General features: G+C 31.3%; 26 protein-coding genes, 2 long non-coding RNA genes and 1 pseudogene across 47 annotated transcripts in view; 12 read left to right on the top strand and 17 right to left on the bottom strand.

Moving 5' to 3' along the window:
• Nucleotides 1-4,137, top strand: part of LOC127255096 (isochorismate synthase, chloroplastic-like) — a 7,385-nt gene extending 3,248 nt beyond the window's left edge. Inside the window, exons 3-10 of the mRNA XM_051280472.1 lie at nucleotides 884-1,119; nucleotides 1,243-1,360; nucleotides 1,455-1,868; nucleotides 1,946-2,064; nucleotides 2,165-2,333; nucleotides 3,374-3,458; nucleotides 3,564-3,754; nucleotides 3,842-4,137. Coding sequence (XP_051136429.1) covers nucleotides 884-1,119; nucleotides 1,243-1,360; nucleotides 1,455-1,868; nucleotides 1,946-2,064; nucleotides 2,165-2,333; nucleotides 3,374-3,458; nucleotides 3,564-3,754; nucleotides 3,842-3,907 — 1,398 coding nt within the window. The 3' untranslated portion in view covers nucleotides 3,908-4,137. The remainder of the gene's footprint in view (nucleotides 1-883; nucleotides 1,120-1,242; nucleotides 1,361-1,454; nucleotides 1,869-1,945; nucleotides 2,065-2,164; nucleotides 2,334-3,373; nucleotides 3,459-3,563; nucleotides 3,755-3,841) is intronic.
• A 1,457-nt stretch (nucleotides 4,138-5,594) lies between these two features.
• LOC127255358 (hypersensitive-induced reaction 1 protein) lies at nucleotides 5,595-9,005 on the bottom strand. The gene is made up of 6 exons (XM_051280859.1): nucleotides 8,857-9,005; nucleotides 7,784-7,975; nucleotides 7,565-7,685; nucleotides 7,054-7,145; nucleotides 6,870-6,966; nucleotides 5,595-6,244 (listed from the first exon to the last, which is right to left on the bottom strand). Exons 2-6 carry the CDS (start codon nucleotides 7,970-7,972, stop codon nucleotides 5,889-5,891), a joined length of 855 nt encoding a protein of 284 aa, XP_051136816.1. The 5' UTR covers nucleotides 7,973-7,975; nucleotides 8,857-9,005; the 3' UTR covers nucleotides 5,595-5,888.
• A 23,902-nt stretch (nucleotides 9,006-32,907) lies between these two features.
• On the top strand, nucleotides 32,908-40,298 carry LOC127255108 (protein NRT1/ PTR FAMILY 2.11-like). Its single transcript, XM_051280489.1, has 4 exons — nucleotides 32,908-33,177; nucleotides 33,263-33,480; nucleotides 33,601-34,157; nucleotides 39,248-40,298. Exons 1-4 carry the CDS (start codon nucleotides 33,054-33,056, stop codon nucleotides 40,086-40,088), a joined length of 1,740 nt encoding a protein of 579 aa, XP_051136446.1. The 5' UTR covers nucleotides 32,908-33,053; the 3' UTR covers nucleotides 40,089-40,298.
• A 1,330-nt stretch (nucleotides 40,299-41,628) lies between these two features.
• On the bottom strand, nucleotides 41,629-47,779 carry LOC127255249 (HIPL1 protein-like). Its single transcript, XM_051280717.1, has 7 exons — nucleotides 47,304-47,779; nucleotides 47,055-47,215; nucleotides 45,355-46,152; nucleotides 45,056-45,272; nucleotides 43,797-43,975; nucleotides 43,416-43,657; nucleotides 41,629-42,204 (listed from the first exon to the last, which is right to left on the bottom strand). Exons 1-7 carry the CDS (start codon nucleotides 47,401-47,403, stop codon nucleotides 41,799-41,801), a joined length of 2,103 nt encoding a protein of 700 aa, XP_051136674.1. The 5' UTR covers nucleotides 47,404-47,779; the 3' UTR covers nucleotides 41,629-41,798.
• Nucleotides 47,780-61,246: 13,467 nt separating this feature from the next.
• Nucleotides 61,247-69,494, top strand: LOC127255212 (zinc finger protein BRUTUS-like At1g74770). Its single transcript, XM_051280652.1, has 12 exons — nucleotides 61,247-61,719; nucleotides 62,322-62,540; nucleotides 62,861-63,055; nucleotides 63,363-63,685; nucleotides 64,056-64,281; nucleotides 64,904-66,552; nucleotides 66,791-67,009; nucleotides 67,089-67,226; nucleotides 67,520-67,754; nucleotides 67,827-67,886; nucleotides 68,912-68,983; nucleotides 69,069-69,494. Exons 1-12 carry the CDS (start codon nucleotides 61,462-61,464, stop codon nucleotides 69,168-69,170), a joined length of 3,696 nt encoding a protein of 1,231 aa, XP_051136609.1. The 5' UTR covers nucleotides 61,247-61,461; the 3' UTR covers nucleotides 69,171-69,494.
• Nucleotides 61,658-72,304, bottom strand: LOC127255213 (LOB domain-containing protein 22-like). Of its 7 annotated transcripts, none has more exons than XM_051280657.1 (5): nucleotides 71,085-72,303; nucleotides 70,832-70,996; nucleotides 70,680-70,750; nucleotides 70,213-70,293; nucleotides 61,658-62,070 (listed from the first exon to the last, which is right to left on the bottom strand). In XM_051280657.1, the coding sequence occupies exons 1-2, from the start codon at nucleotides 71,972-71,974 to the stop codon at nucleotides 70,906-70,908; spliced, it is 981 nt and encodes a 326-aa protein (XP_051136614.1). In that variant the 5' UTR covers nucleotides 71,975-72,303; the 3' UTR covers nucleotides 61,658-62,070; nucleotides 70,213-70,293; nucleotides 70,680-70,750; nucleotides 70,832-70,905. The 7 variants fall into 7 exon arrangements, with proteins under 7 accessions (XP_051136614.1, XP_051136613.1, XP_051136617.1 ...); XM_051280656.1 differs by lacking the exon at nucleotides 61,658-62,070 and adding an exon at nucleotides 68,239-68,733; XM_051280654.1 differs by lacking the exon at nucleotides 61,658-62,070 and adding an exon at nucleotides 69,593-70,120.
• A 13,722-nt stretch (nucleotides 72,305-86,026) lies between these two features.
• LOC127255119 (uncharacterized) lies at nucleotides 86,027-96,350 on the bottom strand. Its single transcript, XM_051280503.1, has 16 exons — nucleotides 96,129-96,350; nucleotides 93,337-96,052; nucleotides 93,127-93,255; nucleotides 92,842-93,030; nucleotides 92,698-92,741; nucleotides 91,580-91,892; nucleotides 91,315-91,399; nucleotides 91,028-91,213; nucleotides 90,118-90,213; nucleotides 89,182-89,267; nucleotides 88,889-89,104; nucleotides 88,477-88,752; nucleotides 88,197-88,344; nucleotides 87,957-88,090; nucleotides 86,830-86,916; nucleotides 86,027-86,728 (listed from the first exon to the last, which is right to left on the bottom strand). Exons 2-16 carry the CDS (start codon nucleotides 95,989-95,991, stop codon nucleotides 86,642-86,644), a joined length of 4,731 nt encoding a protein of 1,576 aa, XP_051136460.1. The 5' UTR covers nucleotides 95,992-96,052; nucleotides 96,129-96,350; the 3' UTR covers nucleotides 86,027-86,641.
• Nucleotides 96,351-99,011: 2,661 nt separating this feature from the next.
• Nucleotides 99,012-103,192, bottom strand: LOC127255277 (pentatricopeptide repeat-containing protein At1g74750-like). Of its 2 annotated transcripts, none has more exons than XM_051280750.1 (2): nucleotides 103,107-103,192; nucleotides 99,012-101,709 (listed from the first exon to the last, which is right to left on the bottom strand). In XM_051280750.1, exon 2 carries the CDS (start codon nucleotides 101,704-101,706, stop codon nucleotides 99,133-99,135), a length of 2,574 nt encoding a protein of 857 aa, XP_051136707.1. In that variant the 5' UTR covers nucleotides 101,707-101,709; nucleotides 103,107-103,192; the 3' UTR covers nucleotides 99,012-99,132. The 2 variants fall into 2 exon arrangements, with proteins under 2 accessions (XP_051136707.1, XP_051136706.1); XM_051280749.1 differs by having other exon boundaries at nucleotides 103,030-103,182.
• A 6,341-nt stretch (nucleotides 103,193-109,533) lies between these two features.
• On the top strand, nucleotides 109,534-110,760 carry LOC127255307 (uncharacterized). Its single transcript, XR_007839602.1, has 3 exons — nucleotides 109,534-109,635; nucleotides 110,061-110,211; nucleotides 110,288-110,760. It is a non-coding gene; the product is annotated as an uncharacterized LOC127255307 (long non-coding RNA).
• A 5,689-nt stretch (nucleotides 110,761-116,449) lies between these two features.
• Nucleotides 116,450-118,047, bottom strand: LOC127255154 (cytochrome P450 703A2). Its single transcript, XM_051280547.1, has one exon. The coding sequence runs from the start codon at nucleotides 118,045-118,047 to the stop codon at nucleotides 116,452-116,454; it is 1,596 nt and encodes a 531-aa protein (XP_051136504.1). The 3' UTR covers nucleotides 116,450-116,451.
• A 2,012-nt stretch (nucleotides 118,048-120,059) lies between these two features.
• On the bottom strand, nucleotides 120,060-132,021 carry LOC127255121 (endoribonuclease Dicer homolog 1). Of its 2 annotated transcripts, XM_051280506.1 has the most exons (21): nucleotides 130,081-132,021; nucleotides 129,854-129,967; nucleotides 128,800-129,010; nucleotides 128,135-128,529; nucleotides 127,522-127,747; nucleotides 127,066-127,238; nucleotides 126,859-126,981; nucleotides 126,607-126,767; nucleotides 126,286-126,519; nucleotides 126,033-126,183; nucleotides 125,740-125,922; nucleotides 124,884-125,042; nucleotides 124,717-124,812; nucleotides 124,013-124,641; nucleotides 123,469-123,572; nucleotides 123,178-123,377; nucleotides 122,180-123,097; nucleotides 121,941-122,105; nucleotides 121,250-121,620; nucleotides 120,963-121,130; nucleotides 120,060-120,411 (listed from the first exon to the last, which is right to left on the bottom strand). In XM_051280506.1, the coding sequence occupies exons 1-21, from the start codon at nucleotides 131,080-131,082 to the stop codon at nucleotides 120,075-120,077; spliced, it is 6,120 nt and encodes a 2,039-aa protein (XP_051136463.1). In that variant the 5' UTR covers nucleotides 131,083-132,021; the 3' UTR covers nucleotides 120,060-120,074. The 2 variants fall into 2 exon arrangements, with proteins under 2 accessions (XP_051136463.1, XP_051136464.1); XM_051280507.1 differs by lacking the exon at nucleotides 120,060-120,411 and having other exon boundaries at nucleotides 120,693-121,130; nucleotides 130,081-132,020.
• Nucleotides 132,022-134,848: 2,827 nt separating this feature from the next.
• Nucleotides 134,849-139,345, bottom strand: LOC127255153 (endoribonuclease Dicer homolog 1-like; annotated as a pseudogene).
• An 8,606-nt stretch (nucleotides 139,346-147,951) lies between these two features.
• On the top strand, nucleotides 147,952-152,917 carry LOC127255291 (uncharacterized). 2 transcript variants are annotated; one of them, XM_051280773.1, is made up of 5 exons: nucleotides 147,952-148,476; nucleotides 149,563-149,676; nucleotides 149,816-150,094; nucleotides 151,781-152,012; nucleotides 152,561-152,917. In XM_051280773.1, the coding sequence occupies exons 1-4, from the start codon at nucleotides 148,030-148,032 to the stop codon at nucleotides 151,973-151,975; spliced, it is 1,035 nt and encodes a 344-aa protein (XP_051136730.1). In that variant the 5' UTR covers nucleotides 147,952-148,029; the 3' UTR covers nucleotides 151,976-152,012; nucleotides 152,561-152,917. The 2 variants fall into 2 exon arrangements, with proteins under 2 accessions (XP_051136730.1, XP_051136729.1); XM_051280772.1 differs by lacking the exon at nucleotides 152,561-152,917 and having other exon boundaries at nucleotides 151,781-152,173.
• Nucleotides 152,918-155,504: 2,587 nt separating this feature from the next.
• On the top strand, nucleotides 155,505-161,100 carry LOC127255199 (mitogen-activated protein kinase kinase 3). Of its 4 annotated transcripts, none has more exons than XM_051280620.1 (10): nucleotides 155,505-155,635; nucleotides 155,708-155,831; nucleotides 155,958-156,209; nucleotides 156,987-157,205; nucleotides 157,316-157,453; nucleotides 157,560-157,727; nucleotides 158,175-158,288; nucleotides 158,415-158,522; nucleotides 158,656-158,747; nucleotides 159,802-160,786. In XM_051280620.1, the coding sequence occupies exons 2-10, from the start codon at nucleotides 155,730-155,732 to the stop codon at nucleotides 160,160-160,162; spliced, it is 1,554 nt and encodes a 517-aa protein (XP_051136577.1). In that variant the 5' UTR covers nucleotides 155,505-155,635; nucleotides 155,708-155,729; the 3' UTR covers nucleotides 160,163-160,786. The 4 variants fall into 4 exon arrangements, with proteins under 4 accessions (XP_051136577.1, XP_051136578.1, XP_051136580.1 ...); XM_051280621.1 differs by having other exon boundaries at nucleotides 155,512-155,635; nucleotides 155,720-155,831; XM_051280623.1 differs by lacking the exon at nucleotides 155,505-155,635 and adding an exon at nucleotides 160,891-161,100 and having other exon boundaries at nucleotides 155,661-155,831; nucleotides 159,802-160,176.
• On the bottom strand, nucleotides 160,926-162,969 carry LOC127255200 (CASP-like protein 4A3). Its single transcript, XM_051280625.1, has 3 exons — nucleotides 162,170-162,969; nucleotides 161,957-162,086; nucleotides 160,926-161,111 (listed from the first exon to the last, which is right to left on the bottom strand). Exons 1-3 carry the CDS (start codon nucleotides 162,823-162,825, stop codon nucleotides 160,926-160,928), a joined length of 972 nt encoding a protein of 323 aa, XP_051136582.1. The 5' UTR covers nucleotides 162,826-162,969.
• Nucleotides 162,970-167,734: 4,765 nt separating this feature from the next.
• LOC127255247 (protein EXECUTER 2, chloroplastic) lies at nucleotides 167,735-174,551 on the bottom strand. The gene is made up of 11 exons (XM_051280714.1): nucleotides 174,083-174,551; nucleotides 173,261-173,377; nucleotides 173,121-173,186; nucleotides 172,518-172,624; nucleotides 172,332-172,413; nucleotides 169,424-170,110; nucleotides 169,135-169,261; nucleotides 168,648-168,814; nucleotides 168,489-168,563; nucleotides 168,108-168,200; nucleotides 167,735-167,998 (listed from the first exon to the last, which is right to left on the bottom strand). Exons 1-11 carry the CDS (start codon nucleotides 174,425-174,427, stop codon nucleotides 167,897-167,899), a joined length of 1,968 nt encoding a protein of 655 aa, XP_051136671.1. The 5' UTR covers nucleotides 174,428-174,551; the 3' UTR covers nucleotides 167,735-167,896.
• Nucleotides 174,552-177,681: 3,130 nt separating this feature from the next.
• Nucleotides 177,682-183,691, bottom strand: LOC127255182 (calmodulin-binding protein 60 A-like). Of its 3 annotated transcripts, none has more exons than XM_051280575.1 (8): nucleotides 182,606-183,691; nucleotides 181,790-181,868; nucleotides 181,380-181,432; nucleotides 180,803-181,293; nucleotides 180,484-180,644; nucleotides 179,526-179,723; nucleotides 178,701-179,270; nucleotides 177,682-178,295 (listed from the first exon to the last, which is right to left on the bottom strand). In XM_051280575.1, the coding sequence occupies exons 1-7, from the start codon at nucleotides 182,683-182,685 to the stop codon at nucleotides 178,731-178,733; spliced, it is 1,602 nt and encodes a 533-aa protein (XP_051136532.1). In that variant the 5' UTR covers nucleotides 182,686-183,691; the 3' UTR covers nucleotides 177,682-178,295; nucleotides 178,701-178,730. The 3 variants fall into 3 exon arrangements, with proteins under 3 accessions (XP_051136532.1, XP_051136531.1, XP_051136533.1); XM_051280574.1 differs by having other exon boundaries at nucleotides 177,682-178,269; XM_051280576.1 differs by lacking the exon at nucleotides 177,682-178,295 and having other exon boundaries at nucleotides 178,409-179,255; nucleotides 182,606-183,677.
• A 1,955-nt stretch (nucleotides 183,692-185,646) lies between these two features.
• On the bottom strand, nucleotides 185,647-188,049 carry LOC127255183 (uncharacterized). 2 transcript variants are annotated; one of them, XM_051280577.1, is made up of 7 exons: nucleotides 187,754-188,049; nucleotides 187,478-187,670; nucleotides 187,287-187,396; nucleotides 187,112-187,190; nucleotides 186,425-186,492; nucleotides 186,204-186,270; nucleotides 185,647-185,794 (listed from the first exon to the last, which is right to left on the bottom strand). In XM_051280577.1, the coding sequence occupies exons 1-7, from the start codon at nucleotides 187,997-187,999 to the stop codon at nucleotides 185,682-185,684; spliced, it is 876 nt and encodes a 291-aa protein (XP_051136534.1). In that variant the 5' UTR covers nucleotides 188,000-188,049; the 3' UTR covers nucleotides 185,647-185,681. The 2 variants fall into 2 exon arrangements, 1 of the variants encoding a protein (XP_051136534.1); XR_007839582.1 differs by having other exon boundaries at nucleotides 185,713-185,794; nucleotides 186,204-186,287.
• Nucleotides 188,050-196,071: 8,022 nt separating this feature from the next.
• LOC127255356 (U-box domain-containing protein 38-like) lies at nucleotides 196,072-197,795 on the top strand. Its single transcript, XM_051280857.1, has one exon. The coding sequence runs from the start codon at nucleotides 196,189-196,191 to the stop codon at nucleotides 197,665-197,667; it is 1,479 nt and encodes a 492-aa protein (XP_051136814.1). The 5' UTR covers nucleotides 196,072-196,188; the 3' UTR covers nucleotides 197,668-197,795.
• Nucleotides 197,796-202,840: 5,045 nt separating this feature from the next.
• Nucleotides 202,841-203,903, top strand: LOC127255361 (uncharacterized). The gene is made up of 3 exons (XR_007839610.1): nucleotides 202,841-202,903; nucleotides 203,699-203,753; nucleotides 203,830-203,903. It is a non-coding gene; the product is annotated as an uncharacterized LOC127255361 (long non-coding RNA).
• Nucleotides 203,904-208,792: 4,889 nt separating this feature from the next.
• LOC127255353 (alpha-mannosidase I MNS5) lies at nucleotides 208,793-215,242 on the top strand. Of its 2 annotated transcripts, XM_051280855.1 has the most exons (15): nucleotides 208,801-209,041; nucleotides 210,490-210,532; nucleotides 210,619-210,684; nucleotides 210,762-210,823; nucleotides 210,982-211,081; nucleotides 211,283-211,465; nucleotides 212,340-212,388; nucleotides 212,481-212,660; nucleotides 212,833-212,953; nucleotides 213,203-213,284; nucleotides 213,369-213,454; nucleotides 213,584-213,684; nucleotides 213,851-213,992; nucleotides 214,139-214,289; nucleotides 214,779-215,242. In XM_051280855.1, exons 1-15 carry the CDS (start codon nucleotides 208,905-208,907, stop codon nucleotides 215,001-215,003), a joined length of 1,728 nt encoding a protein of 575 aa, XP_051136812.1. In that variant the 5' UTR covers nucleotides 208,801-208,904; the 3' UTR covers nucleotides 215,004-215,242. The 2 variants fall into 2 exon arrangements, with proteins under 2 accessions (XP_051136813.1, XP_051136812.1); XM_051280856.1 differs by lacking the exon at nucleotides 214,779-215,242 and having other exon boundaries at nucleotides 208,793-209,041; nucleotides 213,851-214,014; nucleotides 214,139-214,276.
• A 4,683-nt stretch (nucleotides 215,243-219,925) lies between these two features.
• LOC127255306 (uncharacterized) lies at nucleotides 219,926-220,528 on the bottom strand. Its single transcript, XM_051280795.1, has one exon. It carries the CDS (start codon nucleotides 220,325-220,327, stop codon nucleotides 220,094-220,096), a length of 234 nt encoding a protein of 77 aa, XP_051136752.1. The 5' UTR covers nucleotides 220,328-220,528; the 3' UTR covers nucleotides 219,926-220,093.
• A 7,587-nt stretch (nucleotides 220,529-228,115) lies between these two features.
• Nucleotides 228,116-235,030, bottom strand: LOC127255240 (aminoaldehyde dehydrogenase 2, peroxisomal-like). The gene is made up of 15 exons (XM_051280701.1): nucleotides 234,842-235,030; nucleotides 234,613-234,755; nucleotides 234,439-234,519; nucleotides 234,218-234,366; nucleotides 234,032-234,124; nucleotides 233,109-233,232; nucleotides 232,952-233,017; nucleotides 232,776-232,842; nucleotides 231,876-231,952; nucleotides 231,672-231,785; nucleotides 231,501-231,578; nucleotides 231,272-231,423; nucleotides 230,856-230,916; nucleotides 228,522-228,628; nucleotides 228,116-228,385 (listed from the first exon to the last, which is right to left on the bottom strand). Exons 1-15 carry the CDS (start codon nucleotides 234,951-234,953, stop codon nucleotides 228,298-228,300), a joined length of 1,512 nt encoding a protein of 503 aa, XP_051136658.1. The 5' UTR covers nucleotides 234,954-235,030; the 3' UTR covers nucleotides 228,116-228,297.
• A 7,119-nt stretch (nucleotides 235,031-242,149) lies between these two features.
• Nucleotides 242,150-244,971, top strand: LOC127255270 (nitrile-specifier protein 5). 2 transcript variants are annotated; one of them, XR_007839597.1, is made up of 3 exons: nucleotides 242,150-242,374; nucleotides 243,081-244,070; nucleotides 244,590-244,971. XR_007839597.1 is itself a non-coding variant. In XM_051280742.1 (2 exons), the coding sequence occupies exons 1-2, from the start codon at nucleotides 242,345-242,347 to the stop codon at nucleotides 244,014-244,016; spliced, it is 966 nt and encodes a 321-aa protein (XP_051136699.1). In that variant the 5' UTR covers nucleotides 242,150-242,344; the 3' UTR covers nucleotides 244,017-244,269. The 2 variants fall into 2 exon arrangements, 1 of the variants encoding a protein (XP_051136699.1); XM_051280742.1 differs by lacking the exon at nucleotides 244,590-244,971 and having other exon boundaries at nucleotides 243,081-244,269.
• Nucleotides 244,972-247,006: 2,035 nt separating this feature from the next.
• On the bottom strand, nucleotides 247,007-249,290 carry LOC127255269 (putative late blight resistance protein homolog R1A-10). Its single transcript, XM_051280741.1, has 2 exons — nucleotides 249,170-249,290; nucleotides 247,007-249,078 (listed from the first exon to the last, which is right to left on the bottom strand). The coding sequence occupies exon 2, from the start codon at nucleotides 249,047-249,049 to the stop codon at nucleotides 247,166-247,168; it is 1,884 nt and encodes a 627-aa protein (XP_051136698.1). The 5' UTR covers nucleotides 249,050-249,078; nucleotides 249,170-249,290; the 3' UTR covers nucleotides 247,007-247,165.
• Nucleotides 249,291-250,403: 1,113 nt separating this feature from the next.
• LOC127255088 (late blight resistance protein R1-A-like) lies at nucleotides 250,404-253,984 on the top strand. Of its 2 annotated transcripts, XM_051280464.1 has the most exons (3): nucleotides 250,533-250,673; nucleotides 250,766-253,143; nucleotides 253,759-253,984. In XM_051280464.1, the coding sequence occupies exons 2-3, from the start codon at nucleotides 250,787-250,789 to the stop codon at nucleotides 253,820-253,822; spliced, it is 2,421 nt and encodes an 806-aa protein (XP_051136421.1). In that variant the 5' UTR covers nucleotides 250,533-250,673; nucleotides 250,766-250,786; the 3' UTR covers nucleotides 253,823-253,984. The 2 variants fall into 2 exon arrangements, with proteins under 2 accessions (XP_051136419.1, XP_051136421.1); XM_051280462.1 differs by having other exon boundaries at nucleotides 250,404-253,143.
• Nucleotides 253,985-255,221: 1,237 nt separating this feature from the next.
• LOC127255152 (probable myosin-binding protein 5) lies at nucleotides 255,222-257,500 on the bottom strand. Its single transcript, XM_051280546.1, has 3 exons — nucleotides 256,771-257,500; nucleotides 255,440-256,231; nucleotides 255,222-255,352 (listed from the first exon to the last, which is right to left on the bottom strand). The coding sequence occupies exons 1-3, from the start codon at nucleotides 257,498-257,500 to the stop codon at nucleotides 255,222-255,224; spliced, it is 1,653 nt and encodes a 550-aa protein (XP_051136503.1).
• An 11,845-nt stretch (nucleotides 257,501-269,345) lies between these two features.
• LOC127255300 (serine/threonine-protein kinase STY13-like) lies at nucleotides 269,346-274,253 on the top strand. 2 transcript variants are annotated; one of them, XM_051280785.1, is made up of 7 exons: nucleotides 269,346-269,964; nucleotides 271,820-271,941; nucleotides 272,211-272,407; nucleotides 272,536-272,710; nucleotides 273,499-273,633; nucleotides 273,715-273,970; nucleotides 274,122-274,253. In XM_051280785.1, the coding sequence occupies exons 1-6, from the start codon at nucleotides 269,607-269,609 to the stop codon at nucleotides 273,919-273,921; spliced, it is 1,194 nt and encodes a 397-aa protein (XP_051136742.1). In that variant the 5' UTR covers nucleotides 269,346-269,606; the 3' UTR covers nucleotides 273,922-273,970; nucleotides 274,122-274,253. The 2 variants fall into 2 exon arrangements, with proteins under 2 accessions (XP_051136742.1, XP_051136741.1); XM_051280784.1 differs by having other exon boundaries at nucleotides 273,715-274,253.
• Nucleotides 274,254-277,541: 3,288 nt separating this feature from the next.
• On the bottom strand, nucleotides 277,542-279,789 carry LOC127255151 (bidirectional sugar transporter SWEET5-like). The gene is made up of 6 exons (XM_051280545.1): nucleotides 279,747-279,789; nucleotides 279,589-279,625; nucleotides 278,899-279,115; nucleotides 278,628-278,789; nucleotides 278,416-278,535; nucleotides 277,542-277,691 (listed from the first exon to the last, which is right to left on the bottom strand). The coding sequence occupies exons 1-6, from the start codon at nucleotides 279,787-279,789 to the stop codon at nucleotides 277,542-277,544; spliced, it is 729 nt and encodes a 242-aa protein (XP_051136502.1).
• Nucleotides 279,790-288,358: the final 8,569 nt, after the last annotated feature.

Genomic DNA, 288,358 nt, shown 5'->3' with positions numbered 1-288,358 from the left:
TAATATTTTTTATTGAAAAATATAAATAATTTTATCTACTGAAAATAATATAAAATATAAAATAATAAATTTTTCGTATATATATTTATTATGTTAATTATCGATTAGTTCATTATATTTAGAATTTTCAATAAATTTAATTTATTTCTAATATAAAATTTATATATTATAATTTTAATATAAAAATAAATTATTAATATTAATATTTTTTATTTTATATTGATTTTAATAAATTTATATATTTTACAATTAAAATAATTTATATATATAAATTAATTATTTTAAATTTATAAAAAAGTAAAAGTATAATATAATAAAATATTCTAATATAATTAATAAATAATTAATAATTGTATGTGTAATAATATTTTTTAATTTAAATAAAAATTAAATAATATTATCTAATGGTCTCATTTAATTTTTGAATGTTCATCTTTGAATATTAATTATTATATCAAAATATAATACAAATTAAAAAAATATTGCAAAATTATTTTCATTAGTGTATGATAATACTAGTAAAAGAACATTTATACAAAAAAATAAATATTACCCTAGAGGCGAGTGAGTATTTTGTTATTAATGTTGCACATAGATTTTTTAATATTAGTATTATATTGAATTATAGTAAAAAAAAAAAAACAAAAATATCTCTATTAATATGATATAATATAAAAGTAATTGTATTTGTGTAATATATTGTAAATTGAAAGGGTATTATTATATTACTAAATTAAAAAATAATAACTTTATTTTTTTAAAAAAAAATAAAAAATAATAACTTTTCGACGAGAGCTAGAGAGTATTACTTTTTTTTTTCTTAAAAAAAATAAATATTTTGAATCACACGTACAATTATTTACTGAGATTAGTCTTTATACAGGTTCCAATACGGCAGCATATAGAGTCACTCGATTGGCTTCGTTCCCAAAACGACACCGTTCTGCCACGCTGTTACTTCTCCGGCCGCGAACCAAGCAACATTCCACTCAAGCACTGCTCCGGTGAGAATGAAATTACAGAGCGCAGAAAGCTCGTCAGTGTTGCAGGGCTGGGATCAGCCGTCTCCTTCCGCCATCTCCGCCCCTTCTCTCTCCAGGATTGGCATTCCATCAAAAGGTTTCCATTATTAGGGTTTCGTGTATTTTCGGATAGGGTTGAAGCAATTAGGGTTTAAATTTGATGATGATGAGAAGGTTCACTGCAATCGAATCCCAGTTACATTATATTTGATTTCCGTAGGTTTCTATCGAAGAATTCTCCATTGATTCGTGCTTATGGCGCAATCAGATTCGATGGTACCTCTACCATCTCTCCCGAATGGAAGGGATTTGGTTCTTTCTACTTCATGATCCCTCAGGTACCAAATTTTAAATTAATTTGTTTTCTATAATTATTCCTGCCTTCAAATTGGGGAAAATGCAAAATTAATTCACAATATGATTTGATTTAAGGTTGAATTTGATGAATTTGAGGGGAGCTCTATGATGGCAGCGACCATCGCGTGGGACAATCACTTGTTACACACATATGAGCAGGCAATTGGTGTTCTTGAGGACACACTTTTGCAGATTTCATCAGTTGTAAGGAAGAAATTGAATGGCAAAACTAGTACTGATGCAGTTTTGGTTAACCAAATTCATGTCCCAAACAGAGTCTCTTGGGATTCAGCCATTAGAAATGCTTTGGAGCTGATAACTAGGAAAGATACGCCTTTATTAAAGGTCGTTCTTGCGCGGAGCAGCAGAGTTTTGACGACAGCAGAGATCGATCCTTTGGAGTGGTTAAGGAGCCTCAAGGCTGAAGGGGATAAAGCTTATCAGTTTTGTTTTCAACCTCCCGATTCGGCTGCATTCATTGGCAACACTGTAAGAACTCACTATATGCATAAATAAGTAATATCGACACGGTTCAATATAATGAAAGACTGATTTATTTTGAATAGCCGGAGAGATTATTCCATAGGGATGAATTGAGTGTGTCTAGTGAGGCTTTGGCTGCTACACGAAGAAGGGGTGCGACTGAGGCTTTAGATTTAAAGATTGGATATGATTTGCTTACAAGGTATTTGATTTTCTAACATCGTCTATAATCTGATCATCAGACAATTAATCTTCTTGTATCGATGCTCAAAGTTGTAGTGATTTCTTGAATTGATTTGCAGTAAGAAAGACCACTTGGAGTTCACGGTGGTAAGAGAAAATATAAGGAGAAAGTTCGAGGAGATATGCTCCCGAACAATAGTGGAACCAAGCAAATCTCTCCGGAAACTTCCACGTGTTCAGCATCTTTATGCTAAGCTCACCGGCACACTCAAGCAAGAAGACGACGAGGTATGTATACATACACATATATAATTATCTGTATTCTCCATATCAACATAGATAACAGTGTCCATTGTTTGAATTAAGATAGTCAAACAAGAGAAAATATTTCAATCAAGCTTGAATGTAATTTTATTAATGAAAACGAAATATGAAATCAAAGAGAAACAATGAACTATATTTATAGACTTAGAAACTCTAAAATTCCAAAATAATAAATAAATAAAGCCCAAAATAAGAAAAATTGCAAAAAAATATGTTCACTTATGGTTTTTTTTAATTTTTTAATTTTTATGTTCAACTGCTTTATTCTTGTTAGGTGTGGAGATGCTTGTTGATAATATAATAAACTATAGCTTGAGTTGAATTTTTTACTTTGGAAAAGTATATAGGTGATATAAAAAGAACGTGCGACTTATTTTGAGTTGAATTTTTTTTTTTTTGATTTTTTGGAAAGTTTCAGTATTAATATTAGTGTGTATGTATTGTATTATTTTGTAATATTAATCAGGAATCATGTAAAAATTTAGTGTTCGCTGTTGTGTTTGGTTGAGAGTTTGGAATTTGGGTTTAGGTTTTTTAATAGTAAAAAAATTGAATTTAAATAATTATATGATACTCCTTCCGTCCCAAACAAGGTGCAACATTTGCTTTTGGCACGGATTTTTAGGTGAGTAGTATTAAGTAGGATAATTTAGAAATTAGGTGATGTGATGGAGAGAGAAATATATATTTTATTTTTTTATTTGGATGATGTGAGGGGATAAAGTGTGAAGTAGAGATTAAGTATAGTTAATTATTTCCTATTTTGGAAATGTTGCAGGGTGTTTGGACATACCAAAAAAAAAATGTTGCAAAGTGTTTGGGACAGAGGGAATATAATATAAATATATTGATGCGATATTTTAAATATAAACTGATTTTTTTGGGGGAGGGGGGAATTAATGAATAATAACATCCGGGTAACATCCTCCAACCAAACACACAAAAGCCCCAAACCATAGAAAATGTCATTTTAAGATATTAAACTTACTTCGATCATTTTGCAGTTTAGAGTACTGTCTTCTCTTCACCCAACTCCAGCTGTCTGTGGCCTTCCTGCAGAAGACGCTCGACAACTGATCGCAGATACAGGTAATTATATTACAATAACAACAAACTTACGACTTCCTACATACAATAAATCAAACAATATTACGATTTTCAAATTAATTAATCAAAAATTGTAATGGAATGCAGAGATGTTTGATCGAGGAATGTATGCTGGGCCAGTTGGATACTTTGGTGGTTCTGAGAGTGAATTTGCTGTGGGAATAAGATCAGCTTTGGTCGGAAAAGACATTGGAGCATTGCTCTACGCCGGAACCGGAATTGTTGAAGGAAGCGATTCTTCCATGGAGTGGCGGGAGCTTGAGCTCAAGACTTCACAGGTTTGTGCTTCAACTAGTTATATTACTAATCGATTATTTCAAAGTTAAGTTAATGATAATTTCTTCTATTTCTTTTTTTTGTTGCAGTACACGAAATTGATGAAACATCTGACCCCGGCGCCTGTTTCAGCCGTAAATAAAAAAGGTTTGTAGCTTGCGGGTGCAACAAGAACATTGCTCGTCTGCTCCTACACGGACTCGCAAGGTTTATACTTTGTCGATATCGTTTTGATTTGAGTTTTAGTTAAAGGGATTGAGCTTGTTTGAACTCCCAATGTCTCTGGGAATGGGATTGTGAGGATGAAGAAGTTTATGGGAATTTCTGCTTAGGAAATCGATTTGGAGTATGTTTTTTTGGAGTTTGAATTTTGAGTTTTAAAAAGTAAAAATTTTAAATTAAAATAGTTATATAAATAAGTATTAATGTGATATTTTGAATGTAAAATTAAATCTTAATATAATAGTAGCTCTATCTGATGAACCTTTTGGTTAGGGATATATTTCACGTAGTAATTTATTAATAAGTTATATGATATGAGTTTTTAGTATTTTAAATATTTTAAAATTTATATCTCAATAAAATATATGTAATATATATAATTTTGTAGATAATGAAAATTATATAAATCAAATACAAATTATATTTATTTATTTATAATTAACTTAAAATTAATTTTATAAATTAAAAAGTTTTAAATATAGATAAAATTATACAGAGGTTTATAAAAATTAATTCATCCAAACACAAAATCAAATTGTTTTTGTTTCTACTTTTGATTTGTGTTTATTTTTTAAGTCAATCAAAAGGATTCTATTTTTTCTTTTTTTTTTTTTAAAAAAAATATATATATATATATATATAGATGATATTCCAAGTCTAAACATATTTTATTATTCTTTCTAGCATGAATTTTTAAAAATACTTTTATTTTCTCTTACAAAATATTATAATATCAAAATACAATTTAAATAAAAATTTAAATCTAATATTTCATTTTAAATTAATATAAAAAAACATAACCAAACAAACCCCTGGAGGAGGCGGAATTGATTAGTACATAAATTCCGTCCCTAATTTCAATCTTATTATCCGCCTCTTCATTCCATCGAGAATTCTACCACAAATAGCAACAAATTAAGATTCCATTGCAAATTTCGGTGACAAAATTTATTTTTTTAGTGTCTTGACTAGAGGTGTCAATTCCTGTTTTTGGGTAGCATTCGTGTCAATAACAAAATTGTCAATCCAAACCCGACTCGAACCCGAAGTCTGACTGAAACCCTAAATTCGAACACGAATTCTTTCTGGTCGGGTTCAGATTGACTTGAATTAGTTTCAGGTCACCCGAAATCCGAACAAATTCGATATGAACCCGACACGAAACATACCCGAAAATTTAAAAAAAAATTAAATTGACCTAAAAAATATCATTTTTATTTTTATTTTTATATTATTTTATATTTAAAATAATATAAATATTATAAATTAAAATAATAATAATAAAAATTTCAGGTCAACCCGAAACCCAAAACCTGACTTAATTTTTATATTTCAGGTTATCAGGTCAACCCGAAATACGACCCGAAGACGATACGAATTTTTTTCGTTTCGGGTTCGGATTGACTCGATTTGTTTCAAACCCGAAATACCCAAACCCGAACCTGAAAAATTTTCAAGTCGAACGAGTTCGATTTTTCGGGTCCGGTTTACTTTTGACACTCATAATCTTAACGATATATCTGCAGAAATGTGTCTACCCAAGGAAATACAAGAACCATGTAAAGGTTGAAGAAAATAAAGGCATCAAAAAATAAATAGCAGGCAACGAGACAGAGACAATAATAATCGATAAAAACAAACGTAATAACTTCGACTTGTATACAACAAACATTCCAAATATTCAAAAAAATCTCGAAAAAAAAAACATTTTCACAACAATTGAGAAACAATGTACAGTTTTTCGACAAACATAGCAATATATTTCACAAGATTTCTTCAACAGCACAACAAAATAATCTATATATTTTACACACATGTATATATATCACTCGGCAGAATCGAAGAACACAAAGAAATATCAAAAGTATAGACACACCTTATTCCAACCGGAGGAGAGTGAAACAACAGGAGCAATCAATGCTGGGAAGCCTGGAGAAGTCCGTCGCGGATCTGACTGGCGACATCGCGGACAGCGCCGGGGCCATGAGGGATGAAGACAGAAGAAGACTTGGAAGAGGCCCCGATCTCTTTCATTGTGTCGAAGTATTGAGTGACGAGAACCATATCCATGACATCTTTTGCAGTGGTCCCCGGAACATTAACCGAAAACCCGAGCACGCTGTCTCTCAATCCATCCACAATTGCTTGACGCTGACGAGCAATGCCCAAGCCCGAGAGGTGTTTAGCCTCTGCTTCTCCCTCGGCTCTCTTGATTTGTAAAATCTTTTCAGCCTCGGCTTTTTCATTAGCCGCCACTCTCAGCCTTGCAGCTGAAAATTTTCAAGAATTTGCATAAGCAGACGACTAAAAACTTGCATTGTATTCATAATGAAAATAGAGAGTTAGAAATAAGTAAGCAAAGATGTTTATAACTCATCTGTTGTTTCGAAACTCAGCGTAAATTCTCTTTTTAAAAAAAATTGCATGATTCTCTCTTATACTTTAAAAAACGTTGCATGGAACCCCACCATGCAAAAAATGTAGATGTAAAATCTTCTCGTTGCACAAAAAATGTAAAAAGGGGATTCATGCAATATTTTTTAAAGTATAAGGGAATGTCATGCAATTTTGAAAGTGCTGGAGAATTTACGTTAAATTTCAAAACTACGTGAGAGTTATGAGCAATTTTGCCAAATAAGTATGAAATTTGACTCGATAGACTCCAATAATAACAATCTAATCTAATTGATATATCCAAATAATAACAGACATAATCTAGATAATAGAAATTTAATCTAAACTATAAACTAAATCACTAAGATATCTTGACAAGGTGTGACATTTGAAAACATAAATAAGCACACAAAAGAGCTTGAGGGGAATTTGCATAAATTCCTAAATTTTTAGGTTTAGTTTTAAAACCCGGATCGAGATTTGAAGTTAATTTCAGCATACCAGCATTAATTTCATTCATCGCCCTCTTGACATGTTCGTCTGGTTCTATGTCAACAATCAGTGTCTGAACAATTTCGTATCCATAAGCCGACATGGCCTACAAATGCATATTGGGAAAGGGTCGCCAGATGTTTAATTAGTAAGTTCAAACATTTCATTCTATAACTTTTAAGAATCAGTTTACCTTCTCAAGTTCGTCCTCGACAGCCTTAGCAATTTCATTCTTCTGCTCAAAAGCATCATCAAGGTTGAGTTTCGGAACGCTGGCTCTTATCACTGCATAAAAAGGTCAAATCAGACATAAATATTCGCACGACAAACAATTTTAAAGGCATAAATAAAAGAAAGGTAAAATTGTTAATAATTTCACTGTGATTTTGAAATTCAACGTAAAAAAATCTTTCTATACTTTAAAATTGCATGGCGTCCCTTATATTTTAAAAAATGTTGCATCATTAAAGTATAAGGGCGCTATGCAATTTTTAAAATATTTTTAAAGTATGAGAGGGCGCTATGCAATTATTAAAATAAAGTGGGGATTTTTGCTAAGTTTTGAAATCACAGAGGCTTTCATGCAACATTTTTTAAAATATAAGAGGACGGTATACAATTTTTAAAGTAAATGGGAGATTTACACTGAGTTTCGTAACCACAAGAAATATATGGACAATTTTGCCTAAAAGAAATGTACATACCATCGAAGACATAGGCCTGAATTTGGGTTCTAGTGTTGCTAAGTTTGTAAAAAGCGTCGCTCGCTTTATCAGCAAGGGCACGGTACTGCACCGAAGCAACAACATTGACGAACACATTGTCCTGAAGGCCAAATTTTTAACGACAACAATTAGCATCATTAATGAGCATATGCAAACATTTCAAAAAGAACAGCGATCCAATTTTTGGAAGAAACAAACCTTTGTCTTGGTCTCGCAACGAACATCTAACTGCTGCAGGCGGAGCGAGAGATGGCCGGCCAGCTGGCTTCCGAGACACCAAGGTAAACAATGGCAGCCGGGCTCTAAGACATCCGTGAATTTTCCGAATCGCTCCTTAATGGCAACAGTGGATTGGTCCACTTGAACACAGCCCAATAAATTTCCCATATCCTACGAAAATTTCGTAGATAAATATCTATTATATGGTAATTTGGAATCTCTTATTCTCGGCCTTGAAATTTTCCTCTATTTTAGCTTTATCGAAGTTATGATCCATCTTGATCAAACATACAATTGCTCAAAAATCATCCTCTTTTACAAACACAATCACCTATGATCTACTGCTCCTCTAATCCCCAGCTATCGAAATTCAGATTTATTCCTCTGATTCTGATTCGTCGGCTCTAGTATACTCATGTTTTCAAGTTTGTTTCGGCACTATTCATCAAAATCACATCTCCTAAAAATATCTCATCTGACACTTGTTTTTTTGTTAAAAACATTACAGCAAAAATATAATATCTTTTATCACAAAACATTGCATCAAAATACATTTAAAAAAAAAAAAAAAAACCTTAAATAAAAAATTTAAACTCAAACTAAAACCAAAACAAAAAAACTGTATTAGCCTTATTTGAGAGGTTTATAGAATTTTTGACTTATTTTGATGATATGTACGATTTGCAGTTGAAATACTAAATTCCAGAGCATTAGTAATGTTCATTATCCAAACAAACAACAAGCACCTTGAACTAATTAGCATCACTGTTATCATAGTATGATTAAAATCGAAAATTCTCATTACTCTAGCCAGGAAAACTTGTAAATTCAGTGCAAAATTTAATCTACTCGAATAAGAAACCAAAAACACATCCACAATAAAAACCCCAAACAAAAGTCAAAATCGACCAAAAAATCCAGAACGCAACCACGCAAACAGCTAATCGAATTCATACGACGACGCTCTCGCGCAAACAAATCAAATCCTACAAATTTTCACAACCAGCAGAGCGTAATAACAACTTTGTGAATCAAAACGGGGAGAAACTCACAGCGAAACTGAAATCGAATGGGCGGATTGGACTTGCAGAATTGGAATCCACTGAGGTCGTCGCAACCAGCTGTCAGGGAATGGGAATGGAAGACACAATTCGGGATATTTATATAGCGATTGGGAAAGGGATGGCGTGCCGGCGCGTATCTTTCGATTTTATTAAGAAACATCTCCTGAAATTTACCGATTATTATTATTTATTTGCAATTTGTCCCCCCGGCTCGGGGACCACGACGAAATTGCTGCTAATGCTTGTATGTGATCGGCCAACTGGGATAAAATACTAAAATTCCAATTCAGGTCCTAAGATTCGTTAAATTGCATAGTATGAACTTACAGTTTATTAAAATATACTTTCTTTTCTTTTATTATTATTATTAAAATATACTTGCTCAACAAAAATGAGTGTTTTTTTTTTTTATTATTATTATACTAATATTTTTAAAATTTTATAAAAAATTTAGATGGATATATAAATATGGGACGAAGGATTATTATATTTATATATAATAAATAATTTTTTTATTTATAATTTTATTATTTTTATTTTAATAAATAATAGTAATTAATTCTTTTAATTTTTTTACCTATCAATTTTTAAATAAAATTTTTATAATATTTTATTTTACTTTTGTACGCATCAATTTCAATATATATATATATATATATATTTAATTTTCATGTCCAATCAAAATTTTATTTTTCTATTTTGGTCCGTTACAATTGTCTTTGTTTATTTATTTAGTAATTGTGGTCTCATTTTACAATAAAGTTATTCGTACTTTTCTACCATTACCCCTAATTATGACTGTAACTTGGTTTTTTAAATCCTGCAAAAAGTAAAGGTAATTTAAGTCTTTTATATTATACTTTATACTCACTCTAAATTAAATACTCCATCATCATCCGTCCCACAACAAAATATCTATTTTTTCATTTAAGGTCGTCTCATAACAAAGTATCAATTTTTCCATTTTAATCTGTACCATAACAAAGTATTCATTTTTATTTTTTTTTTTAGTAAATGTACTATCTACCTAACATTACAAATACGCTTACAACTTACAATATATTACACAAATGTCATTACTTTTATATCGCACATACTAATAAAGTTATTTTAGTCATTTCTACTTTATTCCTATTAAATCCAAATATAATACTAATATTTCTAAAACTACATGAAAGAAATACTTGTTTTTTATAGGGAATAAATAACATTAAAGGTGTGTTTGTTTAATATTTTAATTTGAAATATTTTCTTTTTGTAGGAGATATAAGATATTCTTTCCATTCTACGTAATTTGTCTATTTTTTTTTTTCGTCCGTCCTATATGATTTTTTTAAAATATAATTATACACTTTAATCTTATTTTAAAAATTCATAATTTATAATTTTTTTAATTTTAATTAAACTTTTTAGGCATTTTAATCTTAATTTATAATTATTTTTAGTATATCATAATTATTTTTATTAATATATTTTTAAATTATTTTACTAATTATACAATAGCTAAAATTTCGTGTCAGCTAAAATGGAAAAATTAGTTGAGATGAAGGAAGTAATATTTATTTTGATTTACTATAAAATCACATGTATGGTCGTATGATAGTTTTAGTTGTCTTATTTTAATTTTTATTTTTTGTGATATTCATATATGAATTTCAACTGGTAAAAATTTAGGATTATTTATTAGCACTAAAAAGATGTCCTAGAACAGTTGATTCATTTGTTACCGATACTATTATTTAGGTAATATAAATTAGTAAATTATGATTTATTTGTGTCTTTTTTTATATAAGTAGTACTCTTATTGATATTTTAAAAATATAAATTAATATATGTGATTAAAAGAAAGTTAGAATATGTGTTTAAATATTTTTAGCATTATATTTCAATAAAATATGTATAATATGAATATTATTTCGTAAATAATAAAATTAGATATAATACAAAATATATTTTATTTATTTATTATTAACTTAAACTAGTTTTATAATAGATAAGAAATTTTAAATATAAATAAAAATATTTATTTATTGAAAAGAAATCGAAATAAAAAGATTTTTAATAAGTCTGCGTATAAGATATTAAAAATTTAATTAAATTGATTTATATTTATTAAATATATTTAAAATAAATAAATTTACTATAAAAATAAAAACATGTTATGCAAATCTAATTATGCAAATTTTATACAAATAAAAAAAAGTAAAATATCTTTAACACTGATTTTGAATAAAATAGTAAATAATTTATTAATTTATCAATCATTCATTTAATAGTTTTTTTAAAAAACTGTTACTTAACTTTTACAAAACAAAACAAAATATATATTTATATATATATAAAATAAATGATTGATCAATTATTTATTTATTTATTTATACTAGCGATTAAAGATATTTTTACATATTTTATTTGTATAAAATTTGTATAACTAAGTACATATTTATAATCAAAAATGAGTTTTAAACAAAAAAAAAAATATTTTGTACATATTTTAATTTAACAAATAAAAATTGTTCACTTTTATTGAAACACAATATTGTAATACTCCCTCCGTCCCAAACATCATGTAATATTTTTTTTATTTGTCCCAAACTCACTGCAACATTTCCAGAGTTAGAAATAATTAATAATATTTTATACATCAATTAATATATACTTTCACTTTATCACATCACATTACTCAAACAAAAAAAAACAAATAATCATAAACAAATAATCATTTATCTCTCCAATCACATCACTTAATATCCAAATTATCTCAAATTACCATTTTTAATACTCCCCATCTAAATTCTCGTTTCAAACACAAATGTTGCACGATGATTGGGACGGAGGGAGTATATAGTTTTACCATTATTATTATTATTATTATTATTATTATATATATATATATATTTTTTTTTTTTTTTATATAGTCAAATTTAGTGATAGTTTTCTAGTAAGGGTGTGTTTGTTTGGGGGTTTGGATTTTGAGTTCGGATTTGAATAGTAAAAATTTTGAATTTGAATAGTTGTATGATATGATATAAATAGGGGTTGATGTGATGTTTTGAATGTAAAATTAATTTTTAGTATAATATAAAAAATGAAAAATAGGTGTTTGATTTGATGTTTTTGGGGAAAAAAAATTGGATGAATAGTAAGAATTTTGCAAAATCTTGCAAACGAACACACCCTTATAGCTGTTTTATTTATAGTTATAGAATAATCTATTACTTTCATTTCATTTTATAAAATGAACTATGATATTATTTTATTAATTTATGTAATTAAAAAGGTGGCAGCTACGGCTGAACAGCACATCGTGGTCGGTGCTATTTAACAACATATAATATTATTACAAATAATACATTATATATGTTAATATGATACAAATACAACACATGAATAAAAAATACATATTTTCGGGTAGCGGGTTCCCACGTCATAAAAAAAATGTTATAGTCTCAATAACAAATAATATTACTACAGATATCATATTGTATATGTTAATATAATACAAATACAATACATATTATAGTCTCATACAACACACAACAACAGTTGATTTTAGCACATGACATACTTTTATGCAACAAACTTGTTATTATTAAAAAGCAGCATATACCTTCATTATACACAACATGGTTGTATATATAATGCAATAAAAATATATATGCAATATGAGTATCATTTTGTAAAAAATGAAATTTTCTATAATAGAAGTAAATAAAAAAAATATATTTTTATTTATTTATAATTAATATAAGCTAATTTTATAAAATATATTGAATCTTAAATGCATATAAAATATTTTTTTAGGAGAGATATAAATAAATAAGTTTTGAGTAGGTCCTACATAATGTATGATATTATATGTTACATAGTTGTTGTCGTCAAAAAATCGCCACCGACGGCTTAATCGGAAAAGCCTGTCGGAATTGATTTGTTCGAAGGGTTCCCGGCCTCCTCAAGAAATGATCCGGGCTATCTCGCGATATCCGAGTAATTAACGAAAAAAGAAGGTAAATTGAACAAGAACGAAACTGAAAATTAAATTGAAATTAATCGAAGAAAGCTGTAAAAATTCTGAAAAATACTACGGAAATTAAATTGCAAAGAAAAAATTAATGTTGAAGAAGATGAGATGCCCTATCACGACGTCTTCTTTTTTCTTTTATTCTCTAAACCTTGTTCGGATAAGGTTTACTCCGTTATTTTTCTCCAACCTCCCCCAAATCCTTTTCACTTTCAAATTATGTTTTATCCAGTTACCCATTTAACCAAGTATCTCACTGATTTGGGCCTTCTTGTGGGCCGTATTTCTCTCTAGGTCGGGCTCCTAATATGAATTGGGCCTTATGGTTGAATTTTGGAGTGTACAATAGTTAATTAAATTGATTTATATTTATTAATTATGTTTTAATTTAGTAAATTTTATCCAAAATAAAAATGTATAAATTATTATGTGACATTAAAAAAAATGTCAAATTGTTATGGAATTTAGAAAGTACTATAATTTCAATTATGATGAATATTCACAAATAAATTATACCAATTCAGACACGATAAGTGTATTCTTTTTGGGAAGAAAAACACATGTTTCTTAAAAAAGTAATATTTCCTCAGTCCCGTTGGAAGGTTGACGTTTGCTTTTTGCATGTAGATTTTTTAATATTAGTATTATATTATATTGTAGTAAAAAAGACAAAAATACCCCTATTAGTATGGTGTAATATAAAAATAATGATATTTGTGTAATATATTGTAAGTTGAAATGGTATTTATTATGTGAATTGGATAGTACAATTACTAAATTTAGGAAATGGTAAACTTATTTTGGGACGAACGAAAATGAAAAATTATGACCTTTCAATAGGACGAAGGGAATATATTATATACATTCATTATTTTTATACTGTATTAAATCTATAAGACCAATCAAGTAGCTAGGCATGAAATGTTTGTTTTTCTTATTTAATCGGACATTTTATCTGAACATATAATTTTTTATATTAATTTGACACTCATACAAATTGCATGTATATATTTTTTTTTGTTAATATTTATTTATAATAATTGTCTATAAAAATCTCGGGTTTATTTTGTTTAAACTCAAAACTATTTTTTTATTATTCAATTTATTCATTTCTTAATAAATTTTTTTTATTTTATATTATAATGCATGGTTGCATCAAAGTATTATTTTAAAATCCATTTAAAGTTAAATTCAAATACAAATAACAAATTAAATAATTTTTTATTCTCTCTTATTTTGAAATCCTTTAATAATATCCATATACTACTTGCTAATAAATAATACTTTTATTTATATTTTATTTCCTTTGATTTTATTGTTATGGATAGCGTCCATATATATTTGATAAGGATGTTATTGACGTGTTAAAAGTCAACACAAGATTTTTTTATTTTGGTTTTATATTTCAAAACCAATCTCATAATATGATTCTTAATAAATGTATATATATATATATATATTATTATAAAATATTATTTCAATAAAATGATATAGTAACTTTAAATTAATTTATTTAATTATAATTTAAGATTGATTTAAAATAAAATATTAGTTTAAATTTTTATTTAAAAAATATTTTAATATAATATTTTATATGAGAAAATAATATATTTTTATTAAGAAAAATATACATCAATTTCAATTTGAAATCACAATTAAACACAAAAGCAAACTTTTGCTTCAAATAATGGAGTATATAATATTCCTTCCGCCCCTATCGAATGTATCATTTTATTCTTTTTTTTTTTAATGAATTAAAATTGATAATATTTTATTAGTTAGTAAAAACACGTACCATATTTTTTATACTTTTGCTCTTACCCGTGCAATAAATAATTTTATAAAAATTTGAGACATTTTGATATTTATATATGATTATTTTTAAGCAAAATTGCATAAAACCCATAAGTGGTTCACGAAATTACACCAAATTTTTCATACTTACAAAATGTGTCAAATTTCTTCATAATATTATAAACCATGCGTCTAACTCCATCGGCCATTTTTATTTATTGGTGTTTGACTTATACGCGTCCAAACTAAGAATGAGTTTCAGATATTTCATTTTTAAACTTTTGAAATTACAAATATATTCACACTTCTTATATTTAGTTTGGAACAGTAAATATACTAAAAAAATGGTTGTTTTGCCCTGATTCTAAGATTTTTTTTACTGAGGCTAAGTACAAGAAAAATAAATATATTTGTAAGTTTAGGAATTTTGAAATAGAGATTCTAGAATTCATCAGCAGTTAGGGCATTTGTAAGTCAAATACCGTTAGATAAGGAGATTAAACGCATAATTTATAAATCATAAGGAGTTTGATACAATTTTTTAAATACGGGAGACTTGACACAATTTCGTGAAACACAAGTGGATTTTGTGTAATTTTACCTTATTTTTATTATAATAGAATAATATATTTTTTAATAAAACTAACGAAAATAATAAAAAAATACATTAAATTAAAACGGAGAAAATATAAATTATTGTTCGAGGAAATTGCATGAAATGTATATTCAGGGATGTGCTTTTTTTTTTCTTTTTTATATATATCTATATTTTTATAAAAAGATAAAAGTATATATTAAAAATGTGTTTCTTCTATCTAGTTTTGAAGACTATACGAACACTGAACACTGTAGGTTTGGGTTTGAGCGCGAGTTTTACGTTACGAGGGACAATTCTTGTAGCGGCAAACATTGCCGGCAAAAATTGATATTTTCTCTTTTTTAAAAAAAACAAAAAAGAACATAATTAAAAATACAATTTATTAACAATTTTGCACGGTCTAGAAAAATAATTTTTAATGATAATATTTATAATATATATGATATTTTGTAGAGAAATAATTTTTTTATAATATAAATAAAAAAATATAAAAATTATATATGTAAATATAATATAAATTTATAATCAAATAATACCATTATTAATTTTAAAAATTTAAATTTAATACAAATTTATATTATTATATTTATTATTCATCAAATTAATATTTTTCAAAACCCTTAAACCAAATTTACAAACCTAAAAGGAACATAAAAATTTAAACTTATCTTAAAATTAAACTCAATCCAAACCAAAATCAAATTTCTCCAAACTTATTGTACAAAAACATATCCTAAATATATCTTTATGAAAAATATGGCATATTTTTCAAAATTATTATTATTAAAATACTATTGAACGTGGAACCATTTGTTGGAAGATTCGTTACATTAGGGTGTGTTTGTTTGGAGATTGGATTTTAAATATATTATTCATCATTTTTTTTTTCTCCCAAAAAAATCAAATCAAACACCTATTTTTTATTTTTATATTATACGAAAAATTAATTTTACATTCAAAACGTCAACACCTATTTATATCACATCTTACAACTATTTCAAATTTAAATTTTTTAATATTTAAATTTCAAGTCAAAATTCAAGCCCAAAACAAACACACTACATATTGTTGTCCAATGAAATTACGTGGAAATTGAAGTGAAAGCTGACAAAGATATTTTGACTTGTATGCTTAGGCGTAAAGTCACACGGACATTTAATGCCGCTTTTGTTAAATTATTATAGTCTATAGACTATATGCACTTATCCTTCCCTAGTTTATAATAAGAGAATATTCCTCCATCCTATAAAAATATAACATTGTTACCGTAGATACAAAAATTTAGATAAAATATAATTATTAATAAATAATTAAAAAGTGTATTAGTAAAAATAATTATTATATACTAAAAATAATTATAAATTAAAATTAAAATAACTAAATAGTTTAATTAAGATTAAAAAATTTTAAAATATAAATAAAGTATATAATCGATTTTTCAAAGAAAAAGTTATGTGGGACGGACGAAAATAAAAAATAGAGACAAATTATGTGAGCGGACGAAGTATTATGTTTACCCTTCCATAACACTTTCGCCTACAAGATTTGTTTGGTTGATTTGGAGTTTGATTTCAATTTTTTTTCTTATAAAATTTTATCCGTTCTTTTATAAAAAAAAAGTTATTAGAATTGGTTCTGTTGGAAATTTTGACCGTTTCAGATCTATTCAACAATTTTTTTGATAAACATAATTAGTTTGTTCACTCATTAATTCGGTCCATTGAATTCGGCCAAAATTTTTTAATCCAAACAAAATCATATTTTCGATGAGAATAGAAACCCTTTTTCGATAGCCGATTCCGGTAGATGTTAGAAGTTTAGAGTGACGAGCGACATCAATCTTGTAGTGTGGTTATCTCGAGTTATTTCGAACCATGAGTTTGAACCTTAATTCGAAATCCCTTTTCGCTGGTAATAAGATCCAAACGGTTGGGAGAACTTTGGCGCTTGAAAATATTTTTTTCAGTTAAAACCCTTTTCGTTTTGGGCTATAAAAATATATAGTTGGCCTAGCCCAAATCGTGACCCGTTAATACAATGTTGGGCCGGTTCGGCCCATATTTGTAGTGCATTAAACCCATGCTCAAGAAATGCATTAGTGTAATGAATTTATTGCGCATTTATTATTGTGTGTTTGTTTGAGGGATTTTGTGGGATTTTTATTATTCCCATAAAATTTTTCCTCCAAAAATATTAAATTCAAAATTTATTTTTCATTTTTTATACTATACTAAAAATTAATTTTACATTCAAAACATCGCATAAATTCTTATTTATATCACATTATACAACTATTCAAATTCAAAATTTTTACTATTCAAATCTCAACTCAAAATCCAAACCCTCAAACAAACACACACTAATGTATTTATTGTTATCTATCGTGTATTTATATATTTAATACTCCCTCCGTCCACAAACTAACGTCCTACTTTTCTATTTGGAATGTCCAATAATTATTGTCATCTTTCTATTTTTATACACAAAATTTACTCTTTTACCTTTACTTTATTTACTCATTCCTTTTCTATACACAATATTAAGGGTAAATTTGTCATTTTATAACAAAAATTCTAATTATCTAAAAATATATGTAAATATCAAATAGGACATTAAAAAATAGTAGAAGAGAGTATTTATTTTAACATTTTAATATATATATATATTTTCTTATGGGTTAAACAGTTCAGGCCGATTCAGACAGATTTCGGATTGAGATGGACCAGGTCAGAATCTAATCCGATTCTAAAAAATTAGGCTTGCAAAGGGTTCACTTAATGACCAAGGTTCAGATCCTTTATACCCCCTCCCTCCGTAGAAGTATAGTTTTAATGGAGTTGGACACGGAATTTAAAAAATATTAGTATTATATTAATAATTGATAAAAAAATATAAATAAATAATTTTTTTACCCTTGTGAGTGTATTAGTGTAAAAAGTAGTGGTAATTGTGTAATAAAAATAAAAATATAGGGGTAGTTTTATGGTGATATGATTATTTATGAAAATAAGATTATTGTTTTAGGACAGATAAAAATAGTAAACAAGACTATTGTATTGAGACGGAGGGATTATTTAATTAGTCCCACTTTTGAATTTAGTAGGTGTGTTTGTTTGGGGGTTTGGATTTTGAGATGAGATTTAAATAGTAAAAATTTTGAATTTGAATAGTTGTATGATGCGATATAAATAGGTGTTGATGTGATATTTTGAATATAAATTGATTTTTAGTATAATATAAAAAATGAAAAATAGATATTTGATTTGATGTTTTTGGGAGAAAAAAATTGAATGAATAATGTAAATCCAATCCAATTCGACAAACAAACACACCCTAAATGGCACACAAAGTCAATTATACATGCTCTATACCTAATCATTACCAAACAACTAATTAAGAGAATCAAATTTAAGCACATTTAAATATGACAAACTTAGAAACGAATGGGCACTTTAGTAAATATATATTTTTTTAGTCAAATTGTGATGGAATTTTCAATGATTGAACTAAGCATTAATTTTCAAACTACATTGTAAAAAATTTGAAGTGAATATTTTATTGCTGTAATTTCAACACAATAAATAAATTATACACAATATATCATTCATACACGACAAATTTAATACAATATATAGTATACATTTTGATAATATAATAAATAGTTTCATATAATACAATATATTTTTATTTCAGCACACAAATTATATTATATAACACAATAATGCTTCTATGGCATATTGCCTTAGCCTTTATACTTAGACTACTAGCTTATCTTGTCTGTTTGTTTTACTGAAACTGTATAGCTTGTCTATAGAACTACGTATAGTTTGATTCCATTCGACTACGTAGACAGCCTACTATGAGTGCAATCATTGCTATATAGTTAAAATTCAAAAAAAAAAAATACAAAAATAATAATACTTCTATGTAATACAATAAATGTTATCTATCTTGTGACGAAATACTAATTTTCAAATTAGTGTGCTAATTTGATTGGATAAAATCAGTATGATCAGCACCTTAAATGTTCTCTAACATTTATATTTAGTTTGGTCACGAGACAAAATTTTACAAAAATGGATAGCAAATTAACTATGAGAACATACTAGAACATTATAGTTCAATCTAAGCAAATAATACAGGTCATAAAAAGGTAATAATAATAATAATAAATAATGTTTGTCACAATGCCTCGTTCATAATAAACAAACTAATATTTTTTAATGGATAGAGCAAAAAAGTAATAGAGCTGTAATTTTTAATTTATGTTTGAGCCACACAAAGTAAACATTTTTTTATAATTATTTCTATTGTTTAAATTATTACAATTTAATATTTTTAAATTGTATGCTTTTAGTAGTTTTTTCAAATTTTAACATTAAGTTAAATGTAACACACAAATACCTAAACAACTAATTCACAACATTTCAATGCACAATACTTGAATTAGATATAAAATGGTTCAAACATCAAGCTTAGTACTTAATCATGAAATGCATCACAAAACTTATCATATTTAAATATTTAACATTCTTCGTATATTTCACATCAAGTTAAAACTTGAGATATTGTTAATAGGAACCGGCAGGGTTAATCGTACCATTTTATAATTATTTTTAATAATTTCTTTTCTGAAAAAATAAATTGGAATTGGAGTTGGATTGGTTTTTGAATAACTGCACCTGTTGATATTTTTGGCTCAACCAATTACTCAAGTCCAACCCGCAGCCCAAAACTCTTTAACCCGACGTGGTTCTATGGATCCGACCCGAAACACGTCTTATATCTCTCAATTCATTTTCATTCGGTTCAGTGGAGAACGCGGTTCATTTTCTTTCTGGTTTTTCATTTCCTTCGTCCTCGTGATTTCTGGTGAGTTTTGAGGGTTTCGATCTCTTCGCCTCGTTCTCGTTTTATTCCTTCCGGTAAGTTGTTCATTTTGGTGTTCTTCTTCTTGGGGAAATCAATCAAGTGTTAGGGTTCTAGATCGAGTCCGTTGGTTTGGGGTTTTGTTTGGAGGCGGTTGAGTTAGTCCCTAAGTGTGAGTTATCAGGTTGTAGACTGAGCCGTCAAAATAGTTTCTCCAATCGTCTTTGTTGAGTCGCTTGGGAGTCACCGAGGGAGAAGTCGTCGGAGTTTCTGCTGCATTGTCGCCTTGCCGCATCCTGGGTTTGTCCGCCGGAGGAAGAACCCCTGGTTTCCGGTTGTCGTCTGGTAAAAGAAATAGGGAGTTCTTATTTTTTGCTTTGTATTCATCATAACCTATGTTCTTATTTGTTTGTTTCTGTTCCAAATTTAGTTTAATTGTTCGTTTGTAGATATTATATTTTTGGAACACATTATTATTAAGATTTTTGTTATTTGACAGATTATATAAAAACACAACAACCCCGAATGAGGACAATATTAAGAGTATGGATCAATCCCAGACTTAGATTTATTATATTGGGCCTAATCTTGGGCAAGATTGAAGTGAGTTAGTTTAATTTGGGCCCAAGTGAAATCAATGATGTCCATTTAGTCAATTTCTCATAATATTTTTCATTTCATGATCCACTTCAAATCTATTGGGAGTATATGGCCTTTTAGTCATTAACTTGTATTTTTTATTTTTTATCATATTTGAACAACTATGATAAGATTGCAAGAGCCAACCGGTCTAAAAAATAACAATTCAAGTGTAAAATTAGAAGCTCCAACAAAAAAACTCGAAAAACATCCAAGTCCTATTATTGTAAAATTCTCATTTTCTCATTTATATTAGGATTCCACTTCTCAAAATTGAAATATAAAACAACTTGTTCGTAATCAAAAGAATATTAATTTTCAAGAATATGCTAGGCAACAATAGTACAAATTATGTAATTAAAATTCCCAATGTACTTGAAAAGTTACTCAATTTCACTTCTTAAACAAGTTTAAATAATGAAAATTGAACTTATGAATTTGGAAATAATAAGTCCGATCTAAAAATCTGCAGATCTAAAATTTTTTCAAGTAGCTTTAAGTAAATCATCTATGAAGTACTCGATTGGCCTATAAATGACAAAGTCATAGTCTTTATGAGACATCTTTATCTCCACATGCTTGCTGGTCTTTCGTTCAATAGGATACTTATATGATGAATCTTTCGATGAACATTTAAATGTAACATTTCACAAGATGACTGATTCAAACTTAGAGTTAAAGGGCCAAAGTCAATACCACTTAGACTCGTTCAAATAACCCCAAGAAGTTGCTTTGAGTACTCTAGGCGATAGTTTATCCTCACTACTATAGGTAAATGTTGAGCACCTAAAATTGACTAAGTGAGAATAATTGATGGGCTTCCCTAATCACTTCTCGTCATGCACTTCATCATTCGAGATTGTATGGGGCGGCAACTTATTAGTTAGATAATAGAATGGTGAAATTGGTTCAACTCATAAACCTATATCCTTATAAACCAACAATGGAAAACATATACCGTAAATGCTTCAAAAGAGTTTTGTTTATTCATTCAGCAAATGCATTCTTGCGGTGTTCTTGGAACTAGCTTGTGCTTGGCGATCCCTTAATTTGTGCATACTAATTGAACTTACTGCTAATGTGTCAATTCTTTGAATATCTAAAATTTTAATTTTTTGTGATTTGAAAAAGTACGTAATTTTATGTTACAATTATCTGTTTTAAGAGGGTGAATTGTCAACTTAAATATAAGTGAATATAATCTAACACAATGTAGATTAACTCTAACTATAATATGAGAAATAAACACTCAGTCTTATACTTTAAAGGCATGCATTTGAATGTAGGTCTAAGAGTGGGGTTTGAGATTAAAAATAATATGAAAAATTGTAAAAGAAAATACCTTATATGTAGGTCTAATTATCATATTCGGATATTTCTTTTCATTTTTTTTATTTTAGGACAATATGTGTACTCCGGGCATGATTTTTGTCTTCTGACGCTGGAAAAACGTATGTAACCTTCACATGCGTTTTTGTGGTGTTGCCGACGCATACGTGGATATTGCCGGTGTGTGTTGTCGCATGTATGGACGTCGGGCTGATGACGTGAAATTTCAAATTTTTTTTGAAAAAAATAAATAAATAATTATTTTTTTAAAATTCAATTTGGTCCGATTGGACCAAATTTGAATTTTTTTTTAATAAAAAGTAATTTTTTAAATTTTTTTAAAACAAACTGAAATTCTACATCACTCCTCCAACGTTCATGCAGGCGACAACACAAAACCGGCGACGTACATGTCTGTGCCAGCAACGCTATGAAGGCGCACGTAACGGTTACCTGCGCTCTTTTGGTTTTGGAGGACAAAAATTATGTTCGGAGCACACATATTGTCTTAAAGTACAAAATTGGAAAAAAAAATTCAGAAATAATAATTAACTTATATACAAGACAGTTTTTGCAATTTTTTTAAAAGAAAAAAATTTTGAATTAAAATATGCATTTAATGAAATATATAGCGGTATTTGATATGATGTTCAAATAAAAAAAGTACTCCATCTGTCTAATATCTATGCATCAATTTGTTTTTTGCACGGAGTTTTAGGTATATTAATATTATATTGGGATGTAGTAGAAATAATGGTAAAAAAACTAAATTAATTTTATTAGTATTGTATGATACAAATGTAATAACATTTATGTAATATATTATAAATTAGAAGGGTATTTGTAACGTTAGGTAGATATTATAATTATTAAAAAATAAATAAATATTTTATTATGAGACGGACTAATATGAAAAAATAAATAGATAGTTAAGGAACCTTAGAAGTATATATTTGTTTTATGTTACATAAAAAAATATATATATTTAATTAAATATTTGTTAGGGAAGAAAGTATGAATAATTAAAATATTGATAGAATCCTACACCCAAATGCATCAATAACGCTTCTTTGTACTCGTTTTTGAATTTTAAATTTGAATTTTACTTTAAATAATAATTTAATAAATTTTATAAAATTAAAAAATATATCTTTTATTTAAAAATATGAAAATTAAACCGTGAGAACACAATAAAATCAAAACTCAATAGCTTCAATCTCTTGTTAACGAAAATTTCCATTCCACATTATAAATTACTATTTTCTTACCTCCACTTGGTCAGCGAAATATTAAAAAATGAACATTAATTAGGAAAAAACATACCCCCTCTGTCCCCCATAATTGAAATCTTTTGATTAGGAAAACAATATTTAAGGTGAAGATGTTTAATTAGTTAATAATAATTAATTATGATATAATTATATTATTTTTTATATAATTAATAATATTTATAGTTTTAAAGTAAATTTAATATATATGATTAAAAAAATAAAATATATGCTTAAATATTTAAAAGTTATATAGCAATTAAAACATATATGTAATATGGATATCATGTTATAGATAATAAAATTTTTTATAATACAAGTAAATAAAAAAATATTTTTATTTATTAATAATTAACATAAATCAAATTTATAAAAGATGTGTAATTTTAAATATAGATAAAAATATTTAATTTTTTTAAGGAGATAGGTAGAAATAAAATATTTTTGAGGTCCTATGTTATTTATGATGTATATTATGTTGTTAATTAAGTTGATTTATATTTGTTAAATATTATTTTATTTAATAATTTTTACCAAAAATAAAAAAATATCAATTATTACTGGATAAAAAAAAATAAAAATAGAGCCAATTGTGATGGAAGAGAGTATATAAATTAATATTTGTGTATATATAATAATTGATCGTTAAACATTGCGTGTGTGACTCGGGTGCAGTAAGAAGAGTCAACAATGGCAGGTCAACTTCTTGCACGTCCACCCACTACTAACTAATTTTAATTTATTTTATCCTTTAAATAATTATTAATGTGGGATTAGGTATATGTTTGCAATAATTACGTTCCATTTATTTTCAAAGAGGATGATTATTTTACTCACTTTTCAAAATTAGTGTGACTACATGCTTAATATCACCACACTATATATGTATATATATAAAGAAATAAAAATGAAAATATATTATTCTTTATATGTTATTATATATTATTGTATCAATTGTCTATATAAGTTAGGTTGTATATATTTTATAAAATTATTAGATTTTTCAAAAAAAATAAAATTTAATATTAAAGTTATGTAATTAAGGTTTTTATTTTTTTTTTCTTCAACATTGTCATATTCGTTTCACCGTCTTTCGCTTGCTGCCGGTCAACATTGCTACCGCCACAACATCCACCTTGTATTTAAAGCAGATGGCACTTGAGATTTGACGGCCATCGGTTGTGTGTGTGATGTTACACATTGTACGACCACTTTGTCGGCGTCGGAGTCTAGCCGTGCGTGACAGCGCATCCGACCACCTTCGGTGACCATTTTTTGGCGATGTTTCCTGTTTTGATTTTAGATAGTCTCATGTTGTCAAATTTATTTTTATCATTATTTTTATTTGTTGTTTAATCTATATGGTGATATCGGATAATTTTTTTTATATTTATCATTGGTGGATTTGTTATGAAGCGTATTTATGTATCCCTTCCAATTGCTATTGTTCTGAAATGGGACAATAATGATCTATGGGCTAATTTAATGAAAAAAAAAATTAATAACTTAGACGTATTATTATCGGGGATTTCATCGCACTTATACGGCCCGTCGGTACTCCTAATACACCATTGACTCGAAAGGACATTACTACGTATCAGGAGAAATTGAAGGATTGGAACATTAAGAATCACTAAATACTTACTCGGTTTTGCAATACTTCCACTTAAGCCATTTATATTCAACTTTGACGAATAGACACTGCTCGACAAGCCTGAGATTACCTAAAGTTGCGATATCAAGCTACCAGACTCGCACACTACTATCGGCTCCTGAGTTTATTAAACGAGTTGACATATGAGTTGAGACCATTTGTCATCGATTTCTTATCTGCAATCCAACCTCTACATGATTGCATCGATCAGAAAGCCATCAAACCTAATCATTTACGCCTTATTCAGCTTCTAATAAAGCTTTAGATAAAATATGAACTTGTTCGCACCTCTCCACTTCACCGTCATCCTTTTCTTTCTTTGGATGCAGCCATGAAGGAAATAATGTTTAAGGAAATCTGGCTCAAGCTAACTAAATCACCACTATAGGATTCCACATTGACAGCCTCCTCTCACCCCTTTGCTTATACTCGTTGAGGTTCTAATCCTCGCCAAAATCAGTTTGACAAATGTTGCAGATGCGGGAATACTGATCACCCTTTACCAAATGTCCTAGGGTCAAATGCCACTATTTCCATGCTCGAGGACATGTTATCCAGAATTGTCTCCACCACACCCGTTCATCTCCTTGGAATTGTACTTTTTCTATCATAGTTGCCACAAAAAATGTTCTACAGTTTGCAGCGGCTCCACCTCCCACTCTTCATTGCATAAAAAATCTCCCTAATCAGGTTATTTCTACCAATTTTGACCCACATACATCTGCAGGTAACACCCGTTGGCATTTTAATTATGCTTGTTGTAATCATATGAATTATAATTCTAACCTTATGTGTTCATCTACCGCCACTACATCATCACCTCTCATACACACTGTCAATGGCTTACACATGTACATCATCACACCAGTCATATTTCAATCTCATTTGTATTCCTTATTGACATTTATTATATCCCTCAATTAACCTTGAACCTAATTTCATTTGGTAAATTAGTTGAGTAGAGATTTACTATGATCTTTTCATCTTTTGGTATGCAGGTTCAAGATTCATAGACAGATCAACTTTTTGGAACTCAGCGCAAGGAAGGTCGATTATTTGAGCTCAGTCACTTTCAAACTTCACCTCATTTGTCCTTATTTACTATGATTTTCTCATCCTCTTTTGGTTATTAGTAGCATATTCAATTAGGACATGAATCTACAAATAAACTTAGGTCCCTTGTCAATAAAGGTGCTTTAGGTCTTATGCATCTTGAATATTTTGATTGTATGCATTGTAAACTTGAAAAATAGAGTGCTCTTCCCTTTTCTCAACATCTTTCTATTGTTGATAAACTTTTTTCTTCGGTGCATTTGTAATTTTTGTTGACAACTTTTTTTGCTTTACTTGGATTTAATTTATAAAATATTGATATGAACTTGCGCCAACCTATATATGACACTCGGGCCCGCAAGCCATGCAAAGCCAGACGTATCAAGATCGTAGATTGGCCCCACATGTCAATAAAAGTCATTCCAGCGCGTTTCTGACCTCACTCACGCATACCCTGGGAGACTTCCTCGGGGGTCACCCATCCTCAAATTACTTTAGGACAAACACTTTTAATTATAGAGTTTTTTCAGTGGAGTTTCCGAAAAGGAATGTGCACATTGTTGACATGAGTAGTCTATTCAATCTATTTATTTACTATTCAACCTTAGATGCCCTAACACCGGCTTATCCATGGGAGTTGGCCTAGCGCCGGACCAACTCCAGGGTATTACACTATATCAAATTTGCCAAAATAATTCATAATAAGTTTTTTCGTGCTATCCAAATGTAATAAATCGTATAGTAGCTTGTGAAAATATAATAAATAATATAGCAATAAATCGTATAGTAAATTTTAATTTGTTTAGGAAGAGGTACTTCAGTTTTCTCTGAACACCTATATACATAAAGGTATTTGTAGAAAGGTTTACATAATTTCCACAACTTGTAAAAAGTTATATTCATAGCTTTGAGGTAAGGGTTATTCAAAATATATTTTCAACCATTCACCATCTCTTTAAGTATTTATTTCTTATATTCAACACTACCATTGGATTGAGAATAGTAAGGAATCGTCCTTTGATAAATTGTGTATTTCAAAACACAAAGTTTTTCAAACATAATTATATTTTATATTCCTTTTATCACTTTGAATTGACTTGATTCAACACTTGAATTGATTTTCAAACTTATTTTTTAAATTTTTGAAAATTTCAATGGCCTCATATTTTCTTCTCAACAAGTACAAGTATTAATATCACGCCGAATCATCGATATAAAAGTAATAAATCATCTTTTGTCTTCTCTATTTTCTAGAGATTTCAAAAATCAAATTAATTAGTGTGAATTAGTTCTAAAGGTTTTTCTTTTTCAACTCTTGAAAATAGTTATTTTGTCAATTTAGCTTCGACACAAGCTTTACAGATGATAATTTTTAATGTTATTTCCTTTAATGAGTTCAACTTTATTAATAATTTTTTTTATAGTATTTAGACTTACATGTTTTAATTTCAAAATGACATTCCTCATTCTAGTCACTTCAAACAAAGTTTGGTTTTCTATATGTAATTTTTTACTTTCAATATTTTTGTTAGAAGCAAATATGTTGGATATGATAGGGGGCTTCGATGTTGATGAGTCATTCTCTAGAAGTGTTCACATCTAGGACCTCAATCACTACTCACTTAGGTTGTTATTTCAGTCATCATTGTTGTTATATTGAAGGAAATACTGTTTGGATTTCTCTTTGTTACTTATTGCTTATGTGCACAAGTTTGTTGCAGTTGTAGCAGTTTTCTTTGAACTTAATCATTCTTTTACTTCATCCATTTTGTTTGAGTCATTTTCTTTTGTTCAAGAAATGACCGCATTTACTTTTACATCTATCGAACTAGGTTATGGATTTACCTTATGTTTTTCCTCCTTGATTTGAAGCTTGAAAATCAAGTTTCCAAGGGCCATTTTTTCTTTTCCTTAAACTTCAAATAACTCTTAAAGTCATTTCGAGAATTAGTCAACTTTTCAATAACTAATTTCACATTAAAGAAATCAAATATTTTCATTCCAAATTTACATATTGTACTCTAACAACTAAAAATCTTTTGCATGATCACAACTGACCACTTGTCAATCATTTGTTACAACATATATCTCGACAGTTCTTACTTTTGCGCACCATCTTCAGTATTATATTTTTCATTCCAATTGGTGCCAAAAATCATGTGAGAATTTTTAGTATAGTATACAGCTTAGTTAGGACATTTAATATAAAATTTAATTATAAAAGTTCTCGTAGCACCATTAGTTATAAACAACATTCTTGGCAGGTAGTGGATCTTGAGCGAAAAATGTCACTATACCAAGAGCAATCAAGTAGACAACTTCTTTTAGTACTTGGTGCAGATATCAATGCGGAAGGTTGAGCCGATTTTTTGGGCATGCATTAGAAGAGATGTATTGCGCAATCAAAAGTAGTTGGTTTTTATCCAAAAACAATGACAATAAAGATGATTGAATTGCATACATATGTAGTGATGGAGAATGCCGGTGTGAAGGCGGCAATCGGGATCAGTAAAATGGTAGAGATAATGGTAGTATGTGATAGTATAGTGAGGTTGCCCATTGTAAGATTTTACTCCGTAGAGAATAGATAGATATTAATTATTTAAAATTTTTCTTTCATAAAATGAAAAAAAAAAAATTGTCTTATAATTGTTGGTAAGTATTACATATGTGCTTAATAAGATGAATGATTAAAAACAAAAATAACAATATCAAACAATAATGCATAGAGTCAATAAGTTCACTTATTGGAAAATTAAATTTTACTAAGTAATGTTTCGGTTTCGACGATTTGTCCTTATTGTAAAATGATTTTTCCTTTAAAGAAGTAACACCTCAATCAAAAAATGATGAGAAATATAAAGGAAGGATTGAGTTATTGTGAATTTGTAGAATGCAAAGTATGTGAAAATGATTGAAGAAAAGTCAAGCTTTTATAAATGAAGTTGTGAGATATTTTCCGCTTGAAGATAAAAAAATTTTTTTAAAAAAAAAACAAATAATAAATAGTGAAAGTTTTGAGGAAAAAAAAAAATCAACCAGACGCGATGTAGAAGTTTTATTAAATTTAATAATTCAATTATAAATATAATAATTAAATTTATAATTTTTTTCTAAATAGGGAATATGGTCAATTTATTACATTTTACTGTCAAATTTATTGTAATAGTTGTAGTAAGTACACGTCTTTTATAATTTCTATTAACTTTTAAAATAGAGTTTGTGTAATATTCTTAAAAATATAGGTAAATATTGGGTAATTTACTAAATATAAGAAAAGATTTATGAAATTTAATCAAATTAAAGAAAACGGAGTGTTATAGACAATTTATCCAAATATTTCTAGATACTTATTATGTTTCGATTTTTAATATTTTTAAATTAAAATAACAGTTAAATATAATACTTTAAAAAGATGTAGAATATAATGTTTTTTTTTTTTTTTTTACACTGATTGAATAATTATTTTATTTAAAAAAAATATACTTTGAAAACGGAGTTGTACTTTAGGGAGTGTATTCAATCTAGATTCTATAGGATTTTGTTGAACTTTTTAAATTCGAAGGTATTCAATCTAAACTTTTTAAAGTTTTTTAAAATCTTGATGTATTCAATAGAGACTTTTAAAAGTCTTTACTTTCAAAGTTTATGGATTTTAATGAATTTTTAAATATATATTTTATATTATAAATATAATTTTAAAAAATACTATTATCATAATAAATATGTATTATTGTCGTTTTTTGTTTTCAATTATCGAATATAATATATTGTCCTTTCGATGTAATTCTCTTTTTTCAATTATCGAATACATCATATTATCATTTTGATGATGGTGAAATAAATATTTAAATATATTTTTTGTTGTTAAAACCGTTAATTTAAATTTATTTATATATTTATTTTAACATTTTTTTCAAAAATCGTAAATTATATTTTTTATTTGATTTATATATGTATTTTTTTATATAAAAAAATTATATAAATAATAATAATAACTAATAAAGAAATGTAAAATTAATTTGATATATCAAATGATAGTATAATACTAAAATTATAAAATTAAAATTAATAATTTACAATATAGTAGTGTTACATATGTTACAATATTTCTACATTATTAATAATTATATATTATTTATTAATATTAAATTTTATTTTATTAATACTTATATATTTTATATTTATAAAATTTGTGTTGGATATAAATTTATATAATTAATATATATTCATAAAAAAAAATTATTTTATAATCCTACAAAATCCATAAATAATTCAATAAAATCGGTAGAAATCCGTCTAATCAATTATTAAAATACATCAAAACTCTGTGGATTTTCTAAATTCACATAAATCCATAGATTATTTAAAATCCAAAAAAATTCATTAAAATCTCAATTGAATAGACCCCATTTGTTTACATATATATCTTTGAAAATATTTTGCATTGCTTTAGTAGTTTTTTAAAAATAAAATATCATATCAAATATTTGTTTTGTTTGTAGATTTTAGATTTAAATTTTGAATTGAAATAATTATTTGATGCGATATAAATACGTACTTTTATGACTTTTGAATTTATAATTATATTTTTATATATTATAATAAATAAAAAATAGATATTGAATTTGATTTTTTTTTTAAAGATTTTTTTTTTCCTTTTTTTTTTTCTTTTGAATCATAAAATCTTTTAAAAACCTACAACAACATCCTAATGTTAAAGTAAGATAAATAATATATAGTAATATATTTTAAGAAATTTATGGGAAAGTTCATAAAAAAAATAATAATAATAGTAATAATACTCAGTAAAAATTATAATGACAAAATTATATATTATTATTTATTAAGATAAAAATGATAAAGAAGATTATACATAAAAAAAAAAAAAAAAAAAAATTATGATAAATAGACTATATGCATTTTTGACAAATGGAGGAATTATTTACATCACATTAAATTTCAAACAATTTACTGTATTTGGGCAAACTATATAATATCATTGTATTTAAGTATAAATGCACGAAATACTCTTTTTTTTTATTGCATGAAATAGTTTATATTAAATTAAAGTATGTATAAAATATTTGTTTTGTTCAAAGTTAATGTTTGGTGATAAATACGTATTTAATTATGCAAATATTATACAAATAAAAAATAAAATATATTAAGTAGTCTTATTTAAATAAAATAAATAAATAATTTATTGATCAATAATTTATTTAATAGTATTTTTAGGCAAATATTTGCCTAATTTTTCCAACAAGAAAGGAAAAAAAAAACTATAAACCAAAAAATTAATAGTTAGATACGTATTTATAACTAAACATCACTTTTGACAATGAGAATTTTATGCTATAAATAAAACATTATAGGGGTATTTATACGTGAGATTTTGGTTTGTGGTTTTAGTTTTAAAAAGTACTCCCTCCGTCCCATGTAATATGGGTGTATTACTATGGACACGGGAATTTAGGTAAAGTATAATTAATAAGTAATTAAGAAGTGTATTAGTAAAAATAATTATTATTTAGTAAAAATAATTATAGATTAAGATTAAAATAAGTAAATAGTTTAATTAAAATTAAGAAAATTTAAAATTTAAAATCCGATTAAAGTGCATAATTATATTTCCAAAAATAGAAAGAACAAGTTACGTGGAACGGATGAAAATAAAAAATATGGACAAATTATGTGGGACGGATGGAGTATAATTTTGAATTGAAATATAATATAAATATGAGATAGGATCACCGGTCCCTTCCCTTCCACTCCCCGCGCACAAAATGATATATACACACTATATGTATGTATATATTGATATAATATTTTGAATAAAATTAGGTTTTAATGTAATATAGGAAATATTTTATTTGATATTTTTTAAATAAAAAATTAAAATAGTAAAATCAAACAAAAATTTCACAAATTTTGAATTTGAATAGTTGTATGACAGCTATATAAATAGATATTGATGTAATTTTTTGAATATGAAATTAATTTTTAGTGTAATATAAAAATACTCAATCCGTCTGGCTCTAAAGGTCTCATTTACATTTTGTGTCGTTGTACTTAACATTAAATATATTTTTAAATTTGTATAATTTTTTGCATAAATGTCATTATAATAGTATTATAAGACACTAATAAAAGTATTTTTGTCATTTTTCCTTAATTTATATTACATTTTTATATAATAATTAATATTCAAATATCAACACGCAAAAAGTAATTTAGACCCTTAGAGACAGACGGAAGTAGTAAAAAATAAGTGTTTGATTTGATGATTTTGGAAAAAAAAATTAATAAATGGTAAAAATTAAGTAATATTTAATAAAAAAACACACCATTTATGTATTTTATAGATTCATACTAAAATACAAAATAATACTCCCTCAATCTCATAAATATAGTCTTAATTGGGTTGGATACGAGATTGAAGGAATATTGATATAATATTGGTAGTCGGTAAAAAATATGGATAAAAGACTTTTTTGCCCTTGTGAGTGTATTAGTGTAAAAAGTAGTGGCAATTGTGTAATAAAAATAGAAAAATATGGATAGTTTTACAGTGATATAGTTATTTATGAAAACAAGACTACTACTGTTTTGGGACGAATAAAAATAGTAAACAAAACTATTGTATTGAAACTTCATTATATTATGTATAGCAGGTGAACCTGAAAGCATCGAAATTTGAATCCATAACCTCACTGTCACAAATTCACTCTCACGGCGTCGCCATCCTTACTAGACATTTATTTTTTTAACATAGATGTGGGGTTGGCTCCTACTTGGATGCATGAGTGTGAGTTAAAAATAAACAAATAAATAAATAAAATACTAAAATTTTCTTCGTCCAATGGATCCTCCCTCTTCTTCCACAACCCCAACTACCCACCTTCGATTCCACACAATAAGTAAGTAAGCCTCCTTCAGACCACACAGTCAGTCACAGCAATGGCAGAATCTCTCACTTCCAAAACCATGGCGGAAAAGGAGAACCAAAATGACACTGCTGCAGCAGCAGAAGAAGAACAAATCATCAACTACAGAGGAATCAGAGTCATGCCTTTCATCATCGGTAATTAATTAATCAATCAATCGTCTATCCATCACTTTTATCAGATCAAATGTTTCCAATTCCAAATCTCTAAATCCATCCTCAGGAAACGAGACCTTCGAGAAGCTCGGCGCCATCGGCACTCTGTCCAACCTCCAAGTCTACCTCACCACCGTCTTCAACATGAAGCGAATCTCCGCCACCACTCTCCTCAACGTTTTCAACGGCACCACCAACATCGCCACCCTCGTCGGCGCCTATCTCTCCGACACATACTTCGGCCGCTACAAAACCCTAGGCGTCGCCTCCATCGCCTCATTGCTCGTACGTAACTTTACCCCAAAACCGCTCTTCTCAATTTTTCAAAAATTTGCAGTTGCAAAAACGTGTTTTCCAATTTTCAGCGCTTTTCACCAAAAGCGTTTTTTCACAAAATTCCCCTAGGGTTTACTGGCGGTGAATCTCACGGCGGTTTTCGAAAACCTCCACCCCCCGAGCTGCCGCGGCGGCGACGGCCGATGCGTCGGCGCCGACGCCGGACAGATGGCTTTTCTCCTGTTCGGATTCCTGCTGCTGATCGTCGGCGCCGGCGGAATCCGGCCGTGCAATTTAGCGTTCGGCGCGGACCAGTTCAATCCGAAGACGGAATCAGGGAAGAGAGGAATCGATAGCTTCTTCAATTGGTATTATTTCACGGTGACTTTTGCGCAGATCGTGTCGTTGACGGTGGTGGTTTACGTGCAGTCGAATGTTAGCTGGTCGATCGGACTGGCATTGCCGACGATTTTCATGTTGCTGTCGTGCTTCCTCTACTTCGTGGCGAGCGGGATGTACGTGAAGGTGATGCCGGAGGGGAGCCCCATGACCAGCCTGGTTCAGGTGGCGGTGGTCGCCGTTAAAAAGCGCCGCCTGAAGCTGCCGGAGCAGCCGTCGATCAGCCTCTTCAGTTACATTCCGCCGAAGTCAATTAACTCTAAGCTGCCCTACACTCATCAGTTCAGGTATTTATTATTTTATCTCAATCCCCAAAATTATGCTAATTTTCTTTTTAAATTGCTCGTCACTTGTTTGAAAATTCAGATTAAAATCTCTTTGCATTATAAAATTGCATACTCTTTTATTCTTTCAAATGTATGCCATGAAACCCCACCATTATTAAAAATTTTTTTAGTGATAAATTTTTTTTTCTATCTATATATATTTTGCATCGAGAGGGGGTTTAGGGTTTCATGTTATTTCAAGTACTGTAGCTCATGCAATTTTTAAAATAAATGGGAGATTTACACTGAATTTCGAAATCATAGATGAATTTCAGACAATATTTTTTAAAATATAAAGGAACATCATGAAATTTTTAAAATAAATTAAAGATTTACGCTGAATTTCGAAATTAAAGAGAGTTATGAGCAATTTTATCAATTAAATTTATATACAATTTATTTATATTAAAGTAGAACAGTAAAATTACTCGTCCACTATTTTGCCACCATACAGTCAAATCGCAGTTTGACTCTCATCTATATGAATTTCTCATTATTATCATAGTCGTATTTTCTAAGTATTAGTTTTTATATTAAAATATTATTTTTATGTTTACTTTTAATATATTTATTTTGTCATTTTATTATCCATATTTTTAATCATTTTATTTTTTAAAGTAATTGTAATTTTTATTTAAATAAATAATATATTTATATTTTACACAAATATATTTTTTAAAAAATACCATTAAAAAACAAATAGATTTTAGTGTAAAAAAATCTTTGTATTCTTCTATTTCCATTGGAAGTGTTAGTGGATGGGAAGAATATTGCTACTATTTTTTAAGAACTGCTATTTGATTTTAACAGACGAGTAAATATTCTTATAATTAAATCCTTATTCCATTTCAATACAATAATCTTATTTATCATTTTTATCCGTCTTAAAACAATAGTCTGATTTTTCATCAATAATCTTATTACTATAAAATTACTTTTTACTTTTTCATTTTTATTATACAATTGCCACTACTTTTTACACTAATACACTCGTAAGGGCAAAAGAGTTTTTTACCCGTACTTTTTACCCACTACCAATATAATATCAATATTTCTTAAATCTCATGCCAAACACAACCCAAACCATAATTTTGGGGCAAATGAAGTATTATTTACGAACTCATAAAATTAATTATCTCTTGTCAGTCAAAATTATGTTAGTATTTTTTTATTAGTTAAACTTATGTACGTTATGTTTATAATTAAATATTTTATTTCTAAAATTTTATATTTTTACTTTAACAAATAATATCAATTCCTCAACTGATTTTTCCTACTTTTCATACTATTTTTTTTATTAATTTATTAATAAATTTTTTCTAATATTCTTATTTTAATACTCCCTTGGTCCACAAACTAACGTCCTACTTTCATATTTGGAATGTCCAACAATTATTGTCCTCTTTTAATTTTTATACACAAAATTTACTCTTTTATCTTTACTTTATTTACTCTTTTATTTTCTATACACAAGATTAAGGACAAATTTGTCATTTTATAACAAAAATCCTAATTGATTTTTAATAGTATTATAATATTATTACTTTTTAATCTATGTTTTCAGTAAAAAATTTATAATTTTTCCGGACTGAAGAAATACAATCTTTTGCAAGTTATAATCCATGCACATATTACAAAATGTAATACTACAAGGTCAAACTATATATATATATATATATAATTTAAATAGCTGTAATAGTTAATTTAATAATTTGATATTTGGACTGCCAACGAAAGCTTAGTCTTGTCTGCATTGTCTTTATAATTATTAGTTTTGTCTGCATTGTCTTTATAATTATTAAATTAAACTATTTGCACTTCGAGATATCTATCCTTAAGAAAATATTTAATACTATTTATGCCATAATTTTCCACCACATGGTCAGTGGAGTATTATTATACTAATAATAATAATAAATCAATAATATATAATACTTGGTCCGTCTCATCGAAACGTTACACATTTCTTATTTTCGTTTGTCCCAAAATAAGATTACTATTTCTTAATTTAGTAATTGTATTACCTAATTCACATAATAAATACCTTTTCAACTTACTATATATTACACAAATGTCATTACTTTTATATTATATTATATTAATAGGGGTATTTTTGTCTTTTTAACTACAATCCAATATAATACTAATATTCAAAAATCTACGTACAAAAAGCAAACGTCACCTTTATTGCGGGGCCGAGGAAGTACTATATTAAGTGAGTGAAAATTTCTTTTTTATCTTGTTGCTGAGGAGAAAATATTTACTTGGATTGTAGTTTGAAATGAATGTGAAATGCAACATTTATTTAAATTTTTATTTAAATAATATTTTGATATGATGTTTTGTAAAAAATAATAATATATTTTTATTAAAATTGTGCATTACCAATAGTATTGATTTTAATTTAAAATATTAAAAGAATATTATGATTGATTATTACTTTTGTCATATGTATTTGAGTAGATATATATTGGTCACATATCTTGAAAAAAAATTGTCATTTCAAAGGGAAAATTGTCGTATGCCATTATTTCTCTTGTTTGTTTGAGTAAAAGAAATAAAAGTTGAGAAATAAATTATTATTATTTATCTGATATTATTTCTCTTCCATACACAGAGAAATAGAGAGAAATGAACGTCAATATTATTTTTTATTTTGTTATATCTTTTTTATATTATTTAATTTTTAAAATTTATATTATCTCAATTTTACAAATTCACATTAAATTTATAATTCGAAATTTTAATTTTTACGATTCTTGAAAAAAAAAAAAAAAGTACTAACATATAATCTTACAAAATATCCTATATAATTTATAATTTTTTAAAAAAAATTACTAAAAATATTTTTTTCATGAATTCACACTCATTAAAAGTCTCTTTTGTTGAAATAATCATTTATTCTTATTTGATCCATTCAACTGTATTTTTATTTTTTTTTACATTTTTTATAGGAATTTTCTGTTAATTCACATTCTCTATTCAATTTATTTTCTCTGCAATTTTATTAACTTTACCAAAGGTCCCAAATATTATAAGAATGATAATTGAATGTTGGGTTTGTATTAGCTTGACCTTTTTATTCTAATTTTGATTATATTTTCGAGAAAATCAATATTTTTATTAAAAATTATATATATCTATATTAAATAATATATATATATATATATATATGTCAAAATCGACCCAGAAATTGCAATTTTTCCTCTTAATTGAGTTAATATGGATGCACGTCCACCAACCAACCATAACTAATTTATTTATTTATTTATTTTTTAGAGAATTATTGACGCGGGATTAGGTATAGGTGCTCAATAATTATGTTCTTTTTTATTTTCAAACAGGATGATTATTATACTAACTTTTCTAACAAGCATATTATACATTGTTTACATATTATTGTTTTAAATTTAATATTATTATTTATTACAAAAAAAATGTTCTTTAAAATATATTAAATTCAATATCTATTCTATATTTTCAATATTATATTTAAAACTTATTTTTACACAAATATTATATCTTTTGGACTTGCTTACTTAGTTTTTTTTTTTTTAATGATTTTTCATTAATATTATTACAAAAATATAATATACACATATTAACACAATATATATAATATATAATTTATCCATCTCATAAAATATTATTTTTTATATTATTAATATAATTTTTCATGCACAACATTAATAACATGCATTTAAATAAAAATTAATGTTTTTAGATTTGTTTTGTTTTTCTATTTCAAATATTATATATATATATATACTATTTTACTTGTATCGTTTTAAATAAAAGTATATTCTATTTGTCTGTTAAAATATATTTAGTTTTTCTTGTCTTTTAAAACTATTTTTTTAAAGTAAAAAAAACCATACCACCTTTTATATTTTTATTTACCGAAAGAAATAACTAAGAGTATATATTTTTATTAAAACTAGGGTAAGCGAAATATTTAAAATTCGAAAATTCGATTCAAATCAAACCACAATTTAAAATTTAGTTTGGATTTTCGAATTGGTTCGGATTGAATTTTTGACAAATTTTGGATTTTCAGATTGGGTCGGTATACTTAAAATCCGAATCGATCCGAAATCCGAAATATAACATTTTAATATATTTTTTATTATATATATTTAATATTTTATTAAAAAATATTAAATTTTAATATAAAAGATTCAAAATTATTAATTATATTTTAATATGTTTACTTTTATATTATATATATTTGATATTATAAAATAACAATAAAATATAAAAGAAATTTACAAATTAAAAAAATAATTAAAAATATTTCGAATTTCAAATTTTTTGGTTTAGTTCGAATTTCAATTTTCGATTATTTCAGTTCAATTTAGATTAATTTTTTCAAAAATTAAAATTTTCGGATTAGTTCGAATTTTGTGAAATCCGAATGCTCGCGCCTAATTAAATCTCATACTAAAGAATAATACTGTGAGCGCATTTTTCTAGACAGGTAGGGAGTACGGATTGCTTTCATAAAACAATATAGTAATATTATTTAAATTAAAATTTAAATTAATATTTTATTTTATATTATATTATTTTAGGTTACATTCCACGTTCAAATTAATTTCATATCACATTATTCTACTTTCTTATTGTTTTTGTCTAACCTTAATATATATAATTTTTCCCATTAAAAAATATTAATTTTTTATTAGTAAAAATAATTTATGTGTAAGTATCAAAATATTTTTAATATTTACAAAAATACTTATTTATTTTATATTTAAAAAATTGATTTTGTTCACACACAATTTCTTAGATAAGTTGATTTTTTTATTTATGTATAGTGTAAAAAATTGTGTCAAAAATATAAATTACATAATTTTAAGTTGAATTTGACTTTTTAACTTTTGAATGAATATTTAAATTTTATTATTATTTTTTTTTTACTTTTTGTAAAAAGTATTTTATAGTATTATTTATTATTAGGTAATTAGAAAGAAATAATGTTGGGAGATTATAACTAATATTTAAATATAAAATTTAGGTAAATAAATAAAAATGCTGTAATTGGTCCGCAGTTTCCTGGACAAAGCGGCGATCATCACCGGCGAAGACTCCATCAACTCCGACGGGTCCTCCGGCGAGCCATGGCGGCTCTGCAGCGTCCAGCAAGTAGAAGAAGCCAAGTGCGTTCTCCGCGTGATCCCGATCTCCCTCACCGCCGTCGTCTACCACATCGGCGTCCAGCAGCAGTACCTCGTCTTCCAGGCCCTCCAGTCCGACCGCCGCCTCGCCGCCACCTCCTTCCACATCCCCGCCGCCTCCTTCGTCGTCTTCGCCATGCTCACCGTCTCCATCTTCGTCCCAATCTACGACCGCCTCCTCCTCCCCTTCTCCCGCCGCCGCCTCGGCGGCGCCGGAATCACCGTCCTCCAACGAATGGGAATCGGCCTCTTCATCCCCATCGTCGAGTCCCTCGTCGCCGCCGCCGTCGAGCAGCGCCGCCGCGCGTCCGGCGGCGCCATGTCGGCGATGTGGCTGGTCCCGCAGCTGGCCCTCGGCGGCCTGGCGGAGGCGTTTTACGCCATAGGGCAGCTCGAGTTTTATTACAAGCAGTTCCCGGAGAACATGCGGAGCGTCGCCGGAGCGTTTTATTTCTGCGGCAGCGCCGTGTCGAATTATGTGTACAGTCTTTTGATATCCGTGGTGCACCGGTGGACGGAGGGGCCGGGCGGCGGCGGCGGCGGCGGGTGGCTGCCGGAGGATCTGAATAAAGGGAGGCTGGATTATTTCTATTACCTTGTGGCGGCGATGTGCGCCGCCAATTTTGGGTACTTTTTGGTGTGTTCGAATTGGTATAGATACAAAGGAAGTGATGACGTGGCGAAGGAGGATAAATTGGACCCTCATTCTGCTTAATTGATTAATTAATTAATAATTAATTAATTAATTGCTTCGCACACATCACTCTTACCACTATTTGAATTCGAGTTCAAGAAGGAGTGTTTCGTTTTCTTTTTTTTTTTTTTTTTTTATTTATTTTCTGTCTGGATTGAGTGTAGAAGATTAAATTTTTGATTTAAATAATATTTGATGTAATATATTGTGAGAAAAAATATTCATTTCAATGCATTTGATTACTAACATGGGCAAGTACATATATTTTTGTAATAATTTTTTTTTTTTTTTTTTGGTTATTGTAATCACACTTACGCTTCATTACGCAGCAGATTTATTATATTCTATCTGACCTATCAAAATTATACTCGTTTTGTTTAAGGAAATAACCATAATTTTAACAAGCAAAAGAATTAATATATTTATAGTTATCTAACTAGTATTATAAAATTAGCATTGCGCCGATGACATTATATAATTATACAAACATGCTTAAAGAATGTATTTACCAAAGCCCACCCTGTTTAAAATTGATTTGAAATAAAATATTAATTTTATATTTTGTTTAACTGTGATTTTAATGTAATATTTTATATAAAAAATATTATATTCTTATTGAAAATTGTACAATTGTAATTTCAAATTGAAAGTACAACCAAACAAATCCGGAAATTTACAAATAAAGATCAATTGATACCTTAAAATAAAGATACCTTGAACAAATAAAATCATTTGAACATTTTTAATCAACACATAATAATCAATACGGGTGCATTTGTTTTGTACAACAATTTGAATGAGTATTTTTCTATGTGATGTGGAGAAAATTGTGTAAAAAAATATAAAATTAATGAATATATGTGATATATTAATATTTTTGAAAAAATTTAAAAGAGCACACTCGTTCGTAACTACATATCTTTTGTGTTCAAGTTAATAGTAGTATGTATTATGTAAATTATTCGGTTCATATCTTGTATTGTGATTATTTTATATAAACTTTATAAAGTTAATTAATACTTCATGTTATGCCCATTTATGCAGAGACGTTATACTAAACGATATTCTATTCCTCGTCAAAAATTATGTCCTATAAACAACTTTATCCACCCAATTTTATTATTCTACTTTAACAAATAATACCCGTCATCCGAATTTATACATACTTTCCTTTTTGTTGTTATAAAGACAAATATTTATGTTCCTTCCTTCGGTAAACAAAAAAAATATACTCCCTCCGTCCCAAAACTATAGTCTGGATTGTGTTTGGGTAAAAAATACCGAAAAAAAACTCTTGTCCTTACGAGTGTATCAGTGTATATATGAGTGTATCAGTGTACAAAATAGTGACAATTATGTAATAATAATGAAAAAGTAAAGGTAGTTTTATAGTGATATGGTTATTTATGAATATGAGACTATTGTTTTAATACGAACCAAAATGGTAAATATGACTATTATACAGGGACGGAGGAAGTATATGTTTTACTATAAAAAGAAAAAAGTTCTATTTTTATTTATTTTTTTTAAAAATCCAGTTCCGATCAAATTGACACAAATATCGCTAAAATTTTGAGCATTAATGACATGAAAAATGGTACATTGTCATTTATACATGTGCCAATGGCAAAAAGAACTCATCTTTGATCTTGAATGGAAACTAAAACACACACAATATTTCCCCCAATAAACAAGAAACAAGACATATTTCAACATCATCTACCATTCAACTCATTGCAATAAACTACACAAAACTGAAATCATCATAAGTAAAGCGGTAACCGGACCTGATCGCGACATCAACACGCTCGCCTTCGAAGGAGGGGCCGAATCCGGGGGGGGCCGTCTACCCAAGGATGATGCATCTTCCTTTGTACATGTGTAGTTGCAACGACTCGGACTTACAATTCTGTACACTCCATTATAGGTTAGGATGTAAACATTCTTCTCGTTGTCTTCTCCGAATGAAAATATGAAACTCAAGTCGGCCATTTGGCTGCCGCGGGCAACCCCACAGCTTAAGGGCGAGTCTGATGCACAACTGAATGGAATCTTGCTCGCGTTGAATTTCCCACTGCCCCTGGGATTTTCGACGCCTGCCCATATAGCGCCTGCATAAAGATCCGCGAACAAATAGCTGCGAATATCGAATACTCCATTTTTTAGTGACAAATGTGTGAACCTTAGTGAATGCAAACTACTATAAGCTGTATCAGTAAAACCTCTTGATTGAGCCAAAGTATTGTGCATTCGACCGAGAAAAATAAGTAGGCGAGCTCATGTTCAAATGTTAAAGTTGCACAATTTTCAGGTTTTTATTGCGTTCACCCAACAAAGATTTTCAGCACGCTCCAATATTAAAAATATATGTACTCTATATATTCAAAGTCAACAATTTAATACAAAATATTATTAAATATTCACCAAACTTATGCACAATCTATTTCTTACCAATTTTATCGCTCATAAATTTATTACCACTACTATAACACATAATAATCAAGCAAAGTTATATAATTTTTCTAAATAGGAGTATTTTTTATACTATATTCGTTCGGCTCTAAAGACCACATTTACTTTTTGCGTATTCATCTTTGAATATTAATTATTATATCAAAACGTAGTACAAATCAAGAAAAATGACAAAAATACTTCTATTAGTGTCTTATAATACTAATAGAAGAACATTTATACAAAAAAAAAAATTATACAAATATATTGATATTTTTAATGTTAAGTACAATGACGCAAAAAAGTAAATGTAACCCTTAAAAGCGGACGGAAGGAGTATACTTCTTCGTATCTCTAACATAAAAAATACTTGCATCGAAAAACAAAAAGTGAACATTGGTACTCATATTTTAACATAAATGCACAAAACATCATATATATATATATATATTTTATTTAGTGAACAATATGTATGGAATTCCTATTTTATCAGGATTTTGTGTACAAATATAAGGAGTTTATACACTATATTTGCAAACACAGTGGTAAAATATCTAATAAAATTTATAGCTTAACTAAATATATAGACAAGCAATTACCTTTCAGCGAAAAAATAAAATAGAAGAGAAGAAATCAAAATGAACACAGAATACACATGTTTTGTGTCGGAAATATTACCCGAGGCAACGGTATTTTCTGGTAAATTCTTGACTAGTGTATATTTTCTATGGTGGATTAAGGAAGGACCAATACAAACTAGACAAAGTTTGAAAATGGTGGGATCGAAAGGACCTATGAATTTTAAACTTCTTGCTGAAAAAATTAGACTTTGATCGTGTATGAACATATTATCAGCTACTAAATAGCAATAAAAATTATGGACAGTGAATTTGTTACCTTCCATGCATACAAGGATCCGTCATAGATCGATAAAAGTAGCCACCAGTGATCGATGCTGAAGCTTCATTAGACTTCACGTCAGAGTGATTATATCCCATGACAGGAAAAATTGGCCTTATCAAGTTGAGTGTAGTATTTCCACCCGGGGACTCAGGAGGAGTATAGGGTTCATAACCCTCATAAACACGCCATCCGTAATTTCCACCCTTGCTGATCAAATCCACCTCTTCATATTGATTCTGTTCAATAATCACGGCAACTAATATCTAATATTAGAGTCGAGAAAATTAAATGGATATTGAAGCCTACTTAAGCAGGCTTAGGTTCAGAATAAGCTCAGTCATAGCATACGAAAGTCGTCTATATAATATACTGTACCTGTCCTACATCTGCACACATGAAATACGACGGCCTTGCAGAATCAAAACTGCAGCGCCAAGGATTTCGTAGTCCAAGAGCCCATATCTCTTTAAGCAAAGCTTTATCTAGTGTATATGGGTTGTCTTTGGGTATAGAATAGTTTCCCCACAGACCAAGCTGATTGATTTCAGCTGCACCTGAATGAGTGTCCCAAATGTGCTAGAATCAGGGGAATGAACAAGAATCTATCAAATCGGAACACGAGGAATAATCAAATTCTAATGCACTTGTGGCAAGGAATTCTTTAGAGTATAAAGACTAATGAAAGTTTATTTGCTATTTTTATTTTCGAAATTTCATTGTGCTAATAAAATCAACATCAAGAAATAGATAAGCAATACTAAGCCACAAACAACCATAAAACAAGGAAAATAAAACAGGATACCTTCAGAAAAGATAATGAATATTCTAGTGTGGTTCCACAAGAAAAAATATATATATATAAAAAGGGAATGCAAATTTTTTAGATGGGTAAACTATGCTAAGTTATAAACAAGTAAAATACATTGATCCGTTACCATCCAACCAAAGTTTCTGATGATAATTCAACCAATTACACCAAACTAGAGCTTAATAGACTCATGATATTTTTTCACAATGTTTGAGATAGCATGTATTATACACACATCTAATGGCAAGAATAAGAAACCCGACACTATATACACTATTAATTATTACAAATTTCTTACCTATAAAATATACATAGTATAGAACTACTTTCCTATATTAGTTATTAAAAATCTCATTATACATAGTTATCTCATTTATAGTCCATCTCGTATCTGAACTACATAAAAACTTATAAGGTAATAACAAATTAAACCGACCCCATTTCCTGACTTACCGAACCCATGAATGGAATTCCTCAACCTCTTTTAGATTGTAGATTTTTTGAGTTTATGAAAGTCAGTGGCGTAAGAGGGGCAATCCTGTTTGTTTTATTTTTCATCACTTCACAAGGTTGAGAGATTGTATGCGATTTACAGTTTTAATGAAATCAATACTTAATATATATACATCACAATGCTATATAACATGTACACATGCACACCTGCTTTTAATGTATTTTTGAAACACAAGAATAAGACATTAGCAATAAAGTAACTAACCACAAATGTATCACGGGTAGGATTGTCGATTAAATAAATAATGCTTATTATGTGGAATGGAGCACTTCGTGGATACTCAGATTTGCAAAAATCATTAAGTAAACTCACTTGGTACGCTATCAATGTCAAACCTCATGATCTTTCCGAGTAAGGATTTCTTGTTTTGTGCAAAATTGTAAGGATCACCTTGACCCCCACCATCTCCCATCATAAAGTATAAATAGCCATCTCGTGGTCCAAAAAGAATCTGACCCCCATGGTGTGCTGTAAATGGAAGCCCCATGGTGAATATCCTTCTTACCTCTGAAGGGTTACCACTTGTTGCCTGGTAAAAACAAAGATCAAGTATTATTTCTAAATGGCTAAAGATGTTGAGAATTTCGAAAGTTATGAAATATAACATATACCAAGGCCGGCTGGGATCCTGTACCATTAGTAGAAAACTCTGCTATAACACTGTTATATTGACAAGGCTGCGCACCATTGTCTGGAGGTAGTTTTGCAGGGTCACAGTTCACGTCAGGGTTACAAGCACATCTGCCGGCACAGGGGGGCCACTTAGCCTTATCACAGTTGAAGGAAGCAAAAAATCGACCATTTTCAGTGAATTTTGGATGAAATGCAATTCCCAACAGCCCAAATTCGGTATCAAAATGAACTTCATTGGTTAGGTCTAGAAAAGGTTTAGCCTCATCAATTTCCAAAAGCCCCCCTGACCCCTCCTTAGGAATCGTTGCCAAGAAAATACTGCCTTGCTGGCTCGAGAAGAAGGCACGGTTTGAACCATCAGGATGAGCAACCATGTTCAGGAAGGATCCGTTACTTATTTTCTCAAGGCACATACCACTCGGAGGGGTTGAAGTTCTAGTATCATTCAGGGTCACAGGTGCACCATTGAAGCATACTGATCCATCATCAGATCCACCACCAAAAGCATCACAGAAATTTGTTTGTGATTCCCAGAGATCGGACAGCTTCGTCGAATTTGAGTCTATCGGTGCTCCAGCTCCACCTCTTAGTGATGCAGCGAAAGGCGAATTCAAAATAGACACATCTTTGCAGGAAGTCCATACTTTGAGGCAGAAGTTATCTGCAGCTTGGTTAGATTGTGTTGAATTTGGCGCAATTGTAGAGTTACACAAGACAGGAACTTGCCGACGACCAGAATCAACTCTAAAAAGCTCAGCCGAAAATGGATCACACCTCTGGAAATCAGATCAAAAAATAAAATAAAATAAAAATACTCAACTTAAGTTTTATCCTCTTCGTTGCGAGAATGCTAGGCACCATGTCATACTTTTAATTTACTTGAAAAGATCTAGATAAATTCATTAGTAGAGATTCCAGAACTAGAATATACATTTCCATTCAGTTCCATATTGAAGGATCTTATCTACAAGCTCTTGATAATCTTATTGTAACTATTATCCAAAAAATCACAACAAAGTTCGTCGCATTGCTCAAATCAAACATAATTAATAGCTTAAAATATGGCAGAAAATTCTTAAAGCAACAATAATAACATTGTTTGGTAACATCAAGGGTACAATGCTCCCAACAAAAGCAGCAACAAACAAAATGCAGAAGAACTAACACCAACACGAATAAGACCTACATTCAATAATCTCCGGCATGATACCAACTGCAGAATTCAAGAGACATCCAAAGAACAAAAAGACTAATTGCTCGATCCAAAAGTCTGCAAAGGCAATTACTTATTCATCGGAAATGAAAAAGGACTTAATTTTTCCCATTAAAAACAACAAAAAGGCATAGCTATCACAGTAAACTAAGGGTGTGTTTGTTTGGGGAATTGGATTTAATTTTCGCTATTCATCTCATTTTTTCCTCCAAAAAAATCAAATCAAACATCTATTTTTCATTTTCTATATTATACTAAAAATCAATTTTACATTCAAAACATCACATCAACACCTATTTATATCGCATCATACAACTATTCAAATTCAAAATTTTTACTATTCAAATCCCAATTCAAAATCCAAACCCCCAAACAAACACACCCGGAGTAGAATCAAACTCTAAAACTAACATTATTTCAGAAACTTACAAGAGTAACAAAACACTGAAAAAGATTTGTTCTTACGGCGCAAAGGATTGATTTCAGAAGAGACCCACAGTCGGAGTTCGAAATATTCATTGCTTCAAACTGCTTTTTCAAACGTGAATCTGCAGCGTAGTTGCAGCACCTGATGCCGCCATTGTAGGGACAGAACTGCAGACGAGACCTCGGAGTAAAAGGTGCTCCTACAACAAGACAACACAAAAAACACAGCTCAACCCATAGTTCTTCTTCTCACAGGACTTTAATCAAACACCTTATATACATACTTACTTGAATCAGAGCACAGCGGCAGAGCACAAAAGCGATCAACAAATTGCAGCAGCAGCATCAACAACAAAATGAAACCAACGCAATCACCACCTCCCGCCATCCCGAATTCATCGAAATCGAAGAGAAAGGTTAAACAGTACAAAACCCCCCACTTTTCAACTACATTGACAAAAACCTAAGATTGACGAGAAAACACAAAAAAGTCCCCCGTTTTGATCAAATCAAAACTGATTATTCGTAAACGTAAGTATTTCTTCTGAGGATCTCCGTTGTGAACGCATAAATCACGCCAGCAACTTGGTACAGGTACAGGCAGTCCCCATTGTTGACTTGGCATCATCAATTCACAAAATTAAATATTGGGTAGTTGTGAGGAGCGAGAACAAAACCAGCCTGGAAGCTCCGGAGAAGCGTGTAAATATGATGCAGTGGGGTCGAATGTTGACTGCAATTTAGGCGCTTGTTTATATGAAACATCAGTATCAATGGCGGCACGCTTTGACTGTGCACGACCAGAACATCTCTGAGTTTTGTACATCTGACAAAATCAATTTCAGGTATGGGGTGTGTTTCCACGTGTTTTGCGATAACATCTTTTTTCTTTTTCTTTTGGCTGCTCCTTCCTGTAATTTGGGTGTGTTAGGATATAAGTAAAATATAATTAAAAAATATTTTAGTAAAAATAATTATAAATTAAAATTAAAATAAATAAATAATTTAATTAAAATTATAAAATTATAAAATTTAAAACATAACAAATTATGTACAATGGAGAAAGTATTATTATTGCTAGTGAAGTGCCCGAGATACAAGATTATTAAATTCTTAAATTAATTATTATTATTAAATATATTATTTTTTAATATAAAAATTATTTGAATAAATTAAAATATTTTATACAATTAACTTTTATTTAATAATAATAATAATAAAATTCTTATATATATAAAATAGTATTTCCACATATACAAAATTCTGTTTCCTTTTATATATATATAATCTTAAATAGACAAATATATTAGGAAGATAATAAAAAACAATAGTAACTTATAAATTAATTACTGTTAAAAATAATATTCAAAACTTAGATAAAATGTGTATATATTATTCTTTGCAATTAAATTATAATAATAAAAAAAGATATTATTTATATTTATAAGTCAATAGCATATAATTATAATTTATTTACATTTGATGCATATAAATTTTAATTTTTTAAAAAATTTATATTTAAATAAAAAAAATTAATTTGATAATAATGTTTTTATTTTTATTTTTCTAAATTCCTAATTAAATGATATAAATAAATAACAAAGTGTTTAAATTACATTTATTTGTTTTATTTTCAACAATTTATTTTTATTGTTCATTAAAAATAATATATACTCCACTTATTGATTTGAAAGCTAACTTGTTCCAACATTCAAATACAAAATATCAGAAAAAAAAAAGAAAAGAAAAATACTAAGTGTAACTTTATTATATATCATAAATATAAAAAATTTATTTTTATTTACATCGATACATCAAATTAAAGTATGATAACAATTTCGATAAAAAAAAATATATGATAGACAAAATAATATATACATACAAAAGTATAAAAAGTTAATATTTCTTTCATCTCGTATATAATACTCCCATCATTTCATGTTTATCTATTCGTTTACTTTTTGCATAAAGTTTTAGAAATATTAATAGTAGAATATAAAGATAATGTCATTTGTGTAATATATTATAAATATGAAGAGTATTTGTAATGTTAGATGAATATGGATAGTACAGTTACTAAAAAAAATGAAAGAAATACTTTTGTTACGAGATGGACCAAAATAGAAAAATAGCTAATTTGTTAAAGGACGGGGGAGTATCACACTTTTTGATTTATTTTCGGCTCATATCTAATAAATTCCCATATCTACACTTATTGTAACATTATATTCGGCACAGATACAATATTAAAATATAATAGTATAATTTTTTCTAAAAAAATATCAAAATATATACATTTTTTTTATTTAAAATATCACTTTAATTTTATATATCAAATTATATAATTACTTTAATTTAAAGTTTGATGCACAAAAGAATATCAAATAAATAATAATATTCTCTACGTCCATTTTGAAAGTTTATATTTACCTTCTACGTCATTATACTTAACGTTAAAAATATCATTATATTTGTATTATAAGACACTTATAGAAGTATTTTTGTTATTTTTACTATATTTGTACTATGTTTTGATATAATAATTAATATTCAAATATCAACAAGTAAAAAGCAAATGTGAACCTTTAAAGTTGACGGAGGGAGTATAACATAATATTCCATTTTTCCGCCAAAATTATATCACCGTTTCTGTTTTGATTGTCCGGTAAATTTATATACAATTCATTTATAGTAAATAATATTATCCTTCTATAATTTTATTATCTTTATTTTAAAAAATACTCCCTTCGTTTCACATAGCGTCTCCGGGTTACGGTAAACACAAGAAAATAAAATTAAAATATATAATCAATTTTTTTCAAAAAAGAAAAGACACGTGAGATACGAGACGAACAGAAACGGCAATGTGAACACGATAGATGTGATGAAAAGAATAATAACTAAATTGTTATTTTTTAAATTTATTCAATTAGTTTTTTATCAATCATTTTAATAAATTTATCATAATATTATTACTTTATCTTTTATATACTAATTTTAATATTAAGATATCATTATTTCTCAATTTCAATGCCCAAATAAAATAATTAAAATATAAAATAAGCTTCGTACCAAAAAAATATTTTTCCTCTATCTCAATTCAAAGTATTCTTTCTATAATTTTCGTCTATTTCATCTCAAAATATCTTCTTTTTTTTAAGAAAAAATAATCGTACACTAATAAATATCTTTAACTTTTACTTAAATTACAAATATATCATTACATATACAATTACTTTATACAAAAAATGACAAACATATCAAAATCTCTTATACATTTCTACTAACTAATAAAATACTATTATTTATTAATTTATTACAAATTCCCAAACAACTCATTTTAAAAAGGACGGAGAGAGTAAAAAAGAATAATAGATGAAAAATGGGCCGTACACAAAAATAAAAATAGTACTCTATCTGCCACGTAACAAATAATACCATTTTCATTTTAGTATATCTTATAATAAATGATATTTTTTTATATTTGGTCAAATCTACTAATTTAAAATATATTTAACAAATATAAATCATAGGTTGAAGTTTTATTATTGACCAAATGTAAATTATCGAATATTCGATAATTATTTTTGATTATTTTGAAATATAATTTATATAAATCTTATAAAAAATTGTATTTCCCACGAGTAACATGTCTATTCGAAAGACAAATGTATTTCGAATGATGATATTATTATTATTATTATTATTATTATTATTATTATTATTTTCTATTGTATGAAAAATATATTTTATTAATTGAATGTTTATAATATGTTTTGTATCTTATATTTTTGTGTATTTGTTAATATTTGATTGTTCGCGTTACTTTTATGCTCTCTCCGTCCACTGTCAATCTATTCATTTTTGTTATTTTAGTATGTCCATCGCAAATGTCTATTTTTTTTTTAATAAATGTATCTTCCACTAAAATATAAAATTACTTCACCCTTTATATAATGTTACACAAATGTCATCAAATAATATCACTTAATACCATAAATATTAAGGGAGGGGTATAATAGTCTTTTATGTATATTAATTGTATCACATATCAATATAATACTAATATACTAAAATCTACGTGCAAAAAGCAAACAGATAGATAGACGGTGGACGGAGGAAGTAATATTTACTTAATAATTTTATATTTTAATATTCCACTTTATATAAGATGTGCATATTTTTTATTTTTTATTTTTCTTTTTATTTTTCGTTAAAAGTACGAATTATATTTAAAAATTGAAAAAAAAAAATAATTAAAAGTATATATAGAAATTTAATTAGTAAAGAAAATTTACAAAAATTAAATACAATAATGTAAATATTATTATCTATATATTAATTTAATATTTTATTACTTCTAATATAAATATGTAACTAATAATAATTATGTTCGTAATTAATAATTTTTTATTTTTTTGAAATTCTTTATCATTTTAAAAATTGATTTAATAATTTTTAATTCTTATTTAAACATGTAATTAATAACAATTACATTCATAATTAACACAACTCAATACTATAAATATCTATAATAAAGTCATATTCAAACCTTATTTTTATATATCACAAACTTTATATATCAAATAAAATCTAATTATTCAACTAACTTATCGAAATATATCAACGATATGAATAAAATTTATATATTTCCCTAATTATTTTTTTCCTATTTTATATATAATTTAAATTTATTTGAATGTATATTTATTATAATATAACTATGGGGTTTAAATGAATTTTATACATATTTTTATTACAATATTCATAATTAATAAAACTATAACTAAACAAATTTATAAAAATAAAAAATTTGCTATAAATTTTATGATATTGTATAAAGTATAGAATATTTATTTCTTTTATTTTCAGTTAAATTATTTATTTTAGTTTTAAAAATAAGTATATACTATGTTATATATTTATATATTCAAATAAACATATATGAATCTTGAGTAACTTGTACAAATTTATTTGATTAAATTTTAAATTATTACAACTAAAAAAAATAATTATTTCAAATATGAATAAATTTTTAAATATAAAGGTATATTTTGAATCTCATAACAATTTTTTTTTTTTTTTATTTCTTAAATTTATTTTTATTTTATTTTTTAGATTGTTTTTCCTTTAATTATGAATTATGATTTGAGTTTAGTTTTGAATGAGATTAATTTCGAATTTATTTATAAAATTTTATCTAAATTATATAATAATTCTTTATATTCGCCTAATTTTTTTATTTTATTTATGATTTATATTTGTTTGATATATATTTAAAGAAAATATGATATATTTTTATAGTAATAATGATAGTAAATAAAGATTAATAGCTAAATAATTTTTCTTCTACACAAATTAAATAGAATAAATTTAATGAAAAAATAAAAAGAAAATTCTTAAAAAATTAATAAATAAAAAAATAAAATATAAAAAGACCGTGGATCGCACGGGTTTCCCATAGATAGTATATTGTTGTTAGCTGTTGTTTTAAATATTATTAAAATTTCAACAATAAAATTAAATTTGTTTGGTGGTGATTTGAAGATAGTTAATTTAATTTCTTTTGAATGCTGTTTTTACGTCATATTTTGTGATGAATAATATTACTTTTATTTTTTCTCCAAATACCATTTAAAATTGGATAATATGTATCAATTATTGTAGATATGAAAAATTAGGTAAAATATATTAGTAAAAATAAATATTTTATAATAAAAATAATTATATTTTAAAATTAAAATAATTAAATAATTTAATTAAGATTAAAATATATTTATGAATTATGAAATTTAAAATGTATAACTATATTTTCAAAAAAAAAATAATAACAAATTATGTGGAACATGCCGAAATAAAAAAAATGGACATTTTAACGAATATTTATTTGGGTGTCTTTGGTTATTATTGGGAATATAATAAGGGTGCACTACAAAAAAGTAATCTATTTGTAACGGAATTTCGTCCCTAAAGTTCACGTAGCTAACATAATTTCATTCCTAATTTTGTCTCTAATGTCATTAGTAACGAAAAAAGTAGATTTAGAGATAAAAAAATTTTGTTACAAAAATGATTTTTTCTTGTAGTGGTGTGTTTGTTTGGGGATTAGATTTTAAATTCACTCATCCCATTTTTTTCTTCCAAAAACATCAAATCAAATATCTATTTTTTATTTTTTATATTATACTAAAAATTAATTTTACATTCAAAATATTACATCAACACCTATTTATATCACATCATACAACTATTCAAATTCAAATTTTTTACTATTCAAATCTCAACTCAAAATCCAAACCCCCAACAAACACACCCTAAATTTAAACTTAATTTTTGCAGCAAAATATTTTGAATAATTGGTTTATATCATAATGATAGAGAACTTAATTGATAATATATGTAAAATGCATGAAAATATAAGTTTTAAATTTACAATTATAGTAATATTGATAAATTTTAATCACCCAAGCAACACATAACCATAGCACCACAATCTGCGAAATTCTTCTCTAATTGTAAACCTTCCAATTTATATAATAACGGTGAATAGTAATATGCATAATAATATAGAGAAAGAGTAAGAATAGTAAAAAATTACATGAAAATTTATACACATGATGTCATAAATATATAAAGCAGATTAACAATTTCAAAGGATTGACAGTTTCATCTACATCATCACTTACTGAATTTATACATACACATATGTATATATAAAACGATTTGATACATACACATGTGTGTTTATATATACCTAATTGGTGATTATGCAAATAAGTTTGGGTAAAGGGTGGAGTTGCTGATATGATCCCAAAGTCGGATTAGATTAGCAAAATCAAAAGACTTTTAATCCTATCTACATCATCACTCATTAGATGTATATATAAAGATGTGTGTATGTATATACAAGTGTATATTTATACACTCAACATCAAAAGGCTTCCAGGTTCATCTTCATCATCACTCATTGGATGGATACATACATATATATATATGTATGCATATGTACGTGCATACTTTATACTTATACGATATATAATGATGCAGATTAGGCTGAAGTGGAGGCAAGACTGCTATTCTGATTCCAAAGTTGGCTCAGATCAGCAACATTTAAAGGTTCTTAGCCCCATCTGCAACATCACTTATTAGGTGTATACATACACACTTATGTATGATACGCATGTCTACTTTATACATACAAGTGTGTGTATGTATACACCCAATAGATGATTGTGCAGATGAGATTGTGGGATTAGATCAGCAACATTAAGGGTATGTTTGTTTGGGGGTTTAAATTTTGAGTTGGGATTTGAATAGTAAAAATTTTGAATTTGAATAGTTGTATGATGTGATATAAATAGGTGTTGATGTGATGTTTTGAATGTAAAATTGATTTTTAGTATAATATAAAAAATAAAAAACAGGTGTTTGATTTGATGTTTTTAGAAGGAAAAAATTTGGATGAATAATGTATTTAAAATCCAATTCTCTAAACAAACACACCCTAAGATTCTCTCAATCTCATCTGCATCATCACCCATTGGATATATACTTACACACGTCACACGTGTATATGTATAAATTAACTTTATACATATTATACATACACAAGTGTGTACATTATAATACCCCCTGTCTCGCTGCAAGGTTGTCATTGATTTTTTGCATGTTTATATTTGAATATTAATTATTATATCAAGACGTAGTACAAATCGAGAAGAAAAGACAAGAATATGTTTATTAGTCTCTTATAATACCAATACAATAACATTTTTAGAATAAATTATTCAAATATAAGAATATTTTTAATATCAAGTACAATGACACAAAAATCGAATGACAACCTTGCAGCAGGACAGAGGGAATATATATATTTGTACATATACACCTAATAGGGGCTGGGGTTGCTGATTTGATCCCAAAGTAGGATCAGATCAACAGAATCAAAAGACTTCCATCCTCATTTGCATCATCACCTATTGGATGTATACATACACATGTGTGTATTTATTATGTAACATTAATATACACATGTGTGTACTTTATATATATGTATATATACAACGATACGTGATGATGCAAATTGGGCAAAAATTGGGGTAGGGTTGTTTATCTGATCCCAAAGCGGGATCATATCAGTTGCATCAAAATGCTCCCAGCCCCATCTGCATCATCACTCATTAGGTGTGTATATATATACATGTGTATCTATAAATTAATTTTATACATACATATTTGTTTGTATACACTCAATATGTGATGATACAAATAGAATTGTGGTGGAGATGAGGCTACTAATTTGATCCCAAAACATGATCAGATCACCAGCATCAAAAGGTTATCAGCACATCTATATAATCAATCATTGGGTGTATACATACACACGTGTGTATATATTACACACATATGTACTTTATATATACATATACATAACATAGATGATGATACAGATAAAACTGCGATGAGGGTGGAGCTACTGATCTGACCCCAAAAATTGATCATATTAGCAACATCAAAAGGCTCTCAGCCTCATCTGCATCATTACCTATTAGGTGCATTCATGCACACACATACACATGTGTATATATATATACATATGTGTGTATTTTATACATATACATATATGTATGTATACATCAAATAGGTCATTATGTAGATTGGACTAGAGTGGCGGTACGACTGCTGTTCTACTCTTAAAGTAGAATCATATCAACAACATCAAAAGGATCTTAGTCCTATCTGCATCATCACTCATTATGTGTATACATAAACACATATTTATGTATTACATACACAGGTGTACTTTATATATACAAATGTTTGTGTATGCAGACAATATGTGATCATACAGATGACGTTGTGGTGGGGATGGGGCTGTTGATCTGATCCCAAAGCAAGATTAGATCATCAGAATCAAAAGACTCCCACCCTTATTTGCATCATCACCCATTGGGTGTATATATATATACGTGTGTATATACTGTAGACCAAAAATTGTGTTATTTTTAATAAACATAAAATTTGTACAAATTATATTTGATTTGAATTTAAAGTGGGTCCTATTCTCTAAATGGGTCATTTGATTCTCCTTACGGGTCGATTTGTTTTCCAACTTGGTTTTTATGGCTTCTTTGATCCGAAGATATTTGGTCTTCAGTTTGATTTTGCCGAACTTTGGAGAGCTTTGGTCTCCGTGCAGGCGATTTGATCGTCGGCTTTTGATTTGATGTCTTTTTTTAGACGATTCGAGGCTTTGATCTTTGATTTGGCTTTGCCGCCTTTTGGAGGGCTTTGGTCTCCGTGTTGGCGATTTGATCGTCAGCTCTAGATTTGATGTCTTCTTTAGAAGATCTGAGATTTTGATCTTTGCTTTGGCTTTGCCGCCTTTTGGAGGGCTTTGGTCTCTGTGTTGGCGATTTGATCGTCGGCTCTGGATTTGATGTCTTCTTTAGACCATCCAAGGCTTTGATCTTTGCTTTGGCTTTGCTGCTTTTGGAGGGCTATGGTCTCCGTGTGGGCGATTTGATCATTGGCTTTGGATTTGATGTCTTTTTTGGACGATCCGAGGCCTTGATCTTTGCTTTGACTTTTGCCGCTTTTGGAGGACTTTGGTCTCCGTGTGAGCGATTTGATCATTGGCTTTGGTTTTAATGTCTTCTTTGGACGATCCGCGGCTTTGATCTTTGGTTTGACTTTGCCGCCTTTGGAGGACTTTGGTCTCCGCGTTGGCAATTTGATCATCTGCTTTGGATTTAGTGTCTTCTTTGGACGATCTGTGGCTTTGATCTTTACTTTGCCTTTTCCGCCGTTTGGAGGGCTTTGGTCTCTGTGTGGGTGATTTGATTATCGGCTTTGGATTTGGTGTCTTCTTTGGACGATCCGCGGCTTTGATATTTGAGGAGGTGCATTTGGTGCTTCATAAAACTTTTGGCGGCGTGTCCCTTTGACTTTTGGATCGAAGAGGACCTAGTTAATGCTTTATTGAAGAACGCGATGAACATCTTGAAGTTTTGAGAGGAACTTTGGAAACCTTCCCTTAACTTTGATGAATTCCTCAATGGCTTTGAGAGCTTTGATCTTTCCTCCGGCTTAGACATACGACGAAGAACGTTAACTCCATCGATTCGTCAACCAATATTGGATCATTTGTCCAAATTAGTGACTTTCGACGAAGAACGCTTCGAAAGACACGAAGAACATGAAAAATAATACAGAAAGAGTCTAGAGGCTTACCCCTTTGCTTGAATCCTCGATGTAACTTCGGTGTCTCAAATGAACTGGCCATGGCTCCTATTTATAGGAGATGGGTGGCTTCGGCTTCCTTTTTTAATGGTGTCACGTGGCGCGTTTTGATTGTCCAATAGGAAGATTTAATAATCTTTCCTTTTCCATCAGATACTCTTTTCCATTCTTGACGGATTTGATTGTGCACCTTTCTTTCTCGCCAAGATCTTTATATCATTGCCCTCTTTCGAAAGATATTAATTTATATACTTCCTTTATTGACAAGATTAAGTTATTTTGTTGCCAAATTTATTATGACTCTATTTATGCACGTAATATTTGTACGATATCTTCCATTTTAAGCAGATCTTTGCATTAATGGTTGATATTTATTGTATAAAAATTAACATGCATAATTAAATACCATATATTTATTTTATTGAAATTTTATTTTTTTCCAAAATATATGATATTTAATTGATTTTAGAAATATATTTTTAGTGTCTACATATACAAAGTGACATTATACAAACACACATACGTGTGTATACAACCAATAGATACGATGCAAATTGGGTGGAAGTGGGGGTGGGGTTGTTCTTCCAGTGAAGTAAGTAAAAAAATAGTAGCATATTATTTATTATTTGTTAAAGTAAGGATAGTAAAACTGTAAGCAGATAAAATTATTTAGTATAAATGAATTATAGTAAATAAATTTAACCATATATAATTCTTCGGACAGAAAAATACTACATCCGTCCATAAGAAGAGTATCATGAGCTTTTTTGCATGTTGATTATTAAATATATATTATTATATCAATACGTAGTCCAAATCAAAAGAAAATGACAAAAATATCTCTATTAGTCTTTTATAATACAAATAGAATGACATTTGTTGCGTAAATTATACAAATATAATGATATTTTCAACGATAAGTACAATGACGCAAAAATAAATATTGTCCTTTTATAGGACGAAGATAGTATATTTTATTGATAATCGTACCAAATAAATAGTGATGTCTTAAATTTTTATTTTATTTTTTTTAAAAAAAAACACTCAATTTTAAACTAGTCCAACACACATACAAACATGCCGCTGACGTAGGAAAATGTTGTAATAAGAGAGTGTGTTTGATTGTATTTCCACAACACAATCATCATTCTATTATTTGTTTGTTTATTTTATCGTCGTATAAAAATAATTAAGAAACATTCAATATTTATTTTTGACTTTATTTTTGAATAATTTTATAATAAATAAAATACTAAAATACTTTAAATATATTATTAAATAATTTTTTTCATAAAATATCGAATAAAATATACATTACATAAAAAAAAAAATTATTTTTATCTTTCCAAATTAATTTAAAATTCAGAGTGGTGCCATGGTTCTTGCCCTTTGAAAAAAATAAAAATAATAATAATTAAATCCACGTGGTCGGTGGCCCCATACAAATACAATTCATGCTAAAAAAAATAAAAATTAAATGATGTCACCAAATTTCACTAAATTTAAAACAAATAATAATAATAATAATAATAATAATAATAATAACAATAATAATAATAAATGTGGCATTTGGGACGGCACTTTACACTAATTGAAAACGACAAACATTTTTATTATAAATAAACTGCTTGAAACACTAGAAAATAATAATTAAAAAAATATCAAGTCAAACGCCTTGGGGAGCGTGCTCGCACGAGTGACGCACGTGACAGGCTAGAGGCGGACACGCGCTCCCTGCTACATATCTGTACCAGCATGAACTGAACCTCTTCTACGCTCTTTCAGCTCCACGCGCTACCTGGCGTGTCCAACTTACTCGCTGCTTTCGATTATCATGTTCTTTTCACGTAGATATAAGAATTTAAATAAATTAAAAATATATTAACAAAAATAATTATATATAATAAAAGTAATTTTAAATTAAAATAAAATAATTAATTAGTTCAAGTAAAATTTAAAAAATTATTAACTAAAAATTTAAAATAAAATTAAAATGTATAATTTTTTTTAAAAAAAATAATAGAATAAGTGGAAAAAAGAAAATAGAAATGTAAACATCGTAAGCAGAACATATGGAGTTGCACTTTTTATATTTCAAAATAATAATTTTATTTTTTATTTTTGTTCGTTCTAAAAGAATATTGGGTGTATTTATTTGTGTTTTGATTTTATTATTCTAATTTTTTTGTAAAAAAAAAATATTAAATTGAATATCTATTTTTCATTTATTATATTACACTTGTTGAATATTGTTCCGTATTGTATATGACGTGGAAATTCGTTTGGCTTATAAGGGTTAATGATCACTCCAACTATCACCGATTGGTTTTACGTTGGAAGTCTGGAACTTTTTTTAACAACACTAAAATTTAATTTTGTATAAAAATATTATATCAATACATATTTATATCACATTAAACAATCATTTCAATTCAAAATCTTACTATTAAAAATCAAAACTCAAAAATAAAATCTCACGCATAAACATACCATTTATTTTAAAAAATAGGGGAAATTATATAGTAATTTTTTTATTTTAGTAAAGATGCACAAAATATCATGTGTTTTATTTATTGCGTAAAACCCTTTTGTGTTAATGTAAAATTTGTACGAAACATCATCCTTGTCCAAAACCGATATTTGATTCTAAATAAGTTTAATACAAATAAAAAATGTAAAATATTTTTAATAATTTTTTTGAATAAAATAAATAAATAAATAAATATTTTATTATTTCTTCATTTTATAGTTTTTGAAACAAATTTTTATCAGATTTTTTATAAAAACTATAAAAATAAATGATTGATCAATTATTTATTTATTTATTATATTCAAAAAAATTATTTAAAATATTTTACGTTTTTTATTTGTATAAAACTTGCGTAATTTAAGTCTTTATTTAGAACAAAATATCAATTTTGAATAAAAAAGGTATTTCGTTCAAACTTTATATTAACACAAAAATGTTTCACGCAATAAATAAAACACAGTTGTTTTGTGCATTTTTACTAAAAACAAGAAGGTATCATGTAATTTACCCTAAAAAATAATCATATCATTTTTAACTATCTTTGTTTTTCTTATTATTAATATTATATAAATATTATTACTTTTTACACAAATATTCTCACAATGATATTTTAGTTTTTTTTATTATTATAAATCATTATTAAATATATAGTTCGTATAAATAATAAAATTGAGTAGGATGACGTAATGGTGTGTGGTGGACTTATAACTTTAAAGTCATAGGTTCAAATCTCCCTCTAGGCTGTGAGTAAAAATAATTATTATATAATAAAAATAATTATAGATTATTATAACTAAATAATTTAATTAAAGTTAAAAAAATTATAAAATATAAAATGTGAGGGATAAATTAAAATAAAAAATAAAAAATTATGTGAGGGAGGGAGTATCATATTGACTAATTAGAATCAATATAATACCGGCAAGGGAATATACTCAATTATATAACCTCCTTTGATAAATTTATTTTCATTATTATCTTTAATTCATTAGCCAATTAAATTTATTATTAATTTTAAAAAATAAAAAATTTAATATTTAATTATTATTTTTTATTTAATATTTATTTATTACAAATGTTATTATTTTTATTTTTTTAATTACTAGCTAAAATATTTTCAACTTAGGCAACTATATTTTAATTTTTATTATTTAATTATTTCTATTAATCTCTTAAATGTTCTAATTTTTTTATAAAAATTCTTTTAAAAATAAAATTTGGTACGTAAACCCCACAGCCGTGCAGGCGACTGGGGTGGAATCACAAGGCAACTCTCACATAACAACGAGTGACGTGGCAATGTCTGATTGGGCCACGTATCCCTTGGTCGGCCATACAAGAACTTGGCGCCAGCGGCCGTTTGGTGCAGCGTCGAATCATCCACTCTGGCAGGCACTGTCTGCCAAAACGAAACCCGCATATGAAATTAGTAGTAAAACCAAAACAAACAAATTTTTTTGAATTTATAATAAAAAAAATCAAAAACAATTATAATAATGGCGATTGAAGTTTGAAAGTACATGTGATGTATGTGATGTGATGAATGCTGCTGATGATGATGATCTGCAGCGAGGAGGTGCCTATTAAATGGCGATGGCTTCCGGTGCTGGAGCTTCCCCTTTTGGTGCTCTTTATGGACGCAGTGGATGGTAGGCGGCGGGAATTCACCTGATTATGGCCGGCGGAGGAGGATCCGACAAGGAGGAGGACTGGCCGGAGCCTCCGGTTGCTAACGTCAGCCTTGTGGATGCGCCTGTTCTCTTCTTTGTGGCAACACATAAGGCATTTCGTGCGGATCTCGCTTCCATCCGTCGCGTGGCGGCGGAGGCTTCCGAGAGTGGTAGCTGCGGGCAGGAACTTGTGGTTGACCTTAGGCGACGGTTGGAGTTCTTGAAGCTTGTTTATAATTACCACTCTGCTGCTGAAGATGAGGTTAGAATAAACCCTAGCTAGAGATTTCCTACTCAAGTTGTTTTATGGTTCTGATTTTTTATTTCTTAGGAGCGATTGCAATTGGCGGGGAGGTTGTGGTTTGGAATTCTCTTTTGTAAATGCGAACGAGATTCAGTTAGAACTACGAATGGATATTTACATGCTTGCTCTTTCTGAGAATGTTGATGCTAACATGGCGTGTAGAATGATGTGTTGGATTAGCTTCACATTATCCTCTTTACACATTCTTCAACATTTAATTCGATTTTGCTGCTCTCTTCCTTTTCAAAGCATAGATGCAGTTTCTATCCTGATTTCATCTTCATGCTGCTGCAGAATGTTGGCTGAAACCTGAAAGTACAGATGCTAAAAGTAATCTACTTATACTGAAAAAGAAGGCATAGAATTAATTAACCTATGTTTTGTTTTGTTTTTGTTTGTTTGTTTGTTTCTTTTTTTTTTTTTTCTTTTTTTTTTTTTTTTTTTTTTTGTCTCTGGGATAGAATGCTATGCGGTTTTTGGTCATGAGAAATATGCGCAGTATCAATTTGTGGAGTGCCTCAGAACTTGAAATATCTTAATTAGTTCTTAAACTCTGTCAGGTTATCTTCCTCGCTATAGACACACTAATAAAGAATGTGGTGCCAGCATATACTCTTGAGCATAAATCCATAGAGGAGAATTTCAGCTCCATCTTCCATCATCTGGATCTCTTAACAAAGAAAGACGAAAAAGCCCCTCAGATGTTTCAAGAGCTTCTTTTTTCTATAGGTACCATCCAGTCTATGATTTGCCATCACATGCAGAAGGAAGAGGAGCAGGTGATCCTTAAAGCTCTCGGTTTTTTTTGGTCTAGTTTAGCAAAAACCTGACTCCATGTGTAACAAGAGAGTCATCACAGATGCATGAATATATAAATTTCAAATCAAAATATAGCGAAATGATTAGCTGATAATGTGAAATAAACTTTTATACACTGCCAAGCACAACAGCTCGATGGATTTGATTGGAAAGTTTTCTGCTGTTAGATTAAACAGTTTCAAAGATCAACTTGATCTTCATAAGAGTTTGCACACACTATTGTATTTATCTCCACCATATTTTCTGCCTCAAATATTAAACCGGACACTTAAATATGTAGGTTTTCCCCATGCTGATGGAGAAATTTACTTCCGAAGAACAGTCTCAGCTTGTTTGGCAGTATATGTGCAGTGTTCCCTTCATGCTGCTGGAAGACTTTTTTCCTTGGACCGCTCACCACCTCTCTTCTCATGAGAAACTTGATCTTGAACACTGCATAAGGCTTATCATGCCCAAAGAAATGCTACTTCAAGAGGTAGTTCCTTAGCTGATACTTTAAACTTAGAGAATTAAAAGTTTGTGGAGCATTCCGTAACGGATGACTTGGTGGTATGGGGTGAACTCGTGGTCGTGAGGTCATGAGTTCAAACTCTCAACGCTTCCAAGTTTTGTCTGTCACACATGGTTCGTCTGGTTTGATTTGCTTTTCCGGCTTAGTTTGCAGGTTATTAGGTTTTGGGGGTTTACCCAGAGCGCACTCGAAGAGTAGCGGCTGCGGATTCCCATTTCAAAAAAAAAAAAAAACAAAAACGTTGCTAGAGCTAACTTTGGTGTTTCCACAGGTGGTCATTTCCTGGATTCAATCCAAGGAAAGATGTTTTGATGCTGATAATATATACGGACGAGGATACCAACTTTTAAATGGACTTTCCAGTTTAGAGGATATACATGTAGTATGTCCACTTGAAGTTCATTGTGAGCAAGAGCAGCAAGTCAAGAAAGAGGTCCATACCAAGGGCATCTATCTTTGGCATGCTGCCATAAGAAGAGATTTTGATCAGATTATAGAGGAATTATATCAAATAAGAAGCTCAAGCTGTTTTTCCAGCTTATCCTCAACACTTTCTCAGATAAAATTCATGGCAGATGTTGTAATCTTCTACAGGTAATCACTATGCTTTTGTTAATAGATATACTTGCATCAAGCTCAATTAGGTATCTGATCTTTTATATGTTAATCATCAGCGATGATGGATTCGTCTAAAAAAACCATAGATAAAAATGCATTAGTGGAATAATATTCCTGTCTAGACAATGATCTTTTTCTTGATGCGACTCCCTGTTTCAGATGTTCAGAACATCGATACAAATATTTTTTCAGCAAAGTTTTAAATACTGGAAGATTTACGTTGGTGTAATGGAGCCTTGGTTGTAATGTAGCTGTTGAAAATTCGTGAACTGTAGAGACACCTTTATCTTGTATAAGCTTGCACTTTGATTACTTCTGAGACTTTAAGACTATTGTTTGATTGCAGCAATCATCTAAGAAAAGTATTATACCCATTGCCGAATCTTCTTTCCAAGAATAGCCCTTTTTCTTGTCAACCGCTCATTGAGGAGTGCCACATTAAAGGTCTTCAAAGGCTGCTTTTTCAGGAATATGAAGATTCCGGAAAACAAAGTTTTGTAGAAATCCTTTATGAGGATTTGAAATCCCTCACAAGGAAGCTCAACAAAAACCTGATGTTTCTTGAAACTGAGGTACAATATTTATTTGCGGGGTCTTCCTTAGAAGAGGGAAGCATATATTTGTAGGAAATGGCCATGAATTAAAAACCACAATTTTTATATCTATTTGAAAAGCATGAAGTTGCATATCAGTTTGACTACATAGATGATTTGAGCTAGTTGAAGTTACTCCCCTCAGAGATTTGAATCAATTGACTAATCGATGAGTTAGCTTCATAGTTTCAAGGTTGACATAAGTTTTTGCAGCTACTTATTTACTTATTTCGCTGTTAATGAAATATATAGTCAAGCACTGATGTTTGAAACACTAACAGATCTTCTTTAGGTCTTTCCCTCTAACTTCCTCTCTGAAGTTCTTTTTATTGCAAGTTTCAGTTAACCAAGGTATTGGAATTTAACATGTTTCACAGAAATGTTCTCCTGTAGTGTATCTCTTACATATTTTGCTATTCAAGTTTGCGACTTCATATTGTTTCTCCTTACCTAAAACTCTATGCAAATGTAAGCTTGTATTTTGAGGACATGCAAGTTTAACAACATATTCTCATATGCATGGGACTCAATCATTTTGAATAGTATGGCCAGTAATTTTTGTTTTGTTGCCTGGGTAACTTTATTCTTCAGTTTCTTCCAGGTTTTCCCATCAATTTATGAGATTTGTACGAAGGAAATGCAGATGTGGTTACTATATGCAAGCCTGCGTATGATGCCTCTTGGGCTGCTAAGGTGCATGATGGCTTGGTTCTCTGCTCAGTTAAATGAGAATCAGTCTGAGTGTATTCTAAAGGGATTGAAGCTTGGATGTCGCTCAATCAATTACTCTTTTACATCTCTACTCTACGAATGGGTCCGCATTGGTTGTTCTGGGAAAACCTCAGTTGAGAGATTTCGAAAAAATCTAGAAGAAGTATTTAATGGTAGAAGCATTTACTTGGCTGACCGGTATATGCCAAATGTTAGATTCTCGGACCAGAAGCGCAAACCAAACTCGGAAATTAGGGCAAAAGAATCTGTCGTGATGCCCTCATCTTCTGTCTTCATCACAACTGAAGAGCATGGCATATCTTATCCCAGTGGGATGCATCTGCACGTATACTTTTCTCAGATGTATGAAAGAATGCCACACCTTCAGAGAAGTAAGTCAGAATCCGATCACACAACTGTACTCAACCTTGAGTCGAGACCTATGGATATCATCTATTATTTCCACAGAGCTCTCATAAAAGATATGGAATATCTCGTCAAATTATCAGCTGATCTTGCTATGAATGTTGGATTTCTTGCTGAGTTTGAGAAGCGTTTCAGACTTTTGAATATCATCTATCAAATCCATAGTGACTCAGAGGATGAAATTGCTTTTCCAGCTCTAGAATCAAAAGGTGTATTTCAGAACATAAGCCACTCTTATTGCATTGACCATAAATTGGAAAGCAAACATTTTAAGATAATATCCATTATCCTAAACGAGTTATCTGAGTTGCATAATAAGGAAAGTGGTCAAGAGACTAAGCGAAAACACTACCAGTTGTGTTTAGAGCTCCATGATGCGTGCTTGTCTATGCATAAAGTACTCTCTGATCATATATACCGTGAAGAAGTTGATATATTCCCCTTGTTCAGAGGATACTTTTCCACTGAAGAAGAAGAAAAGATTGTTGGCCATATGCTTGGGAGAACAAAAGCAGAAGTTCTTCAAGAAATGATATCCTGGCTCATGGCTTATCTAGCACCCGATGAACAACATGCAGTGATATCCTTATGGCTCAAGGTTGCAAGATTTACAAAGTTTGATGAATGGTTACAAGAGTGGTGGGAAGGGATGACAAGATATAAAATATCCACACCAGCAGAGGGATCAAGGCCTTCTCCTCTGTTAGCTGCTGACCCCCTCGAAGTTGTTGCGTCATATCTGCTGAAAGATGGAAATATAGCTCAAACACTTGAGCCTGATACAAGAACACAAAAAGAATTTGCGTTGGATTTGGATGAGTTAAAACATAGTGCATCCTGCAACACTGATACCGACCAAGATCAAGATAGATACCAACCTCAAGATTTAAGCCAACATTGGAATGAAATTGACAAGAAGAGATCAAATGAAGTGAATGAAAGATGTATTGATGGTGGGGAGCAACATGAAGAAGAATGCCAAAAGTTTAGTCATAAGGATCATCCCTTAGGCATGAACCAGGAACAGCTTGAAGCTACAATAAGAAGAGTTTCCCGCGATTCTAGTTTGGATGGTAAAAAAAAATCATGTATAATTCAGAATTTGCTAACGAGGTAAAGATAAACTCCATTTTCCCCCTTTCTTTTCAGTTTGGCAATTTTGATAATTTAACTTATGAATTTTCAATTATCCTTGACATGGTACTGCTACGTAATTGTGTCCTCATGTCTATTCTTAAATCTCACTTAATATAGTAATACATTACTTTCTGTTTATGCATGTCTTACAGCCTTTGAGATGTTTTTATATACAGTCAATAGTCTTACTAAATTTGATATTTTATTTTTATAGTCGTTGGATCATGACACAGAAGATGTTTCATCAAGAGATTCCTATGGCGAATCATATTGGAGAGATTCCAGGGCAAAGCCCCTCATATCAAGACCCTCTTGAATCAACTTTTGGTTGTGAGCACTACAAAAGGAACTGCAAGCTTCTTTTCCCATGCTGCAACAAGCTTTACACGTGCATACGCTGTCACGATGACTTAAATGATCATTCTGCAGACAGGTAAGCATTTACTATGCTGCTGCTCAGACCATGTTAATGGCTTCTAAAATACTCAACCATCTCATTCTTATTGAACCAGGAGAACTATAACAAATATGATGTGCATGCAATGCCTCGTAATTCAACCAATTGATCCAACTTGTTCAAATGAAACTTGCAGTGGCTTCTCCATGGGAACATATTATTGCAAGATATGCAAATTGTTCGATAATGACAGGTTATTTGATAATACTATATGATTTTCAGTTTATATTCACCTTTTACTCTTTTTAATTTATTTAAACATCTTCCTGGTGTACCATGTGCTTGGTGCTGAAAAGTTCTTTGTTTTTAATCCAAGGGATTTTTTGAAGCAACAGTAAACAAGAATTATAACCTTCTTTATCATTTCAGAAAAAACTAAGACAGGGACCTGAATTTTTCAGTCAAACTACTTTGGCAAGCAGCATTATCTAAATGCTGGCAACTGCAACTTAACTAGAATACTTCTGACTACTAGACTTTGGACAGGCAAATATACCACTGCCCTTACTGCAATTTGTGCCGAGTTGGCAAGGGTTTAGGCATTGATTACTTTCATTGTATGACATGCAACGCTTGCATGTCAAGGTCTCTCTTTGTGCATGCATGTAGAGAGAAATGCCTGGAGGACAACTGCCCAATTTGCCATGAGTACATATTCACATCAAACTCTCCGGTGAAGTCACTTCCTTGTGGACATTTGATGCATTCAGCTTGTTTTCAGGTATCTCTGTTGTTTCATCTGTTTTAGTATGATAAAAACTTCTCTCCTAATTTCTAAGTTATACTGCTGCAGGATTACACTTGCTCTCACTATATTTGTCCCATCTGCAGCAAAACTCTAGGAGACATGCAGGTTAGTTTACATCTTTTGTTCCTTACCATGCTCTGGTCCAAAAAACTGTCTATTTCAGCAAATAAAATGCCTTTTTTCAATGTTACCATCTTCAATTAGTTTAATTTTTTTTTTTTTCTGAGTAAAAATTATCAGTTATCACCAACTCTTGAAAATGTGGCCGGTGGATTATGTTCTGTTTGAATAATGTCAACATGGATTGTCCTTACTTTCTGTTTCAAATCTGACATATTTTGTTTGAAAGAAAAGATATCACATACATATATATATGTATGTATTATAGGAGAGTTACAACCTAAGGAACATAAGGTTAGAGAATTAGCTAAAGGAACTGAATATAGGGCCTAGATACTCGACTGAAAGTTACAATCAACTAAAAGTGTTACACTTAATAATTTTGCAAACAAATCTTCATTCTGTTTGCACTAAGAGAAATGTGATGGAAGATGATAAAGGGACATCAGGAATGTAGTGTGGAAAGTTCCAAACCTCACAAATTTAAATTGTTTTCCATTGCTTTGCAATTTTACACCATAAACATAACCATGATGACCTTCCCATCCAACAAACTGAAACTAGCATTTTTCGTTAACAAACTGTTTATAGGGTGGAAAGTACTGGCTTTTGCTTGTTAGGGTGAATCTTAGCTCCTTGGTTGTGGTACAAAATCCAACCTTAACTCTTTTGTCACCCTCATAAGTTACTGCTCCAGAAACACAGCCTTCTTCATGGGCTTTCCAAATGCAATATGTTGCAAATAGTGTATTCCTGGTGCGAAGACTGTGTACTCAGCGGGCATAATAAGCTGTGATCCGCCAATTCCCATGCCCGAACCTTGGAAAATATTCTTCATATAAAAAGACATTTAGAACTCAATCAATAGATAGGAACTCTAGTGACCAGATGTTAGTTTGTGTTGCATGGATAACCTGAGCTGTCCTAGTTCTCAGTTCCTAGTCAATTTCACTTCAAATAATTATTCTACTTTGGAGATATTGGAAATGTTTGGCTGGTCTCATTTTCAGGTATATTTTAGCATGTTAGATGCTTTGTTAGCTGAAGAGAAAATTCCAGAAGAGTATTCTGGACAACTACAGGTTGGTTTGTCCAGCATGCTTTATTAATTGCAATTTGGATGCACTATCTGAGCCCTAGATTAAAATCATTCAAATTGACATGCAGACCATCCTATGCAATGACTGTGAGAAAAAAGGAACCGCACGCTTTCATTGGCTATACCACAAGTGCCCGTATTGTGGATCCTACAACACAAGGCTTCTGTGACACAAATTCTTGGGAAGTTGAGACTCCTTAAAAGCACCGCGTACATAGTCCTGTACCATTCATGCAATTGGTATGAAACAGTTGCATATTTCAGTAGGCAAGCCTACTTTTATTTAATTATTTTCCATTTCTCCATCTATAGGAGAAGTTTTTTAGATGCAAGCTATTGCCAAGTTGTCAGCTCTTATTAATCTTGATCTGTAAATGAGTTAGCTTCTGTTACAGATGCATTAATAACATGCAAGGAAGAAATGTTATAATGAGAATCTTCCTTTCCACTATTTGTTTCTGTTTTGAAGTTCAATAGCAATACTTTAAACTCTATTGCCTTTTAATATTCAATTCAAGTAGAAGATTTTTCCATTCGGAACTGCAGGACAGATATATAGTACATGCTAGTTTCTGAAATTGTTACTCAATCATAACTATTGCTTAAGATTCAATTCAAGTAGAAGATTTTTCCAATCTGACCTGCAGGACGGATAAATATTACATGCTAGTTTGTAAAATCTTAATTATAACCATCACTTAGGGTACTTCTTCTAACCTTATAAAAGTAAGTGCCAAACTATAAGGCTTGTGTTATTGAATGTTGTTGATTCTTATGAGTCATTTAAAGCAGTGATCTAAAGTTTTGTCAATATTCTTCAAGCTCAAGCTCGGCAGATCGGTATTATTTTTTGATTCTTTGGTGTAAATTATCTTTATTTCAAGGAAAATGTCTGCTCGTAATAAATGGAATCATTATATATACATTAGGTTCTGGAGTTGATTTATTCTTTTGGACAGACGACCTAAACAGTATTGATTTAACTTGTTGCAAGCTCTTTGCTAGAAAGTAAGCAAGCTGGCATCGAGACGCATTATAATTTTCTTATAATATTCAGCCTCCAAAATGATGCAATCTGTGCATAGATTTTCATGAAATGCTTTTTTCCACCACAAATCTTCTGCCACAAAATTTGAAATGTACAAAACCACTCAGGAATTCATGTCTTCTTTCTAGCATAGCAATCAAATTGAAGAAGTAACAGACAGTTACCTGGATTCTGGAACTCTTCTGAATCACCGAGACTGAAATTCCCTGAATGCCTTTTTCCCTGACCTTCATGTATTCTCTAATCTGCCATTATCATTCATTAGTAGTTATGATCTGCTTTTTGGCAAAGTTATACATACTTTGATGCTGTTGACTTCATAAATAGCTCGGAATTTGCATCTAGATACATATGCCAATTTACTAACTGAAATTAGGGGAATGATAAAAGATGCTTTTCGGCTTAGTATGGAGGCAAGCCTGATACCATTGGTATCAGTCATCCACCACACGGCACTGTAAGTCGATTTCATCTGCATTTTTAACTCTGAATTTTAATATCTTATTGCTGACCACCATTTTGAGATCAGCCTGTCTTTTGTTCTGTATATCCATCTCTTGAACTACACATCTGACGAACATTTTATCTAAAGATAGGATAGCAATAGTAGTAACTAGAAATGCAATGGTACCTTATAAATGCGAAATACTACTTAGAAAGAAAGAAATGCCTGCAGTGAATGTCTTGTAGTTTTATCAGCAGCTGAAAGTGAATGATAGAAGTGTAACTAGCGTGTTTCATTTCGAATGAGATATGAAAATGATGAGACAATTGCCTACTTACTATATGAAAATAATAACTCCACAAAATTCGATCTGTTTCCTGGCGAAAGCATGCTCTGATTTGATTCATCTCTATTAGTTGACACTGGTTAGGCTAAAGCATGCTGCAGCATTCTTGAGTTCATTCTCCGCCACGTGCTCCATACTCTGCCTTGATGATTCCAAACTGCACATTTGTCGAAATTTATGATGTTATGAATTTTCATTCTTTGAAAGAAAAAAACCATCAATTCACACACAGAGAGATATTGTACCTGCATTCATATGTATCCTTGCAGCCGATGAAAGAATTCCTGTCAATATTGTCGAAAAATGAATGCATCTCACTGTAATCGTGTGCAGCTGTTCCTTGTGGTATAGGCAGAGACTCTGATTCAGTGAGCTCCGATTGCATCATCACTTGATTGGCGTTGTTGGCATCGGCGTACGGCTGCTGATACCACAGTGAGTCGACTATATCATTGTTGTTGTTGTTCTCCTTGGAGTTCAAGCTGGTATTGTAATCGAAATTGCAATTATTCGAATAAGAGGGCGGCTCCACTGCCCCGATATTATTATTATTGTTATTATCATTCCGATTATTGTCATCTTTGTCGTCGTTGTCTTGAACATGTGGCAGCATTTCGATGCTCTTGGGAGGCGCCATCCCTAAGTCGAGATGGTAATGGTCGGGTGGGGATATCTCCTGTTGGTGCTGCCGTCGGTAATAAGAGAGGTGGTGCAGAACTAGATGGAGCTCCTCCTGAGCCATTTGAATTTGTTGGGAGAGGTGTCGAATGTCGACGAGGCATCCGTAAACGGGGTACTTGTCGCGCATGGTGGCGTGGTACTTAATGGAGCTGATGGCGACGGCGTGGTGGTGGGGTGGGAGGTCTTTGAGGAGCCTGTGGATGTGTTTGACGCCGAAGAGACGATGAACGTTCTGAAACATTTTGGGCTGATCGGCGGGAAAGAATGGAGCCAGAAGGCATTCCGGTGTGCACCTCCTCCTCTGGTGCTTGCACGCTGCACACGCTTGACTGCTGCTATTGCTGCTGCTGCTATTGCAGGTATTATTGTTATTGTTATTATTATTATTGTGAGTATTATTAGTATTATGATTATTATTATTATTGCTGTTACTGCTGTTTCCTTTTAGGGTCATTCCTTTCCTTGCCTTGCCTGCCTTTTTCTGCTTGCTTGCTTCTTCTTCTTCTTCTAAGGCATCATCATCATCATAATCTGATAATCATAGCATAATCTGATAATTATAACATAATCATAATCTGATAATCATAATCGACAGTGGGGTAGGTAGAGAGAGAGAGAGAGAGTGTGGGTAGAAATGTGAGTGAGTAAAGAGAGGAAAAGGAAAAGGAAAAGGAGAAGAATGAATTATTGCGATTGGTATGGAGGTAAGAGGAAGAAGAGGAAGGAGAAGAAGAAGTTGGGGTGTGTAGTTTTGGTTAAGGGGAAAACGGAATTTCCTAAATTGAAGGAGCATTGCGTGGTCGTGGATGTTCTCCACTACTCTGGATTTATGTTTAATTAAAATTTAATATTATTATTATTATTGCTATTGTTATTTACAGCTTGGACTTTTCCATGTTCGTTTCGCATTCTGTAATCGTTCGACGCGTGTCCTGTATTTTTAGTATTTTTATTTTTATTTTTTTTTACTATTAAGTAAACAAATACAATTCAAAAAAATTTGAAATTTCCAAATTTATGTTTTTTTGTTCGCTAACATAAAAATAGAAAAATTACCTACTAACAATTTTATTATTTTTATTTTAAAAATAAAATAACTAATTTGTCACTAATTTTTATTATATTATTTTTTTATTAATTATTTAATTAATTTTTTATAATATCTATTTTATTTTAATATTAAAATATTATTCATTTCATCCACATAATTTGTCTATATTTTCTGTTTTCGTCTGTTTTACATAATTTGTTTTTTTTTTTGGAAATATGATTATCCATTTCAATTATATTTTAAATTTTATATTTTTATATAATTTATTTAATCTTAATTAAATTATTTATCTATCTTAATTTTAATTTATAATTATTTTTACGAAATAATAATTATTTCTACTAATACATTTCTTAATTACCTATTAATTATATTTTACCTAAATAGGAAGTATTATTTTTTAATTTTTGTATTCAAGTAAATCAATATAATTTTATCAGACGAATATAGTATTTTCTTTCTTATTCTTAGTTTATTTCCATAAAATTGCCATATATTAGTTTTTACTTGTACCTTAATTCGTACATTACAGAACCGATTATATATACCTTGAACAATTTTACGGCTATATAAAATCGGCACATTTCATGTGCTGAAATTGTTTCTAAGCACTTGTGATGATTATTTTAAATATTAACTATCTTAATTATGTTTTAAACATAATTAAATAATATAAATTAATATAAAATAGTTTTAAAAAGTTCAGTATGACTCAACACCTTATCCATGAGCATACTAAAATTTAGGGGTATAATTTCTTATTTTCTAGTATTAATTAATTTATAAAATGATATTCAATTTATTTTTATTCTTTCTATTATTAGAGCATAACTAATTAAACAATTCGCAGCTTTCAAGAACTTTTCTTGATGGGAAGATCATCTTTTACCTGATTCAGTTAGGTTTTCTTTCCATTATTTACCATTTTTTAAATGTGTATTTGTTTTAGGATCTATGGATTTTTCAAATAATATGTCGTAAATACAAAATATTAGAGTTAATTAGTCGAAGTAAAATTCATATTAATCCAAATTAATAATAATACATAGGGATGTCAAAGGGCGGGTTCGGGACAGGTTTTGAAGGCCCGAGACCCGCCCCGCTAAAAAATATTAGGCCCCGAGACCTGCCCTGCCCCATTTCTGGTCAATCCAGCAAATCCGTTTTTTTTTTTAAATGTATAATAATAAATATTTTTTTAACAATCGAATACTAAAACAAATAGCATTAAAAGAACCAAAAATATATATATATATATATATAAACAATCAAATATTGATTCATAAAAATAAGATAAAAATACTGCAAATATAAGAATTTAAAATATCAAATAGTCAATTCTAATATTTTTCAACATCAAAGTCTTCATCTTCATCTAGCATTGCAGGAGGACAACTTTTTTATCCAACGATCGATCCACTAGTATCTAATTAAAAATATATATATACATATTATTATATTGGCGCTGGCGGGCGGTAGTGGTCGGCAGAAGACAAGTAGATGAAGATGGAAGACGGGAGCAGTCGCGGTTGAAGAAGCGGAAAAAGAAATTAGGGATTTAGGGTTGCGGCAGCCAACTAATTGAGTTTTATGTTTAAAATTATTTAAATAAATAATTAATATATTTTTATTATACAAATATACATATATTAGGTATAATAATTTTAAAAAAATTACTTGGGGGAAACTGACTAATTGAATTTTATGTTTAAAATTATTTAAATAAATAAATAATACTCTCTCTGTCCCACATACCATGTCCAGGTTGCCGTTTCTGTCTGTTCCACGTACCATGTCACTTTCTTTTTTTGGAAAATGATTACACATTTTAATCTCATTTTAAACTTTTTAATTTTATTTTTTAAAAATTTTAATTAAACTAATTAGTTATCTTAATCTTAATTTATAATTATTTATATTATCGGATAATTATTTTCACTAATACATTCTTAATTATTTACTAATTACACCCCTCCTAACCGTGTCTACAGTGTAGCAGACACGGTATGTGGGACAGAGGGAGTATATTTTTATTATATAATATGCATATATATTAGTTATAATATTTTTAGAAAAATATCCGGGTTCAGGTCCGGGTCCGGGTTGGGACGGATTTTTAGTAAAATCCGTAACCCGACCCGAACCCGGCCGGATTTAAAATTTCAAATCCACAACCCGCCCCGAAACATATTATTTAGACCCGAATCCGCCCCATTAAGAGCGGGTCCGGGGCGGGTCCGGGGCTAACCCGCCCCATTTGACATCCCTAATCATACAGCGAATTGGAATTAAAATTGAAATTAATTAGGGGTGTGTTTGCTTGGGGTTTGGATTTGACAGTAAAAATTTTGAATTGGAACGTTAGTATGATGTGATATAATGTGATTGTTTTGAATATAAAATTGATTTTTGATATAATATAAAACATAGCTGTTTGATTTAATGTTTTTGAGTGGAAAAAAAATATTAATGAATAATGGAATTTGTGGAGAATGCCCTGAACAAACACACCCTAGGTCTACTCGGTGAGAAGAAAAACATATTTGAATAAAGTTGCTTTATATTCATGGAATTCCGACGAGTCCCACGGGAACCTATGTGTAAGATAGTTGTGGTATCGTGTTATCAGTGATTTGATTTTATTAAATGAAAATAATATTTTTATAATTTAATAATTATGCTATCATAAAAATTTAAGTGCTCCTATTTAAAATTTAAAATATTATGATTATTCAAAATAAAATAATGAAATATTAAAAATTTAAAATATCATCCATACTTAAATAGTAAAATAAATAACTAATTTATATTTTAATGATATAAATATAAAAGAATAATATATATATATATTTTAATGTTATCAATAATAATTTATTTTTATTATTATTATTATTATTTTAATATATTTTATGTTTAGTTTATCTATTATCACCAATAGAAAAAATTTGTAAATTCGCTCCGTCACAACGGACGGCGGCTCTCCGATGGAAGATAGTGACTCGCTGACGGTGGCACCGGCGGTAGTGCGAGACCAATTTCACCCACGGCTTAGACTCAAGGTATGAACGCCCATGGTAGCCACGCCTTAAATTGAAATATGGCTGACATTCTAAATCTCGACACCCACCAAACACAACTGAACAAAAAAATATTTTGATTTTTTAACGAAAATCAACAGAATAACTCACGAGAGGGTCTCACGAAGAACTCTCAAAACTTACAAACCCTTTCTATATCTAAATAACTCACACGGGTTTTTTGGACCAAAAAAATGCCTAACAAGCTAACTATTGAGCTATACACTCAACTAATCAAAAGGGTATAAATCAAAATACAGAAGGGATAAGGGTTTAGTTGGGCTGGTGGGCCGGGCTACAAAGTAAGTTAATTTTTATTATTATTGAGGGACAAATTGAATTAGGCATAAAAAATCAAAATTTCCAAGATTTTTTTTCCATTATTTATCAAATGGATGTGTAGTTAGATTTAGATTTTCTTCCAATATATATTTTTTTAGCTTTATTGTTAATTAGAATTACTGTGTTATAAGATATTTTCAATATTTTTCATCATAAATATAATGCTCCATCCGTCCCACATAATTTGTTCATATTTTCTATTTTTTCAGTCTCACATAATTTGTCCTTTTTTTTTTTTTTAAGATATAATTATACACTTTAATTTTATTTTAAAGTTTAAATTTTATAATTTTTTTTAATCTTAATTAAACTATTTAATTATCTTAATTTTAATCTACAATTATATTTATTATACAATAATTATTTTTACTAATACACTTCTTAATTATTTACTAATTATATTTTACCTAAATTTTCGTATTTACAATAACATGTCCATATTACATGGGACGGAGTGAGTAATATTGTAAGGATTAAGTATGCATACCATTCTTCTTATGTACAAGAATGATAAGGAGTTCCATGTGGCAGCAATAAAAGAGAACACTACATTGATGGATATCTTTTCCAAATTTAAAGAGAAAATAATATGAATAATTTTTTTGAAGGTCCATTTGAAATTAAGTTTATTTTCTCCAGAGTAGTTTCAATATAAATTATCTATTGAAAAATCTTTCAAAGTGCATGTAAATACTGACAAAGTGAAATGGCAATAGTAAATTAAAATTATTGGATTTGTTTTCTTCTTATTTAATTGGAAATGTCAAATATTCATGAATGTGAACGTGTTTTGTATCATGTTAAAAAATTATGTTGTTGTCATTCACCGTTTTTTCAAGTATAAAAATACTAATGATAAGAATATTATTGTTGTATGCAATACGCAAAAGAGGTGTATTTACCATTCATAAATGTCCCTTGCATAATACATGTTTTGAAGACAATTTTCAAGATCAAGATCATCCACATACTAAATCTCTGCAGTGGTTGAAATTGTAAAGGACGAGTTTAGTAAATAACCAAATATGGTACTTGGGCTAAAACTCAAGTTAGTAATTTTCTTACATATCCCTCTGATGTCACCTGCCACACATGGTTTGCCTAGTGTGATTTGTTTTTCAGACCTAGTTTGCAGGGTATTAGGTTTGACTGGGATTTACTCAGTGCGCACTTTCGGGTAGCGATTGCGGGTTCCCACGTCATAAAAAATAAAATAAAAAATTGAGAATCTTGAAAACTAAAAAAAAAAATTACCTAAACCCAACAAGATTAAGAGAATATCTAAAATTGTTTGGTCATTTTATTCTTATATTTTCATACATAATCGAAGAATGAAAAAGATTTTTTCAATGTCTCATGTTCTAAAAGTGTATAAATACGTCAAAGTCTAATACTAAAGAGAAAATTAAATAAGGTTAACACACAAATAGAGTTGGTTTAATTTATCATTTGTCATGACCATGTTTTTGTACCACAAAATATGTAGTATAAAACTATCTAAGTATTATAATATGTTGGTGGCCGCTATGTTTTAGCATATAGAAGCTTCATATAGCATTATATGACATAACCCTTGATAGACTTTTCTAACAATAACTCTATAGTCTTCAATGAGATGTGAGTGGGAGAGTATCAAACTAAAAGTTTAAATAACAACAATTACAACAGAACACTTACTTGACATTTGCATTTTGCATGAATAAATTTAGGGATGACAATGGATTCGGGTAGACTCGAGATCCGCTCTGGACCAAATCCATTTATTTGAGGTCGGGTCCAAATATTCGGGTCTCAAGTCCGAGTCGGATCTCGGGTCTAAGGGTGGGCCCGATTAATATATTATGAATATATTAATTATATGTATGAAAAAAAATAATTTTTAATAATATAATTATATTCAAATATGTTTTTAGTTTTTTATTTTTTTATTTTAATATAATATTTTTTAATAAAATATATAAATTTTAATATATGTCGGAACCGGATTCGGTTCCAATTTTAAGAATTGTGAAAGATATTTTCGGGTTCACCGGGTCGGGTCTAGGTATGGCCGAGTCCAAGTATAATCGAATTCAATTCGAATTCAGGTCCAATCATGTGTGTTCGGGTCGGGTCTTGGGTCCGGCTGGACCCGACCCATTTCCATCCCTAAATAAATCTACAACTTCGCGGTCTATTTCTTTTAAAGAGTTTCAACCACAATAATCAAACGGAGCTCGGAGTGTTTTCCACTTTGACAGTAGAGCCATTTCATTTACATCTGTATTATCTTCTATATCACCAACAATCTACGAAGGAAGAAATAACCAAGTCATTCGTCTATCCTTCCTCAAATAAATTGAATATATGCACTACAAATACTTACTTCTATGTATGTTAGTAACTCTTTAACTTTGTTCGCTTTCGGGGCAATGTGGTGCTATTAAGAGCAACAAACACATTATCCACCTTTATTTTTTTATCCACTTGAGATCGAACATTAACGGCGTTGAATGACACTTTCAAGCATTTATTTGTACTCTTTTTCATAATAACTTTTAGAACATATGTCACAATACCAAGGAGAGATACCAACCATTTCGTCTTCACCAAATAGAAATGGAGACCTCTTCCCTTAGCCCTTTTGAGAGGGATTTGGTATCTATATATTTTAGGAATCCATGGAATTTTTGCTTTTATACTCGTACGGATGTTTTTGAAAAGAAATATTTTTAAGAGTCAATTTTTTTTGAATCTTAGCTCGTAACCTCTTAACTTCAAGGAAATTTTTTAATGGTACAATTTTAATTACATGTGAAGTTGTAGTAAAATATATAATATATATATATATATATAAGACACCTTATTTGTTACTTGAGCTGCAATATAGATTAATTTTTCTTCACGTTTCATAGAGGGAATTCCACTACATCTCTATGATTAATCTTTTTCAGTAGTTTCTTCATTTCATTTACACTTTCCAGCCACATGAATTCTACTTATTGGACGTATCTAGTAAATTGTTCTTTGAATAGGGCTAAAGAGAGCACTTGCTCATGGAGTCATGCCAATAAATTATAGATACAAACACAAACTATCATTATACTATAATTTATGCAACAAAATATAAGCTTTAGCATACTAACCAACACAATCCATTGATGCATCCACACAAGTAATTTTTCTTTCCACTCACATGGTTATTCAAATAGTTTGTCAGAAATCGATAAACATTTTTTTCCCTATGTATACCTCTATCAAATCTAAGTTGTCTACTGATTTGATACAAAATGTGGCATTATATAATAGGATGTTGGAAACAAAATACAACTAGTGACTAGATACATATAAAGCCGCACCAAATCTTGAATGTCGGAGGAGTTCTTGCTGCGACTTATATTCTTCATCAACTCCACTATGTTTTTCTTCGAATATTTGTGTCATTACCCTCAGAAAATGCTTAGAATTTTAGAATTGGACTCTAATTTATTGGAAACATGCTGATAATAATGGCAAATTTGTTCTCGCATGAAAGAATAAAAACATAATTTTCAATATTGAATCTCCTTTATTCATATTATAACAGGAGACCATTACTTCAATCGTTTTCATTTGAAGAAACCATGAGACATTTGTAAATAATGTGCGAATATAGTGGATTCAATTGCAGCTTAATGATCGGTTGACATCAATTCTTTAAATTCTAGAGAACACTACATTATAATTTTTTTTAAAATAAATTTCTTACAAACACAATATAATCAATATTTTTGTTATTTTTAACTTAAAGAACCAAACCAAACTACAGATTCAATGCACGCTAGACCAATAATTTAGAGAATCGGTCAAAAAATACTACAGTTTTGTGTATGGTTTGTGTTTAGAGAACTTTACATGGCTAACGAAAATTACAAAAAAAAAAAAGAAACACACAAAAATCACATGACACATATCTACCGAAGTATGTTTCTCAATATTTTTGTAAAAGAGAAAAATATGAAATACGTGTGACTAAGCTATAGAGGGATTAGTAGTTAGTACAGGTCGTTAGGATCCTAGCTTATTTTTTGGATATTTAAAAATTTAAAAGGAAAAAATGGGGGAGTTGTGTGAGTTTAGAATTTACTTGGACATTTTTCCTCAATCTTGCTGGATTTCACCCAATGTTGCTGTTGTCGCCCCTCTCCCCATCCCACGGCAGCTGTCCCCAACTTTTTCTCGTTGTCCGGCATCGATTTCAACTGACGTCTGATTTTTATTATTATTTTTTTTTTAAGTGGGAACCCACAGCCGCTATCCGAGAGTGTGCACTGGGTTCTTGAGGTTTGTTTGTTATTGTTTTGTACGGCCTAAATTTAATCTTAGAATAAATGGCCCAAATTCGCGCATACATGTAGTGTGAGGATCTAATATAAAAGGATCCTCACTTATCTTTGCCTTCTAATTTTTTTCGGTAAAATGAAATATACTTTCTCTCTTTCCTTCTTCAATTTCATTCTCAATTTCAATATGGTATCAGAGCTATTTGAAGATCTGATTATCTTCATCAATTAATTCAATCTATTTGTTGATTGATTGATAATCCGATTCATAATGCCGAAGAATTGCAGACCTGCTTGGAATGCGTTGTTTCAGGATGAGCAACCTGAATCATCGAGATCTGGTAAAAATCCAGTTGAAGAGGATCATCTAAAGATCGCAGCTCAACGTGCTCTAAACTACAAGAAGAATATGGAGGATCTGCTATACATTCATCCTAACGATCATGCTGGAATACAAATTGTTGTTGTTCCTTTCTCAGGTAACAACTTCTTTACCTGGAAGAGATCTATTCGTCGTGCTTTAGGAGGAAGGAATAAACTAGAGCTAATTGAAGGATAATCACTTGAACCAGAACCTGAATCTGAGTATTATAGTGCTTGGTTAAAGGCAGATTTTCTGGTTGGAACTTGGATTGTTAATTCCATGACTAAGGAGTTAGCTAATGCTTTTCAATACTTAGACGATTCTAGAAGGCTTTGGGGAGAAATCAATAACCGCTTTGATCGTAGCAGTGGTCCTAAGATTTTCCAGCTAGAAAGAGAACTGATGTTGTGTGTTCAAAACAACTTATCTGTTATGAACTATTTCAACAATTTGAATGCTATTTGGGATGAAATGAACCTGTTGATTCCCCATGCTAATTGTACCTGTGAAGCAAATGAAACAAATAAGAGTGTGGCTGAGAGGAAAAAGGTGAATCAATTTTTGCTAGGTTTGAATGAATGCTTTGATAATGTTCGAGGTCAGATCCTTTTGATGGATCCGTTACCAAATGTCAGCAAGGTTTATTCAATGATCCTACAAGATGAGGATCAAAGAAGAGTGTCTAACCAGGTCAATCATAATACTGAATCTGCTATGAATGTGAGGAATAAAAAATTTTCTAAACCTCAAGGAGTAGGTTTTAGACCAAAGTTCTCAAGAGAAGAAAGGAGAAAGCTTAAATGCACTCATTGTAATGAAACTGGACATGATGTCACTAAGTGTTTCAAACTCCATGGTATTCCTGAGTGGTACAAGAAGTATAAAGAGTATATGAAGAGTAGACAACAAGCATTGAATGTGATTCACAACAAAGAAGTTGTTCCAGATAACAACATTCAGACTATGGAACAGGTTTTTGAAGAGCAATTTCATAAATGTTTTATGAAGTTCAATCAAGGAAGTAAATCAGAATCACAAGATGGGAAAGTGAATCTTATCAACTCTCAATCTGATCCATGTACTAGTGCAGGTGGCCATTTTGCTTTTGGAATTACACAAAATAAATCAGAACTAGAGTGGATCATTGATTCAGGAGCTAGTACTCATGTTTGTTGCAATGCTGAAATGTTGGCAGAGATGCAAACACTTGATGGAATTCAGCAGATGTTCTTACCAGATGGTTCAGCACAGGTCATCAAGTATTGTGGAAAGGTTATTCTAACTCCAAATTTGGTATTGGAGAGAGTGTTAGTGGCTCCTAATTTCACTCATAATTTCTTCTCTGTTGCTTAGTTAGCTAAAGACAGCAATATCAAATGTACTTTTATTGAATCACACTGCCTCATTCAGAGAAGACATGGAGATGCTGTTCTGGGAATTGCCAAAGCAAAGGGAAAATTGTATGTTATAGATTCGTGTGTTGACAAGAAAGTTAACTCAGTACAAGATCTAGCCACAAGAAGTGCTCTGGATTGGCATAAAATTCTTGGACCTGCCTCTCTCACCACTCTTCAGCATATGAAGATAGTCCAACAGCTTATCACAGATGAAGAAAGGAAAGTGATTAAAGCTTGTGTTGCGTGTCATAAAGCCAAGCAATGCAGAAACCTTTTTCCTCTCAAACAACATAGAGCAGTGAAGGCTTTTGATATAATACATCTTGATACCTGGGGACCCTATCATGCTAACAATCTTACTAATAATCCATATATACTTACTATTGTGGAGGATTTTAGTAGGTGTACTTGGATATTCTTGATGAATTCCGAACAACAAGTTCATGGAATTCTCAAACAATTCATACAAATGGTGAAAACTCAATTTCGATGCACCATTAAATGTATCAGAAGTGATAATGGTTCGAAATTTGTGAATCATAATGTTTCTGCTATGCTTTCTGAACAAGGAATTTTACATCAGAGATCTTGTTCTTACAACCCACAGCAGAATGGTTTAGTTGAAAGAAAGCATAGGACTCTATTGGAAGTAGCTAGAGCTCTTATGTTTCAGAGCAAACTTCCCATGAAGTTTTGGTCCTATTCCATTCTTTTTGCCACATGACTCAATAGATTGCCTAGTGCTCTTCTTCATTGGAAGAGTCCTTTTGAGCTTCTATATGGTACAGAACCTAATATTCAAGATTATCATCCTTTTGGTAGCTTGGTCTATGTTGTGGATGTTTCTCCTGGAAGAAAGAAATTTGATAGCAGATCGATCACATACATAATGCTGGGAGTTGCACCTGGACATAAAGGACATTCTCTGTTTGATCTTGAAGGTGAGAAAGTGTTTGTTGCCAGAGATATCAAATGTTTTGATACTATATATACTTTCTCAATGCCAGATTCTGATCTGATTCCAATTGCATAAGTTTCTATTACTAATGCATTTGATCCCTTAATATCATCCAATAATTTAGATCATTTTCCTTCTTCACCTATGCCTGATTCTCATTCTCCAACTTCTATTATTTTGAATGAACAATCATCATCACCTTCATCTATATCAGATCTTGACAGCAACATTGATAATGATACTGATACTCAGTCATCTCCTGTGATTTCAGAACCTTTACCATATTGCATTGTTGTCAACAAGGGGAAGAGAGCAGTCAAGCCCCCTAGTTGGATGCAGGATTTTGTTGCAGTATGTTCTGCACAGTTTCCATCTACAGTAACACCTTCTACTCATATTGTTACTCCTTTGACATTTCCTTTTATCACATCTCCATTATTTACACCAGAATTCACCCACTTTCTGGTTCAAATCAATGATTTGAAAGAGCCTCAGTCCTACACAGAGGCAAGTTTATCTCATGGATGGATAGAAGCAATGAATGCAGAGCTTGCTGCCCTTGAAACAAATGGAACCTGGGTTCTAACAGATCTGCCTGCTGGTAAGAATCCTATTGGTTCCAAATGGGTATACAAAGTGAAGCTAAATCCTGATGGTACTGTGGAAAAATTGAAAGCTCGATTAGTTGCTAAAGGGTATATGCAAGAATATGGTATTGACTATGAGGAGGTGTTTTCTCCAGTTGCTAAGCTGGTGTCTGTCAGACTTCTTCTTTCTATTGTAGCTTTTATGGATTGGTTTATCCATCATATTGACATTAATAATGCTTTTCTCCATGGTCACTTAACGGATGAGATCAATATGTCTCCTCCTCAAGGATATCATAAAGCTTCAAATGGCCAAGTCTGTAAGTTTATTGGTATATGTAGATGATGTTCTCATCTTTGGCTCAGTTGAACAAGATCTTGTTCTGCTCAAGACTTTTCCGCATGATCAGTTCACTATTAAAGATCTTGGTCAAGCTTGTTATTTTCTAGGAATGGAAATTGCTCGAGGCACAGCTGGTGCATATGTATGTCAGAGAAAGTACATCTTAGACATCCTTGATCGTTTTGGTTTACTGGGATGCAGACCTGCATCTACACCTATTCCTCCTGGTTTATTATTGTATGATGATACATCAACACTCTTGGATGATTGCCTTCCCTTTCGACGATTGGTTGGTCAGCTTTTATACCTCAATCTTACTCGTCCTGACTTAGCATTTGCCACACAACAACTAAGTCAGTTTGTTGGATCACCTAAACAAGTGCATTGGGAATGTGCTTTGCATGTTCTTCGGTATTTGAAAGGGAGTTCATCTATTGGGCTATTTTTCTCAGTTGATACTCTTATTTCTCTTATGGGATATTCAGATGCTGATTGGGGGACATGCAAGATTACTCGAAAGTCCATAACTGGATTTTGTATTTTCATGGGAGCTTCTCTTATATCTTGGCGTAGTAAGAAACAAACCACCGTTGCTTTATCCTCCGCTGAATCAGAGTATCGTGCGCTCAGTTCTATTGCTAAGGAATTATCGTGGCTATCCTATCTTTTCCATGATCTTCATCTCCAAATTCCTCTTCCCATCTCTATTCACTGTGACAATGTTGCAGCTATTCAGATAACCAAGAATCCAGTCTATCATGAGCGAACAAAGCACATTGAATTGGATTGTCACTATGTCCGTGATCTCTTCAAGTCTGGTTTTCTGCTTCCGGTCTATATCTCCACATCTCTTCAGCTCTCAGATCTCTTCACTAAAAGCTTGGCCGGTCCACGCTTTGCTTTGTTGTTGTCCAAGATGGGCCTTGTCGATTTACATAGGGTCCATCCTTATAGGGGGTCTTGAGATTTGTTTGTTATTGTTTTGTACGGCCTTGATTTAATCTTAGAATAAATGGCCCAGATTCGCGCATACATGTAGTGTGAGAATCTAATATAAAAGGATCATCACTTATCTTTGTCTTCTAATTTTTTTGGATAAAATGAAATATACTTTCTTTCTAATTTTTTTGGATAAAATGAAATATACTTTCTCTCATTCCTTCTTCAATTCCATTTTCAATTTCAATATGGGTAAACCCCCGGCCGAACCTAATACTCTGCAAACTAAGTCCGACAGGAAAGTCACACTAGACGAATCATGTGGGACAGGTAACATCCGATTTATTTGCTGGTAGAAAAGGTGGGAGAGAGAAATAGAAAAAAATAAATCACAAAGAGAGAAGACAATCAATGCCACTATTTCTGCACCAAGCGACCTGGAAGCCTAGTTGATAGGCCATTGTGTTGGCATTTTTCCGAAGAGATGGGAAAATTGAAATTTATAAGCCACATTCCTATCTTTCATTATATAATTATTATTTTTAAAATTATAAATTAATATATATATATATATTTGAAACAAAATGATAATTTATATTTTTAATTGATGGTTATAAATTTTTCTGGATGATTATAATTATTTTAGTTTCAATGTTATATATTTTTAAATAATATTTACTTTATCCGGCATTCAAATATTTTTTTATTTTTTATTTTTTTTCAAAAAAAGTATTCAAATTAAAAAATAAAAAAATATCTATTAGTGTTGTATAATAAAAATGCAAGAATATTTTATTTAGGTACGGAGTACTTACTTTTAATAAAATTAGTTAAAAAAAATAATAAATAAACTAAAATTTATGGATGACACGAATATATTATTTTGGCAAAAATTAGTTACATATCCTTTGTAATTTACAAAAGAAATGTAACTAATTTTTATAGACGAAAGGACTATAATTTTTCACGACAAACCAACCTGCAACTATAATCATTATTTTACTAACAGCCCAAGCCAACCTTCTTTCAAGGGAAAATCACTACCCATTTTAACAACTTCAACAATATGATACCAATGCCAAATTAAGTGACATTCCTATGATCCCTTTTTCCATAGAAAATTAATAATAACAATAAATAATAATAATAATAAAAAAATACCTCAATATTTTGTAGGAATCATTTCTCCCAAAATGATTATAATATCCTGTCTGTGATTAGGTCCCATACAAAAACAGTCAGTTGAAGATGACCCCTACACCAAAAATTTCCTTCCCATTGGTTCTTCCTGATCCATCTATACATATATATATATATTGTTCTATGACACTAATAATGCCATAAAAAGACTGTCTTAAGTACAAGAACTTCTTGTATACACTTCAGTTTGTGACATCAACAGAGATCGAGATGAGACTGAGAACATACCAGCACTGCAGAAGACAGACATACAAGGAGGGCTTCTTAAGGCGCTGCATCGGATAATCTTTAAGCCCGATTGATTGAGGAAAGTCAGACAGCCCATACATCAGATATAAGTAAGAAAACTAAGGTGCTGGTGGAGTCCTCTGTGAGCTTAGTACAAAATGAGTATCGGCTTTTGTCCTGAATTATTTTGGGACGTTTTTCCTCCCTGCCTTTAGCATAATACTTTTTTTTACCTTGTGTAGTACAACTCTTGGGTTGATAGAGACCAGTATTGCATCAACAAATCCAGGCAAGATGATTAGCTCAATTCTTTTAGTAGCAACTAGGTGTAATACTAGTTTACAGCTTCATATAAAAGGAGTTGGGGTTGTAAGTGCCCCTTTTCACACATTGCTAGAACATCGTTCCAATCACCAATTACCTGGTAGTAACAAAACATATATATATATATATGTATAAAGCACGGAACAAAAGGAATTGAGATGTTTCGAATTAAATCTGGAGAATCTTAGAACAGCATACCTTCACGTTTCTGTCATCGTACATGATCCACTGCCCATGATCGTGACTGTAGGCAAAACAGTGATAGTGTTGCCCATAGTAGCAAACCTGACAACACAAGGTTCAGAGTTCGAAATCAACAGCTCTACTATGCCTTACTCGATTAAACACTAACAAGTAGAAGAATGTTTATAAGTTTATCATATAAGAGGCGATCGTCCATGTATTTGGCTTATGATTTTGTGCAAGTTCTTCGAGGTAAAAACAAGATTGGAATGAATGCAGAATTAGTGAATATAGAAGCTAGAAACTCAACTGAATTACGAAATGCACTATTAAAGAAGATATGCGTAAGCAAAAGATGAGGGGAGCAGTCTGATAGATATCAACATCCAATTAGATCGAGAGGAAGGTGAAGGATAATGGATAAGATTTTTTAAAAGATTGAGTTGCATCTCATCTGATTCCATATTAAATAAAATGCACGACAAACAGTCTTTTAGTGTTCAGTCTTATGCTACTAATAAGACGAGCTCATACTTGCAGCATTAGACACCGGTTCTACAACACTAAAAGACACAATCAGGGCAAAACTAAAAACTATTCGATTTATAAAGGGTGTGTTTGTTTGGAGGTTTGGATTTTGAGTTGGGATTTAAATAGTAAAAATTTTGAATTTGAATAGTTGTATGATGTGATATAAATAGGGTTTGATGTGATGTTTTGAATGTAAAATTGATTTTTAGTATAATATAAAAAATGAAAAATAGGTGTTTGATTTGATGTTTTTGGGGGGAAAAAATTGGATGAATAGTGGAAATCCACCAAAATCCTTCAAACAAACACACCCAAAGTGTAACAGCCGCAGATCATGAATAAGTTTCCTAAGTAAAACTGCTGCCTTTTCTCAACATTTCAAGGTTGTTTCACTTTCATGTAGAATAAATGTATGAATAAAAAGAACCTAACTAACAACACACACGCAGAGTAGATGGCCCAGGTTCGACTATTCAAAATTCAGTTTAGTACCTACTTTTGCTGCAAAAATTAGAACAATTCAGGCACTCAATTACGAATATTTTGGAATTCTCAAGAATATTTCATATATAAAAACAAACTTCAAATTAAACAAGATCAGGTAGGCATACCACTGAAACCAAGCAATGTCTATTTTGTGGATCAAGACCCCGGTACAGGATGCTGACATCAATCTCAGTGGATAAAGTTGATAATGTGGCTCTTATATCTTCAATACTCTCACAAGTATTCTGCCATCCCAGAACTACGAGGGCACATGCACAGTTCACAAGAATAACAGAGATGAAATAACATGAGGGAAAAAAAATTTTGAAACAAAATAAAATATTTAAATTGGTAGTTAAAGGCACCTGCAGTGAAAACATGCGGTGCACTGGAGAGAATGTGGTGGATATAGTTGAGCTTCCCACATCCACCAGCCTCTGTATCACAAGCTAACAGGTGGTTCATTTCAACAAGATTCAGAAGTTCATCGAAGGAGTTCTCCAGATTCGTAACCTAAATAGTGATGCAAGTCACCACATGTCAGCCATTTTGCAGAAATTATAGATCAATACGTGCAGTATATAACCAACTAGAACTATACAAGAATAAGGTAGAATATGGATACTTCTAGCAAAGAAGACATACCTTCATTGTTCTTAGAGCACTGGCATTAATGTTATGAAAGAAAGATGTGTATTTCAGATATCTGGATTCCAACCCACAGTTGTAGCAATTCATTCTCTCCAATATGTCCATTCCAAATATCGAATGTGCAATGCAGGAAGCATTTTTGCAATCCCAGGAGCCTGCACTGTCACTATCATCGGATTCTGTATCAGACGCAACGGATGCAACAGCGAACGACCGATGGAGACAATTGAATATTACCCCAAGCACTTCAGAGGCATCATTCATCTGACCCTACAAGATTACCGCAATTATATAATATGTTGCAAGAACTTCCATGCTCAAAAGGTATTACAGGAAAGCTATCACATTTTACAATATATTAGTCCCACCGACAACAAAGCAGAAAGATAAGTATTTACAGAGTTACCTCCTGGAAAAAATTACTATCAGGATACAAATTGCTTAAAGCAACTCTCAATGAGGTAGGGGCAACAGCTTCTCCTTTGCTATCCTTTGATGATGTGCTAAGAGCAACAAAGATCCCACGCAAAGCACATATAACACATGGATCACCAACATGAACATGTACTTCTGATGATCTCCACAAAAATTCCTCCCGGAAACGTCTCAAGTGCCACAATGACTGTATGATAACAAAGGCAAATGTGTGAGAGGAACTATCAACAAAACATCAATGAGCAACAGGCTTAAAATTTCAACCTGGATTATGACATTAAGAAAGCAGTTGTATTCCCCAACTTCGTTCTTTAGCCCAGTCCCGTACACATCCACTCCATTACCATCTTCTGTTATAACCACATCAGAAATATATAAACACCCACTTCTAAAACTTCCTGGTTATATATTGCCCAATCCAACATCAGGTGTAATAATTTTTGATACATCATACATGTAATCTATGCAAAACCAAAATGTGGAAAAATGAAGACAGATCATATGTCAGATATAGGAACTTCATTTTCCTAATATAGCTGGCACGTGCTGACCATAATCTTTTGAGGTGGGAACTGAAAAAGTTCACTCAATATACACAGTTTTGTAGATGCTACTGAAGAAACATTCAGGTTAACTTAGAACGCACAACAAATAGCACTACTTTTCTGCATCTTTCATGCAGCATGAAGTAAAAAATAGTAATAAGTGTATGATATTTTCTTGATAAGAACACCAAGGACAAATATCTATTAGTTGTTGAGCACACTGAATGACAAGCAACGGGCAAGTTTATCCCGCTCAAATCATCTCATTTCTATACAAAATTAATGCACTCACTGCACTGTAATTGAAGCTTTGGATGATTTTACACAGTATATTTTTTACATGAGATACTTAATCATCTCATTTCTATACAAAATTAATGCACTCACTGCACTGTAATTGAAGCTTTGGATGATTTTACACAGTATATTTTTTACATGAGATACTTAAAAGGGCAGTGAAAGCTTAGCTATTTCAGTTCCACTTGAATAAAATGGTAGAAATCATTTGACATCATAAAAAGGATATCAGAATAATAAATTTGGGACAAAACCCAAAATCCAATTAATACGGAAGAAAAAGAATTGAACTCCGAATTCCCGAAACCACCCCTCCCCCTTCCCCTCAATATAAGCACACACAGGAAAAAAAACATACCAAGGCTTTGGTCTACAGCTTTCTTAAGGTCTGCTTGGAACCTTTCTTCATCTTCTTCCTCCACATGAATCTGTTTCAATGTTTTTTCTTCATTATCTACAAAATTTTAAATAAAAGGATTAACTTCATTACAGCATAATATAATCAGTTACATGACCACAAACAAAAATGTAATCAGTGGAATAGAGCGCCGCAACTGATAGACAGGGTGATCTGAGGATAAGGAAGGGGTAAACTGATTGCCTAGATTAGGAAAACTTTATCAACCTCACCACATAAAACATTAGCCACAAGGTCCCAGCATCAGAATAGGAGTAGCTGATTTTTCCAGAAATACAACCAGTTGATACAATTGGTATCGCATAGAAACTATTCAAAACCTCTAGGTTTTGCAAACAGTCATACAAGTTATGGCAAGATTCAAATATCCACAGTGACTGCTTCCGAGGTATTAATAATCCATTCAGTCAGGTAAGAGAAGCAAAAGATCACACTTGCATAACTAACTCTATGGTTGAAAAAAAGAGGGGCAGTCATCACACTTTTGGCTTATTGAAATCAACAGAACTTTGGGATGGATATAGCAAAGACTTACCAACATGCTTTCACAAGACATGAACAGATTCCATATAAAGACATGGGTCCACAACCACCAGAATGAGTTCTGGATGGATACTATATTTAGACCAACATAGAAAGAAAAGAATAGAAATCATGCATAGGAAAAGCAAAAACTCGATTGGCTACATGAGCCATTAGCCAACAGTAAAGCATGTAACAATATTAACAGCTCCTCGCTAGTCCAAGCAAAAAGCACATTCTTTCACAACCAAGATACCAATATATCAAAGAAAAACTATTGATTCATCTCAATGAAAAACTCTATGTACACTTGTTTACAGGTACGCACCTCTACCATCATGAGAATTTTGATCAAATGCAGATCTACTAGGATCCTTATCTTCCTTGTCTGCAGTCACGGTTAGAGACTTTCCATCAATCAATTTGTTTGGAACTCTGTTTCTCCTGCCTCTTCGTCCCGGTCGTCGATCAGTAAAAGATCCATCATCCTGGGGAATATTTTCATTTTGTAAGCCTGCCAAAAAGGATGTACAACACTGCATATCAGATTATGTTATACAAAAAGAATATCAACAAAAGGCTGAATAAATATATTTTCATGAAATAAAATGATACCAATCCTCGGTATATCCCCATTTGCAGTATTCTTTGGTGTTTCCTCCAAAACCCTGGTAACTCCATCCTTGAGCATGGAGGGTACCTACAGAAATGTCATATTACACATCCTCATGTAAATATTGATTTCTTTTCTTACATAAACTTTTTGAACTTTCAAGAGAGAGAAGAAAAAAAAGGCGGGGGGGGGGGGGGGGGGGGGGGGCAGCAACTTTCTTTGTGGGAAATCACGCGAGGGGTAAAATTAGAAAAGAGCATGTATAACCTTCATATTTGCTAATTGTTGATTAGTATGCTTGCTGTCATTGCAGTGACTCAAATTAGCATCTGCCATAATAATTGTTTCTGCATAATCGCTAGCTTTTGAATATCTTTTATGTTGCTCAGCCAGATGCTTTTCTTTTGCTTCGTTTTCTATGCGCCTTTGGTATTCCAAAGTTTCTTCAAGCTTTCTCTCTTCAGCTTCAAGTTCAATTCTACGTTTGTATTCTTCCTCCTGAAGTTGTAAAGCATCATCAGGTCCAGGGATAGCAAATCCAGAACCTAGACCATCCTCATCTTGTCCATTTTCATGTGATCTGAAGCAACATTAGTTTTATATTAAATATAAATCTCAGAGGAAAACCATTAGTAAATAACCAAAGAGAGAAAGAACTCTGCAAGAAGTGCACAACAGTAACAAAATAATAGATTGTCCGTCTCAGCAGATCTCCTAGGTGGAAATTAAACATTCACCCAAACAGATCTGAGGTGTGAAACCAGAAGCCAGGATATTTTATTCAATAAGTTAGTGGTCCCAATCAAGACTACCTAAATAATAAATTTGTGTCAAGAACATTCTATCTTTACACTGCTTTTAGTTTCCTAGATTGCTGGAATCTTTAAATATCCCAGCATAAGAAATGGAACTCAATCTTAAACTGCACCAACTCAAAAGTTTAATCCAAAGTGCAATTGCTTGAAACACTGTCATGAGCACACTGAAGTAATGGAGAAATAAACCCTGATAGAATATTGTTGAACGATATAACGAAAGAAATTAAGGCGACAGACGAGTGAGGTCATATTGAAAGAAAGAATTACAGGTTTAGTTCACTGAAGGATCAAAGCCCAGACATATAATCTACCAAAATAGAAGATGGATTTTAGCAAGAAACCATAGGAGAGATGAAATTAGCAGCTTCTCCGGCATTAGGTTCCCAACAAAACATAGGTCCCAATCATGATGAAAGCTCAAAGACAAATAAGGAGGAGGTTGGCTTCAGAAAAAAAAAAAAAAAAAAAAAAAGAAGCTTAAAACATTGCACATAATGTAGTTCATATAAAATACAAAGTACTTTGTGCATGCAAGTGGTGTGTTTCAAGATAGAAAGAGAGACATACATCCCTTCAGCAGTCTGATCTTGCAATTCATCACTATCAGCAATCTGCAGTAGTAAAAACCAGCATTTGAGAAAAACTAAAATTGGGAAGAATGTGTATCTAATTGTTTCAAACAACGGCTAGGTTCAATCATAAGCTTCAAACCTTCAACTCCTTGCTTTTACGATTATCTTTACTCTTTTTCTTGTCCTTTGTCCTCTCATGCATGTGTTTCGAACTATCAACAGCACCAGCACCCCTTTTAGAATCAAGTGCAAGTTCAGCTAAAAATGCCTCCCTGGCAGCATCAGATTTTTCAGTAGCATCTTTTTCTGCCAGATCCTCCAATCGGGCCTAGAATAACAGTAATTGTAGAATTCCAGCTTGTCATTAAATGCAAAAGGATAAGATGGTAATGTACTAGGAAATGGAGTTCAATAATATACTGACCCGCATATATGATTTAACTAGAGGGATTAGGATTGCACGGAAATCATGAGAAGATGCTGACTCAAGCTTAACCTCAAGTTGCTGCATTCCTGCAACTGCTCGCATAATTCTTGCATCTATTTTACTGATCTGAATGCGGATAAATGTGAGATACAGCTTCAACATACAAATCCAACATAAATCAGTAAAGGAAGAACTACTATGTCAAACCTCAATAGAAACTTGTTCTTTTTGTCTCTGTATAGCAACTTCTATGCAAGAGTCCAGCTGATGGAGGTAGTCCTTTGTTCTCCAGTCATCATCTTCACCCGATTCCAGGTCACAGAGATGTGATGTAACACCGCTATATGTTTCCTCAAAACCAAATTGGTTTATGTTTAAAGATTCTGCATCTTTAAGAACATTTGACACTGCCTCTAACTCAAATCTGTTGCTGAAAGCTCCAATTTCACGTTCATGTTCGGAAAGTTCATCCCGCCTTTTCTTAAGGACCGTGTCATAACTTTGGCGGGTAAATTCAACCATATGTTCTCTTTTCTTTCCCTCTTCCAAACACAGATCCTCTACACCCTGCAATGCCTCTTCATAGCTTAAATGTTCACATTTTCTTTCACACAAATTCTGCAAATGAGAAGATTCCTTTCCAAGCAGCTGGAGGATTTCCATGCCTTGCTGTGTTTTCTCCTCTTTTGTATGTTTCCAGGATGCCAACTGGTCACCACTCGAAGCACCCTTAAATATCCAGGACAATAATGCATCTGAATCAAGAACAATGCCATTCTCATATCTGATATGAGAAGAAGTAGATAGAGCATAAATTTCAGATGAGTACTGTGGGGTCTTGCAGGGAAGAAATTTCTCATCAAGCACCAGAAAAGAAGCATCTTGGCTGAAAATGATCTTTTCTGTAGTATCAACACCCTGTTTATCAGTGTTTAAATCTTCTCCCCCAGTACTTTTATCTGAATAACGATTTAATCCACAAGACTGAGCAATTTCCTGCAAAAATTTCAGGATTTTCTTGAGCTCTTCTGCAGCCAAAAAACAGATGCACAGAGGAGTTTGGTTGATGTAGGAGTAAAGTTGTGAACCACAACCTATACCCTGGAGCTCCTCCACCGCAAAGTTCACAACCTTGGTTAGGTGGCTTGATGCCAAACACTTGTTTCTGATAAGTGTCTGGAAAATAGCATGGATTTTTTCCAAATGCTTTGAGCGGTCTAGGTCATCAGAAACAGGCCAGTTTTCATGAAGTACGCTTTCCTTCAAATTATTATCTCCATCACAGTCCATCCATTCCACATCATCAAACTGTCTGCTGTCATCAGCATTACCATTGCATTTATCACCAGAATTCTTGTCTTGAGGTGATGAATTTGATTCCAATTCAGAGTTAGTCACAACAGAACGTTGTATCAAATTGTCTCCTCCATATCTCTGACACGATCCATCAGGTATGTTAGACTTCGGGTGTTGTTTCTCAAGCATCCTAATCGAAGCATTTAAGTCCAAGGGTTTCCAGGAGCAGTTAAGAAGCATTTCAGCCCATTCATTCTCCACATTTTGTGGCAAGATTGACTGCAGTTTGGGAAGCAAATTCTCCATATGCTCCTGCACAACATGCTGCATGAATGAATTAGCATCAGCAAATTTATCATTGCACCGAAAGCATGTCCAAAACCTCCACACTTTATGTGCTTCCCCAAAAGACAAAGCTTCATTGAGAACTTCAATCAGTGACCCATCCTTTGATGAACTGAAATGAGCCTTTAGATCTGATATCTTAATTTTTAGCAATTCCTTTTTCCTATCCGAAATCATCGAATTCCAATATGATCGGACCCAATCTATCCTCTCATCTGCAGATGCAATTTTCCTCACATTTCCACTTCTCCTTCTTTCTCCTGTTCTATGGCCAGATCCAGGACCAGAATCCACCCCCTTGCTACTGTTACTACTCTCATCTCCATTATTGCTCAACTGAGACGATTCTGACTTTTGCTGCAATAGGCGAGCTGCAGCCACTCTCACCTCAATTTCCTTCCTCCTCTCCTCGGGTGTCTTTGCCACCTTCTTAATCTCATTTGGCCTCTTTGCTTGAACCAATCTCAGCTCCATGGGATCCTCAGGCACCCTCCGGATCGGAATCAGCCTAAACTTCTCGTCCCCATTGCCCAGATTCTTCATCCAAGTAGAAATAGATGCAATATTTGATTTCTGGATTAATGAACGGAGCTCACTTTGAACATGAGCAACTCGCGCCTCAGGAGTAGATATCTTCTGCTGGTTCTCATCTTGCAAACTCTCTTTGGCAGGATCCACAGGATTTTCAATCGCCAAAGCCCTTTCACACTCTTGCACAACCTCCTCATATTCCTTGCCATCATTGGCCGCCTCATACAGCAAGTTTGCATAAAAATGTGCGAACTCAATAGAATTAGGAGACAGACTTACCGCCTTCCTCGCACTCTCAATGGCATTCTTCAAATGCCGCTGCTTGGAATTTGTGTCATCGATAATAGAAGCTACTTTCACCAAAACAGTACCCTGAACGCGGTAAATCAAGGCCAGGTGCGGAGAATTCTCGTGCTTCGAACACAAATCCTTCATCAATCTAAGGGCTTTGGTGTGGTTTCCCCGCCGCCAAGCCGTGAGCGCCCGGTCACAATCAGTCTTCACTGCAGCATAAGAAGAAGAAGAAGACAAAGAGTTTGCATTGCTACTCCCCTCCGAATCCCTCGCCGCCTCCAAAGTCGCCAACGCCGCGTCCGGCGACTGGTCGGGGTTCGGAACCCCAGCGTCCGCAGAAGACGGAGACTGCAACGTCCTGGAGCGAGGAGCGACGTTCCGCTTCTTGTGCCCCATACCAGATTCCCCAATCCCTACTTAATTGCATGCATAAATCCAATAGCCAGAGCTATCGAATCTACACACAACACACATAGAGCCTGCCCGAATCAGAACCAAAATCGTGTATTAAATGCAGATATTGAGAGATTTACCCCGAAATCTTGGAGGATAACAATCCGAGGCGAGGGCGTTATTCTCCGATTGACGTATATCGACGCAGAGATGGTGGATTTGGGTGTGGGTGTGGATGCGGAGAGCGAGACACACCAACCTACCCCGTTTAGCGAAGCGAAGCGAGAGCAGAGAGAGGGAGTGGGAAGATGAAGGGGAAGGGGGAAGGGAAAGAGGGCTTTTGCCTTTGGGCCTAAAATACATCGAATTTACTCACATACGTTTTTATTTTATACTACCGTATAAATTATAAATACCACTGCACTGCTGCTTAATTACGAATCGGCCTACAATATATTCCGTAATTACATTTTTCTCCTTGCGTTGTTGATTGGACTCCTTTTCGTTTTTATTTCACATTGAGATTTTTTATTTAAATTTTAATTTAAATAATATTTTGTAAAAATTAGTATTTGTATTTTTTACATGACATAAATAATAATTAATATTTTATAAGTAATAGTATAATATAAAGATAAAAAAATAATTTTATCTTTAAATTTATATATTTGCTATAATATTGTATATAATATTATATAAAATGTAAGAATATTTTTTATTAAAATAAAAAATAAATACATTGAAATTGAACATATTGACCGTCATTTTTTTTTTTTCATCATACTATATTGGAAATATTGGAACGGAGTAGAAATAAAAGTAAAAATATTAAATTAATTTTATTAGTATTGTATGATATAAATATAATAGTATTTGTATAATATATTATAAATTGAAATAATATTTGTAATGTTAAATAAATAATATAATTACTAAAAAAAATAGATATTTAAATAAAATAAAATAAAAAATATATTGATAGATAAGCTAAAGAACAAAAGGGAGTATAATTTTTCTCAAATAAAAAACAAGCACACTCATTGGTTGTATTAATTTTTTCAGATAAATTAATGTACTAATTAGGACAAATCACATCCCACCTAACACATAAAACATGAAATTAAAAGTGCAGTCTAATGTGTTCACAAACAAATATAGGGTGTGTTTGTTTAGGTTTCAATTTGAAGTAATTTGAAGTGTTTTTAAGTGAGTTATGAAAAATATACTCATGTCTCTAAAGTCATATTTATATTTTGCCTACTTATTATTAAAAAAATATTTATATTTGTATAATATTTTTTTTTACAAATGTCTTTCTTATTATTATAAGACACTACTACTTAAAATATTTTTGTAATTTTATTTTTAATTTGTATTATATCTTGATATAATAATTAATATTAAAAGATTAATACTTAAAAAGTAAATGACATTTTTTAACCGTACGGAAAGAAGTAGTATCGTTAATTAAAAATTATATTTTATATTGAAGGTAACTTTTTTAAGAGAACATCCAATGTACTCCCTCCGTCCCAAAAGAGGTGCCTTATTGAGAATTAACACGAGAATTAAGGAATAATAGTATTTAATTGAAAGTAAATGTAAAATAGAATGTAAATGACTAAAATGCATGATAGTATGGAAAAGTATGAATAATTTTGTTATAAAGTGGGGACCACGGCTACTAAATAAGAAAACAAGAAAATTGTTTTAGGACGAACGAAAATAGAAAAACAAAATAAATCTTTTGGGACGGAGGGAGTAATTATTATATCTACTCAATTTCTTTTTTTATATTTATTACATATTAATAAAGTTGTATATAATTTATAAATATAAAATAATATAAAGAGGAATATATAATAGAACATATATATTTTTAGAGAAAAAATTGAAATTTATTATTTGAATAAAATTATTTACCGATCAATTACATCTTTTCTAGCTGCTACAGATTAATTGAGAAGATATTAAATATATTAGAAACAAAATTCGCACAGTGCAACAAAATTATATAAATTAAATATATTGTTCATAATAATTTAAAGAATTAATAATCAGTTTGTTCACAAAGTCTGATTCATGGATGATATATATCATATTAATTTGTGTATATTTTATTTTTTAAATTATATTTATAAAGAATTATTTTATTGAAAAATACTGAGTGAACAAACTTAATATTTGCTTAAAAAAATAATGAATAGTCAAATTTGAATTAAAAATAAAAAATAAAAAATATTTTTTTATTATTTAACTCGTATTGTTGTGTTATACTACAATCATAACATATTATGTTGCATTTTATTATATAATGTGGTACATGTAACCATATAATATGTTAAATATACTTATATAATATGATATAAAATACTCTCTCAATTTAATTTATTTTATTCTAAAGTATATTTGAACGATTTTTTTAGATAATTATTATTTTTTTTATAAATTGACAAATTTACCCTTGTTATAAAATATATATTATAAATAATAAATAAAAAAAAGTAAAAAAAAGTAAAATTTATATAATATATATAAAAAAAGAAAGACAGTAGTTATTGAAGATTCTAAATAAGAGTTTGTAAATGAAGATAATATGTCCTATTGTTTTATAAATATAAGTAGATTGATTAACTTAACAAAATCAGCACCGTAACTAAAGTAATATATAAAATTTTCTTGACGTCAAAACTAGAATGTGTTTATTTTGTAAAATAAATAAAATTATACATATAATATAAAAATAATGAATATATGTAATATTTTTTAAATATATACATACGAAAAAAAATACAAAAAGAACATACCCTAATACTTTGTTTACACAACAATTTTAAAGACTAACACCATTTAACTTTAAAAAATCACATAAAATACTTTTTTTTTTTTTTTCACAAAATATCAATCAATATTAGCTTTTAATTCTTTTCAAACTTTCAAAATCCCAAAACTTTGAAAAAGGAAAACAAACAATCTGTCGTTTAAACAAACAAAGGCATTCAAATCAAAAAATGGCTAAGCAGTTAACAAATAACAACACTTATAAACTTAAATCAATCCAAGTCACAAGAAACATACAGACACACACAACATCCCGACCCGACCAAACCCGACCCGAAACCCGCCAAAATTCGCCGTGGCAACCTACAGCAAGTGCATCCGGTCGACACACGGCTGCAGCAGCCACCGGTTGAGAGGCTCCCCGCACCCGACAAAGCATCCCGAGTTCCCGTTTTCCATGAAAAACGGGAACCGGAAAACGCTGAGCAGCTCCTCGACGGCCTGCCTCACGAGCGACGTTCCCGTCACCCGACTCCTCCGGCCCCACCCAGTCACGATATCGATTCGCGACGGCGACACCCCCGAAACGAGCATTTCCTTACGAAACCGCGCGAGGGTTCGGGACAGCGCTGTCACGGCGGTCCCGTCCGACATGACGTGCAGGTTTATGAGCCAGTAGCTCGAGCTTTTCCGCTTGACGGCGTCGGGATAGACGTTCTTCTGCGCGACGACTTCCCACACCGACCCGGCCTCCTCCTTCAGACCCGTCTTGTGCAAGAAATCGATCACGGCGTCGACAAGCCCCCGTTTACTCTCCCGATCCTCGCTATGCATCATGTCGAGGAACGTGCTAACGTGGTCCCGAACATTTTGCCCATCGGGGGCCGATGATGGCATCGACGACAGGAACGTATGCGCCGGGTGTCCCGTCAACGTCATCAACCGACAGCAAAACGACATGTTGAGCGATTCTCTCGCTTCGGTGCAGCAACTGAGAAGAAGCGTGTACGTCTGCAGCGACGGGTTCATCCCCAAATCGACCATACTCCGAAGCAAATCATAGGCATCATGAAGACGGTGGACCCTCAGATACGCGCTAAGGAGAGAATTACACGTCGGGACGTTCGGTCGTAGTCCCGCCGCAAGCATCGCTTGATACCACTCCCCCGCCTTATCGATATACCCGGCTTTCCCCCACAAATCGACGAGAAGACCATAGACGGGCTCATCGGGAACCCAATTCTTCTCCTTCATCTCAATAAAAACAGCCTCGGCTTCGTCGAGAAAGCCGCAGTGTCCGAGAACCTCCATGATTATACTGTAGGTCACCTTGTCCGGCTCAAATCCAGCATTCTGCATGTCCCGATAAACCCGCAACGCGCTCTGGTAATTCCTCGCCTTCGCGTGTAACGCAATCATGATGTTGTACGTCACGAGGTTCGGCGTGCACCCTTGCTCGACCATCTCACAGAACAGCTTGTGGGCGGGCGCCAAGTGCCCAGCTTTCCCGAGGCAATTGATGATTACGCTGTAAGTGAACGTATCCGGCGACAGCCCGGCTAGTTGCATCCTCCGATACATATCCATCGCCACGTCGAGAAACCCGGCTTTCGCGTGGATGTCGATTAACGTACAGTATGTCACGCGATCGGGTTCGCAGCCTATCTTCTGCATCTGATCGAAAACGCCGATAGCTTCGCTCAAGTAGTTGGCTTTACCGTAGCTGTGGATAAGACGGTTGTAGGTGACGACGTTCGGCCGGCATCCGTCGTTCTCCATCTCACCGAGCAATTTGTTGATCGCCCCGAACTGCCGGGCTCGGCCGAGGATTCCGACCATCGTCGTATACGTATGCCCGTCGTGCTTGAATCCAGGCTGCCGTTTCAACCAATAGAAAAACCCGACGGCGACTCGGTAATCTTGGAGCTGCTTGAGGACTTGGTTCGCTTGGAAGGCGTCGGGCAAGAAGTCGAGATTCTTCAGAGCCTCTTCGGTAACACTGCCCCAATTGAACTGATGGAGAATCCGAGAAACGCGCTCGACGACCGAACTCACGCTCAAATATTGCCGAGCCACCGGAGCTGCTCGAGGAATTACTCCCGTCGGTCTTGTCGAGCGGGCGTCAGAGTTTTTAACGCTTAATCTCCCTTCCGATGGATTTGGCGCGGCCCGGTTTTGGTAAGATCTTGGTCGACGAGGGACTGACCTTTTTCGATCGCCGCCGACTTCATGAGCTTCCACACAATTTCCGGGTGCCTTGTTCGGTTCATTTCCTGACGATTTTGGCGTCGAAGGAACCGATTTAACAGGTCTTCCTTTTGTAGCACAAGAGACGCTCGAGTAATTCGAATTTGAACCCGAAACCGGCTCGCCAGACGGTACTACGCCTACCTTATCCTTTTTAGAGGCTCGGACATTCACCGATCTGATGTTAGAAATTGACTTCGTGCCATCAACCATCGAGTTCGGGTACGGGTTGAGCATCGCGCTCCCGGAAGTCATCGGGATTTTATAATTTACTAAATCTGATAGAAGCCCAACTGCGGCAATGCCCGCCTTAACAAACTGGTCAGCTAAGGGAGGCGACGACGAGCAGCTCATTTTACTCGCACCAGATTCATCCACATTGCTAAGAACAGGATCGGCTCTGCTCGACGAGCAGGTTCCATCGGCGATGGAAATGTTTTCGGGTCTCCGAACAGCTACTTCTTTCCCGGTATGAATCAAATTAGCTGAACTAACTTCAACTGAAGATTTCGGAAGCAACGACGCCGATGGTCGAGAGTTATGAACATTTGCTCCGAGAGGTCTTCTAGAAATACAAGTCTCGTCTTCCGAGCAAGTGCACGAACTTCCATCGGCTGCACATCTCGACCCGTTTAAGAAAAAGGATCTGGCCGACTGAGATAATGTACCGAGATGCTTTGACCGCAACATTTGCTGTAGAAAGAGCAGTCCAAATAGAAGGTTACTATTAACTTCCAATATATTTGCAGAAATTCTTTTTGAAACTTTTGATACTATTCATTTACAGTAATTTTTTCAAAAACATCTGATCAAAGTTTTACTATTCTCGAAATTTTTCAAAACTCCAAAACTCTCTTTCTAGACGGTAATTTTTATTTGTGGCGAAGGGACGTAAGGGCAATCCATCTACCCACACAAATAGCTAAAATCGATAGACAAAAAACTAAGTGAATATATAACCTATAGCCAAAAGCAAAGGCTGAAAATGAATAAATCTTTGGCAACACCAAGTGAGTCTGACAACAAGCGAGAATGTACTAAAGCATAAACCACGACTACTCTTCGACATATAAACACAAATTCTTTCAACGCTAAAGACTAAAAGGAAATAGAAAAGGGAACATCGTACAGCAGCCATATTTCTACCTGCCTTTGATACATATACTGCAACGATAACATTCATAGATATGCTATAGTCATTGTGTAGTTTAGCTTTCTTGAAATACAGAAGTATAACAAATGATAAAGAGTAGTTCTCAGCAATTTTTGGGGACAAAATTTAAGCAACTAGTCAATGTATGCTTCCCAAGTATTATCTCATCAATAGAAATGATTTCGAGTACTTTTGTCGAAGCAAACCTTGAAAAATTACTCTGAGCATACAAGGGATCAAATGTGTGCTTTTTTCTATAAAGAATCACATACATCGAATCCCAAAACCAAAATTTCATTTAAAACATAAATCAACTATTTTCAATTCAACTTATTACTACTTCCAAAACAACACAAACAAACAATTTTAGGTGTACATGAACATCAAGTTCATTGCCATTATTTTGAATTCTGAGTGGAGACATCGATTGAAAGCTATACATGTCTTCAATTTCAATATTTTCATTCATATCCAAACACAAAAACAACTATTAGTCTAAACACAAAAAAAATAAAAAATAAAAAAATATCCCAACAAATCAATCAAAAGTTCCTCAAATAAAAAGAGAGTTAGTTTTGTGGTAAATGGTAAACGAAAAGCCCCAAGTCTAAATCAAAACTAACTACGATCACACCCAAAAACAAAGTCATTTTACCGACAATCAATTACAACATGAATCTAACCAAATATCCAATGACAAACCGATAACCACTATACGAGCACCACAGCACCCGGTGTAACTCAAATCCAACATCTACTAGAACTCATAAACTCTTTGCATCTCAAAATGGTTGTGGGGTTAATTTTTTGAAAAAAACAAAGTTAATAAAAGAAAATGAGTAAAATAACGAGACAAATACCGTAAATATGGCGGAATTCCGGCAGCCGAGAAAGATAATACAAGTATTTATAAGACCAAAAAAGAAAGAAAAGGTACCAAATTGATTGAAAGAAGATGCAGAGAGGTGAGCAAGGGTTGATGATGGCGGCGGCTGCTGCTGCGTGTATATGCTATGCTATGCTTTGGGCATTCTATTTTATGTCAACATACCTATTTCTGAGTTTCCAACCAAAGTGGGGAGCGTGCACCTCACCGCCATTTTGTTTTTCTTTTTTATTTTATTTTATTTTATTTTTATGATGGAGTAATTAATTAATGCAGTAGTATTTGTTATTTTAATCGAATTAATGGTTTTTTTTTTCTATTAACTTTAGTATTATAAATATTATACGTAATTTACTATTATAATAATATTATTAACATAATTTAACTATATTAAAAAATCTTTTAAAGTAAAATGTATAAAATAATCTTAAAATTTACAAAAATAAAAAAGAAAAAATTAAAAAATACAATATAAATTTAATAAATATAAAAAAATTATAGTAATTATAATTTAATAAAATATATACAATATATATGTCATTTTGTAGAGAATAAATTTTTTTATAATACAAATAAATAAAAATTTTAAAAAATATATATATATAATATAAATTTATAATTAAATTATACAAATAAATATACATTTATATTAATATATTCATATCCATCGAATCAATAAACATAAAAAATTTTCAAACTCCAATCAAATCCAAATCCAAAAAAAAATTAAAATTCAAACTCATTTCAAAATTCAAATAAAAACAAAAAACCAAACCCAAATTTTTCCAAAACAAACACACCCTTAAGATTGTATATTTTTATAGAATATAATAATATTAAATCAAATTAAAAATATACTTATATATCAAGGTTATATATTTATTTTTTACATAAATCACATGTTTATTTTTTCAATTATTTTCTTTTATTAACATAACTCCCAAAAAAATTATTAAAAAATACTATTTCCTCCATCATGCAAATGCATACTTATTTGACCGAACACGAGTTTTAATAAAAGTGAGTAATAATTATTAATTTTTCATTTTATAGTAAAAATAGTACAAAAATTGAATGATTTTTTACTTAAAAAAAATGAAAATATTCTTTTTTATGACAATCCGAAAAAAAAATGGATATAGATTTGAATGAACGTGAGAGTATAATAAATATATTATTTATTATATTATCAACATAGTATTTTTATAGTCTAGTAAAAATTAACTGATGGTAGTGTGTTGCGAACTCTCACATCATTAAAATAAAATAAAATAAAATAATATTTTTATATTTTACATAACAGTTTTAAGTTTATCAAAGGAACAAAACAATAGCATCCACATTTAACATTTATTTTAGTTGAAACAATACATATGTCAGCTCTTATGTGGTTCCATTTGTAAATTAGAAATGATTATCAATAAGAGTTATGCAATACAACTTATTTAGTTTAAGCTGTTAGATTAATCTTTAATTTAATAACGGGTAAACTGTCTTTTTAGTCCCGTAACTGGACTCCCTTATCATTTTAGTCCCGTAAGTGGAGTCTGTCGCAAACTAGTCCCATAAGTGAAAAATTTTCGCTGTTTTAGTCCTCCGGCGCCGGAGACGCTTGCGTGGCTCGCGCGGAGGTGACGTGTCCGCCAGATCAACGACACCTGGCGCTGACCTGACGGATACGTGGATTTTTTTATTTATTTTTTATTTTATTAAATTTTTTTAAAACTTATTTTTAATTTATTTTAAATTTTATTTAGATATTTTTTATTTTTTAATTTGATTTAATTTAAAAAAAAATAAAAAAAAATTGAAAAAAATAAATAAATCTACGTGTCCGCCAGGTGTCGCTGACCTGGCGGGACACCTGGCGGACACGTCACCTTTGGCGAGCCACGCGGGCATCTCCGGCGCCGGAGGACTAAAACAGCGAAAATTTTTCACTTATGAGACTAGTTTGCGACAGGCTCCACTTACGGGACTAAAATGATAAGGAGGTCCAGTTACGGGACTAAAAAAACAGTTTACTCTTTAATAACTAATATTTACTAAAATTATTTTTATTATAAAATAAAAAATGTATAATAATAAATATACTAGTGTTAATATTGTGTGTAATTTTGCCAAGTTTCTCCAAATTAAACTATTTGGATTTTGTTTAAAAAATATATATATTTTTTCCTCACGAAATATTATATCAAATATTATTTTAATATTAAATTATAACCAATTTTTCTCAAACTCAAACATCTTAATAAAATATTTTAGAACATTAAAACTATTTGATCAATTAATCTAGAACATTTAGACTATTTTGTAAATTTTGGTGTGATTGTTTGGGGGATTGGATTTTGGATTGAGATTTGAATAGTAAAAATTTTGAATGTGAATAATTGTATGATATGATATAAATAGGTGTTGATGCGATGTTTTGAATGTAAAATTGATTTTTAGTATAATATAAAAAATAAAAAATTAGGTGTTATGATTTGATATTTTGGAGAAAAAAAAAATTAAATGAATAATAAAGTTGGGGAAAATCCCCCAAACAAATTGGAAATTATAGATGAGTGTGATAATGAAATACAATAATAATAAATAAAAGTATTAATTAATTTATTAAACAATACGAGATAGAATTATATTATTTTTGTTTGGGGTTTTGTATTTTGAGTTGAGATTTGAATAGTAAAAATTTTGAATTTGAATAGTTGTATGATGTGATGCTTTGAATATAAAATTAATTTTTAGTATAATATAAAAAATGAAAAATAAATGTTTGATTTGATACTTTTGAAGATGAAAAATGAGATGAATAGTGAATTAAAATTCAATCCCCCAAACAAACACATCCAAAATCAGTAAAAAAAAAAATATGATGAATTAATATAAATTAAAATGAAAAAATGCTCCCGAAAGTAAAACGGCGAAGGAGCACTATTGTCGAAAGACTCCGGACAAATAAGGTGAGAACAAGATAATTGATAAAAAAAATAAAAATAAAAATAAGAAGATAAATATTTAATATTGTAAAAAAAAAAAAATCATATTTGAAGAGAGAATTATTTTTCAAAAGTCTAAGATTAGAATTATTTATAATTTTTTTCATTCCACCGATTGAAATAATTTTTTTAATTGGGAGTTCAACAAAATAAGATCATTATAATTAAGAAATTCATCATAATTAGTAATTCATACATTGTTCATATTTTTTACTTTCGTCCGTCTCATATAATTTGTCATTTTTTTAAAAAATATATAATTATACATTTTAAATTTCATAAATTATAATTTTCTTAATCTTAATTATATTATGTAGTTAACTTAATCTTAATGTATAATTATTTTCATTATATCATAATTATTTTTAACAATACACTTCTTAATTATTTACTAATTGTACATTACCTAAATGCTCGTATCAACAGTAATGTAACAATTTATCCAGAGGAAGTAAAAAAAATAATAGTAATAGATTATATATATATAAAGATTTTTTTAATTAAAATAACAATATAAATTAAGAAATCACAAATATGATGAAATTTATGGTTTTTTTTTTTAATTATTTTTTAATTTATTTTTATCATACCGTATGAGCTCACTCTTCCGGTCCAATATTAATACTAATATGGTATAATATATATATATATATATATAATTGCATTTTACCATTTAACTCATTTATTTTTTATTCACCAAAATTTGATTTTAAGAAAAATCAAATAAATAAATATTTATTAATTATTTTATTTTATGAAATCTTTCAAAAATTTTGAATTTTCTTAATAAGAATTCTAGCAATCATCTACATGAATAAAAATAGTCAATTTACCGAATTCAGGACCTGACCATTTTTAAAATATGTTATTGCATATGGCAAAAATAGTTTTTGTGTTAAATTTTTTTTTTTATTTTTAACATTGCCGGACATACTAGTACTAAACTGCGTTATGAACTATTTCGCTACAGCGTATGCTTAGACACTATTATTGAAACGAGAACACTCTACATCTCATTTGTTCTCATGTTTATTTTCATTTTGGGTCCTAAAAACTACTATTGTCTTAATACATGTTTTATTTAAATCGACACTCACTTCGTACTTTCATATGTAATTTTCTATGAGTATTGTGTCATAATATTTGACAAATGATAACATGTCATAAAAAATTCAATGCTTAGCCAAACTTGTTGTCCACTCCTAAAGCTGTTAACGATCCGAGTCGAGCAAAATTTTAAGTATTCGTTAACGTTCGCGAACAAGGCTCGTGTTCGTTCGTTAAGCTTTCGAGCTCGTTCGTAGTGTTCGAGCTTAGCTCGTTAAGAATTTTTGTTGTTTGAACTCGTGTTCGTGTTCGGCTCGTTTAGGCTCGATTAAGCTCGTTTGAGCTCGTTTGTCTTATTTTTTAAAATTTATATATAAATTATAAAGAAAATTTAAAATGATTTTATTTATGTATTTTAAATTAATATTTTATTTATTTATAAATTATAATTTTATTTGTATATATAATATTTATAATAAATATATCATTTAAACGAATCGTTCGTGAATAAAGCTCGGGCTCATTCATTAATCAAACGAGCCTGTTTATGTTATTTGGCTCAACTCGTTAACATTCACGAACGAGTTTTAACCGAGCTGAATCGAGTCGAATTCACAAACGGCTCGATTCGTTTAACAGCTCTACCGGTCCATCCTACTCAATCAATAATGAAAGACGTATTTTTTAAATATTGCCATACAAACTTATATAACTTAGTCTTTTCATTGAATTAAATTTGTGGGTCTCTACGCATCATAGTTGGATGTCGACTATATTCGTTGTTAAGTGTGATTTTTCATTTTTTTTTTTTTTTTTTATCTTTTTAATTTTTATTTAATAGAAGTGGGGAAAAATATCTAAGGTAAAAAATAAGGAGTTTTATTTTATTTAGGAAATAATGCAACGTGTACAATTTTATGGCACAAGTATTTACTAAGATTCTAGAATGCCACGTCGGTCGGTATCAAGTTTGGCCTTTGTTTCCCGTGACACTCACGTGATTCGTGAATTGCATTGCAGGCCCCATATAGACACTATCATATGAATAATAAATAATAAACTAACCCATGTTGATGTCTTGGGCAACAAGATAACACGACACACACAAACATTTATATACACACTAGGAAAATAAAAATGAAAATATTATTATGGGTTGTGTTTTTGTATAAATATAATTTTTTATATATTAAATATAAAAAATTATATTAATAATATAAAATATAATAATTTGTATTGAACAATTAATTTTTATAGATAAATAAAAAAAATTAATATATATTATATATAATATTTATAAAAAATCGTATCATCTAAAACATTAAGGGCACGAACTCGGGCTAGCTAGTGTATATATATATATATGTATATCATATATATTATAATGATACATTTTAGTTTATTAGGCATACTTTATAAATTTTGATTATAGAAAAGATATATTATTAAAAAAAAGTTTTAATATCTTAATAAAAAAAATATTAATTGCATTAATTTTATAAGCATAATATTTGGTAAAAATATTATATATTTTTATTTATATTATGCTATTAATTAAACAAATCAACGTACACTTTACACAATTTGTAAATATATATATATATTTTTAAATAAGAGATATGCTATTAGATTTATTATAGGGTGTATTTGTTTATGGAATTTTTCAAAAAACATCCGGTTAAAGTCCATTATTCATTCCTGTATTTTACTTTAAAAGAGAGAAATTCTTTATATTTTTAAAATTACATCAAACATATCTGTGCTTTTTATAATTTAGTGCAAAACTCTCAATTTTTGTTAACTAACGGCTATTAGAAATCACGCATTCTGTATGCGCACTACAAAAAATTATCTAATTAGTTACAATGTTTTTAACTACAAAATATTTTTGTAGTTAAAATGTGTTATTTAACAATAAAAATAAATTTCATCTCTAAAATAAATTTCATCGCTAAAAATAAATTATATATTATAAAATTAATTTCGTCGCTAAAATATTTTTGCTAGAAAATTCTAATTTCATAGCAAAATATTTTAGCTACAAAATTATTTTTCATAGCTAAAACCATTTGGTTAAAAAAATTATATATATTTTGTTGCTAAAACTCTTTTTTTATGAATTTTAATTTTATCGCAAAAGAGCTTTAGCTACAAAATCATATTTTCGTAGCTATATCTCTTTTTTTAAGTTTCATTGCAAAAAAACTTACTTTTTGCTACGAAGGTCATATTTGTCATAAAAAATCTTTACTAACGCGGTATAGGTGACAAAATAACTTTCGTTGCGAAAACCTTTTTGCTATGAATTCTTATATTTTGCTATGAATTTTTTTTGTAGCTAAATTTTAACTTTTTTGTAGTGGCGAGTATAAGTCGATAAATTTAGATGTGTGCTTCATGAAATGACTAATATGCCCTCGCTTTGTACTCTTAAAATATCTGAGGTTGAGACCGAGATTAGGGTTGTGCTTCATCTCGACTGACCAGCGACGACGGACGACTCCTCCAAAATCGGCGACGGAGGACAATACAAAGTAAGAGGAAACTTTTCATTTTTAAATCCAAACTTCAAGTACTAGTTGAATCTAAGTTTTTGTTTGTGATTTAAGTTTTGTGATTGCGTCGAGTTGAGGAAATCGATTTGAGAATTTTTATGTGGGAATGCAAATATTGGTGGATTTCGTATGATTTTCATGTTAAATTTGCTTGAAATTAGTTAATTCGGTATTAGAGTTCCAATTGCTTCTTGTGTTATTGATTTGTATTTGATTATGAAGATGTAAGGTTTTGTGGATTTTGGAAACACATTGCAGTAATTCTTTTTATGAATAATTTTGTATTTTCTAATTTGCATTTTAAGAAAAGTTTATCGAAGCAGTAATGTGGTTGCCTTAGATAAAAGTAGTAAATGATCTGTTTTCACTTGTGATTTGCTAAATGATTTTCATAACTGCCGCAGACTTCGATTAAAGTAGCTATGTCTAGTAGTTCATCAAAGGTGAAGCATAGAAGCACCAATGGGAAATTGGATTTGAGATATAAGAATCCGTTTTGTCGATGCGGATGATATGCTTCTATAAAAGTCGTTGGGTCTACAAAAGATACTAAAGGTAAATTGTTTTGTAACTGTAAACTCGGAAGATGTAATTTTTTTTGTCGATTGAAACTTTTGAATCCACCATTAAGGAATTAAGGAAGCTCGCACAAAGTCGATGAGTTTGATAAATTTGAAGTGGTTTCGAGGATGAATATCCTCAATTTGGAAGTACCTGAAGTTGAAGATATTGCACGGTTGATCAAACTATGTGAAGAATCGAATAATAAGTTGCGTCGCTTTGAAAAAAGATAGATGTCTATCCTAATTGCTATTGTAATAATTGGATGTGTTGTATTGATTAAGTTGAACTGTAATGCGGATGATATGATCAAGTTGTTACATTATCCTAGGACATGTGGCCGTACGTTTTATTTCGTATTAGTTGTTTGAAGTAATGAAAGGTATGTAGTCGTATGTTATATGTTGTATTAGAAGTTGTATGTTGTTTGTTATGGTAGAGTTATCGAAGTTTTCGATGACCTTAGTTGGTTGATTTTATGAACATTTTGGCTATGTTAAAAATGAAGTTATGTATTTTTCTAGTCTATTCATTTGTAATGAATTTGTTTTGTTGACTATGTTTTTGTCGGCTAGTTAGCCAAATTGCATTGCCAGGCATTTGCTTGCCTTGATGATTGATAAGTAATTTTTAATCCATGTCTACATGAATCTGGTTACCAAGGTTTGTTTTTTTAATTATTAGACAAACAAGAATAATGTATTAGTCTTATCATAGTAATATAATATCCAACCGCTACAAGTTGCCTGTATGCCTACTAAGTGCTGGTGTTTATTCTTGTGCATTAACAACAAAAATGAATGACAATAATGAAAGCAATACTTGTAGCAACAATGACATTCATTCCTTTAATAAAATTGAAATCCATAAAATTAGCAAACAAAACACATAATAAATTCTAACCAGTTGAAAAGTAAGATAAGCATAAGAAATTCATTGGTAGAATCCAACATTAGACAAAAAAGGATGGCATAATAACCCATAAAAGGCAACGCGCAGGCATACTCCAAAAAGTAAACAATGATTTCATAAACATCATAGACTCTATGAGAAAGTGGACCAAAACACCGCATAGTTACAGACCCCAAAAATTAAACCATAATTACATCAAACTTGAATCCCAACCCATCACACATCATTTCAGAAGATAAGTCTTTCAACAACTTTGCGCCGAACCCATGTTGCCATTTTGGTTTGACGAACATGTCGTGGTTCTCGGTTTGTATAAGAATCTTACATTATGGAGCTGAGTAGTGAATGAGGATGCTCTTGCATTCGATGAGGTCCCACCAATTCGTGTCAAGCCGCTCTTCCGTTGTTCAAAAGTTGTACCTTTATTTTTTTATTGCATTTTTTTTTTCGCTTCAATGGTGGTTTGAAATGAGCATGCTAGAGAAGATGCAATCATCATGTTTCCTTTATTTATTGATATATTTTAGTTCACTACTATTGAATAAAAATAATAAAATACCTGGGCAGCGGCTGGAACTGAAGTAGTATTGGTCTGATCTTGCGATTTTATATTCGTTTCGCTTTCAAGATTATTTGCGCTCGAAGTTTGGTCATGTTGCTGTTCTGCACAATTTATAATTTTAGAAGCATGTCATTTGACATATATAATTATAATGTAAACAAGTGGAGTACCTATTTTGCTGCTCAATAGGCAAATTTCCCTTTCTTCGAGTTTTGTTGCGCTGTATTTATAAATGAATATTAAGAAATACATGTAATATTATAACACAATAAGAAATATAGCCAAATACGCTCAAGCCCATTGATGTTCTGAAATCTCCGCCAACCATTCAAACGCACACTTTGAATCACCAACCTTCGAATCAACCTTTAAAATCTCTTTCATCGCAAGTTTATGCTCGTTTGCATTATAAGTTGAAGCTGCTTTACAAAACAACATTTTTAACTCCATACATTTGTACTTACTCTTGAAGTTATTATACATGTGGCATAGACTCGATGCTCAGTGTTCGGGGAATGCTTTCCAACAGCCTCAACTAATTCTTTTTGTCGATCACCTATAAAGGCCCAAGCCCCCATTCAAGGTTCACCCAAATCTCTCAACAACAAATTTAAAAACCAATCCCAGTTGCCAAACCTCTCAATCTCTATGTATGTCATTGCTATCGGGTAAATATTGTCATTACCATCCATTCCAACCGCTGACAAAAGTTGTCCCTTATACATTCATTTGAGGAAGCAACCATCTAATCCAACTAGTGGCCTACATCCTTTACGGAATCCATCATTCAACGATTTCAAACAAAAATACATCCTCTGCAGTACCGGTGTTGTTAAATCATAAGCTTGATGGATTGTGCTTCACAATAGTGTGCCAGTAGTCGTACAATCTTACTGACTCTACATCCACATCTCACCTGATCTTGCGTGTTAAAGATTCAATGGTCTCCGCGGGGTTATTTCTTATATACTTTAAAATCATTTTCCTCAAGTACCTATGAAAAAATAGCAGCATGATTAGCAATATTATCGTAAGATAATAATCAATAGTTAATGTAACAAGGAGATAAGTATTGCCGAAAAATCTATTATGTTTTCAAATTGAAAAAAAAAAAAAAAAAAACAGCAGAGACTAAATATGTTACATAGGTTGTCTGTTGAAACATACCTAAATATATTCAATTCTAAATTTAAAGAGCACAATATTTTTCCAGCATTATTGAACAAATTTAAAAGTCCAAGCTAAGATCAACAATATATATCACATTATTTAAATAGCACATATGATTTACTCCAATACAAAGACTACTATTGAAGCATTTCTTGAATAAAAAATAGTTAAATTTAAAGATGTAAGATGATGAAAAACAAGATCACATAAGATATAGACAAAGGGAAATTATAATGCAATATAAAATAGATAAAAGTACCTAAAATCTGCCCAGGAGTTCGTTGTCATATGTGCGCACGTGTGTTTTCCTTTCAATTTCTTTATATGAAATATTTGACCTCGGATTACAGATAATGCCCTTAAAGAACAATCACAACTCTTTTTGCAAACAGCGGTAACCACATGTTTTTTCATCTTCGGGTATCTCAAGTCCAACCTTTACAAACCGCCCAATCCTTCAGAATCTCCTTAAACTTTCCCCGCGATGGGAACTTCATATCTATGGAAAGATCATTACTTCTCATCTCCATAGATTTGTCTCACTCACCATACTTAGACAATGTATTTTTCTCGTCTGACATTCTTCCTCCTTCAAGATCGCAATCTAAGCTTGCATCATTGTACCATTTTTTCCCCTATATTTCCACGTTTGATTTCTTGTGATGTTTTTCTTCTCGATTACGTTTTCTCCTTTATCTCCTAAAAGAATGCACACTCCTCAACAACATTTTAATTTTGGTTCGCTTATCCTGTGGTTCTTGTGCATGCTCTGTGAAGATGTCATCATCATCATCCGGACCATCAAATTCATCGTACATAAAAGAGGGATTGTCTGACTCGTCGGCATCCTCCTCCTCGGCAACCTTCTCCAAGTCACTGTCATTAAAGTCAGAAGGTTCTGAGCATTCATCATCACAACTTTATGCCCCTAAATTCTGCTTGGGTGTTGTATTCATTCTCTCCGTAATCCCATCCTCTCTAACACTGACCCATCCATGTCCCATTAAATCACTAATAGGATCTTCTTGATTGACGCGCTCTAGCACCCCATCACCCATTGTTATATCGTCATTCTCATGTTCGTCTTCCTATTCATCGCATTAACATTGTTTCCCATGCATGTATAAAATAAATAATTTTTTTTTTCAATTTAGAACATTTGAACGAATTCGACAAATAAGTTTCATGGTTCCTACAAACACCTTCCAACTAACGCAAAAAATGCAAAGAAGTTCCAAAATATCAATAATCCAAGGGGCATCCAAGACCAAATCAAATACTGCAAACAATGCAGAAAAATCCTCAAATTTGTCACTACAAATCAATGGCTAAAAAACTCAAATCTTACTCAAAATCGAACCACAAATCGCAACACCAAATACTAAGAAAATCGCAACAAAGACCAAAATGGAACCACAAATTGCAATACCAAAGACTAAGAAAATCATAACAACAGCGTTAAAGAACTTAAACTCTACTCAAAATCGAACCACAAATCCATAATTTCTATAAAGTTTCACATAAAAAAAAAAAAAACTCATGCTGGTGATTCTTACCTGCGAGCTACAAATCAGGTGCCGAACGAGAAAAATTGGGGAGATTAAGAAACGCCAACTCAAATGGGGTGAAATTTCTCCAGCAGATGGCGGTGGCGGATGGCGGATGAATATTAGCTCGAGAGAAATTGGGAGAGAGGGTTTAGAGAGGAATGAAAGAACGAATCATAGTAAATTTAAGAAAAAAAATTATTTAGTTAAACCTAGGGGTATAACGGTCCAACCACATTTATTATAAACAACGTTATATTTTTTTGTTAGGTAGGGGGCATGTGCCCTTACTTTTTAACATAAAATGATTCAAACTAATATTTTTATCATAAGGGATTTTATGCTAAAAAACTAAAACACATGTGAGAGATATATAATTTACCTTAAAAAATCCACTATTCATGAAAAATTTTCCTCTAAAAAATATCAAATCAAATAATTATTTTTTATTTTTTATATTATACTAAAAGTCAATTTTACATTCAAAATATCACGTCAACACCTATTTAAATCACATCAACTACTATACCAATTCAAGATCTGGAACTTACCAATTACCACTTAATCAAAATCTGAAAGTGTTTCAAAGAACTTCTGAAATTCTTCCTCTTACAATGGTGATTTGCAGGTGTGTTGGCTTTTCATGTTACGAGCATGTTCTAAAGCTTACCCATGGCGCTATTGATCAAAATTATGAAAGTATGTCCTGAGGTGCTTCTGAAGGATCGGTTTAGGGCTCACGTAATTTGGCGCCGCTCCTTAGCAGTTTTAGTTTTTGCTGGCTTGAGGCAAACTGACGCCATCAAGACATTCATCGCTGCCAGTGAGACTTAATACATGTAGTTATGACATGCATACCCTGTGTTTATTTAGATTTGATTTGAAAAAAAATTAGTTCGAATTTAATATTAAAATAATATTTGATAGAATATTTTGCGAGAAGAAAAAATATTTTTTATTTCAAAAAATATAAAATCCAAATAATTAAATTTAAAGAGTTTGGTGCAAATAAGTGTCCTTGTATGGATTCTAAACTTTGGAATTGGACTCTGGAGTTGAGTTTGAGTTTTTAAATATACAAATTTTTAATTAAATTAATTATTTAATATATAAATAATTATTAATTTGATATTTTGATTATAAAAAATAATTTTTATAATATAAAAAAATAATTGATATGATATACTCCTTACGTCTAAAAATAATAGTTTCATTTTGTTATTTTCGTCAATCTTAAAACAATATTCATTTCATTTTTTAGTAACCAACCTCTATCTTTTACAAAATTATTCTCATTTTTTTACAATAATTATATAAAGTAAGGATATTTTGATCTTTTAGAAACATTTTGTACCAATTATCAATATAATGTTATTATTCCTTAATTCTCTTACTCATCCCAAATGTCCCTATTGTATTCGACAGAGGGAATATATCTTTTTAAAAAATTTCATAAACAACAAAAATTTGGTACAAAAATCCACAAACAAATCCTTTTACGTTGTATTTTTTAAATTTTGCATGCATGGCAATTCATTTCAATGGAACATTTATTGGGATCCTACAAGATCGGTTGTCATTATATTTTATGCGTTAGAGTTCTTTTTTAAAAAAAATAAATTAATTAATGATTTAAATATATATTTTATAAAAATTAATTTATTTTTATAAAAAATATGATAATTATTATATAATAAAAAATATTGAAACAAAAGAAAAAAAAAAAAAAACCTTTTTTATTTGTGTTTTGATGATTTAAACCCTAATATTATATGTGCTGGGTTATGCGCGCTACTCCTCTATGCTACGTTCATTTATTCGATACATACACATACTCTCACGCTCTTCGTTTATCATTGTCCGATTGCAATTGTATCCTCTTGCCAAATCCAAATACTAGATATACTTTTCTTTTTTTCTTTTTTAATATTGTATGATAAAAATTTTAAAAAATAGATATAATGTTTTACTTAAAAAAAAACATATATATTTTTATAACAGTTAAAAAAAAAAAAAAAAACTTTTAAATGAAAGATGAAGTAATCAATTGTAGAAGTTGGGTGGAAATCTTGGAGTGGCTACAGCAAATAGGGGTTGGGCCTTTGGCATAGTCATACCATACACCTCTCTAGTATCAATATCCTCTCCATGCGGTGGGCCCCAGTCGAAGCCGTGGAAGAGCCTTGCCAGAGCCATAAGCACCAGCGTAACCCCAAGCGGCGCGCCAGGGCACTTCCTTTTCCCGGCGCTAAAGGGCAATATCTTAAAATCCGAGCCGTGGCTAATCTCCACTCGCCCGCCCGCGCCGACCAAATGCCTCTCCGGCTTAAACTCGTCCACGTCATCCCAAATCTTGGTATTCCTGCCCAGCGCGTGCGTGTTGATGAAGACACGTGTCCCCGCCGGAATATAATAGCCGTTGATCGTGGTGGCCCGGACCGACTCGTGCGGGATCAGAAACGGCCCGGCCGGATGCATCCGGAAAGTCTCCCGGACCACGCACCGGAGGTAGTTCAGGTGGACCAGATCCGATTCGCTAACCATCCGGGTCGGGCCGACCACCGAATCCAATTCTTCTTGAACCTTCCGCAGGACGTTAGAGTTTTTTATAACCTCCGCCATCGCCCACTCGTTCGTCACCGCCGAAGTGTCCGTCGCCGCCGCGATCATGTCCTGGATTAGGGCTTTGATTTCCACGTCCTCCATGTGAGCCTTTCCATCTTCTCCGGGCAATGACAGCAGCACGTCGACGAAATCCGTTTCAGTCTCGTCCGATTCGCCATTACAGGTACGATTTCGGTTTTGATTTTGATTCCTTCTTCTTCGGTGTTCTTCGATTATTTTGGTATGGAAATCGTCCACTCTTTTCTCGACTTCCTTCATCCTCTTCTCGCACCCGAACGGATCGATCCATCGCCAAACTGGCAAATAATCGCCGACGTAAATAAGCCCTAGCAGCCAGAACAATTCGTGCGTAATATGCATAAATTCCATGGCTTCCTGCGGCCCCGCCGCCTCCGCCCCGAAATACTGTTTCCCGAGCAGCATTCTCGTCACGTTATTCATGGAGAATGCTCCGAGAACCTCTCTCAAATTAATGGCTTCCCCGCTCCGCGCCGCGACGTCCTTGACGAGGTGATCCGCCTCCTCCGCACGGTGGCGCGTGAACGACTCCAGCCGCTTCGTCGTCAGCAAATGCTCCATACAGATCCGCCGGAGCCGCTTCCACTTTGGGCCGAGCGGCGCCAGCGCCACGTCGCCGCAGCCGTACGCGAGCCGCTCGGCGGCGAGGGTTCGCGGCCGCGATGCGAAGACGTCGTCTTGCTGCCGTAGGATCTCGCGGATTGCATCTGGATCGTTGGTTGTGATTGCGTGGACCCGGCCCAGTTGGAGGTAAACTATAGGCCCGTATTTCTCTGATAATGCCGCAAAATCTCTATGTGGGAGTGGGCCCAATTGGAGAAGGTTTCCGAAGATGGGCCACTTGGGCGGGCCCGGAGGGAGTTGTAGTAAAATTTTATTATTATTATTTTGGTTAGAAGAAGAAATCCAGGAACCTATAAGTTTGAGAATGATATAATAGGAAACAACTACACACGAGGCATAGCTTAAGATCAATACTTGGAGAGAAGACAGCATTATTGACATTACATTATTCAATTAGTGCATAGTGTTTTTATTTATAGGTATTAAATTTGATGGGTAGGTTAATATTAAGTGGGTTGCAAGAATGAGTAGAAGTCCCACTATCTTGGCACCCTTCATTCTTCTCTTGACCATATTTCTTGCATGACATTTATTTCATATTCTTTTTGGATTTTGTACTATTTTATTTTTACTTTTTTAATAAAAAAATATTTTAAAAAGATTTAAAAATATTTTACACTAATATATTTATAAGGACAAAAAAGAAAATTTATCCGTATTTTTTATCCACTACCTATATAATATAACATTCATTATATTTCGTGCCAAACACAATTCAGACTATAGTTTTGGGACGGATGGAATATTTTTTTGTTTGATGAGCAAATTTATATATATTTTTTCATAACGGTAGGTTCTATACAATGTTTTTAAAATATAAGGAAGTGTCATATAATTCTAAATTTTGAAATTCCATGGGAGTTATGGATAATTTTGCATTTTATAATTTTTAGCATTTGAGATGTTAATCCTGATTGTTTGTTTTGTATTTTAAAGAAAGGAAGAATAAATAGTCAATAACCATTACTTTTTTAGGTGTACGAAATGAGTGTATAAAAATCATGTTTCAAAAAATATATATTAAAAGATGTCTTTATTTGACAAAAATGATGTAAACAGATAAATATAAGATGGCTTATATTGCTGTATACGATGTGTATTTTATTGTACATATTAAAATTTTTTAAATCTTAATATTTAGATATGGTATAAAATAAAAAAAAAAATGTTGAACTATAAAATTACAATTAAATTTTATGGCATATCCCCTATGTGTTTTGTTTTTTTCTCATTATTGTAACATACGATAGAGCAACGATGTCCTCCGAGTACTGTATGATGTTATTAGAGTCAGGTATGTATTCGAGATTATTTTTCGACCTCTTCTGTACTTGTATTTAGATTGCAAACTCTCATTTTTAATCGCAATTATATATACAAATAAATTATATGAACGGTTATATAATATATTGCATGAAATATTATACTAATATGTTGTACATACTGTAAAAAATGTTGTTATTAACCGTCTCAGTTAATTTGTAAATTTTAGTTGGAGCACGAAGTATTAAGTATTGTGTAATGAGTAAGTAACTAAAAAATGTATTAGTAAAAATAATTATATTTAATAAAAATAATTATAGATAGTTTATTTAAAATAAAAAAATTATAAACTATGAATTTTAAAATACAACTAAAGTGTATAATTTAAAATGTGATTAAAGTGTATAATTACATATTTTTTTAAAAAAGACTAATTATATGAAGGATGAAAAGAAAAAAGTTGACAAAATATGTTGGACGGAGGAAGTACAATTTTTTAAGGGAGAGTATTATATTATACAATTTTTAAATATTTAAAGAGAATATTAACGGATGTTTGATTTCTTGAGTAGATTTATTATAGTTTTAAATTGTAAATATTTGAATAAATAATATTTATTCTAATATATATATATATATAAAATGACTGTAAACAATTGTACAACATAATATTCGTAATATTATAATATATATATATATATATTAAAATGCCATCATTCGGTCGGAACTGCAGAAGAATTTCGATTTCATTTGTATAAAATATTTAGGGTGTGTTTGTTTGGAAAAATTTCTCCAAAAATTACTATTCATCAAATTTTTCTTTTTCCAGAAAATATCAAATCAAAGACCTCCAATCCAGCCAAACACACTCTTAGAATTATGAAATTATTGGATTGGCTGAGTTTAATATTTTGAGAAAATAAAACATAATAAAATTCACATATCCTGCCGTGTGGCGCTTTGGCAAACACATGTCATCCGTTATATCATGCGGGTGCCACGTAAACATCTCCGACGTCGATGCAAATTTTTTTTCACTTACGAAACTATTTCGAACTTACCGAACTAAAATAATAAAGATTACTAAACTAAAATAACAAAAAATACCAATTACGAACTGAAAAACCAATTTATCCTTAATTTTTAAAATTTTGTGCTTTGGGGGACGTAGGCAATTTATCCTTAATTTTTAAAATTTTGTGGTTTGGCGGGAACCGATGTGGCGGCGGACATAGCTCGTATGCAGGCAGCATCGGAAACGCCGCTGCGAATGAAATCGGGGCACATAGGCGCCGGGGTACCCTGTCCTCACGGGCTTTCCGCATCCGGGGGATGAGCGTCCACGCTTCCAAGCAGCGTATGCCCAATGCTCGGCCACTGGGCACCTGTGGCCGACAATAGCCTAGATTGGGCGGCCACCGTCGATAATTGATAGGGCAAAAATTTGGAATTCTGCGCGAGGGCAGGCGGAGCCTGTGTAGACGTTTTATCTAAGTATGGACGCGTTCATATTCATTATACTAACCTACATCTCATCTCTTCTTCCTGAAAAATCGTGGATAAACTAAACTATTAAATTAAATTACAAGATACAAGAACTAACAAACGAAGCAGCAGCAATATACTTGCTTGCATTTAAAAGAAATGAATAGACACAAAATGGTTTTCAAGTTCTTCTCATTCATCTGTTTCAAACTGTCATCTCTATCAAATACAAATTCACTTGGTCTTTTCTCATCAAATTTCTCAGCATATCAACACCTAGCCGGTGGGTTATCATAATCATAGGAGAAAATAAGAAACAGCAGAGTAAATTCCAAAAAAATTGTAACACAAACTCATTAGGACACAGATAATCAATAGTAGGACGGATCGGACGGTCCTGTCGTATACTTGCAACTAAGTTGCCGAGGAAGTGAAATAGCCAAGAAATCCTCAACGAGCAATTACGAATATGAAATTATCTTGGCATCTGTATAAACAGAAAAAAAAAAAAAAAAAAAAAAAAAAGGTATCATGCATACCATTTATTCAGAAGTTCCAAGAGGAGGACTGCAGCAGAGTCTTTTGCTTTCTTGACGCTAGGCATTGGATCGCCAATGCATTCGTCTGTCCAGCCTCGATCCGAAGTGTTGACCCGAACAGCAAATGTGAATCTTTTGGCGTGGGCGGGGCCACCCTCATGAACGCACCTGAATTCAAAATTTTGAAATTCACTACGAGAATGATGAATGAATGATAAATACATCGAACATATCTCATCTTCAAACATGATATGATTGTTTCGTACAGGTCAAAATAAAAAATGTACCTATACAAAGGCATTGGCCAATTCCTACGTAAACAGATGTCATTCAACGTTTGCCTGGTAAACGTTTGGCTCCCATTTTTCTCTTTCCCATTTTCGTCGCAATTTGCTTTGGCTTCAGCCATCTCTTTCTCTTTCAAAGCAGCAAGAGCATTTCGAGCGGCCAACTTTTGTGCCATTTTCTTCTGGGGATTATGGGCTACTCCAACCTGAACACCATTGACGTAAACTTCCACAGTGGCCAAGTTCCCGTTACGGGTGGCTTTATATTCGAGACCTTCTGCTTGCTGTTGGCAACGTTCTTGTAATTCACGAACAGGATGCATTGGGAGTGTTTCGGGTGTAACCATAGGGTTCAGCAATGGCTGAAAGACCTGTAAGCAATAGAAATTCCAACATTACATCGAAGTCTATCACTGGTTGGACAAATTACCAAACAACAGGGAAAAATGTGAGACATTTAGGTTGTGTATTTTGTGGGTTTCTACACGAATTTTTTACTATTTAATTCATTTTTTTCTAAAAAAATATCAAATCAAACAATTACTTTTTTTTTTTTCATATTATACTACAAATCTATTTAACATTCAAAATATCACATCAATAACTATTTATAGTGCACAAAAAAACTATTCAAACTCAATTATTTACTATTAAAAAATCCAAATCCACAAACAAACACACCCTTATTTACCTGCCAAACAACTGCCGTATTACAGCCACTATCGAGGAAGATGGCCCCAGCAATGGATTCCACAATATCACCAAGAACTTTAGGGGCTTTGCAATCGCCCAACCCAAATGAGTTAAATCCAGGTTTGGAAAGCTCATTCTGAACCTCTTTCACAAAATCCCGAATCTGAAAATGAATGTAATTTAGTGAGAAGATACCAAAAGGAGTCCAAAATCTAGGTAAGAAAATGGCCCAAGTACCTGTTTCTCAAGAGCACTTGATCCATGACGGAGGTGTGTATGAAGGTTATGTTTAACGGCTACGCGTGCAAAGTTCTCATTATTCACAGCAGCGGCTCGTAAGTCAGTCAAGCGTCCTGGAGGCAAATCTGTATACGTGAAAAACAGGTGTCGTGTGATGAGATGATCCAGCACTGCATCACCCACAAATTCTAGTCGTTGATAACAAGACACCCCAGATGATGGCCGCGACGCATGAGTTATAGCTTCCACAAGCAAGCCCCGATCCTTGAACTCCACCTTCAAGGAACCTTCCAATGCATTGAAATCAACAGTTCTCAGTATGTTGTCCGGAACAGTAGTGGGTTTGATAGAATAGTTAATCTCTTTCAAATCAAAATCTATGTCAATCCCGATCCATTTCATGAGGTGGTTTGCAGCATTCTTTCCACCTTCGACATAATATACACCAATCAATGCTTCCACAACATCAGCCAGTGTTTTGCCAGATAACACACGGTAAGAACCCGAGTCACTTTCTAATTCACCATCTTCCATATCGTCTTCTTCATATTCATCATCACCACGAATCCTCCTCCTTGAACTCTCATCAGCACCCATCTCCTCGTCAAAGAACGACCTGTCTTCTTTGATGTCTTCGTCGAAGACAGGAAGCACCCCAGGTGCAGCCCATCTAGATGGAGCAAATCGATCTGCCTGGATGTACGATTGGAGGCACTTGTTCAAGGAATACTGATACAGAACAACATTGCTTACCATTTGTTGCCTCATTCTAGTAAGCTGGCCTTCATGTTTCTGCGGATACTTCAGAAAAAGAAACCTACTCACAACCCATTTCAGATATGCGTCACCTAAGAGCTCTGCTCTTTCATAACAAAAAGTCTCCTGGCATGATGCTGCTGTTAAGGATTCCAAGATCTGCAGATAGAAATCTTAGCATCAGCAGGTATAAGTAAAATAATAAATGTTAAAAATCACTCTACAGGGCATTGAAAAACCTTTGAAGCAGGAACAGGGTAGTTGATAATATCCCTAAGTTGCACAGCAAGCAGCATGCTTTCAATCCTTCTCATAATTGATGGCAATCTTTGGGCACCTCTGACCAGAGATCCAGGCAGTGGATGCACGAAACAAAGTTCCGGAGGGAGAAAAACATAATAGATTTTCTCAAGCACCTCATCAGATTCACCATCATGGCCTATAAATTAAAGTTTTTTCAAAAGTAATTACATATCAAAAGAAGGTGATCCGGCCAAACTAGTTAAGAGAACTGCATATAAAGAACATACCACTTCCTGAATGTTCAAATCTTGGAGACAGAAGATTCTTGCAATATGAAACACCACGAGCTCTTATTAAAGGTTGTTGTTTATACATCAGCTCTACCCCATACCTGTAATTGATCTGAGATGTCAAATGCAACATATGTAGGAGTATGTTTTCACTTAACATTAAATAACAATTTAGCAACCAAGAGCAGCACTCTAAACTCCATGTGCAAACACTCCACGGTTACTAAACCCATCAATAATTACAAGAAACCATCTGACAGTTTTGTAAGAACAGCTGGTCCCCAGAGTTATATAGAAGCTTCCTTTCAATAAGATTATAACTAGAAATGAAGTGATTGATGCATCTTTAACATTTTGAAACGAAAGTGCTGTTTCAGTCTCAGGTTAATAATTTCAGCTTTCGATAAAAAAGACAAGAGAGGGACAAGCAAAAAGAGGTGCCTAACACAGTTGCATCTTCATATAGAAGATGTATGATATAATGGTTAGCAGGTGCAAATTAAATTCAGTCCCAAAACAAAAAAGAATAAAGAAAACATACTTCTGCTTGTAATAATCAGCATATGAACTGTACTCCAGAGGACCAAGGTAGCCTTCTTTCCTGGGGAATGAGTTCTCAGCAGTCATATCAAATCGCACTGAATCTACATAGAACCTCTTTCCAGAATGAGCTGCAGTGATAATTTTTCCTACCAAATCTGCTGCTTCAATTATGGAATCAGCCATCATTAATTTGCCTTTTGTTAGATCAACTTGACAGGCCACTTCATTACCATCTCGTTTTGGTGCTAACCCAGAAGCTTTTATCACATCGAACTGGGCAACAGCTCCTCGAATCCCATATGTAGGGTGGCATTTCTGCTCAAAGGCCATACCATGTCTTAGTTTTCCAAATCCATATTCTCTGCGGTCTCCGCCTAGTGTCCGCTCGTTGGTGCCAAGGTAAACATCTGGCCTGGCTCTCTGAAGGGGGTTGCTCCATGAGTCTGTCTTTGTAACATTTTCAGCGAGAGCCCAGTCAATATCATTCAGTGGATCTGCCGATGCACCTCCGGTGAAAGGAACAAATAAATAAGCCTTTGCAGTGTCCCAAGGAGTGTTGGATGGTTCAACATCCACATCCAATACAATGCTCATCATGCGTACATGGAAGCTTTTAAGCAGTGACAACTGTAGATAAAATATGATCAGTATTGTCCACACGAGCTCATTCTATTGTCAAAAACTACGGAAAAATCAATGTACCTGAGTCTCTCTAATTTCTATAGGCCCTCTAAAGACCAGTGATGCCTTTGTAATCATCGATCGAGCTACGAATAAATCGATTGACATTGATGATACCTAGTAAAAAACAAGAATCAATACGAACCTTACACTAGAATTAATTAGAGCTTAAAAAGAAAACACGATACCTCTGCATCCAATTCATTGCCAAATAATATTGCAAACTTCGAAACTTGAGCTAAGAGAGGATCTCTGGAGAAGCCAACATTTTCACATTTGACAGAATACATGTAAAGATGAAACAATTTGGAGTCATCACAGCCTTGCCCTGATAATATCCAGTCTCCCTGCAGACAAAGAAGTATGCACACACTCCTATGATCCAACAGTGTAGATTCTCACAGTAACTTAGCCCAAGTATACACAGGTTTTAGTTGTGCCAGATAGTTGAACATAACATGGCAGCTAAATAATGGAAACCCCAACTGGTATTGATGTCCAACAAAGGAAGATTCAACCTTAGTGTGTATTATTCTGTAAAACCTGTAGCTAATCCCTACTTTCTAAAGATCCATTGGAAGTTGTGTAATTTTTGAACAAGGCCTCCAGGAAACCAGATATTGAAATAATTGACAGCTGTAAGTGTAAATAATTGAATTACATGACTATTCTTTCAATAATCTTATAGAATATCTTTACCCTGATTCAGGAAATATGATCTTGAAGAGAAATATAACAGAATATCCTGTTTAAAAGTTTATAGATTAAAAATCTTTCGACTAGGATATTCTATAATATTTCTCAATAGTTAGCAATTTTGTTTAGTGCACTGTATATGGTCAATCATTACTTCAAAAATCACCTGTTTCATAATGCTCTAAAGCTTTTACATACTGTAACTAATCTTCACATTTGGATCCAAAACCATAGTGAGTAATGAGAAAACCTTAACTATTGATTTTCAACTCTAAAATCCTGAAGCCAAATCAATGACTTGTCTAACAAATAGGGCAGTTAACACTTCTAATGATTTGAGTTGCTAACCTGAAGAATTTGAGCTACTCCTTCAGGATAAAATTCTCTATGCCTTGCAGTTCCAGGGAGAGGATCCCCATCATCATTTTCTTCAACTTTATCAGACTCACCTCCAGTCCCCTTGTCTGGTAGTAGCATATCAGTAAATGCTCCCATTTCATGAAGTTTCTTGCAAGCAGCCAAACAAACAGCCTGAAAATAACAAGTCATCTAATAGATTGTTCCAATACGCTTGTTTTTTTATATGACACAATAAATAGATATATAAAGGTATAAACTCCACACTGAAACTAAAGGCATGCCTGTTGTGCAAGCCGCATTGATCTGCATGGAGGTCCCTCCAGTTTTTCAAATGGTGCATTACACGGAAGTTGAAGCTTGCAAGAATATTCAGTAGCACTTCCAAGTTTCTCATGGCGCTCCATGATAAACTCAGGATGAAGAATCGAATACCTTCACACGAATCAAATGGTGGAAAATATGCAGGTTAAAAAGAAAGGACAATGAGATAATAACAATAGGTAGGGATTGCATGATTAGGAAAATGAGATAAACCTATCGCTTGGCAGCTGGGAGCAGTAAAAGTGGATGAGCCCAACTGCCGAATTTAAACTCACAACAGCACCAGTAGACTCCACCTGATACATGGTACCAGCTACTGGCTCACCAGAGTTTACATTGCAGGTATCCTTCAGGTGACTAATATCAGTCCTCTCTACAGCTTCTTTCCGCAAAGTCTCTTCACTATTTCGTGCATTCTTTAAAAATGCTAAGTGGGACAAATTTCCTCTGAAAAAAAACATGAAATAATAAGGTAAGCCATCTAAATCATCTTTTTGTAACTAGTATATTAAAACACAAACCAACTGTAGTTACCTTTCAACCATCAAGATATAATCTGATCCAGGTTTTCTAGCTCGACCTCTGGACTGAATGTATGCCAAAACAGTTTTTGCAAGATCAAAGCGAATGACAACATTGCATTGTCGAATATCAAGTCCCTCCTCAGCCACACTAGTGGCAACTAAAACAGTCACCTGCAGAACAGGTTTTGTAATCTCAAAACATGAGACATTTTAAAGTGCTTCTTCAAGCAAAAATAATGGTTCAAATAATAATATGACATACCCGACCATCCCGGAACCGGGCAATTGTATCTTGCATTTGGCTAGTTCTCATTTCTTGACTATTGTTGTGCCCAATCAAACTTGCTGATTTAACAAACCCTAAAGATGGAAGCTCTGAAAACACCTGTTATGTACAGAATAAAGCCATTAATCATGTGAAAGATATAGCTAGCAAAACCCATCAAATGTGTATCTTGTGCTTACTGACCTTGGGAAGAACCAGTGCACCTACAACACGTTCAACAAATATAATAGCACGAAAATCCTCAGTATGTTGATACTTCAGAAGTACTTTGATCAATGCTTGAACCTTTGGAGTCACTTTTCCATCAGCAACAGCAGCTCCAATTATTGCATCAACATGTTCGCCACCCGAGACAACTGCCAAAATGTGAGTACAAGCAATTTACATCTTAACTTCAAGCAACAGAGATATGCAAGAACATACTCATGATACAAACTTATATTCCATATAACTTTACTTTGACTAAATTTGTGGACCGACTTATTTTAGAGTTTCCACAAAAACATGCAAGCATGCGCCTTTAACATAGAACCTCAATGAAATGCTATTTAATTTTTCATTTATGCAACATGACCAAAAAGTGATTTATTAGTAATGTCAGAAATGTACACTGCACATAATATAAAGGTAACTATTCACCATGACTGTTAGTAAGCTCCCCTTCCTCTAAATCGTCAGCACCATTGTCGTTAGCACTACTTTTCATGTCGGTGTCTCCAGTATTATTCTCCAAAATGGCTCCTTCGGACAAATGACATTGTAAAAGAGAGACAACTTTTTGTAGATATGATTCTTGGAACTTGACATCAAGCTGAAAGTTTGCCCTTTCATCATTCTGCAATGCAGTTAGAAATCCTTGTGCAACCTGCAAAAGAATCAGCATGAGAAACATGTGCAATGTAGCAGTCAACCATAAAAAAACAGTTTCATCTGGAGCTAAATCTTCAAAACTCTAGTTTCTACAATCTAGGAAACCTAAACCACCTCGCAACATGCACAACCATAATTCCCAATTGTCACAACAACAATGTTCAAATCAACAAATCATGGAATCAAAAACTTCAAGAGCCAACATGGAATTATTAAATGTAGCAAAGGAGAAGAAAGAAGCAGATTTAGCACAAAATGCTTTAGAGAATAACTAAATTAGAAGTTGTCCAAAAACTATATTCAACCATGTTAAAGTAAGGCACACAATCATAGATGAAAAGATAGTATTATGAGCATCATTTTTTAAAAAACATCACCACACCTTGTAAGCACACCACTGCCCCAGTTCACCCAGTGCATAATTTACTGCCCTAAGTTTCTGAATTAAGTTAGCAGCCCCATCACTTTCAGTCCGCTCAGAAACACCATAAACCTGCCGCAGCTCTTCCTTGGCCCCAGCATCTCTTGCTCCCATAAATTGCCACTTACTTCTCCGGGAGCTTGACCGAGCAGCCTCTTCAACAGCCTGTTCCATTTGTTTTATTTGCTCATGGAGAGACCATAAACTAGCAGCTTTGTCATACTCCACGACCATTTCTGAAGGCATTGGTACATGTTTCTCCAACTCCTCACGATCTTTTATGGTACAAACAACAGCATCTAATTTGCTCTCAAGATTGCGAATCTTTAGTGCACAGTCAACTTGACTAGAAACGCCTGAGATAAAAGCAGTTGTCATATGAAAGGGATAGGTAAGATGAATTTATAAGCCGTGTGTTGCCTCTAATAACACATCATTACATGAGTCAACAATAATTTAACACTGATGTTTTTTATTTCTAGCACCAATAAGGTGTTTAATGTTTGGAAGCATCCTGTGTACAAAAGTCATCATAAACATGACATCATTTCTATCACATTTATAAAGATAAAATAGAGGCCTCAAGAGTATACCAAAATAATTAATCTAGACATACAAAAGAATACCTTTCAAGTTCACAGGAGATGCGGTCATCCCAAAAACTGATGGACGCTTGTCCTTAGGTATTGTATGGTAGAACTCCGACATTACTAAAGAATAGGGATGCTTCTTCACAGCATGATGACACTCATCCAAAATAAGGAGATTGATTGCTTCCATTTTAACAATACTGTGTCTAAGAATGTTAAGAAGAATTTGAGCAGTCATCACCAAGACCTGAATCAATTAGCAGCATGAATAGGGAAAGTTAGGTACTTAAAAATTTTCGTAGTAAATTGAGCAACAGGACAATGTAACTTGAAAATCTTGCACTACACTAAAATGATAATTGTTTAGACATCAACCTTCCTCCTTTATTTCAAAGGTATGCCTTTATATATAATTGCAATTCAAAAATCGACATACATAATCACTCTCATAAAATGTCAGCTATCTCATTCATTAACAACATGGATCTATCATTCTACTTTACCAAGAATATTTTCTTCCCCCCCCTTTTTTTAAATGCATTGACATATAATTCCTAACTTCTTATATCTTCCCCCATCACCCATCGAATTCAATTTTAAATGAAATAAAAGTGCATATTCACTCCAAATATGTAAAAATTGTTACTTCAAAGTTTTTCACTTCTAAAAGCAATGAAAATTAACAGTTATTATTATTAAATTTCCATAAACATAATAATGTTCTTAAGAAATAATCACAACTTTGGGAGTTGTAAATGAATTAAAAGGAAATGAAACAAGAAAAGAATTTCCACCCAAACGTGTATGAAAAGTTCTTTGTGAAGGAAGTTTCCAACCAATCTCATTCCGTTACTTCCAAATCCTTCCCATCCAACCCCCCAAAAAAATTAATAATAAAAAATAAAAACTTATGTTCTCTTTTTCAGCCAACTTCATCCCTTAAAATAGACATGCAAGTCTCATCATTCTATACTATATCAAATGTTAGGATATAAGAGACAAAAGAAAACACTTTTTTATCCAACATGCAAACTACCATTTCCCACATAAAAAATAACATTACTATTACTATGAAAAAGTTCAACATGACCTGCTTACTCTCAAACTCACGCTGCCACCTCCGTGCATCCCAGAAATCCTGACCCATTTCACCACAGTAATGGCCAACTTGATAACCTGTTCGCTCACGTATTACTTCTGCTTGCTGCATTTCAGAAAATAAAAAACATTCAAACAGAAAAAAATAAAAAAAACATTCAAACAGAAGAAAACACAAGCACGTTCAAACTTTTCACTGATGCCACAGTAAAAGACTACCTGATAAACAAGAGGAACTTTAGGCACCAAAAAGACAGCCAACATTTTCTTATTTTGTTTTTGTAGTTCAACGCAAATGCTTCTCATAAGGAGTACAGCAATTAGTGTTTTTCCAGCCCCTGTTTCAAGAAAAGCAATAGTGTTTCTCTTCTTGGCCTGTTCAAGAACATCTAACTGGTACTGGCGAGCTTGCTCCTCAGGAAGTTTTTCTTTAGGCTCATCCGCTTTCTTCTCGTCTGCACAAGTGTTATTTTTCTCATTGATCACCTTTTCATCCTTATTTCGACAAGATTCCCAAGAACCCATTCGAAAAACCAATTCATTTGTCTCTCTCTCGCGCTCCCAATAACCCCTTGCTTCCCTAGAGTCTCTGTCCTTCCAATTAGCCATGCTATTGCGATCTCTTCTCCTTAGTTGGTTCCGAACCTTCCCATCACTTTGATTATCATCCCAATCACGCAATCTCTTTCTTCCAGAACCCCTATCCGATAATCTCCTCTCCTTCTTACCCCTCCCACAAACTTTTCCATCGCGTCTTTGTTGACTGTTGCCAACACTGCCAATATCTTTGCTAATGTCAATTTCATCATCTTTGAATCCTTCAATATAGGGAGGCAGCTGTCTTTTCCCATTGGAATTACAAACTGCAAGCTTGTGCACAATAGGTTGATCCAAGATACAGGCTTGCGCGGAAGATGAGTACAAATCTTCACATTCATTCTGGACGTTGTTAGTAGACGTGTGAACAACAGGTGATTTAACCCCACCATTTTTTATACTCTCTAGAATTTGATCGATCCCACCAAAAAACCCGGGGTCCTGGCACCCTCCCTGAGAGTGTCCTTCCAGTTCAGGAACTACAGAAGCAGCTGTGGCAGGTTCAAAATCAGCAAAATAATCATGGCATGATACGTCCTCACAGGCATCTAGCCAGTAAGTCGATCTGCCATCAGCAGCAGTAAAAGTATTAACTGAATCCACCACACCCTCCTCTTTAGACATTCTGTTGTAATAGAAAATGCTAAAAAATTACAAAATAAACAGATTACAACCAGTACAGAAGCAGCAGTACAACTTTTTTTTGCACTTTTTGTGTTTTTGTTTTTAACTTGCTACGAGTGTAAACTGAAGTGGCAATATAATATGAACAAGCTAATCTCTACTTGCAATATCTCCAGTAAATACGACAGTAATAATTAAAACAAATAACTGTAAAGCAACGTTCCAGCTCAAACACCAAGTGAGAGAGATTCCCTTGAGAGGAGGCAGGAAAGGAGATAGAGAGAGGGGAGAAAGCAGATGAGCGTGAAATAGACCAGACCGTACGATGCACGCGAAGAGCTGAAAACAAAAAAGGAATGGAACCACCAAAATCAAGTTGGGTGATTCGAAGATTCTCCACACTAACAGCAGCGGTCTATCTTACGCCAGTCTGCTCTCTCTTCTCATCTCTTCTCTTCATCCATCCAAAACCCTAACCGCCTAATCTCTCTCGATCAAAACTCAATATCCCTCAGATTGGGAATTCCTTCGTGACTACCCAAGGGAATTGTTACTGTGGGGGAATTGGGAACTTTATGAAGGTTGCCTTTTAGAGTGATACGGCCACCATTGATGTAATGTCTTCGCGGCCAAGGCTTGAAACCTCGGGCCAGAGGGATTTTTATTTTGTTCCGCCACATTCAGAATTTTTTCTTATTTTTTATTTTTTTGTTTTTTTTGGGGCCCCACCACTTAAAATAGTATACTAACAAAACTAAAGAAAGCAAAGAGTGGGGGTGGGTAATGGACGACGAAAAAAAAGAGAGAACAAAAGAAAAAGAATTGGGAACAACGATACAGAAATAACCTGGGCGGCTACATTGAAGAAGAAGAAGTAGAAACGAAAGAATTGAGGGATGAAGAAGAAGGTGGGGGAGAGAACCTGTGCGGCGTGGCGGTTGTGGACTCTGGGTTGGAGTGGATGTAGTAGGGCAAAATTGTATAATTTTTAATAGCAATATTTTATAATTAAAATTATTATATATTAATAAATTGTTATAAAATAAAAATAATACTTATAATATTATTTTTTATATTTATTTTTAAAATTTATAATAATTTATTATGTAATTATATTTAACTTAAATTATTTTATCATTTATTATATTATATTTTTATATTTTTAATTTATTTGGATTCAAAATTTAACTTACTTTATTATTTTAATTAATTTTATAATGTAATAATCTAATCAATTAATTTTTTCGTTATTTTTTCGTTTTGGCTAGATTATCCATATTAATATATTATATTATTAAAAATAATTATTATATAATAATAATAATTGTAAGTGTTTATTCGTAAGATTTTAGTTTTAATAGTAAAATTTTAGATTGAAATAATTGTTTGATGTGATATAATTATATATTGATTAGATGTTTTAAATATATTTTTAATTTTAATATAATATAATAAATAAAATTTATTTGATACTTTTTGAAAAGAAAAAAATTGGAATAGTAAAACCAAAAATTAAATCTCACAAGTAAATACACCCTAAATAACTAGATAATTTGATTAAAATTAATAAAATTATAAATTATAAAATTTAAAATATAATTAAAGTATATAATTATATTTTTTTTAAAAAAATGATATATTATACGGATCGAACCGGGAAAAAAATGAATATTTTATATGGGCCAGAAGGAGTATTATTTATATAATTTTTACACAATAAATAAATAATAAATATATATCTAAATAAAATCAAAATCAAAATTAGTTATTTTTAAATAAAATTTAAATTTAAAAAAAATTAAAAAAATAGTATTAAAAATGAATATGCATAAACCTATCGGTTCAAACCGTAATTGGTTATATGAATATCATTAAAAAAACCGTAATTGGTTATATGAATATCATTAAAAATTAGTATGATGTTTAAATAAAAAAAAAAAAAAAAATTGAGTGAGTATAATTTTAAGATTGACTAATAAGGTTTGTTCTTTTAGGATTTTAAATTTAAATAAATATTATTAATTATACAAAGTTTCAATAAAAATATACTCATATTTTTTGCTCACAAAATATCACATATTAAAAGTAAAACTCAATCAACTTTAATTTGTACCTTAATTCAATACAACAGTAATCCTAACATGATATAACAATCAACTCCAATATTTTTTATAATCCGCAAGCATTTTTCTTGGCAATTTTTTAAACAACATATTTGAATTCTTATTGATTTATAGATTTTTGGTTTGATCTCATATAAATGTGCAATATAAAATTTAAATGTAGGATAAAGAGGTTTTAAAAAAATTAAAACTTTCAACTTTCTACATATTTCGATTACAATTTCTCAATTTTCTTTACTTGGTTCTTTATTATAATTTCTTTTCGAGCATTGAACTTGTGAAAATATATCATTATATATTATAGTGGTCTTTAAGATTAAATTGATAGAATTAAAACAAGTTATGCAATCAATAACTAACATTCCAGTACAATTCATATGCAACTTGTGAGGAGTTTCTTCAAAATTTTCAATTGTGGTCCAATAAATGATACTATCATGCAGTTTTTCAATTGCACTACTAATTACTTTCAGTTCATCCCCGACAGTTAAATTTAATATATGTGTTTGAAAACGCATATGAAGTACATTTTCATCAATTAGCATACTTCTCGATGACAACTTCTTCAAAATAAGTGTATTTATCACAAAGTACTTTAGAGAATAACTGAATTAGAAATTGTCCAAAAAATACATTAAATTTTGTTAAAGTAATGCACACAATCATAGTGAAGATAGTATCATGAGCATCATTTTTAAAATACCACGTCATCACACCTTGTACGCACATCATTGCCCTAGTTCACTCAAAATATAATTTACTGTTCTAAATTTTTGAATTAAGTTAAGAGAGTGTAGCTCGACTCAAAATTTTGCATCAGCAAAAGACCAACTATTAAATTAATATGCATATTCTGGCATGACAATCTTAGCGACGAAAAATAAAAAATCAAACGATTACTCTTTTCTTAAAAATAAAAATATTAGATCTATAATGTTATATCTGTATAAAAAAAAAAAAAGAACTGATTTTAGAAACTTGAAGTGGAAGAAGAAAAAAAAAATTAATAGCATAATATATAGCCATAACACATGAAAAAGTGCAAGCTGCAAACCATATTAACTTCGTTCAAGTTTTCAAAATATAAATAGCAAGTGGTGATTATTAAACATTAATTAACATCATTCAATTTTGTAGGAATAATAACCGTGTATAGTCCTAAGTCTCAGAATAAATTCTTATCAAATAGGTTTGTACTGTTTGAAAACTCATTAAATTTCAATTATATACTTTTTAAGTTAATTTATATAATTTATTATGTGAAGGTAGGACTGGGGTGCAGAATACACTCTTAGATATGGAAATATATGCGATCAGATATATTATGAAAGCCAACATTGACATGTCAAATTGACCAACAGAGAGAAAGAATGAGAAAGAGAATGGATCGTTGAAACATCTTAATTACACAGCCATCTCTTTGGTGCACATTTGCAGCAGTATTTTTAATTTTTTTTATTAAAACAACAACTTTCATATGTATGCGTTACCAAAGATGTGCACCACGCCTCCATAACTGGCTCAAGTGACAACTAGTGCAAATTAAAGGATTAAATTTTACTCGACAAAATTTCAAAGTTGGTTGCAAAGATTTTAGATACAATTGGATAGAGTACCGTAACTATGCATTATAAAATAAAAAATTAATAAAATAAATATCCAAAGACGTGCACCACACCTCCAATCTCCTTATCTAGTAGTAGTATATCAGTAAATGGTCCCATTTCAATAAGTTTCTTGCAAGCAGCAGAACAAACATAATAAAAATAACAAGTCATTTAACAATAAATAGATATATAACAATTGTAACTCTACACTGAAACTAAAGGCACGCCTATTGTGCAAGCCACATTGATCTGCATAAAGGTCCCTCAAATTTTTCAAATGGTGCATTACACGGAAGTTGAAGCTTGAAAGAATATTCAGTAGCACATCCAAGTTTCTCATGGCACTCCATTATAAACTCTGGATGAAGAATCAAATATGTACACATGAATCAAAGGGTGAGAAATATGAATCTAAAAAAAACAAGGATAATGAAAATAATAGCAATAGGTATCAATTGCATGATTAGGAAAATTACATAAACCTATTGCTTGGAAGTTGGGAGCATTGAAAGTGGATGAACCCAACTGCTAAATTTAAAATCACAACACCACCAATAGACTCCACCTCATACATGGTACCAGCTACTAGCTCACCAGAGTTTACATTGCATAAATCCTTCTGGTGACTAATATTAGCCCTCTCTACAACTTCTTTCTGCAAAGTCTCTTACTATTTCGTGCATTCTTAAAAAATGCTAAGTGGGATAAATTTCCTCTAAAACCAAACATGAAATAGTCAGGTAAGCCATCTAAATCATTTTTTTATAACTAGTATATTAAAACACAAACCAACTGTAGTTACCTTTCAACCATCACGATATAATATGATCCAGGTTTTCTACCCCGACCTTTGGATTGAATGTATGCAAAAACAATTTTTGCAAGATCAAAGCGAATGACAACATTGCATTGTCGAATATCAAGTCCCTCCTCAGCCACACTAGTGGCAACTAAAATAGTCACCTGCAGAACATGTTTTATAATAACAAAATATAAGATATTTAAAAGGCTTCTTCAAGCAAATATAATAATTAAAATAATAATATGACATACCCAACCATCCTGGAACCGGACAATTGTAACTTGCATTTGGCTAGTTTTCATTTCTTGACTATTGTTGTGCACAATCAAACTTGTTGATTTAACAAAACCTATGGATTGTTATGTAAATGACAAAATGATTAATCAATCATGTGAAAGCTATAGCTAACAAAAACCATCAAATATGTATCTTATGCTTACTGACCTTGGGAAGAACCAATACAGCTACAACACGTTCAATAAATATAATAGCACGAAAATCTTAATATGTTAATACTTCAGAAGTACTTTGATCAATGATTGAACCTTTGGAGTCACTTTTCCATCAACAACAGTAGCTCCAATGATCACATCAACATGTTCGCCACCCGAGACGGCTTCCATAACGTGAGTACAAGCATTTTACATCTTAACTTCAAGCAACAGAGATATGCAAGAACATACTCTTGATCAAATTGATATTCCATATAATTTTAGTCTGACTAAATTTTCGTGGATTGACTTATTTTAGGGTTTTCATGAAAAAATACAAGCTTGCGCCTTTTGTTAGAAGAGAGTAGCTCGACTCAAAATTTTGCATCAGCAAAATACCCACTATTAAATTGATATGCATCTTCTAGCAAGACAATTTTAGAGAAGAAAAATAAAAAACTAAGCGATAACTCTTTTCTTATTAATTAAAAAAAAATCAGATCTATAATGTTATTTCTGCAAAGGAAAAAAAAAACTGATTTTATTCAACGAACAAAAACTTAAAGTGGAATAAATAGAAAAAGAAAATTAATAGCATAGTATATAGCCATGGCGCATGAAAAAGTGCAGACTGAAAACCATATTAACTCGGTTCAAGTTTTCAAAATATAAATAGCAAGTGGGAAATATTAAACACTAAATAGCCAACCTTCAATTTTGTAGGAATATGAACCATATAAAGTCCGAAGTATCAACATAAATCCTTATCAAATAGATTTGTACTATTTGAAAACTCATTAAATCAATTATATATTTTTTAAGTTAGTTTATAATAATTTATCATGGGAAGGTAGGGATGGGGTGCAGAAGACACCCTAGACATGGAAAGAAATATTATTAGAGCCAACGTCGGCATGCCAAATTGACCAACAAAGAGAAATAGAGAGAAATAATGGATCTTTGAACCATCTTGCAAAAATAGAATTACACAGCCATCTCTGTGGTGCACATTTGCAATATTAATTTTTTTCATAATTAAAATAACAACTTTCACATGCATGCCTTACCAAAGACGTGCACCACACCTCCATAATTGGCTTAAGTGACAACTAGTGCAAGTTAAAGGATTAAAATTTACTCAACTAAAATCTCAAAATTGGTTGCACATATTTTAGATACAACTGAATAGAGCACCCTATCTATGCATTATAAAATTGAAAAAAAATATATAATAAAAATCCACAAATCAATCATATGTAAGGACAAGTTGCATATATAAATCAATCTTTAAAATAGAACCTCAATGATATGCTATTTAATTTTTCTTTTATGCAACATGACATACGAGTGATGTATCAGTAATGTCATAAATGTATAATGCACATAATATAAAGATAACTATTCACCATGAGTGTTAGTAAGCTCCCCCTCATTTAAATCGTCGGCACCATTGTCATTTGCACTACTTTTCATGTCGGTGTCTCCAACATTATTCTCCAAAATGGCTCATTCGGACAAATGCTATTGCAAAAGAGAGAAATTTTTTTGTAGACATGATTCTTGGAACTTGTCATCAAGCTGAAAGCTTGCCCTTTCATCATTATGCAAAGTAGTTAAAAATTCTTTAGCAACCTGCAAGAGAATCAGCATGAGAAACTTGTATAATGTAGCGGTCAACCATAAAAAAACAGTTTCATGACATCTTGAGCTAAATATTCAAAACTCTAGTTTCTGCAATCTAGGAAACCTAAACAAGCTCCTAACATTCACAACTAACAATTCCCAATTGTCACAACAACAAGATTCAAATTAACAAATCATGGGATTAAAAACTTCAAGAGCCACCATGGAATTATTTAATGTAGCAAATGAGAAGAAATGAGCGGATTTATCACAAAATATTTTACAAAATAACTGGAGTAGAAGTTATCCAAAACATATATTAAATCATGTTAAAGTAAAACACACAATCATAATTGAAGATAGTATTATGAGCATCATTTTTAAGATACCACATCACCACACCTTGTAAGCACACTATTGCCTCAATTCACCCAGCGCATAATTTACTGCCCTAAGTTTTTGAATTAAGTTAGCAGCCCCATCACTTTCAGTTAGATTAGACACACTATAAACCTGCCGAAGCTCTTCCTTGGCCCCAACACCTGTTCCTCCCATAAATTTCCACTTAGGGTGTGTTTGTTTGGGGGTTTGGGATTTGAATAGTAAAAATTTTGAATTTGAATAGTTGTATGATGTGATATAAATAGGTGTTGATGTGATGTTTTGAATGTAAAATTGATTTTTACTATAATATAAAAAATGAAAAATAGGTGTTTGATTTGATATTTTTTGGGGGGAAAAATTGGATGAATAGTGTAAATCCAATCTAATCCCCCAAACAAACACACCCTAACAACAACCTATTCCATTTGTTTTATTTGCTCATAGAGAGACCATAAACTAGCAGCTTTGTCATACTCCACGACCATTTCTGAAGGCATTGGTACATGTTTCTCCAACTCCTCACGATCTTTTATGGTACAAACAACATCTAATTTGCTTTCATGAATGCGAATCTTTAGTGCACAGTCAACTTGACTAGAAACACTTGAGATAGGTAAAATGAATTTATAAGCCGTGTGTTGCCTCTAATAACACATCATTACATGAGTCAACAATAATTTAACACTGATGTTTTTTATTTCTAGCACCAATAAGGTGTTTAATGTATAGAAGCATCCTATGCACAAAAGTCATCATAAACATGACATAATGTCCATCGCATTTATAAAGATAAAATAGAGGCCTCAAGAGTATACCAAAATAATTCATCCAGACATACAAAAGAATACCTTTCAAATTCATAAGAGATGCAGTCATCCCAAAAATTGATGGACGCTTGTCCTTTGTTTTTGTATGGTAGAACTCCGACATCACTAAAGAATAGGGATGCTTCTTCACAATATGATGACACTCGTCCAAAATAAGGAGATTGATTATTTCCATTATAACAATATTATGTGTAAGAATGTTAATAAGAATTTGAGCGGTCATCACCAAAGACCTAAATCAATTAGCAGCATGAGTAGGGTAAGTTAGGTATTTAAAATTTTCATAGTGAATTGAGCAACCGGACAATGTAACCTGCAAATCCTGCACTACACTAAAATGATAATTGTTTCGACATTAACCTTCCTCCTTTATTCCAACAGTATGACTTTAAATATAATTGCAATTCAAACATCGATATACATAATCACTCTCACAAATGTCAGTTATCTCAGTAACAGCATGCATCTATCATTCTACTTTGCCAAAAGTATTTTCTTTTTTTCTTTTTTTTTTTCTTTTAAATGCATTGACATATAATTCATTATCTTCTTATATCTTCCCCTCTCACCCATTGAATTCAATTTTAAATGAAATAAAAAGCCACATTCACTCTTCAAATATGTAAAATGGTTAATTCAAAGTTTTTCACTTCTAAAAGCAATAAAAAAATAACAGTTATTATTTTAAATTTCCATAAACATAATAATGTTTTTAAGAAATAATCATTTAAATTATTTTTTATTAATATATTAATATTTTTATATATTTTAATTCCAATTTTATTTTATTTTATTATTTTAATTGTTATTATACTGTAACAGTCTAATTAATTATTTTCTTTGGTTAGGCTAGATTATCTACGTTACTATAGATATATTATATTACTAAAAATAATTATTATATAATAAAAACCAGATAGTTTAATTACATTTAAAAAAATTATAAATTATAAATATTAAAATATGATTAAAAAATATATAATTATATTTTTAAAAAGATCATAACAAATTATATGGATAGGATTGAAAAGAAATTAACTGACTATTTTATGTGGGATAGGAGGAGTATTATTTATATAATTTTACACGATAAATAAATAATAAATATATATCTAAATTAAATCAAATTTAAAATTAATTATTTTTAATAAAATTAAAATATAAAAAAATTGTTAAAAATGAATATGCATAAACAACGGTTCAAATCGTAATCGGTTATATAATATAATATAAGTAAAAATTGGTATGATGTTTAAATAAAAAATTGAGTGAATATGTAATTTTAAATTGACTTAGGTTTGTTCATTTAGTATTTTAAATTTAAAACAATATTATTAATTATGCACAGTTTCAATAAATATACATTATTTTTTGCTCACAAAATATCACATCAAAATACTATTTAAATAAAAAATAATAATATTTTATTTCAAATAAATTTCAAAGCACAATAAAACAAACTAAAAAAAATGATTGAAAATACAACTAAACAAACCATATATTTTTAGCACCTTTTTAATTCATCAAATGAGTTGATTATCTTTTGTTTTTTTTCATAATATATATCTCTAAAAAATTTTATAATAACATAGCATGGAATCGCTATTATTAAAATATGAAAAATATATATTAGGTTAAAATGGACGAAAAAGAAAAATGCATATGATTGAAATCAATGAAGCATATCAAAATAATTATCAATTATTATTGTATACTTATCATTTCAGTAATATTCATATTTACTATTTTTATAATACTAATAACTATTTAATCATTATGTAAATTCAAAATATATGTTAGCATATATAATGTAAAATACCAACAAAAATAACTATATAAACTATATATATATATCTTTTAGTAACACCAATAACATTTACCGTGTACTTGTTTTATATTTTAAATGAACGTATATTTCTGTTAAGTATTAATAATCGTGTTAATAATATATAAATAATATTTTGTGTTGAATTATTAACTTTTTTTTTGGTGAATAGAATATATATTATATATATTGTGTTAATATATATTTTTTATTTTTTTATAATACTTATAAAAAATCATGACAATCCAAAATAAATTGGATGAAAAAACCCTTAATAACTATATATATATTTTTAAATATATATTTTTTAATAGGATATATAATATTGTGTGAAATTAATAATATAAAAAAATAATTTATCATTGCACCATTACAAATAATAACGTACAAACGAAATAATACAAAAAAAAAAAAATTATCGTTCAGTTGTGCATAAACATGACTCTATACTAGTTTAATACTACTATTTAGAAAAAAAGTGAATTATAACCCGCAAGTTTGTTCATAGATCAACATTAGTCCTATAATTTTTATATTTTAAAATAATCTAGAAATTTTTTTTGAAAAATTTACATTATTCTCTACATATTTTAAAATTTATGAGCAACCTATTTTTGTATATTTAAAAATATTACACAAAATCAAAGTTTAATTCAATTTTTAAAAAATTCTATGCAAAATTTTATAAAATATAATGGAATCAAACAAATGTCAAACCACCGTAAGTTATAAAAAAATAAAATAAAAATAAAAATAAAAATTGTCAATCATTTAAAGTATGTTTGTTTTATTATTTTTTTTTTATTTTAAGGAGAAAATTTCAAAAAATAATATTTTTTTAATTATCACTTTTAAAAAGATAATTTAAAAAATATACATAAAAAAATGTCTTAATTTGAACAATAGATCATTATCTTCATATAACTATAAAATCATTGTTCATCATTTTCATCATCACATGCTTTTAAACATGCGTTTGAACATCAATAAATTGAATTGCCACAAAAAAATAAGTCAATATATAATGTAAGTGATATAATTAATAACATCATATGATTTAAATATGTTAATAAAATATTTAGAATCAATAATCAATGTCGAACACATACTAATACTTTCAAAATAGAAGGATTAAATTACCACGATAAGGGTCAATAATTCTTTCATTATTACTAAACTGTAGATTCAGATGCAATTATAGAAATTGAAAATAGCCAAAATATCCTTTGTCATTTTTTATTTTTTATTTTTTTTCAAATATGGATACTTCTTTCATTTATCTTCCACCAACCCAATATATCAAATATTTGTGTATGTTGTAAGACACTTTTTTTCAAAAATACATTAAACTCTTGACATTTATAGACATCCTACAAGAATTTTTCAAACTTGATGCCACAATTTATTTATATTTTTTCAATAGATTAAGATCAAGCATGTCATTAGAAACAAGTTGATTGTGGAGCATTGTACTTTCTAAATCCAAGTTACCAATATCATATATCAAACTCATATCTGTAAAAGGCATAGTTCTTGATTCATAGTCAATCAACAAGTCGTAACAACTTCGACGAAGTTAATTAACTTTAATTTCGACTGTATCATCATATATTATATTAAAAGTAAAAATACAATCAACTTTAATTTGAACCTTGGATTTAATACAATAGTAACCCTCAACATGATGTAGCAATCACTGAATATTTTTTATAATCCGTAAGCATTTTTCTGGCCATTTCTTAGACAACATATTTGAATTCTTATTCATTCATATAATTTTGATTTGATCTCACATAAATGTGCAAAATAAAATTTAAATGTAGGACAGAGTTTTAGAAAATAAAAAACTTTCAACTTTCTATATATTTCGATTACAATTTTTGAATCCTCCTTACTTGATTCATTATTATAATTTACCTCCCGCCATTTAATTCGTGAAAATATATGTTTATATATTATGGAGGTCTTTAACATCAAATTGATAGAACTCAAACAAATTTTGCAATCAAGAACTAACACTCCAATACAATTAATATGCAACTGGTGAACAATTTCTTCAAAACTTTCAATTGTAGAAAGAAAAACAGTCCAATAAATGAAATTATCATGCATTTTTTTCAATTGCACTACTAATTATTTTCAATCCATCTCTGACAGACAAATTTATATGTCCAGAACAACGCATATGAAGTACCTTTTCATCCATTAGCATACCTCTCGATGACAAATTCTTCAAAATAAGTGTATTTATCACAAAATGATTTAGTGAATGATTGAATTAAAAGTTGTTGAAAATATATATTTAACCATGTTAAAGTAAGGCACATAATCATAGTGAATATAGTATTATGAGCATCATTTTTAAGATACCACGTCACCACACTTTGTACCAGACCACTGCGCCAGTTCACCCAATGCATAATTTACTAGCCTAAGTTTTTTAATTAAGTTAGGAGAGAGAAGCTCGACTCAAAATGTTGCTTCAGTTAAAGACTAATTATTAAGTTGATATGCATCTTCTGGCATGACAATCTTAGAGAAGAAAAAAGAAACAAACAAACGATAACTCTTTTCTTATTACTTAAAAAACAAAAATATCAGATCTGTAATGTTATATCTGCATAAAAAAAAAAAAAGAACTAATTTTATTCAAAGAACAGAAAGTTGAAGTGGAAGAAGCAGAAGAAGAAAATTAATAGTATAGTATATAGCCATGGCGCATAAAAGAATGCAAACTGAAGATCATATTAACTTGATTCAAGTTTTCAAAATATAAAAAACAAGTGGCAATTATTAAACATTAATTAACTTTGTACAACTTTTTTGCACTTTTTTGTGTTGTGTTTTTTAACTTGTTATGAATAATTCATTAGATAAACTGAAGTGGCAACATAATACAAATAAATAAATATCTGCTTGCAATATCTCCCGTAAATACAACATTAATAATTAAAACAAATAACTTTAAAAGTAACGTTTTAACTGAAACACGAAGTGGGAGAGAGATTCCTTTAAAAGAGGGAGGGGGCATTAGAGGAGATAGAGAGAAGGGAGAAAACAGATGAGCTTCAAATAGACCATACCATACGAAGCACGTGAAGAACTTAAAACAAAAATGGAAATGAAACCACCAAAATCAAGTTGTGTGATTCGAAGATTCTCTTTGTCAACAGCAGCGGTCTATCTTACGTTATTAGGCTCTCTTCTCTTCTTCCATCCAAACCCCTAACTGCCTAATTCTTCTCTATCAAAACCATCGATTGGGAATTTCTGCGACGACTAGCGTGTTTGATTTGCGGTAGTGCAACACGAAGACGACCCGAAAGAATTTGAGGAGAGCCCGTGGGAATTGTTGCACATATTTCTTTTCTTGGGTTGCTTGCTTATATCATATATTCGTTAGCGAAAAGACTTATCTAGTCAGTAGCGATCTGGCCGGTTTAAATCAGCGAGAACCCGGACTGTTTCTAAAAAGTCCGATTTTCGATTCAACTCCTCACAGACCGTGAAATCACATGTGGCTTAATATGTATATTTTTTTTAAATCGGTGGTCGGTACTACGTGATTGTAGAAGAAGGAATAAGGAAAAAGACATGGGAAAGAATGAAAAGGAAAAGTGTTAAAAAGGGAAAGAAAGAAATATAAGTACACAGAAGTATATATGTTATGGTGGATTTATTACCCATCATAAAAATATATTCATTTTACGTATTTGCTTATGTTAAAGAAAAATCAAATTTAAAAATTAAATTATTTTTATTTTTGTTTTTCGTATATATTTATAGAAATTGAAAACTCTAAATATTGAAAAATAATGCAATGTATTTATTCAATTTTTAAATTTTTTTACTATTAAATTTATATATATTTTTAATTATACTATTTCAATTTGACAACATAATGTCTAAAAAATATATCATTTTTATAATTTTTTGAAAATATACTAATATAATATTAAAAAATATCATTTATTTTATTATAAAATATTCTTTACTATTTTTTATTTCTACAGTTATGTTTTATATTCTCAATTTTTCTTCAATTTTATTTTCTACATAAAAAAAAATATTTGTTAGAAAAAATTAATTTTGGTCTTTTTGATAATCAATTAAATAAATTTTAATTATATATATAAAATATTAAAATTAATCTCACTTGAAGGCTTTTGAATTAATATTGGTTCTTCAAGGAAAATTTATACAAAATTTTATTTTCTACATAAAAAAAATATTTGTTAGAAAAAATTAATTTTGGTCTTTTTGATAATCAATTAAATAAATTTTAATTATATATATAAAATATTAAAATTAATCTCACTTGAAGGCTTTTGAATTAATATTGGTTCTTCAAGGAAAATTTATACAAAATTTTATTTTCTACATAAAAAAAATATTTGTTAGAAAAAATTAATTTTGGTCTTTTTGATAATCAATTAAATAAATTTTAATTATATATATAAAATATTAAAATTAATCTCACTTGAAGGCTTTTGAATTAATATTGGTTCTTCAAGGAAAATTTATACAAAATTATGTGGGGGACTTATTGTTCTTTCATTATATAAAATTTGCATTTTTTTAATTGCTTGAATTTTTTATTTTGTAAGAATTTTTTAAAATGGACTCTCAACGGTGAGGGAATAGACATGATTTTGAAAATTTTGACAGTATTCTAAGAGCAAAATCTATGGTTTATTTATACCGAAAAAATTTATAATTATATTTTTTTATTATTATTATTTATTTATTATTATTATTATTATTATTTATGATTGATTCTAGGAATTTGGTAATTGTTCTAAGGTTTGTATCGAACTTTATGCTCTATTGCAATCCGACTTAGGATATAATTTCATCGTAATCCATTATGTAATAATTTTTGTAACTAAATTATTGTTGTTAATGGACATTATTGATTTATTGTTATTTTTTTTTTGTTGTTGTTGATGGATATTATTTATTCAATTTTTATGTTTTGTTGTTTTTATTTTGCAATCTATTCACGTAGATATATGCTTGAAAATATTTGTATTCTTAATTAATTGTTCTAATGTATTTTATTTTTTTTAAGTAGATGATGAAGGAACTAATAATTATATTCTATTGATTAATAGGAAAACTATGAAAATAAATACAGATTCAAAAAAAAATATTAATAACGATAGTTTGAAAATTAATTACTCTACATATTGTAAAAATAAAAAAAAAAAAAAAAATAAGATCATCTTTTAAGAATAAAAATTGATGATCTGATATATGCTAAATGCAACTATCGTAAATTACGTCTCAAAGCATTAAATGGTATAAAACAAAAAAAATTAAAAAAAAATACTTTTAAAATATTTATAAAAAAAGACCAAAAAAAAATAGATATGCGGTCAAGTATTATGGTGATGGAAACAAAAAAATTTTTACGGAGGTCAAACAATGTATTTAATTAAGAAGATTCAAAATATGGTCTTGCAATATTTTACATGATTATTCATTGACAATTGTTGATCACATTGAGTTTCGAAGATTTGTTGGTAATTTTCAACAATGCTTTTAACATAATTGCAAGAAAGATTTTGAAACATGACATATTTAATAATTATGAAGTTAAAAAGGCAAAATGCTACGACATATTAGATAAGTTTAATAGTTGAATTGCTATCCTAACGAACATGTGGACATCAAGTAACAATAAGAAAAGTTTTATATCAATTATTGGACATTATATTGACAACTCTTGAATTTTTTAAAATATTATTTTGAGGTATATTTATTTTTTAAAAATTATTTTGTTATTGTTATATAAATAAAAGGTTATAGCAAAATATTTTTCTTTATATATTTGTTTATGTATAAATTCAATTCATATGAGTAAAATTTTATCTAATGTCCTTGATGAGTATTTGATGGGTCAGAATATTGATAGAATATAATAAACTATTATTGTTGTTAATTGTATTACCAATGATTCCATAATTCAACTTATTTTGAAAAAGTTGTCATCAAGAGGTATGCTAATGAATGGAAAAATACTTCATATACGTCATTCTGCATATATATTAAATTTGACTTTCATTTAGATGTTAAAGACCTCTATAGTATATAAAAATATATTTTTACGAGTTAAATGCCCGGAGAGAAATTATAAAATGAATCAAAAAAAATTTAGAGATTGTAAACGAAATATGTAGAAAGTTGAAAGTTTTTTATTTTTTAAATTTTTTTAACTTAATTCTAAATTTTATTTTGCACATTTATGTGAGATCAAATGAAAATTAAATGAAGTTTATGCACTTCGGTGGCCGCTGCGGGTTCTCAAGTCATAAAAAAAAAAATTAAAATTAGATGAATGAATAAAAGTTTCAAATATGTTGTTTAAAAAATGACAAAAAAAAATGATATTTTGTTATGGGACGAAAATGGAAAAATTGATACTTTGTTATGAGACGAAAATGAAAAAATTGATACTTTGTTATGGGACGGAGAGAGTATATTAATTGAGATATAAAAAAAAAAATTTTGAAAAATTCTACCGGTATAAGAGATTAAAATTTAATTAAATTAATATATACTTATTAAATATGTTTAAAATTGATAATTTTATCAAAATAAAAATAAATTTATCTTTTTATATAACAGAAAAACAAAAAAACATCTGAAAATATAATATTTTCGGACACAAAATAAAAATAGTGATATTTTTTTAGCATAATAAAATAAAAATTAATTTTAAATGTTACTAATAAATATTATAGGCAAATTACTAAATATATTTATGTTAAGTGTAGGGCCACATTAATTATTATGGAACACCAAGTTGTCTATTTGAATCTTTAATGAACACAAGCCTCCTCAGTTTTAAACACACATGTTTTCGTATAAATATAGTGATATATTGTTACAGGAGGCTTATATTATAGTTTACACGATCATGATTGTTCTAAATTATTTGCCTCAGCCTCCGCTATTGCCACGTCATTCTATTCTATTAAAATTTTAATAATGAGACTAAAAATAATAATTTATTCTTTTGTATGAGATTAATTTTGGATGAAATAAATTTATTTATTTTTGTTTCGAATAACATGGGAACCCGCAGCCGCTATTCGATCCGAAAGTGAGCACTGGGTAAACCTCCAATCGAATCTAATACCGTGCAAATCGGATCCGGCCAAAAATACATTTGGCAAACCATGTGTAGCGGGACCCACAAAAAAAATTAAAAAGAAAATGTAGAAAAAATCATTTTCTTTTCCAAACGATACGCATCTCTCTCGCTCGAGGTTAAAGTTACAAATCAAGTCTCGGCCGCGAAGACATTGCAGGCTGCAGCAATGGTGGCCATATCGCTCTACAAAGGCAACCTTCACAAAGTTCCCAATGTCCCCCACCGATGGTTATGTCCCACCCCCAACATCTCGCTCAAGGATTTCCGAACGCTCCTCCGCCGCCGCAATAGGACCCTTTCCCGCCTCTCTTCGTCAAACCCTAGCCCTGTTCGTACTCGGGATTCCGACTCCAAAATTTTCAGCACTGATTCGATCGTCGCGGGCGGTGCCATCTTGAATAATGGCAACAGCAACGATTTTGATGGTTCTGGGGCTGAACTGCCGCCGAAGGAGGTTTTGAAGGAGGATAAGGGAAGGGGGGAGGATGAGAAGGTGTTAGAGGTGGGAGATTCTGAGAAAAAATCTGCAGAGAAAACTGATGCTTTGGTGGGCGAGGAGAATAATGAGGGTGGGGATAAAGTTGAGGTTCCTGCGAATCCTTTGGTAATCGAGGTAATGTGTTCTTGCTCGTTTACTTTTCTTCATTTACTATTTAGTTTGTTCGATATACTGCAATTTTAAGGCATCACTGACCTACTTATTTGTGTCGTGGAGGATTCCTTTCCCAGATTTCATGATTTGAGTGTAATACTGCATTGATAATTTAGTTTAAAATCCTGTGCGTGCTCCTGGTTGATTTGGTGATTGTGTGATTTCATTTTATTTCAATTTCATTGATTTATAATGAATGTTGTGTTCTTGTATATCATCCACCATTGTCACTTGAGACATTACCTACCCAGCATTTGAATGGTTAAATAGCTGTTTCTAGAATGTGATTTTTTATTTTTTATATACTTATTTCCCCGTGGATGTGATTTATTACAATTGTTATCCATATTGTACTTGATATTCTTGTTGGCTTAGAACATAGCTGTAAATGGCCGCACGGCCTCCCAGCACAGCTTATAATTTATAATAGCTCTAGAAATTAACACCACGTGGCAGAAAAAGATATTAGAATGTTCTCACCGGGCCTTTCAGCCATTTAACTGTAACAGAATGTTGCCGATTTTATGTGGCATATATGTTGATGCAATAAAATCTTCTAAAATCCATTGCATTATGGGGCAATTTTATGGAAGAGAAGCAGGGACCAGCATTTAGACAGTTGTTACCAACGTGGTGTTGTATTTTGCACTTTGGCGAAGCAGCAGTATTTCCATGTTTGTAAAATTGCAGCAGACAGCTGAGTGCCTGATGGTATTTTTCTTTTTGACAATTGTGATTGTTTTCGCCTCCAGTTTTGGTAAGATGAAAAAAAATCAGTGTGGCATCATTTACTGTTCTTAACATTTTGACTGTAATATTTAGCATTTTCTCCATTGTTCAATTTCTAAAGCAAATTTGCTACGATGAACCATTTAAACTATTCCTTTTTTTTTTTTTTAATCTGAATCTCATGACCTTTGTTGAACTTTTGAGACTTTCAATGACAAAGTGGCGATCATAGATATAATGATGTTGTAACTGTGCCTATTTATACTTCTTGGCATTGCACCACCGTCTTATACACTTTGTTTTTTCATTTTTTTGTAGAAAACTGAAGCAGAAAACCGTTCAAGTGAGATAGAGAAAAGGAAAAAGGAGATTGAGGAAAAACTGGAAGTTTTGAATGAGAAGAAACATGGCTTAGTACAAGTCCTGAAGCAAGTAATACTACTCTTTATTTATTTTTTGTAAAAAAAAAATAAATGTATCAAGGGTAGAGAAGTTGGTTGCCTTCAATTTTCTTATTAATTGTGGTGAATGCATATATATATATATATATATATATACCTTTATTGGACAGATTCTAAATGCAGAAGAGCAACTAAAGAGACAAAACACTGCACAAGGGATGCCTGGCCGTCCACCTCTACCCCTACACGTGGACACTACCACCGATTCTGGATCAGTAACTAAGCTGAACACCCCTAAAATGGGCTCTGATGTGAATTCTAATGGTGATTTGGAGGGCGGAGATGCTGATGATGTTTCAAACCATAATACACAGTCTCTCCATTGGCCTCATACAAACAGTGCTTCCCCTTCTTCCGACACTCAGCAGCGAAAGCCTTCCTCCAGCTTGGTAAACTTTAATTCACTTCATAATATTCTTCTATCCTGCTTGTTCCGACTTCTGAAGCTTTTACATTTATTCAGGTGTTGATTATGTAGATCTTTAATTCAAATTATGATAATATTCACTTATTATTAGGTCGATACTTGTAGATTATAGATTTTAAATTTGAAATTTGCAGATTAGGGATCTTACAATTACATCTGTGCTTACTTGGAGACTGTAGTGCAGGGTTAAAATTTGCAGCACAAGCTGAAACATTATCCTTGAAGTAACTGTATGATCTGTCAAAAATTTTAAGATTCGAGTGCGATGGGGCTTTCTAATAATCATAGTTTTCAATAGCGGCGCTAAGCGTAGCGAAGAGGCATTTTGCCGCTATGGCCGATCCGTAATTCTGCGTTTACGCAATAGCGGCTTGTAGCGGCACTCTTCTACACTGCGCTACACTGCTATTAGAGCTCATTGGGTTATTTTTTAACGCGTAAATAATTGAAATCTAACTTTAACTTATAATATATACTTTTTTTTATTATTATTTTATAGACAAAAAAAGAAACTTAACATTTATCTTAAATTTTAACTAAATTATTAGATTCATTTTAGGAAAGAAACAAATTAAAAAGCCAAAGTTGCAAGATTTGGTTTATATCAAATATAACCAAAATTTGTTAGGTGCTTATGATAGCAATGATGTGATTAGTCTTATTATTTTGAACAATATTGATGATTCTAATGAGTGGTTAATTAAAGAAGTTGATAATTGTAGAGGATGAGTTGGTCTTTGATAATGATAATTTGACTATGGGAGTTGTTGTTGATACTACTAGAGCTAATGAGCCTGCTTTCTACACTATAATGCAAACATCAATGAGAAAGAAAATTTTAGGTACTTCTAACTCTTTAAATAATACTCCCTCCGTCCATTTTCTAATGTCCTATTTGATATTTATACGTATTCTTAGGCAATTAAGGTTTTTGTTATAAAATGACAAATTTGCCCTTAATCTTGTGTATAGAAAATGAAAGAGTAAATAAAGTAAGGGTAAAAGAGTAAATTTTGTGTATAAAAATAGAAAGAGGACAATAATTGTTGGACATTCCAAATAGGAAAATAGGACGTTAGTTTATGGACGGAGGGAGTATTATGTAAGGTGACGAACATACAATAGAATAAATGGATGATAATGAAGAAGAACACGAAGAATATATAGACAAGAGTAATTAAGCAGTGAGGATGACGAAAATGAGTATGAAAATTTTCAGATTTTGAATCTCAGTAGCTTTGATATATACATCTATCACAATAGTGACCTAATTGTTTTTGCTTATATAACTATCTAACATTTATGATCATATCTTCCTTTTTTTTTCTTTTTTTTTATATATTTTATTGGTTCGAATGATAATTATGAGATTAATATAATTTTTTTAATGTATTTTTGTTGTAATTTTGTATATATAATAATTTTTATATATTCTTAAATATTTAAATAGCGGTCATCCTGCTATGCGCTATCCAGCTATAGCATTTTAGATGTTGATCGTTATGCACCGCTATCTGTGATTGACAACTATGCTAATAATTAAACATCATTTTAACATCATGTTTGCAGTTGACAATATTGCATTGTTCCTAAAATGCTACCTCTTATGGGGATTATGTGCATTAATATATTATTTTCATGGTGGTAGGCACAACCTCATCCCCATCGCTCCCATCTGGGAGTTGTTGGTAGTCCTTCACGATTTGCACCAGCTGGTTTTGGGCATTCATCGGTTTCTGTCTCGGCCACAAGTTTTGTAGCTTCCTCACCATCACCGTCTCCTGCTGCATCCGGTGGCACGTCGGTCTTCAGAGATGGCAGGCTTCCAAGTCCATGGAATTAAGAGGTGCCGAAAATTCTGCAGGAATTGGCTATGGAGAGTAAGATTTGATAGTAGATTGTGTGGGGACTTTTTAATCATATGCATAATATGTAAATCTATCATGATAAATATGTTTCTGTATCTGCATACATATATATTTACATATATGGCCTGTACAATATTTCCATTTTAATGGCGAGAAGTTTTTACCCTTTTTTATTCCCAACTGTCTTGCTCATTTTTCTTTGATTTATCTGATGCAATCATCGACACTGTTCTTGCCCATTTGTTGTTGTCGTTGTTCTCAATATCTACAAGGAGGAAGACGATGTGATGGTGTTTGAATAACTTGTCAAAACATGATTAATAATGAAATGAAATTAGCTAGATCGAGGAGACATGCTGTATTGTCATACGTTGTTCGATATTTTTATGATATTTTAAGGATTGAATGTGTTTTTATTTCTTTAAATTCATCTGTCCTCATTCTCATTCCTTTGTGAATATGAGGTGACTTTTTCTTTCAGAAATGCTTAGGTATCCTCAGTATATTACTTGTATTTCTTTTTCACTTACATGCTGAAAGTTGTTTTCTTACATTTTCAGCTGTTGGAGAAGACAGAGAATTGGTACTATTCCAATATAGCAAAGTAGTCGGAAGCTATCCAAATTTTAAAAGAAGAATTAAATGATAAGTTGGTGAGCCTGAAACTGCAAAGAATGGAGATGAGGTTGAAGGGCAATCGATCTTTTTTATGTGATATGTCACTGTCCAAAAAGCCCAAGATAGTTCAAGAGGACATATTATTTTCACATGGTAAGAAAGATACAAGAGCTGGACAATGTCTTTGACCTTTCCATCAAGATCTCAAGAGTATGTTTTCAATTATATAATTTGTTTATCTTGGATATCTTGGATCTTAATTGCAATGCTTTAAACGATACTGCCTGTTCTCTTGTTTACCATTCTTTTCCGTTCTAAAACAATAGTTTCATTTTTATAAATAATTATCTTTATTTTTTTATTATTATTATACAATTGCTACTATTTTTTACACTAAAGGCAAAAAAGTCTTTTATCAATACTTTTTATCCATTAAATCTCGTGTCAAACACAACCTAAACTATAGTTTTGGGACGGATGAAATATATATATATTTGACCGAAAGCTAAAAGTTCAATAACACATCGCCTCCCAACAAATTTATGATTTGTTTTCAACACATGATATGTTTATTATAAGGAGTAAGTTTGATTTTGATTTTTTTTTTTTTAAATACAAATTTTATCAATTAATCAAGTTTAACTGCAATTAACGCAATGATCTATTTATGCATTACTTTTATAACATTCCTTAAATATATATATATATTCCTTAAATCTGTCGACTCTTTCTTGCCGTCGACCATACTTTTGCAAAAAGAAGTACAATTTATATTTCTCAACTATGCACATATTTACAATACAACATGTACACAAGAAAATGATGCATTTGCCGACTAAATATTTTTATTTTTTTTTTCAGTCAATATACGACGGGATGATTATTCTATACTATTTTTTTATATTAAATAAAAAAAATGATTTGATTTGATTTAAAATTCATATTAATTCTCCATCATTTTTTGATATTGTCTCTAATTTAAGAGCAAATAAGATTGAATTATAAATAAACCACAATTTATATGATATGATGTTTGTCACTTTATATTTAAAATCAATTTAGATTATAATTTTTCAGAACTACACATTTAGCAGGGAGTTTCACACATTTAGCAACGTGGGGCAATATTCAACATATTTTTTTAGGTAATGTTTACATAATATTTTCAAAAATAATAAAATTATTTTTTTCTTTTACAAATTATCAGCAGAGCTATTGAATTTACTAATTAGAATAAAACTGAAGCATAGCAATATAAGGGGTGTATTTAATATAGATTTTGTAGGATTTTGTTGGACTTTCAAAAAAATCTGGGTGTATTCAATCAAAACTTTTAAAAATATTTTAAAATCTTAAGGTATTCAATCTAACCCTTTAAAAGTAAAAGTCTTTTAAAATCCTAAGGTATTCAATCCAGACTTTTATTTTTTAAAATCTCAAGGTATTCAATATAGACTTTTAAAAGACTTTTAAAATTTTGAGATATTCAACAATCCATACACTTATGGATTTTCAAAGTGTATGGATTTTAATGGATTCTAATAGATTTTTATGAAAATTTTGTATATAAAAAAATCTCTCCTTACCATCGCAACTTTTGATGGATTCTTAAAATTATTATTATTATTATTATTGTTGTTGTTGTTGTTGTTGTATATGTGATTAATAATATGATAATATTTATTACTATTATTATAATTTTTAATAAAAATAATAATTTAAAACTAAAATATATTAGCAAATTATTATGATTTCTTTTTAAATATATATTTTTATATTATAAATATAATTTTAAAAAATATTATTATAATATTGTCGTATTTTCTTTTCAATTATCGAATATTATCATTACGATAAAGGTGAAATAGATATTTAAATATTTTTTTTTGAACCGTTAATTTATATTTATTTATTTATTTTAATATTTTTTTCAAAAATCATATATTATTTATTTATTTATTTTAATATAACCTTTTTACATAAAAAGTAAATATATATATTATTTATTAATACTTATATATTTATTAATATTAAATATTATCTTATTAATAATTATTTATTATGTTTATAAAATTTTTCGTTTGATGTAAATTTATATAATTAATATATATTAAAAAAATATATATTTTATAATTCTATAAAATTCATATAAATCCATAAAGAATTTAATCAAATACTTAGAAATCCATCTAAATCAATTACTAAAATCTATCAAATTCAAGTAGACTCCGTGAATTTTCTAAATTCTTTTAGAATAAAAAAAATTCATTAAAATCTCAATTGAATACACCCCCTTAAATGTCCTAATTTTCAAAATGTCTTAGGTGATGATTCAATAACTTATAACTTCGACTATTGACATGCTAAATGACCAAATTATTATAAATTATAATGTATATATTTAGAGAGTATATTGTTCAAAACGTAAAGATATGATACATAATAAATTTGGCACTACGTTACTTTTGCAATAAATGAAAAAAAAAAAAACTTATTGCGTTCTCGATTATTGTTTTGAATATTATCTTTGATCATGGTGTACTGGTACTTATCAAAATGCACATCATTTTGTTCTATTTTGTTCCAAGCTCTGAGCTCACTGCTATACTTTTTTGCTCGATAAGAGGATAGATTATTTTTTTTTAATGTAAAATGATCTACCATTGATATATAATACCACCATAAAGAATATATGTTATATCTATGCATTTTTTTTTTTTTTGTTTTTTTAACTTATGTATAAATTCATAATGGTCTAATTTATTATATAATTGAAATTACATATTTATTGCTACCTGCGACATGCGATCCAATCCGTTAATGTGTCATTTACAATCACGCATCACCGACGGCTGGTTTGAAAAAAAAATACGGCAAGTGATTTCACGGCTTGGGAGAAGTTGAACCGAAGCCAATTTTTAGAAGCGGTTTGGGTTCTAGCTGATTCGGACCGGCCGTTTCGCAGCCGGATGGACAAGTCTGTTCATTACTAGAGAGACAGGCTAATCAAAGGATAGGTACTGATATAAATACAAAGGATCGTATTTACATAAATCCGCGAACTGCCTTTTCTGAATTCGGCTCCTCAGAATTTCTTGCAGGTTCACTGGCATGGCGGGGCTGGAAGAGTTGAAGAAGAAGCTTATGCCGCTTTTCGATGCAGAGAAGGGATTTCCGTCTAGCTCTACAGTTGACCCTACCGATTCTGACATGGTTGGTTGTTTGTTTGATTTTCCCCTTTTTCTGTTATGTACGAGTCTTGGATATAAGCGTATCTTCGTTTAGGGCATTATTTTAGTTTCTAATTTTAGTTTTTTTTGGTTGAATTTCTTGGCGCAGTTACTGGACGGTGGAACAGTGAATTTGCTGAGCAAATCGTATAATGTGTACAATATTAATGAGCTAGGCCTGCAGAAATGTACATCGTCTGCTTTTTCTGTGGATGATGGAGAGAAAACGTATAGGTGTGCTTCTCATGAGATGAGGGTTTTTGGGTCTATCGGGAGTGGGGCGAGTAGTGTTGTTCAGAGAGCTATTCATATCCCAAACCACAGGATTATTGCCCTAAAGAAGATTAATATTTTTGAAAAGGTAGATTTATGCTGAATTATTTGATTGTGGTGCTTGTTAGGGTTTGCTAATATTTGGATCTACTTTTGGAGTTTTGAAGTGTATAAAATAGTGAATGTTTGTTGTTCTGAACAGTAGGTTTAATATATATATATATATCATATTTATGCAAGTAAGATAGATATAAGTGTTTTGAAAATTATGTGTGGTAGACTCAATGTTTTGATGTATATTTGCTGCAGGGATATGACATCCAGACATAGATCGATGACTTGATTGCACGGAGTAGCTTAGGAAATTAGGCTCTATCTTAATATGGTTTTTGAAAGTCTTGGAGTTTTGAAAATTTTAAGGAATAGTAAAAAGTTTGGAGTGTTTGATGTCATGTTCCGTGAGAGAAAATAAGTATTTAATGTGATGTTTTTGTTGAAAATTTACTCTTGTAGATGAATAGTGCCAAAAATAATGTGTGGGTGCACAAAAACAGAGCCTTGGTTTTCAGTTTTGACATTAACATAGGTGTTCGTTTATTTACATTTCATAATTTGCTTATTTTGGCATTCTTCATACATTATAAACAGAAATTTTGTAAGGACAAGAAAGTTTTCTTTGTTGACAGGGTTCAATTTGTTTTTTTGGAACTATGAATTCATTTGAAGTTCTGCACTTAATTAATGCATATGACAAGGAGTAATGTGGATTCTTGACTTTCCGAGTTGCTGTCTTGAAACTAGAGAAATATGTTAGGAGGGGACTAGACAGTTGTTGCATATCCATCTCAGAAGATCTTATTTTCAGGAGAAAAGGCAACAACTTCTTACTGAGATAAGAACATTGTGTGAGGCACCATGTCATGAAGGCCTTGTACAATTCTTTGGTGCCTTTTACACTCCAGATTCCGGACAGATAAGCATTGCGTTAGAGTACATGGATGGCGGGTCTTTGGCAGATGTTGTTCGTTTGCGTAAAAGCATACCAGAACAAATTCTATCCATTATGGTGCAAAAACTGTTGCTTGTAAGATCATTTATGCATTAAAGTTATCCCTGTAATCTGTTTAATGATATGCTATGTAATAATTACTTTTTGAGTTCTGATATGGTGTTTGATTATTTCCACTATTTAAGGGACTAAGTTACTTGCACGGAGTTAGACACTTGGTTCATAGAGACATCAAACCTGCAAATTTGCTTGTAAATCTCAAGGGAGAGCCAAAGATCACAGATTTTGGTATAAGTGCTGGGTTAGAGGATTCAATGGCAATGGTTTGTGCTGGATCTCTCATAACCATATTATTTTTTATAAATGAAATATGTAGACAGATTTGCAGTTCTTCAAATGCCTCTAACTTCTCCTAGAATGGTTTTTCAGTGTGCAACTTTTGTTGGAACTGTTACATACATGTCTCCAGAGCGCATTCGCAATGAAAGTTACTCCTATCCTGCTGATATTTGGAGCCTTGGGCTTGCATTATTTGAATGCGCTACTGGTGAATTTCCATACTCCGCTAATGAAGGGCCTGTTAATCTTATGTTGCAGGTATGTCTCAGTCGATTGTGGCCATTCAATATTGTATATGGGAGATTTTGGTGTTATATTTCATTACATGTTTGCATGAGTGAAGTGGATGCATTAGTAATAGGTCCTTTATAATAAAGAAATAAAAAGATAAAAGAAAAACAGTTTGAATTCTGAAATGCAGCTATGTGTAATTTCATTAATTTTGTCTGGTAAATAGACGAGCAAATGATGATGCTATATTAAGATTCTTTACAGTTACAATTTTAATTAATCTGAGGCCAGCTCTCTTTGACAAAAAACATTAAGAAAACACTAGACGGTTTTCATTCATATCAGCAGTTCTTTTGATTCTGGTCCTCAAGCAGTTTCAACAAATTTATTTTCTATTTATGAATAAGTAAAGTAAAAGCTTGTTCAGATTCGGATATCATTCTAACACATTCTGCATCAATTTTATTATTGAAGATTTTAGATGATCCATCCCCATCATTATCAAATAAGAATTTTTCTCCAGAGTTTTGTTCGTTTGTCAATGATTGCCTACAAAAGGATCCGGCTGCTAGAGCAACAGCTGAGAAGGTAAACAACAATAGATTATGTACTCTTTATTGCATTATGTTAAATTGGTTTGTTAAAATTTACCAACCCAAGCATTACATTTGGTTATGGGTTTTTAATCTGTTGACTGCTGTGCCTGTTCATTAGCTGCTTTCTCATCCATTTATTACAAAGTACGAGGATGCTGGGGTGACCTTGGAAACTTTTGTGCAAAGTATATTTGACCCAACACAGAGGATGAAGGAACTTGCTGATGTATGTGAAATCATTCAATTATGGATATTAAGTTCTGTCATTTTTCTGCATTTGAAATCTATTTAAATCGCACAAGTAATCTACATTTCTGCATAAGATGTACATCCTTATGAACATGTTTAGCTTGACACAGATGCTGACGATTCACTATTACCTACTTTTTGATGGATCTGATGATCTTTGGCACCACATGAAGACTTTATATGATGAGCATTCAACTTTCAGGTGCGAAGGTTTTGATGGATTCTTCTATTTGCATAAAATTGCGATAGTAATTTTACTATAAGCCTATCTTTTGAGTGCTTGCAACCTTTCCTTGTTGACATAGTTAGGATATAGGCCCTCTGCATATTACAGATAGCCTATCTTTTGAGTGCTGTGAAAATATTTCCACCTGAACTCTAAATTGGTTTTTCACAATCAACCCAATCAAGAATGTTATCATCTACACTAACAGTTAGTTATTTCTTTTCGTTGAGTGTAATCAGTCAGTAGTTTCATTGGTCTGTGTGCTTCTCAGTCGAGTGTAGCTGTTTGCCTGTTTGTATTTTATGGTATATGAAAGGGCTCCCTGGTTAATCGTGATCACGATTAGGCAGTTGGGTATCCGAATGCCTACTGGCAAAGGTCTTTTATGTGACAAACTATCTACTTTTGGCCCTAGGTATTGCAGTTTTGTGGGTTTAATCCCTGCCTGAAAATACCAGATGAACTATTGTTGCGTAAATACTGAAACACAATGTTGAGCTCTAGCCTTAAGCCAACCATGAAATTATGTGACAAAACTTCTCCAGTAGTTAAAGGCAGTTGGAGTTTCCCAAAGTGACATTTTCGTGAGTTGAGTTGGCATATATTGTTTTTAATCTTGGGTTTCACAAATGAACAAAGTAAGTTGATATTGATTGTCATTTTATCCCTGTGAAAGTCCAGCCACATTACCACCAGGTATATCACTTCTAACAACCAGCTGAGGGATGCATGCTCTAAAAGTCAATCTAGGCACTCGTATCAATAAATTTGTGGAAAGCTTGTATTATATGATACATATGCTCCTGCATGAGAGTGAATATTGAGATGATTAAGATATATGCAATCGAGATAGTTAGGATATACGCCCTCCCTACCTGTGTATTTTATTTTTAGGGTTGATTGTTGATTTTGCTCCCTTATTTGAATAAATTCAAGATTTCATCCATATCTTGATTGCATAGACTGCTACCTTCAGAATGGGTTCGTCATCTGAATATTCTGCTTTCCTTTCAATCCTCATGATTTGCAGTTTTGGAGGGAAAGAATGTGTCGGGGCAGATGATATATTCTCAACTCTGTCGAATATTAGGAAGACACTGGCTGGAGAATGGCCCCCAGAGAAGCTAGTGCATGTCGTGGAGAATCTCAAGTGTCGTCCTCATGGTCAAAACGGTATTGCAATTCGTGCCTCCGGGTCATTTATTGTCGGAAATCAGTTCTTGATATGTGGAGAAGGTGTACAAGTGGAGGGGTTGCCAAATTTTAGAGATGTATCAATTGACATAGCTAGCAACCGTATGGGCACATTTAAGGAGCAGTTCATTATAGAGACGAGGAGCGTCATCGGATGCTACTTCATCACTAAACAGGAGCTCTACATCGTTCAGTAAATATGAAACAAAAGGTATGTATATAATTCTATAGGCAGATTTTTTATTTTATTTTTTGATCAATCTCTGTTATGGTGCCGAAAGGCTAAAGCCATCTATCTATCTATCTATCTATCTATGTGGTTATTTGGATTTCTTTCATACACTTATTTCAAATGCTAATAGTTGATGAGTCTGATGAGATAGATGAGACAAGAATTGTGAGCAAACACTTTAGGATGAAGCTCAAGTGCAAAAACATGAATTATATATTTATTTTTATTTTCTATTGAACTCTCTTTATGTAATTCTATCATCTCAACTATCATTTCTGTGTGAATTTATTCTTTATACCAAATGTCCTAAATAGAATTCTAAATTAAAATAGTAATTGCAAGAGGCAGCACAACATGGAGATGGAAAAAGGGTGAGCCCAACTCTAGCCTCCACATTTACCCTCGCAACTCTTATCACTGTTATGATGATACTGATTTATTTATCAAAACAAAAACTCTAGCATCATCACCACCATAAATAAAATTCATGTAATGATTATGAGTTGTTAAATATTGCACTGCATTGCTCCTTACCTTCAAAAAAAAAAAAAAACACTTACTTCCTATTTAATTCCTGGGGAAACAGTTACTTACATGAGATACGTTTTACCTGGCCTGGCCTGCCTCTGCTTGTCTATTTGTTTGTATGTATTATGTACAGACTTATTGGATATGAGCAAGCCTTCGACGCAGATGGCACGACACGACACGACGTGTAAAAGGGTAGGCTAGGCAGAGCAGAGATTGTAGCCGGAGATGATGGAGCTGGAAGCAAAGGCAATGAAGGCGAGGAACGACATTGCTATGGACACGGTAGCCATCATCGTGAACTCGTCCTTGCCCCAGTTGGATATCCAGTCCGTCACCCTTGTCGCTGCACAAGACGCCGCCGACACCTCAAGGTACGCCAAAATCTGCCACATCATATCCCTATTGTTAGTTGTATTCTAAGGGTGTGTTTACCTTAAGCTTGTAGGATTGTATTATAATACATAGTAACATTTTAATACATCATATAACTACTTTAAGTACAAATATTACTAGATAAATTAATCTCACCCATCTCGATAAATAATTTTTATCCACTGTAATCTCACGTAGTAAATGCACACTTATTGAATTATATTAGTCTAGGTCCAATCCATTTTGTATTCATTTTAGGATTTACATTCATTCATTTTAGTAATACACAAATCTTTTTTATTTTCCCAAAAATTCACATGGTTTCAAAGTGAGAGGTCCTGTGTTTAAATAGTGAAAAATTATCCACATAAATTTTGTGCGAGATGAATCCACATTGTACGTGAGGAGTGTATTGGGAAATTATATAATAGGGAAAAAATCATTTTTGGTCTCAATATAATCAAAATTTATCAATTTTGGTTTCAATATAAAAATTTTATCAATTTTGGTCCCATCATTTTTTGTCAAAATATAATCAAAATTCATCATTCTTGGTCCCAATATAAATTTTTTTATCAATTTTAGTCTCAATATAACCAAAATTCATATTTTTTGTCCTAATATAATCAAATATTATCTTGTTTGGTCCTACCGTCAACAAATCGACGGAAAATGCCAACGTGAACTTGCAAGATTATGCAATTTCTTCAAATATAAATATAATGTTTGATTTCTTTTCATGTTAGCATTTTCCGTGCATTTGTTGACGATGAGACAAAAAAAATAAAAATTTGATTATATTAGGACAAAAAAATGTTGAAGGAAAGAAAAGAAAGCAGCAAGAACTTGCACTTGCCTGATCCATGGAGAAATCGAAATGGCATCTCCTCTTCCTCCTCCTCCTCCCTTTCCCCAAATGCCAGGCCCCATCCATTGCTTGAAACCCAGAATACACAAACCCAATTATATTCACTCCCAGGCAATACCTACATCATCCAAATTCAAATTCAAATTCAAACTCAAATGAAATCCAAATTCAAACTTAAATTCAAATTCAAATCCACCTTACCTGTACTCGATGTAGCGATCGTAGGAGTCACCGCTCCAGCCTTGAGTCTTATCGGCCGCCATAACTGAAAACGAGATCAAGCAAGTCACCATCTCAAACGCCCTCAACATCAGCGCCGCCTTCCTCAGCGCCGCCCGTCCGCCGCCGTCGTCCGCTTCTCCTTCTCCGCCGTACCCCTCCTCCAATCCAACTCCACCTACCTCCACTTTCTTCGGTTCCTCTCTCGTCAATCTATTCAGCCCTAACACCACCGGGGAATTCCCTTTCCCCGCCGAATCCGTACCAGATTTCTCTCTCCGATTCCCATTCCCTCCTCCTCCGCCGCCGCCGCCGCCGCCTGTATTCTCGAACGTGTGTTGCTTCTCCGAGCGTGGCCACGGGAGCCAGTTCCTCGGTGCGGCGGCGGGAGAAGTCGCCGGGAAATTGGATTTTCCGGGAGAGTAAGGAACTAGGGTTCTGGCGTTTTTGTCGTTTTCCGGTAAGGAGGGGGAGAGGGAGTCGGAGAAGCGGAAAGGCGAATCGGAGCGGTAGGCGGAGTGCCATGACTCGGCTTGGCTCGCCGGAGAAGCCGTCTCGTCGGACATTGATACGTTGGAGTTGGAGTTGCCGTTTCTGCGCAGCGTTCTCTTGCTCCGAGGGTGCTCTGGATTTTCCATTGATTGAATAACTGGAGAGAGGAAAAGAGTTTTATCAATGGAGGAGGGCTATTTCTGGCTTTCTCTTTCTCTTTGAATCAGCAGCGAGAAGCCATTGTTAACAGAACAGAGCATAACAGTGATTGGGTTGGATTAAAACTTCCATTAAAGTAAAGGAAGAAAAAGAGAAGGAAATGCAAGCACACATACATACAGTGCGGAGTGGAGTGCAGTGGGATCCACTTTTTCGTTGTTTCTTTTTTTTTTTGAACTTCCCTTTTGAATTTATTGAATAGTATATTTATTTGAACGAGAGAAATTGAATCGAATCAGGACTGATACTTGGACAGAAGAGTGACGACACGTGGCACAGTGACCACTGATTTCGGGTGATACAGTGGGTAGGTAGCTCCGCCTCCGCTCGCTCATCCCAGGTTTTATTTCCAAACTTCGAACATTTATTACTCAATCATTCCATGAAGAATAATTATTAGAGTAATTCTACTCGCTTCAACAGTGTATTTGTTCTAAAAAAAGGTTTTTTTTGGATAATACTCCCTCCATCTCCATCCCATATAACATACGCGAATGACTGTAGACACATAAATTTAAGTAAAATATAATTAGTAAGTGATTAAGAAGTGTATTAATAAAAATAATTATTATTTAGTAAAAATAATTATAAATTAAGATTAAGACAAGTAAATAGTTTAATTAAAATTAAAAAAATTATAAAATTATGATAAGTTATGTGGGATAGACGAAAATAGAAAATAAGGACAAATTAGGTGGGACGGACGGAGTAGAAATTAGTGAATTAATAATAATAAATTATAATATTCTCTCCGTCTCAGCTAATTTTAGGTATTTTGTAATCAGTGAGTAATTAAAAAGTATATTAGTAACAATAATTATAATTTAATAAAAATAATTTTAAATTAAGATTAAGATGACTAAATAGATTAATAAAAATAAAAAATTATGAATTTTAAAATGTATATAATTGTATTTTAAAAAATAGAAATGACAAATTAAGTGGGACAGACGAAAATAGAAATAGTAGATAAATTAAGTGGAACGAAGAGAGTATTATTTTTTTTATTTTTTTTAATATATGAGTAATATTGTTAGTCTTTTTAAAATATGAATTATTAATATGATTTTAAAAAATTAAGGGTCTGTTTCTTTACAGTAGTTTTCTCCAAATTTTAAGTTTTTCCAAAAAAATACATTTTTTTTTTCTCACAACATCTATATTATTTTTATATCAAATTCAAACCAATTTTTTTCCAAACTCATCAAAATAAACGCACCCTAAACTAACTTTTAACTCTTATGTCATAACTCTTGAGATGCATATGTACTTCATAATAACACTAATCAAATTTACTCTTAACTTAATCAAAACAGTAACTGTATTATAATCCTTTTTGTATTGTTTGATGTGTCATTGTATTTTTCTAACATTTAATATGTGTTTTAGTAAAAAATTGGAGAAACAAGAATGTATTCCGAAAGTGGTGCGATTCTAAAAATGCGATGTTAAGGTGCGGATCACTAATTCCTTTCGAAGGATGCAACCCATTAGACAATCTTTCTAAGGCGATTGGCAAGAGATACAATTCTAAGTTGGTAAGGATCCATTTCTTGATTCGTGTTAAAACAATACTGACCGTTGATTAGCAAATTGCATTGCTGGATTTAACAATAGAAAATCAAGTCTTTAGCTATCGGTAGTAATTTTCAGGCATTCAGAAGTTTGACCGACGCCTATAATTAGGATTCAATTCGAACTCATTTGTAATAACTTCACAAGTTGGAAATCACATTTTTGTTAAGAAGAGTTTAAATTATAAAAAGCTCTGGACGTTTTGAGCAGGTGGCTTGTAATACTCGTGACAAGAGTCACGTGCTCGCCATCCATCCCATTTAACTCTCGCATTTTGATAAATTTATATTTTTCATAGTATAAACGCACTGCTTACTTCCCAATATAATTACAACTTTGATTCTTCGAAATAATGAAGTATCATAATTCTCATCATATTATCATTCGTAGTTGACATATTTATGAGATGATTACTTCGCAAAGTATAACTTTGATTTAAAAACAAATACAAGTCGCTTACCTTGGTGAACTCATCACGTTTCATCAATCGCGAGCGTAGATTAAAGCAGCTTGCAGGACGGTGAAGCATGATTCTAGATAATAGAACATTAACTCAGTAATAAAAAAAATTAATTTATCTTTTTACATGACCTAAAGGATAAAAAAGTCTTAGGAATTGCAAAGTACATTAGCAAGTGAGTATTTTATGTAATCACACTTTCACATAACATTATCATATATATATCATATCGACTCTCAACACCTTTTCTTCTTTCGTTTTTGCATCTATATACAATTATCATTAACACTACTCATTAAATCGCAGCTACCCACCATTTCATCCACACATTAACTATCACATCTATAACACAATTCTACAATGCAATTCAAACACAGTCCACCCCTTCGATTCACCCTTTAATTTTGCATATTTTTAATTTCCCGTAGCATAGATTTAATTGCATTCAATTCAATTTCTGCATTCATAAACTCACACTCGTTTCTACTCAAATTTTACCTCACATGAATACCTTGAGTTCGAACCAGCAGATACCTATCATTTGACAAAATACATACATTTCTAATACGCAATCAGCACAGCATTTTCGCATTAAATCCATACCAAAAACTAATTTTTAATCATCACTTCACAATTGAAAATGGGTTTAAAAAATATCAAGACATATCAGATTATAACAAGAGAATAAATATACATTCTTCCTAGAATTTTGTTGCATTTAAGCGCAAAGACAATTTAGAATCATGACATATTCTTGCAAAAATGATTGAAAAAACATGTTTAAATTCTGCATTAACAATTGTGGGGTGGGGAAGAATATGATGAGTAAGTCGGACAAACTTAGAGAAATATTGAAAAGTAGTAAATAAATCATATTGTAAGATGTGAAAACTTTTGCCACATCATTAGAACTTGCTACAACCTTTGACACAATCTTTTGAATTGGCAAAAATTGTCACATATTACACTTTCATACATTTTTAATCTGACATTTTATATTAATTGAACTTCAAATTCTGTAAATTTTTAATGATGTGGCAACAATGGTCACAAATATGACACTTATCTATTTTTCTTCCTTGATAAGCCCTGTAATTTTATCATATTCTGCATATGTCCCCTAGCAATAGATACATATTTTTATTTAGAATGTTTATAAACAATTGACATATTTTCTTATTTGATAAGAGTAGACCAAATAATATTAATAAAAGTATCAAAAGATTCATTGCAACACACATTCCTTCTTAGGTGCGACCCCTTACAATCTAAATATTAGTATTTACCATTTTGTTCGAATTTTTTACATCATTTTGTTAGCATGCAAATTAAGAAATAATAACATTGACTAGGTAATAATAAAATAGAATATTAAGAAAAAATTATTAAAAAGATAATAAAAAATACAATGGGATAAAATAGAAAAAGTGGTATGAATTGAGTGATTATTTGCTAAAAATAGAATAATAAAATTGTAAGTGAATAATTATTTTTTACTGTAAATAAATTATACATAAGCTTAATGTAAAATAAACTTAGCATAATTATCTAGAATAGAGAGAGTATAGAATATTATTATTCTTTAATTCATGTGTAATGCATTGCTGACTATGTAACCCCACCCCTACCCCCCCCCCCCCCCCAACGTGTACGTGTGTAGCTTTCGTTTGGTTTTGATTAAGCAACAATAAAAATATTATTTGTAAAGAAAAGAATCTAAAGTTAACTTTAGCTTTTAAAAGTGGAGGTGTTGTGTGTTATCTTTCTTTTGTACACAATTCAACCCTACTTTATCTCACTTTTAGTTCAAATAATTCATTGGTATAAATGGACAAATGTGCACAACCAACCCCAAAGCCATTTTTTTACAAAGCTACAAAAAGTAATCGCACCTCTCTCTCTCTCTCTCAAGCCTACACATGGAAAGGAACAGCAATTAGACTTGCCCAACTCATTGGAACAATTCAATAGACTACGCCTACACAATTTGAATTTTTTTTAAATATACTAATATGTCTACAATTTCAAGAAATATGGAACATAAAATAAAATAACATAAAAACCTTCTTCAATTTGAAGCAAAAATATTCAATTTGAAATTATTCGGGAAAATCTAGCAATAAAGGCTCTAGTGAATTGAAGTGACAAAAATCACTTGGCATTCTGCCCTCTTTCCTCATTTTCATTTCATAAATACTTATACTTAACCTCCCCCAAAACTAAAAAAAAAAAAAAGGAAAAAACACTAACAAACTTTCCGGGCTCATGCTAAAATGGACTAAAACCTCAAACTGGAGCTTGACTTGAAACTTTTTGAAGGAATCTTGTTCATAGAAGTGGAGTACCAACTACTAACTCAATGCCAAAGTATTATTTCACATAACATGATGACATCGGAGCATTTCTTTCTATACTTAGAGAGTACTACATCGACACCGAATTAAATCATCCCAACAAATAGAGCCAAATAAATCTGTTGTCTTAACTACACAACCTTATGAAGTTTGATTCAAATTTTGTCATCACTCAGAGTCTTCACATTATCACTAGACCCTAAACAGTTTCCAAGTTTATTTTTAATTTCCCAGATTTGGTGCATCCTTACATACATTATGCTTATGTTATGTGTACCTAAAACAATAAAGTTACAAAATAATACTTAAAAGAAAAAACATGCTTTTTCCTACAGACATGCCATAAAGACCGACTTTCTCTACCAAGGTAACAACCATTCAAAGGATGATAAACTAGCAAACAAGGTTCCAATCTTGCTTCATATCCTACCTATCCGAAAACAGTAATTCAATAACAACACACCATGACATATACACCACTACTTTAGTGAACAAAAGGTTGTATTACAAAACTTCGGGGAGGAGGGCAAGGGGGTTATGTTATTTCATCCACAATAGCAAAATTTCAGCGGCAAGAAAACATAAAAAGGAATGCAGTTGCGATACCACTCACTCAGGAAGTTTCAAACGATTAAATAGCACAAGAAAACTTTGCTCAGGGACAACATAGAGAAAGCCAAGGTCTGCTCCTTTGACATACGGCCCAAAACCCTATGTTCAATTGATATTAAAAAAATGAGGGTCAAAAAACCACAAATAAAGGGCAGATTAAACAGGAATTGAAATCAGGATCATAATATCATGTCTCATTTAGGATTACCTTGCCATTCAGTTGAAGGAGCTCCCCCTCCACCCATTTAGGATTCCGGAACCCAAATTCTGCAATTCTTCCCTGCCCTTTGTAACTTGCAACCTATATGAAAGCCAACTTTACTGAAAGCCATTTATTGCATTGCAATAAATCAAATAGAAGTATATTGAATCTTGTCCCAAGGGTTATGCATTATTAACCATATATAATATTCAAACAAAGCTAATATTTTGCATGACAAATTCTTCTTTCTTATATTATTAATCATCTACACCTTCATTGCTGGTTTTATCTTCATCTTCTAATATATGTTTTATTGTCGCTAGAGCAAATTGTTAGCTGTTAGTTGATAATTCAAACTGAGGGAAAGCTAGGACGGGGTTGACATACCACCCCGAGTTCCGGCGGATACATTCCCTGGTTGGCATGACGGCTACCCTTCCCTACTTTAGCACGAAATGTTACCTGGCCACATAGGAAGTACACAATTACAAAGGTATAAAATTAAGCATTCAAAAAGAAAATAAAAAGTAGCCACAACAGACGTACCTGCCCAGCAGGAACATTCAAATCCCCTGTCAGCTTGACAGCTTCAACATATTCAAAGAACTCCACATCACTTGACTTATCATCATTATTCGTTTTCCAGTTACCATATTTGAGCCTTAATTGAACTACTTCAGTGCCATATGGACCAAAAGCACCAACATATAGACCTGCATTGACCCAAATACACTAGTGTCTTAAATAACATGTTTTGGTGCTTCTCAAATGACCACGTCACCCTAAAGCGTTGAATTGACAAAAAGAAATTGTTTGATACCTATTTTTATATGTAGCCGGTGCTCCTTATTTTAAACATTTGCATGTAAAAAAACTATTTCATACCTTCCTTATCTAACAGTATATTGGAGTTTACTTAATCTTAGAGAATAAGCAGATAAATAGGTATAGTGCAACATATATAATATTTCTTTCATAATTCTTAATCCACAAGCATGTGATCAGGGAGAGAGACTACAGAGGGTACACTCACCTTCGAAAGGATCTAAATCACCTTTGGAGATATTGATACGATTAAAATATGTATATTCAGATAGCCGACTTTGCTTCTGTGCCTGACTGACAGCAAGTTTTACTATTTCACGTACATCTCTAGATACCTTCAGGAAATTACAATATAGTAATTATGAGGTCAGAAATGCTGACATGTAAGATTTGAGAAATTAAAAAATTTGAATCAGGCCATGAGAAAAACTAAAGCCATCAAATCAAGACTGGTTATTCAAGATGAGATATTGACAAAATTTTGCCCTAATATATACCTTTGGAGGAATTTTTTCTGAACTCCAAAATGCCTTGGCAACATCAGGAGGCATAAGCTCAGAAACACCCTGTGTAGCAATTGCAGCCACCTTAACTTTAGATGCAATATTCTCATCAGTATTATTATCTAGATGCCTCTTAGGAATATGCAAGAGAAATGAGTCTTTCTCCATATCTTTTATGTCAGCTGGTACACGTATAAATTCATCCTTTCCAGGATTGTCTTCTTTATTATGTAAAACCCCTCCAATGTAAAGTTTCATGTCTAAATTGTTTTCATCTTCCATTGTGTCACTCTCTCCATGGGCAGAAACTATATCAGGTCTATTGTTATCTACATCAGAAGCTTCCTCATCTGACTCTTCACTGGTTGTGGTTTCACTGTCTTCTCCAATAAACTCCTTCACAGTTTCCTCGTTAATATCCTCAGCAACGTCAACTTTCATCACTTTAACCTTTAGTTCTGGGATTTTCTCCTTGAGAAAATTTATAACACTCTTTATTCCTTCTTCAGCGGCTCCTTCTACATTGATGCTCTTACCTTCACCCATTTCTGCTTCACTTTCTTCTTGCTTATCATTAGCTACAGACGCATTTTCAGTTTCATCAGTTGATGGCCCGTTGGTGGATGTATCGGATGGACTTAAGTTTGTTGAATTCCCTTTAGTGTTTTTTAGAAATACAACCTGGAAATGTATCGTAACACTTATTAGGGAATAATTCATTCTTCCAATCACAAATAAACAGATCCGATCAAGCTAAGCAAATATGAAATTCAGAACTGCTTTTTGAATCTGATAATAGAAAGTGAATGAACAAAACAAAGATACATATATGCCAGATATGAGCACATAACTGTTTGTCAATATAGGATTACCAATGATGTGCTTCTGATATGAAGCAATTTATGAGGACCAAGAAGTTTATGATAATAATATCAGAAGTTTGATAGGAATCCTCTAGGTTTAGATTCTATATTGGTAGGTATCTTTTCAGGTTAGGTATCTTGACTATTACATAGTCGCTACTGGTTATATTAGAATTTGAGATTATCTTATCTAGAAAACAGTATCACTTTGGGCGTTGGCTTGTATAGGAAGGCTTCCAGTAGTTAGATTAATTTGGTAATCGAATTTATTTACAGTTCATTTCCTACCATTTGGTTTGACCTGCTGGATTTGAAGATTGGAGGGAAAGAATGAGATGAGCGATTGAGGGTTGTGAATTTGGAGATGACAATTCGAAAGATGCATGAAGAACAATGAAACATCCTATACATGTGAAGGATTGTAGTTCCGGCGGTTGAGCTACTCCTTTCACATACTAGAGAGTTGGGGTTCAATCTCCATTGGGCACAATGATGTGGAAAAAAAAATAATGAAATATCTTATACATTTGCAGACTACAGGCCAAGGTGATTATCTAGCTGGCGAGGATGGCCAGCCTCCAGCCAACCTGCTGCCATGCTTACCAGGTCTGTGACTGATCTAGCAGGGGTGGTGAGAATGCCATGGTACAGAAGGCACCTAGGCACCTAAGTAGTGATACGATAGTTCCATGACATGCATGGTAGGATGTATGATAAACTAGCATGTGAGACTGGGAGTTAAATTGGATGAGAATGTAGATCTTATGTGGATAAGAACTCCAAATTGCTAATAAGGTTTCAAGTGCTTTAGGACCAACCTTACTTGAGATAGTGTATAAATGGAATGGGATGCAAGGGACCATTAGGAAGCAACTTGGACAATTTGAACCACAGGATTTGTACATGATCATAGGTCTTTATTCTGCCTTCTAGCTCCATGCAGAGGCAGCTCCCGGAAATCGGGAGGGGCAGTGTACTCCCAGCAACTACACCTAGACAAGTATCTGAATGAGCACTTACAAGCATCATTAATGGAGGAAGGTGACTCTGGGATGAGAACTTCAGGAAATGGAAGACAATAGGTACTCGCCAGAACTAAGGCATTTTGATATGGAGGTAAACAATACAGTGGGCATGACCAACTTAGCAGCACAATTTTCTCATTTCATCCTTGGGAGAATCTCAATGGGGGATGAGTAGATGTGTAGCAAGTTAGTAACACAAAAAAAAGCCTATGATTAATAATAAGTTTGAAAGGATTCATATATAAGTTATATTCAATCCATGGTTGGAGTCCTTTAGGGGCTAGGTATCCTTATTTAGAAACAGCGATTATAACAATTAGATAACAGTCTGTAATTTTCCAATTCAATTCCTATCGGCTTTCCACCTTGCTTTATGAAAAGGTCAATCCAAACTCCTAACTTCCAAGTACAACAGAAATAGGAGAACACACATTCTGTAGTAATCTGGATATCTTAGGAAGATATTCATAAGCCACCAAATATATGGCAGCTGAATTTTAATCCAAAATAATACCAAAGAAAAATGGGTGTGTAGTTTTCACCCACGTTTTTGCATTATGTGTGCTACAGTCAATTTTTTTCAACCGCTATAAAACATCACATTAAATCTGAAATTCTTATTTAAAATATTATACTCCCTCCATCATCGAATTGCATGTTCAAACATTTTGGCACATATTTTAATAAAAATGAGTAATAATTGATACTTTTTACTTTTACAGGGAAAAAAAACTACAAAAGTAGATATAATATTTTACTAAAAAAAAAAAATAACAAGAATATTTTTTATGATAGTCCAAAAAAGGTAAGCGGACATATGTTTGGATGATAGTATTAAGGAAAACAAGATATTTCTTTCCATGTAAAACATCAAATCAAACACTTAGCTCCGTTAGATGAATTGATTTTTAGTGTATTGGTATAGAGAATTGTATTAAAGATATAAAATATATTATTTTAAGTTGAAAAATAAATATTGATTTCTCATCATAATTGCAGAAGACCAGACATCACCTGCATGTTATAGGTCTCATTGGCATCTTTAACCACAAAGATTTCAAACAGAGGAGTTCCAGGAGCTGACGTAACCAACTGTCTGCAATAATAAATAATAATCCATCATCACAGACTTTAACCTTGAATAACAATAAGGATTAATGGAATAAGACTATTTCTATCTTTAAAGTTTGTGGTTATTACCTAGGACTATAACTTTTTCCAACAAACCGACCAGTTCCTGGAGTAATTCGAATTAATCTCCCAAAAGGATCGGAGGAATCCTTAGAATAGCCAACCCACCAACCGACCTGCACTCATGCTTGAATTATGAACAAAAATGAACCATTCCATTCACCTTTTGGCAAAATATGAGCTAGCAAACAACAAAATAGGTTCTGCATGGTCCCATTACATTTTACTCATATACTATCATTAAGTCTATTCTAGTGTTCTTACATGATGAATGTACAAATATATACTAAAAATCGCTGGAATAGGGCATCACCATAATGGAAAAACCCAACACGGAACATATGGCTAAAATAGACCAAGAGAACATAAGGAACTACGCATGCCTAATGACATCCAGAAGAAAACAATAACATGCAGGCTAAACACTATTTCGTTCTTTTTTTTTTTGTGGGGGGTGGGGGGGAAGGACAACAAAATAACAGAGGACTTGTTACCATTATCTATACTGATTATATGCCCAAAACTTAAGCATGCATTGGAAGAAATATACTAGGTCTGACTTCATAGTTGGGGAAGGATAGGATAAAGATATCAATTCTGTGAAAATATTACCAGTCCGCTTGCCGTACTTCGGCATATCCTTGAAGCATCATTATAGCGCTCTTCGTCAATTGCATTCTGAACAAATCACCAAAACATTAATACTGACAATACTTACTAACACATACCACTTAAATGAAACATTAATTTACCTTCAACTGCAACATAATTTCGGCAACAGTATCCTTTGATGTTGCTTCAGCAATAGCCACTTTTAACTTTGCAGCTTCCTGGAAGTCTTCCTTCTCTACTGCATCTTCTAGTTGAAACTATGATAATTTGCAAAAAAGTCAAAAACCAATCAGAATCCAAGAAATTATCCTTCTCTATTTCATTTTCTAGTTAAGACTATGAAAATTGGTAAGAACCAATCAAACACCCAAAAAAGATGTTGATAATGGTGTCGGGAGTGGCCACGATATGTGATACTACAAAATTAAAGGAGAAGATTCAGTGTTTTGGAGAAAGTTAGTACTGATTGCTCTTCCTTGAGATGCCATATTCACCAATTTTTTCTTACAAAAAAAAACAAATAATAGTAACCCCCATTCCTCAATGTGTCTGGATTAATTTTTCCAAGTATTTCAAAAAAGTTGAAAATTCTTCAAGGAATTCTAGAGATAAAAACTGATCGGGTGAATGCTGCAAGATAACAAGAATATCCCTAAATAAGTTAAATCAAGGTTTATTTATACAGAAACTAATGATTCAGTGGGACAAACTGCTATAATCTTCATAAACTTTTTCTTATTAAATATGAAACCTTGAGTACCAGTGTCAAAAACAGCCTAGAATTTTTTGTTTTTCCAATGACCTGGGCAAAGCTAATCTGAAAAACTGAATTCATAACAAAAATTTTCTGAAGATTCGAACAAAATCAGCATTAATCTCACGAATACAAAAGTTTCCAACCAAAAGGATGAATATAAAACAAAGTATATCAACAAATCTTTGCAACAAGTAAAAAGGCAAACCTTGAGAACAGAGGTATAGCTTTCAGCCTGCTCGATATCCGAGAAATGGCTAGTCCACCTATTCCAATCCCAATGCACAGATGAGTGTGGCGATGATGATGATGAACAGCCGGAACTGATATTATTACTGCTAATGTCACCATAATTCCTATTGCTCTCAAAATCATTGCTACAGCGGCACGATAGGGTGGAGTTCCTGCGTCTTCCAAGAAGAAACGTGTTCGGTAAATTAAGCAGGGGCTTTTTCTTGCGAAGAGGGTTTATGGATTCAGGTGAAGAGGAAGAGAGTCGGAGCGGCGGAGGGACGGCGGAATGCCCCGTGGCCCAAGCGTTGGCCACTGCCATGGGGGATACGGACCGAATCGAAATCAGGATTGGCAGACTGGATGGAAAGAACGGAAAGCGGAGATAGAAGAGGATAAAAGATAGAATCGGTAGTGCGGCAATTGATTATAGTCTATAGATAGTTTCCACACTACACAGTACACATTACACTCGTAACTAATTGACTCGTTTAGACCTTGGAAACCATGTCTACAGATTTTTTAAATTACTTTTCGTTAATTAGGTAAAAAAAAAATTGTGAGAGTACAGAATTATATCTTGTTAAAAAAAACTTGGTCTGTTAAAATTTAAATTCATCAATTTTAGTATTAATATTTAAAAAAAAATATATCAATTTCAATTTTATTATAAATAATATTAATTTTAATTTAAAAAATTAATGAATACACGGAGACTCGCAATCACAGATACAGACTCACGTAGACCCATATATATACATACACACAGACTCGCACAGACCCACAAACAGACACACACAGAAATACGCACGTAGACTCACACAGACAGGCCCATATGCATACACACACATACTCACATACATACATATATAGAATACAGACTCACACACAATCACACACACATAAACATACAAACTCACATATATACACATATACAGACATACACATACACACAGACTCACGCACAGACACATACACAAACACACACATTGACATAGTAAAACATTTAATTGCATAGGAAAGATCAACATTTTATAAAAGTAAGAACGAAATATAAAGGTTTCAGACCTAATTTGCATGTATTAGGTTCATCGGGGATTTACCGGTGTGCATTTTCGGTAGCGGCTACGGATTCTTACGTCATAAAAAAATAAAATGAATGAAATATAAAGGCCTCCAGATCCACCAGCCACATATGGTTCGTCTAGTATGCCTTGTCGGACATAGTTTGCAGGGTATTAAATTGGGCCGGGAGTTTACCTAGGGTGTGTTTGTTTGGGGGTTTGGATTTTGAGTTGAGATTTGAATAGTAAAAATGTTAGAAGTTGAATAGTTGTATGATGTGATATAAATAGGTGTTGATGTGATGTTTTGAATGTAAAATTGATTTTTAGTGTAATATAAAAAATAAAAAATAGGTGTTTGATTTGATGTTTTTAGAGGGAAAAAATTAGAATGAATAGTGTATTTAAAATTTAATCCTTCAAACAACTCGTTCAATAGCGGTTGCGGATTCCCACATTATAAAAAAAAGAATGAAATATAAAGGCGTCCCTTAAGGGTTCCCACATAAGGTAATAGGTTCAAATCCTCAACGCCTCCAAATCTCACCTGTCATACATGGTTCGTCTTGTACTTATTTTCTCACGTCATTAAAATATATATATAAAGGCACTACTAATTACCTCCTTGCTTGCTCTTTCCGAGTTTGTATCATCAATTCATTTTCTTTTGTCTCTTTTGGATTCATTTTCCTCTATTATAGTTCATCTATCGTTGTGCGACGAATCGCGTGCCATCAAGTTGTAGTAAGATTCCTAGTCATTAAGGCCTGAGACTCTTCATGTTATTTGATTTTACGTTGCCATTGATTATTTACATTTTTACTGGCCTTTGCATTCTTAAGGTCTCTACCTGAGACATCTACATTTATGCATACAACCGTATCATAGGTGTCAATTTGAGTTATTGGTGAGTGGACATCAACAGATCTCTACACTGGATGTGGTTTCTCACCGAAATCATTTAAGCAGTTATTTGACCGCTCATTCGGTCGGGCTCTTCTTCCGATTGATGAACTCTGTCTACGTTGGTCGATCTTTTAAGATATGCCAACAAGCCTTACATTTGAGCTATGTTTTATACTTTTCCGTATATGTTGCATGACAATATGGTTCATAAATAATGACGATTGTCACTGTTATTAAGAAAAACAAAAAATATTTAACTTATAAATGCAATAACTCCAATAGGTTAAAATGAATTTACAAAATCAGTCTCTAGTCGCTTCAATATTGTGATTGTGTTTAAACTCTTATGATTTACTTCTTGCTGTACTGTGATCTTATCTCTATTCACCTATTCTTATATATACCAACAATTATTTTCTTCTTAAATTTCCTTACCCCGTGATTCATTTTTATTAGCACGCCAAAATTCTTGTATACACGCCCCTGCCATAGTCATTTCTCTACATCCTCGTCAACATTTCAATTCTTACTTGCACGTTACATATTTCTTAGGGCATGATTGCTTTGTGAAGGGGTTTCACCATGAAACAACAACAATTCGCATGAAAGGATATTGTACTGGCACGTGAGAATTGGATATCATAATAAAGGCACCTGACACGATACTCCAAAAAGTATAAAATTCCATACTTTTTGGTAAAACATTGGATTGTTTTATTGCGGATAGTACTCTCTCCGTCTCAAACACCGTGCAACATTTGTGTTTGACACGGAAATTTAGGTAGGGAGTATTAAGTATGATAATTTGAAATAATTTGGATATTAAGTGATGTGATTGGAGAGATAAATGATTATTTGTTTTTTTTTTATTTGAGTGATGTGATGAGATAAAGTGAAGTGTATATTAATACATGTATAAAAATATTATTAATTATTTCTAAATTTGGAAATGTTGCAGTGAGTTTGGAACAAATAAAAAAAAAATGTTGCAGGGTGTTTGGAACAGTCGACTGAAACTCATGTTATACCGGCCCCAGAAAGCACATTATTAATGAGGCCAAGTTTGAGCTACTTTGAGTGCACGGAGTTAGTTCTGAAATTTGAGATTTGTTTCAGACAACTCAACAAGTTCATGAAATCCATCCAAATTGATATTTTCGTCTCCTCAATCGGCCATTATTGGATAATCTAAAAATTGAAGTGAAATTTTGATTATAGAAAAAGATATTGCGATCAACAAGATTACGAAATAAACAATAATGAACTATTTTCACATTGCCAAATAAATATGAAATACAAATATCACACTTGGAAATAATAAGTATACTAAAATATTGTAGATCCATATAAATATACAAAGACAAGATGTGGAAGGAGACTAACAACAATATAAAAAGAACTATTATACAACATAATGAAAGCAACTAAGCTAAGATCCAAACAATTAGCCAAAACATTGTCATTAATTCCCTCAATCTTGTTATCACATCGAAAAATCCAAAACCTTCTCCAAAATAACAATACCAACACAATAAAATGTGGATCGATACTTTCCAAATTATAATCCCACACCAAACTAAAATTCACACCCAAAAACCCCAAATCAAGAAATTAAACCTAAAATCAATAATCAAACAATTGTTTATTACACAAACAAACATAGGAAGAATCATAATCACACAATTCCACAAACACCTTCATTTACAACCTGTCAAGATTATCCACAAGTATCTCCAAAAAAAAGACTTCTCCAAGAATTTCTTCGCAAACAAACATACAAATTAACGCACTGAGGTGACTCTAAATTGAAAAAACTCAAACAATCCACACAAGAAATGGCCTCAAAAGTAAATCCAAAACCAAAACTGAAGAGCAGACGTCATTAAAGGAGCATCGAGCAAGAAGAAATTCATAAAAATTACCCAGCATATCTCAACGCTAAAACATCAACCAATGAAATTCAAAAAAATTGTCCAGCAGCTCACTTCTATAAAACATCAACCAACGAAATTGTTGAGTAGTACCAATCAAAGGCCATCTAGATAAAATAAAAAACGTACCTCTGTGGAAAATCAAGGATTCAAGAAACGTCTTCCAAGTTTTTGTGGAAGAAGAGAAGAGACATCTGTCGATAGGACCTCTAACGAAGCCAGAGCGATTTTGAATCGAAATTTGGGCTTCCATTTTAATCTTGCTGCACAATGTTTTTTCGAAAATGCACTGAGAATGAAATGAAGGAGGAAGCCTTATATTTTAAAGCTACTGTATTTGCTCTAACAGTCCAATGACAAGTTGAAAACATAACTAGCTAGTGAACCTAACAAAAAAAGAATAAATAACAAAGAAAGATCTATTGCAAAACTTGATTTATCATCCATTTTCTTCCATTCACACCATCTCAACCATCTATGCAAATCACACTCTCTCACATGGAGCTCTCTCTCTCTAAGAACAGGTTTTTTACAGCATCAGCAGCAACCCTTAGTTCAAATCCAGATTACTCTGTATTACGATGATGCTATATTATACATACACACCTATGCCTCTGTACATCGGCACAGCATTTACTCCTTTAAAAGATTAAGGCAAACTATCCCTAGTCGAGTAGAGAACACAAGTACTTACAGACAGGAGGAGAGGGATCTGTTTCCGGCTTTATTGACAGTATCTCGACATTTCTGCAAGCCGAGACTTCTTCGCCACAGCCACGATTCTTTTAATCGAGAACCACCATCTCAAAACACTAAGGAGAACATTCCATCCGCTTTGAGAACTTTGTATAGCACAGTCTGTATTGAAGTACTGCAGATGCTCGTTTGAACAGAATGCTCGATCCATGGCACTTGTGTCGCAAATTAGGTTCATGTCTGCTTGTCCTGGGTATGTCACAGGGTGATCGTATCTCATCTCCATTGGATTGATGGCTTTGAAGCACTCGTCAAAGCTGTTCAAGCCTCCGACAGAATACACCGAATCCATGTAATCTGGTGTGGAAGTGGATGAGCTGATCATGGAGTCGAAAGCATGATTTTGGCTGGAATCAGAAGGCAAGTTTGGTGATGACCGGACAATGGAGGATATGGTCGGTGAGATCAGCATGTTTACGGAGGTCTCGTCATCCAGTGGGATGATATTTGCCCGATCTGCGAATGCTGAGATTACCATCTGATGGGCGTCAGCCTGAAACGATGAAACCTTTACATAATGAAAATACACTCCGAAGCTACGCAAGAAAATACTTGTTAAATTATTTTACAAAAATCTAAAAAATTGCATTATTATTCATAATAAAAATAGGAAACCTATAAATAAGCATGACACATATACTCATAGACTCAAATAATAACAAACTAACCTAATACATAAAACTAAATCTAAAACAAATAAATATAATCTAAAATTAAATAACTAAAATAAACACTTGTAATGTAAAGGGAGAGCATAAACTACCTTTTCTGGTTCGGACAGCTTATTGGTAGGGATGAGGTGGCCGTTTGAGTAAATCCCGATCACTTGTCCCACAACATTGAAAACCACATTGCTTGTGTCCAAGGTGCGATATAAATACAGTTTCTTGTCGAGAGTGCAAGTCTGGGCATGCTCCATAGTCACATCCCACATCTTAGCAGACATTCCATTCCCAAGAATCTGCAAGATTTCCAGAATTTGAAGATGACAAACATCAACACGGCGAAGTGTTGCTTTACTAGAATATAGCGAATGACAGACACAAATTCAGGTGGTAGAAACATCGGCAATCTCATTTTAATGTGCCATATTATGGTTGTGTCGACATGTCTATTTTATGTGTGTTATATGCCTATTTTTGTAAACAACAAACTGAATAACACTGCTTATAAGAAATTTAATTCACTTAACTCATTTTAACATTATTCATTCATATTTCCGCCTCTGGTATTATGATTAGATGGGCCTAAGTTCGCCTGATTTGGTTGCAGTATTAGGAGATTTTTACGAACAAATGGATCATATTTAAACCACTACAACTATTTAAGAAGCATAACAAAACATCTGATTTTCAACCGAACCACATCTACAAGAAAGGGAGTCATGAATAATACTCCCTCCGTCCCAGATACCGTGTCTGCTACACTGTAGACACGGTATTTTAGGAGGGGTGTAATTAGTAGATAATTAAAAATGTATTAGTGAAAATAATTATCCTATAATATAAATAATTATAAATTAAGATTAAAATAACTAATTAGTTTAATTAAAATTTAAAAAAATAAAATTAAAAAATTTAAAATGAGATTAAAGTGTGTAATCATTTTCCAAAAACGGAAAGTGACATGGTATGTGGGACGGACAGAAACGACAACGTGGACATAGTATCTGGGACGGAGGGAGTACATAATAAATAATAACAGATTCAACCACATCTTACCTTTCTAAGCCTAGCAGGATCTAAGAAGAGCAGCAGCAGAAAATCCTTCACAGTCGTGATACTCTCATTCCTCAATCGTTTGTGAAAAGCTCCGTCTTTGCCAATTTTTTCCAGTCGCCATACTTCGTCAGAAAGGGCTGGAGGATGGTGCTTCTTATACACTGAAGGGAAAAAGAACCAAAATATAAAATCAATGCTATCCACATTATAACAGCAGCATTAGATGTCAATCTATTAGGTAAAATTAAGTATTGTCTGGATTAAAGTGGATGCAGCTTAAAGAAAGAGAAAGGCTAATGGAAATCGAAAAAGAACTCACACTCTCCACGGTGATCCCTAACGACAAAAGGCTCTGATATAGCCTCTCTTACTCTGATGCCATTAATATCGTCTGAAACTCTAGCCCCCAGCCTAAATTTACGGCTTCTTGTCCAGCTTGAATTATCTGTAAACAGAACCTCTCCAAAACAACCTGTCCCATCTTTAAGAGTCACAACGGCATCCCCAGTGAGGAGGGGCTTCTTGCCTGCCCGTTCCCTTACTATGTTATTTCCAAACTCTTCAGAAGTCCAATCGCTGTTCTCATTGCCATCAAAATCTCCTTCAAGAACCACAATCTCCACCTTCGCAGAGGATCCGGGACCATTGGAAGTAACTTCCTCACTAACCATGTCAACTAAGGCAACTTCTATACTGGTGCAACCTTCTGCTTCAATATGAGTTCCGGTAAACACTGGAAGAGAAATAGCATTCAAAAATCGCAGCTTTAAGTTCGTAGAATTGGAAGGGTGTGCATCCTTCCCAGCATTTCTGAAATGTTTTCATCATAAATATGAGTAGTAGTAATTTTAAGATGAAATGGCTGGGGAATCTTGTTGTGAATGTAGACTCCATACCGTTTCATACTGATTATGTATTTTTGTAATGCAGAATCAACTTCTTCTCTCACCTGTGATATCACATCAAAAGAAACTAGTGAACATCCTCAACCATATTTTTCACGGCTACAAACCTACCAAGAGGAAAAAATTAATCAAACACAAACAATTGGCCCATTCACCAAACATCAACAATTGCCAAAACAGATAATTGGAAACCCAAAGTTCCCCAATGCATGTATGTAAGTACACATAAGGTTTTGCTGGTAGAATTCCATTACGATGGTTTTGTTTGCAGTCATACGTATAACTTTGTTTTGACAGCTCAGTAAATGTCAGCTAAATTCCAAAGTGCTTACTTATGAATGAAAGGGGGAACAGTATACAGTACACACTTCCGAAACAAGTAGTAATGGCGAGGAACTTACAACTCGACGAATGAAAGGCTCCAGAATTGGCTCCATGAGATTTTGCAACCTGCACAGGTTCATTACATCGAGCACGACACTACAAATGGAAAGAGAAATGAATTAGTCCAACCATTAGTCTTTTGAACACACGTCTCCACTCTCTACTCACGTGAACTAGCATTCATGAAGCTCAAAACCAACCCTGCCCGTAATTTCCATACCTAGGACATTTCGAATCAAAACTCAACTAAAAAACCTCAAGCCATTCTATTAGGTCAACAATACCAATACAATCTCGTCACAAAACCAATCCATCAAAGTTCCTACTCAAACATTAGCTCAAGTAAAAAGTCAACACAAGAATTAATATTCCATAACGCCATGTACCTGGTTAAAACAACATTAATCGCTAAAATGAACCATAAAATTATCGTAAACAAAAAAAGAATTTGATATAATGAAGCCAAAAATTTCATAGCAGCAAGTAATCAGTGCAAACAATAGTTTGTATCATTTCCAAAAGCGGCATGGATGTCGAATTGACACCCCTACCAAGGATCATGCCAGAATGCAGCTCTAATGATTTCAACAATGGCAGTGATGCTGCAAGAAACGTCTTCAACATAGTAGTTTCGAAAATAACATGAATCTTTGCACAAACAACCTCAATTAAGGTTGAGGGACTATATAGCCACAATTATACAGTGAGTTTACAATTTCTTTCTTTCGACAAACTTCTTAACAAAAGGGTTCAAACTTTCAAAGCACAAACTCTATCATACACTTAAACACCAACAAAAATTGAATGAATATCAACAAAGCCCTCATTCTCACCTTTTGAACGACGGAGTCTTCCTGGGACGCCTCTCATCGGAAGAAGGGCCCTCGTCGCGTTGCTGCCGTTTCTGCGACATCCTCCGACTATTCTTCCTTTAAGAAAATTCGCGAAAGAGAGAATCACAGGGGCAACGACCAGAGCAGCGGCGGTTTCTTCGGGAAGCAGGAAAACCAACATGCGGCGGTATGTCAGTCGTCTCGTCTGATGGAATAATTTTTGAAAAACTAATCAATTAATTGCTAACGGACAAAACCAAGCATAATCAATGGCTGACAGGATTGAATACATCAAACCCTAAGGGTGCAAAACGATAGAAACGGCGAAATTCAAACCGGCAATCCCTTTCGGTGGTGTTTCAGCATCATCCAAATCCGACGCTAATAACTGAAAACGTTTTTTACCTTATGAGTATGGACTTGGCTTTGCTCAATCTCAATATTATAGGACGATTGGTCGGTAGGGGGTGCTTTTCATGGATGGTCGGCGGAGGAGGCGCGGTGAGACTGGCCTGCCATGCCATTGCCGCCATGGCGAGGGCGAGGGCGAGAAATCCGTGGGGTTAGGGAAGGGCAGTGGGGTCCGCAAAACCGCGTGGAGACGGTCCACTAGAAGCGCGTGAAATCTAGAATGATGTCTCGGCGACTCCATGGAGCACAGCTCCTGGAAGGATTCTCACCCTCACCGTCACCATGACAACAAGCACGACGACCGCCGGCGTCACCCATTTCTGACTCTGAATCTGAATCGCCGGGGAGTGGGAGAGTTTGTTCCGGGGAATGGTTGAGTCAAGATTTCAAGAAAAACAGATTACAGAGATTAGAGATAGAGAGTAGTGTATGTCTGGTCTGGAGAGGCTTGGAACATTCCAACAATGCAAAACTACTACTCCTGCCATGATGGTGAGTACAGAAGAGAAGAGAAGATACGGAGAACCTTCGGACAGAGAAACATATATAAAAATATATTATATATATCGACCAAGGACATCGTCGTGTTCTTCGTCTCTCCCTTCGATTTTTGAACTACTTGTTTGGTTCACTTTGCATTTGTTTTGTGTTTTAAGTTTGACATGTAGAAAATTTGTACTTTTTTGTGTTGTGTTTTATGTTTAAATATGTTTCTTTACCCCAAAGTTTACTCTGTATTTTTTAAAAATAAATATATATATTTTTCTACAAAATATCATATCAAATATTATTTTAATATCAAAAGTTCAAACCAAAATTTTTCAAACTCAACTAAAAGAAACACACCTTAAAAAACTGTACCTTTTTCTTTTTTTACAATTTTATCCTTTTGCTATAAAATAATCTATTTATATATTTCATCCGTCCATTTATAATGTTTACATATTTTTATTTTGGGACATTCAATTATAAAGTTAATATTTCATTAAATACCTTAATTTTTTTCGCAAATACCCTTACTTTACATCACATCATTATTTTTACACAAAAAAATAAGGACAAAAATATCATTACACTACTTTTAACTACTCACTATAATTAAAATACTTTAATACTTTCATTAAACATTGTAAGTGAACGGAGAGAGTAAATATTTGTAATTTAAATAAAAAATAAAAAATATTTTAATATTTATTATTATTTTAATAAAATAAAAAATAAAACTAATTATTAATTTTTTTAAGTATATAAAAGTAGCGCTTTTTTATTCATTTTAAATATATTTAAATATATAGATCAATTTAATTAAATTTTTAACTTATTACTAATAATCCACTCAAAACTTTTTTTATATTTAAAACTTCTTATTTCTTATAAAATTAATTTTAAATTAATTATAATTATTTATTTATTTATTTGTATTACTCCATATAAAATTTGATAATCTATAAAATGATATATATTGGATACATTTTATTAAAATGTAATTCTAAAATATCAATAACACTACTATATAAAATAAAAAAAATAAAAAAAAAATATCGCCCAGTGTGACTTTTCCGTTCGGGCCTAATTTGCAGGATATTAAGTTCCGCCTGGAGTTTATCTGCACTTTCGGATAACTGCTGCCGATTCCCACGTCATTAAAAAAATAAAAATAATATCATAATTTATCATTAATAACTTATTAATCTACACGACCTAAAATATTACTCCTTCCATCCCGGATACCATGTCCATATTACCGTTTCTGTCCGTCTCATATACCATATCACTTTTTTTTTTTGAAAATTATTTTTACTAATATATTTTAAATTATCTACTAATTATACCCCTCTTAAAATATCAGGTATCCTAAAATATCAGGTATCTGGGACGGATGAAGTATGTTATAACCAAAGAGCTCATGTGGCAGGAAGGATGGAGTACTATATATTAGACTTTTTCTGTCACAAATAAATTGATACAAGTTTTTCTTTTGAATTTGTTCATTTAATTCACACCTTCTCTGTTTTTTAATTTTTTACTTTTTTAATAATTTTTCATTTAGGGTGTGTTCTTTCGGGGGATATCCCCAAATTTTTATTATTCATCCAATTTTTTCCCGCCAAAAACATCAAATCAAACATCTATTTTTTATTTTTTATATTATACTAAAAATCAATTTTTCATTCAAAATATCACATCAACACCTATTTATATCACATCATACAACTATTCCAATTCAAAAATTTTACTATTCAAATCTCAATTCAAAATCCAGACCCCCAAACGAACACACCCTTTAATAAAAACTTAGTAAATTATATATATATAAAAGGTTATGTGCTCTCAATGTTTTTATTAATCTACTATTTTCTTGTAAATCTTTACCATGAAGTCGTTCGATTATGGGAAAAAGTATTCAGAAAACTGGCAACAACAATTTTACCAAAACGAAGGACAAATTCATGTTTTCTTACAAAACCTCAGAGCAAGGATTTACCCTGATTTCAATTCCAAGTTTTAGTAATTCTTTCTTATGAGGCTTCGCCCTCACTGCCATGCCACATCCCCAAAATTTACGATGTAATCATGCATGGAACAAGATAATCGGGAGAAGGATAAAGGGCAATCAATACCTCTATATACTGAAGCTCGAAGGCATGGCGGTAGAGCATCATTCTTACAGTGGTAGCTTCAATGGAGTACCGGGAGCACGAGGATATTTTCTTGGGGTCGGACCCTCTTTTAGGCATACAATCGCTGTTCTCTGCCCGTATTTGCTATGTGATTCCACTGAATTAAAGTAAGACATAATATATTAGCAACGTATCCACGTTCAAAAAATACGCATCAAGTGTTAATTTAGAAAGGGCGCACGCTGTTCTCGACTCGCGCCCCACAAAATGAAGAAACTAAGAGTATGATTATGGTGCAGAAACTGTGACATAATCTCAGATTCTTAGCATTAGCCGATATGGAAATCATGGAATGATAGGAACTGTGTATTAAATTAAATTAAATGGTTGTATAGCCATAAGAACAATAGTACAGATGAACCTCTCAGATGGAGTAGAAAATGCAAATTTCTCTTCTCAACACTAAAGCTCAATTGAAGATGCAATAAATAAACAAATAAACCGGTTCCTGACTTCCGAGTGAGTGACTGTGACTTATAAATCAATATCGGATAGAAAATGCATACCGGAACATGTTTGCAAGATAGAACCCCCCATCAAACGAATAGCTCTTTCAGCTTTTGTCACTTCCTCCTGCAAAGATGTTTAAACTGGGGTCGTGTGTAGATATAACTGATTAAAGTTACAGGCAGCCACGAAGAAAATGGAACAAATGAATTGAACATTTCATGCAATAAGTCGGCACTAAGATAAATGATTTGAACAGTTTTGATTCAAAGTAACATACCTGAGGATCATGACCTTTCGCAGCCACAAGCAAACCACCAACACGGACTAGAGGAAGGCAGTATTCAGCTTCATGCCAAAGGAAACAAATTGCCCGACGATTCAAACACCACTCATATAAAGACAAATGGTTTTATATTTGTTTTAACTATATTAGTCTCCCCAAAAATTGAAATATATTGAACAGACAGACAATCCTTCAGAAACAGCAAGTTATTCTCAGACACAACACAAACACACATCCAAATTTCAATAAATAGTCAAATTTGTGAAACAGTACAACATATTACTTTTAAGTTAGCATTGCACTACAGATTAAAATCAGTCCCATTATGCATGACATTATTTGTGAAGGACATAACTTTTTATGTATCAAGTAACTTAACTACAAACATATTTCAAGTTAGTCTTTTTAGCAGTTAATCAAAGTCCGCACATTTAAAACAAACAAATGTTCACTAGTGTTTTCGACAACTCTTTTGCACTATTTATCGATTTTTTCTCTTAAAGATCATCCAATCCAACTAATATTTTTCACTTATTTTCTATTCGAAACATCACTAATAATACACATTTCCCATTTAAAATATCACATCTTACATTAATTTTTCATTTGAACATTATACTATTTCCAAAACGCTAAAATCCTTCCAAAACTAAACTAAACAATTACTATACAGAAACTTACCAAGAACTCTCATTTCTGCAACGGCTCTAGCAACTGCAATGTCAAAAGACTCTCTGAATTTAAGATTTTGTCCAAGATTCTGCCCTACATAAATATCCAGATCAATTGACCTAACATCATCACGGATAATGTTTGAAATTGATGTGGAAGATAGATGCTTATGCACTATAATCACCTCAGCTCGATCTCGAACAATTCGCACATTGTGCAAGCCAATGAGGCTAACAGCATGCTCCAAGAAGACGCAACGCTTATTCATGGACTCAAGCAGTGTAACGTTCCAACCTAAGCAACAAAACAATACCTAAGATACGTAACCTACAAACAAACCAAAAACCCTAAAAGTTTAAAGACGATGTTCATTACCAGGGCAGGCGATGGCGAGAATCAATCCAGGAAGACCTGCTCCACTTCCAACATCGACGACATTCAAATTCTCAACAGAATTTCCACAGCGCGACAGGTATGAATCGCGAAGGGGATTCACAATCGCTAATGAGTCCTCCACATGCCTTTCCATCACCTCATTCTCCTCTTTCACGGCCGTGAGGTTCATTTTCTGCACAAACCAAAATTTAACAATTAAAATTAAGCAGAAGTAACCAAAGAACAAAAAATCGAAAAAAATTACATGTTCAAAACCTTGTTCCATTGGAGTAGCGTGTCGATATAAAGCCGAAGTTGATTTTTCTGCTCGGAGGACAAATCCCTCAAATGGAGGCTTCCGGCGGCGGGGGCGGTGGCTGAGACCGAGAAGCTGATCCTCCTGGCGGAAAGAATGTTGAAACTGAGGAATGAATGTTGACGAGCGGGAAGGCGTTTGAACAAGGTTCCGGGGAAAACAGGTGACGGAAAAGCTCGGGCTACGCCGGCGATGAAAATCAACATATCTTTAGAGTTAACAAAACCCGACAAGGGTAGACTGGTTTCTATTTAGTTATTAATGATTTGTTTTTATTGATAACATACTCCCCTTTCTATAATAAAGGAATGTAAAATACTATTTCATTGAAAAACTTGTGATTTACGTTTTGTATAATTTTTTAATATTAATATTATATTGAATTACACCGAAAAAAAAAAAAAAAAACATTTGTTACTATTATACCCTCTTCTTTTTGTTCATTAAAATTATCATAATTTGGTCAAACAAGAAGATTAAAAAAAATAAATATTTTATTAAAAAAATAATAGATAATTGAAGATATTTTTGGAAATTTAATTAGAAATTAAAGTAAATGAAGATATAATGTGATAAAATTGTTGGTGTTTGAAAAATGAAAAGAAAGAAAAAAAGAAATAAATAAATAGAAATCGCCCTGTTGTGAAGAACAAATAAACAATCACCTCCAGCATTTATTCTCATTTATTGTTCAATTGAGAATGGATTGGATGAGATAATGGTTTGGAATTTGGCTTTGACTTGAGCTTGGAATTGGGTATATATATTTATATATCTATAGGTTCAACTTATGAGTAGCACATTTTTTTAAACACCTTTTAAAATAAATAATACTCCCTCCGTCCCAAATACCATGTCTGTTACACTGTAGACAAGATATTTTAGGGGATGTAATTAGTAGATAATTAAGAATATATTAGTGAAAATAATTATCTTATAATATAAATAATTATAAATTAAGATTAAAATAACTAATTAGTTTAATTAAAATTATAAAAAATTTAAAATTTAAAATGAGATTAAAGTGTGTAATCATTTTTCAAAAAAGAAAAGTGACATGGTATGTGGACGGACAAAAACGGCAACGTGGACATGGTATCTTGGACGGAGGGAGTAATATCAATATAATTCAAATGTATCATTTTTTTTTATTCCAATATATTTATATTCACTGAATGTATTCTTTCAAAAAAAATGCCTAATAACATTTTCCTTCTCCAAACATTTAATTAAACAACTGTTTTTTTTATATTGTATTAAAAATTAATTTTACATTTAAAATATTACATTATATAGTTATTCTAATTCAAAATTTTTATATTTAAATCACAAACTCTCAAACAGACAAGCTCATCAATTTTAGTCGCGTTATAAATAATTTTAATCAATTTTGGTCAACCATTCAAAAATTAATGAAAATTGCTAACAAGACAGTTGGCCTGAACACAACACGGTCGAACCAGACTTCAATACATAATTAAATAGAATCGTGTGACAACATGAGCATGTATAATTGTATACGATCATGTATTTTCCAGTCAGCTGCTATGTAAATCATATCACATTTACGTCAGTAATTTTTGTTAGTTTTGTAATGGTGAGAACAAAATTGATTAAATTGTTAAAAGTTGAACTATTGATAAATTTTTTATATTGTGACAAAAATAAATATATTTTACTTATATTCGGATTACTATTAATTTTTTCTCTTAAAAAAAAAAAAAAAAAAAAAAAAAAAAGAAGAGCAAATTGCATGATAGCCCTTATATTTTAAGTATAAATACACAAAATACTTTTAATGAGTGGAACTTTCATGTATTAAATTAAAATATCTTTGTTAATAATTTTATTTTATTTTTAATATATAAAATTTTATTTTATATTTTAACATTTTTTAAAGCAAAAGTAAAATATTTATTTAAAAAATAAAAATAAATTGCACGATAACTCTTGTATTTTTAGTATAAAATATTAAAAATACCTTATATTTTATTTACGGCGTGAAATTTCTATTTATTAAATCAAAGTATTCAAAGATGACGTTTAGCTATTTAGCTATAAAGACATATAGGTGATTTTAAGCAAATAAATATCTTAAATAATTTTATTTGAATAAAATAAATAAGTAATGTTCATTTCGTTCATTTTGAAAATTTATATTTATTTTTTCATATTGATTTTTAAATATTAATTATTATATCAAAACGTAGTACAAATTAAAAAAAAAATGACAAAAATATTTCTATTGTCTTATGATACTAATAAAAAGATATTTATACAAAAAATTATATAAATATAAGAATATTTTAATGTTAAATACAATAACGCAAAAGATAAATATAAATTTATTAAATGGACGGAGGGAATATCATTTATTTTATAATTTTTTTTTATAAAAATTAGGTAACACATCGTCTTAAAAATATACTACATTCGTCAGACTCTAAGGGCCACCTTTACTTTTTGCGTGTTGATATTTGAATATTAATTATTATATTCAACCGTAGTACAAATCAATAAAAATTAACAAAAATATTTATGTTAATATTTTATAATATTAATACAATCACATTTGTATAAAAAAAAAATACAAATATAATAATATTTTATATATTAAGTATAATGACGAAAAATGTAAATATAACCTAGAGGCGAGGCAGACGGAGGGAGTGTATATTATTAGATAAATAATTGATAAATTATTAATTTTTTATATTTAATATTTTGTGAGAATAAACAATATTTCCTCCGTCTTTTAACAATCTATCAATTTTTTTATTTTGATCGGTCCCAAAACAAAATATTTATTTTTTTAGTAACCCTAATATCTATCAACGGTTAAAATTACCCTTAAACTTACACTATATTACAAATATATCATTATAAAATTTTTACCTTTAAGAATATTTTACTCTTTTTATCTTTATTCCTATTATATCTCAATATAATACTAATATTTATAAAATTTTATACAAAACACAAACAAATAGATTGATATGAGACCGGATTATATAATAAAATTCAAATTGAAAACTCATAATAAAATAGTCTCTAAAATACCGCAACTTATGTGTTCCATCTTTATTTATTTAGTTTTAAAATGCATAGTATTTGGGAAAAGATTATTTTTTGTCCAAATATAATCAACATTTATCAATTTTGGTTTCAATATAAAAATTTTATCAATTTTGGTCTCAATATAACCAAAACTCATCATTTTTTGTCACAATATAAATTTTTTATCAATTTTAGTCTCAATATAATCAAAATTCATTATTTTTTGTCTCAATATAACTAAATGTCATCATTTTTTGTGTCAATATAATCAAACATTATCTTTTTTGGTCTCACACCGTCAACAAACCGACGAAAAATGTTGACGTGAAAAGAAATCAAACCTTATATTTATATTTGAAGAAATTGCACAATCGCGCAGTATTTTCCGTCGGTTTGTTGACGGTGGGACAAAAAAAATAAGGTTTGATTATATTGAGACAAAAAATGATGAGTTTTGGTTATATTATAACTAAAATTGATAAAATATTTATATTTGGATCAAAATTGATAAGTTTTGGTTATATTGGGACAAAAAATGATGAATTTTGGTTATATTGAGACCAAAATTGATAAAATTTTATATTAAGACCAAAATTAATAAATTTTAGTTATATTGGGACAAAAAAATCAATTTTTCCCTAGTATTTATATAACGCAAGATTTATTTTAAAAGCTCAAACAAATACCTGTTCCAGAAGATTTATATTCATATTTATTATTAAATCAGCACTAACAGTGTGAACGTGCACGTGTTCACACGTGACAACCATCCAAACAAACACCTGATTCGATCACGACGGCATCGGCTAAAAGTAAGATTAGCTTTGATAAGTTCAATATACATACATACATTAAAAATAATAGAATATGATTGCTTTTAAAAATTATAAGAAAATGACAATTCGGCCTCCACGGTCACTCACACGCGCAAAACACATAAATTAATAAAAATACCGTTATCACTTTATTATTATTATTATTATCACTTTTATTATTATTATTATTATTATTATTATTATTATTATTATTGTGGTTGTTGTTGTCGTTGTTTTTTTTTTAAAAAAAAATAAAATTATTTTTGGTCTTAATATAATAAAAATTTATTAATTTTGATTTCAATATAAAAATTTTATCAGTTCAATATAATCAAAATTCATCAATTTTGGTCTCAATATAAAAATCTTATTAATTTTGATCTCAATATAACAAAAATTCATCATTTTTTTCTCAATATAACCAAAACTCAATCATTTTTTATTCTAATATAATCAAAGCTTACCTTTTTTGGTCCCACCGTCAACAAACCGACGGAAAATGCTGCAAGATTGTGCAATTTCTTCAAATATATATATAATGTTTGATTTCTTTTCACGTCAGTATTTTCCGTCGGTTTGTTGACGGTGTGAGACCAAAAAAGATAAAGTTTGATTATACTTGGACCAAAAAGATAATGTTTGAATATATTGTGACAAAAAATAATGAGTTTTGGTTATATTGAGACTAAAATTGATAAAAAGTTTTATATTGGAACAAAAACTCATGAGTTTTGGTTATATTGGAATCAAAATTGTTAAGATTTTTATATTGAGACCAAAATTGATGAATTTTGGTTATATTGAGACCAAAAATAATTTTTTCATTATTTATTATTATTATTATTATTATTATTATTATTATTGTTTTTTTTTTAATTATGCACATTAAAAATAAAGTAAAAGAAAAAAAAATTGTTTATTTCTTAATAAAGCATTGAAAAATAAAAAGCTATAAATAAACCAATAAAAAGAAGAAATGGACCATTGATCGGTTTATGTTTGCATTTGAGTTTTTTATTTGAATTTTTTATTTAACTAGTATTTTAGTATAAGGTATGTTTATTTGTAATTGTTGATGCAATTTTTCAACAATAAAAAGTAAACTTCGAAAATAGAGATTATCTTCGAATTTGATAAAATAAGTGCTTGAGATTAAGAATCCCTAAGCACTGTATGATACCTAAGTAAAATAAGAAAAATAAAAACTACAAACTAAAATATAAATGGTGATCCCCAAAAGTAATTCACTTGAATTTGATATCGATTGAAAATGATTTTTTTAGGCCATGAACAGACCTATTTAAAACTCATGTCAACCGCCGCAACCAAGTCGTGCCTTCATATCCACTCGTCGGTTGTAACTTCCCTCCGTGCCCGACCTTATCACGTCCGACCTCCGTGCCCGACCTTGTCAGGTCCGACCTCCGTGTCCGACCTTATCTCGTCTGTCCTCAGTGCCCGATCTTGTCAGGTCCGACCTCATCACGATCTCCAAGTCTGACTTTATCTTGTCTGATCTATATGTCAGACCTCATCACGTCCGATCTCCAAGCCCAACTTTATCTTGTCTGATCCCTGTGCCCGACCTCGAAGTCACAGTTATCTCCCGAGGAAACCTTTTTCCTTAATAGCGCTCGGACTTATTCTTTGGACCTTATTTTTACGGTCCTACTATTGTTAATAGACCCATTATACTCTATACCAATCCTTAACCCGAATTAACAAGCCCATTTTCGAAAATCCTACACATTGATTTTTTCTTACTCAATAGTAATCTTTTGTAATTAATTTTTCTTTTGTAATTAATTTTACTATTTCAATATATTTTTATATAAAAATATCAAATCAAATATATATTTTTATTTATTTATTTATTTATTGTTTTAAACAATCTACAATATATATATTATATAATCTGTCATAAATATTTTACAATATTCAATAAATTATATTTATTCTCTAATAAATATTTAACACTTTATCTTATCGAATCATTTAAATAAAATATATATATATATATATACAATTCTCTTATATCAATCACCTAATTTTTAAATTGTGGTACGTAATACTATCCATTTAAATTTATGTGTCGAAAATTAAATATCGCATTATGTTTGAGACATGAGAGTATATTACATTAAAATTTTATTTTATATTCAAAGTATTACATTAATATATATTTATTACATATTAAACAATTACTTTAATTCAAAATTTTACTATTTAAAATTAAAATTTAAAATTAAAATCTAACGAGTAATCACATTTATAATATATTGTTAAAAACTAATATATTTTAATTGCAAAATATGGATTGATATATATATATATATATATTTTGAAATACCAACATAATATTCGAAATTAAGAATGTGATGGCGTGAATATTTGAAAAAAAAAAACATTATAATATTTTAAATAAAAATAAATATAACACATTTTATTTTATTTTATTAAAATAATATAACAAATAATACAAAAGTAATTTAAAAAATAAAAACCAACACGTGTGTTTGCATTTTCAATTTTTAGGGAAATAGTTTATATATTTTTTAAAGAATAGTCATTTAATAATTATAATTTTATTTATATGAAATGATATTTTAAATATGTTCAAGTTATATATTTCTATTTTAAATTGTCAAATTATAAAATAATTATTTTAAAAATACATTATTTTTTACAAATATCAGTATTTACCATTACATTATTATTTTTATATTAAAAAAAAGAGCAAAATTATATTTACATTATTTTTAATTATTTACTATAATTAAAATTATTGGTTTTTAAATGCTATGAAAGAAAAAAAATTTAGTATAGTTCGGACGAAAATAGTACAAAATATATAGTACAAAATATATAAATATTATTAGAATATAATTAAACATTATTCTATTTTAATTTTTTCAAATTATTTACCACATAATATTATATTTTTATAAAAATATATATATAAATTTTTATATAAATATATGTTCATTTGTATTTTTGAATAAATATGCTTTCTATGTGTTATATTGGAGAACCGTATTGAGAATAAATGAATAATAATACTTGTATTATATGATCCAAAATAATAAAAATAATCTCCCACCATAAAGATATCGAAAATTCTAAGAATATCTATGCAAAATAAAATATTAATATTTTAAATAAAAATAAAAATTTAAGATATTAATACCAACTCAATTGGGATCGACCCCCCTGCCAGAAGACTTTCAGGTCGGGCTGAGCCGACACGGATTTGTTTTTGGATATCCTCCAAAAAGGCCTCATTCTAGTGAAGTTCACTTGAGACTTATAAAGTGTGGAATTTTCTTCACAACTTCCGACGTGGGACTTGAGTTTGCCATTTCTTAAATAAGAATCTGATTAATTTTTTACATAAATTTTTTAATATTAGTACAATATTAGTATATAGCACGGAGTAAGAGAAAATGACAAAAGAATAATTTTATTAACATTGTATGATATAAAAATAATGATATATGTATAATGTATTTTAAATTGTAAAAATATTTTTAATATAAAATAAATAGTATAATTATTAAAAATATATATATACTTTATTATTTAACATATCAAAAAAAAATGAGAATTTGTTAACAAATAGAATCAATATTATTTTTTTAATGGCAAATAAAAAATAGAAAATAAAAGTATTTTCTATTTTTAATGAAAAAACAATTAATTTATTTTTTCTACGACAGTTGGTACATTTTAATATTTTAATTTATTTCATAACAATTGATCAACTCCCAATTCAATTAAATTTATAACATTTTATATATAAGACCTACTCGAAATGCTTTATTTTTAATTTTTTTGTAAATTAATTTAATTATTTTTTAATATTTTACACATAAAATACATTTAAAATTCCTTATTTCTATATTTTTAATAAATAAATATTTTTTATTAAACTAATTTATGTTAATTTTAAATAAATAAAAATATTATTTTATTCAATATATATTTTTAAAAATAATATTTAAAATATATTTTAAATTACCTTATATTCATTTATGCTTAATATCATTGGTTAAGCATAATAAAAAAAAAAAAAAAAAATCAAAATCAAAAGTAAAACACAATTAAAACCAACAAAACAGCCCAACCCATACCCGAACGAAATAAGTTGGCATCCTCGTCCCCTTAATAAATAAAGCCACCTCGGTATTCACCAAAAAGTAAGAATACATGCTTTACAGTGGGCGGGCCAGGACTGCAACTCCAAGAACAGAACAGCCACGTACCACAGAGAGAGGTGTACAGCATTGTAGATTGAACTGGCGTCCGTGATCCCGGATCTTCTAATCCAAAACAGTGCCAGTCACGAATCGAGCTGTTGTTTCGCGAACCGGCGTCTCTATCTATCGTATCTCCAGAAGAGACTCAGTCAGTCCACTTGGATTCTCTCTCTATTCAACCTTTACCTTCTCCCCTCCAATGGCACCCATTTCAGATTTCTCACCATTTTCTTCAACCCTAATCCCTCATCTTCCCATTTAACAAAAATGAGCGGAACCAGGAAGCTCCGGCGATGGAGATTCTCTTTTAACAGATCCGCCGCCGCCGTTAAGAGCAACCCCCCGCCGCCTGGTGAATTCCTCTGCCCCATCTCCAAATCCTTAATGTTCGACCCCGCCGTCGTCTCCTCCGGCCAGACTTTCGAGCGCGCGTGCGTCGACGTGTGCAGAGATTTAGGTTTCACGCCGACGCTCGCCGACGGTACGACGCCGGATTTTTCGACGGTGATACCTAATTTGGCGCTGAAGACGGCAATCCTCAACTGGTGCTCGAAGACCGGGTCGGATCCTCCGATCCCGCTCCCGCACTCGGAAATCGAATCCGTCATTAGGTCTTCGAAGGAAGCTTCCGGAAATGATGCGATTCGTAACGCCGGTGGAAAATTGACGACAGGCGTTGCGGGAATGGAAATTCCGGCGGAATTGAAGTCGAGGGAGGTTGATTACTCGTCTCCGAGCTCTGAAGAATCTGTGATTGCCAATACGACGCCGTTTTCGCGACCGTCCTGTTTGTCGTTCTCTTCCTCGCCTTCTACCTCGTCGGAATTCGTCCGCGACGAATCGCCGGTGAATTCTTCCGGCGAGGATGAGAATTTGGTGGCGAGGATGAAAAGTTTGGATGTTTATGATCAGGAGCAAAGCGTGATTGAATTGAGGAACTCCACGAGGACAGATTGCAGAGCTAGGTCGGCGCTTTGTACGGATAGGGTTTTGCTTGCTCTGAAGCGGTTGATGAATTCGCGCTACGCCGCCGTGCAGATTAACGCCGCGGCGGCGCTGGTGAATCTCTCGCTGGAGAAGGAGAACAAAATTAGGATCATGAGAGCCGGAATTGTTCCGTTTCTGATCGATATTCTGAAAAATGGTTTCGAGGAGTCGCGCGAACACGTCGCCGGTGCGATTTTCAGTCTCGCTCTGGAGGACGAGAACAAGACGGCGATCGGCGTGCTCGGAGCGCTTCCGCCGCTTCTGCACGAGCTCCGGTGCGGTACACGGCGGAGCCGCCAGGACGCGGCGCTGGCGCTGTACCACTTGACGCTCGTGCAGAGCAACAAGGTGAAGCTCGCGAAGCTCGGAGCCGCCGGAGTGTTGCTAGGGTTGCTAAAGGACGAGGATGTGGCGGCGCGTGTTGTGCTCGTTCTCTGCAACCTCGCGACCTCCGGCGAAGGCCGGGCGGCGCTGCTAGACTCCGACGCCGTGGGGTTGTTGGTCGGAGTTATGCGGAACTCGTCGGAGTCGACTCGGGAGAATTGTGTGGCTGCTTTGTATTCGCTTAGCTATGGAAGCTTGAGGTTCAAGAGTCTAGCAAAGGACGCCGGCGCGGCGGAGGCGCTGCAGGAGGTGGCGGCGGCGACGGGAAGCGAGCCGACGAGAGCGAGGGCTATGAAGATTTTGGAGCGGCTGAGGGTGGATGAGCGGCGGCGTGACTCGGCGGGGGAACTCACTGAGTTGCGACTTGCGAGTTAGGGCAAAGCGGAGAAGATTGTGATGTAAGTAAATTAAATTATAAAATGTCAATATTGGTTGCCGTTTGTATGTTCTTTTTATCATTTTGATGGTGTTTATTGTTAATTTTTAGGGCTTGATTTGGTTCATCTTTGCTGTTCTTATTTTATGGGAAATAATTAGTTAGATTTGGGATTTATTAGAGGGCTACTTTTTGAATTATTGAATATTAATTATCTGACTTGAAATGGCTTAAAAATAAATCTGGTTATATTGAAGAGAACGTGTTTAAATGTCAAAGCCGTTGTAGGATTCGACCGGAGAACTGACTAACTAATTTTAATGATAAACTACGCTCTCAATCTGATAGGTAGAGAATCAATTTGTTGTTGTTACAGGTAACAGCTTTATGGAGTAATATTCTTTTTTAGGCCCAAGATCACGTGATAGAAAAATTTCTTTCAATGCTCGATACTTGAAAATTAATTATATATATATATATATTTATATTAATTATATTATCTAATTATATTAACCGAAGATAATTAAATTTTGGGTGTTTGGATTTTGAGTCGAGAGAATAGTAAAAATTTTGAATTTGAATAGTTGTATGATGTGATTTAAATAGGTGTTGATGTGATGTTTTGAATGTAAAATTGATTTTTAGTATAATATAAAAAAATAAAAAATAGGTGTTTGATGAGAAAAAAATTGGATGAACAGTGAAAATCTAATCCAATCCCCTAAACAAACGCACTGAACTATAATTAAATTTTATGTATTTATTATTATTATTATTATTTTTTTCTTTTCTAATATGACGTGAGGAGGTAACTCGGTCGACTCCAACCCAACGCTATTAATGGCGACACCATATTTTGGCGTTGCTACAGTACAACGCCAATTTTAGTGTTAACTATAGAACGCCAAAATATGGCGTTGCTTTTCTTCTCTTTATTTTATTTTATTTTATTTTATTTTTATTTTTATTTTTAAATTTATTTTTTATTTTTATATTTTTTTAAAAAAAATATTTTAAATTATAAATATAAAAAATTGTTTAAAATAATAAAAAAAATTGAATATTTAAAAAATATTAGTGAAAAATAGAGTTATAGTTAAAATAAAAATACTGTAACAACTTATATTTGAAATTAAAAGAGTATAAATGGAGTGTAAGGGTTAAAGATAGTATAAGACAAGTTATATGAGTTGATTATCAGATTTTTAATCCTTACACCACTGTATCATTTGTTGGGGAGGAGGGGGGTATATTGAATCATTATTAATACGCTACCTAGCATTCAATAATAAAAATTATTATTATTATTCACTTTTATTAAAAAATTTTACTTTATTCAATGAATATAAATTTTGATGATAGAAGGAGTATTATTTTTTATGACACCATTGAGTCACTTTTTTATTATTTTTTTTATGACAGTTAAAATTTGTAATCATTAATTTTTTTCAGTATTTTGAATATATTTTGGCTAACGAGGGTGTTTGTATATTTTTGTTATTTTTTTAGAGTATATTGTGTAATTTTAATTTTTTTAAAAATATGATATGTAATTTTATTTTTTTGAAAAATAATGAATAATTTTATTTTTTTTAAAGTGATATATAATTTTACATTTCGGAAAGTGATATAATTATATAGTCTTTTTCTAAAAAAATAATGTGTAATTATATATGCTTGAGTTATATTATAAAGAAAAATTAAAATTGTGGTGTAATTTATAAATATAAAAAATCATATACAATAATATAAAAGAGGAATATATAGGGAATACACTTTTTTAACTGAAAATTGAAGTTTATAATTAGAGTAAAATTACTGTAGATAAAGTGCATTTTTACTGTAGTTATTGCAAAAGTGAAGTAATAAGTTGGAGATGGGCGAGCTGAATGTTAAAATAATAAAATAATACTTCCTCCGTCCCACGTTGGATGTTTGGGTCACTGTAGACACGAGAATTTAGACTAAGTATAATTAGTAGATAATTAAGAATGTATTAGTGAAAATAATTACTATAATATAAATAATTATATATTAATATTAAAATAATTAATTAGTTTAATTAAAAATAAAAAAAATAGGAAAGTGACATGGGATATGTGACGGACATAAACGACAATATGAACATGGTAGGTGGGACGGAAAGAGTAATATATAATATAAAAAAAATTATTAAAATATTTTTTAAAACTTGAATATATATTGTAGACACTAAAAATATATGTCTAAAATCAATTAAATATCATGTATTTTGGAAGAAAATAAAATTCCAATAATATAAATATATAGTATTTAATTATGCACATATGTTAATTTTTGTACAATAAATATCAACCATTAATGCAAAAATCTGCTTAAAATGGAAGATATCGTACAAATATTACGTGCATAAATAGAACCATAATAAATTTGACAGCAAAATAAATTAATCTTGTCAATAAATGAAGTATATAAGTTAATATCTTCCGAAAAAAGGCAATAATATAAAGATCTTGGTGAGAAAGGAAAATGCACAATCAAATTCGTCAAAAATGGAAAACAACATCCCATGAAAAAATGAAAGATTATAAAATCTTCCTATTGGCCAATCAGAATGCGCTACGTGGCACCATTAAAAAAGGAAGTCGAGGCCACACCTTCCCTATAAATAGGAGTCATGGTCAGATCATTTCAGACACCAAAGTTACATCGAGGATTTGCTTTAGACTCTTTCTGTATTGTTCTTCATGTTCTTCATGTCATTTGAAGTGTTCTTCGTTGAAAGTCACTGATTTGGACAAATGATCTAATATTGGTTGACGAATCGGTGGAGTTAACGTTCTTCGTCATATGCCCAAGTCGGAGGAAGGATCAAAGTTTCAAAAACCGTTGAGGAATTCATCAAAGCCAAGGGAAGGTCTTCAAAGTTCCTCTCAAAGCTTCAAAATGTTCATCGCGTTCTTTAACAAAACATTAACTAGACCCTCTTCAATCCAAAAGTTAAAAGGACACGCCGTCAAAAGCGTTATGGAGCACTAAATCTACCTCCCCAATGATCAAAGCTGCGGATCGTCCAAAAAAGACATCAAATCCAAAGCCAATGATCAAACCGCCCACACGGAGACCAAAGCCCTCCAAACGGCGGCAAAGCCAAACTAAAGACCAAAGTCACGGATCGTCCAAAGAAGACATCAAATCCAAAGCCGACGATCAAATGGTCCACACGGAGACCGAAGCTCTCCAAAAGGCGGAAAAGGAACCAAAGATCAAAGCTGCGGATCATCCAAAGAAGACACCAAATCCAAAGAAGATGATTAAATCGCCCACACGGAGACCGAAGCTCTCCAAAAGGCAACAAAGCCAAATCAAAGTCACGGATCGTCCAAATAAGACACCAAATCAAAAGCTGATAATCAATTTGCCAATATGAAGATCAAAGCCCTCCAAAAGGCAACAAAGTCAAATAAAAGATCAAAGCCTCAGATCGTCTAAAGAATAAATAAATCCAAAGTCAATGATCAAATCGCCTACAAGGAGACCAAAGTCCTCCAAAAGGCGGCAAAGCCAAATCAAAGATCAAAGCCTCGGATCGTCCAAAGAAGACACCAAATCCAAAATCGATGATCAAATCGCCTACACGGAAACCAAAGTCCTCCAAAAGCGGCAAAGCCAAAACAAAGATCAAAGTCTCGGATTGTCTAAAGAAGACATCAAATCCAGAGCCGACGATCAAATTGCCAACACGGAGACCAATCCCTTCAAAATGCGGCAAAACCAAATCAAAGATCAAAGCCTCGGATTGTCTAAAAAAAAGACATCAAATCCAAAGCCGACGATCAAATCGCCGGCACGGAGACCAAAGCTCTCCAAAAGCCGGCAAAGTCAAACCGAAGACCAAATCTCGAATCAAAGAAGCCATAGAAAACCAAGTTGGAAAATAAATCGACCTGGAAGGAGAATCAAAGGACCCATTTAAAGAATAGGACCCACTCTAAATTCAAATCAAATATAATTTGTACAAATTTTGTGTTTATTAAAAATAACACAATTTTTTGTTCACATATATTAAACAATATAAAATTTTAAAATAAATAAATAACAAACTAATGTATTCATGTAAAAATACAAAACAAGAGAAGATTTTACTGCATTAATAAAAACAAATTACTTTAATGAGAGAGTATTTTACTTGCAAACAATAAAGAAATCAAATGAACCTGCGAGATTTCAACTCCAACCAAAATTAAATTTAAATCTAGCTACTACCCGTGAACGAAAACAAAATATTCTTTCCGGCTCATTTGAATTACTCTTTTGAGGTTATATAGTAGACTAAAAATAATACTAGTATTTTATTAATTAGTCAACGTATATATTTTTTTTCTTTTATATTTTTGTCATTTCACTTTATATATAAATTAATTGTATGTGTAATGAAATATTTATAATTTACGTAAAAATTAAGGGTATTTTGATATTGATATATGATTAGTGAACGTGTAGAAAAATAGTAGTAGTATTTTATTAACTAGTGAACGTGTAATAAATATTGATATTTTTGCCCTTCGACTTTACGTATAAAGTAATTGTATGTGTAATGAAATTTGTAATTTACGTAAAAGTTAAGGGTATTTTTGTATTGGTGTATAATTACTTTTACTAAAATAAGAAATATATATATTTTAGTGAGATAAATGAAAATGGTAAAAATAATACTTTGAGTTGGGATGGAGGGAATATAATTTTAAAAGAGCAATTGCAAGACATTAATCTCTTTACAGTAACTAATAAAATACTATTATTTTTTAATCTAACTGTGGATGTCGTGATATGTGAAACCAATGCTAACTCGACCAGCCGATAGATTAAATAGAAAGTACTAATACAATTCATTTGAATAATCTTATGTGTAAGATCTCTAATGTCGCAAAGACAATAAAAATTAGTTCTGATCTCAGGTAACGAAGGAATGTTGGAAACTATGATTTTAACTTTGACAAATTATGCATAAAAAAATCATTTGAATATAACTCAACAAGATGAATATTCCGTTCTTGGTAAAATGTAGAAAACAAATTGTTGGGATTAAAGCTTGCTATTTCCATCAACCGCTCTAAGTTTGATTTTTTAAACCGATAATTTATTTCTTGAAAAATAATATCGATCACCTAACAAATTGTCTGTGATGGATAGGTGTGGAGGTTAATAAACCGGTACAAGTGAAAGGAATAAGAACCAAACCAAAGATACAACCAGGTAAAATAACATTTTATGCTGGTTTAATATAACAATATTTTGGTCTTTGGCGGCCAATTGTCAATGAAAGAAATGTTGTAGAATGTGAGATTGCATTACAATATGATCAAATTCTGCGACAACAAGTTTATATTTTATGATTTGTTTATCTAGTATTTATTATTATTATGATTCTTCTTGATTAATTTGTAGACTTATATATATATATATCATATAATAATGTATTTGTTTCAATACCAAGCATAAATACCCATCACTGCAATAATTCATCTAATTCTCTGAAGCAGGGGTTATCATAGAGATTTTCGATTTGGATTTTGCCAAATTCGAACCGATCCGAAAATCTGAATTTTTGACGGAAGCAATCCGATCCGATCTGAAATACCTGAAATCTGAACTAAAAAATCCGAACCAAACAAAAAAAATCTGAAATTCTATATTTTTGTATCTAAGACAAATCATTAAAGTTCTTTGGAGTGCAATACACAATGGGAAGTGTAAGCATCTCAATTAAAAAATCTATATTTTTGTCTTGGAGTGATTGAGCATCTTCAATTTGGTTGTGTTTTCAAATTTATCTTGTGATTATGCTTGATGTTTAGTCTACTGCATGGTATTTCAACCATTAGGGATGAAATTGTTTATACTATCTGTAGTTCTTCTGAAAACCGTTTCCTAGCAATGCCATGCATTTTAGATAGAACTCACCTCAAGAAAAAATGATTCCTTAGATTTGTTATCTTGAATACTTGTATTTAATCAATTTTACATTTATTTTTTAAATTTATCATGCAGAGGTAGCTTGCACAGGTTTGATAATGATTTGTGCAACCAGAAATAGCTTGCACAGGTTAGGGTTCTTCAAATATATTTTACTTGCATATGAAATAGTTGGAATTTTGAGTGTTTATCTTGTTGCTTCACAGGAAGTTATGGAAACACTAAAATAAGAGATTTCAAGATGATACGAAACTGTAGAAAAGCTGAATAATTAAATGAGATCGTGTAGAGGTTCTGTATACTTGTTTGTTGCCAAAGTATTGTTTTTCCTCGGTTTTCCTGCACCCGGATAATTCATTGAGATTTTAAAGGTAAATTATATAACACTTCCTTGTGTTTTTAGTAAAAATGCGCAAAATACCCTGTGCGTGAAATCCTCTTGTGTTAATATAAAATTTGCTCGAAACACTCCCATTGTTCAAAACTGATGTTCGGCTGACCTAAATTATGCAAGTTTTATAAAAATAAAAAATAAAATATATCTTAAATAATTTTTTTTTAATATTTAATCTATATTTAACCTCGTATGACCTGACAACAGCTCATTCACGAGAGTTAGCCTAACACCTGCCAACTCCAGGGGTATTACATCTCCCCCCACTTAAGAATGCAACACCTATGTTACAACTAAGGATCATCAATTGCTAGACCCATCACCAGTCTGGTCAACGACTGCGGGCTGTCGCAGGTCGGCTCTGATACCAATTGTGACACTCCGGCCCGAAACTCACGCAAAGCCGAGCATGTCGGAATCGTAGACTGGCCCCACGGGTCAACACGAGTCCTTCCAATGCGCTTCTGTCCTCACTCACGTGCACCCTGGGAGACTTTCCAAAGGGTCACCTATTCTCAAATTACTTTAGGGCAAGCACGTTTAACTTTAGAATTCTTTCGGTAGAAGGAATATACACATTATTGACATGAGTAGTCTATTCAATCCATTTAACCTATATTCAAGCTCGGATGGCCTGACACCGGCTCATCCACGGGAGTTGGTCTAGCACCGGCCAAGTTCAGGGGTATTACAATTTTGCTCATCATCCTTCATACAATCAACCAAGAAATTGAAATATGCACCAAAGAAGAATAGAACTTTCACGATGCATCCCAATAAACCAAATAACATTGCAATTTGCCTCTACTTCAGTAGCAACCATAACACCATTTTACTTGTATTTGCTTATTCTTCATATGCACACAATTTCAAGTGTTGCATGTCCAACTGCCTTTATCCTAGTTTAAACTTATCCTAATCAAATTACCTTTATGAAATTCCAGTGCGTACATACCCAAGGTCACGACAAGGCCATAAAAAAGGAAACGACTCAACACATAGTTATCTTTAATATGTAGTAATTTTGTATTCAGTAGTAAATGATTCTTCACTTTATTGTTACGGGTTAGCTTATGTATGTTCCTAGATGGAGAGCCAGCAAACCGTGCAATTTCAACACTAAAGTGCATGTCGAGTACTAGCTGTCAAATCCCACAACTCTGTAAGTGGAGTCGATGATTTACAATATAAAAACTTGCTACAATCCAACTGGCCAAAGATGACCTAAATTGTGCTCCAAACAATAAATCAATGGATTGTATTTAGATCCAAGAGAAAAATAGGTAAAATTGCTCATAACTTCTATGTGGTTTCGAAATTCAGCGTAAAATCTCTCTATTATTTAAACATTGCATGACACCCCTTATATTTTAAAAACATTGCATGAAACCCCACCATGAAACTTTCTTTATATGATGAGAAGATTTTCTATCAATATATTTTGCATGACGAGGGGGTTTCATACAACAATTTTGAAAATATAAGGGGGCGCCATGCAATTTTTAAAGTAAAGTGGGAATTTCCACTGAGTTTCGAAATCAAATAGGGGTTTCATGCAACATTTTTTAAAGTATAAGAGAACGTCATACAATTTTTAAAATAAAAGAGAATTTACCCTGAGTTTCGAAACTATAAAGGAATCATGAGCAATTTTGCCAAAAAATATAACAACTTGATTGGCTTAATTAGCCGAATTTGATCCCAAAGAAAGAAATAGAGTACTAAATATGCAAGATTTGAGAAAGTGCAATAAACTAAAATAAGTCAATAGTAAGCTAGCCCACCATTAAAACTGACATCCTAGTCAAAAACACAGTTTGCACACCATAACTAATTAAAAAACTACCAATGAGGATGGTATAACATCTAATCACATCTGCTTACCCTGGTCTTAACTTGAAGAAATAAATGATTCATTATAAAATACAAAGACACTAAGATCTTAACAATTGTACAAAGTTATAAATGAATTAACAAAATAGGCACTTAGATGACACAAAATCCATTACGAAAGCTATAAAAATAATTACACCTAAAAGAACTATATACATATATTACTATTACGTATGAAATTTAGAATTAGGTTAAAAAACCCAAGGTAAAAAGAAAATTGGGCCTTACAATTGAGGTGATCGAACTGGTCGAAGGGCACCGCGGGAAACTCAGGTAAAATAGGTGCATTTCTAAGGAAATAGCGGGTCGGAAAGTCCGCAGGTCGGAAGGCCCGCGGGTCGGAAAGTCCGCAGGTCGGAAAGTTTGCAGGTCGGAAGGTCCGCGGGTCGGGAGGCCCGCAAAACGGAAGGTTCGCAGGTCGGATGGTACACAGGTCGGAAGGTCCGCAGGTCGGGTGGTTCGCAGGTCGGAAGGTCCACAGATCAGATGGCCCGTAGGTCGAAAGGTCCCCAGGTCGGGTGATCCACAAATCGGGTGGTCTGCAAGTCGGGAGGTATACGGCTGGACCAACAAGTCGGATGGTCTGTAAGTCGGGAGGTATGCGGCTGGACCAAACAAATTGGGTGGTCTGCAAGTCGGGAGGTTTGCAGTCGGACCAACAAGGCGGAAGATTGGCGGTCGGGCCAAAAGGGCGGAAGGTTTGCGGTCAGTCCAGATAGTCGGATACTATTGCGAGTGAGCGAGAATGGTACTTTGGTCGGTTGAGGGCACGTGTCAGCAAGAGAAATGTTAGTAGACGGTTGAAAAAGAGGCGTTGTAACCATTCAGGCGACGGTTTCCAGTACTGTTTCTCAAGAAATATTTAAGGATTTGGATTTTTCTGAAAAAGGCATCTTCAATCAACTTCGACAAAAGCAAAGTCAGATTCGGGGATCACTATTTTAAATTTTCAGCATTTTTTTTTCAATTAATTTTCTTATGTACCGTAAAGTGTTTAGAGATTTCTAATCTCACGCACTAATTAATTAAATTTTAAGGATATTTCCACATATTTGAATTTTACTTTTTTGTTTATTGAAAAATTACATCAACAATTACAATACCAATACCATTTGAGGTCCCTTAAGTTGGTCACTCTTTCACCATTTCCTCTCTTTGAAATTCTCATAACATATATCAATTCATCTATAAAAAAGTTCAATTTAAAAATAAATTCGCAAAAATTATAAATATAAAAATTAAATAAAACTGCACCACCATTAACATGCGAGCAAATCACCCTCCACTTACGATTTTTGGCGAGAATCGAAAATAGAAAAGAAATATTGAAAGTCGACAAAGCTGTAAAAATGAATTGTCAAGAAAAACTTCTCTCTTCGTTGTCTATTCTGTGAGCCGTCGTCGCGTTCCCTTTATCAATCTCGCCGTCGAAGTCGCGCTCGATTTGTCGTTGCCGTGCGAATCGCAGAGAAAGAGGGGGCAAAGAGATCGCAGCGCTATTTGAAATTTTGAATTTAAATTTGATAATTTAATTGTATTTATTCCTAAGTCCGGACTAAACTACACATTATATATTAAAAAAAATAACAAAACGTAAATAAATTAAAATACATGTGGGATAATATTACTAATTGGTTGGTATAAAAGAGACATACATAATACTCATTAAAATTTACACTTAGTTTCCTTTTTGAATTATCATTGAAAAATATTAAAAAAATAACAATTATTAATTATTTTTATTAAAATTCCCATCCGATCAAATGAATACATATTTGTATGACAAAGAAAATAAAAACAAAAGATTTTAACCTTTACGTTTGCGGTAATATATCGTGTATATAACACTATATGCTAGTATATATATAAGTATATATAGATGTTGGAGGAAACCTATAACTTTAGGGTCATAGGTCCACCTTCACACCACACCAGTAGACAGTAACCATCCGTTACAACACTATTACTTATATAATTTTCAAAATTAAACAATAAGGGGTGTTTGACAAATAGTTTTTGGAAGAGCTTACCAGCTAATTTAGGTGTTTGGTCTGAAAAGCTAATTTACCCAGCGTTTTGAAATAACTTTTTCTGTAAATTTTTTTTATTCCTCCTTTAAAAATTTATTATGCATTTTACACAAATAAATATATTTTGATTATTTATTAATTATATTAAAATATTTTATTATATTATAGTTTTACTTTTATAAATTTAAAATAATTAATTTTATATAAAAATTATTTTAATTGTAAAATATATAAATTTATTAAAATCAACATAAAATAGAAAATATAAATATTAATACTTTATTTTTATATTAAAATTACATTATATAAATTTTATACTAAAAATAAATTAAAAAATTAAATTTATTGAAAGTTATAAATATAATGAACTAATCGATAACTAACATAATAAATATATACACGAAAAATTTATTATTTTATATTTTTTATTATTTTATATTTTATATTATTTTCAATAGAAAAAACTATTTATATATTTTAATAAAAATATATTATTTTTTTAAATATAACTGTAATTAAAATAAATATTTTTATAACACTTTTACAATTTTCAATAACTAATAACAAAAAATTTTAAACATTCTAAACTCAAAAGAACATAATTGAATATATTATAAACAAAAATAAAATAGAAATATCCTCATTTTACTTATGAACAACTAGTATCAAACAGTTGTTTTACCAAACATTTTAATACAAACAGCTAATCGAATTCAAACCAATTAATTGAATCAAGCTAACTAACAGCTATCACGGATTGCAAAGACGGCCTAAATACGGCCTAAATTCTTATTCAAGAAATAGTTAAGTGGGTCGCGGGTCTGGAGTCTTACTGGGTCGGGTGGAAGAGCTATGAACATAGTAAGAAGATCATTTATTACCCGGAGAAGTAGGTACCAACATTGCTCGCCTTTTGTCCATCTCCAACTATCTGTGGATTCTTTGATGCTCGTATCCCGAATTCATGTCTCGTGGAAACCGATGGGCGCGGAGTCTGATTCTTCTGGTCATTTTGCCGCATTTGTGCATCGAAATCTACTGTTCGAAGCCGGACCCTTTCGCAGCTAAGAAGAAGCGGATGAGTGAGAAAGTTCGTCAAATGTAATGATATCTTTCCCGAATCTAACAGTCCCGCCATGTTTTCCGACTTGATGAAAATTTGAATCAGTTTCCTCTCTTGTAAATTTGACTGGCAATTGCTCAACCCTTGTTTTCGATTCGATTTCTTATGATTGCGTTCTTTATTTTCGGTATGGTAAAAAGAGTCTTGATTCGAATTAATCCGAATTATGTGTAATTTCTTGTTCCAAGTAGCTTGTGGAAGGTAAATAGGCATATGATCCCCAGCAGTTACCAAAATGTGTATATACATGACTATCTCACCCGGTATTGAGATTACGAATAAATTATAATATTGACTGAGGTGGATCCAGGGCTGAAAAAACTAGTTTCATTTTTCTTGCTGAATTTGAGAAGCTATTCTTTTTAGTTCGAATTCATATATGTGAAATGTTTTCTTTTTTTTTTTTTGGTGTATAATGAAATGTTGTTACTTTTAAACTGTAAAAAAGTACAAAATTTATCTGTGTGTATAATTTCTTATATATGATAATATGAGAGGCTAAGAAGTGTTACTATATAGGTTCAATAATAAAACTTTCATTGAATTATTATTCATTTCCTAACTTATATCATTGAATACGCTCAATTATCTCCATGGTATGTTAATATCAATATATATATATATATATCTATAAGTTAATAAATTAATTTATATTCAAAATAATTATTTATCGGTGCCGCGAGTTATAGAATATGTTGGCTTCAAGCATATAAAATGCTAACCTCCATGTAAAGGTAGCTTAAATTAATCAATCAGATGCTGAGAAACTTTATCAAGCATATAAAATGGTAACCTCCATGTATAGGTAGCTACTGCAAATATTGGTGCTGCACAGAACTCAGGCTTTCAATTGAATGGGAGATGTTTTCATTTAAGATTATACTCCAGAAACAATCGAACCCATCATCATCTCAATTTGATGCAAATGGCCTAGATATATTCCTATTCAATGTACTTTAAGAAGAGATTGGACTTCTTGTTGTCTCTCAAAAAGTTTAATTCAAGGGATGTTCTTGTTTTTTCTCAATATGTGAAGGACTAGGCACCAGGTATTATATTGCAACATCTGACCTATTTGAAGAGAATACTAGAGAACCATCCTGAAAACAGTATTACTACAGAATTAGCAAGTGAAGCGGGTCCAACTCAATAAGCTGTGTTCCTGGATAGTGGTTAAAATCCACACCCTTGCTTTTTTACTATCATTTGGGAAAAAAAATCTCTCTGGTAATTTTATAAAGTGAAATCTTAATCATCTGTTTTACCATAGGAGTCAAGTAACTGGTTCTGTTGCAATTACTAGGTATTGGATTAGGGAAACTAATGAAGTATAGGAGCAAACAAATATATACCTGAAATTCAGACTAGGATACCTGAGATAATTATTATCCTTTATCTTATTTAATTGTTTTTTCATCAATGTCAGGTTCTATCATGGCTACGACAACTACATGATGCATGCATTCCCTGTGAGTGTTTAATTGTGCTAACATTTTCAAATATATTTGACCATGATCTGCATGTACTCATTTCCATGTTGACTGTCTTTCCTCAGCATGATGAATTAAAGCCTTTGACAAAAACATTCACAAATTCTTTAAGTGAGCTTGGAAATTTGAAGGTGAGTCTTTTAATTGAAGAAGTTTGTTTTGATAGTTAGTGACATATTAAATAACTAAAAGTTCTTTGAAATTTTAGCTTGAACATCTGTCAGAAAAGTATAATGGATCAGCTCTTACCCTTATCGAGTCGCTGTCCAGGTTTGATATTTCTTTTGTTTTCATTTTGGTGCTAAACCAACTGAAATTATTTGTAGCTATAAACTAAACTCCTTGAGAGCCATCTTATTATCTGTTGAACTCATTGCAGCCTTGGAATTGAGATGAATTGTTGTGCTGACTTTCTTTTTCAATCTCAGCCTAGCAATCTTGGGAAATCATACTGAATTTGAAAAGGGGGTTCTTTGGCTATCTGAAAATCTAACATTTGATGTTGATGCAAGGGTGAATCTTTTTGAGGTAATGTGTTGATTATTTTGATTATTATATCTTGAAATAACCTTCTTTAAATTTATGAAAAATCTCACTAATGAATGCTCAACTTACTAGTCATCATTTCCTGCCTATTCATATTATGATCTCAAATAAACTGCATTACAATTTCTTTATTATTAATTATGTTAAGTGTTTTAATGTTTCCTTCTTATCCGTGTTCTGTAGTGCAACATAAGAGTACTAGGAGGGCTTGTTTCTGCTCATATTCTTGCGACTGATTCTACAAACAGGTTAACTAAAGGAACATACAAAAGTCAGCTTCTTAACCTTGCTACGGAGTTGGGAGAGAGGTTTTTACCTGCTTTCAATACCCCCACTGGACTGCCTTATGCGTGGATAAACTTGAAGGTTCTGATTTCATATATATGGAGTAGCACAACTGCTGTGTTAAGTTGCATTGCTTATTTCTGTGAGGCAACCTGCCAATCCTGTTCCACATATTCCTTTAATCATTGTTGTCCCGTTAGCATGATGCTTATGGGTCTAACTATGGTCAAATCAAGAATTTGTGCTCACCAAAATGTGCTTAGAACATTGAGCCTGAGGTGTTTTGTACTTTCATATTTGAATAGTAAAAATCTTTAGTAAAACCCATAAAAGAACACAACATCGAGTTTTTGACAGGATTTTCCCCTTAGCACCTTGCATTATTAACCTTGAAAGCGTGACTTGCACTCACAACAGTGTATAATTAAGCTCAAAATGCATGTAAGTCACTGATCCTTCAAATATCTGTGCATGTAAAGCTAGAGTTCAAGAATTTCTCAATTTTTTTTGCCCTAAATAAATGTGAATGGATGCATCTAAATTATATGAGAGTGGCTCTGAAATGGCTCCCTCTCCGAAATGGAGATGCTGCATCACTTGTTTTGAACAGATACTTGTATTGGTTTTGGTGTCAGCTCTTTGAAAGACATAAGTATCCTCACAAGTATTTTCTCTGCTTCTCTGTTATTCATACTATACTTAGCAACGAATCATTAAGCTGGCATATGATTGGCAACGTGTTGCAGTATACTTTATTACCTTTTAGGTGCTTATGAGCCTTTATCTGATGAAAGAAATTTAGCATGACGAATTGTTTTTCATTGTTCCTTTTATTTTTAAGATTAAACAGGTTCATGTTTAATTTGATCTAAATGTTACATGCAGCAGGATAACTGTAGGTATGCTAAATGTCTGTCTTTTCTCATACAAGTTTTCTACAAAATTCCATGTGCAGTATGGTGTGATGGAGAACGAAACAACTGAGACAAGTACTTCTGGTTGCGGTATGGAGTTATGAGCATTTTCCAGTTGTTATACGCATCCCTAATTTACCCAATTCTTGACATTGGCTAATATTCTGTATTTGGTATTTCAGGTTCTCTTATTCTTGAAATGGGAGCACTGTCACGTTTGACTGGTGATCCTAGATTTGAGTTTGCTGCTTTGCGTGCTCTTCGCAAGCTATGGAGTATGAGGAGCTCTCTAAATCTTTTGGGAACAATACTTGATGTAGAAACTGGGGAGTGGATTGAGTACTCTTCTGGAATTGGGGCTGGTATACATTTTTTTTTCTAGATTTTTTTTGGCAGTTTGCAAATTCATATACCTTGGTCAAAGCTATGATAACTTCACTTTAGAAAATGTACTTTATATTAGGTGAACAAATTGTGTGAAATGATCAAAGATGCTAATCTAAACATCTTATACTATTATCATTCCTTTCACAGGAGTTGATTCATTTTATGAATATGTACTAAAAGCGCACCTTTTGTTTGGAAGAGAAGAAATGTGGAGGATGTTTCAATTGGCTTATATTGCCGTCCAGAAATACTTTAGATACGGCACTTGGTAATTGACTAATAAAATTTATCCAAATTTGAGTGGATCCATATCTTTTATGTGCTAAGCCTTATTCTTTGAGTGGTGAGTTTAGTTGAAATATACTAATGAAAGGAAGCTGTAAAACCATTCCTCCTTTTCCCTTTCTGTTTAGTTCTGACCATCTGTCCAGTTCCTTCCACTTCCTTTATGCTTTTTATTTTAATATGCAACTACAGTTTTTTATGGTTGGAATCATGTATTATTGAACTGCCTTAGGTATCATGATTCTGACATGAGAACAGGAAGAGCAACATACTGGCAGCTTACGAGCCTACAAGCATTCTGGCCAGGTCTTCAGGTTAACAATTGTCTACTCTACCTTGTTGTCAGTTGACAATTTGATGTGGAAGTGTACTTGATTTTTTGTTTTTTTGGTATTCAGGTTCTTGTCGGGGATGTGACTGCAGCTAACTCATCGCATCGGGAATTTTACCATGTATGGCAGAAATTTGGACTTCTACCAGAAAGGTACTATCCCTGTTTTTTATTTATTTTATTTTTTGTATGTATGAATATTCACATATACATGCATGCATACACATAATATGCATATGATATGTTTATGATTAACATAGTGTGCAATTTTTTATGATTTAGGTACCTCCTGGATCATCAAATGGTGCATCCTACGGAGCGATACTATCCATTGCGCCCAGAGTTATCAGAATCAACATTTTATTTATATCAAGCAACCAAAGGTTAAATACTCATCTCTACAAGCTTTTTTCATGAATAAATTTACTGCTGTGGGTCATTAATTTAGTGATATATTGGGGGATATTCTCAGTTCTCAAGGTATTAACAATTTCACATTGCAATTTACATCTAACTTTATCTTCTTTGTGTAAAACATGTGGATATCAGATCCATGGTATCTAGAAGTGGGTGAAGCTATTGTGGATTCACTTAATTTGCACACTAGAGTTGAAGGTGGCTTTGCTAGCGTCAGAGATGTCACAACTATGGAGTTGGAGGATCATCAGCATAGTTTCTTCCTCTCTGAGACGTGAGTGTACCAAAATCTTAAGGTCTATGTGATGCAGCAATCCATTCTACTCATTTGTTGTCTATTCAACTCATTTGATAAAGTGGCCTCAGTACTCGGTAGCAAGATATATCTAACATACCTTTATGCTTACCCTATTTCTGCAGTTGCAAATACTTGTTTCTTCTCTACGATGATTCATTTTTGGTCAATAAGAATTATGTATTCACAACAGAAGGCCACCCACTGCCCATCTTACATTCTTGGCACGAGAGACTTCCTGAAGCTTATATTCCCAGTAATTGGACTTCCATCAAGGTATTGTTCAATGCATTTTATTGGTGTTTGCATTTAGATGCGTTATTTACACTTGGTTGGATGAAATATATATAAATACAAAATTATAATCTTTTATTAAAATAAGCTTTTAAAGAAGATGTTTGTTTAACAATTAGCCATTTATGAAACATACTTGTTTTAATATTGCGAAGTGCGAACCACTGCTTGGGTAACTTTCTATTGTTTTCTCGTCTAAACATGGGGAGCCTGATAGGATACTGTTCCTCTCCCGAGTTGAGTTCGAGTGGGTCTTACAGCAACAATTCAGTCCGTTTTAAGGTTTTGCTGTGGAAGGGTGCATGTCTATCTGTCGTGTCTTTGTATATAATTGTCGGAGTATTTTATCCGCATGGATTTGAGCATGAGTTGGGTTTAAAAAGGCATGGCCAAGCTCAATTCAAGCACAGTACATGTTTGATTGCCGCTGGACTCTCCCTTTGGTCATTTAATACATTGGGCAATTTTCAGGGCGAAGAACCTAAACGAGCTAGTGCAATGTCCATGCAAATATGTCCAGCATCTATGCACAACTGCATTCACGGGAATGTGCAGCTGGAGAGTGTTTGCCATATCCCGGATGCTCGTGATGACCACAGATGTTTGAGCGATGAAGACTGTGGTGTTGATTCAACTTCTTGCAGGCGGAGATTGTGTAGCATGGCTGGGTACTGCGGTCAGTGGCGGTATCATTAGCAGGGATGTTTGTGGAGGAATAGGTGTAATTTATTCTTGCTGAAAATTCATTTTTGTTGCAGGAAATAATGACATGCCCATCAACCAAAATTTCATAGTCAGACAATCTCACATTCTGTTGTATATTATTTATTCATTCAGGACAAATTTCTGGATGAGTAAAGGCAAAAAGATTATTCTAAAGACACAGGTTCTAGTCTTTGTGTTAGATCATGTTTCAGGTTGTGCTTTTGCTAGTTTTGCCCATCTAGTTCTCTTTTACTATTATTATTATTATTATTATTATTATTATTAGGGGAAAAAATTATTTTTGTCTCCGATATAATCAAAATTCATTAATTTTAGTTTAAATAATTCATCAATTTTGACTAGCTGATTCGATTGATATTAAGTGTTTATACTTTATTGAAAAATATAAATAATTTTTTCTATCGAAAATGATGTAAAATATAAAATAGTAAATTTTTCGTGTATATATTTATTATGTTAATTATAAATTGTTAATGTAAAATTTGCACCAAACACCCTTATGTCCAAAATTGATATTTAATTCTAAATAAAAATTTAAATTTCTCAAATTTTATACAAATAACATAAAATATTTTAAATAATTTTTTTTAATAAAATAAATAAATAAATAATTGATCAATTATTTATTTTTATAATTTTTATAAAATTATATAACAATTTGCTTTTAAAAACTATAAAACGAAGAATTAATCAAGTATTTATTTATTTATTTATTCAAAAAAATTATTTAAAATATTTTGTGTTTTTTATTTGTAGGTCTTTAGAATCAAATATCAGTTTTAAACAAAGTATTTTGTACAAATTTTATATTAACACAAGATAATTTCACGCAATAAATAAAACACAATAAGATTTAAAAATTATAAATATAATGTATATACATATCATTTTATTACTTTTACTTTAATAAATAATACTTAACATTAAAAATATTTTTATATTTATATAATTTTTTTTACAAATTCTTCTATTAATATTATAAGATTATAATGAATGTTTTTTTTCAATTTTTTTCTTATTTATAGTATATTTTAATATAATAATTAATATTCAAATATCAATTCTCAAAAAATAAATTGGCCCTACCAAAATTTTTTTAAATAATCTAAAAAAATTTGCGTCAGAATTTAAAAAGATTATGAGAATAATTAATTTATTTTTTTAAAAAATAAATATATAATTATATTAGATGCGTTCCTCCGCCGCTGCTGCCCGCCGCCGGAGAATGAAATGAAGGAGGACGCGGAGGCTCCGTCGTCCGCCGCCCCCGCCCCCGGAGAAGAGGAGGGCTGCCGCCACCAGAGAAGGAGATTCCACCGCCCTTCCGCCTCCACCGCCGGAAAAGTAAACGAAGGAGGAGAGGCTCCGCCACCCCCGCCACCGGAGAAGACGAAGAAGAAAGAAGAGACAGGCTGCCGCCGCTGCTGACTCTGTCGGAGATGGAAGCTCCGCCCTCCCTCGTCGCCGCCGCCGTCGGAGAAGAAAACGAAGGAGGAGACTCCGCCGCAGTCCCCCTCCGCTGCTGATGACACCGTAGAAGGAGACTACGCCGGCCCCCAGCCGCCGCCGTCGCCGACGAAAAAGGACGCCCGCCTGTCCGCCGCTTCCGGAAAAGAAGAAGAAAAAAGAAGAGGGGATGTTGTCACCGTTCTCGTCGGAAAAAATACCCGAGGTGCTGCCGCCGTCCTCGCCGCCGTCGCGGCTGTTGATGAAGAAGGAGGAGAATGGGGAGATTATGGTAAAAGAAAAGCTGGGGGAATTAAGAGGAGGGAAGAAAGGGAAGGAAAAATAATTAAGGAAAGAGTATCAAAGAGGAGTAAAAGAAGGAAAGAAAGGAGGAATTTTTGGGGGGAAATAAATATTTTGATTTTGGGAGGGAAAAAGGATTTAGGGTTTAGTGGGGGAGGAGGGTCGAGTGTTGGTTTTGTTTAATTTTATTTTAAAAGAATTATTTAATAGATACGAAATTTTTGAAATCTATCTTATATAATAAAATATATATTTAATATAACTTTGAAATTTACGTAACTATTGGATATAAAAAAATATATGTTTAATTTGATATTTTGAAATAATTTTATATAATAAAATATATATTTAATATTATTTTGAAATTTTTGATATTGTTTAATATAATAAAATATATATTTAATTTAATTTTAAAAATTTTGTGACTATGTAAAATAATAAAAAATATAATTAAAATAGTTTCGGAATTTTTCGAAGCTTTTTATTTAAATAAAATAATATATACTTCATCTATCCCACATAATTTGTCTTTATTTTATATTTTCGTTCGTCTCACATAATTTTTCAATTCTTTTTTTGGAAATCTAATTATACACTTTAATCTCATTTTAAATTTTATAATTTTTTTAATTTTAATTAAACTATTTAGTTATCTTAATCCACAATTATTTTTATTATACAATAATTATTTTACTAATACACTTATTAATTACTTACTAATTACACTTTACTTAAATTCTTGTATCTACGGTAATACGTCCATACTACATGAGACGGAGGGAGTAATATACTTTCGGAAATTCCGATTATTTAATATAATAAAATATGTATTTAATCTGGTCTTGGAAATATTGCCTCGAAAATTTTGAATCTATTTTCTATATTAGAATATATATATTTAATTTGGTCTCGAAAATTCATTCAAAATTTTCGAAACTATATAGTATAATAAAATATATATTTAATATAGTATCGGAAATTTCGAGACCATTTTATATATTAAAATATATGTTTAATTTGGCATCGGAGATTCCGAGATCATTTAATATAATAAAATTATATATTTAAAATGGCTTCGGAAATTCCGAGATCATATAATATAATATAATACTCCCTCCGTCTCAACTCGAAATACCATTTTTATTATTTTTGTCTGTTTCACTTCAAAAATAGTCTTAACTTTTACATAAATTACAAAATATCATTACACATATAATTATTTTTTTTACATAAAGTCAGAGAGGAAAATGTCAAAAACTCTTACACACTTTCACTAACTAATAAAATATTACTTCTTCCGTCCCAAACATGATGAAACATTTGGTTTTGGCACGGGTTTTTAGGTGGGTAGTATTAAGTGGGATAATTTAGAATTAGGTGATATGATGGAGAGAGAATATATATTTTATTTTTTTATTTGGATGATGTGAGGGGATAAAGTGTGGGGTAGAGATTAAGTATAATTAATTATTTCTTATTTTGGAAATGTTGCAGTGTGTTTGAGACGTACCAAAAAGGAAATACTGCAGGGTGTTTGGGACGGAGAAAATATTATTTATTTCTTAATCTACTATAGAATCCCAAATGACCCTTTTGGACCGGAACGGAGGGAGTATATATTTAATTTGGTCTCGGATGGCTTCGAAATTTCTGAGAACATGTTATATAATAAAATATATACTTTAATTTGGTTAGGAAATTCCGAGAATATCTAATATAATAAAATATCTTTTTAATTTGGCCTTGGAAATTTCGACACTATTTAATATACTTCCTCCGTCCCATATCTATATATTCATTTGATTTTTGCACGGAGTTTTAAAAATATTAGTATTATATTGAGATAAAGTAGAAATAAATGTAAAAAAACTAAAGTAACTCTATTAGTATTGTATGATATGAAGGTAATGACATTTGTATAATATTTTGTAAATTGAAAGGGTATTTGTAACGTTAAGTAGATAGTACAGTTACTTAAAAAATAAAATAGATACTTTGTTATGGGACGGACCAAAATAAAAAAATAGATAGATTGTTAAGGGACGAAGATAATAATAAAATATATTTTTAATTTGGCCCCGAAAATTCCGAGACTATTTTAACTAATCCGAGGCCAATTAATTTTTGTTGATTTAATATAAATTATATACATGTTTTCACAGTTTCGGAATTCATTTCTAAGCAATTTTTCGAAACAGATTCTATTTTTTCTTGGTAGTGTTTTTTTAGTTATCCCACTATTTTTCATCAATTTTTTTTTTTTAATAAATTTTGTATTATTTTTTCTGGTAGTGTTTTCTTAGTTATCCCACTATTTTTTATTAATTTTTTAATAAATTTTATATAATACCTATATTATAGACATTATCATCATTTTTAAATCATAGTAACAATCAAATTTTATACTCCCGATTTTATAACAAGTATTTATTTTTTCATTTTAGTCCGTCCCATAACAAATATTCATTTTTTTTAGTAATTGTATTATCTACTTAACATTACAAATACCCTTAGAACTTACAATATATTACACAAATGTCATTAACTTTATACCACATGTACTACTAAGGTTATTTTAGTCATTTCTATTTTATTTCTACTATATTTTAATATAATATTAATATTTCTAAAATTACGTGCAAAAAGCAAATGAATATTCACTTACGATGGAGGAAGAGAAGTACTCCCTCCGTCCCAGATACCATGTCCACGTTGCAATTTCTGTCTGTCCCACATCCCATGTCACTTTTATTTTTTGGAAAATGATTACACACTTTAATCTTATTTTAAATTTTTAAATTTTATTTTTTTAAATTTTAATTAAACTAATTAGTTATCTTAATCTTAATTTATAATTATTTATATTATAGAATAATTATTTTCACTAATACATTCTTAATTATCTATTAATTATATTTTTCATAAAATACAGTGTCTATAGTGTAGTATTTGTCTACAGTGAAAGCAGACACTGTATCTGGGACGGAGGGGAGGGAGTATTATTTTGCAGGACAAACTGGAATATTGTTGACAGATTCTAGAAGTTCAAATCAAGACCAGAACGTAAATTTTCAACACAAACCAACCCAGTCAAAAATCAACATACCAGAACATTAAGTAAATTTTAATATTCAAAAAAAAAAAAAAAAATGAAGTCATGAATCCATTTCAAAATAAACAATACAATAACAATTACAATCTGATATCAATATGTATATATTAATTATATATAGATATAGATAGTTAAGGAAATAGGGATACAAGTTTAGAACTTATGAAATGATTTTGCAGATGAGAGGAGATCCATGGAATCAGTGTTTCTGTGCAGTAGTCTTCTTCTGATACTTATCTTTGATCCATCGGAGGCCTACAGAGGTTCCTTCTTTAACCTTCTTAACTCCGGTTGACGCCGCCGCCTTCGTCTTCCCCAGACCTTTTCCGACCATCTTCGCCGCCGCACCTCCGCCGCTCTTGCTACTTTTCTGCGGCGGTAGAGGATCTGCAGTATTGGTGTCCCACTGATCAGCCCAGGATCCGTTGTCCATTTCGGCCAAGATATGGATCGATCAGGATTACGACGGAGAAAATTGAAATTGAAATTGAAATTCGAGATTTAGGGTTAGGTTGGGCGAAAATTGGGTGAATGCTTTTGTACTTGGTGAATGTATGGGATGGAAATGGTCCATGCACTCTACATGTATGTTATGTACTACTACTACTACTACTACACCCTATCTCCTATGAAAAGACCATTATACCCTCTACTCTACTCTATATTCATACGTGGAGATTGGCAAAAGGATTTCGTGTTATAGGAAAATAAAAAAATTTATTCAACAAATGTGGCGGGTAAATTATTACCGTTCATACCCTTAAAGACCCACGCAACTTTCGCTTATATGGTGTTGACATATATACTTCTTTCTGTCTTTTCAAAATTTTCATATTTTTTTTTTTTTTTTACTTTGTTTACTTTGTTAAAAAAAAAAGTATTTTTTTTAAGTATAATTAAAATTCTTATAATTAAAAAATTATTTTTACTTTATCACAACATCATTATTTTTATATAAAAAATAATAAAAAAATTAATTCACGTGTCAAAAGTAAATGAAAAAATTATTAGTGGCCGAAGACAGTATATATATATATATGTATATATATAATTGTCCTCCCGGTCTTATTTCTATCTTGTCGTTTCAATTCGGCTTACATTTCAATTTTTTTTTTAAAATAATACGTTTTATAACCATATTTTAAATTTACTAATTTATAATTTTTAATTTTTAATTAAAATAATTATTTATTTTAATTATAAATTATAATTATTTGTATGATACTTTAATTACTTTCACTAATATATTTTGTAATTATTTATTAAGAATGTTATTCTTAAAAATCAATGGACAATATACCATATGTAGAAGGAAGGAATATTATTTAAATTAGAGTGGTGTTATTATTTTGACTATATTCATTTTATAACACGACAAATAGTTATGCGATTTTATTATCAAATAAAACTTATAAATTTTTTAAAATATAATATGGTATCTGTTGATGTATTTTTTCAATAATAAAAAAGTAAAATTCGAAAATAGAAAATTATCTTTGAATTTGTAGGATACATAAATAAATTGGAAAATAAAACTAAAAATTGGAAAATTAAATGATGATCCCGAATCACTTTGCTATTGTTTGAAGATGATTAAAGATGATTTTTCAAAATAGACCCGAATCCTTAAATATTCTTTCAAGAAGACGTTTCAGAACCGTCGCCTGGTTGGTTACAGCAACCGCCTACCAATTCCTTCTTTATTGACATGTGTCTTTAACCGTCTCGCCAAACGCTTCCACCAGTTCCAAAACTCAACTGGCCCGACCGACCGCCTCTGGGCGCCTTACTTCTTTAAATGGACAGCTAGTCCCGAACGAATGCTCCAAAACGCCCAGCATGCTTCAGACAGACTACAGGCCGACCGACTGACCCAAACGCATAACCCAACGATTGACCCACCGACCATTCCAGAGACTAACTGGTCGCTAGACCAAACAACCCCATCAAGCGACCAACATCTGATATTTCGAGACGATTCAATGGTCGTCCCATCAAGCGACCAACATCTGATCTCTCGAGACGATTCAATGGTCACCCCAACCAAGCGATTGAACTACTGTTCACTTAATTAGGCGACTAATTAACATACCTTCTTCGCTTGGTCCAAACTCCTTATTGGCCGACTCAACCGATGTCGGACCAACCGACTGCGAACCAACCGATTGCAAATCATCCGATCCGACTGCAGACCATCCGACCTGCCTATCCGACCGCGGACCTTCCGACCTGCCTATCCAACCACGGACATTCTGACCTGCCTATCCGACCGAGGACCAACCGACCTGCTTGTCCGACCGCGGACCTTTCGACCCGCCTGTTCGACCGCGGACCTTCCGACTTGCTTATCCGACTGCGGACCAACCGACCGGATCAACCGACCTCGGACCACCGACCTGAGTACATATTTTCTCCTTTTCCGCCCGACTTCGTGTCCTAACTTCCTTTAAGATTCTGCTACCATTATTTTTTTTTATTTGTTTTTGTACGTAACAGTATAAAAAAGAGCCAACGAAGGCTTCTATATCCCCACGGCTACTTTTGAAATTTTTTATTAATTTTAATTTCAAAGTTCCTCTCGTATTCATAGTTTTCTAGTCCCATAAAGGGCATATTTGGCAATTAATGGATAGTTGTTAGCTGATTCAATTAGCTGGTTTGACTGGCTGATTCGATTAGCTGTTTCTATCGGTAAAACAACGGTTTGTTATTAGTTGTTTATACGTAAAATAACAATTGAGGACATTTCTATTTTAATTTTTTTAAATATATTCAATTATGTTCTTTTGAGTTTAGAATGTTTGAAATTTTTTGTTATTAGTTATTGAAAATTATAAAAGTGCTATAAAATAATATTTACTTTTATTATAGTTAGATTTAAAAAATAATATTTTTTTATTGAAAAATATAAATAATTTTTTCTATTGAAAATGATGTAAAATATAATATAATAAAATTTTCATGTATATATTTATTATGTTAATTATCGATTAGTTCATTATATTTATAATTTTCAATAAATTTAATTTATTTTTAGTATTAAATTTATATAACGTAATTTAATATAAAAATAAATTGTTAATATTTATATTTTCTATTTTGTATTGATTTTAATAAATTTATATATTTTACAATTAAAATAATTTATATATAAAAATTTATTATTTTAAATTTATAAAAGTAAAACTATAATACTCCCTCCGTCCCATTGAAAGGTTACTATTTTTCATTTTCGTCCGTCTCAAAATAAGGTTACCATTTCCTAATTTAGTAATTCTACTACCTACTTCACATAATAAATACCCTTTCAACTTACAATATACTACCCAAATGCCATTACTTTTATATTATACCATACTAATAGGGGTATTTTTGTCCTTTTCACTACAATCCAATATAATATTAATATTAAAAAATCTACGTCCAAAAAGCAAATGCCACCCTTGTTGCGGGACGGAGGGAGTAAAAGAAAATATTCTAATATAATTAATAAATAATTAAAATATATTTATTTGTGTAAAATGCATAATAAATTTTTAAGGGAAAATAAAAAATAAAAAAAATTAAACTGAAAAAACTATTTAAAAAAAGGCTTTTTTAAAATTAGCTTTCGCAAAAAGCTACTCCAAAAAGCTAATTTACCAAACACTTTAATTAACTGTTTGACCTTAAAATTTGTTCAATAAATAAAAACTTTTCAAAAAGTTATTTGCCAATCACCCTAAAAAAAAATTTGTTCTCGCCTTGACTTTGTAGAAGATTATGACGATCTTTTTTTCAGAGTTCTAATAATCAGTAGAAGATTTTTTTTATATATATTTTAATTCAAAGGCATGTTGATATATTTATATATAGATATCTCTTTTGACAAATTCAAGTGAAAATATATGTTATTATAAGTTATATAATGGTAAATTTAAACCTAATTTTTTCACTTAAAAAAATATATTCAGTTGCTCAAAAATGAAAAATAGGAAGAATTAATATATTTACATAACATCGATAAAGCAACAAAATCTAAAATAAAAGACGAAATTTGCTAATGAAATTATTTTGATTATGCATATCTCAATTGACTATCAAATATTATCCCAATTTCGTACATATTATTTGATTGCTTATAAAAATGATAGGGTAAACTGTTTTTTAGTCTCGTAAGTAGACCCCTTGTCATTTTAATCTCGTAAGTGGAGTCTGTCGCAAACTAGTCCCATAAGTAAAATTTTTTCGCTATTTTAGTCCTCCGGCAACGGAGACGTCCGCGTGGCTTGCCAGAGGCCACGTGTCCGCCAGGTCAACGACACCTAAATTTTATTTTTTATTTTTATTTTTTAAAAAAAATTTATTTGGTCCAATTAAAAAAATTAAAACAATTAAAAAAAATTAAAAAAAAAATTCACGTGTCCGCCAGGTGTCACTAACCTGGCGAGACACTTGGCGGACATGTGGCTTCCGGCGAGTCATGCGGGCGTCTCCGGCGCCAAAGGACTAAAACAACAAAAAATTTTCACTTATGGGACTAGTTTGCGACAGACTCCACTTATGAGACTAAAATGATAAGAAGGTCCAACTTACGGGACTAAAAAGACAATTTACCCAAACTTATATTAATGCAAGAAGATGCAATTGACTTAAAATATTACTCCCGCCGTCCCATAACAAAGTATAAAGTTTTCCATTTTAGTCGTTCCCATAACAAAATATCCATTTCTTTTTTTAGTAACTGTACAATCTACCTAACATTACAAATACCCTTGCAACTTACGATATATTACACAAATATCATTATCTTTATATCACACATACTACTAAGGTTATTTTAGTCATTTCTAACTTATTTCTACTATATCGTAATATAATACTAATATTTCTAAAATTACATGCAAAAAAACAAATGAATATTTACTTATGGGACGGACGGATGGAGTTTTATATATTACCTTTCTTTCTTAAAGGTATCTATTTGTTTTTTTTTTTTTATGTCAAATTTTTAATATTAATATTATATTAATACATATTATAAATTAAGAGAAAATAAAAATAAACATACATCTAGTAGTAGTGTATAATACAAATGTAATAACATTTGTATAAACGGTTATACAAATATAAAAGTGACGGAACTAGAACTATTCGGTCGGAGGGATTGGAGATTAAAATTAAAAAATATATATAGTCTAAAATTTTTAATACCGAACAAAATACTCTGTTTACAAAATAAATTATACTTAACCAAATATGCATAAACAATATTGTCAATACGAATACAAAAATAAAATAAAATCAACCAATAAGATTCTAACGTCGTCCAAAACAAATCAAAATCCAACTATTGTCCTTGAACGAAACAAAATATTATTTAGTCAACTAAACAAAAATAAACTATTATTACTTTTTACCTTATATAATGTCACGATAGTGTATTATTCGAGTAGCCATATTTTTTAAACCATTGCAAAAATTGCTTCAGTTTCAATAGTGACAAACTATCTTTCTCAATATCACACACTAAACAGTCGGTAAGATATTCATCCCCGATTGTATTTTGAAAATTATTTTTGACAATTTTCATTGTCGAGAAAGATCTTTCAATAGTGGTTGTAATTTGTTTATTATGATTTCAACACCAGATTGCATAGTTTCGTCAATTTTCTTTTTTCATTTTATAATTTTTTACTCCCGTGGGACATGTATATTCCTATGGAATTTCAAAATCAGCATCCAGAACATTGAAAAAGGATCCTCCCATATCACTTTCATCATCCAAATGAATAGAAAATAAGGACAACGCAGGAGAATAGCTAGTTGGATGTTCCGATGATGATGAGATATGAGTTGTATTATATTTTTGTGAAAATTTTCTGCTGGGCACGTACTCATTGTGATTTTAAACTTTTCAAAATCTTTTAAGTGATTATAAATATGATCACATTTAAAATCAGTTTTATTTTTCTCCGCAAACAATTGTTTGCATCCCGCAATTGAAATAAAACAATTATAGTTAGTGTAATAAATTTATGAAAATTTTAGAATAATAAAAATTAAAGAGATGCTTACTATATCTAATTCTGACGGCACCACTGCGATGCAAATTTTCTACTTTCTTCACACATGCAATAAATTGCCTGACTTTATCTTTAGTTTTCCTATTTGAGTTTGTGCGGATTGAAAACTACGAATCATCCATTCTTCATTCATGTGTGCATTATAAGCTTCAGTCACTTGTGACCAAAACTCTACATATGATTGGTCAATGCCTGTAATTGAATATTGAGAAATTTCGAGAAATTTCTTAACAATCAATTGATCTCCAGCATTAGAGAATCCAACAGAGCATTTAGAAGACATTTTTTCCGTTGAATTTTACAAAAACGAGGAGTGTATGAATTATGAAGCAAAAGTCACTATTTATAACCAACCACCTCATCTACTATTTTACAAACTTACCGCCCACCTATCGTTCCAGAAATCAACCACGAGCACGAGCCCTCACATACTATTCTACAAACCTACCACCACCTACCGTTCCAGATACCAACCACGAGCACGAGCCCTCACCTATCATTCTATAAACCTACCCTCCCTCCCCTCTATCGTTCAAAAAACCAACCACAAGCACGAACTCTCACCTGTCATTCTACAAGCATACTTCCCATCTACCATTTTACAAATCTATAATAATCCATCTTCTATAAATTATGACATTAGTGGAATTTGTTACATATCTCAATTAAATATCAAAAAATTTAATCTATTGTATAAATGAATTTCAACATGGGAGGCTCTTCGAATGTAGTATCTGAAAGTTTTTCTTGATCAACATCTTCGTCAGAAGACAACGAAATGGGCCAATATATCGTAGCAAATACCCACAAGTATATGAAGTTATCCACCTCGGTTATTGAGCAAAGTAATACTTTTCTAAATCGTTTTCTCGATACAAAACAATCGACTCGTCGTGGGTCTACTCCAGGTCATAGAGTTTTTAAAATCATAATCGTAAAGAACTTGCTTGTAATTTGTTTAATGATTACTTTGCATCTAACTCAATATTTGATGAACGAACTTTTTTCGGACGTTTTCAAATGTCTCAAATTTTGTTTCTTCGTATTCTTGATGCAGTTAAACAACATGATTCATATTTTCAACAACAATATGATAGATTTGGTCATTCCAGATTGTTGCCTTATCAAAAAACAACGGTTGTAATTTGTGTGTTAGCATATGGTACAACATCAGACAACTGATGAATATGTTAAAATAGGTGAATCAACAGTCATTGAGAGCGTAAAAAAGTTTTGTCGTAATGTGGTAAAAGTTTTTTCTGAGCAATATCTTAGATCACCAAATACGAAAAATATTGCGATGATACTTCATATTGGTGAATCTCGTGGGTTTCTAGGTATGTTGGGTCGTTTAGATTTCATGCATTGAGAATGAAAAAACTGTCTAATTGCCTGGAAATGTGCATATGCAAGTCAAAACGGTTCACCAACTATTATTTTAGAAGTAGTGGCATATTATGATCTTTGGCATGCATATTTTGGTTTATCGAGGACCAACAATAATATCAACCCATTATAGAAATTCACATTTATTTTCATATTTCACTGATGAAACATCTCCTCCGGTAAGCTATGTTATTCGAGGAAAATAATATAATACTGATTATTATTTAACCGATGGTATTTATCTAAAGTCGGTGAATGATTGTGTAAACTGTTCCCAGCCATGCTTATGTTGAGTTCATTTCTACAAAATAATCTACCAAGAATTGTGAATGTTTTTCTTTTAATGAATTGGTGAATCAATCTATTCCTAAAATATTATATAGTTTGATATGCGTAGGATGTGTTTATTTTGTAAAATTATTTGAAGATATATATATTTTTTATGTAAAATATAAAAAAAATTGTATAAATAATATAAAAATAATAAATATATGTGATATATTATTTTATTTTTAGGAAAATATTTTTATATTTTTTTGCTAAAAGAACGCACATTTTCATTGTTGAAAACAATTTATTTTAAGATTACTTTTAGTTTGATAATTTTCATATATTTTTATATATCTTGAATTATTTATCAAATATATTTTCTTTAAGATAAATTTTTTATTTGAAATATTTATGAATATTTTATAAAACTTCTTATTTTATTTCAATATGATTTATTTATATTATTTACAAATAATTTAAATATTTTTTTAGAAAATTACTGCCTACCAAGGGTTTTGGTATTGAATAGATAATCAAATTAGATAACAACATAGACATTTTTATTTTAATAAGCAAAACATCAATTTGTTACACAAATCTTAAAAAATAAAATAAACATCAAAATCCCAAATAGAGCCCCCAATAAGTCCCCTCTAAAAGCATAACAACATATACCTCAAAGCTATGGTGGAGGGGCTTTGTACCAACCAAATTGATCATTCCCTGTAAACTCAGTCACTTGTTTCACATTCAAGAAATTTTCGAGTCCCCTGATACAAAACAAATATCACAGCATAATTAATTAATTAAGATTTACTTAGGATCACAATATATATATATATATATATATAAATGAATTTAATAAATTAATAAAATCCAAATTTAATTTTATTGCAAGATACATACCATTCTCCGAGTTCCCGACCAAAACCACTGCGTTTCTTGCCACCCCAGGGAGCTTGGAAGAAGCATGGCTGGGAACAGTTCACCCACACAATACCTGCTTGGAAAGCCTACAACCAGTGGTGGAGTGGAGCTAGGAATTATAGTCGACAGAAATATTTTATTTTTTTATTATATAAAATATAAATACATAATATGATTAAAATTGGTAATATACAAAATTACGTGTATTCAAATTTTTAATTTTATTGATTTATCAAACAAGTATATTCAAAATGTTAAAGCTAAATATTTATAATTATAATTTTTTATTAATCCGAATGATCAATTACTCGAAATCTTAAATCTGTAACTTAAATTTTAGAAACTAATCCTCGAAATTTTAGTATATATGTATATATAATATAAAAATTAAAAATAATTAAAAAGGCAACACCCTTGATCCCCACGGGCTACCCCTACCTACTACAACATTTTTTTTTTCCTTTTCTTTTTTTACAAAAAAATTAAAAATATACATATGACAATAATTTATTTTTTTGCAACCCTCCACTCCATTTTTGCAGTTGATATATAGTAATTTTACTCCAACCATAAACTCCAATTTTTACTCCAAAAAGTATATTTCCTGTATATTCCTCTTTTATATTATTTTATATAACTTTTCATATTTATAAATTACACCACAACTTTAATTTATTTTTACATTAGATCCATACACATATAATTTATATTTTTTTAAAAAATACATATATAAAAATTAACATTTATAATTAATAACTATTACAAATAAAATAATTTTAAATAAATAATTAAATGCTATCAAGACAAATATGATATAATAATTAAACAAAGATAACGTAATATTATTATTTCATAACAATTTATTACAAAAAAATAAAATTACATCACTTTTTTTAAAAAAAATTATATCACTTTTCAAACATTAAAATTATATATCAATTTAAAAAATAAAAGTATATATTACTTTACAAAAACTAAAATTCTATCACTTTTAAAAAAATAAAATTACATACAATTTTTTAAAATATAAAATTATATATCATCTACTAAAAAATTAAAATTACACAATACACAAAAAAAATACCAAAAATATAAAAAACACCACAAAAACTCAATGGAGTGGAGTAACAGTATTACTCGAGTAACACCATGGATATCTGCAAAAATTGGGGAAGAGGGGGGATTTGAGGGTGGGTTGGAGCCCCTCTCCCCCATTTTTTTATGCAGTGGGTTGGAGATGACCTAAGCAAATATGAAATACAAAAATTCTAAAATGAACACACAATACATGCAATATGTACGCTCTCATAATATCATATGAATATTTTAAAATAGTTTGAATTTTGAATATAAATTTATTCAGATTGTCATAATAACAATTAGAACCAAACAAAAAATACAAATTTTAAGAAAATTTTAATCCGATTAAATTTGAAAATTAAAAATATTTATATCTGAATTTTAAATTGTGATTTGGTTAAAATCAGATATTCGAATTTCAAATATTTAACTGTTCTCCAAATAGAATTATTAAAAATTCTGAAATATTAAATTTTTTTGTAAATAGTAAAATATATATAATACTCACTCCGTCCCATTGAAAGGTTACCATTTTAATTTTCGTCCGTCCCAAAACAAAGTTACCATTTTCTAATTTAGTAATTATACTACCTACTTAACATAATAAATACCCTTTCAATTTACAATATATTACACAAATGTCATTACTTTTATATTACAATATACTAATAGGGGTATTTTAGTCTTTTTTACTACAATCCAATATAATACTAATATTAAAAAATCTACGTATAAAAAGCGAACGTCACCCTTCCAACGGGACGGAGGGAGTATAATATTTTATAAGAATAAAAAAATAATTAATATTTTTGCAAAAATTATTGTTGACAAACAATATAAATTTTTTTCAAAATATCCATGTAAACGTAGTCTTAACATCCTATATAGTAAACACCAAACCTAAATATATATATATATATATTACTTCATCTGTTCCACATACCATGTCCACGTTGCCATTTCTGTCCGTTCCACGTACCATATCATTTTTCTTTTTTGAAAAATGATTACACACTTTAATCTAATTTTAAACTTTTAAATTTTATTTTTTAAAAAATTTTAATTAATCTAATTAGTTGTCTTAATCTTAATTTATAATTATTTATATTATCGAATAATTATTTTCACTAATATATTCTTAACAATCTACTAATTACACCCCTCCTAAACTACCCAGCGGTATGCGGGACGGAGGAAGTAGTATGTAGGATTTCTAAATATATACTACCGTACCTTGGAAACGCGCTTGCATCTTTCCAGGTCTTGTGATATTACAGCAGCGCCAAGACCATATCTTCACAAGGATGAATGCCAAAAACATTATTATTGTCATGTAGTAGAATTAATTTATTTAAATAATATTTATACTAACATTTATATTATTCTATATTTAATCAAACAAATATAAAAATGGAATCAGTCAAGTTTTGAGCAAATCCAATTGACATTATTCCGGCGTCTCATATTATAAAGAAATAAAATTCGTCGCACAAAAACTTTTTGAATTCCCCGTAGAAAGAGATTTTTATATTATATTAAATAATATCGTGATTATATAAAACTATTATCATAATCTATGAGTTATCATTCAATCGTTTAAAGTAAACGCATAATTAGTGTATTGAGAGACAATTATTGAATGGACTCACTGTGTGTCGTTTGCAAGTTCAATGGCTTCTTCTTCAGTTGCAAATGTCTTCACGCAAAGCGCAGGACCAAACACTTCCTCACGCCAGATTTGCATTGAGGTCTCCACATCCATTATTATTGTCGGAGAAATGAAGTAGCCTTTGTCCAAATGCTGCAACCAACCGTATCGAGAAAGATTCAGTAATAGCTTTTGCCTATGTTTATTGCAAGAACTTAGTCGAGTCTTACCTGTGGCCGTGCGCCGCCGCATAAAATCGAAGCGCCTTCTTCTTTAGCTCTCGAGATAAAAGAAAGCACCTTTGTGTACTACACAAGAATAGGATTTTAGTTTAACCAATAATGAATCAAGTTCCGGATTTGGAAAAACAGACATTGCTTATTTTACTACAAGACTCTAACCTGTGCATTGCTGATAATTGGGCCGAGTTTGCAACCTTCCTCCAAAGGGTCGGAGACTTTAATGTTATCGCACCATTTTACGAGCTTCTCCAAGAAGGCCTCTGCAATGCTTTCCTGTCGAAACACACAATGATATGCAGTGTAATAGCATTGTGAAGAAACTGAATTAATTCGACATAGAAGTGAATATTACAGAGTAATTACATGGATGATGAGTCGAGAAGTAGCACTGCACATTTGGCCATTGGTCAGAAAGCAACCAAAGAGTGTCCACTCAACAGCTGTAGAAAAAATTTTCATACAAAATCAGTTGTGAACAAAGATTTTTGCAACCACAATAATAAGGCAAAATTGTCCTAACTCCCACGTGGTTTTGAAACCAGCGCAAATTTCTATCTACTTTAAAAATTGCATAGCATCCCCTTATATTTTAAAAAATATTGCATGAAACCTCTACGTGGTTTCAAAACTCATTGTAAATTTCTATTTTACTTTACAAAATTACATAGCATTCCCTTATATTTTAAAAAATATTGCATGAAACTCTCCTTCGTACGAAATATATAGATACAAAATCATCTTCTTGTGACACAAAAGAAGTTTCATAGTTGTGAGATTTCATGCAACGTCTTTGAAAATATAATGGGATGTCATGCAATTTTTAAAGTATATGGAGATTTTACGTTGAATTTTTAAATCACCTGAGAATTATGAGCAATTTCACCTAATAATAATAGTAACACAAAAATCGCTTCTAACCAACTTTTGATATGAAAAATCTGTACTTTTCTCAGTAGAAATTATACAAGCTCTCTTATGTTTTCGAAATCATAAAAGTAAAACTGCAATTTTCTAAACCACGGATAAATTATAAATAATTTTGCCTAATAGTAATAACAATAAACAATGATCATGATGTTGCAAAGCCTGTGCTACTTTTATTTAGCAGGTTCTATATAGTATTTTTTAAAATACAAACAAAATTTATGGAGCATCTAAATTATAGAAAAGTACTTTTCAAATCACAAGTGAACTATGAACAATTTAGTTTAATACTAGTAATAACAATACACAATGATCATGATGTTGCACGGCTTGTGGTACCTTTATCAAGATCGACATCTTCGAACACTACAATGGGGCTTTTTCCACCAAGCTCAAGGGAAACAGGCTGCAGGTAAATTACATCAGAACATCAAGAGAAAGCAAGCGAAGTCAGTCCCAAACTGAGTAACATACACACAAAAAAGGCTAATTGAGATTCGAAAGGAAAAACACACTTTGACGAGCTGGGCCGCAGAAGCCATGATCTTGCTTCCAGTAACACTGCTTCCAGTAAATGAAATCTGCTTATCCAAAGTACAATAAATCAGGATATCACTAAATGAAGCAGCAACTTGTGATCTCAGGGAAGGGAAGATAATATAATATTACAACCTTGTCAACATGAGGATGACAAACTAATGGTGCCCCAGCATCAGGCCCCAATCCCGTAACAACGTTAAGAACACCAGGTGGAAGACCAACATCTCTACAGATTTCAGCTAACTCCAAACAAGTTCTGCAGTAACCAACATTTACGCTTGCTTAAAATAATAGTGCAAGTAATCAATCAATCCCAGCAGTGATGACAATATCGTATATAGAAGGCCGTCCTGATATTCCATGGACCTTGCATGGTTAGACAAAAACGACGGTGCCGTAGCTATATTTCTTTATACATATATATAAGATTTTAAAATAGTGTGCTCACCAAATCAAAATTTTTGTGACATACTTTTTGATTAATATCATAACAAAATACATATAGAGTTTCTTTGGTTATAGTATAATTTTAATTTGGTTGAATTTTTGTTTAAATAACATTTTTATGTGTTTTAATGATAATTTTTATTATTTAAGCAGTAAATTAAAGTTAATATTTTATAAAAATATGTATATATTGATATAAAATCATAAAAGTTAAATAATAGAAAAAATACACAATTTTCAATTATCTCATAAACAAATATTCCAAAATAATTACTTATAAATCTATAATGAAAACAAAAAATATATATATACTCTTTTTGTCGTAAAACTTAATTGTTGCGCAGAGAATTAAATATTTTATTATAAAATATAAAATATGATAAAAAATAATAATAATGAAAAATATTTTTAAAAATTTAGCTAATAATTAAAAAATAACCTTTTTCAAAATTAATAATAAATAATTTAACATACAGGTTAAAATAATTAAAAAAAAAAATTACCATATACCACTGCACATGCGCATGCTCTTAATTATTATTATTATTATTTTTTTTTTGATAAGATGCTCTAAATAATTATATACAAGAGCAGAGAGGGTACCGTACATAGATGCCAATTCAGATGGTTTGAGTATTGCAGTGCATCCAGCGGCCAGGGCAGGGGCGAGTTTCCACGTCGCCATTAAAAGAGGGTAATTCCTGCACCACCACAACAAGGAAGCCACTGTAATTCGATTCTATTTCACTCCATATTTGAACTTGAACTTCGTAAAACACAATTCAAACACCTACCATGGCGTGATCAAGCCAACAACTCCGAGGGGTTCTTTGAGGACATGGCATCGAAATACCTCCATTGGAACAGAAACAGAGATTTTGTTCTTCGAATCAAGTGCTTCAGCAAGATCAGCGTAGTAATTGAAACAACCACCAACATCATCCTATGTAAATTGAGGTTAGTGTATTGAAATGATTCGAAACAAACGTAAACCTAAATAGCACCGTTAACGTACGATATCCCAAATTGCTTCGTCCAAGGGTTTCCCGCAATCAATTGATTCGAGTTTTGCTAACTCTGATTTCTTCTCCGAAATCTGCAATTCAAATTTTAGAGAGAATACCTAAATTAACAATCCTCCATGGTTTCCGATTTCAGAATGGCTACACAAACACGAACATATACATACCTTTGCAGCTATTGCTCTCAAATACTTGGCGCGGTGCGCTCCGGTGGCGGCGGACCAATCTCTGCCGCCGTTACGGTAGAACGCATTCCGAGCAGCTTCGACGGCGGCGTCTACATCTTCGGCGGTTGCTGCTGGTACGTCGCCTGTTTCATAAATTTGAGTTTGAAAATTGAAATCCCCAATTTAATAGAAATTAGATAGCGATTGCGAGAGCTGGTGATTGACCGACCGATGATCTCCTCGGTAGCGGGGTTGATTATTGGAATGCGTTTGTTGTTGAAAGGCTTTCTCCATTCGCCGTCGATGAACAATTGCCGGTTTGGAATCTCGGTGTTCGCCATTGCCTTGAAGTATTGTACTTCTGCTCTCCTTTGTATGTACTTCCCGCTCTCCACAGACTAGCTATATAGGTGGCAGTTCCCAGTAGCATAGTTACTTCCGCTCAAGAAGTTATACCAACTTAAAGGCGTAGGTCGGTTTGCCTAATCAAAATTTTAGGTAGTGTTTCTATAGTCCAAAATTTTATGCGTATATCAAAATATATATATATATATATATTTCAGAAATATTATATTAAATACTTTCTTTGTAGAGCTAGAAAATATACATATTTCTATTTTGGGACGTTCAATTACAAAGTAACCATTTCATTAAATACCCCATTTTTTTTCACAAATATTCCTAATTTACATCACATCATTACTTTTATACCAAAAAAGTAAGAGCAAAAATGTCATTTTACTACTTTTACATATACTATAATTAAAATACTATTATTCCTTAAAAGTAAATGTATACTTTTAGCTTGGACGGAGGGATTATTATTTTAATACAAATTTGAATCAATTTCTTTTTCAAATTAATCAAAAGAAACAAACCCATTCAAATATCAATATATACAATATATTTTTTTAACTTCCCCGTCCGCGTGAAAAGTAAATATTTATTTTTGGTGATAATAGTAGTTAAAAGTAATGTAATATAAAAAATTTTGCCTTTGTCTTTTTTTGTATAAAAGTAATAATATGATATAAAATAAGGATATTTATGGAAAAGATATGATATATTTAATGAAATATTTACTTTATAATTGGACCTCTCAAAATAAAAATATGTATACTTTGTAATTAGTTAGACGGAGAAAAATATAAAACATTGATATTTATTAAAATAATATATATTATTTTTTATTTCACATTAAAAATAAAATGCTTATTGATCAGCTGAACAAAATATTTAGCACCAATGCTAAACATATTTTATATAATAATTAATATTGTTTAATTATATTTTATATATAATTTAAATAATTTATTATTTAGGAAAAGTGTGTGAGCCAGTGTTGATATTTTTATATAATAGGTACAAAGAAAATAAATATTTTTGTAAACTTTAAGAGTATTTTTGTATTTATATAAATTATTTTTATTATAACAAAAATTAACATTTTAAATGAGACAAACAAAAATTAAAACATTAATTTTTTATTTGAATACAATAAAACATATATATTCAAAATTTTCTATATATTATCAAACTAATTTTTGAAAATGTAAATATATACTGCTTTATAGATTCGTATGTATATAGTATTTATATTGAAAGTATACATAATATATTCAGTATATATATTTTATTTATTTATAAAAATTTAATTATTTAATATAAAATATTATTTTTTATATTATCGATATTATTATTATTCATTAATAATTCTATTTTTAATTTTTAATTTAAATTTTAATAATATTTTGTAAAATAGTTGATAAGATATAATAATCTTTTCAAATAAAATTTCAAAATTCATCCCCAATAAACTAGTTGGTAACATTTTCTTAACAATAATGATTTTGATGTGATTTTTTTATGAATGGGAATTATATATTTTTATAAAAATGTATACAATTAAATAGTAAAAAATAAAAATAACAATACTCTTTTCGTCTCATTGGAAGGGTGATATTCGTTTTTTACACGTAAATTTTTAAATACTAGTATTATATTGGATTGTAGTAAAAAAGATAAAAATACTCTTGTTAGTATAGTGTAACGTAGAAATAATGGCATTTGTGTAATATATTATAAATTGAAATGGTATTTATTATATTAGGTAGTTAGTACAATTACTAAATTAAGAAATAGTAATCTTATTTTGAAACAGATAAAAATAAAAAATTGTAACATTTTTAATGAGACGAATGGAGTAATAAAATGACAAGTGAACACAATCTGCCGCATATTTTCAAAAAAGCATTGGAAATTTAATAATGGACCTTATTTGCATGTACGTATATGTATATAATACTCCCTTCGTCCAAGATACTATGTTCACGTTGTCGTTTCTGTCCGTCCCACATACTATGTCACTTTTTTTTTTGAAAAATGATTACACACTATAATCTCATTTTAAATTTTTTAATTTTTTTTTTAAATTTTAATTAAACTAATTAGTTATCTTAATCTTAATTTATAATTATTTATATTATAGGATAATTATTTTTACTAATATATTCTTAATTATCTATTAATTACACCCCTCCTAAAATACCGTATCTTCGGTATAGGAGACACGGTATCTGGGAGGCGGAGTATATTTAAACAAATTGAGTAGAGTCTAGACGTCTGTATGGCTTATTACCTTTATTTCAGTGATGTCTTTAATGGAAATTGCAATGAAAAATCTGCAGCGTGTTTAATCCATTCAGTCAACGGTCAACCTTCACTAATGTGGATTGCTCTAGGAAATTGAATTAGGGTTGGGAACTGTTCGAATATTTACAAATACGAAGGTATTTGATATTCGAATCCAACCAAACAAATACTCAAAATTGCAAATTGTATCTGAACCAAAAATTTTGATTAACCGAATTTTTGATTAACCGAAAATATTTGCAATATTTGCAAATAATTTGAACCGAATCAAAATTAAAAAATAATATATTAAAAAATTAATTAAAATTCTAATTAAATCAAAATATTTGCAAATATTTCAGATAACCGAACCGAAACCGAAACCGAACCGTAATCGGATCGAAACCGAACCGAATATAATTATTAATATAAATTTTAAAATATAATAACATAAATATATAAATATATTAACCGAATCGAAAAAAATATTAAAGACCGAAATCGAACCGAACCGAGCAAATATCAAATATGCAGTATTTGTATTTTAACTGAATTTGCTCGGTTAATTGAAAATTCGGTTTGATTTTTTTGCCAACATCTAAATTGAATTACTGTCAACATATAAATTATTCTATTTTTTTGTATTTACTCCCTTCCACCCTCCATAAATGCAGTTTTCTAGAATTATTGGATTTTATTGTGATTGTTTGAGATTTTGATTTTGAATTTTGGTTTAATGAGTAAATTTATTTTAATTTGAGCAATTATTTAATACTTTCGGTCACATTTATTATTTACGTTATTGTATTTAATATTAAAAATACTTTTATATTTATTTTTGTATAAAAAAAATTTTATAATTATTCTTCTATTAGTATTATAAGACACTAATAGAAATATTTTTGCAATTTTTTCTTAATATGTATTACATTTTGTTATAATAATTAATATTAAAAATTAATATGAAAAAAATAAATGGAACATTTAGAGCCGGACCGAAGTAATATTATTTAAACAATTATTAATACTCTCTCGATTCAATATCAATGTAACTATTTTTTATTTTAGTCTATTCAATTCTAATGTATCCATTTTATATTTTAGTAATTGTATTTTATATTTTAATACTTCTACACTTTATTATACAATACTTAGAGCTGTTAAACGAACCGAGCCGTTCGTGAACTCGGCTCGGTTCGACTTGATTCGACTCGGTTAAAGCTCATTCGCGAACATTAACAAGCCGAGCTGAACAACATAAATAGACTCGTTTGGTTAACGAACGAGCCCGAGCTTTGTTCGCGAACGTTCGTTTAAATAATATATTTATTAAAAATATTATATATACATATAAAATTATAATTAATAAATAAATAAAATATATAAATAAAATAATTTTAAATTTTCTTTATAATTTATATATAAATTTAAAAAAAAAAGACAAACGAGCTCGAACGAGCTTAATCAAGCCCCAATGAGCCAAACACGAACACGAGCTCAGGCAATAAAAATTCGTAACGAGCCGAGCTCGAACACTACAAACGAGCTCGAAAGTTTAACGAACGAACACGAGCTTTGTTCGCGAACATTAACAAACACTTAAAATTTGGCTCGACTTGGATCGTTATCCGCTCTAATAATACTACAATGAATGCCAATAAATAGTAAATGAATTTAAAAATAGAAGTATTTATTATTATTATTATTATTGTATTATTAATTATAAAATACTACTCCCTCCGTTTCAAACAAGGTGCAATATTTATTTTTGACACGAGTATTTAGGTGGATAGTATTAAATATGATAATTTAGAAATCAGGTGATGTGATGATGAAATAAATATATATTTTATATTTTTATTTGGATGATGTGAATGGATAAACTGTGGGTAGTGATTAAGAATAATTAATTATTTTTTATTTTAAAAATATCGCAGAGTATTTGAGACATAGCAAAAAAAAATATTACGGGTATTTGGGACGGAGGGAATAATATTATAGGGTAGTGTAAAAAACAAATAATTATATTCACTGACGAAAGGGGTATGATGTTTAAATGGATCCGGTCAGCTGTAATTAGCTGAAGTTGCCCTTACTAATTCATTATTTTCTCTATTAATATTATTAAATTAGTTTTTTATTTTATAATGAGTTTGCTTGATTTGTGTTTGAGTTTTAATTTCAATAATATTTTAAAATACAATTTATATTAAAAAATAATACTCCCTTCGTTTAGGTCAAAATGACCCTTTTGTTTAAGGATATCGTATTTTAGGTAGTGTAGATTAGTAAATTATTTATAATAAGTTATGATATTATTATTTTTTTTTATATGAGTAGTGTTGTTAACATTTTAAATATTTTTAGCATTATATATCAATAAAGTATATACAATATGAATATTATTTTGTAGATAATAAAATTTTATATAATACAAATAAATAAAAATAACAATTTATTTATTTATAATTAATTTAAAACTAATTTTATTAAAAATAAGAAATTTTAAATATAGATAAAATATTTATTTATTGAAGAGAGAGGTATAAATAAAGGGGTTTTAAGTGGTCACATGTGTAAGAGGTTAGAAATTTAATTTAAATCAAACATCTATTTTTTTATTTTTTATATTATACTAAAAATCAATTTTACATTCAAAACATCCCATCAACACCTATTTATATCTCATCGTACAACTATTCAAATTCAAAATTTTTACTATTCAAATCCCAACTCAAAATTCAAACCCCAAAACAAATACACCCTAATTAAATTAAATTAATAATATTTTATCTATAGAATCCATTCAAAATATTTTATTTGTATATTTTTTTTTTCAATCTCACTCATTAGTTCCATTCAAAATTCCTTTTATTTCTATCATTTTCAATAATAGACAAATATTTTTATCAAATATATACAATTTTTTGTTTTTTTGTTTTTTATAAAATACTCCCTCCGTCCACTTAGAAGGTTGACATTTACTTTTGGCGCGGTATTTAAAAAATAATAGTATTTTAATTATAGTGAGTAGTTAAAAGTAGTGTTATGACATTTTTGCCCTTATTTTTTTTTGTGTAAAAGTAATAATGTGATGTAAAGTAAGAGTATTTGTGGAAAAAAGTAAGGTATTTAATGAAATGTTAACTTTGTAATTGGACGTCCCAAAATAGAAATATGTAAACATGGTAAGTGGACAGTGGTAAGTGGACAGGGAGAGTAGAATTTTAATTTAGGTGAATAATAGATGAATAAAAATATTTTTATTTAATTATATTATAGTATAAATTTTATATTTACAAAATAATATGTATATTATATATGTATTATTAAAATATAATATTTAAAATATTTAAATAATATAAATTATATTATTTAATTATATATATTAATTATTATTTTAAATATATAAAAATCACATTTCACATCAAAATAATAAAGTAAAATCATAAACTACTATTATTAAATTATTAAATTATACTCCCTTCATACAGCTAGAAAGTATACACATTTTTATTTTGGGACGTCCAATTACAAAGTAAACATTTCATTAAATACCTCATTTTTTTTTTTTACAAATATCCTTACTTTACATCACATCATTACTTTTATACAAAAAAATAAAGACAAAAATGTCATTACACTATTTTTAACTACCCACTATAATTAAAATACTATTATATCTTAAACACCGAGCCAAAAATAAATGTATACTTTGTCCGTGAAGGGAGGGAGTAATATATATTTTTTAAATAGCTTTAACGAACAAATCAACTGTAGCGGAAGATAAGGAGTATATATTTTTCCTTTCATTCTTTTCTGTTCTTATTTTTTATATAATAATTTTGATCAATTTATTTTGTTTATCTTTATGTACCTATGAGCTTGATTGGTGATTTCTTTTTTCTTTAATTTTAATTTGTAATTTTAAAATAAAATCACTCAGTCTTAACACAATATTCCAATTGCAATTTTTTAAAAATAATAATAAACTATACATATTTTTAAAAAAAGAAAACTTCAAATATTTATTTAAAAAATTAAATATTTAATTTGAAATAATATTTCATATTTATATTTTTTACATTAAAAATCGATTTATCTACAAATACTAGGAGTGTGTTTTTTTTTTGAAATTGTTAAAAAAAAGGGTGTGTTTGTTTGGAGGATTGGATTTAAATTTAACTATTCATCCAATTTTTTATTCCCAAAAACATCAAATCAAATACCTATTTTTCATTTTTTATATTATAATAAAAATCAATTTTACATTCAAAACATCACATCAACACCTATTTATATCACATCATACAACTATTCAAATTCAAAATTTTTACTATTCAAATCCCAATCCAAAATCCAAACCCCCAAACAAACACACCCTTAATGTAAAAGTAAACTTTTAAAAGTAAACTAATTATAATACAATACTCCTTCCGTCCAAACAATAAATATACATTTATTTTGACGCGGAATATAAGAAATAATAATATTTTAATTATAGTGGGCAGATAAAAATAGTGTAATAACATTTTTGCTATTTGTGGAAAAAAAATGGTATTTAATGAAATTGTTACGTCCCAAATATATATATTTTTTAGCTGGATTGAACTAGTAAATGAAAAAGATATACTCCTCTGTATCTCTTAAGAATTTATTCATTTTTTCATTTCGATTATCCTTCCGATTTATAATATATTACACAAATATCGTTATCTTTGTATGATTACTAATAGGGTTAATTTAATATATTTACAGTTATTTATATTTTATCTTAATATTTTTAAAATTTTATTTATATTTTATCTTAATATTTGATATTCTCAAATGAAAATTTATTTTCTGAAACAGTGAAATCAAAGCCCAAATTCCAGTAACAACCGAAAGTTGTTTTGTTTATTTGATCGAAATTGCATTAGGGCATTGACAAGGACGTTGATTAAACAATGCTACATCCAGTTTACAGTGTGCCCCTGAAGAGGCGTGATTATTGCCTTCCGATCGGCCTATATATTGGGGAAGTAGCAGGGATTCAGTAATAGCTGAAACCGAAAGCTGAACGTTTTGGGCGATCTGTTTTAGATTTGGAGGTTTTTCGACGATGGCGCTAGCTAAAGGGAAATGGTTCAAGGTTCCTTGTGATATTTATTTGTTCGACTTTTTTCGTTATTATGATTATTATTAATTTTTTTTTTTTCTTTCGAATTATCCAGCTTCAGCTTCGTTGATTTAGGTGCAATTGATTTGATTGTTTGACTTTGAGTGGCTGGTGGAATTAGATGATTTTGAGGATCGACGATGGTTGAATTCGGAATCAATTTCATGTTGATTTGGATTTTGACCTCGGCTGCGTTTGATTATTTAGCGTAGTTCGATTTGCTGCAGATTCAGTTCTAAATCCTACGACCTAATTGTAAATACTTTCGTACGAATTCCTAACCACAGTATGGTCAAAAATTCAAATCCGATTGGCTTTTGTTACTAAATCCTAAAAATGGTCGCTTACTTTGGTGAAGTCAAGCTCTTGAATGTGACATGTGAGATTATTCAGTATCATTGCAGACTCTGTTCATAGATTTGGGTACAAGTTTTAGGATGAATTGCAAATTCACTAAGGAACAATACACATATATATATATCCATACATATTTGTTTAACCGTAGAAGATCCTTAGAGAAGTAAATAGCACTGTTGTATAGAGTTTCTTTACATTTAGTATTTCACTAGAAATGACATTGTGGATGATTTTGATCATTCAAGATTCTATTAAATTTGGAGCATGTTCTTGCTGTTGCACTTGCCGGATGGATTATCTTGAGATATTTTGAATTCTGCAGCTGGAGCAAAACAATGCCGGGCCGGGGGCAAGAAGCTCGCATGCAATTGCGATAGTCGGGGACAAGGTGTACGCCTTTGGTGGTGAGTTTGCACCGAGAGTCCCAGTTGATAACCACTTATACATGTTCGATCTCAATGATCAAACATGGTCGGTGGCTGATGCCAAGGGGGATGTTCCTCCACCACGTGTAGGTGTTACTATGGCGTCCATTGGCGAGCACATCTATGTGTTCGGTGGCCGGGATGGCGAGCACAAGGAATTGAATGAGTTCTATTCGTTTGACACAGTTACAAGTACATGGTCGTTGCTTTCATCAGGTCCACCTCATCGAAGCTACCACTCCATGACTGCGGATGAGAGACGAATATACATTTTTGGTGGGTGTGGAAACACGGGACGCCTCAATGATTTGTGGGGTTATGATATTGTCGACGAAAAATGGATTAACTACCCTTTCCCGGGCGAGCGTTGCAAGCCTAGAGGTGGGCCGGGGTTGGCTGCTGTACTAGGCAAAATATGGGTTGTCTACGGGTTCTCTGGCGAAGAGGAGGACGACGTGCATTACTTTGATCTTGGTGAAGAAAAATGGGTTGAGGTCGAAAGTAAGGGCGATAAACCATCTGCTCGGAGCGTGTTCTCTACTGCTGGGATCGGGAAGTACATTTTTATCTATGGTGGGGAGATCGATCCGAGTGATTTAGGACACATGGGGGCCGGTAAATTTTCCGGGGAAATTTATGCATTGGATGTAGAGACATTGGATTGGACAAGATGGGGAGATGAATCCGAGTCTGGTCACCACCCGGGGCCTAGGGGATGGTGCGCCTTTGGGGCAGTCCGGCGAGGCGGGCGCGAGGGGTTGCTCGTGTATGGTGGCAACTCGCCGAGCAACGATAGACTTGGAGACATTTTCTTGTTTGTTCCATGGTTTTGATCGTGATGCAAGATGAATCAACGGTCGGGGTTAGAACGAAGGAAATTGTTGAAGGTATGTGTTGTTTATAAATGCATCGTTGCGCTTCGTTTGTTTTATCTTTTTCTTTCTTTTTTTCTTCGTTGCTGACAAGGGGTTTGTGATGGTTTGTTGTAAGGATTTAAGGTCGTATGAGTTGAGTTGAGTCGAGTCGAGCAAGCATTGTTGATAAATAATATGATTGCTTGTTTTGATCTTAGACGGTCTTTGGATATGTATTTTTTATTTTTTATTTATGAATCCGCGGCCGCTACTGAATCGACCGGTAAACCCTCGGCCGAACCTAATACGTGCAGACCTTTGCATATAATATTGTGTGAAGTTATGATGGTAGTAGGAGAATTAGAATGAGTAAAAAACATTAATAAATATGTTAGTAATAATTAGTAAATAAATATTAAATGAAGAGGAATAGTTAGATATCAAAAATTTTATTTTTGTCAAAAGTAGGAATATGCAGATGAAAAAAATAAAATAAAATAAAATTGCTCGTAACTCTCATGTGATTTTAATATTTTGCTTAAAATCTCTCAGGAAAAATAAAGTGGACCACTTTTCTCCCATTCCATCGCAAGACGGTTTGTTTTTTTTTAATTATAAATACTTTCACATATGAGTTACTAAATTTACTCTAAAAAATTAGAACACACCTATCGCTACCATCGCTATTTAAGAGCCAGGGTTTGACAACATTTTCCTAAGGGTTCCAGGGTTTGGCAACAATATCTTCCAGCGGTTCCAACCTACCGTCTGCTTGAAGAAGAAGATCTCAAGAATATATTTAAATTTTAGCAATGGCGGGAGGTTTGTTAATTATCATATTCACGTATTTTAAAAATTGTATGACACTCCTTTATACTTTTAAAAAATGTTGCATGAAATCTCACCCCATGAAACCTCAGTTGTGTGATGGGATCATGATTTCCTATCCAGGTTTTATGCAATATTTTTGAAAATATTAGAGGCGTCGTACAATTTTTTTTTTTTTTTATTTTTAAGTAAAGTGGAGATTTACATTAAGTTTTGAAACTATATAGGACTTTCATGCAACACTTTTTAAGGTATAAGGGGATTGCATATAATTTTAAAGTAAATGAGAGATTTGGGCTGAATTTTAAAACTATAAAGGCTGAATTTTGAAATTATAAGAGAGTTAAGGAATGAAGAATTTAATTCATTTTGTTTACAAATGTCTTGGAGGGTTTTATTTTTTATTTTTATGTTCATTATTATTTTATTTTTTTGGTGTTAATGATTAAATTGTATGTAAAATATTAATCAATAAGGTAATTTTAATATTTGTAATGGTTATACTAAGTATGTAGCTATATTAGTTTATGGATTTGGTTGAGCTGGTGTAGGTATTAATTTGATTAAATTAGCACACTATTTTTTTATTTTTTTACCGTAATACACATTTTTTCACTTAAATTTTCTCAACAGGAATTAAAAAGAGACCTTCTAATGAATATACATTTGGTCTGAGAAGACTCTTTAATCCTAATCCCAAATTATATTATAAACTCCCTAAATGTTCTTGTAGGTTTCCCATGTTTAAAATACTGTCACATATGCGATTATTAAATAGGTTCCGACAACGTTTATATAATGAGTTCTTTTAAACATACGTTTTTTTTTTTTAATATTTTTTTCGTCTCATACATATTTATTTGTTTTTTTCACGTAATTTTATAAATATTAATATTATATTGAGATATAAGTAAGAATAAAGTAGAAATGACTAAAATAACCTTATTAGTATGTGTGATATAAAGGTAACGACATTTGTTTAATATATTGTAAATTGTAAGGGTATTTGTAATGTTAGGTAGATAGTACAGTTACTAAAAAAACGAAATTGATACTTTATTATGAGACGAACTAAAATAAAAAAACGAATATTTTGTTATGAGACGGAGAGAGTATTAATACATCATATACATTAATATAAAAAAAAATAAAAATTATGAGCTTTTCAAAAGGATATATAAAAAAAAGTTTGCTCAGTTAGTTTAAAAATAATACTCAATCCGTCCAAAAGTATAGTCTTATTGTTTTGGACATGAGATTTAAAGAATATTGATATTATATTGATAGTTGGTAAAAAGAAAGATAAATAACTTTTTTGCCCTTGTGAGTATATTAGTTAAAAAGTAGTGACAATTGTGTAATAATAATGAAAAAGCAGGGATAATTTTATGGTAATATGGTTATTTATGAAAATGAGACTATTGTTTTGGGACGGATAGAAATGATAAACAAGACTATTGTATTGGGACGGAAAAAAATGATAAATAAGACTATTGTATTGGGACGGAGGCAGTACAATTCTTATAAATATTACTGAAAAAATACAATATAAACATATTATGACATCAACACTATTATATATACCGGCGGACACGGTTCGGTTATTTGCAAATATGCAGGTATTTGATAACTGAACCGAACCGAACAAATACCTGAAATCGCGAACCATATCCGAACCGAAAGTTTTGGTTAACCGAAAATATTTATAGTATTTGCAAATTACTCGAACAGAATCGAAATTAAGAAAAAATATATAAAAAAATAATTAAAATTTTAATTAAATAAAAAATATGTGCAAATATTTCAAATATCCGAATCGAAATCGAACGAAACCGAATCGAATATAATTATTAATATAAAATTTAAAATATAATAATATAAATATATAAATATTTTCGGTTCGGTTAACCAAACCGAAAAAAATATGAAAAATCGAAACCGACGAAAAAATATGCAGTATTTATATTCGAACCGAATTTGCGCGGTTAACCGAAAATTCGGTTCGGTTCAGCAGTTCGACGATTCGGTTCGATTTTTTGCCCACCCCTAATTATATACACTTACCTACCTTCTCGATCCAAATGGGCCATTTGGAATTTTATAGTATATTAAGAAATAATAATATTTTATTAGTTAGTGGAGGTATGTAAGAGATTTTGACATTTTTGTTCTTTCACTCTATGTAAAAAAATAATTGTACATGTATTAGTATATTTGTAATTTAAGTAAAAATTGCTCGTGAGTCGACCCCTCAGTCGTCTTAAATGAGCATCTCACACACATACATATATATATATACATCAGTAATTACATACAGTAACAGAACTCCCTGACCTGCGCATACTCTCAGCAGCCTGCGGAAGGCAATCAACTAGCTCAATCTTTTGAAGCGTAGAGATATTACTCAATCCCTGAGGAATCATCTTCAGCTGAGGGCACGACTTGATCGTAAGCCGTCGAAGCCGAGGGAAGTGTATCGGCTCGGCTACCCATCTCACAAGATCCACATTTTCAAGCTCTAAGCTCCTCAGCTCACCAAAGTGTCCCTCCAACGGCTTCCATTCGCCGCCCCGGCACGCATCGTTTCTCAATTTCAGCACTCGGATCTTCGGAAGCGCGCCGACGATCTTAAGCCACAGCCAATGAATCCTGCAGCCACTCAAAGTTAGCTTCTTCAGCGATTTCGGGAAAGCCAGCTTCCACGGCTTAAGCCGACCCCTCGACGTCGTGGCGAAATCCAACACTTGAAATTTCAACTTCTCGAGCTCGTCTAGACAGGCCAAGTTTTTAAGTTGATACATGGACCATTCCTTGAAGGATTCTTGATCCACGTCGTAAGAAATCGACAGCTTCTTTAGCCTTTTAATCTTTTCGAGAACATGAGGGCTCAAACTCAAGTTTACCACGTCCGCAAGCGTTTCTAGAGCTAGAGCATTGGTCCGAAACGGCGGGGTAGATAAATGAGCCGGCGGGATATGTACATGCACTAGATTCGGCATCATCCAAATCTCGATCGGCAAGTAGCTCCCCGTCGAAGGAGATGTGTTGCGATGAACAATGGTTCGAAGGTTTTGGAGTCGAGAAATGTAGGGAGGAAGCGTTTCGCCGAATGTAAGAGCAAGGTATCTCAAACTCACCAATTCGGTTATCTCCAAAGGGAATGTGCTAAAATTCAATGCGAGTAGATCCAACACTTTGAGCAGCTTATAGCGAAATTCGTCGAGCTTCGGGGTAGAATGCTCGGTTCCGATAGACACGAGAGAATGCGCCTTGGAGGCGTTGTGTTTTACGCTATCCATAATGTCCGGACAATCTCTCAAAACGTCGTGGCAAACACTTAACCTGTGGTACTCTTGGATGTCGGGTTGAAGAGCATCTTCCTGTGCATTAACGATGAAAATGAATTTTTCCTTTCGCGCCTCGCCTAGACACAATTCCCTTAGGACATCATGGATCGCGCATCGTTTTATCTTGCCTTGTGAGCCCCGGGTAGCAACCAAAACGAGGTTTCTTTCGACTAGATCTTCCAAGTATTCCTCCGCCAATTCTTCCATGCTTTTAGCACTTTCGCATCGGACAAAGCCCTCGGCAGCCCATAGTCGAAAGAGTTTAGCGCTACGAACGTTATAATCTTCCGGAAACATCAGCATGTAGAGAAAACAAGGTCTCAAGTGATGAGGCAAGTGGTAATAACTTAAACCCAATATAGCAATACACCAATCCTCGTCTTTCGCGGCTATTTCTAAATTATCCGCGAAACTTAGCCAAACTTGTCTTGTTCGAACAATTTTGGACAAACTAGCGCCGGTCACAACGAGCAACAGAGGAAGTCCCTTACAACATCGGACAATCTTGTTTCGTATTCTCCTCAATTCATAGGGGCAACGGTCTGCTCCAAAAACTCTTTGGTCAACTAGTCTCCGACTTTCGCGGAAATGGAGGAAGCGCATTCGATGCAGCGTGCTAAGACAACCTGTGCGGCACGCAACCTCAGAGTCCCGAGTTGTCAGAAGCACGCGGCTTCTAGTTTGATCATCGCGGGGAAGACATCTTTTCAAAGCGTCGAAAATCTCCATATCCCTCACCCCATCCATTACAATGAGATATCTTTTGCTTTTAAGACAAGTGCCGAGATAATCCCCCAGCTTATTACCGTGGTCGTCATCATCATCGTCCTCTTGCATTGTCTGTATTTTAGCCGATTCAAGAAGATCTTGCACAACGTATCGAAAACAAGATTGTTTAGTCACGGTTGCCCAAGCACAAATGTCGAATTTTTGACGAATGTAACAGTCGTTATATACCTTTCTAGCAAGTGTCGTCTTTCCAATACCACCTATTCCGACAATGGCAACGACTTTGAGCATTGGAGACAAATCCATCTCTAACCTCGTCCTTATTCGATTAAATTCACGTTCCATTCCCACCATACCTATTGAAGCTGCAAAATTGGAGACTTGATCTATTCTAATTGGATTTTGCTTTTGCTCCATTTCCATGGCGATTACTTTCATGTCTTCCAATATCTTGCTCAAGATCAGACTTTCACCTATATTTATCCTCAACAAAATTCCCAATTTTCGGACATAGAGCAGAAAAGATGAACAGTAATTGACAGTCCATGAGATGCAATGAAATATGACAATACCAATGTAGGGTTTTGCATTCGTCAGGCCATCCAAGGGATTTAAATAGAAGCTCACAAAAATGGTGAAGAAGATTAAAATTAGGTAAACGAAGAATGACCAGAAGAGGCAGATTGAAACCCATAACAAAGCTGTTAGAAAAATCAAGAGTGGGGACATGAGTTCACGGTCCCTTCTACAATCCTCGTACACTGTGAATGCGATGAAGTCTTCGGCCTGGATAGCCAGGGTTCGGATCTTTGCTTGGAGACTTTCGACCGGATCTTCATTATCGTCCCTGCGGGTTTGGGTTGACCCGTTTTGCAGACAGTGTTGCAGAGAAGCGGCGGTTTGTCGCATGGATTGGAGTTGGGGAAGGTTGAGGGAAATGATGGGAATAGTACGATGATTGAGGATGTTGTCGAGAGTGAGCAAGAGGGAGGACAGAGCACCGTAGGCTGCCATTCGATATGTATGGTGGAGCTGGAGAGACTTCTTTCACGTTTGTTTGTTTGTTTGCAGAAAGATGGGAGCGACGACTTTTGGAGGAACCGAGGTAGGTGGAGCTGGAAGGGATAGGGAAATTAACAATTAAGACAAGAGATACGTACAATGTATGTATGCAAGGACTAAAGTAGAGAGGAGCTTATTATTTTTTATTTTTATTTTTATTTTTACTTTTATTGAATGACGTCTCTCCGGAAAACACGCAAGAAGCATGTGTATGTATATTAACTTGCAAATGCACGGTTGACTAATTAAATTCAAAGGGACAGACTGACAGCCTTAAAACCAAAAGTGAAGAGCTGTCACCATTGATGAGCGAGCTCACCAGCACGGGACCACAACCCTAATTAAGACAAGACGGTCAGCACAATTCTCGAACCTAAAAGCTTTTCATTCATTCAGAGATTTTTGTTATTTTCCAGATTTTACACGATGGCTTATGCTGCTCTTATTTCACTCAAACACGTCATCGAGCAGATCCCCCAGGATGAGGAGAACCAACTAGTAGTAAATTCTTCCATCCTCAACCAACAGAAGCAACTAATCAAATCAATCCACGAAAACATCGCAGTTCTGGTGGATTTTCTGAATCGATTCCCTCAGAATCAGGACAGTCAAGAGTTGTTAGAAGATCGAATTAGGGAAGCAGCAAATCGAGCAGAAGACATAATCGAGGGTGAGATTTTGGATGATTTGTGTTTTCATCAATATGGTTGTTGGGGTTTAATGCGTTTCCCACGACAAGTTGTAAAGTATTTTGTTCAACAGGCGATTCTTCGATTTGGAGGAATGATTCGTGTCAAGCTTTGTAATAAGCTAAAGCTGCACCAAGATTTACAAAGTGTCCTAAAAGAAGTTCAAGCTATAGTCGAACAAGTGAAGATTATTGTGAAGAGTAGCAAAGGCGGAAAAGATCTCATTCTAACTCATTCTTTTCGATCTTCTTCTACTTCTTCAAACGTTTCTGCCATTGGACTTGAAGAAGATTTGGATAAAATTAGAAAAAAACTCTACAGAGGATCATCACAACTAAGTATTATTCCGATTATCGGGATGGGAGGTATCGGCAAGACTACTCTGGCGCGGTATGCCTACGATGATTCTTTGGCTACAACGACAACCTCAAGGCACTTTGATGTCCGAGCTTGGGTTACAATCTCTAAAGGGTACGGCGTCAAGAAAATTATTTCAAGAATCTTCGATTCGATAAAACAGTCTAAAGTTGAGATACATGATAAGATGGACGAGGAGGAGATGGTAGTAAATTTGTACAAGTTCTTGAAGGATCGGAGATATCTAATTGTAATGGACGATGTGTGGGAAACAAGTGGATGGGACTATTACTATGACTTAATCCGGGCATTTCCGGATGACGGTAATGGAAGTCGGGTTGTAATAACATCTAGGCAAGAGGCTTCTTTCTTCGGTCCATCCACTCGCCCTCATCACATGAAGTTGATGGACGAAGTTCAAAGTTTGAATCTTTTGAAGGATAGGGTGTTTGGAAAAGAAGATTGCCCGCCGGAGCTAGAGGAAATTGGTGTTTTTATCGTGAGAAAGTGCGAAGGGCTTCCTCTCGCCATTGTGGTGATCGCGGGAATCCTCTCTAAGGCCGATCCGATGCAAGAAACTTGGGAAGATGTCGCGGACAACATCGATGGAGCAATGAATATGAACGACGACGAGGATTTCGCACGGATACTATCCTTGAGTTATACGCGCTTGCCGCATCACTTGAGGCCTTGTTTTCTCTACATGGCGAGTTTTCCCGAGAATTATGAGATTCGTGTCTCTAAACTTTTCAAGCTGTGGATTGCGGAGGGGTTTCTCGAATCTAACGATCCGGACAAGGCCGCGAAGGATTGTTTGGATGATTTGATCAAGAGAAGTCTTGTTTTGGTCGTGAAGAAGTCTCTCAATGGAAGTATCAAATCTGTGAAGATTCATGATCTTTTGAGAGATCTTTGCATAAAAATTGCTCAAGATGAGAAGTTTCTTCAAGTCGTGAACAATAAGCACCCCGAGGATGTATCCAATCTACGCCGCGTGAGCGCTTGTTCGTATATTTCGGATACATTTTGGCGCAGTACCGAGAAATCATCCATAAGAACCGTTCTTCTACCTTTGCCAAGTATGAACTTGATCTTTTCTAATAGTTTCCATCTTCTTCAGATACTAGACGCGAACATCGTGCATTTACAATACTTCCCCATCGAAATAGGCCATCTGTTTCTGTTGAAGCACCTCGCCTTGCTGACATCCGACTTTGAGAACAAGGTCGGAGTCATCGAGTACTTATCTGATTTGAAAAAGCTCGAAACATTAATCCTTATGTCGCAATCTAGGCTTCGCCGCCGCGACTTGTATCTACTTCCATTGGCGACGTGGCGAATGCCCCGGCTACGGCATCTTATCTTGTTCGACATGTGCTTGGCTGATCCGGGCGCGCCAAAATTAACAATCTTTAAAAGCCTCGAAACTCTATCGCGAGTTTCAAGCTTCATATGCTCCGAATGGGCCGTGAAACTTGTCCCGAATCTTAAAAAGTTGAAGATCTTTTATCAATCCGGCGACATTGCCAAAACCGGATGGTCCGAATACATGCTTACCAATCTCTTCCTACTCTCTTCTCTCGAGAAGCTAAACCTCCACGTCGAAGGCCCAACGAGCGACACATTCCCATTGCAAAAGTCCGACATTTCTTTCCCGGCGTCGCTTAAGGAGTTAACCTTAACTTCCTGTCGACTGCCGTGGCACGATCTGAGTGTCGTCGGATCATTGCCGAAGCTCCAACTTCTGAAACTGCGAGACAATGCCTGTTGTGGCCAAAGATGGACGACGAATGAGGGCGAGTTTAGTCAGCTAAAAGTGCTCGTCATCGAGAGATCTGATCTCCGGGAATGGGTGGTCGATGAACCTTCGCATTTCCGGCGACTCGAGAGCTTATATCTATCTTTTTGTACAGCATTGGAAAAGATTCCAACGAGCATTGGAGATATAAACACACTTGGATTGATAGAGGTGCAATCCTGCAAGCCTTCCGCCGTCGAATCGGCTAATTCGATCAGAGAAGAACAGAGGGGCTATGGAAATTATCAGCTTCTTGTTCGTATATTCCAACCGGATCCCGATCCAAGAGGCTTAAGGTAGGATCGTTATCTGTACTATTCTCATTCATGTCTCGTAAAATTGCTCATAACTTTTACTTGGTTTCGAAATTCAGCGTAAAATCTCTCTATACTTTAAAAATTGCATAGCACTCCTTATACTTTAAAAAAACGTTGCATAAAAATCCCACCGCTATGAAACCATGAGAAAATTATTTTCTATCTATATATTTTGGATGGTGGGGGGTTTTATACAAATATTTTTTAAAGTACAAGAGAGCACCATGCAATTTTTAGAGTAAAAATGGAGATTTACAATGAGTTTTGAAATCACAGAAGGATTTCATGCAACGTTATTTAAAGTATAAAGGGGCGCCACATAATTTTTAAAGTAAAGAAAAAATTTACGTTGAGTTTTAAAACCACAAAAGAATTATGGGCAATTTAGCCTTAATGATTTATAAACTGCACGAGACTGATCATTTTTTTCCGTAGCATAAAGACTATGGTACATACTTTTCAAACTCTAGCTAATTTTGCCTACTCTTAATTATTCCACGTTTGTAAATCAATACTATTCACTCTGCTGAGACTATTTTTTTTTACAAAATAACACATCAAAATACTATTTAAACAAAAGTTCAATGGCAACAGAAAGCGTAAGGAGGCTGTTGAAAGGAGATCAGTATTCAGACAAAACAAGCGATGGTTGGAGTAATCGATCCGATCGACCAACGTCGTGTAATGCAATGAGAATCAAGTGTAAGAATAAGTGGTATATATATAACATCAAGTAATTGTGTGATTTGGTTTCCGGTTTTATTATTCTTTAACTTTGTTTTTTCTCAAAAATATCAAATTAAATACTATTTTTTATTTATTTTATTACACTAAAATCTAATTTTACATTCAAAATATTACGTCAATACGTATTTATATCACATCAAACAACTATTTTAATTCAAAATTTTACTATTCAACGTCAAAATAACACGAGTAAACACTCTCTTTGTGTTCTGCTCTGTTTCCTCTAGTTTTGTGGGTTTTGTTTAGGGTAGTTTTTAGGTGTGATTACAAGTTTGTTTTAACTTAAGTTGTTAATGTTGCATATTAAATTGCATTCCATTTTGGAGTATCTAAAGCCTAAAGGTGTGTTTGTTTGTGTGTCTTGAACTTTGAAATAAATAGATATAAATATGATAGTATAATTATAAAATTAATTTTTAATATAATATACAAAGTTGATTTAATATTTATTATTATTATTATTATTATTTTAGTGAGAACTTACTAAAACCTAAAGACCAAACACAACCAATAGTTTAATAGTGCGTTCGTTTGAAGAATTTTGTTAAATTTTATTATTTATAATTTTTTTAAATATTAAATCAAATATTTATTCTTCAATTTGTTATATTATAATAAAAATTAATTTTATATTCAAAACACAGTATCAATATTATTTATATCACATCATATAACTATTCAAATTCAAAATTTTTACAGTTGAAACCCTCAAACAAACAAACAAACACACCTAACTATATTTCTAAAATTTGAGTGTAGATATGTGTATACATATATAATACAACTCGAGTATAGTTACACTAGTATGCAGCATATTAGGTTCGGTTTGTATCACTACAAGAAATATCAATTTTGTAACGAGCTTTTTACGTCTTTAAATTCATTTTTTTCGTTACTAATGATATTAGAGACGAAATTAGAAATAAAATTACGTTAGCTACGATGAACTTTAGGGACGAAATTAAAAATAAAATTACGTTAGCTACGATGAACTTTATGGACGAAATTCCTTTACAGAGTAATTTTTTTTTTTTTTGTAGTAGTAGTATTTACCATAGCTCATTAGTAAAGATGTTGTTCCAACCTCATAAGAAAAAAAAAATTAATGATAAAATAAATAAATAAATAAATAAATAAAGAGAAGAGAAGAAGCATGGCAAAGCAGAAAATAGACTATTACATGCATACAGTCAACCATACATCGTTGTAAAGGTCAGATGGATCTATAACAGTGTTATCATCGTACCCCGTCCGTCAATTTTGATCGATAACAAACGCCTACGATCATTACACTAAACTACGTTAAAATATCAACTATGGGAAGGAGATTCAACGTTGTTGTTTCGAATCTTCCGAAGATTATGTTGAGCTCTTAATCGCTCGCTAATCATCGACACTTCTTTAGCAAGGCTTCCGCTTCCTTCATCCTCGTCCGTCGACGCTGCAATGCATGCGACAACAATCAATACATACGATCGAAAAAAAATAAAATTAATCGAATAAATTCTCGGATTCGTTCGATAGCTACCGCAATTTTGATTCTCGACGACGACCTTGGCGGGTTCCGAGCTTTCACTTGAAGGCGCATTTATGATCTTTTGATCAAAACGATCAAATGTCCTCTCTGGTTCGCGCTCGTGTTTATGCTCGCGTTCATGTTCGTTACGATCTTCGGACTTATCGCTTAACGTCGAAAACGTCGGTGATTTAATATTGTCTTGATAATTGTCGGTGTCGACTTCGTCGCAAATCTCGCCGACGATTAATCTCTTCGAATGCCCGTAATTTTCTCGATACATCTCGAGCTCTGACTCCAATGCTTTAATCTCTTCTTCCCTCTTGAAAAGAATCTCCTTCATCATCTCCAGAGCTTCTTGATCGTACTCCGCCTGCTCTTCGGACATCCTCTGATATTGCAGAGCCTCCATCTGGACAGCCGCCTTCTCAGCCTGCAGCCGCGAGATCATAGCCATCGCGTTGTTCGCTGCGACTGCCGACGCGCTCCGTTCCTCGTCCAATTCCATTTGGAGAGCTGACAGCGCTTTGCGGTCCAAACGGATTTGGCGTTTCAGGAGTGTAAGAATGTCGCCGTCTGCAGCTGCGTCGCGCGCGTCGTTTGCCTCCATGATCAAGTCTAATCTTTCGAACGATTGTCTCTTGTTGTTCCTACCGGCCCATCGAGGACTCATTTGTGCCGAATCGGAGAGTGGGATTCCGAAGAACTTGTTGATCCTCGTCGACGGGGTTCTTGCCGTGAAATCGCTTATGTCCTCCGAGTCCGGTAACAGTGCCACCGGAGCGGTTTTCACGTCACTTTTACCTGCATTGGTTATGTTTAGGCAACGATGGCGATGCACAAATAGGAATAGTGAAATTGAATAAAAACCTAAACGTTAAGGTGTTTATAAAGCCATAAAAGAAATAAGTTCGAAATAAGAAGTAAAAAAGACCCGAGAAATAGAAAATTGTTAACTTGAGACCCTAAACGATCTCAGATAGTCAAAAAAATATCAGGCGTCTCGATAAATGTGCGAGTTTTCTTTGTTGGACCGTTAATGGATCTTGCGAATTTCGTTCAATTTCAAATAAAGACCGGTAAAAAAGAAATTAAAATTTTCTCTTAGAGTTGGCAAAATTGACAATCGTTTTATAAAGAATAATACTTCCTTCGTCGTCCAAAGTTATACTTACTTTTATTTTGTGGCTGGTATAAAAAGTATTCTTATTTTCTTTATTATAAAAGAAAATGTTTCTGCTTTATCCATTTTTTTTTTTTTTAAAATTCGTACCCAGTCAAACAGACATTATCAGTGCAATCGGTTATGCGAAGAAAGAGTCGATAGGACAAACGCAACTCACCCCGAGTATCGGCGCGCGAAGCATCTTCATCCTCCGGAAGCTCTAACTCGCTATCCGCTACTAACTTGAGCTCCGTGTACCGGAAAGGCGGCAAATCCACATTCCCTTCGTCGTCATTCCTACCCAACGACAACGACGATAATGCTCTAGGCGACGAGGCCGGCGCGTTGGTGGAGAAACTCCTTTTATGCTTGGAAGACGCCGATTTAGGCTTCAACGGCTCCCTACAACACGAGCACCGGATGACTGCAATAGCCCCTTTGTTGTTTCCGGGCGCAATCTCCGCGTCGTCTTTGTGCACGACGAATTTCCTATCATCCTCGACGAAGAAATTGCGCTCTTTCTTGAAGTTGATCCTAGAAGTGCCGACGAGGGATGTGTACTTGTCGAAATTTGGGAACGAGATGAGACATCCGTGGCACATTGTCCGGATGTCGGATAGGTGGCGGTGGAGGTTGCAATAGGCGAGCGAGGAGAGGTCCTTTTTGTGATCGTCGCAAATGGAGTTGTTGTAGTAAAAATTTGGTGTCCGATGGACGAGCATGTGGTCGATCCGAGTGCATAGCAAGCAAGGGGTTGGCAAATCGAAGAGACGCGCGAATTCGTTGCAGATAAAGGCTAGAAATCCATCGACGAAGAGCAAGAGGATTACGACCCATTCGAGCACGGCGTATATCACGAAATGGGGAAGCTTCCCTAGCTTCGCCTCCACGGCGCGGCTCAATGACATGTTATTCGACGTACGTATTTACGTACGTACGTACGTTCCGAGTCAGATTGGATTGGATTGAATTGGGCCGAACTGAAACTAATATATATATATATATATTTATACAAAGGGAATGAGAACAAAATTGAATTAGGGTATCGAGAGAATAGAGATGGTTTGAAATGCAAAGAAATTAAGGAATTAGAAAGGATAATAGATCATAGATCATAGATCATGACCAGGCTGCAATGGGAACACCACACCCTAGACCATGACCTTAATCTCTTCTTTTTTTTTTTTTTTTTTTTTTTTTTTTTTTTTGTGTTTCTCTCTCTGTATTTCTATATTGTTGGCACAGTGACAGCTTGGGAAGGTGGTTAGAATTGAGGGTAGCCACAGTTAGGGTTGTGTCGGAATATGGTGGCCAAATCCGTAACTAATTAAGAGGGACTTACCTAGATTAACGGTCAGCCAACGCTGCCTATTGGAGGCCTCTAATCACAAACAGACACTCGTATTTATATATCAATTTACTTTTTTTACGGCGTTTTAAAAATATTAATATTATATTAGAGCAAAGTAAAAAGTACAGGTAAAAAGACTAAATTAACCCTATTAGTATTGTATGATATAAAAGTAATGACATTTGTGTAATATATTGTAATTTGAAAAAGTATTTGTAATATTAAGTAGATAGTACAATTACTAAAAAAAGGAAATGAATACTTTGTTACGAGACAGACCAAAATAAAAAAATGAATAGATTGTTAAAGGACGAAGAGAGGATATTATATATATATATGTATGGGTTTGTTTGGTTTTAGTTTATGTTTTGAGTTTTTTATGTTGATATTTTAAATAAAAAAATAAAAATAATACTCTTTCTTTCAGTTTATAATGATTTATTTATTGTTAGCAATTGGTTTAATAAATTTTGTATAATAACAATAGTAGATGATAGTTCTATCTATGAAAAGATTATTTTATTCTGATGATGTATAAAGATATTGGAAGAATATTGATGTAAATAAGTATAAATATAAAATTATTTATAATATATAATGAACTCGTATTTACTAAAAACATAAATTGACCATTTAAAAACAACAAAATATATATTTACTAAGTTGACGAAGTAAGTATATGTTTATTATTAATAGTATAAAATTTGAAATAAAACACATACAATCCTATGAGTCTTTTTAAAAAAAAAAAAAATATATTTTTACTTTTTATTCTTTGACTTTGTATATATATTTTTAAATATATATGTATTTTTTCTTTTTTTTTTTTAAATTTATTTTTACCTTTTATTCTTTGATTCTGTATATATATATTTTAAATATATATGTATTTTATATATATGTAAAAATCTTGCATTAAATATTGTTTAAATGAAATATTCAAATTTTAAAATCAATCGCCCCTAATATATTATAAAAAGTATTAAAAGGCAACAATATATAATTTAGAAAAAAAAAATACAAGTTATACAGTCTGTTTTTTACTTCAAATATAAATTAATATTATTTCATTTATATAATATTTCATAATAATATTATTTATTTTTATATAAAATATTATATTAATCAAATAGAAACTCAAATTTAAATTAAAACTAAACAAACTCATACTAATAATAAGTATGAACCATTAGAGTGAGGATTTTCCTCCGTGATTTTTCTACTAAAAAAATATCGACGAGAATAAAAGGAGCCGGTAATATGACCTTAAAAAAAAAATATCGATGAGAAAAAAAGGAGCCGGTAATATGACCTTACAGTTTGGTGCCTTCGATTAATAAGCTTGTAATTTCATGTGTATAGCAAATACCTTAACTTAGTAAAATCTCGATCCAACTAAGGAATGTATAAAGAAATGTGATCGATTGTTTACAGATATTGTAAATGACAAAATGTATCTATCGTTATTATTTGTATATTACATGAATTGTTTTTAAAATTATCGCGTCTTGGAACCGAATTTTGTGAGATTCCAAGTTCTCACGGGATGAAAATTGGGTTACGGTGCGTTTGACAATTAGCTGATAGCTTTTAACTGTTAACTGATTCAATTAGCTGTTAGCTATTAGCTGATTCAATTAGGTGGTTTGACTAACTGATTCAATTAGCAGTTTGCATTAAAGTGTTTAATAAAACAACTGTTTGACATTAGCTGTTTATACATAAAATGACTATTAAGGACATTGATATGTTATTTTTTAAAATATTTAATTTTATTTATTTTGATTTGAAATTTATGAGAATTTTTTTATTAATTATTGAAAATTATAAAAATATTATAAAATATTTATTTTTCTTTTTATTATTTAGATTTGAGAAAATTATTTTTACTAAAAAATAATAATTTTTTATTAAAGTTATGTAAAATATAAAATAATAAATCTTTCGTATATATTTTTTTATTATGTTAATTATTTTTTTTAATATATATAAATAAATTAATAATTTTTGTGTTTTCTATTTGATTTAATTTTAAAAATTTATATATTTTACAAATAAAATAATGTATATGTAATAATTAATAATAGTAATTATTTTAAATTTATAAAAATAAAAATATAATTTAATAAATTAAATATATTAAAAATAATTAATAAATATTGCTATAAAAATATATTTATATGTATAAAATAAATAATTAAGTTTTAAGAGTAAATAAGGAACAACTAAAATTAAAATGAAAAAGCTCTTTCAAAACGCTGGGTAGATAAGCTTTTCAGAAATTAATTTTTTTGGTCCAAAAAGCTCTTTAAAAAAATAATTTACCGAACACTTCAATTAACTTTTTGACTGGTTAAACAGCTAAAAGCTGTTCAATAAGCTAAAAGTTCTTCAAAAAGCTATTTCCCAAACACCCTCTTAGACTCCCAAGAAGTACTCCAAAAAGTCTTGCTTAACGTCAAACAAAAATGCCCTCGTCATCGGGTGAGGGCCCGGATTGGAATTAGTCGAGAGGCCGCTTAACTTTCAATGTAGGATCAATGGCTTGTATGAATATAAACCCCGAAATGCTTAGAATATCTCGAGGGGTCTAGAACTGCAAGTAAAATTGTGAGGCAAGTAAAGAAATTGAATAATTCCTATAGTTACTAGGGCCGGCAAAATTTGACCCGACTTGCTAAGCTGATATGAATCTGACCTGAAATAGTTGGATTTCGAGTTAAATTTTTTGGTCCAATTAATAATTGGGTCAAACCAATTTAACCCATTTAATTAAATAGGTCAGATTTGAGTTAAAATTTTTAACCCAAAAATAACCCGTTAATGAGTATTCCTTTAAATTTAAATATATATATTAATTTTTACCACTCAAACTCAATTATTAATAGGTCATTTTATAGAAAAATAAAAAGAAAAATAATAATATTTAAACCCAACTTCTGCAAAATTAGGGCATTCTAATTTCAAACATCTCTTCTCCACAACTCAAGCTGTTTCCTCCGCCTGTCATCCCCAAAAAAGGTAATAGTAAATCTTTGAATCTATTTATTAATTTTTGTTTTTCTTTCAATAGATTGAAAAACAAAATTTATCGCATGTTTGTGTGCTAAGTCTGTGCATTATTGTTTCACAGTCGTAAGTTAAAAAATAAAATTTATATTTTGAATATAATTTTAAATATATTGTGAATGAGTTGATTTTTATTTTTTTATTATTATTTTTCCAATTTATTTATTATACTTTTTTGGCAATAAATTTATTTTTATTTAAATTGTATATAAACAGCAGTGATGCATCAACACAGTGCTGATTCTGTTCACTTAGATTCTTCTGAAGAGGAAGGGGATAACAATAACAAAAGTCAGGAAGAATCACAGGTATCAAAAAACAATTATAAACCTGTTACTCCTGGAAATAAAAAACGGGTTCGTAGACTTACTTCTGAAGTTTGGGCGCATTTCGATTTTCTTGGTGAACCTGATGAAACTGGAAAGTTGGTATGTAAATGCAAGAAATGTGGCAAACTTTTTAATGGGTCAAGTACAATGGGCACAAGAAACTTTAGTCGTCATCTTAAAGTTTGTCTGAAGAGTACCTATAAAGATGTTGAACAAATAATTTTGTCAACATCTTCTTCAAGTTTAGAAAACAGATTACCAAAATTCAGTATTGATGTTTTCCGTGAACTATTAGCCCTTGCTATTGTTAAGCACGATCTTCCATTTCAATTTGTTGAATATGAAGGAATTAGACATGATTATTTGAATCCTGAATCAAAGTCAGTTTCAAGGAATACAATTAAATATGATGTGCTTCAGATGTTCATGATGGAGAAACATAGACTAAATGAGGAATTGAATTTGATTAATGGTAGGGTATCGCTCACATCAGATTGTTGGACTTCTATAACTACAGATGACTATATCTCTCTAACCGCTCACTTTGTTGATAAAGATTGGTGCTTGCAGAAAAAAATTTTGAACTTTTGTTTTACGCCTCCACCTCATATAGGAGTTCATTTAAGTGATCAAGTATGTGCTATGTTGAAGGATTGGGGTATTTCAAAGAAATTTTTTTCTATTACCTTGGATAATGCATCGTCAAATGATGTTTTCGTTGATGTTCTTAGAGGTGAACTTGACTTGGTTTGTGATGGTGAATTTCTTCATGTACGATGTTGTGCCCATATATTGAATTTGATAGTTCAAGATGGGTTGAAAGAGATTGATGGTGCTGTTTTGAAGGTTAGGGAAAGTGTGAAGTATTGTAAAAGTTCTCAAAGTCGAAAGCAACGATTTTGAAGTTGTGTTGAACATGTTGGACTTGAATCTTCTAGGGGATTAAAACAAGATGTTCCAACTAGGTGGAATTCGACATATTTGATGTTAGAAAGTGTCTTGTACTACAAAAAAAACTCTAATCCATTTTCAGAAGGTTGATGCTAACTATGTGCATTGCCCAACAACAGAAGAGTGGGTAAAAGTAGAGAAAATATTCAAATATTTAAAAATTTTCTATGAAGTTACCCTGGAAGCAAATATCCTACTGCCAATTTGTATTTTCCTAATATATTGAGGGTTCGATTACTCTTGAAAGATGAAATGGACATCTTGGATACTTTCATGAAGACAAGGTCAAGTAGAATGTTCAAGAAATTTGACAAATATTGGTTTTAATTTAGCACAATTATGGCTATTGCTGTGATTTTGGATCCTCGTTTCAAGTTGCAATTTGTTCAATGGAGTTGAAGAATAATTTATGGGATTGGTGAAGATTATGACTTTGAGTTTTTTAATCTTAAAGAGAAAATGAAGCGGTTGTATGATTCTTATGCACTACAATTTTCATCTGTATCACAAGAACGGTTAAAAAATGAGGGCAATCAAGACAGAAATGCTTCTGACGCATCCTGTGATGAGTTTATGACGGTAAAATTATATAATATTTTTTTTATTGTATTATATTTATTTTATTTTTTATATGAAAGAAATATTTTTTAATTATTATTTTATTTTAATATTATATTTTCAGGATTTTGACAACTTCTCAAATTCTCGTATTGGTGGAAATGGAAAATCTGATTTGGAACTTTATTATGAAGAGCCATTAGTACCTCGCACAAATGACGTTTATATTTTGAAATATTGGAATTCTAATACAATTTGTTATCCTATCCTTTCTCAAATGGCTATATCACATTCAAAATATACGTGAGAAGTGGCAGAAAAATCGTGATGGACGGTTTCTATTTTTTATTATAAATACTCTCACGTACGTTTTACTAAACCTACTCTCAGGATCTTCACAGGTTCCAAAGTTTGACAACGGTCTCCCAAGAATTCCAGAGTTTGGCAACACCATCTTCCCATGGTTCCAATCTACCCTTTGCTTGAAGAAGAGAATATCGAGAATAAATTTAATTTTTAGTAATGGCTGGAGGTTTGCTTAAATTCCGCTTCCGCTAACATATTTGATTATATATTTATTTTCTAACATTTGGTATCAGAGCAGTTTTTGCCTCTGCCTTGCTTTGAATTTTCTTTTCGTCAAATTCTTGATCAAGATTCGCTTTAATTTCTTATTTGAAAATATTTTGGTTTTTTTATTTTCAACAATTATTTTGCGATATTTTCTTGATCAAGATCCGATCCTGCGATTTGAGAAAATTTCATTTTTTTTTAAGAAAATTTTGAATTTTATTTTGAAATTAATTTATGCAAAATATTAAATTTCTTATGTTTCGATGGAGTGTTCAGATTCTTTTTTGTGCACTTCATATCTTTGTCAACTCCCATGCACAATTAATTACCTTGACGAAGTGGTTCCGTGTTGAATTATTTGGATATTTTCTTGAATTAATTGTGTTTAATCGGGATCGTATTATATTCCGATTAATTTGTTTGGTAATCATCCTTATTGTTAATCTAGAAGACATGCATGCGGACTTGATTATTATTATTAAATCAGTAGTACAAAATTCTTGTTTATTTACTGACTTATCTTATTTATTGTGAATCGATGTTGTATATCATATTCGGACCAATAGATATAGATATTATAGATCACTTGCTCGTCTTTCTTGATCACTGTGCCTGCATATGACTTGATTTCTCATAAGAAATAATGAATTAAATATATACATACATTATGTATCTTGTAGTATGTCATGGTCACATTTATGCATATTTATTATTAATTATACATAATTCATGGAATAAGATTGAAGTGCCAGAGATATTAATGCACGTGGATTAATGTATGTTTTATGAGATATATACACACGCGTGAGGGCATATTTGTCTACATAATTATTATTTAATAATTTTGGTGAAGTTTGCTATTGATATTGGATTTGCCCTATTGTTAAAACCCCATGCAATTTTATTTTATTTTATTTTTATTTTGGCAATTCGTAATCGATTTATTTGCTCCAATTTTCATTGTGAGTTAAATGTTTGCACTCATCTTAATCGATTTGTTAGTTTGATTAAATTTATGTCAATTAGAATAATACATCTCTTAAATTATGTCAATGTGTGCAGATGTGAGATTATTATTGTTGCTTCTAATTGGCTCAATCTCTATCTTTTAAACTTATTGAATCATATATGTCGTGAGCATTCGGAATTATTAATTAATATGTGATTCATTTATGTAATTCAATAGAAGACTATAGCCAAGCACTGCAATGATATTTGTTATGCAGCGTGCATTTAGTATTTTTTGGACTATTTGATTATTTTGATGAGTCCATAAATTAATTGTTGTTGTTATAACTTTCATATGTACTGGACATACATAGTTTATTTTAAGGTGAATTTAATTAACAATAAAGAGTATAATATATTTTATGAATTGGTTGAAACAGTAATGTTGCCATAGCAGCCTCTGCTGTGTAAATCGGTTTATTTTATATGTTAGAAGGTTGTGTATGTAGTTTATAAGGCTGTTGATTGACCCAAAGGCAAGTCAGCGATTAAGTAGTTACATGCATGTTTAATGACATTGAATGTGGTGATGATAATTTGGTTATTTGTGTGTGAACAATAGTTTTGTCCAAAGATGGAGTATTGTTCGATACACTACTTTATTGTCAACTTTCAATTCTCAAAACAAATTTATTACTTGCGAGTCAATAATTTGTCCAAAGACAATTGCTGATGTTGCTCGATGATTGCTAATTTATTTTATAAATTCATATACGGAGGACTTAATAGCTTATAGACATGTGTACTTCAAATTGCATATTCATGATGTTTGTGATTTATTTTAAATTTTATTTAATTGGAGAATAGCCACAACATCCTCGATTAATTAAATATTTATTCATGATTTATTTGAAATCACATTAATAAACATCGATTGTAATTATCATATACAATGTGATGAGATCTACCCACATGAGTCTTGTTATGTTTATATGAGTGATTATGATAAAATATCGAGTTGTATTTCTTAATCCACCCACATGAATTAAGAAAAGGAACGCAATTTGATAGTTTTATTGTAAAGTTTTTGTTTGAATCTAATTGAGTAAAAACTTTAGCCCACAGGCAAGTCTTATGTCTTTAGATTCATGTCTTAACATGTTTACATTGGTAGAACATATAATTTATTTGTCTCATTTATTGATGAGAATGTATATTTAATTTTGGAGTGTTTAATCCTATAAATTTCTCTGACATTAAGTGTGATGTCCCCGAATTGACTGGTGATAATTACGAAATATGGAAGGAAATGATCCTCCTTCATTTAGGCTAGATGGACATTGATTATGCCAGTCATTCAATTCTCCACCATGAGATTCACCCGTGTGAGGGGTGTGTGCGAGCACATAATGCGGATGCAAGACATTATCCTACAACACACATAAGATAAATGGTCCATCAATGAGTTGATGACCATGTGTGTTCAAGAGGATGAAAGACTATTAATGAAGAAATGTGAGAAAATTTAGTCTGTAAGCTTAATAAATCCATATATGGATTGAAGCAAGCCTCCCGTCAATGGTATTTGAAATTTCATGATGTTATCTCTTCATTTGGCTTTGAGGAAAACGTCATGGATCACTGTATATACCAGAAGGTTAGTGGGAGTCGTATTTGCTTCCTTGTGTTGTACTTGGATGATATTTTGCTTGCAACTAATGATAAATGGATTTTATATGAGGTGCCTTCAAGGAACGAAGGACTTCATGCTCATGTATAGACAAACTGATGTCTTTGAAGTGATTGGTTACTCCGATCCGGACTACGCTGGCTGCATTGACACTCGGAAATCCACGTCGGGTTATGTGTTCATGTTGGCTGGTGGTGCTATCTCTTGGAGAAGAGCAAAGCAGTCTATCACTGCTACTTCCACTATGGAGGCTGAGTTTGTTTCATGTTTCGAGGCTAGCTCGCATGGTGTATGGTTGAAGAGTTTCATATCCGAGCTTAGAGTCGTTGTTCTATTTTTAGACCGATCAAGTTGTACTGTGACAACTCTGCTGCGGTGTTTATGGCTAAAAACAATAAGAGTGGGAGTCGAAGTAAACACATCGACATCAAGTATTTAACCTTAAGATAACGTATCAAGAAAAATAAAGTGGTGATTGAACACGTTAGTACAAAGTTGATGCTTGCTGATCCCTTGACTAAAGGCATGCCACTAAAGAATTTGAGGGATCATGTAGAGAGTATGAGACTTGATTCTACAATGTAGTTTATTTGCGCACATTGTTATTTGAGACTCTTATTCAGTTTTATGTTTTCTCACTTTATTGTGCACATATTTGGTTATTATTGAGAAAATTCGCTTATGTTTAACCCGGAATAAATATATGATTTATTTATTAAGATTGTGAATTTAGTTTGAGATGCTTGATATATCGTGATACATGGAAGGTAACATTTGTTTATAGAAGACCTACCGCCATGATTCGTATGTAAGGTTTCTCGTTATGTTGTGATAGTTTGAGTGGGCCAAGTGGGAGAATGTTAGTTTAATTAATTAATTAATTATATTTGAATTTTGATTATTTTTGAATTATCTTATATAATTAAACTAACCTAAAATTGTGGCCCACTTTTCTCCCATTAAGTCTATCACATTCAAAATATATGTGAGAAGTGGCAGAAAAATCGTGATGGACGGTTTCTCTTTTTTATTATAAATACTCTCACATACGGGTTACTAAACCTACTATCAGAAAATCAAAATACACCATCGCTATTTGAGAACCAGGGTTTGGCAACGTCATCCTAGGGTTCCAAGATCTTGCAGCATCTTCACAAGTTTGGCAACATCCTCCCAAGGATTCCAGAGTTTGGCAACACCATCTTCCCACGATTCCAATCTACCGTTTGCTTGAAGAAGAGAGTATCGAGAATAAATTTAATTTTTTGCAATGATTGGAGGTTTGTTTAAATTTCGCTTCCGCTAACATATTTGATTATATGTTTATTTTCTAACAAGCCAAACCGCCAAGATGGTCATAAGGACCGCGACGTATTGAAGACATGTCTTCCTGATGAGGTATTGGGGTCTGCAGTGGCCTTGAGAACTAGACTTTCACGAAGACCGAATAACCATGAGGACCAGGTGATCTCTAGGGCTGGCTTGCTATGAGGACGGAGGCACTACGTAGTCTCGACCTTTCGAAATTCTTGGTTGATAATAGATCTTTTTCATTTAAATGTGCAAATGTCGTAGTAGGAGCAGGATCGGTCAAATCGTCTGCAGGTACATAAACTGTTTGAATCGAAGTGATCGATCCTTTGGTAAACGTAATTCTTTCTTGTAAAGAGCCTATTTCAGTGATTAGGGTGGGTTGATAACCGACCGCGGAAGGCATTCTACCCAATAAGGCCGATACTTCGGATCCTGCTTGGACGAAACGGAAGATATTGTCAATAAATAGAAGTACGTCTTGTTCATTAACATCTCGGAAATATTCCTGGCGTCCTCTTTTCATGTCCTTTTGCACTTCAGTCCAATATCATGAAACAATATTATTATTTTAAAATTATTTAAACTCTATTTGTTTATAAATTTTTAATCTGGATTTTATTATTTAATTATTTTATTTTTAAATATCAAAGTAAAAATTTTATTTTTTAATGTTATACTACCATTTAAAATCAAGTTCATATTAAAAAGTCAAAAATCTTGAACAGTACCATCTAAAATTTGACATCAAACCCAAATTGTCCACCGATCAACTCGGGCCTGGAACCAAAACTTGTTTTAAAAAAATATGTGTAGTCTTGGATCATTATGTAATCATCTTTTTAATTTCATATTTTTAAATCGAACTGAGTCACTCTCACCCTGAAACTGGCCCAGAACTAACCGTGACCAATCGAACCTATTTAAAAAAAATAATTATAAAATAATACTTGACACATTTCTATTTTTGATAAAAATTATTAAATCAACATAATATACTAAGTAGGATTCACTTAAAACCTTTTATTTTTACATATCTCCTAAAAAAAATAAATATTTTTATCTATATTTAAAACTACTTATTTATGTTAATTATAAATAAAAAAAATATTTTTTTATTTACTTATATTATAGAAAATTTTATTCTTCCATATTGAATATATTTTTTAATTACTATATAACTTTTAAATATTTAAACATATATTTTAATATTTTTAATCATATATATTAAATTTACTTTAAATAAATAATATCATAACTAATTATCATTAACTAATTAAATATTGTGCCTTAAATACGGTGTCCCTGATCAAAGGATTCAAGTGTGGTGGGACGTAGGGAGCAGTAGTCTACAATAAAATTGATATTTTTTTATTTAAAATTTGAAATAAACATTTAATATATAAATGTAGGTAGCAGTAGTGTACGATATATTACATAAATATCGTTGTTATTTTTATCTATTAGTTAATTTAATTTTTTTATTTTTTTTATTTTATTATAATATAATACTAATATTTCTAAAATTTTGTGTAAAAATTAAATGAATATATAGATATGAGACTGATGAAACATATTAATAAATAAAATAAAATAAATAAATAAATAAATAATTGGATAAAGATCATGTAAACTTTCATGGAAACGGGCTGTTGATAGAAAGTATGACCAGTTAAATACGATTTTCTATAAAGTATATTTCCAAATAAAAAATCAAATACAGTTAAGTTCGCTCCTGACGTTTGAATCAAAGTCAAAACTTAAGATAAATATAAGACAGCAAGAGACGCAGTAAACAAGTAAACAAGGTCAGTTGAACGAAACTCCCGGGACCAGAGAGCGCACAACCTTTAGATTACGACAGAACACAGAATTCTAAAATCAGTCTGGATCTCGAGATCCTGGAGCCTCCGAAAATTACAAGAAAAGCAGTGGGCAGTGGGTCATACATACACGTTATGGTCAGGCAATTCCATGTGACCACATGCCTCTGCCTCTTCTCTGCTCTGCTCCTCTCTTCTCCTCTCCGCTCTCTCATAATACACAATTCCCATTCCCATTCCCATTCCCATTCCAATTCCATTTTCATTTCGATTCAACTGATTCCTCCCTCGCCCTCCATCTCCAAAAATCGAAGAAAAACCCTACCCCAGGTTAGGCAAAAATTACTGCAATTATAGATACATAAATTTATGTAATTGTGGGGGAATTAAGCGTCGACTAAGCAGCGAAGGATGGAGAAAAGCGGGAATGGATTTGTGCGAGCAGATCAAATCGATTTGAAGAGCTTGGATGAGCAGCTCGAGCGGCACTTGAATAGGGCGTGGACGATGGAGAAGAACAAGAAGAAGAATCAGGAAGAAGTTTTCTCCTCCTCCGCGACCTCCACCCCCATCGCCGCCACCACTGCCGCCGCCGCCGTCGTTCCGACGGTATCCATCGCCCCTATTCCCGCTCCGGCGACGACCGCCGCCCGGAGGCAGCGACAGGAGTGGGAGATCGACCCCTCCAAGTTGATTATTAAGAGCGTGCTTGCACGTGGCACGTTTGGGACCGTCCACCGTGGCGTTTACGACGGTCAGGATGTTGCCGGTCAGTCACCGCCTTGTCACTCTAGTGTTTCTCTCTCACCTTTCCCATCGAGTGGCTTCTACTTTTTTTTTTTTGTTCGCTTTCTACTTTTCCTGTAAAGTTCTAATCCTTTTGATTTTAATGCTTATCCTTTTTTTTGACTTTACTTTTTGTCATTTTCTTGCGTGGTACAATCGATTATGGTGCTCCATGGAATGGTTTTTGAGTTCTTAACCTGATGTGAAACTAACAGTGCTGATCAAATCTGGAGTTCATATAGTCTGTTCTTAAGGTTCTATCTGTACATGAATTTGCTCGTTTTTTTCTGCGCCTTTTGTCATTTGTGCTCTTTATTTATAGTTATCTTTGAGTGGCACTGTAATGAATGCACTGCTGTGGAACCCGTGATATGAAGGCACGGGTTTGGATTGGATTTGGAGGTGAGTGCTGTAATTGAGACTGGTATTTCTCAGCTTTCATGTGATTCAACGAGCTTTTCGATTATCTCTTTGACTTTCTTGGTTGAGGATGGATGCTTGTTGGTTAACATTGTTTTCTGTGAAAAAAAGAAAAAAAAAATTTGTTGGTTGAAAAAGGCCCTAATTAGGATTTTGTGAAATTCATGAATTCCTGATGAATTCTTGCTATATTTGATTGGAAGTTGAATTTGTTTGTAGTAATGGAGAGAACTTTATATGTAGCATGAGAGAGACAGTGACGTAGAGTCAAAGAGACAATGACTATAAATTTCTAGGTTTAGGATGAGCTGAAAATTCACTAATTCTTTCCTTTCATACGCTCGTCGTCGTAGTATTTTCTTAACTGCTTTGATCATTTGATTTCGGCTGCATTTGACTTGAAACCTGGTTTTGGTTATTGAGAATAGTGGTAGGAATAGAGTTAACTTGTTGAAAAATGACTAAAGATTAAACCCCAATAAAGAGGCAATAGGTACATTGGGGATGAATGAGAATAATTTGAATTGAAAAAAGAAAGAATCTGAGCAATGTCTTCTTCATTTCTTGTTTTCAGAAATAATTTAAATGGGAAGTGAGTAGTGTAAAGGAAGTTGTAAGGGAAAAAGCTACAGTAAAAAAGGATAGGGTGGATAATAATTAATTGGCTGTATGATCTAGTTTAGCGTTACATACACTACTTGATCTAGCAATAACGTGATCGTAATGCTAGTTCTGGAAAATAGTCCTTACCCCTTAAGTCTAGCTGCTTATCTGTTTGCAAATCACTTTGTATTTATTGATTTAGGATATCCAGCATTTTTATGCTCTCTGTGTGCCATCATGTTACAGCATGTTATACCAGGAAACTTAATCAAACTGATAGGAATCCTGAGAGGAATGAAAGCTTTATTAGACAAGAGAAGTGACATTGTATGGATCTGAGTGATGAGCGATAAAATGTGAACATGAACCAAAAATTTCGATGATAGTATTTGAGATGAATGTGGGTGCTCACACTAAATTGGACAGGATAAGCAAAGCAAAACATAGGTGAAAAGCAAAGTTAGGACAAGAAGATGAGAGTGAGGCACTGAAACCTAGAGGATAGGTTTTGTCTCATGTTTAATGGGGAAAGAGAATTTTAGAAAGATCCAAGAAACTACAAAAAGACACAATTTACTCAAACTTCTTTGTCAAATACAGTAGATAATATGTTCTAATGTTCATTTGGGAAATGTAATCTGCATTTTACTTTTGCCATTTTTTCACATGTATGATTCAAATACATTGGATGCTTATACCCAAATGTACCCACGCGAATATGATGTACAGTTATTCGAACTGTGGATTTATTCTAACTCATGATGTTTGTTGCCATAGTTTTCATACTCGCTCATCTACTTTCCTATGGTTCTCAGTTAAACTGCTGGACTGGGGCGAAGAGGGCCACCGAACGGAAACTGAAATAGCATCCTTAAGAGCTGCATTTACTCAAGAAGTTGCTGTATGGCATAAACTCGAACACCCTAATGTGACAAAGGTTGATATTTATTTCAATTCTTTGTTCTAGAATACTTAGCTCCGTTTAGATAGAAGTTTTTGAGTCTTGGAAAATCTTGAAAATGGTAAAAAATTGGGCATTTAATGTTATATTTTGTGAAAGGAAAATTTTGATGTGATATTAGTGCTAAAAGTTTCGAAAGTATCAATATAAACAAAGCCTAAGTATCCTATTTGTCCTTTCAATGAAACATTGGCTTGGAAAGTGTACAGATTATTGATCTTATGTTCATTGCAATGCATTTGCAGTTTATAGGCGCAACGATGGGCTCCTCGGATCTTAACATCCAGACAGAAAATGGTCAGATTGGTATGCCTAGTAATATATGTTGTGTTGTCGTGGAATATCTACCGGGAGGTGCCTTAAAATCTTATCTCATAAAGAACCGGAGAAAGAAGCTCGCATTTAAAGTAGTTGTGCAGATGGCACTTGATCTTGCTCGAGGGTACTTTCTGCAATTTTCTCTGGTTAATTTTTGTTGATTATTAAGTTATGCACCAATCAACAAGTTTACCTACACATAGTAACAAGAATTGATTTGTGTAGAGACTGACTTTACTGTTTGCTTCGTAGGCTAAGTTACCTCCACTCTCAGAAAATTGTTCACAGGGATGTGAAGACAGAAAATATGTTGTTAGATAAGACACGTACGGTGAAAATAGCTGATTTCGGGGTTGCTCGTGTAGAAGCCTCAAATCCCAATGACATGACGGGAGAGACTGGAACCCTTGGTTACATGGCACCTGAGGTATGGCTTGTAACTGTCGAACAAATAAAAAATTGAAAATTTTTGCTATTGTGTTCATTCAAAGGGCTTTTTTTCGATAAGTTATATACGATTCGAGACATTTGCACATCGTTCGATGGAGCGATTAATTGTTTTAGTTTTTTTTTTACCCTTCTTTGTTGTTGACACGGGAGAGAACAAAGATTAGGGGATTGGTTAATGTGCTGATTGGGGCTAATCAATAGATAAAAAAAAAAAACTATTGTTATGTAGTGAGTTAAGTGAAATCATACGGTGAGTTTACGGTTTATACACGGTGTGTTGTATGAACATACCATACATACTAAATTCAATTGTAATATGTGTTGTAGGATTATTATTATTAGGCCAAATTGTTTATAATTTCCTTGTGGTTACGAAACTCAGTGTAAATTCTCCCTTTACTTTAAAATATATTGCATTAAATATTTATTTGGTTTCGAAATTCAGCTTAAATTCTCACTTTATTTTAAAAATTGCATGCTCCTTCTTATACTTTAAAAAATATTGTATGAAATTTCTCTCCATGCAAAACATATAGACAAAATCTTTAACTCATCACACAAGGGAGGTTTTATAGTAGTGGGATTTCATGTAACGTTTTTTAAAGTATAAGACAGTGTCATACAAGTTTTAAAAGTATATAGAGATTTTATTATTATGTATTGTTAGTTCATATGTTGTATTTGTATTATAACTTATATCATTGCTACCTCTATTTAGAGAAAAAGATAACAATTTTGAGAATGCATAACCGGATATTAGCGCAGGTTCTCAACGGTAATCCGTACAACAGGAAATGCGACGTATACAGCTTCGGCATATGTTTATGGGAAATATATTGCTGCGACATGCCGTATCCCGACCTCAGTTTCTCCGAGGTGACATCAGCAGTCGTCCGGCAGGTAAACACTATTCCCAGTCCATTTTCAAAATAACAATACATTATGTGCCGATTGGTGCAATAACGAGCTAATGTCCATCAGAACTTGAGGCCTGAAATACCGAGATGTTGCCCGAGCTCCCTGGCGAATGTGATGAAGCGATGCTGGGACGCGAACCCGGACAAAAGGCCCGAAATGGACGAGGTAGTGGCGATGTTAGAAGGTATCGACACGTCGAAAGGCGGCGGGATGATCCCTGTGGACCAGCAGCAGGGATGTTTCTGTTTCTGGAAACATAGAGGTCCTTGAAAGATTAATGCATACCTACATTTTCTAGGGGAGGGCTGTATTGTATAAGGTATGAAATTTCTGTCAATTGTATTGTGCACAGAAAATTGAAAACCAGAGATGCAATTCCTGATCCAGAATATATATATACATATATATATATGTATATGTATGTATGTATGAATACGAACGTACTTACGATACGTGGGATATATGTACAGAGGTTGTGCAAACTAGGCTCGACAGACAAGTTATACTAGGCAAACTATGTGTGCCAAGTGACCTGAGGCGTTTGGATTACAAATTCAACCACCAGACCATTCCTTATCGACTATTTTGCAATTAATTTTAAATGTACCATGTGTATCAATCCCTTCCAATTATCATTATTATTATTATTATTATTATTGTATTTTGCTTTTGGAATTTATAAAGTAAAATAATTGTGGCAACCTCACCGGTTAAGCGAAGTGACTGAGAACCGGAAACATAAGTAATTGGAGTGCGAGATTCGCTCGAATTCACTTCTTTGTTTGTCCGTATACAACAATCTGAACGTTATTTATATTTCTGTCAGAATCGATCATTGCTTCATCATCAAACATGTTCCGGACAGTTGATTGATCACGAATTTGGGGGATTTCATTAGCCATCTTGATTATTACATCATAAAAGAGAAATTGCTTCGAGATTGTTAATAGATTAACTTGAAAACCGAGATGTGAAAATTTCAAAACTTGAATTCGAGTAAAAATATTAGAATAACATAACATATTTAATTTATGGATCGGAAATTGATTTCAAGCGTCACATTGTACGCGATCTCTTTAAAAAAATTTGGTACGCCACCGATTGCTTTTCATGATAGAACGAACTGAATTAAGATCAACTATCTCACCACCACGAATAAAACTTGGAGAATGTAACTTTTTTCAAAAAGATTTTACGAAAAACAAATTTAATCAAGATAACGGAGAAGATAAGAAAAATAAAAAATAAAAAAATATTGAGTTGGGAGAAATTCATGATAAAAGGATGAATTTTGTTACTTAAAAAATTTGATTTTAAAGCAACGAGAAAGAAATAATCTCCACCAAATAAACTGATTCGAACCAAGTTTAATATATTGGAGTGTTCATCTTATTTATTTATTTATTTTTAATGCGGGATACAAATCCCGTCAACTTTCGCTTTTTCTTTCGTCATTTTACATTCGTAATAGTTCCGGCGCTGTATACATATATTCATCCAACAATACCAAAAATGCTCATTTATTTTTAATTTGGAATTTAATAAATATTTCTCCATATTTTAATGATAATTTATAATATTTTTTGAATTTAAATATTTTTAGATTTTTATCTTTTATGTGTAAATAAATGTAAGTTTGAAAATAGTAATGTATGGTGATATCTATACTAACGAATTATAATATTTTGTAATGACAAAACCAATACATTTAAAGCTGATGAATAGAGTATTATTATTATTATTATTTAGGGAAAAAATTATTTTTGGTCTCAATATAAAAATTTTATCAATTTTGGTTTCAATATAACCAAACCTCATCATTTTTTGTCTCAATATCACCAAAATTCATCATTCTTGATCTCAATATAATTTGTTTTTTGTTTTTTTAGTCTCAATATAACCAAAACTCATCATTTTTGTCCCAATATAATCAAACCTATCTTTTTTGGTCCCATGTCAACAAACCGACGGAAAATGCTGACATAGACTTGCAAGATTGTGCAATTTTTTCAAATATAAATATAAGGTTTGATTTCTTTTCAAGTTAACAATTTTCGTCGGTTTGTTGACGTGGGACCAAAAATGATGTTTTTTTTGTTATATTGGGACTAAAATTGATAAAAATTCTATATTGGGACAAAAATGATGAGTTTTGTTTATATTGACATAAAAAATGATAGTTTTGGTTATATTTGGACTAAAATTGATAAAATTTTTATATTGAGACCAAAATTAATGAATTTTGATTATATTGAGACTAAAAGTGATTTTTTCACTATTATTTAATAGAGTATTACTTATTTACTCATTAGAAAGGAATTTAATATATTTAATGTGTTTTTGTATTTATTTTACTATTTTTCCGGAAAAAAAAATTATTGAATATAATGCATTTTTTATGAAAAAAAATAGGTTAAACTTGACATATATTTATACAGCCTATAAATTAAACTATGAAGATTAAATGATTGAATATCCTTTCGTTTAGGTTTTTGAAGTTTAGAAAAATTTCAAAATAGTAAAAAAAATTAAATATTTAACTTGAGAGAGAATAAATATTTGTTTTAATATTTTGTGAGAAAAAAATATGTATTTAATATAATTTTTTTTTTTTTTTTTTTTTTTTTTGTTGATTAACCGTGAGAAAACATAAAAAGAAATAAGTATGTAAGCAAAGCCTATGTCCTAATTACTATCATTCAAATAATGAAAAGTGTGTTTATTTTATTCTGATTTAGTTTGATTTATTTTTTATAGGGAAGTGCGTTGATAATATCTAAATATAATACACGACCTTATAGTTATTAAAGACTTACACGATTTGTCATGCCAACTTAGCTATCTACTCTAACTTTTTGTTTGTTATTGTATTTTAACTATATAAATATTACTGATTATAAATTTATCTTTTAAAAATATATACATATTTATTTAATATATCATCATGAATTTTTAACAAAAAATTGAATAACTACGAACGATATTCAATAAAGATATTGAAGATGATTTTATTATTTTGTTATTACTTTGAATAGCTACAAACAATAATAAGAAAAATTTATAGTTATTTTCGTTACTTATGTTATGACATTTGATTTTAAAAAGTCACAAAAATTATACTATGACAATATCTGTAATAATTTAAAATGTTGAAAATATTTTGATTATTTTTGCCGCAACTTAAAATAGTCAAAAAAAAATTTCGTGACAATTTTTGTGACGAAATAATCAAAAGACACGGAATAAAAATATCTTGGACATTTTCGTTACACAAACCGTTACTTTAAATAGTCACGGAAATTTGTTTGTAGCTTTTTCTGCAAATATTATTTACGGAATAGTCAAAACAAAAAGTTATGACATAAATTTGTCACGAAAGTACTTTCCGTGACTTTTAATTGTCACAGATTAAAATTTGCGACAAATTTCCGCAATTATCAACCTTTTTTCTAGTAGTGATATTTTGCATCAAATAATTATTTTTTTAGTGAATAGCGCGTGTATATATACATATATGTATTATATTTTATGTAAACATATATATATTTTTTTCTATAACATTAATCGGAAAATGTGTTAGAAAAAATTGTGACGAATGAATTTAGCCGAAATAAAAACTCAATAAATCTACTATTAAGTTCTTTCTCGTTTCACAATACAAATTCCCATTACAACTCATATAATTGCATTAAACTAAAATGAAAAAATAAACAACCAAAGAAAAAACGAAAGGGAATCGACAGGGATTCTTTTATGTATGTCTTATAGGGAATTTATTGGAAAAATGCATAATGAAAAATTGTATTTGTAGATAAAGAAACCATCTACTTGTTCCTAAAAGAAACTATTTTCTCTTTTTTTCTAAAAATTTAATTTAATTTAATTTGCGTTTAGGCCGAAGAACTTTGCATCTGAACCTCTTTCCCTTTGTTGTTGTTGGTTGTGTTGATGTCGTCTTCGTCCCAATTGGTCGACTTATAATAGATAGCGTAAAGCGCCACTTGAACCACTCCCGATAAAGTCCCTAACCCATTTGGAATCTACGTACACGAGAAAAATATTAGCGTATGTTTTCGAATTATTTTTGACACTATTCATCGGCAGTATATTTGAAAAGAAAAATATATTTCATCGAACTTCCTATATGTTATTCAATTAGTACTATTTCAATATTCTAAAATAATTCCAAAATATATGTTAATATACTTGTTTGGTTTGCAGTTAGAATAAATATTTTTTACTATTAAGTTAGCATAGTTTTAAATATCGCATCAAAATATTATTTAAATTTAAAAAATAAAATTCAAGTACAAACCAATCAACATTCTCTATTCCATCAATATTTTATGTAAAAATTATAGAAAGGTTTATATATTAGTTAAATGCATATTTTATTTGAGTTTTTATGAGAAAAAATAGTATATTTTTATTTTAAAATTGTACAAGTAAATAGTTTTAATTTTGATTTCAAATGTTAAAGAAAAAAAAGCCCTTAATATCTAATGCAATATAATGCAAGAAAAAAAAAAAAAAAAGAAAAGAAAAGAAAAATTGTTTGTTATACAATGCAGAAATTTTACATAGAGGTTTTGGGACTTCCAAAAACTTTGAAATTTTTGAAAATAATGAAAAATTAGGTATTTGTGGCGATGATTTGTGAAAAAAAAATATATATTAATATCTAATGTGATATTAAATTTACATACTAATAAATAGCGTCAAAACTTTAAAAAATCTGTATATATATAAGGCCTTAATCATTACCAAGATGAAGGGATCGAATTTGATGAGGGCGTAGAGGGACCATACGACGCCATTTGCTAAGTTTGCAAGTGACAGAAAAAATGGCATATATTTCACGCTCTTGGTCCTGATAACTCTTTTCTGTAAAATTTAAAATATAAATAAATATAATATAATATATGTAATTCTAAAATATATATTTATCGTAATAAACGATGAATAGTAGTACTTACCATAACCGTAAGCGGGGAAGCGTACATAGCAATATTGAGAATAATGCAAAAGATACCGATGAACATCGACCTAGTAGTGGTTGTGTGGAAACATAAAAGTACGATGACCCAAACGATGGCATAGATCACAGCTTCCGCGGCGAGGATAAGAAAAATCTTGCGCTGAATATTGAAAAAAAAAAAAAAATTGATGTAATAAATAATGTAAATAAAAATTATTTATGTGATTAATGAAAAATAATTATAGAGAAAATAATATATTTATACTGACGCGTTTGTGCCAATCGGAGTAGATGACAAAGACCGTGATATAAAAGGTTTCGATGACCAAGCCAATGCCGTTGATGGTGATGACGAGAAGACTGTCGGGATGCACAAAGGGCATCCCGTAAATCATCCACATTGCGCAATTGAACACCGTTGCCACGTATGGATCGGGCTTGAACCCTTTAACGGATTTGTCCTTCCATATCGAGTAAAATGTCGGCCTGCATGCATGCACGCACGCTATAAATAAATCGAATCGAATCGTGATGACTATAGTAAAAGGTAAAATAAAAAATAAAAAATAATCTTAAATTAAGGAAGAATTATAAACTTTATTAAAAAAAAATATATATTTAAAATTATAAAGTGTCACATCACTAGTTAATATATATATATATATTTACTTGTAGATAGAAATGCAAATGTTATTTTGTAAGTAATAAAGTCATAACAAACAAATATAATGACAATATTTATTTCTTAAACTAACTATTGTATTTTTATTTAATTAATGTATTTTTCTTTTATAACATTGTATTAGAAAAAAAATAAATTAAAATTATACATTTAAAAGTTGAAAAATTCTAAATTTTTCCAAAAGAAATAAGCTCAATAGTGAATTTTTAAAAAGTGATAGTATAACATCGAAAAAATAGTATTATTAATATGAAGAATTGGAGGATAAGAAATTTACATTGGAGAAAGGAATAGGCAGAAGGAAATGACATTTCCTGCAAATAAAATACAAAACAAGGGATCAAAAATAAATAAAAAAATATAAACAACAGATTTGCATATATCAAAATAACACATCATTATATATAATCGAAAAAATAAAATAAAATCACAAACCGAGAATTCCAACAATGGTCCGGAACAGATCTGCGTTCACCATTTTGCCGCGCGCTTTCTTGAAAAAGTCCCAAAAATTATTTCGACTCGATTATAAATGAAAAAGTGATAGAACCACGAGGACGACGACGGGCTTTGGAATAAGATTATGAAGAAGATGTGGGTTGGTGATATGATAGTATGAGATGAATTTTATTGAATGTAATGAAAAAGAAAAAGTTTTATGTATGTGTCACAAAATTATTGTGTAGGACATGACATTGTTTGTTTATTTCAAGTTGAGTTGAGGTGTTAGAGAAATGATAAATGTGTATATATAGAGGGAGAGTGAGAATGCAATAAGTGTGAGATTCTAAGTGTTGGGTGGATGTGAATGATTCTAAGGCCAAAAACTACGCCTTGACACTTGTTTTTATTTTATTTTATTTTATTTTATTTTAATTAATATATATATATATATATATATATATTTAGTGTTTCTATTTTTAGTGTTTTCCACAAATTATGGTCTTAGAGACAAATGGGGTAAATTTAGAAAGAGAGAGAAGAAAGAAAGAGTGAAATGTGAGGGGAGTTATCTTTTTCCGAATTTAGAAAGTTGCATTTTATATAAAATATATATATATATATACTTCTTTTGTTTCAATACAATAGTCATATTTACCAGTTTTATCCGTCTCAAAACAATAGTCTCATTTCCATAAATAATCATATCACTGTAAAACTACATTTATTTTTTCATTATCACTCTTTTGTTTCAATACAATAGTCATATTTACCAGTTTTATCCGTCTCAAAACAATAGTCTCATTTCCATAAATAATCATATCACTGTAAAACTACATTTATTTTTTCATTATCACTCTTTTGTTTCAATACAATAGTCATATTTACCAATTTTATCCGTCTCAAAACAATAGTCTCATTTCCATAAATAATCATATCACTGTAAAACTACATTTATTTTTTCATTATCACTCTTTTGTTTCAATACAATAGTCATATTTACCAGTTTTATCCGTCTCAAAACAATAGTCTCATTTCCATAAATAATCATATCACTGTAAAACTACATTTATTTTTTCATTATCACTATAAGAAAAAATCATTTTTGTAACAAAATTTTTTTTGTCTCTAAGTCTACTTTTTCTGTTACTAATCACATTAGAGACGGAAGTAGGAATGAAATTATGTTAGCTACGTGAACTTTTAGGACGGAATTCCGTTACAAATATATTATTTTTTGTAGTGTATTATTACACAATTGCTACTACTTTTTACACCAATACACTTACAAGGGCAAAAAAAAAAATTTACATGTATTTTTTACACACTATCAATATAATATCAATATTTTTTTAAATCTCGTACCAAATCCAACCCAAGTTATAGTTCTAGGATGGAGGGAGTATATATATATATATATATTTTTTCTCATTCTCAATTCAAAGGTTTTTTTTAAGAGTTTTATAATAGATTAAAAAATAATTTTCTTTTCGTTCCGACTATTATGTCTATTTTACCGTAGACGTAAGAATGAAAGAAGAATATAATTAGTAAATAATTAAGAATGCATGAGTGATAATAATTATTGTATAATAAAAATAATTATATATTCAATTAAAATTAAATAAATTATAACTTAAAAAATTTAAAATAAGATTAAAATACATAATTCTTTTCCAAAAAAAGTTAAGTGACAAAATAAGTGCGACCGACTAAAATGAAAATATGAATATAATAAAAGTGTGTTCGTTTGTAGGATTTTGCAAAAATCTTACTTTTCATCGATTTTTTTTTCCTAAAAAAAATCAAATCACACTTATTTTTCATTTTTTATATTATACTAAAATTAATTTTTCATTCAAAATATTACATCAACATCTATTTATATCATATCATACGACTATTACAATTCAAAATTTTTACTATTTAAATTTCAATTCAAAATCCAAACCTCCAAACAAACACACTTTTAACTGGCACCAAAAAAGTAATATTTTATGTTATATATTGGAGTACAATTATTAAAAAATTTAAACATATATATTGATTTGGAAGGAATCAAAATAATAAAATAAATAAATTAATTTCGAAAATATATATAAATATTTTTTTAAGTATTACATCAAAGTTATTATTTAAAAAAAATAAATAAAAATTCACTAATCAACTACACTTAAACCCACTTTCTACTTCAAATTGTTTTATTTGAGCAAAAAGTCATTTCGGATCCAATAACTAATTTTAAAATATCACTTGGGTAAGAATGAATTTTAAATTCATAACATATTTGAAAATCATTTTCTATTTCATTTCAAATATATTCTAGAAGTTTTTATTTTAATTCCATCTTTATTCTACTTTCTACTTTCTAATTTGTTTTTTTTTTTTTTTTTTTTGAGTACATTTGTTATTCAGTCTCGTAATTGAACCTCATTATCATTTTAGTCCTGTAAATGAAGTCTGTCGCAAACTAGTCCCATAAGTGAAAAATTTTCGTTGTTTAGTCCTTCGGCGCCAGAGATGCCCACGTTGCTCGAGAGACCACGTGTTCGTCAGGTGTCCCGCTAGGTCAGCGAGACTTGACGGACACCTGAATTTTTTTTTTAATTTTTTTTCAATTGAACTAAATAAAAAAAAAAAAAAACAAACAAATAAAATTTTTAAAAAAATTAAAAATAAAATGAAATATAATGATAATAGCACGAATTGTCATTTTAATAAAATGACAATTCGTGCTATTATCATTATATTTAATTGTTTAAAATATTTTTAATACATTTTCAAACTTTCAAATATGAAAATCCAACATCAATTAACTCAATGCATTTAGTATCAAATAGAGATTAGTCTTATGATATAATTCAATAGTACAGGTGAATGTGTATTAATTTTTTGGTCTTATAATTAAAATATAACGAAAAATAAATAATTAATAATAATAATCTCAAATATTCTTTGGAAAAAAAAAAGAATAATTCATAACTTTCGACCGAATTAAGGGTTTAAGGGTTTAGGGTCTTACATATATATATATATATATATACATAAAAGTAGAAACAAACTAAATTTTTTGATTTATGGTAGGTTTCAACTTTGCTCTAGAATGTATATTATTTTATTTGGCTGTTTTTTTAATACTAAGATACGATAAAAATAAATAATGATCTCAAATCATTTGAGGAAAAAAAAAATAGCTTGTTTGTCTTTATTTATTTCGAGTATCAATATATTTAGATAATGTAATATATTTAAATTGAATCAAATATTACCTAATGTGTTATAAAAAGTAATAATTTTATAAGTTAAAAAAATATTACAATGTAGTAAATATTAATCTCAAATCATCTCAAAATAATTATTTATATTGAAAGAAAAAACCTTATCGTATAAAATTGTTGTCAATGCCTTCTATGCTTACAACTTTAGTTTGGTCGATTTACAAGTTATTTTCTCAAAAATATCTTTGTATAATATATCATATGCAATCTCACTTTGTCTGTGTCATTTCCAAGTATTAATGTATATAACATATTTAAGTTTATCTAAATATATATATATATATTTTTAAAAAAAATACAACCAAAATATTGACACACACAAACTCAAACGAAACAAACTCTAGAAATTACGTAGAATTTGAAAATCACAATAATAATTTCAAATGAATTACAATGGAAAAGATTATTCTACAGTAATTGAATTGAGTTGTGTTAGAGATTGTATATAATGAACAATATTTTTAAAATTACAATTTAAGACGATGAATGGTAGTTAAATAGTGAAATATTGATCGATCTTATTTAACAATTGAAATATTATACTTTCTAGTCATTCAATTGTATGTTCATATTTTTGGACAAATATTTTAATGCATATATATATATTTTTTTTGTTACTTTTTATCTTTTTTTTCGACTTTTTATCTTTTATAGTAAATATATATATATAAATAATACAATTTTTTACTATTTTTTTTTTTTAAAAAATCTATGACAACCTAAAATTAAAAGTAAAACTATATTTAGATAAATATATATATACTATTATCTAGAGATCAATAACTCGTATGCATAATGGAGTTTTTACATTTTACATTCATATTAAATAATTATCAACAAAATGTACATGTGTAAGTGGCAATATATTATATCATTCATTTATAATATCTAATATTTTCGTATATTTTAATAATTAGCTGAAAAATTACTTGATTAAAATAATTGCTACTTTAGATAAATAAAGTCCTTGCTCGTGACAACGCGAATGTAAGTGTAATTGTAAGAATTAATACTCTAGTGAATAAGAAAGTATTGTACAATTTCTAAGGACAAGTTAGATTTTAAATACCTCTTTGCGTCTCAACTTAAAATACCATTTTTAATATTTTCGTATGTCCCACTCAAAATTAAGTATCGTTTTTCTATTTTACTAAAAGTAATTTTACATTAATATAAAAATATTTTTAATTTTTATTTCAATTACAAACATACTATTATACATATAATTACTTTATACATAAATTCAAAGGTAAAAATGTCAAAACTTCTTACATATTTCCATTAACCAATAAAATATTATCATTTTTTCAATCTACTACAAAATTTCAAATAAGTACATTTCGAGTGGGATAGAACAAGTATTATTTATAGAAGATTTCAATAAAGAAATGTGACCAATTTCTTCGTTAACGTCATTCTATTTGTATAGTTGAAGCAGTGTAAAGAGAATTTCCAGATTTTGAAAAATAAACTCACTACTTCACCGATCCTTCAAACACCAAATTGGAGTATTTTGTTCAAACTCATATGTGATGCTAATGATTATGGTGTGAGAGCTGCCTTAGCACAAAATTGTGACTCCAAACATAATGTTATATTTACAATGTGAATAAAATATTGGACGGACATAGTTACTATTTCTAAATGAAGTTACTAACTATTATCCTCACATTAAAAAATTCCATATATATCTCATAGTATCAAATATCCTCACATTAAAAAATTTCATATATATCTCATAGTATCAAATATTGTAGTATTTACTTATCATGCTAACATAAGGTATATGATGGAATAAGATGAGTAAAAGCTTTGCTCAATTTGATTAGTTCTATTTTTTCAAAAAATTGATATATAAGTTAAAGATAGGGAAAATAAAAAAGATAAATTGTTTTTCTAATTTTGTATTTGACTTTTTTTTTTATCATTTTTGTGCACTAAGTGAAGTCTGTATATATTAAGTAATCTAACTTGAAAAATTTGACAAAAATAGTCATCTATGACTGGAATCGCTAACGTTAACTTTGACCTTCGGAAAAGATATGGCACCCATGTGGACCAAAATTAGTTTACATGGTTTTTTTTTGTCAAAAATTATAAATTACAACTTGGTACGATCAAACAATACAAAATAGTCCGGATTAAATTATTTCCTTCTTATTTGTTCCTTCATTCTTTCTTGGTTTATCTTCACCATAAAAAATCTAAAAAAAGCATCGATAAGTGAATCAGCGTTCAACTAGAAAAATTTTACAACCAATTTTTCAACATTTTGAAGACTCAATTTTTATCAAAAACAAAATAAATTCGAAAGAAGTAATAAATTGCGAAGAACTACTCCACAACACAAAAATCAACATAATCGAGACTAATTTATAGGGAAAAATCATGTTGCTCGAACGATCCAGTCGGAGTCCACACCGCACTGAGAGAAGTGATCTAGCAATGGAGAATATAAACAAAGAGTAAGCAATTGCACGCCATCAGGATTACTGAGATTCCGGGACTGGCTATAGAGATTCTGCATAAAAGAAGATCGAACTTATGTCTGTCAGAATTAGCACGGCCGCCACTTTCTACGGCGGTTTTTGTTGTTAGCGAGAGCCAAGTCAACCCCCTGCCCATCAATTTTCTAGTTCCATATTGAATTTACGAAAACTGAGTTGACAAGACTTATTCCTTCAATAAATTCTCGTCATCATCTTTATTCTGCAATTCCGATACTCTAAAAATGGCTTCATGTCACCTTCTAGAGCACGGGTAATCTTCTTTTTGTCCTAATGGAAGTGATGAGAATAGAGTCAAGTTCATCTACGGATGAAAGAATAAATGAAGAAGAATAATAATTCAATATTGACCTATTTATATGGTTGAATAAAATTTAGATATTTGTTATTTCGTCCGAATAAAAATTTCAAAAATTCAATCCAATTTAAAAAAATAAAATAAAATTACACGTATATGGTAAATGACACCTATCTGGCAGATAGAAAAAGTATACTATTATCTAGAGATCAACAATTCGTATGTATAATGGAGTTTCACATTTTACATTCATATTAAATTATTATCAACAAAATCTACACTTGTAAATGACAATGTATTATATCATTCATTTATAATATCTAATATTTTTGTACATTTTCAATAATTAGCTATAAAACTACTTAACTAATATAATTGCTATTTTATGATAAACAAAAACCTTACTTGTGACCACATAGATTTCTTAAAGGAATTGAAGTTGATAAAACGAAGGTAAGTGTAATTGTAAGAATTAATACTTTAGGGAATAAGAAAGTATTGCAAAATTTCTAAGGACATGTTGGATTTTAAATACTCTTTGCGTCTCAACTCAGAATATCATTTTTACTGTTTTCGTGTGTCCCACTCAAAAGTAACATTTTTCTATTTTAGTAAAATAACTTTACATTAATATCAAAATACTTTTAACTTTTACTTAAATTATAAACATACTATTATACATATAATTATTTTATACATAAAGTCAAAAAAATAAAAATGTCAAAACTTCTTAAACACTTCTATTAACCAATAAAATATTATTATTTTTTCAATCTACTAAAAAATTTCAAATTGATACTTTTCGAGTGGAATAGAGAGAATAATATTTATATAATATTTCAAAAAAGTAAAATATGACGAATTTCTTCATTGACATTATTTCATTTGTATAGTTGAAGCAGTGTAAAGAGAACTTTCAAATTTTGAAAAACAAACTTACTATTTTACCAATCTTTCAAGCATCAAATTGGAGTATCTTGTTCAAACTCATATGTGATGCTAGTAATTATGGTGTGAGAGCTAGTAATTATGGTGTAAGAGCTCTCTTAGCACAAAATTTTGATTCCAAACATAATGTTATTTACAATGTGAACAAAACATTGAAATGACATAGTTACAATCTCATAATGAAGTTGTTAACTATTATCTTCACATTTAAAAAATTCAGTATATATAGTATCAAATATTACTTACCATGCTACCATAAGGTATATGGTGGAATAATATGAGTAAAAACTTTGTTCAATTTGATAAATTCTATTTCTTCAAAAATTTGATATAGAAGTCAAAGATAGGAAAAAATAAATAAATAAATAAGATGAATTGTTTTTCTACTCTTGTATTTGATCTTTTTCATCATTTTTGTGCAGTAAGTGGAGTTTGTATACATTTACTCCTCTAACTTGAAAATTTTGACAAAAATAATCTTCTATTAACATAATCGCTTACGTGGCATTGACTTTAACCGCCAGAAAGGATGCGACGCCCATGTGGACCGAAATTAATTTACATATTGGTGTTTATTTTGTCAAAAATTAGAAATTACAATTTGATCCAATCAAACAATACAGAATAATCCAAATTAAATATTTTCTTTCTTATTTGTTCCTACATTCTTTCTTGGTTTAGCATCACCATAAAAAAATCCAAAAAGAACATGATAAGTGATCTAGCGAGAGAAGTGATCTAGCGATGGAGGATACAATTTTCACATAAAGAAGATTCAATTTTTATTAAAAACCAAACAAATTTGAAAAAAAAGTAAGAAATTGAGAAGAATTACTCCACAACATAAAAATCAACACAATCAACATTAATTTATAGGGAAAAATCATGTTTCTCGAACGATCCATTCAGAGTCCACACCGCACCGAGAGAAGTGATCTAGCGATGGAGGATACAAACAAAGAACGAGCAATTGCAATAGCGCTGCCGCCATCGGAATTACTGAGATTTCAGAATTGATTATAAAGATTTTGCATAGAAGAAGATCGAACTTACGTCTGCCAGAATGAGCATGGCCGCCATTTTCTAGGGCAGTTTCTATTGTTAGCGAGAGCCAAATCAACCCCCCGCCCATCAATTTTATGGTTTCATATTGAATTCACGAAAACTATGTTGACAAGGCTTATTCCTTCAATAAATTCTCTTCATGATCTTTCTTCTGTAATTCCAATACTCTAAAAATGGCGTCATCTCACTTTCTAGAACAAGGGCAATCTTCTTTTTTCGCCGACGGCGTAGATATGGATGGAGCCAAATTCATCAACGAATGAAGGAATAAATGAAGAAGAATAATAATTCAATATTAACCTATTTGTATACTTGAATAAAAGTTAGATATTTACTATTTTTCTCCAAATAGAGATTTCAAAAATTCAATCCAATTTTAAAAAACTAAATTAAATTACACGTATATGGCGAATGGCGCATACCTGGCGGATATGCAACCTTCGGTGTGCCACGGGGCTGCACGTACACAATTTCGGTGTCGGGGGATTAATTGTGCAAAAAAAAAAAAGA

This window comes from Andrographis paniculata, unplaced genomic scaffold, assembly GCF_009805555.1.
Source record: "Andrographis paniculata isolate CXL003 unplaced genomic scaffold, ASM980555v1 Contig53END, whole genome shotgun sequence".
NCBI lineage: Eukaryota > Viridiplantae > Streptophyta > Magnoliopsida > Lamiales > Acanthaceae > Andrographis > Andrographis paniculata.
Note: the sequence above shows the minus strand (reverse complement) of the source record. Positions and strands in the feature narration are given on the sequence as shown.

What these genes read in the sequence shown, in the direction of transcription:
- LOC127255358 (XM_051280859.1), bottom strand. Translation starts at nt 7,972, where the DNA reads ATGGGAAATTTATTGGGCTGTGTTCAAGTGGACCAATCCACTGTTGCC. An exon ending in GTTGCGAGACCAAGACAAAG is followed by an intron (nt 7,686 to 7,783) that starts GTTTGTTTCTTC and finishes TTTGGCCTTCAG; the next exon opens with GACAATGTGTTCGTCAATGT. An exon ending in TCAGGCCTATGTCTTCGATG is followed by an intron (nt 7,146 to 7,564) that starts GTATGTACATTT and finishes CTTTTTATGCAG; the next exon opens with TGATAAGAGCCAGCGTTCCG.
- LOC127255108 (XM_051280489.1), top strand. Translation starts at nt 33,054, where the DNA reads ATGGCAGAATCTCTCACTTCCAAAACCATGGCGGAAAAGGAGAACCAA. An exon ending in CCTCCATCGCCTCATTGCTC is followed by an intron (nt 33,481 to 33,600) that starts GTACGTAACTTT and finishes AAATTCCCCTAG; the next exon opens with GGTTTACTGGCGGTGAATCT. An exon ending in CCCTACACTCATCAGTTCAG is followed by an intron (nt 34,158 to 39,247) that starts GTATTTATTATT and finishes ATTGGTCCGCAG; the next exon opens with TTTCCTGGACAAAGCGGCGA.
- LOC127255249 (XM_051280717.1), bottom strand. Translation starts at nt 47,403, where the DNA reads ATGGCGGGAGGTGGTGATTGCGTTGGTTTCATTTTGTTGTTGATGCTG. An exon ending in GCCGCTGTGCTCTGATTCAA is followed by an intron (nt 47,216 to 47,303) that starts GTAAGTATGTAT and finishes GTCTTGTTGTAG; the next exon opens with GAGCACCTTTTACTCCGAGG. An exon ending in TGAAATCAATCCTTTGCGCC is followed by an intron (nt 46,153 to 47,054) that starts GTAAGAACAAAT and finishes TCTGATTTCCAG; the next exon opens with AGGTGTGATCCATTTTCGGC.
- LOC127255212 (XM_051280652.1), top strand. Translation starts at nt 61,462, where the DNA reads ATGGCCGGCGGAGGAGGATCCGACAAGGAGGAGGACTGGCCGGAGCCT. An exon ending in ACTCTGCTGCTGAAGATGAG is followed by an intron (nt 61,720 to 62,321) that starts GTTAGAATAAAC and finishes AAACTCTGTCAG; the next exon opens with GTTATCTTCCTCGCTATAGA. An exon ending in AAATTGTTCGATAATGACAG is followed by an intron (nt 67,227 to 67,519) that starts GTTATTTGATAA and finishes GACTTTGGACAG; the next exon opens with GCAAATATACCACTGCCCTT.
- LOC127255213 (XM_051280660.1), bottom strand. Translation starts at nt 71,974, where the DNA reads ATGACCCTAAAAGGAAACAGCAGTAACAGCAATAATAATAATAATCAT. An exon ending in AAGGATACATATGAATGCAG is followed by an intron (nt 70,997 to 71,084) that starts GTACAATATCTC and finishes ACAAATGTGCAG; the next exon opens with TTTGGAATCATCAAGGCAGA.
- LOC127255119 (XM_051280503.1), bottom strand. Translation starts at nt 95,991, where the DNA reads ATGGGGCACAAGAAGCGGAACGTCGCTCCTCGCTCCAGGACGTTGCAG. An exon ending in TTCTTAATGTCATAATCCAG is followed by an intron (nt 89,105 to 89,181) that starts GTTGAAATTTTA and finishes GTTATCATACAG; the next exon opens with TCATTGTGGCACTTGAGACG. An exon ending in GTGCTCTAAGAACAATGAAG is followed by an intron (nt 88,345 to 88,476) that starts GTATGTCTTCTT and finishes ATCACTATTTAG; the next exon opens with GTTACGAATCTGGAGAACTC.
- LOC127255277 (XM_051280750.1), bottom strand. Translation starts at nt 101,706, where the DNA reads ATGTTGCGGTCAAAGCATCTCGGTACATTATCTCAGTCGGCCAGATCC.
- LOC127255154 (XM_051280547.1), bottom strand. Translation starts at nt 118,047, where the DNA reads ATGCTGTCTTCTCTCCAAGTATTGATCTTAAGCTATGCCTCGTGTGTA.
- LOC127255121 (XM_051280506.1), bottom strand. Translation starts at nt 131,082, where the DNA reads ATGTCTAAAGAGGAGGGTGTGGTGGATTCAGTTAATACTTTTACTGCT. An exon ending in CCCGGTTCCGGGATGGTCGG is followed by an intron (nt 126,768 to 126,858) that starts GTATGTCATATT and finishes CCTGTTCTGCAG; the next exon opens with GTGACTGTTTTAGTTGCCAC. An exon ending in TGGCCAATGCCTTTGTATAG is followed by an intron (nt 121,131 to 121,249) that starts GTACATTTTTTA and finishes TTTTGAATTCAG; the next exon opens with GTGCGTTCATGAGGGTGGCC.
- LOC127255291 (XM_051280773.1), top strand. Translation starts at nt 148,030, where the DNA reads ATGGTGGCCATATCGCTCTACAAAGGCAACCTTCACAAAGTTCCCAAT. An exon ending in TAGTACAAGTCCTGAAGCAA is followed by an intron (nt 149,677 to 149,815) that starts GTAATACTACTC and finishes TTTATTGGACAG; the next exon opens with ATTCTAAATGCAGAAGAGCA. An exon ending in GAAAGCCTTCCTCCAGCTTG is followed by an intron (nt 150,095 to 151,780) that starts GTAAACTTTAAT and finishes TCATGGTGGTAG; the next exon opens with GCACAACCTCATCCCCATCG.
- LOC127255199 (XM_051280623.1), top strand. Translation starts at nt 155,730, where the DNA reads ATGGCGGGGCTGGAAGAGTTGAAGAAGAAGCTTATGCCGCTTTTCGAT. An exon ending in CTGTTAATCTTATGTTGCAG is followed by an intron (nt 157,728 to 158,174) that starts GTATGTCTCAGT and finishes TTATTATTGAAG; the next exon opens with ATTTTAGATGATCCATCCCC. An exon ending in CTAGAGCAACAGCTGAGAAG is followed by an intron (nt 158,289 to 158,414) that starts GTAAACAACAAT and finishes CCTGTTCATTAG; the next exon opens with CTGCTTTCTCATCCATTTAT.
- LOC127255200 (XM_051280625.1), bottom strand. Translation starts at nt 162,825, where the DNA reads ATGGAAAATCCAGAGCACCCTCGGAGCAAGAGAACGCTGCGCAGAAAC. An exon ending in GATCGCTACATCGAGTACAG is followed by an intron (nt 162,087 to 162,169) that starts GTAAGGTGGATT and finishes TGGATGATGTAG; the next exon opens with GTATTGCCTGGGAGTGAATA. An exon ending in TCGATTTCTCCATGGATCAG is followed by an intron (nt 161,112 to 161,956) that starts GCAAGTGCAAGT and finishes ATGATGTGGCAG; the next exon opens with ATTTTGGCGTACCTTGAGGT.
- LOC127255247 (XM_051280714.1), bottom strand. Translation starts at nt 174,427, where the DNA reads ATGGCAGTGGCCAACGCTTGGGCCACGGGGCATTCCGCCGTCCCTCCG. An exon ending in GCTATACCTCTGTTCTCAAG is followed by an intron (nt 173,378 to 174,082) that starts GTTTGCCTTTTT and finishes AAATTATCATAG; the next exon opens with TTTCAACTAGAAGATGCAGT. An exon ending in ATGAGACCTATAACATGCAG is followed by an intron (nt 170,111 to 172,331) that starts GTGATGTCTGGT and finishes ATACATTTCCAG; the next exon opens with GTTGTATTTCTAAAAAACAC.
- LOC127255182 (XM_051280575.1), bottom strand. Translation starts at nt 182,685, where the DNA reads ATGTCGCAGAAACGGCAGCAACGCGACGAGGGCCCTTCTTCCGATGAG. An exon ending in AAGACTCCGTCGTTCAAAAG is followed by an intron (nt 181,869 to 182,605) that starts GTGAGAATGAGG and finishes TTCCATTTGTAG; the next exon opens with TGTCGTGCTCGATGTAATGA. An exon ending in AGCTGTCCGAACCAGAAAAG is followed by an intron (nt 179,271 to 179,525) that starts GTAGTTTATGCT and finishes CATTATGTAAAG; the next exon opens with GTTTCATCGTTTCAGGCTGA.
- LOC127255183 (XM_051280577.1), bottom strand. Translation starts at nt 187,999, where the DNA reads ATGTTGATTTTCATCGCCGGCGTAGCCCGAGCTTTTCCGTCACCTGTT. An exon ending in CGCTACTCCAATGGAACAAG is followed by an intron (nt 187,671 to 187,753) that starts GTTTTGAACATG and finishes TGGTTTGTGCAG; the next exon opens with AAAATGAACCTCACGGCCGT. An exon ending in TATCTTGCAAACATGTTCCG is followed by an intron (nt 185,795 to 186,203) that starts GTATGCATTTTC and finishes ACTTTAATTCAG; the next exon opens with TGGAATCACATAGCAAATAC.
- LOC127255356 (XM_051280857.1), top strand. Translation starts at nt 196,189, where the DNA reads ATGAGCGGAACCAGGAAGCTCCGGCGATGGAGATTCTCTTTTAACAGA.
- LOC127255353 (XM_051280855.1), top strand. Translation starts at nt 208,905, where the DNA reads ATGTCTCGTGGAAACCGATGGGCGCGGAGTCTGATTCTTCTGGTCATT. An exon ending in ACATGATGCATGCATTCCCT is followed by an intron (nt 210,533 to 210,618) that starts GTGAGTGTTTAA and finishes GTCTTTCCTCAG; the next exon opens with CATGATGAATTAAAGCCTTT. An exon ending in ATGCGTGGATAAACTTGAAG is followed by an intron (nt 211,466 to 212,339) that starts GTTCTGATTTCA and finishes TTCCATGTGCAG; the next exon opens with TATGGTGTGATGGAGAACGA.
- LOC127255306 (XM_051280795.1), bottom strand. Translation starts at nt 220,327, where the DNA reads ATGGACAACGGATCCTGGGCTGATCAGTGGGACACCAATACTGCAGAT.
- LOC127255240 (XM_051280701.1), bottom strand. Translation starts at nt 234,953, where the DNA reads ATGGCGAACACCGAGATTCCAAACCGGCAATTGTTCATCGACGGCGAA. An exon ending in CAATTATCAGCAATGCACAG is followed by an intron (nt 231,579 to 231,671) that starts GTTAGAGTCTTG and finishes ATTCTTGTGTAG; the next exon opens with TACACAAAGGTGCTTTCTTT. An exon ending in GGTCGGGAACTCGGAGAATG is followed by an intron (nt 228,386 to 228,521) that starts GTATGTATCTTG and finishes GTTTTGTATCAG; the next exon opens with GGGACTCGAAAATTTCTTGA.
- LOC127255270 (XM_051280742.1), top strand. Translation starts at nt 242,345, where the DNA reads ATGGCGCTAGCTAAAGGGAAATGGTTCAAG. An exon ending in CTAAAGGGAAATGGTTCAAG is followed by an intron (nt 242,375 to 243,080) that starts GTTCCTTGTGAT and finishes TGAATTCTGCAG; the next exon opens with CTGGAGCAAAACAATGCCGG.
- LOC127255269 (XM_051280741.1), bottom strand. Translation starts at nt 249,049, where the DNA reads ATGCAAGAGGACGATGATGATGACGACCACGGTAATAAGCTGGGGGAT.
- LOC127255088 (XM_051280462.1), top strand. Translation starts at nt 250,430, where the DNA reads ATGGCTTATGCTGCTCTTATTTCACTCAAACACGTCATCGAGCAGATC. An exon ending in CCCGATCCAAGAGGCTTAAG is followed by an intron (nt 253,144 to 253,758) that starts GTAGGATCGTTA and finishes CAATGGCAACAG; the next exon opens with AAAGCGTAAGGAGGCTGTTG.
- LOC127255152 (XM_051280546.1), bottom strand. Translation starts at nt 257,500, where the DNA reads ATGTCATTGAGCCGCGCCGTGGAGGCGAAGCTAGGGAAGCTTCCCCAT. An exon ending in TTCGCGCGCCGATACTCGGG is followed by an intron (nt 256,232 to 256,770) that starts GTGAGTTGCGTT and finishes TAACCAATGCAG; the next exon opens with GTAAAAGTGACGTGAAAACC. An exon ending in CGTCGAGAATCAAAATTGCG is followed by an intron (nt 255,353 to 255,439) that starts GTAGCTATCGAA and finishes CATGCATTGCAG; the next exon opens with CGTCGACGGACGAGGATGAA.
- LOC127255300 (XM_051280785.1), top strand. Translation starts at nt 269,607, where the DNA reads ATGGAGAAAAGCGGGAATGGATTTGTGCGAGCAGATCAAATCGATTTG. An exon ending in AACACCCTAATGTGACAAAG is followed by an intron (nt 271,942 to 272,210) that starts GTTGATATTTAT and finishes ATGCATTTGCAG; the next exon opens with TTTATAGGCGCAACGATGGG. An exon ending in GCACTTGATCTTGCTCGAGG is followed by an intron (nt 272,408 to 272,535) that starts GTACTTTCTGCA and finishes TTTGCTTCGTAG; the next exon opens with GCTAAGTTACCTCCACTCTC.
- LOC127255151 (XM_051280545.1), bottom strand. Translation starts at nt 279,789, where the DNA reads ATGGTGAACGCAGATCTGTTCCGGACCATTGTTGGAATTCTCG. An exon ending in TGCCTATTCCTTTCTCCAAT is followed by an intron (nt 279,116 to 279,588) that starts GTAAATTTCTTA and finishes GCATGCATGCAG; the next exon opens with GCCGACATTTTACTCGATAT. An exon ending in AATTCGATCCCTTCATCTTG is followed by an intron (nt 277,692 to 278,415) that starts GTAATGATTAAG and finishes TCGTGTACGTAG; the next exon opens with ATTCCAAATGGGTTAGGGAC.